We start from the raw sequence: 211,976 nt of genomic DNA on the forward strand, positions 1-211,976 counted from the left end.
CTCACACACATGCTCACACACTCACACACGCGCTCACAGATGCTCACACACGCTCACACACGCTCTCACACGCTCTCACACGCTCTCACACGCTCACAGACGCTCACAGACGCTCACACACGCTCTCACACGCTCTCATACACACGCTCACACATGCTCACACATGCTCACACGCTCACATGGGCCTCACATGGGCCTCACACGGGCCTCACACGGGCCTCACACGGGCCTCACACGCGCGCTCTCACACTCACACGGGCCTCACACGTTCACTCTTGCTCACTTGCACATTCTCACACGCGCTCACTCTCGTCCTCAGGGACGGCCCCCCTGGAGGGCTGGTGCTCAGTCGAGGAGTCGTATCCCCCCCCCCGGCCTGCCGCGCGGAGATGAATATTCAGAGCCGTGATTGTTGGGGAAGAAGAAAATATAAAAAATTGAACAGTAAATTTCTAATCTGGTAAGAACATTCTGATGAAGTGGCAAAACTGGCTGATCCCCAAAGGCACTTTTCACAAAAGCCCTGTTTCTGTCTGCCAAGGAAAGAGGAGGGGGTATTATATAAACCCCCCGATCCCCCCCCTCCTCTCCTCCTCTCCTCCCGAATCCCTTCCCTCTCCGAATCCCTCTGATCCCTCTGTCAGAGCTCGGGCACAGGGTGTCCTTCCTTCTTTCCTCCCTTCCTGTCTGTCCGGCTGCCCCTCCGGCCCCCCACTGCCCTCCTGCCTCTGTGTGATGTCAGGGGGCATGCACCCCGGCCTTCCGTCCCGGGGAGACAGGGGGACAGAGAGAGAGATGGGGGACAGATGGAGAGACAGGAGGACAGTGAGAGAGATAGGGGGACAGAGAGAGAGATGGGGACAGATGGAGAGACGGGAGGACAGTGAGGGAGATAGGGGGACAGAGAGAGAGACAGAGAGAAATGAAGAGAGACAAGGAGACAGTGGGAGAAACCGGGAGAGAGAGAGGAAGAGGGAGAGAGAGACGGGGGACAGAGAGACAGGGAGACAATGGATGAGGGACGGAGGGAGGTGGAGAAAGAGGGGAGGAAAGGGAGGGAGTGGGATGCTGAGGGATACAGGGAGAGGAAGAGAGGGGGGTGTCAGTGACAGAGAGACAAAGAGTCATTGAGTGCGCTTCAGAGAGCGAGCGAGGGAGAGGGGGAGAGAGAGAGCCTGGGAATGTTACAGATATTTGCATTCAGCGCCGGGAGATCTTCACACAGCGACACAACATCGCAGAGAGCGCAGAGGAGGAGAGGACCAGGCAGAGCCAGCTCAGACGGACAACTTTCTTCACAGAGCCATGCTGCTGCCCCTGTGGCACAGGAACACCCCGGAGTGAGACGCCGAGGCTCCTGGATAAAAACAGCAGACATTCACCTGTTTGGCTGCACGGCGCCTAGCTCTGGGGAGGGCATCCTCTGGCGGAGAAACTTTCCCTGTCCGACCCCTGGCTCCGGGAGTCTGGAGGGGATGCGGGGGGGGGTCTGGTGATGAAGGCGACCCCGGAGTGAGTCGGATCGATCTGCTCTCCCGGGAGATTCTCTCGCAGAGGGAAGACAGGTGTGTGCGTGCGTGCGAGAGAGGGGGAGAGGAGGGCGAAGCCCAGCACAGACACGGACGAGAGCAGTGAGGGGGGAGAGAAACAGAGGGGGGGCCGTGAGAGAGACAGGAGGTTCATACAGAGAGCGAGGAACCAGAGGAAACAAGAAAGAGTGCAGAAGATAGAGGTGAGAGAGAGAGAGAGCGAAGGAGAGAGAGAGACTGAGGCACAGGAAGAGTGTGAGAGAGACTAACGCAGAGTGAAAGAGAGGAAGAGTGTGAGAGAGACTAACGCAGAGTGAAAGAGAGGAAGAGTGTGAGAAAGGAAGAGTGTGAGAGAGACTAATGCAGAGGAAGAGTGTGAGAGAGACAGAGGAAGAGTGTGAGAAAGAGACTAACAGAAAGAGTGAGAGAGGAAGAGTGCGAGAAAGAGACTTTTTTGCGGGCCTTGGCGAATTCCTGTGTGGACGTGAGTCTTGAGGGGACCATCGCAGAGATAACGTCGCTGGCGCCTCTGGGATACGGGGCTGGAGGAGGGGGAGAAACTGAAGGAAAAGGTAGAGACGTCCTACATCAAAAACCACTTCGCGGAAAATAATGGGACACACAGGGCGCTCAGGCCCGGGCCGTAAACCTGCGGGCGATAAATCCCAAGATTAACCCTCGAGAGGTCGGAACGCAGGGCTGGAAGCAAAAACCTGACCTTCGGAGTGGCCCTTCGGAGAAAGGGAGAGCTGTGCCCGTTCGGTTTTCATTTCCACTGACACTCCTCGCGCGTCTCGGGAGACCTTTTCCATTTTTGTATCCTGTTGCGTCGTGCTACGGATGTTCTCCTCGGAAAGGCTGGCGGGGCTTGCCGACGCTGTCGGGGAACGGTTCCCATTCTTCCAGTGACGCACTTTTCCCAAGGAGTGAAGTACAGTCTGGAATTTGCGCGGGACAGGGCCGCCCTCGAGTTCGAAGCCGCTCATCCCCGTCTCCGATTCCTTTCCGAGCCGGGAAGAAAAAGCCCGCCAGCCCTCCCGCCACGCGCGATGGGAGCCCATCACCTCTCGCTCCCGCTGCTGCTAGGCGCGTTGCTAGGGGCGGCCTCTCTGGGCGGGGCCGCCAAGCAGAGGAAACTGGGCTTGCAGCAGGCCAATCAGACGCAGGCCTCGCCCCTGTCCCCGGAGGTCACCCTGGCGACCCCGGAGGAGGTGGAGATGACGGTCCCGCCCTCCGGCAGCCGTTGCCGGGGTTACTACGACGTGATGGGCCAGTGGGACCCGCCCTTCAACTGCAACGCCGGGATCTACCTGTTCTGTTGCGGGACCTGCTTCTACCGGTTCTGCTGTCAGTTTCGCCAGCACCACCTGGACCAGACCTCCTGCTCCAACTACGACACCCCCAACTGGGCCAACACCGGCAGGCCCCTGGTGCCGGTCACCGAGATCCACGAGGAACCCGACCGGGACAGAACCAACATGATCGTGTACATCATTTGCGGGGTGGTGGCTGTTATGGTACTGGTCGGGATTTTCACCAAGCTGGGACTGGAGAAGAGCCAGGGCCCACAGACTGACATGACCAACTCCAGGTAAGGGCTCATGGGAAAGCATCGCGGGCAGAAGGAGGGTACTATCTGTGGGGTGGGTCTCAGAAGGCGGGAAGGACTGGGATTGGTTGGTTTCTGGTTGTCACGGAGAGGACGTCGTGCACAGATCACAAAAGGGGGCGTGGCCTAAGAATTCTTGACCGTCCAATCAGAGAAGGCGGCTATCCAGTTTTCAGGTACTCAGACGGTACTGTGATTGGCTCGCCAATGTGCTTTGTAGCCAATCAGGACCCTCATTCACACTGGGCTGTTCTTATGCCCTGTTGGCGAACCACAGGCCAGCGTGGTGTGAAGCACAGAGAACGTGTCCCTCATGCCCACTCCGGGCATTTGGAATAGGGGCGATATTTTATGTTCTTACCGCGTCAGTGGGGACGGTGACAACTCACTGATATTTTCCTGTGGCTGCTGAGGAGGTTTGTCAGGTTTGAAACTGACCGCACAGAACAAACTCATCTACGAGTTCACGCAGGGTCATCGGGGAAAAAAACTGAAAACAGGACCTAGACCATTGTTCCCATACGGTAGTGGAAACGGAGGAAATTCTCTTACCGTTGTTTCTGCAGAACGCAGAGGCTATAGTCTCGTCGAGCGCGTATGAAACGCAGAGGTTGGGTGTTTAGCAGTAACTCATTGCTGTGTCTCATTTCCTTACAAAGGTGCCAAACTCCCTTCGTCTGGAAGTTGCTAGGAAGGTCAAGACTCATCAGACTTTGGTGGGAGTCCAACAGTACAGCAGGACGAGGGCTTTGCTGTAGAACAAGCGGGGTTCTCAGACTCTGTTCCCGGAGGACCTGTGTCTCCTGGTTTTTGCTCCAACCACATTCCCAGTTACATAACCGGTCTAGTTCTTAATTACCTGTGATAATTCCGAGCACGCTTTTGAAGTGCTCCAGAGATAGCTCTGTCTTCGGTGGTTTGAGTTTGAGGAACATCCTGTATTTGTCTCACTGAGAATAATTAGGCTGCTGTTTAATTGTACTTGGAGTGAAACCCAGGAGACACCAGGCTTCCCAGGAGAGGAGCTGGAGAACCTGCGGGGTCCAGTCCAGGGGTCTGTAACTCTCTTCCTGCGGGGTCTGGTGTCTTCAGTTTGTTTTCCTTAGCCCAGTCACTTAAACAATTCAGCTCTGGGTGGTCTTTTACAGTTGATTAGGCAAGACGTCTGCTTCATTAACCCCAGACCCTGGTGAGAAGGGCTACAGATCTGCAGTTGATCAAATAATTAGCCCAGCTGTGTAACGGAGGACGAGGCCGGACCAAAGAAGACACTGGCCCCTCCAGGGCCCCCGAAACCCTGGTCCTTTGCCTGTGGGCTTGTTAAAGCCTTGGATGACTGTCTGGGCGTCTCCAGTGTCCCTGTAGTCGAAGCCACTGTTGGCTCCAGGGTTAGTGAGAGGGGACGTGTGTGGGTTAAGTGCTGGGGAGGGGCCAGAAAATGGGACAGGACTGCTTTTGGAGGGGAGTCAGGGGGGTCTGGAATAGGAGGAGGAGCTGGAAGCCGGGATTCGGTGGCTTCAAGCTGGGAGCGAATGTGCTGGGTTTCTGGGAAGGACTCGGAGGCTGAGGGCTAGCGGGGGTGACGCAGGTCTGGTCAGATTTGTGGGGTATGACAGCGATGGGGCGCGGCCAGGGGTGGGGTTATGTCGCTCAGAGGGGAGGGGCTGTCTCGGAATCCGGGCTGCTCATTGGCTGGCGGGTCACAGGAAGTGACACGGTCTGGGGCTGGGTGCGCTGTACTTGGAGACGGAAGGGACGTCCTCACCCTCCTGCACCGCGTGACGTCACGGTGTGACGGGCTTGCACACGGGTCGTTACTATACTGGGATGCAACTTCTGTCTGCAGAGCCGACTGTCTCTAAAGCAGTGAGGAAGAAGCAATGGCCGATCGGATGTCTCTTGACTACGTTAGCGTTTTCACATGCAAGGATGGGGTGCCCCCCCCCCCCACTCACTTCGACTGCACTCAAGAGTGCTCCATCAGTGGGGGCTAAGATACCACACAGAGCAGTGAGAGTTTGGGGCGCAATGTTTCAGAGAGCCAAGTGTTTCCAGTTCAGCGTGGAGGGGTGAGAGTTTTGGGGCGCAGTGTGTCAGAGAGCTGGGTGTTTCCAGTTCAGCATGGAGGGGTGAGAGTTTTGGGGCGCAGTGTGTCAGAGAGCTGGGTGTTTCCAGATCAGCGTGGAGGGGTGAGAGTTTCGGGGCGCAGTGTTTCAGAGAGCTGGGTGTTTCCAGTTCAGCGTGGAGGGGTGAGAGTTTGGGGTGCCGTGTTTCAGAGAGTGTGTGTTTCCAGTTCAGCGTGGAGGGGTGAGAGTTTCGGGGTGCAGTGTGTCAGAGAGTGTGTGTTTCCAGTTCAGCATGGAGGGGTGAGAGTTTTGGGGCGCAGTGTTTCAGAGAGTGTGTGTTTCCAGTTCAGCGCGTGTCGGAATGGGCAGACAGGAGTGGCACAGCAGTGGACACAGGGAGACAGGGAATCACGCTAACTTGTGAGAATCCTGTCCAGGAACAAGTACAAAAACACATCTCCACCAACCCCAGCCCCCACCTCAGCCCAGCAATCTCATTTCACAAGCCAGTCTCGGCACAAAGCAAACTCTCTGTGGCCCCGCCACTCAAATCTAATCAGAGGGCTCCCAAACTCAGAGTGACAGTGTTTTTTCCTTTTATCTCCTTTTCTGATCCGAACTGCTCGCTAATCAGCGTTTCAGTCGTGTTTTAACGAGTCACCGCTGTTCGCATTCATGTGAAGCCAGCAGTCGAATACCTCCCAGTGGCACTGCAGTTTGTGAATCGCCCGAGGTGCTTTGTTATATAATTTATGATCTCCTCTCATTTTCATCATCTGGGTACGGAACTGCCTGATTACCGTGTGATCAAGTTTGCTCTCGACACGCCCTTCTCTCTCTCCGGTGGCCCCGCTGTCCCACTTCCAGTAACTTGGGGGTGAACCCTTGCACTGGGTGGGCGATGGGGGAGCCACAGCTCAAACAGAGGTCTTAAGGACGAAGCCCCCCCAGTGGTCCCTCTGAGGAGCTGACCTCTTGCGCTGGCTGTGGTGGAAGCCAGGCATGCTGGGAAGGGCTGTTATTTTCTTCGTGGAAGACGGATTTCTACTTACCCGGGCGTGACCCAGGGTTAGCTTTTCCCCGCTTGATCTTCAAGGTCGACACCCCGGGGAGCTCTGAGGGGTGACCGGGCCGAAAGGCCGGGGAGCTCCCACTGGGAATCCCAGTTCCGCCACTTGGACACACCCCGCGCCGGAAAGCCTGTGGTCCAGGTGGTGAGAAATATGGTAGAGGTGAGCAAATAACACTATTGGCTTCCTCTGATAACATCAGACTAGACTGTGGCTGTTTTCCTCCATTCTTGGCCCTCTGGCTAAGATTAAGTGTAGCTGTTCCTCCCTTGAGGGCATTGGGAGTATTGCAGTAAGTATAGATGCCTTCCAAACTGTTGATTTGGGCTTGGTTCTCAACCAAAGCTGTTCCTCGCTGGTGATGCTGTGGCCTGTCCTGTAGGGCGCTGGGCTGAGCTGGGTGGGTGTCTGGGTTTGACTCGATGTGTCTCCACAGACCGCGTGTGATGGAATAGGTTCATTAGCGCATCCTCTTCTAATTGAGCAGACCTGCCCTGATCGCAGGTGTGGAGGTGGGGCTGGTGGGGCCTCGCGCGATGGCTCATGGGTCGTTCGCGTGGAGAATTCCCAGCCGAGGCCGGATCGGTCGCTGTCTTGTTATCAGCTGTGCCAAGTAAGGAAGGAGAGAGTTTCTCGTCGCCCCGGAATCGGTCTGGGTCCTGACGTGGGGGTGACTGGGAGCTCCACGTCCGTCCCGGGGGCTGGAGATGGGAGGGCAAACGGAAACTAGAATTCCGCCTGGGATAAGTGAGGCCGGAGTCCGGAATCTAGCAGGTTTCTTGCGGCTCTCAAAGTCCTGACAGCTTTAGTCTCAAGAGAAGAGGATTAAACAGTTTCAGCAGCCTGAGGTAGAGAGAAGGAGTAATTCATATGATCACTCAGAATAAAGTATTGGCTACACCTGAAAAGCAGACCTGCTACGACCACAGGACCCTGGTGTCACTATCCACGAGGACACACACACACAAACTGGACCGCTGCAGGACCCTACAAACACACATACACTAGAGAAGTACCTGACCAGGGGAAGAGACAGCAAAGACAAACAGACTCTGATGAAATACAGGCTCGGTGACCACAGCCTGGCCATAGAAACTGGACACAGACAGACCTGGCTGTCAAGAGGGGACAGGCTTGGTGACCACAGACTGGCCATAGACACTGGACACAAGCAGACTATGCTGTCCAGAGAGGACAGGCTCAGTGACTACAGCATGGACACACACACTGGACACAGACAGACCTGGCTGTCCAGAGAGGACAGGCTTTAGTGACCACAGACAGACCTGGCTGTCCAGAAAGGACAGGCTTAGTGACCACAGACTGGACAGAGAAACTGGACACAGACAGACCTGGCTGTCCAGAGAGGACAGGCTTAGTGACCACAAACTGGACACAGACAGACCTGGCTGTCAAGAGGGGACAGGCTTGGTGACCACAGACTGGCCATAGACACTGGACACAAGCAGACTATGCTGTCCAGAGAGGACAGGCTCAGTGACTACAGCATGGACACACACACTGGACACAGACAGACCTGGCTGTCCAGAGAGGACAGGCTTTAGTGACCACAGACAGACCTGGCTGTCCAGAAAGGACAGGCTTAGTGACCACAGACTGGACAGAGAAACTGGACACAGACAGACCTGGCTGTCCAGAGAGGACAGGCTTAGTGACCACAAACTGGACACAGACAGACCTGGCTGTCAAGAGGGGACAGGCTTGGTGACCACAGACTGGCCATAGACACTGGACACAAGCAGACTATGCTGTCCAGAGAGGACAGGCTTAGTGACCACAGACTGGACAGAGAAACTGGACACAGACAGACCTGGCTGTCCAGAGAGGATGGGCTGTGCTCCTACTGCCAGGAGGAAGACTCAGAGACAGAGATGCACTTTCTGCTGTGCTGTGAGAAATATCCAGGGGTTACACACACTGTTACCCAAAATAAATCAAATCCCTGAATTCCTATTCCTGCTAGAATCAACGCAGCTTCCAATCCTGCTGGGAGAGGAAACCCTATTTTTATCCCTCCATCCATTTTCTATCCACCTTATCCAGTACAGGGAGCCTATCCCAGCAAGCAACGGGCACAAGTAACGGTAGACGGACACTGACGCTGCGCAGACATGGACACACCAGAAAAACCCATACGAACATGGGGAGAACATGCAGACTCCACACAGACAGCGCCCCAGGTCCAGAATTGAGCCCAGGGCCCCAGCGCTGCTGCATTGACACAGTGCCCCCCCAGAAAAGCCACTTGGGAGTGAAAAATGAGAATCATGAATCTGTTAGCGTCACCTCTCCTGCACCCCTTGAACACAACTCACCCCCCCCAAGGCATCACACCGGCCGACACAGCACCGGTATGAGGGGTAAAGACACAGGTCTATGGCATGGGAGGGGCACAGTGATCTGTTATTTCTCCAGTCACCACTTCCGTTTACTCCAGGAGTGCAGTGTGTGTGTGTGTGTGTGTGTGTGTGTGTGTGTGTGTGTGTGTGTGTGTGTGTGTGTGAGTGTGAGTGTGTGTGTGTGTGTGAGTTAGTGTGAGTTAGTGTGAGTGTGAGTGTGTGTGAGTTAGTGTGAGTGTGAGTGTGTACTCCAGGAGTGCAGTGTGTGTGTGTGGTCTGTGTACTCCAGCTGTGTATCGAGTGTGTGTACAGTCTGTATACCCCAGGAGTGCAGTGTGTTTGTGTGTGGTCTGTATACCCCAGGAGTGTATTGCGTGTGTGTACAGTCTGTATACTCCAGGAGTGTATTGAGTGTGTGTACAGTCTGTATACCCCAGGAGTGTATTGAGTGTGTGTACAGTCTGTATACCCCAGGAGTGTATTGAGTGTGTGTGTGGTCTGTATACCCCAGGAGTGTATTGCGTGTGTGTACAGTCTGTATACTCCAGGAGTGTATTGAGTGTGTGTGTGGTCTGTATACCCCAGGAGTGTATTGCGTGTGTGTACAGTCTGTAATCACACCCGTCTGCATGTGGTGGAGATACAGAAAAACAGGTTCGCTGAAGATGGAGAGAGAGAGAGAGAGAGAGAGAGCCCAGAGCTGCTGGAATGGCAGAGAGGGCCAGTCCTGTTCCCAGGTCCTGTTGCCCTGGTGGCTCCGGCTGCGAGGGGTGAGGGGAGGACTGTGACACAAGGAGCGCTCTTCTCCTCGTCATGGCGGTGAATCACGGCCGCCCTGTCAGGCCTGACGGCAGACCCCTGATCCGATGTGACAGGTGAAGCCGAGCGAGCCGCTTCCCAGCTGCCCCCCTCGCCGCTGCAGGCTGGCACGAGCGCAGCTCGCTCTCTCTCCCCTGCTCCGGGCTGGCCGCCGCGGCCCGGCCCCTGGACAGCTGGGGCGGCAGGTCAGCTCCAGCACCGCCGCACCCCTGCAGTCGGGAAGTTGCTTCACCAGGACGGAGAGAGCTGGGAGCAGCTCCTGACTTCACACCAGGAGTGAGAGAGCTGGGAGTGATTCCTGGCTTTCCACCAGGAGGGAGAGAGCTGGGAGTGATTCCTGACTTCACACCAGGAGGGAGAGAGCTGGGAGTGATTCCTGGCTTTTCACCAGGAGGGAGAGAGAGCTGGGAATGATTCCTGGCTTTTCACCAGGAGGGTGATTTCTGGGAGTGATTCCTGGCTTTCCACCAGGAGGGAGAGAGCTGGGAGTGATTCCTGGCTTTTCACCAGGAGGGTGAGAGCTGGGAGTGATTCCTGGCTTTTCACCAGGAGGGTGATTTCTGGGAGTGATTCCTGGCTTTCCACCAGGAGGGAGAGAGCTGGGAGTGATTCCTGGCTTTTCACCAGGAGGGTGAGAGCTGGGAGTGATTCCTGGCTTTTCACCAGGAGGGTGAGATCTGGGAGTGATTCCTGGCTTTTCACCAGGAGGGAGAGAGCTGGGAGTGATTCCTGGCTTTTCACCAGGAGGGAGAGAGCTGGGAGTGATTCCTGGCTTTTCACCAGGAGGGTGAGATCTGGGAGTGATTCCTGGCTTTTCACCAGGAGGGAGAGATCTGGAAGTGATCCCTGACTCTCCTGTAGGAGAAAGAGAGCTCAGAGATATTCCTGACTCTCCATCAGGAGTGAGAGAGCTGGGAGTGATTCCCAACTGGCTGCAACTCAAAAGACACTTTTTTTTTACTGAGCAGAAAAGCGACATATTTCCTGTCACCTTTGCTCATTAAGAATGAATTAATTTTATTTTCTGAATGAAATAAACCACATGAGGAAACAGGCTTCAGATCTCAAGCACCGGGTAATGGTTCAGGCACCAAGGCCTGCAGCTGCTAAAAGCCGGAATGGATCAAAATGCAGAGCAATGGGAGTCCGGTTCAGGTTGCGAGTCCCTCCCTAGGTCATAACGCGAGCACAGTGGAGCCCCTCAACACAGAGAGCGGTTTCCACACGGGTCCTCCTGCTTGTAAGGTCGACGGCATTTTGTTTGTTTTTGGGGGGGATTTTAAGCAAACGGAACCTGTGAGATGCTCGAGAGAAATCTGTCTGTTCTCACTACAGGGGACTTTTAAGTGAGCATCCTGAGAAAGAGGCGCTGCCGTCTCATCAAGACCACAGCCAGGCCAGCGAGCCTGGGCGCCGGGGCTCGGCGAGGTCGTTGGGCTCCAGAGCCGAAGGGGATAATTGGAGTGAATGATTGATTGTAGCAGGGCAATTAGCAAGGGGGGTGGAGAGCTCTGTGTATAATTCCTGTGCACCACAGTAACAGACACACCAGTACAATATCACCGAGGACAGGGCCTAGAGTCAGTCTCGTTAGTGCTGAAATCACCTGGACAGCTGGTGGACTCTGTCAGAAGAGGTGCTTTCTCCTCTGCCTCCTGGGGCATCTCTCTTCTCTCCCCTACTTATCCTAAGAAAGCTGACTTTGGACATGCATTTAAAACCGAGCACAGCAGGTACCTCTTTGCACAAAGAGTGGTGGGAGTGTGGAACTGGCTGCCCAGCCATGTTGTTAGAGATGATATGCTGGGTTGTTAAAGGAAATGGCTGGATGAGATCATGGGATCAATGAACTACTTACTACCACACGAGCTACATGGGAAAAAAATGGCCTCCTCCTGTTTGCAACATTTCTGATCCTACGGCTTCATGGTTTGACATTGTTTGGTTTTGTCCAAGTTCAAAGGGGGACGGCTGGCCGGCCACGTTCGCGGCTTCAGGGACATGATTTGCCGTGAACATGTAGATACGCACTTCTAAAGCACAACCCTCCATCCGTTTTTTTAACCTCTTCTTCCAGTACAGGGTGGCGGGGAGCTGGAGTCTGTCCCAGCAAGCAACAGACACAAGGACACCTGTCCATCACAGGACACACACACACACACACACACACACACACACACACACACACACACACACACACACACACACACACACACACACACAGGGCAGGTCTGTTGTTGCGGAGGGTTGTGACCTCTAGCCCCTGGTGACCCCTTCTCTCTGAGTCCACCAGTGCCTCTGATTGTGCTTCTGTCGCTGTGTGTGTGTGTCTGAAGGACGCTGACGGACCTCCTGAAGCAGCCAGGGGGAGTGCCAGGGGAGGGCGGCGGCGCGGATGGGTCGGGGGTCAGCCTGCGCATCCCTCTCGGATCAAACGGGATCTCCGCCCGTGTCTTGAGGAACAGCACAGGTGAGTCAGATTCCGCACCGCGGTAAATACACTCAGACTCACAGGTGACCCACTCGTGTACACACTCACATACACAGGCAGACTGACTCACTCATATATACTAACACAGGTGTGCGCACACTCACACAGACACAGGTGTGCGCACACTCACACAGACACAGGTGTGCACACTCGCACAGGTGTGCACACACACACGTAGACACAGGTGTGCACACTCACACAGGTGTGCACACACACACGCAGACACAGGTGTGCACACTCACACAGACACACACGCAGACACAGGTGTGCACACTCACACAGATACAGGTGTGCACACACACACAGACACAGGTGTACGCACACTCACACAGACACATGTGTGCACACTAGCACAGGTGTGCACACACACACGTAGACACAGGTGTGCACACACACACGTGCACACTCACACAGACACACACGTAGACACACTCACACAGACACAGGTGTGCACACAGACACAGGTGTGCACACTCACACAGATACAGACATGCTGTCGCTTAAAATGAAGTGAGACTTCCTTTTCCAAAGCCAGGCTCGTCCAGATTCATTCTCAAGCTCACAATTCACCTTCTTCCAAATCAGGTTTCACAAATATCCTGACTTTCTAAGGGTGTCATCTCTGGAGCTAATTAAGATGAACACGTCAGCTGCAGCTCCTGTCACAGAGCTCATCTGGAAGACAAACTACTTCACAGGGAGAATTAACCTTCCAGAACCTGATTTGGGACGGCTTGTTCATAAAGGTCTCAGCCATATTGCGCTGAGCTGCTCGTTTCACTGAACGTTTCCTCTTCCTCGTACAGAAACACGATTCTGCTGTGATCGGCTGCTACAATTCGAGCCCCTTCGTCTGACTCTCACGGTTCATTGTGATCGATCTGTAACTTGAAGTACAAGACGCAGATTTTTAGCTTTATGTGTGTGTGTGTGTGTGGGGACAGGAATGAATGATGTGCATAATGAGGAGCACCTGACAGTGAGCCAATTAGGTTTTATTGCTTTATGTGACCGATGAGTTATTAGGACACAGCTCAGCTCGAGCTGCCTCGAAGTCTGATCTGCGGGAGTGGAAAGTTCCCTCAACGACAGGTAGTGGAGTCTTTAGTAATCCAGACGTGGTAAAAGAGCTTCAGCTGTTTGGAAATCTGGACTGCGGGTAAGATATGGGAACAGAGGAGAGATGGGCTCATCTGACCTGGTAGAAGTATTCAGTTTCTTGAAAGAAATCAGGGTGCCGACTTCAAAAATATGGCCGGCAGCTTGTTCCCATTTCGCTGTTCATGGTCAAAAGGGGCGCTGGCTTGACTGCGTCAGGGCCCGTGAGGATTTGGGTATGCTTGTGTCAAGGGGGTTCAAGGCTGAAGAGATCCAGTTCCTTTGGCCTGTCCATTGAGCCCTGGAATGTAACGCAAGACATTTCGATAACGCGATGACCGAAATTAAACACCGCGTGCGAAACGCGGCCTCACTCGTGCACAATGCAATTTTAACACGACACAACCCTTGATTAAAATCCCACAGTTTTCACCTTTTATCCTCACACGCCAACACAAAGCCTCAGTCTTTCTCATGAGCAGACTCTTGCGTTTTGGATGCGAGGCTCGAGCTCAGCGAGCGCGTGCCATCTACCTGGAGTGGGCATCTCTGCGCCTACGTTCCTCTCCTGCTGTCCCCCAAGCGGATGTAATTGAAAGTTAATCCTCTTAATATTGTTTGTCAGCAGGGGCGATTTTTAATTTATGGTGTCCAACCAAGAGCCAGGGGACGGATCTCAGACACACGGACTCCGTCATCTGGCCCCGCACAGCAGCAGGCCCTGGGTAGTGGACAGTTTTAATAACATCTTAATTAAAGACCGACGAGCCAGCGCACACAACGCCAACATGGAGGGTAATCTGATAGAAAGAGGAAGGGGGGTAAAGGGAAAGAGAGAGATTAAGATTCATAGAGAGAGGGGTTCATACAGACACACTGACTGGACACTCTAGTACATTAACACTGCACTGAGAGAGAGAGGGGTTCATACAGACACACTGACTGGACACTCCAGTACATTAACACTGCACTGAGAGAGAGGGGTTAATACAGACACACTGACTGGACACTCCAGTACATGAACACTGCACTGACAGAGAGAGAGAGGGGTTCATACAGACACCATGCTACAATGTCCACCTGTGTGTTCCTCATCCCAGCCCCACAGCAGTGCCACCTTTCAACACGCTGCCCCCGGTGTCGCCTGGGCCTCGCAGGGCCTGACACAGATGCTCGTGCAGATGGCTGCTGTTTATCCCCCAGGAGGTGCTGTGGGAGCCGACCAGCGGCGAGATCCTGTCCTGCTGGTGGTTTTCTTGGGGGGGGTGGGTGCACTCGGAGGGTTTCTCCCAGGGAGAGGGGGTGCACCTGCGGGCGGGGGGGCGTGCTGCGTGGGGCGTTTGCTCGTGTCCACACGTGTCAGTGTGTGTGTGCAGCTGCTGTCACCAGTCAGTGCTGGAGGGGGGCCGCGTGACCCCAAAATCTCAAACCGAGTCAGCGCTGTCTGAGTACAGTGTGTGAGTGTGAGAGTGCTGTGCTGTTTGAGTGCAGTGTGTGAGTGTGTGTGTACTGTGCTGTTCTCTCTGCGTGTGAGTGTGTGTGTGTGTGTACTGTGCTGTTCTCTCTGCGTGTGTGAGGGTGTGTGCGTGTGTACTGTGCTGTTATCTCTGCGTGTGAGTGTGTGTGCGTGTGTACTGTGCTGTTCTCTCTGCGTGTGTGAGGGTGTGTGCGTGTGTACTGTGCTGTTCTCTCTGCGTGTGTGAGGGTGTGTGCGTGTGTACTGTGCTGTTCTCTCTGCGTGTGTGAGTGTGTGCGCGTGTGTACTGTGCTGTTCTCTCTGCGTGTGTGAGTGTGTGTGTACTGTGCTGTTCTCTCTGCGTGTGTGAGTGTGTGCGCGTGTGTACTGTGCTGTTCTCTCTGCGTGTGTGAGGGTGTGTGCGTGTGTACTGTGCTGTTCTCTCAGCGTGTGTGAGTGTGTGTGTACTGTGCTGTTCTCTCTGCGTGTGAGTGTGTGCGCGTGTGTACTGTGCTGTTCTCTCTGCGTGTGTGAGTGTGTGCGCGTGTGTACTGTGCTGTTCTCTCTGCGTGTGAGTGTGTGTGCGTGTGTACTGTGCTGTTCTCTCTGCGTGTGTGAGTGTGTGTGCGTGTGTACTGTGCTGTTCTCTCTGCGTGTGAGTGTGTGTGCGTGTGTACTGTGCTGTTCTCCCTGCGTGTGTGAGGGTGTGTGCGTGTGTACTGTGCTGTTCTCTCTGCGTGTGAGTGTGTGTGCGTGTGTACTGTGCTGTTCTCTCTGCGTGTGAGGGTGTGTGCGTGTGTACTGTGCTGTTCTCTCTGCGTGTGTGAGTGTGTGCGCGTGTGTACTGTGCTGTTCTCTCTGCGTGTGAGTGTGTGTGCGTGTGTACTGTGCTGTTCTCTCTGCGTGTGAGGGTGTGTGCGTGTGTACTGTGCTGTTCTCTCTGCGTGTGTGAGTGTGTGCGCGTGTGTACTGTGCTGTTATCTCTGCGTGTGAGTGTGTGTGCGTGTGTACTGTGCTGTTCTCTCTGCGTGTGTGAGTGTGTGCGCGTGTGTACTGTGCTGTTCTCTCTGCGTGTATGAGTGTGTGCGCGTGTGTACTGTGCTGTTCTCCCTGCGTGTGTGAGGGTGTGTGCGTGTGTACTGTGCTGTTCTCTCTGTGTGTGTGAGTCGAGTCGGCTGTTTTCAGATCTGCACCCCCCCGAGCTCCCCAGGCCTTCTTGTCGAGAGGAGAGAACACCCCCCCACCTCCATGTGCCCGGGGGTCTGTATCCATAACAGCACCAGATGTGTGACTCCCCTCCTCTCTCTTAACTATTAATAATAGAGACACCAGCTGCCAGCCTGGACTGCAGCAGCCCCCCTGCCCAGTGAGACCCCCAGTCCCTGAGCCCCCCTGCACTGGGAGTGTCCCCCTTGTCTCTCAGCAATCACCTGCAGTCATCAGGCTCCCTGACGTCTATCCTCACTGTCGGAGGACAAGCGTGCAGCTCCATCCCCTGAGCTTCGGAGCGCCAGGTGAAGCCCGGACTGGAGCGGGGGGGCAGCTGGGAACGGGAGAGCGGATTCTGTCACGCGCACCATGCCTGCAGTACCCCCCCCCCCCTTGTGTGTCAACGCACCGGGGTACGGCAGCGGATCTGGGACCGGGCGCAGAGCACAGGCCCCGGAGGGGGACCAGGCACAGCCCCCGGAGCGGGACCAGGCACAGCCCCCGGAGGGGGACCGGGCACAGAGCACAGCCCCCGGAGGGGGACCAGGCACAGAGCACAGCCCCCGGAGGGGGACCAGGCACAGCCCCCGGAGGGGGACCGGGCACAGAGCACAGCCCCCGGAGGGGGACCGGGCACAAGGCACAGCGGGAGAAGGGGTGGTGGCTGGCCGCCTCATGGCGGGCGGAGCAGGGAGCTCTGGGTGAGCCTGGACTGTGGTCCCATCGCGGCGGACGGGGACAGGGAGCGCAGGTCAGAGGGAGAAGCCCCCTCGCTCTTGGCCCGTCCGCTGCAGGTCTAAAGGTCAGGGGCACAGCGCTGGGCCCTACTGCAGGGCTGCAGCCGGGAAATGTCAAGTGTGCTAATGCACTCTGTGTGTCTGTGTGATGTGCGTGCGTGTGTGTGTCTGTGTGATGTGCGTGTGTGTCTGTGTGATGTGTGTGTGCGTGTGTGTCTGTGTGATGTGTGTGTGCGTGTGTCTGTGATAGGTATGTGTGTGTGTCTGTGATAGGTGTGTGTGTGTCTGTGATAGATGTGTGTGTGTGTCCGTGAGAGGTGTGTGTGTGTGTCTGTGTCTGTGATAGGTGTGTGTGTCTGTGTCCGTGAGAGGTGTGTGTGTGTGTGTCTGTGTCTGTGTCTATGAGAGGTGTGTGTGTGTGTCTGTGTCTGTGAGAGGTGTGTGTATCCTGCTGCAGATTCCTGGACGTGTCCCGTGAGAGGTCTGGAGAGAGCCGTGCTCCGTCTCGGTCTTCAGCCTCTCCTTCACTCCCTCCATCCTCCTCCTCCTCACCCTCTCCGAGGCCCGGGATAAAAACAGCTGACGTTGTTCTCCAGCTGTCATCGCCACCCCACACCTCCCGCACGGCCGCTAAATATCCGGCAGAACATCCGCCAACCAGCCCAGCCCGTTGTAATGACCGAAAGAAGGGCTCAGGCGCCCCTGCGCTCTGGCCCAGCTCTGTCTCTGCCCCCCCGGCTGGTCTGTCTGCTAGCCCTGCTCAATGAGGACCTGCCAAAACTCCCCCCCCCCTCCAGGCGCAGCGGCCCGGCCCGGCGCCGCAGAAACCAGGTCAGCGCCGGCGGCCCCGAGCGAGCAGGGCGTGTGTGAAGGTCAGCAGGCCCCGCCCGCCCCAGGAACGTGTGCGCATGTCGGGGGGGGGGGGGGGTGCCACCCCCCCCGGCGGCGCGATCCGCATGGCCGCTGTCCTGGTCGGGGCGCGGTTGTGAATCTCAGCAGTGACGCACTTCACAAGACCCCTGGGGGGGGGAGGGGGGCAGAGCTAACGAAGGCAGTAAATTAACGAGCCAGTCAAACAACGAGCTTTTCTCACCCGCTTCTCCCCACCCCACCTACACCCACGTTCACGTTCCAGCAGGGCCGAGGACAGTGGCGGAGGGGCTGGGCAGACTAGTGCGTCACCATGCTCTGACACAAGCCTACAGGAGGGGAGGTACACCCTGCCTCTCCCTCTCCCTCTCGCTGTGGTCCTTCAGGCCTCGCCATTCTCCCTGCATTAGATAAGGTCTTAGCTGTACTGCGCACAATATATTGTCACACTGCCTGGTGTGTGTACAGACCGTACACACATACGCCTATACACCTGGGGTATACAGACTGTACACACACACACCTATACACCTGGGCTATACAGACCGTACACACATACACCTATACACCTGGGGTATACGGACCGTACACACATACACCTATACACCTGGGCTATACAGACTGTACACACACACACACCTATACACCTGGGCTATACAGACGGTACACACACACACACCTATACACCTGGGCTATACAGACCGTACACACATACACCTGGGTTATACAGACTGTACACACATACACCTATACACCTGGGTTATACGGACCGTACACACATACACCTATACACCTGGGGTATACGGACCGTACACACATACACCTGGGTTATACAGACCGTACACACATACACCTATACACCTGGGGTATACGGACCGTACACACATACACCTATACACCTGGGCTATACAGACCGTACACACATACACCTATACACCTGGGGTATACGGACCGTACACACATACACCTGGGTTATACAGACCGTACACACATACACCTATACACCTGGGCTATACAGACTGTACACACATACGCCTATACACCTGGGCTATACGGACCGTACACACATACGCCTATACACCTGGGGTATACGGACCGTACACACACACACACCTATCCACCTGGGCTATACAGACCGTACACACACACACCATTACACCTGGGGTATACAGACCGTACACACACACACCCTTACACCTGGGGTATACGGACCGTACACACACACCCCCTTACACCTGGGGTATACGGACCGTACACACACACACACACCATTACACCTGGTGTATACAGACCGTACACACACAACCACTGCACTATTTTTTGTAGGAATTATTATTTGAATCGCAAATCAGTCACCTTACAAACTACTGAGACCGTCACGAGCGGCGGGGAGGAACATTTCCCTTCCTTTAAATCCGACGGATATACATTAAAAGGGCTGCGTGAAATCTGCACACAATCCAGAATAAATAAAATCCAAAGGGGTCATTCCATGCGGGTCGGGAACGCAGGCTCTTTTCCTCGACCTCCGAGGGCCCACAGATCGCGATCGACCGCGTCGTTAGTTCACCCAGCCCTGAGTAATTAGCAATGGAAAAAAAAAACCACTAATCATATTGATGGCTTTGGCTGCTGTGCTGCACAGTGAGGAGAGCGCTTGAGCTGCCCATCGATCGCTGCCCGAAGAGTTCGGAGCGATCCGAGGGGGAGGGGAGAGGGGGGAGGGGTGCTGCCGCCTGGGGTTCGAGACCACCCCGCCAGCTTCCGCTGTGAAACACAACACGACAAAATGAGCTCGGCCGCGACAGCTGAGGCTTGCCGTCTGAGTGGGAGGGACACCTCTGGGAGGCGCGGCGCTTTTCCAGGGCAGGCGGCCTCTCCTGCTGTCAAAGCAACCGGATTACCTCCAGTTATCTGCTGTCCCACAAGGCTCTCGGATTCGTCTGGAGAGGAAACTTGACAATCTGCAATATTTCTAAATGCCCTTGAAGAAAAATAGGCACAGACACTGCTCGAGACACTGCTGTCCCTCTCCTCTCACACTCCCCCTGAATTCACACACTGACACACTCCTGACTGGACTGGAGACACTGCTGTCCCTCTCCTCTCACACTGACACACTCCTGACTGGACTGGAGACACTGCTGTCCCTCTCCTCTCACACTCCTGACTGGACTGGAGACACTGCTGTCCCTCTCCTCTCACACTGCCCCTGAATTCACACACTGACACACTCCTGACTGGACTGGAGACACTGCTGTCCCTCTCCTCTCACACTGCCCCTGAATTCACACACTGACACACTCCTGACTGGACTGGAGACACTGCTGTCCCTCTCCTCTCACACCCCCCTGAATTCACACACTGACACACTCCTGACTGGACTGGAGACACTGCTGTCCCTCTCCTCTCACACTGCCCCTGAATTCACACACTGACACACTCCTGACTGGACTGGAGACACTGCTAGAGACACTGCTGTCCCTCTCCTCTCACACCCCCCCCTGAATTTCTTCTGCATCCTCTGTTTCACACAATAACTGTGACAGGAGAGGGACAGCAGTGACTCTTGCAGAGAGCAAGGCTGTCTCTCAGACTGGCATCTCACTCGGCGTCAGTACAAACCCAGATTCTGAGTTTACCTCTGCAGGCAGGACAGAAGATGGGTGACCCCTGTCATCTGCTCAAGTCCCCTTTTGTACCAGATAAGCATGAATCCACAGGACGGAAAAAAAAATTAAAATAGCAAATGACACATCAACAGCAACATTGAAATACTGACACTGAGAGACAGAGGCAGAGGCTGAACATCACGCTGAGAACTACAGGGCCATACTGCAGACAGAACCCGACGGCACCAGGCAGCCTGTGTGTTTGTGCTCACCACTGCGGCCCTCATCCCTTCCTCTCTCCTCTCCTGCAGATCCCAACCACCTAAACAATGCTGCAGTTCCCCCGCTGGGCCCCACAGTGTCGCTACCCCACCCTCACAACAATCTCAACATGCCAGGCCTGGCCTTCAACAAGTACACCTCGCTCAAGGCCGTGGGTAAGCACACATGCACACACACACACGCACCTGCATGCAAAGACGCACACACACACACTCACATACACACACACGCACCTGCATGCAAAGACGCACACACACGCACAAACCCACACACACACCTGCATGCAAAGACGCACGCGCACGCACGCACGCACGCACGCACACACACACACGCGCACACGCACACACGCACACACGCACACACGCACACACGCACACACACACACACACACACACACACACACACACACACACACACACACACACACACACACTCTGGCTGGCTGCTGTTCTATGCCCTGGGCCCCATCTCTCATCCCTCTGCTCCTTTCCCCTCCTGCCTGCTGAGAGGGGTCAGGGGTCACAGGGAGAATCCATAACGAAGCCCAGGGGGGAGGCAAACCAGACCGATCCACAACCAAACCAGCAACAACACAAACACAGCAGCGAGAACAGAGTCGAGGAGAGCACGGCGGCCCGGCATGTCTGGGGGGGTGCCAAGCGCCGTGGAAACGCTAATCCAGCCCGACATTTCGGCCTGCTTCTATTTTTGTTTCCTCAAAACTTCCGCCTGCCCGCTGCTCTCCGGCTGTAAGTCAGTTCCAGAGCGCAGCCCCGACCCCCAGCACCCCACTCAACAGCACAGGGGACACTGCCCCCGCCGGGCCCCCTGGAGCTGTGGACAGGTCTGCTTCTCCCTGCTGTAACTGCTCACGTCCACCTGTCCACAGCCGGTCAGCCGGTCACTCTCGCTGCCCGCAGCCACAGGCCCTGGTCACAGTGCTACAGCAACCCCACTCTCCTCCAATCCGGAGTCCTGTCGCAACTGCACTGAAAACGTGGACGCAGGCGGGAACCCCAGGGGTACCAGCTGCACCTGGTCAGCTCAGACCCACTGCGGTCTCAGTCCAGGTCAGGAGCAGCACAGCTTTATTGGAGCACAGCTAGGACATGCAGACCATACACACACACTGCACACCTGTGGTATACAGACCGTACACACACACTGCACACCTGCAGTATATAGACTGTACACACACACTGCACCCCTGGAGTATAAGATAAGATCACTTTATTGGCCCTATACAATTTCTTGCATTAGGAATGTGTCTTTTCACAGACCCCAGCTTGCTCTCCATGAGACACACAGACAGGGAGAGAAGCCGGGGGTCAGAGTGCAGGGTCACCCATTGTACAGCACCCCTGGGGCAGCTGGGGTTAAGGGCCTTGCTCAGGGGCCCAACGGAGTAGGATTCCTCTGCCAGCAGCTGGTGTAGAAGACCTTACTGATAGCGGCCAATGGCCAGTGTAAGCCACTGAAAAACTAAAGAGTTGTTTTTTGTCTTCCTCTCTCTGTAGCAGACACTGGCGCCACCGAATACTATAAGAGCTACCCAATGATGGACCTCCCCCCACAGGCCAAGCCCACCTTCCAGCCAATCGCCTTGCACCCCAAGGAGAAGCCCCTCCTCCCTCCTCCAGACCTCCACGGCCCATTGGCTGTGACACTGAGCTCCACCCCCCTGGCCAAGACCAAGATATCCAAGACCAACACCCACCCCCTGACCCCCAGCTCGGCCTTCCGAGCCTGGGACCCCAGTAAAAGCCACGCCCACACTCGGGCCCCCCACGCTGGGCAGTCAGCCAACCGGCGGCAGGGCTACTCGAGCAAGAGGCAGTTCAGCATCGAGACTCTCCCAGAGCTGTTCACACAGCCCCTGGGGTACGGACACGCGCCCCCACCGCCCCCCAAACACAAGGGCTTCTCTACAAACAGCAAGACGGAGGTGACAGTCTGAGGCAGGGCAGGGCAGAGCTGGGGCAGCGCTCGAAATGGGCAGTCTGCATTTCTTTAAAAACAACATTCTCTTTACAAAGTCCTGGACTCTTTCCTTTTGCTCCCTGTAAACCGACTGGGGCACAAGTGGGAATTTCTCACGCACGCTCACAAAAGACAACAACAACAACAACACAACACAACCAAAAACACAAACTTTTTCCAGGAGTACCCTGACACCGAGAGACTCTGGCATTCCTGCAGAGCAGGAGAAATCCCCCGGATTTGGATGGAGGAAAACTCCTAAACCTCACCGCGCGATTCCCAGATCTCGGCTCCCAGGAGTTTTTCCAAAAGCCTGCTGGACCACGGGTTTCCAGTTCCCCGAGAAGGAGGAGGACCAGCTTTGCTCCGAGCTGTCTCTCCGAGCCCCTGCTGCCTGCTCCCGCCACGCCTGCATCCCCAGAATCTTCCTGCAGCTCCTGGGGAAACCAGGGAGTGTTTCTGTCTCTGGAGCCAGGAGCTGGGAAGTCGTCCTTGCTCCCTCTCTCGAGCCCAGGGATCTGGCTCTGGGACTCATGGAATCTGCAGGGCAGGAAACGGGTCTGCTCAGGATCATACGCAGTCCGGAGCCCAGCGCTCCGATCGGGATTACACGGAGCCCGGCTCCGCAGACGCCAGGGAGCAGACACCTTCGCCACAGCAGGCTGCACGGTGCAGGGCCTGACGCAGACAACTGTGCAGGCACGCTCGGGGGGGGAGTGCTACTGGAAAAATGGGCGACGAGTTGGGTCTGGGGGAGAGGGGGTGTTGTTTCATTCCAGCAGCTCCGTACCAGACTGGGAGAACTCCCAGTGGGCTGCAGCTCCGGCGGAGAATCAGGCCGCGATGTTTCTAGCTCATGTGCCGAGACACTGGACCGGGAGCTGGTCTGGGCTGCAGGGTTAGAGCACGCACACGCACGCACACACGCGCCCTTTTCCTCTGCACCGCTTTGATCTGACTGCAATGCCGACGGACTCAGCAACGGTCTGTCCTCTGGCCTGAAGGCTCACTCCATCATTCCGGCTCGTTCTCACAGGGGGCTGGGGGCTCTCACCACTAGCCCACACTGCCTCCCCCTCTCTCAGCTCTCACCACTAGCCCACACTGCCTCCCTCTCTCTCAGCTCTCACCACTAGCCCACACTGCCTCCCTCTCTCTCTCCCAGTGCCTCAGCTCTAACCACTAGCCCACACTGCCTCCCCCTCTCTCTCCCAGTGCCTCAGCTCTAACCACTAGCCCACACTGCCTCCCTCTCTCTCTCTCCCAGTGCCTCAGCTCTAACCACTAGCCCATACTGCCTCCCTCTCTCTCTCCCAGTGCCTCAGCTCTCACCACTAGCCCACACTGCCTCCCTCTCTCTCTCCCTCTCTCTCAGCTCTCACCACTAGCCCACACTGCCTCCCTATCTCTCTCCCAGTCTCTCAGCTCTCACCACTAGCCCACACTGCCTCCCTCTCTCTCTCCCAGTGCCTCAGCTCTCACCACTAGCCCACACTGCCTCCCTCTCGCTCTCCCAGTCTCTCAGCTCACTAACCCACACTGCCTCCCTATCTCTCTCCCAGTGCCTCAGCTCTAACCACTAGCCCACACTGCCTCCCTCTCGCTCTCCCAGTCTCTCAGCTCACGAACCCACACTGCCTCTCTGTTGGATTGTGGCTCACTTGCCTGCCCCTTCAAGTCTCCCCCAGAGAGACCGGATGACCGATAGTGGGGGCTCCCGGGAACGAGCCCAGCACAGCACGCCCAGCTGTTCAGAGCCCAGAGCCTGAACTCTGCTGCAGATAAGGAAGCAGCGGTGGGGGGAGGAGAAACTCAGTTCAGATTAATGAGGGCAGAGCTGAGCTACGACAGTCTCTCACCCAAACTCCCTTTTCCTCAAAGTCTGGACGTTCTCAATCAGCAGGGCTTTCGTTCCTGTTGGAAAGGAAGAGCGAGAGCTGGTGGAGGGAGGACTGGAGGCTCCCAGCTGCAGGAAATGAAAGAGTATCCAAGTAACTGCTGGAGTTCCAGCACACCATGTCCAGATTAATTCTGGAACTGCAGCGTGAACTCTCCACGGGGCTCCCTGCTCCAACCCTCCCCCCCGCCACTGGGCGGGTCGGAGCCCGGTGCTGCTGCAGCCAGGACACCTCGGCGCCGCCCGCAGAGCCTCCCTCATCGGGTCGGCCACGCCGGGGCGGAATTCGGAATCCGAAGGAGCTGGAGCTCGGAGCAGATGATCCATCTGAACCTGCATCCAGGTGTGGAATGCACAAGCAGGGCAGAAGCCTCTCCTGCTGCTGAAGGAACAGTCTCCAGCCCGTGCTGCCCTCCCCCCCACTGCTGTCCGTGCCAAAAAAGGACACAGGTCTCCAACTGCATCCTCAGCACTGAGCCCTGAGCCCGTCCGTGAGGCTCCCCCAGCATGCATCACTCTGCACTATTAAATCACTGCCTCCTCGGATTTTGACTCAAGAGTTCACTTTGCCACGTGGGAAACACACTCCCTTATGTTAGTGCACTGATGGTTTTTTAAAAATGCACGTGGTGATCTTCGATCTTCGGCAGTTACACACGATGCTCGGCCACCACCCTGTGCCATCTGAATTTAGAGGTTCAAATGACGAGTGGTGCGTGTCCCGCCCGCACTCTCGGTAACCAACTGGAAGATAAAGTGGCCGTTATTGTTATATTATATAGATATATATGTTCTGCACATTGGGGAAAGCTGTTATTTTGTGATCAGTGTGGATTAAAGACAGAGGCCTGCAGCGCCTTCCCTTGCCCAGCAGCCTGAGCCCCTACGTCAGACAGTGGAGCCGCTGCCACATGAGGAAGCCTCAGTGCTTCCGGTGAATCCCGATCCAGAACGTGATGTGTTTCTTCCGCCCTCGCGCTGCGCTGCGACTGTGCTCCGTCCTGCCGTGGGCTGCGGGCCGCGCACCTGCGGCTGGGTTTCCACTTGCCGATCTCGGCACGGAGGGCTTGTCGTTCCTGCAGTGCTTCGAGGCGCCACGCCTTCCCCCGCCAGAGAAGGAAGGGGTGCGTTCATCCCCTGCGCCCAGAGCGCATCTTCAGTGCCGCCCAGGAATACTGCGGGGTGCGTGCTTTTATTTTTACTTAAGAAAAGACCAGGTGGACTACTGGTGGGCAAAGACAAGAGTGCTCCCATTGACCACGGTCAGTCTTCGCAAGAACTGCACTGCGAGCCTCAGTGAGCGCTCGGTGAACAAACTCGCGGCCGCACGCTCAGTCCAGTGACGTCACCAGCAGCGGAAATGTGGCAAATCCAAAGGGAAGCGTTACAGCAACAACAGAAACGAGGGCTAACCTTACCGGAAAAACAGCTGACTTGGCTTCCTCTCGTCTGTGGTTGGGCGCTCCCTCAGATCCATCGCCGAGAGCTGCCTCAATAATCCGCCTGATGCCACGGTCAGGCTGTTTGGCACTGCAGGGCTCACAGGAATGACTGAATGGTGGGGACGCCATCTTTGTTCCCATCCAAGCTGATGCCAAGAGGGAGGTGGTTGTAGCCGGGAGTAAGTGTCAGTTCCCTTCTTCCCCGGATCAGCACAGCAGACGGCCTTAACCGCCTCAGACTCGGACACACAGGGGGGGGGGGGGAGACCCCCATCCCTTTTATTTCCGAAGGCCAGAGTGGGAAACGAACTAGGAGGAGGTGGGGATCTGAGCGGGGAGAGGGATTCTCGATTTTTCTTTTTTCCTTGTGCATGGGCCGGGAAATTGGGGTGCGAGAAATCCTGCAAAACTTTCATGGCCCCATACCAACGCACTCCACCACCTCCTCCAGGGGAGGTCTCCGTTTTCCAGCGACGACACATTGCAAAAAAAAAAACAACAACCATAACCGATATCTCCGACCTGAGTCGGAGGAGCCCTCCATCATTTGTATTGTGATGAGAAAAAGGCTTCTTGTTTACGTGTGCTTTTCTATACTGTTCTTACTTAATAGTTCAGGGTAAATCTAGAGCAAAAAAGGCATTTGTATGCGTGTGTGACATATGTAGTTTTTCATATACATAGCCTCTCTGTAATATTATTGATCCTACTTGCGAGCACTAATGGAGACGCTGGAAGAGCTGGACCAACGTTCTTCTTCTTTCTGTCTGTCTTTAGAGATTCAGCTCTTGTAACGTCAGGTTGTTTTCAAGAGCAAATTCATCCAATTTACACCTGAAAATCTTGGCATCGAACCACTGAGCGCCTGTTCAGAGCAGGTTACATATTTACACATTTAATACATTTGCACGTGCACACGTTACGTTATGTACAATAAAGTTAAACAATGTATTTATGGATGTAAAGGGTCTTAAAATTTTAAGTGTTGCATATTGATGTACCTCTGTTCTTCCTCCTTGATGAAAGAGGTTTGCACGATCCTGTCTGGTGTTGTGATGCTGAGTCTTTCTGCACCCCTACGATTTTTCAGTGAGGCTTTAATGGGGGGGGGGGGGGGCGGCGAGGAGGTGGGGGTTAACCCATTCCCAAATCCCCCACCCCACGCAAAATCCGGAACGCACACACTGTCCCAGGTCAATCAGAAGTGTGAGGGATTCGCCAACTGCAAATTCACAGACCTCGCTTTCTATTGGACGGGGCCAAGAGGCCGCTGGCCAATGGCAGGGTGCCGAAAAAGTGGGCGTACCTGAATGCGGATTTCTGTATTTCATCAAGTCACTAGCCAATAGCAAACCACCAAAATGTGGGTGGGGCTGCAGATTTGTAGATTCATTGGACAGAAGCAATAAGCTATTAGCCCACTTTAAGCCTCCAAAAAAAGTGTGCGACTGCATGTGGCTCCGTTGGTAACCCCTGCGTGCTTCTTGAATTTGGTCGAGAGGTGGCTGAAAAAGCCGGCTCCCCTTTGCAAACGAGCAAGACACTGGGGAGAAAGATCATTCGATACACGCAAAGGATCGTGGGGGGGAAAAATGTTCCAAGTGGACAACGCTGGAACACGCCAGGAGGCAGTTAATATCCCCAGTGCCCCCCACAGCACACAGGGACACAAACAGCAGAGACGATGCAGCACCCCCTAGCGCTCGCTGCTTTTACCTACTTTAACCCTCCTTGTACGAGCGGCCAATTCCATTGCTGCAGAGAACAAAAACTGACCTTTATCCGGCCTTGCTAGACAGCGAAGAACCGCAGCAGGGGCTCCAGAGAGGACAAAAGTATTAGCAGGATGTCACACTTCTGATTGACGCGAGACAGGAGAACCTTTTTCTGAAGTTAGCCGAGCGCCTCCTTAACCCTTGTTCAGACCCCGTATTAAAGCCTCACCTCTGTTTAAAATCACGTGCAATACGTTTTCGCAATAAGTCAGCAGAGTCTGTTGCGTGCAACAGCTGTTCTATACAATACAGTAGCTGTAGTCTATCTATATACACCTATGAAGGAAAAAAACCAACCTTTGTAACTGCCGACCTGCTTTTTGTATACGGCAAAGATTATGACGACGAAGAGGATGATTATTTTTCAGGAAAATAAGTCTGTTTGAAACATGGAATTCCAAGCAACTTTTTTTTTGGTGAAACCGAACTGTTCTTTGTACGACTTGATAAAAAAAATAAAACACTCTTGACATGAGTTGTGAGTGTTTTTCCTGCGCGTCCCTCGGAGGGGAAGAGCAGCCGGACGCGAGTAATTGTTTTCATGCGAGTAGTTCCTGGGCTTGAAGAAGCCGCGGTCCTGCCGTGGTTTGGTGGGGGCTGTGCTGTGCCCTGACCTGTGCTGCCGAGCGGTTGAGTTTCAACTTCTCCCAACAGGAAGGACAGCGCAAGGGACCTTCAGAACCCTGTGCGCTGCTTTTATCGGCCCCCCCACAACTTTGGTTCCCTTTCGACAGGGAGTTTGGGGAAGGAGAGGATTTGAATACAGTGAAGGAGAGAGCGGGAAGGAAAAAAAAAGAGGAGGTGAGAAGAGGAGAGAGAGAGAGAGGGAAGGGGAGAAAGAAGGAAGGAGAGAGAATTAGGGGAGGAGGTGAGATTGAACGAGAGAGGAGAGAGAAAGAAGGAGAGGAGGAGGGAGGGAGAGAGAGGGAAGGGGAGAAGGTGAGAGAGGAGCAGGGCGATGGCTCCAGTGCCCATATTAATGCCCTCTGTGGACTGTGTGATTGATGCTGAGCCACGCAGGGCAGGGCACCCGGGCGGGGGAGAGCAGGTTGGGAAGCAGCCAGTCTGGATAAGCAGCGGGGGGAGGACTGAACAGCACCAGAGCTCATCCATCACCCCCTCCACCCCCCCCCGAGCTGGTGCCACAGCCGCCACCGCCCCATCCATCTCGCGCGCAGGAAGCGCCAGGGCCCGGGTAGAGCAAGCAGGTTACTTCGGTACGAGCCAGCAGATCAGTCAGACAGACACATCTACCCAGAGAGACGCACAGTTCAGGCTGCAGGACTGGGGCCTGAGCCGGATTTAAGGCAGATCGCCGCCCCGTTCACTTCCTGCAGAGCCATTCCATTGACCTATCACCCTGTCTTTGGGCTGTAGGACAAACTCCACACAGACAGCACCCCAGGAGCTGAGCTGGGTGACCCCAGCACCAACGCGCCTGCCCATATTTCATTATGACTGCAGAACAGAAACATCACCCAGGACACATTCCTGTGCACACTGATCGCGAATTGTCTCGGACACGAACCTCGAAGCTGGCAGGACACCCGACGGGTCTTTCCGCGCCTGACCACTGCGATCATTCAGAGAAGCGGTCAGCCCCAGGACGGTCAATGGGCTGGGTCTGTCTCTCGGGGCAGAGGGAGAGTTCCACGTCTCTGGAACAGCCTAGGCTTCTCTCCCCTGGGACCGCGATGAATAATTGACAGGGTCTGAATTATGCAAAACACAGAATCTAACGGCCTGCTCGTTAGCACACGTGTCTGGGAGCGTCAGGGCAGTTTTTAACGAAGGCCTCAGATCTGCAGTGAACATTTCATTGCAGGGCAATATTAATACAGCAAGACGCCGCCAGTTAGGCAGCACATCAATCAAGCCATCGGTCAGTGTGCCAGTGTGTCAGAGCTGGCATGTCCGTCAGAGCATTGGTCAGCATGTCGGTCAGTGTGCCAGTCAGTCAGAGCGCAGGTCAGCACATCAGACAGCACGTCCATCAGCGTGTTGGTCAGCGCATCAGTTGGAGTGTCAGTCTTTCAACCAGCACCTTGGTCACCCAGCCAGTGCGTCTGTCCGCATTTAATCCAGTGCATTTGTCAGGGTAAGAGAGAAGACATGAGCTTGTAAAATACTCCAGCAGACAGACGGCTTATATACAGCTGCTGTACTTCACCTCTCTTGATTTTCTGCAGTGATCCCTGCAGCTCTCGCAGTAAACAAACCAGGCCCTTGCATCACAGCACACAGTGCCCTCAAGTGGCAAAAGGCAGAACTGCACCCCTACTCAAGCCCTGCTGCAGCCACACTGACCCCTCCAGGACCGGGACTGGACAGCCCTGCTGCAGCCACACTGACCTCTCCAGGACCAGGACTGGACAGCCCTGCTGCAGCCACACTGACCCCTCCAGGACCAGGACTGGATAGCCCTGCTGCAGACACACTGACTGACCCCTCCAGGACCAGGACTGGACAGCCCTGCTGCAGTCACACTGACCGGCCCCCCAGGACCAGGACTGGACCGCCCTGCTGCAGACACACTGACCGGCCCTTCAGGACCAGAACTGGACCGCCCTGCTGCAGACACACTGACTGACCCTCCAGGACCAGGACTGGACAGCCCTGCTGCAGACACACTGACCCCTCCGGGACCAGGACTGGACAGCCCTGCTGCAGACACACTGACTGGCCCTCCAGGACCAGGACTGGACAGCCCTGCTGCAGACACACTGACCGGCCCTCCAGGACCAGGACTGGACAGCCCTGCTGCAGACACACTGACCAGCCCTCCAGGACTGGACAGCCCATCATGTCAGATAAGTGACATTACAATTATACTGCCAATTATCATACTGTAGTTCACACGTCAACTGTCAAGACTCAGAGCAGACCGGAGGGCTGATTCTACACTCCTCTGGGCTGGATAGAGTTTCTGGGGAACCCCAGGGGATACCCCAGATCCCAGGATGAAAAGCTCTGTGCTGGAAGGAGCTCTGGGCAGATTAGGCAGCATGTTTAAGGAGGACCCCAAAAACCCTGCTTCTGCCAGAGAGAGGCCCAGAGGAGCCAGAGAGGAGGCCGGCTCCTTCCAGAACTTAACGCCCCAAAAGTACAGCCAGGTCCCCACAGTGACCCCTGCTGGACTGACGAAGCACTGCAGAACTCTAGACAAACCACCTGCAACTCAAACATGGGCTTTTCTGTTTTCATCGTGTATTTTTTCTTTAAAAAATTATTTTTTTTTTTACAATATCCAAGTTTGTTTCTTCCTCCCCCCACTCCTCCCTCGCACCCCAGCCCCACCTCTCCCCTCCCCAACCAACACAACAGGGATGAAACGATCAGACGCTCTCGATCCTGCGGTACCGAGGGCGCGCCCGGCGGGCCCGGCCCGGCCCGGCCCTCCAGGAGGCGGGCCGATCCCCACCCTCCCGGACCGGGCCAGTACCGCCACCGGCCGCGCGTTCGGGAGCCACGCAAACAAACTAGATTAAGTGCAAAATCGGGGGAACGGCGCCGACGCCGACCCAAAGTCTCTGAGGGCCCTGAGGACGCCCAACAATCTCCCCCATCAGCAACGAACGGGGGGGCGCCCCACAGGTCCAGCGGGGCTCTTCCGCCCCTCCTCCGAATTCCCAGTGTTTCGTCCGACATCTCTGCCAGCCCCCTTCCCCGAAAGTCAACAGCTGCCCTGAGGCGACGGCGTCCTGGGATTCGAGGCCCGAGCCCCAGAGAAGTCCAGCTTACAATACTACGTGGAACAGCGCGTGTGTGTGTGTGTGTGTGTGTGTGTGTGTGTGTGTGTGTGTGTGTGTGTGTGTGGGGTGGTGGGGGGGATATCACTTGTGCTTCCAGGTGAGTAACACAGGAAGTAGGAGGATCAGAGTGAGGAAGTGTGTCTGTGTGTGCGTGTGTGTGTGACACAGGAAGTAGGAGGATCAGAGTGAGGAAGTGTGTGTGTGTTTGTGTGTGTGTGACACAGGAAGTAGGAGGATCAGAGTGAGGAAGTGTGTCTGTGTGTGCGTGTGTGTTTGTGTGTGTGTGTGTGACACAGGAAGTAGGAGGATCAGAGTGAGGAAGTGTGTCTGTGTGTGCGTGTGTGTTTGTGTGTGTGTGTGTGTGAGTGACACAGGAAGTAGGAGGATCAGAATGAGGAAGTGTGTCTGTCTGTGTGTGGGATGTCACTTGTGCTTCCAGGTGAGCGACACACAGGAAGTAGGAGGATCAGAGTGAGGAAGTGTGTGTCCGAGTGTGTGCTGGCAGCTCCGAGTGGCTCTACTATAAGCAGGAGTCCCAGTGCAGGTGCAGGTCAGGGCTGTCCAGGAAATCGGTGGAGAAGACGCTGGGGGGCGTGTGGGAGCTCAGGTGGCCCCCCAGCCCTGAGATGCCCCCGCCGCCCCCCATGGTGAGGTCCAGCCAGTCCATGCTGTCCAGAGCAGGGTCACTGAAGTCCAGGCTGGGGGGCTGGGGGGGCGTGGCAAAGCCCAGCTCGCAGGTGTCCATGGGGGACGGGGGGTGGTCCAGGATGCTGGAAGTGCTCAGCATTTGGCTGTGGAGGTCGTCAATCAAAGTCAGGGGCCCGTCCAGCTCCGCCCCCAGGAGGGGCTTGCCCGTGGTGCTCTCCAGGAAGTCCTCCAGGCGCCCGCTGCCGGCGCTGCTCTCCGCCCGGCGGACCCCTGTCTCCGGGGCCGCCCCCGTGCCTGGAGGAGGGTCTCCACCCAGGGCATGCTGGGAAGAGGAGGAGGAGGAGGAGCAGCCTGGGGAGGTGGGCGGGGACGGCGGGGAGAGGAGGAGCAGCCCAGGGGGGGTGGCGTCTGAGGAGGAGGGGCCAGCAGGGGTGTGGAGCTGCTCTGCAGAGGAAGAGGAGGAGGGGTGGGGCTGGGCGAGAGCTGTCGGAGGGGTGTTGGGGCGCAGGCGAGACGGGGAGGGGTCCGCATCTTCCTTGAAGTCGGCGGGGATCTCTGAAAGAGGGGCGACCGAGAGAGGCAATCACAGCGCGAACAGGGGACCAGAGAAAATCGATTTGAGTGTCAAAGTTACTATCAATACTAAACACACAACCATGATATACATACACCAGGTGTGTGTGTGTGTGTGTGTGTGTGTGTGTGTGTGTGTGTGTGTGCACGGTCCCTGTACAGCAGGCGTGCAGTGAGTGTGTACGCAGTGTGAACTTAAATTCAGTCTGGCCCTTGCAGGACGGGCAGGAGTGGCTGAGGATCTGTGTTTGAAAGGCTGGCGCAGGCTGAAGCAGCTGTGTTACTTGACTGCGTCTCTTACCTCCTGTCTGAATGAGGATGTCAAAGAGATCGTCCATGTGCTGGCTGGAGGCACCGTTCTCCTGCAGACACAAAAGACACCGGCCTGTAAAGCAGCACCCCCCAAAAACGGACAGGCTTTGGAGACACACACACACACACACACACACACACACAGACGCAGACAAGACAGGCGCTGGAGTCGGAGACGTACTGTCAAGACCAGACAGGCTTCGGTAGAGAGACATGCAGAGACACTGGCTGTGTCTCCAAAACCTGCTTGACTCTCGTCTGTGTCACTGTCTGTATGATGAGTGACAGACAGGTGTTGGGAGACAGGCAGGAACAAGTACTACCTTGCTGGGCTGTAGAGGAGACAGGGGTGGCTTGGCTGATTCACTGACTGGCACTGGGGAGACTGATCCAAAATGAGTGTGCTGTTCAGGAGCCTGACACACCTCCAACACCTGGGAGAAAGACAGGGGGAGAAGGATTTGAGCTCTGCCTTGCATTCTACAGATAGGCACACACAGTCACACTCCAGAAGAGTCTAAATTTGACCAGAAGGGATGTTGTATAAAGAAACAACGTACACACGGACCCACACTGAAGAAAAACCCACGCGCGCTCAAAACAGGAGATTGGCTGTGCGGACGATCCCTTACCGACTGTGCCGGCGGGGAGGGGGCGTGTCCAGCGGAAGGGGCGGGCTCACCCACAAAGAATGGCTGCAAGCTGGGCGGGGCAGAGAACGAGAGGACCGCCCCCTGGGCGTGGCCACCTGTCAGCACCTGAAGCCCCACCCTCTGTCCCTGCGAAAGGAACAGGGAACAAAACCTGTTTCAGGATCTGTAAAAACTGAATTAGCATCATTACCAGATCCCCCCCCCCACAAAACCGCTGCCTACCTTTCTGATTGGCTGATTGATGAGGCCTGGCTGCAGCTGCTGTTTTGATTGGGTGTCACTGGCGGTCAGCTGAGGCGGCGATTGGCTGGGCAGCTTCGTGGGAGAAGACTGCAGTCTCTGAAGGTCAAAGGAGAGATCAGATCGGTCAGCAATGGAGTGTGTATCCTACACAGGCACACACCAAGCAGAGACAATTATACACGCCAGTGTCTAGCAGAATAAAATGTATTCCCCATCCATGAAACTGAACATTACAGTTGTGCTAACTTTAATTTTACTGCAGGTCTGGAGACCCTGTATACTGTGTTGGTGTTACCTGGTGCCTGCACTTTTCGGGTTTGTACTTGAAATCGACATTGTAAAAAGCATCGTTCTTCCATCTCACAAATACCTTCAGACTATGTCCTGTGCTGACCGAGTGGATTTGTCTTTTCTAGAATTGATTCTTGCGATGCCCTACACGTTGGAGTATCCAAATCCACACTGAACAAACTAATAGGTTTAGAATTCGGCAGCCAGAATCCTGACCAGGTCTAGTGCAAGTGATCCCATTACTCCTGTCCTGGAGACCTTGCACTGGCTTCCAGTCAAGTTTTGCGTCGACCTCAAAACCCTCCTGCTCGCCTATAAGGCTTTACACGGCTTGGCACCTCAGAACCTGTCTGAGTTACTGTCACCCTGCTCCCCACCTCACAACCTTCGCCCTTCTAATTCTGGTCTCCTTTCTGTCCCCCAAGCCTCTCTACACTCCACCGGTGACAGGGCTTCTCCTGCTACATCCCACAGTTCTGGAACTTCATCCCTAAGGATACCAGAGATACTTACCTTAGATGCATTTAAATCTCATCCCAAAACCTCTCTCTGCAAAAAGGCTTTCGATTCGTTTTGATTCATTATTTCTAATGACCATGTGTCTTCCGTTTTCTTTCAACATCTAATGTAAAGCGCTTTGAGACTCTACTTTTAAAAGTACTGTATGAAATCAATATTCATCTAAGGGTTACAATTAACTTGACTCCTGCTGGAAGTAGCTCTAACAACAGGCGGAGGGATACCTGCAGTGTGATGCGGCTGGGTGTTCTACCCTGTGGGGAGTGGTTTGGCTGGCCTTCTGCGCAGTGATTGGTCAGCGCGATGAGGAAGTGGTTGCCTCTGCTGTCTGTCAGCAGAGTGGGAGGGGGGTGGGCCTTGAGGAAGTCCAATGGGAAGGAGGGGGCGGGCAATGGCTGCTGGGGAGGCGGGGCCTGCTGTCCCAGGAACACTGGCGACACCTGGTGGAACAGACGGGGAATGACACCCAGATCAAGTACAGTACTTGAGCAGAATGGCGACTTTGCAACAGCACTGGCAGGTACAGATTTTACACAGAAGTTTATGAGTCCATTTATAAAAATGAAACTCCAGCTCCTCAAGGGGAGAGGCCTTCTGTGGCAGGACAACCCACCGGGCCCATGTAAAACCCAGAATTAACCATGGTGGCTCAGAAGGGAATGCTCAGCCAGCCAACTGGAGAGCCCCAAATAGCGCAGGCGTGTGCAGCCAGCGAACCCCGAAGGGACACCTCGCCTCTCTTCCCAGGGTACCCCATTCCGACATCTCTGTGCAGGACAACGCCCCGCACCCCCACCCCCAACTCGGCCACCTCGACCTCCCAGGCAGCCACTGGCGCGATCGATCGCCTCTACTCATCGACGCCAATACCAAATCGATCAATATTGATCGCCCCACTTTCCTTTGCCAAGGGACACACCGGGCAGGGAAAGCAGACCCTCCCCTCGCTGTCCTCACCGAGAGCAAAGGCACGATTCCCGGCAACCCCACTAAATTCCTCGTACGGACAAACCATTTCTCTCTGGATTACAATCAGTCCAGTCTTCAGGTCAGACACGCGGCGGGGGCTTGCACGACTGCCCGACTGATCTCGTCGCTACACTACAGCGCCTTTTGCTAGTTTCCTTAAAAGCGGTCTCGCTGAACCCTTTCGCCCAGCGAAAACGAGGCCTGGCCTCCCCATGATGCAGCGGGAAGTGCAGAACCTCGCTCCAGGGTGCAGCAGCTGTGCCCCCTCGGCGATTCGAACCTGGAGCCCTTGGGTGGAGAGTCCAGGACTCTGACCGCTGCTCCCAACTCCTCCCGCGCCCGAAATCCGAACGGAACTTCACTACCCGACGGCCCGCAGCCCTCCCAGGATGGAGGCTCTGGGGCCCTGTTCCCCAGTGACACGTCTCCCGCGCCGAGGAGACGCTCTGTGGGGGGGGGCAGCCTGCCCGCCGGAGCCCGGGAGGAGCCAGCCGAGAAGCGCGAGGCCGCAGGGTCCGCGCGGCTGTGACTCACCTGCTGAGCTTGGGACTGCTGCAGCCGCATCTCCTGCAGCTGCTGCAGCTGCTGCTGCTCCGGCGTCTGCTGCTGCTGCTGCTCCGACTGCTCCATCTCCTGCGCCGGCGCCTGCTGCAGCTGCTCCGACTGCTCCATCTCCTGCTCCGGCGCATTCTGCAGCTGCTGCGTGTGCTGCAGCTCCTGCAGCTGCTGCTGCGAGTGCTGCAGCTGCTGCTGCGAGTGCTGCAGCTGCTGCTGCGTGTGCTGCAGCTGCTGCTGCGTGTGCTGCAGCTGCCGCGCCCGCGGTGTCCGCTGCAGCGGGCGCCCCTGCGTCTCCCGTGGCCAGAGAGTCTCGGCAGGCAGCAGCATTTCCTCTTCCTCCTCCGGCTCCTCCTTGATGGTCACCTGGATGGCGTCCTCCGGCAGGCCGGGCGACGGGGGGGCGCGGGGGGGGCCGAACGAGCCCCAGGGGGACCCCGAGCACGCCGACACCCCCAGCTCCAGGGGCTCCTCCTTCACCCGGACGCGGAGCGGCGTGTCCGCGACGTCGCCCGCCCGCTTGCCCTGCTCCAGCTGGGACCTCAGCGTCTCCACCAGCCTCTGCTTCTGCCTCAGCATCCGCGTCAGCTCCTCGATCTGCTTGTCCTTCTCCTGCAGCATCTGGTCCTTGTCCAGCGGGCCCGGGGCAGGCTGGGAGAAGCGGCAGGGGGCCGCCCCGGAGACGTTCTCCTCCTTGACCTGGAACAGCGCCTGCGGGGGGGAGGGGTGGAGGCTGAGCTGGGTGAGGGGGGAGCTGACCTGGAGGGGGATGGAGAGAGGGGGGGGGGAGGACATGAGAGAGCGAAATCGCAGAGGCCGCCTGGAGCAACATCAACGGCATCCCATTCGAGACAAACGCCAAGTCTGGAGACGAAACGGAAACGGACTATTTTTCCATGTCGTGCAAAAACGCAGGAGAACAGGCAGGTGGATGGCACGAGCGTCGTGAGGGACAAACGCTTCTATGGCGGAAGGCCAAAAATCTCTGGGGTAATATCCCCGGGGGTTCGGCACGGAGGTGCAGTGGCGTGCCCCGCTGCCCGACCACGCTGGGGCCCCAGTCCTGGGGTGCTGTCTGTGTGGAGTCTGTATGTTCTCCCCCGGTCTGTGTGGCTTTCCTCCCCGAGTCCAGAGACATGCTGGTGGGTTAGCGGTCTTCTGGGAAAATTTGTGTGTGTGTGTGTGTGTCCTGTGATGTACTGGCGTCCCGTCCAGGGTGTGCGAGTGTATATGCGTCTTGTCGAGAAGGAGGAGGGGAAAAAAAAAGGGCTAGACTGCGTACCGTTTCCCCGAACGCATCCCCGTTGCAACTCGTCTCATCGGGGCTCATGCCCGCCAGCGACCTGTCGGAGGGCGTGGGCGAGACGGGAGGGGTGGAGCTCGTGCTGCCGAAGTGCATCACGGCGGGCGCGGCCCCGCCCCCTCCCGGCCCGGGCGCCGCGGTGACCAGGGGGAAGGCCGCCACGACCACGCCCCCTTCCCCGGGCTTGTGCAGGACCGCAGCTCCGCCCAGGAGGGGGGCGGGGTTAGGGGCAGCCTGGGACAGCTGCTGCGGGAGATGGCAGTTCTTGAGAGCGCCCCCCGCCGGCGCCCCCCCGGGCACGGCGCCCCCGTGCTGGTCCTGGTAGCTGCGCAGCCGCTCGAGGAGGTCGTTCTTCGTGCCCGACACCGGCAGCCCCCTCAGCTTCAGCTCCTGCTTCAGCTCCGCCACCTGGAGGCCCAAGGCACAGAAGCACACGGGGCTGAGACCGCGCTGGGGCCGGGCCCCGGTCACGTCTCCATCGACTGCGGCGGAACTGCTGCTCTGGGTCCGACTACAGGAACGGGAGTCTCTCTGCATGAAGCATGTCTGCCACATGAGTCCCTCCCCCGCCGGCCTCCGTCCTGATTGGCCCAGAGCTGCTCTGCTGCTAGTTGTAAACACCTAGCACCCTGGGGGCACCACGCTGCATAGATCCAGGTCCCCTCTGCCCCCCCTCCCCCCCCCCGAAGATCCTCCTTCCACAGGAGGGAGAGGAGGAGTTGGCTCACCTTGAGGTCCTCCAGGTTAGGGGGCAGGGCTAAGTGCTTCGCCCCTCCCCCTGGAGGCTGGCCCTGGCGGCTCAGTCCACCCTGATTGGAGGACCCCGGGTTGGAGGCGGGCGTGTTACGGGAGGGGGAGGGGCCCACGGTGGAGGAGGTCTGCTGATCGGCTGGCGGCCTTAAGAGAGAGACAGAGAGGTGTGACGATAACAGAACAGGGGCAGGCAGAAGGAAGTGAAATAAAAAAAAACAAAAAAGGAGAAACAAACACAGACAGGCGACAGAGCCAGTGTTGTGCCTGAACAGGGAAGCTCTTTTGTAGAAAAGCTCAGTCGCCACAGGCTGAGAAACGACAGATTTTTAGACTACAGGCGGGTCAGCTGTCTTAACGAGCCACGATGACAAGCCGATGTAAATTCCTGAATGACAGGAGGGCAGAGACAGCTCAGGCGAGACGAATCACGTCCTTCCGCGCAGCCCGAGTTTGCTAAATCGAGCCCAGCAACGAACTTCACAACTTCATGTGGCAGTTTCTGCGCTAAGGTCAGATAACGTGCAGATACAGAAACAACAGAGACACTCCAGCCCACTGCAGCATCACTCGACAGCCCACACACTCACACTTGAGTCCTGCGGTCGGACTTTAACACAGACACAGACACGAAGACAGCAGCCTTTCTACAGACTCCATTTCACCCTGGGCCTCACTAGAGCAGCGTGGCGTGGTAGTTTATAAAGAGACACACTTGTGTGTGTGCACACACACAGTCACCTGGGCGGTGTGCACACAAACTTGGGTGGTGTGTACCCACTCTGCCTAATACTCACACACACTTGCTTGCACGCTTGCACTTGCTTGTGAACACGCACTCACTCCCTGGGGCGCTGTGCGCGCACACACACACTCACTCCCTGGGGCGCTGTGCGCGCACACACACACTCACTCCCTGGGGCGCTGTGCGCGCACACACACACTCACTCCCTGGGGCGCTGTGCGCGCACACACACACTCACACTCACTCCCTGGGGCGCTGTGCGCGCACACACACACTCACACTCACTCCCTGGGGCGCTGTGCGCGCACACACACTCACACACTCACTCCCTGGGGCGCTGTGCGCACACACACACACTCACTCACTCCCTGGGGCGCTGTGCGCACACACACACACTCACTCCCTCCCTGGGGCGCTGTGCGCACACGCGCTCACACACTCACTCACTCCCTGGGGCGCTGGGCGCACACACACACACTCACTCACTCCCTGGGGCGCTGTGCGCACACGCGCTCACACACACACACACTCACTCCCTGGGGCGCTGTGCGCACACACACACACGCACAAACACACACTCACTTGGGCGGGGCAGGCAGGATGGCCTGGTAGTTGTAGTGCTGCTGCTGCTGGCTGATGATCTGCAGCTGCAGGAAGAGCTGCTGCTGGTGCAGGATCTTGGCGTAGGAGGAGTCCAGCGGGGCCGGCGGCTCGCGCTCCGGCTTCTGGTCCGGCGGCACGTACTGGTGGTACTTGAGCTTCTTCACCTTGGGCTTGCTGTCCTTCGCCTTCTTACTGCGCTGGCTGGGGCGCTCGGGGCCCGGCTTGCCCTGGGGCTGCTGCAGGGGCGCGAGGGAGGAGCGGGAGTGAGGAGGAGGAGGGAGAGGGACAGAGAGAGGGACAGAGAGAGGGAGAGGATGCATGAGTGAGGAGGAGGAGGACGGAGAGGGGGAAAGGCCAGGGAGAGGAGATGGGAAGGCGGGGGGGAGAGAGAGGGAGAGGATGCGTGAGTGAGGAGGAGAAGGCCGGAGAGCGAGAGGGAGGGAGAGAAGGCCAGGGAGAGGAAGAAGATGGGGTAGTGAGGAAGAGCACCAGGCAGAGGGAGTGAGGAAGTGGGAACAAGAACAGGGGAAAAGACAGAGGTTTAGAGGGGGTGAGAGGGAGAGGGAGAATGAAGCAAGCAGACAGTGGGAGGGTGGAGTGGTAGAGATGGCAGGGTCAAGGGTCAAGATCAGAGCAGTTTAAAGAACAAGAAAGCACAGAAAGAAGAAGATGAAGTACCAGGCAGGGAGAGTCAGGAAAGGACACCACAGTGACAATGGAAGTAACCAAAGGATGAAGAGGAGCAAAAGAAACAGCCAGCAGGTGTTCTGCCTGCTCTGTACCGACTGGTGCAGAGAGCTGTCACTCACCTTGATGAGAGAGGGGGTGGGCCGGCTCTGAGCTGGCGCTGCCGCCCCATTGGTCAGCTTCTGCTGGGGGGCTGGTGGTTCCGGGGTGGGCGGGGCCAGAGAAAGAGACTGTGGAGATGTGATTGGTTAAAGCCGAGGTGAGCACATTTGCGCCCGCCCCCCAGATTCCCACCTGGACATCATGGACAAGACGGCGAGTGGGCGGTGTGTGGAGAGGCAGCAGGAGGACGGCGCGCGTCGAGGGCTGCTGTACCTGTGCGGGCGAAGGCGTGCTGCTCTGCGCCTGCGTGTCCATCAGGGGCGAGGGCTGGGGGACGGTGCTGGCAGGGGACCCCCGGCTGCCAGGCTGGTCGGGGGACAGGGCGTCGCTGCTGTCCTCGTCGAAGGACGAGCTCTCGCCCGCCACCTTCGGGAACTCCGTCTCTAGAAGAGCGAGGCAAGGAGAACGGGGAGATAAGCCATCGGCACCTTCCGCGTCTCGATAGGACAATGTATCCCGACCTTAGTAACCTCTCTCGGGGGAGGTTATCCTATCTGAGGCTGCAGATATCAGTGGTATCAGATTATCCTATCAAAGTCCCTGTTGTTAAGATTACAATTCTGACTGTGGGATACGACTGATTCTCACAGTGAGCGAGGCACCAGAGTCTCACTGATGAAGACCTGCAGGGATCAGTGAGGAAGGCTCTGTGTTACTGTGACAGGCCGACTGGGGTTCACTGCCCCCCTCACTGATGAAGACCTGCAGGGATCGTGAGGAAGGCTCTGTGTTACTGTGACAGTCAGACTGGGGATTACTGCCCCCCTCACTGATGAAGACCTGCAGGGATCGGTGAGGAAGGCTCTGTGTTACTGTGACAGGCCGACTGGGGTTCACTGCCCCCCTCACTGATGAAGACCTGCAGGGATCGGTGAGGAAGGCTCTGTGTTACTGTGAAAGCCAGTCAGACTGGGGTTCCCCAGTGTCCCCCTCACTGATGAAGACCCCCAGGGACCGGCGAGGAAGGCTCGGGGTCCTCACCGATGATGACCTGCTTGAGGCTGCCATGCACGGGCAGGATGTTCTTCTGGATCAGCTCCATGGGCCCGGGCCGCTGGGAGATCTTCTCGTTGAGGTCATCGGCCAGACGGGCCCTCTTCAGCCTCAGCTGCTTGGCCTGGAGGGAGGGCTCCGCCGACGTCTCTGCACGACACGCGCGCGCCCCGTTAACTGCGGCACCGTGCGCGCGCACACCCCGTTAACCCTCGCAGGCACACGAGGTGGCACTCGACCTGTGGACCCCTCACCCTCCATCGCCAACGCACCAGCGTCAATGGCTACACCGGGGGAAACACGCCTAAGGCTTTCCTGAAGATCAAACTACATTCAAGGTCTAAAACATACAAACAAACTGCGGACCAAATGAGGGGCTTCCCACGCCTCACCTCTGCACTGCACACTCTCTCGCTGCTAAATGCAGAGGAGTGTGGAGGCCCGTCCCACGCACTGTCAGGTCTGACCCGAGCTGCGTCACCGAGAGTATTTATGAACGGTCTGATTCACAGCTCTTCAGTGGCTCACAAGTACGGCGCCTCTCCCCGCCCCCCCCCAGTGCCAGGGCAGACCACAGGCCAGGAGACGCGGCCGCGCGCGCTCGACACGGCCCCTCAGACTGCGCAGCCTGTGCAAACAGCGAAACGAAACCGAAAGGGGAAACGGAGGAGAAGGCAAAAGCTGCCGTTTAATATCCTGCTATCAGACGGCCAGAAAGGCCCTGACCGCACACAGTGCACGGGGAACAGGCCGAGCTCTGCACCTCGGCGGACACCTGCTCGACGCTGGACATGCGCTCGACACCCGCTGACTGGAGGGGGAGTGTCGCCCACACGCCAGAACAAACTGTCGAGCTCGGCTCATGTCACTTTCTCACAAGTTACATGAGCTGCAGCTCCGTCACCCTGCAGCTCCATCACCCTGCAGCCCCACTGGAGCCCAGCAGGGTGAGCCTGGCCAGGACCTGGAGGGGAGGCTCCTGGGATCAACTGAGGCTGCTGCTGGGAGAGGTGTGAGTGGGGCCAGCAGGGGGCGCTCACCCTGCGGTCTGTGTGGGTCCTGATGCCCCAGTATAGTGACGGGGACACTACACTGTAAAAAGGCACCGTCCTTCGGATGAGACGTAAAGTCTTGACTCTCTGTGGTCATTAAAAATCCCAGGGTGTAGAGGTGTAACCTGTCCTGGCCAAATCTCCCCCTGGCCTTTACCCATCATGGCCTCCTAATAACCCCCCTCTCTGAACTGGCTCCATCACTCGCTGGGCGAGCACCACCACGCTCCTGCGCGATCCAGACAGGAAGACACGACCCGCTGTGGCTTCGCAGCGCCCCCGCTGGTCAAACGCCGTTAACGCACACCGCGTGGGTGGGTACGCACCCTCCAGGATGTGCATCCTGACCAGCTCCGAGCGCTCCGGGCGCGAGCGGATCTTCCTCTTCAGGTAGTCCTCGGTCTGGGGACAGACAGACAGGCAGGCAGAGACGTTAGCGCAGGGGCTCCGGGCACAAGGACAGAAACACAGAGCCGCGCCGAGAGAGAGCCTCACCCGCGCTCGCTCCAGACTTCTCCTCTGTTCGTGGAAAGCAGCTGGACTTTTCAGTGCTGGAAGAGAGAAAGGACAGAGAGAGGGGTTCATACAGACACACTGACTGGACACTCCAGTACATGAACACTGCACTGAGAGAGAGAGGGGTTCATACAGACACACTGACTGGACACTCCAGTACATGAACACTGCACTGAGAGAGAGAGAGGGGTTCATACAGACACACTGACTGGACACTCCAGTACATGAACACTGCACTGAGAGAGAGAGGGGTTCATACAGACACACTGACTGGACACTCCAGTACATGAACACTGCACTGAGAGAGAGAGGGGTTCATACAGACACACTGACTGGACACTCCAGTACATGAACACTGCACAGAGAGAGAGAGGGGTTCATACACACACACTGACTGATCTTGTGCACAACACACGGACCGCGTGGCGACCGAGAGACAGAGTGAAAGCAGGAACCGCTCAAAGCAAAACCTCCGATCATTCGCACTGCTAAGCCCCCACCAAGAGCGTCCCGTACAGCACCGGGGCCACATCACGCCCCCCGCAGTTCTGACCGCGAACGAGACAGCGACTCCAGGCCGGGTGCAGGCGCGCGCGGGCACTCAAGACCGCGGGAAGCCGAAGACACCCCTGGCACTGCATCTGGCCAGCAGGACGAAAAGCGACAGCTCTTGAGGTGACCCGTTTCAAATTCCCCCTACGCAGAAACGCCTGGCCTGCACTCCTGCCGACGCCGACGCCCTGCAGGAGGCGCCCTGGTGCACGCGGGGGGGGTGTCTGCCGGCTTTCCCTTTCTCTTCAAACATTTCCCTTTCTCTTCAAGCGCAGAATCACTCTGACCCTCATCTGAGACTCCCTTTCCTGATCCGCTTCCTCAATCAACTCAGTGGCCGGTCCACCCCACCCCCAACGCTGCCGAAGGGGCGGCCCTGCCCCCCCACAGCCAACACCGCCGGTCCCCCCTCTTCCCAGGTCACCCCCGCGGAGCCCGACGCCCCTTGAGGCCGCATCCCGAACGGAAACCCAGCGCCTTACCCGACATCGCGCCCGTCCTGCCCCGGCTCGCTCCCCGCAGCACCGCCAAGCCAGCACAAGCAGCCCGAGCCCCGTGAGCGGACGAGCCCACGAGAGCCCCCCCCGACCCCCCGAGTCCGCCGACGAGCCCCTGGCTCGGAGCGGCAGGGTGCGGAGCGACTGACCGCCCCCGTCTCGCCACTCTCCGGACTAGCGAGCGGACGCCGCGCTCGCCTCCCTTGCGTTTCTCTTTCTGCCGCTGTGGACTGACCCCTCCTGCGCACACCAGCGACACTTTTAAGAATATTTCCGTGAACATCCCCCTCCCCCCCAGCCCCCATCTCGGCTGGGCTAGTTCTCCAATTCCTCCTGCACAGTAAGAGAGAGAGCAGAAGCGTTCGCACCCGCGATACCCAGACTCCCCCCCCTCCTTCCCCCTGCTCTCTCTCTCTATCTCTCGTTTTCACACTCACTTTCTCCCTCTCTCACTCTGAAACAGGAAGTGAAATCGTGCGAGCCCGTTCCCCAGACCATGACGGAGAAAGAGCTCTGTTTTGAAAAGGCAGCCCAGCCCACAACACATTAATGATCTGCCAAGGCCGGCGCCCGAGCCCTAAAGCCGAAGGGTCTCCCGGCTGCCCTACAGCCCTGCGGAGAAACATGACTCGTGTGACTCGTGTGGCGGCTTCGAACGCTACTACGAGCCCCCGAAGTGGGAGGGAGGGGGTTGAGGGTTCGGGATCTGGGGGGGAATTCGAGGATTCTGAGAACCACAGAGTGGCGTGTGGTCTGCCGGGGGCCTGACCTCCGACCTCTGACCCCTGGGCTTCTTCCCACCCTCACCCAGCCCCCGGAAATTGCCGCGGCGATGTTTGAGGAGCTGCTCCCAATGGGGAGCCCCCACCCCTCCTCGACGGCGCACCCTCGACGGCGCAGGAGCCTACCCCAGCAAGCAACGGGCACGGGGCAGGCCACACCCTGGACGGGACGCCAGTCCATCGCAGGGCAGACACGCACTCCCACCAGTGACTCCAGAATGATCCCACCAGCCTGCCTCTGGACCGGGGGGGGTGGGGGGGGAACCGGAGCACCCAGAGGAAACCCACGTGGACACGGGAGAGAACATGCAGACTCCACACAGACAGCGCCCAGGAATCGAACCCGGGGCCCCAGCGCCGCGAGGCAGCAACGCTAACCTCTCCGCCACTCTTCATCGCCCTCTGCTGGCTAACTCCTTACAGGCGACGCCTCCCTCCGGCAGTGCAGACGAGAGGACCGGGCCACCGTGCACACGCACACACACCCCCCCGCATCCCCCCTCCCATCGCCTCAGCGGTTCCCCATTTCAGATCCTCAACTGGAGCTTCCCCAGCGATGACCCGTCTGCGAGCCCAGACCCCACGCGGGCCGGAACCAGGAGGAAACTCGGCCGGAATGCATTTCCCACCGGGGGCAGCGGGCAGCTCTTTACACAGAGGGTGGTGGGAGCCTGGAACAAGCCGTGAAGCCGAGGGCGATACCCCCCGGCTCCTCTCACAGCCCAGCTGGATGAGGCCCTTCAGCCACGGGCCGCAGGTGGCGCTTCTTTACACAGAGGGCGGTGGGAGTGTGGAACGAGCAGTCACAGCTGGTCCCGGCCCTTGCTTCTCTCTCGCGAAAAAGCGGGACGAGAAGCTCGGATCAATTCGTGTACTCGCCACCCAACGGTGCTCGACACGCTGAACGCTCAACGCTCGGCTCGACGACCCCTCACCCGCGTCCTGTCTCGGGCCCTCGAGGGCCCCCCGCCAGGCGGGCTCCGAGAGGGGAAACGCCGCATTGACTTTCGCAGAACGAAAACGGAAGTGGCCCCCCCCGGCCGCCGACTTCACACAACGCCACTTCAAAGGAGAGCCGTTCCCCCGCCGAGATCCCCAGTCGGTCGCCGGCCCGGGTCCGCCCCGCCCCGCCCCGCCCACCGCCACGAGCGATCGGATCGATGGCCGAGGTCGAGGGGAGCGGGGAGCACCGGAGACGGCTGTTCCGGACGGGGGAAAAGGCCGAAGGGGCGCCCGCCTCCTCCTCTCCCGCTGCCGGACTGCGCTGGCGCCGTGACGAGAGAGAGAGAGAGAGACGGGGCTCGGCTCTGACGCAGTCGGCCAGAACGGCATGATGGGCGGGTTCGCGGCTGCAGGGAGGGCATGCTCCGCGCGCGCCCCTCCTTTCACCGAGGGGCGCAGAAAGGCAGCCCCCCCCCCCCCGACCCGAGCCGGCGTCCCCAGCCGGTGCGCGGGCCCTGATCGGGCTCCAGGGTGTCAGGGACACCTCGCCACGCGGCCGGGGGCCCGGACTGAAACCAGACCGGCGCGGCTCTCCCACTATCCGGGCGTGTTCAAGAATACCCGGCTTCGGGAACACCACCCCAACACCCACCAACCCACTCCGCCCTCCGTGCAGCAGGGCGCATGCAAGAAGCTTGCCGATCGGAGACCCGTCCGGACTGGAGGATCTCGTCCAGCTGTTTCCTGGAAGCAGCCAGGGTAGCAGTCAAGCCAGGCTTGTTCCACGCTCCCGCCACCCTCTGGGTAAAGAGCTGCCCTCTGTTCACAGCTTTAAACACACTTCCAGTTCCTCTGCAGTTTGTCCTCCGTGTTTCACCTGCCCCCTCCGTCACACTTGATATCTGGCTGCTGACTTGAGCCCACAGCGGCGCCGAGCAGCAGAAACCGACAGTGAAAACGCGCCGTCAGCTCTGCTTCTGTGTGCAGGCCGCACCCTGAACGGAACCGCGGGGCTCCCCTCGGGCCGAGACCAGACACGACACACCGGGGCGCCAGAACCCAGATCCGCCTGGCCCGCGGGCAGGGAGCGGGCTCTCCGTAGACGAAGGAGAGGAACCTGAGCTGCTCGGAAACGGGAACTCGGCGGATTGAGGAACTGGGCTGCAAATGCCAACAGAACCGACCCCCGCCAGACACCGCCGGGCCTGCCTGGCAACCGGGCCGAGCCGGCGAAACGGTATCTCCCTGTTCTGTTGCAACGCAAGCTGGGCTCGCCGAAGCTGGACTCAAGCCCAGGCAGGAACCAGAACCAGTACCAAGCCGTTTCCAACTACTGTCCGTGCAGAGGTGCGCTGCAACTGGACCGGACCGGGGGACGACCCGGCACACAGGAAACGCCGCCTGATGCCGCTCCGCTGTGTGGGGCCGGGCCTCGACGCAACACCCGCCCGGCTGCCTCAGGAGGGGCGCTCGCACCCAGCAGGGAGCCGAACCGGGCCGCTCCAAGCCGAGCGGACTCGGGGTGAGCCGGGCCTGGCCGGACGCACGCACGCACGCACGCAGGGCATCGACCGCAGAGCACAGGAACTGAACCGCCCGAGCCAGTTAGGAAGCTGACGGCATCGCCCCCGCCCCCCTCCCCTCCTTCCCCCCCTCCCCCTTAAGCACCCCAGAACGGCTGGGGCCCCCAGACAGGCGCAGGCGGCACCCCGACTTACGTGGCATGATTCCCTGGCTGACCAGCTCCTCCCGGGTCCGGCGCTGCTGGAGCTTGAGCTGCAGGACTGCATGAGGAGGGGAGAGAGAGAGAGAGAGAGGAAGAGGGTGAGCCGGCGCGAACGGCACCCGCGGGGCGCCCCTCGATCCGCCCGCCTTCCTGCGCCCCGCTTTCTGGCCGTGCGGAGCAGGAGGGGCAGGGGGGGCTTCGGACTGAGAACGCAGCAGCGGGCGAGCAGTGGCCACCCGAAGTCGGCCTCCTGTCCGCTCCGCTCCCGAGACGACAAGGAGAGCAACAGCCGAGGGGCGGCGACAGTCGGTCGACTTCCTGTTTCTCGGATTTGCTCAACGCTGCTGCTGCTGCTCGTGGGTTTTTCTCTCTCTCCTCCTCCTCCTCTCATTTCTGCACAACCTCGCCACAGGAGGGGGGGGAGGAAAAAACAGAAAAAAAAGAAGAACCACTTCCACGTCGCTCAAAACAGGAAGTCGTGGCAGCCAGGAGTGGGGTTCGGCCCCTGTCTCCCCCACCCCCCCCAGTCCTTGATGGTGGGGGAGAGGGGGTGAGGGGTTTGGACAGGGAAAGGGGGTCCGAGCCGCGGCACCGGGAGAAAAAGGGGGTCACCTTCAGGATTCGGTTGCTCTTTTAAAGGGGTTGCGGCCTTGCAGGAAGCAGTAAATCCGAAACCGCCAACTGCTCTGCTGCACGGCCGCCGGCGAGGAGCACCTGACGCGACAGAGTCGGGAAGAGGCTCAGGGGAAGGAGGAGATGGCCCTGCGGCTCCGCAGGACCAGGGCTGAGAAGCACGGCCCCCAGGCGCTAAAAACAGGAAACCCAGGGACCCGCGGCTTCAATAACGCTGAAAGAACGAAAGAAACCTAATCCAGGCATCCACCCGGGGTAGTTCAGAACTCGAAGGGTGGAAACGAGGGGCAGCTGGCAGGACCGATCCCCCCCCGACCACCTGGCCTAGAACTTTCTGGCACTTCCTGGACACTAAATGCTGGGACACCGCTGCCAGAAGGAAGTGGCACGGGCTGGGGGAAGTCATTTAGCGCGACGCAACCTTCTGAAGCCCGGTGGGCAGAGCTGCAAGGGGAGCAGATAATCCCCCACCGCTGAGACAACGGGTCAGAACCGCTACCTGAGAGCTGGCCAAGCCACGGGGGGGCGGGGGGGGGATGGATCGGAACTGGCGGACGAGAGCAAGAGGAAAGCGCACAGAGGAGGAAACCCAGAGAGGCTTCTGCTGTGATAAACAGAGAGGCTCGAAGTGCACCCACTCCCTCTGCGCCTGCCCGAGGGGTCTTTTTTTTCATTTTATTTTGCTGCTGCTGCTGTTGTTGTTGTTGTTGGTTGTTTTTCTGCTGCTGGGCGTCAGAGATTGCAGGGCGATAACAGCCTGGAGCTCCGTGCCGAGTGAAGAGAGAGCCCACAGGTCTGACAGCATAAGCACAGCTCTGCGCACCCACCCAGCTCCCCCCCAATCGCCCCCAAACTGACACCCCACCCCACGCAGAACCCCTCTTGATCGCCCCCCAAATGCTGATCATGACCGGACAAGCGCTGGGTATGCCGGCGCAGTTCCAGGCACAGATAAAGTCTCTATTCCGGGAAAAAAAACATGGGGATCTCTCCCTGGCTCTGCCTCCACCCCCCACCTCCCTCACTGCCCGAAACCCGACTCCAGGTCTGCAGAAACCCAAGAACCACGAAGCCCTCGCTCCAGAGAGGCAGCAGGGGCCCGCTCAAACACACGTTTGAAGAAACCTCAGGTTACACCTTAACCAGCTGTTTGAATCATTTCCTCTTAGCTAAGCTTTAAAAAATAGACAAGAACCCCCCCCCCCGCAAAGAGAGATGCGGCGAGTTATCTTATCGAAAGATTAAGACGCAAAATGGCAACAAGGCCCAGAACCCATCTGTGCTTCCTCCCGAGCGGAGCACAGCTGCCAGCATCTCCACCGCCCTGCTAGGTTTGTCCCTCTTGAGATACCGTAGGCTGAACCCAAAAGACTAGAGGAAGTGGGGACAGTCGCGCTGAGGCCGGACCTTGATACCAGAAACGCCACTTGTTGACAAAGCGATGCTCGTGCGAGTCTCTGGAAAGGACCTAACTCGCGATCGTCTGTTCCCCCCAGTGGGTAGAAGGGAAAGGACGCACGACAAGCACACGGCACAAACCGACACCGCGTCTCAACACTGCCTCCACTGAGCACGTGCAGCGCGAGCCCCACCTTCCCGCAGGCTGGGGTAGGCGTGTCTGCCGCAGCCCAATCGCCTCTGCCGCTTCTCCGGGGCGCCCCCGATGGGTGGGGGAGCCCCCAGGGGGGCGGGCTCGATCCGCATCCTGGGACCCGTGTCCAGCATGCCCGGAGCAGGTCGGCCTCACGAGCGGGGTTCACCAGGCGGTCCGGCGACAGGTTCGACTGGAGACGGAAAAGTCTAAACGCAGGTCCGGACCGGCGCACAAGTCATGATCCAGCGTCGACTGCAGACGCACGGATTACAGAAATACAGACAGGGGATAGACTCAGAACAGTCTCCAACAACTGCTCCTGCTGTGTTCAGATGGCGTCCCGGGCGGCGTTCAGGTCCTAGACCACGCGGCCTCTTGGGGTCACGGGGTCACAGGGTCACGCGGGGTCCGTTTGGGTCCCACACACGAAGCCACCCTTCAGCGTCGATACAAGGCTCCGCCGCAGGATCGGGGGAAAACAGGCGACAGGGGTGAGAGCCACCCCCCTCGTAGGGCACGGGCGTCTCTCTCAATCCGGACCAGGGGCACGCCGGCTGGGGGGGGGTCCGTGCTGTGCCCTGGCGACACCCCTCCTCCCTCCGGCCAGCCTCGCCCCCCCACCGCCTTTGGGTGGGCAGGCCCTGCTCTCTCCGCTTCAGGGAACGGCCGACGGGACTTCCAGGGAAGACTCGGATATCTGCAAGCACTCCGGCACGGGAACCGTCACTCGAGGAGATCCTGGCTCCGCTCCGGCAGTGGGGGCAGGTCCCAGCCGGGCTGACGGACTTGACTGATTGATCGATCGATCGATCGATCGATGAAAGAATTCCTCACCGTGCCAAACGGGAAAACACGCTTTCGTGTGGACAGTGCATTCCACAAATCCCACCTCCTCGAGACGCCCGGAAGCAAGGGAAAAAAAAAAAAAGAAGAGAGGAATCCAGGCGCAGCGCAGGGGCGACAGCTGCCAGCACAGAAATAACAAGATCTCAGACGCCAGGCTGTTCAGCGACAGCACCTGCCGAGTCCAGGAGGAGGAACAGATGAGGTCCTGGTCCGCCGAGGTCCGGGGAGCCCCGCCACGGGCCGGTTCCGTTCCCGCCGGAGCAACGGAGCGGGGCAGCAGGGCAGGGCAGGGCAGGGCAGGCTGGCACCGAGGCAGGAGCGCGCACGCCGAGACCGAGCCGGGCGGGTGTGGGGGCCCACAGCTGCTGCGACACGCGATCCCCGCGCGGGAGAGGTCGGAGCAGGGCACGCCCCCCAACCCTGGGGGCGGCCCAGCAGGGCCTGGCGAGACTCCTGCTCCGCTCCTCTCCAGGTTTTCCCTCCGCGGCACGCGCCCCTGCTGGGGCAGCCTGGACACCGGCTCTTCGCCGCCACGAACCGGTGCGGACCGAGGCGCGAGCACGACTCGCTGGTCAGATCCACACGGAACGCGGCAGGAAGCCTCCTCCTCCTCCTCCTCCGGGGGGCGCCGTAACCCAGAGGCTGTCCGGGGGGGTTAACCAGTCTCAAGCTGAGCTCCCCCTGAATGCCGAAGCCCCCCCCCCACTCGACTGCAGATGGGCTCACAGTTTTAAATAGCAAAGCCAGCTGGCCCCGCCGTCTATATCGAGCTCGGTGTCAACTGTACAAGCACGGGCTCGGGTTACTCACAGATATTCCTGCCTGCAGGCAAACACGCCTCCCTCCCCCCTTCTCCCGCGGTCTGCTCTAACCTCGCACCCCCGCCCACAAACAAACCCACCCAGAACCCCTCTTCAAACTCCCCCACACACTGACAACCCACCTCAGCCAGAACCCCCTCTTGATCACCCCCCAAACTGACACCCCACCTCAGCCAGAACCCCCTCTTGATCACCCCCCAAACTGACACCCCACCTCAGCCAGAACCCCCTCTTGATCTCCTGAGGTCGGTGTTGACCTCGAACCCGTGCCCCATCTCCCCCTGGCGCATCAGACTGACGTGCTGAGGTCCAAACGGACCGTTCGAAAGGGTCAGAGACGGGTCAGGCTCCTCTCCGGGTCCCTCAGTACCACAGACCCCAGCCGCTCAGAACACGAGTGACATACCTGCACGATCGCCATCACTTAATCTAAGCCCTTCTACGTTTTTCTGGGGACAGACTCCCTGAACAGATCTTTAGGACCCCTAGGGTGCCCCTGATGCCCGATTCTGAACCCCTGCCCCACACCCCACCTATTAATGCAAACCTCAGGCCCGTGTGCAGCTGTAGCAGGATCCCTGGCGAGATTCCTGCTTTCTAAAGCCAGCAGCTCGACCTCTCTGACGCATTTACCCCTCCGCCAGGATTTGCCGAGCACGTCACCCACTGAGCACGAGACGGGTTTTCAGCCACTTTCTCTAGTTTCAGCTACAGCAGGGATCCCCAGTCCCGCCAGTCAGTGCATCTACAGCAGGGGCCTCAGTGAAAGGCTGAATTGTTAACTGTAAACATCCTCTAACCTATTCACCCTGGCTTTTCAGAAATCTGTTTGGGATTTTATTTACATACAGCACAACCAGTTAGGACATGAGGGTCACGACCCAACGACGCACCCTTCTCGTAAACTGCCAGCCTACCATGTTCTAAACCAGCAGCTCCTCCCGCTTTTGCAGTTCTTGTGCTGAGCACCAGAGAGCACCCCTGAGCATCAGACAGCAGACTCTTTGCTAAGCCCTCCAAGGGGAGAGTTAGAGAGGCCCCTCTGTCCTGCGCTGAAAGTCAGGGGGCTGGAGTTCCCAAACAAATACCCCAGTATGAGATGGAGACGCTGTGCAGCAGCTGGAGCTGTCCCTATGGTGACCTGTAGAACCATGGGCCTGACTTCTTGGCTGTTAAAGACACCAGGGCACTGTTTGTAAGAGCAGGGGTGTTCAGGTGGGGCTGCTGGTGCAGAATGGCCACTGTGCGTCTCCCAGCTTGCAATTCAATACACTCCATCGCACCCTGACAGCACTTCACATGCACAGAGGAGATGATTCACTTCATCCTCTCCTGATGTCCAGCTCTATCTCAAGCAAACCACCTCCTAACGCACAGTGTCCCCAGTCACCATACCGGGCTGTGGGCTTGGGGCTTCTGGCTCAGAGTGCCACCTACTGGTCCCTCAGTACCAACTGCAGCAGCAGTAGTAGTAGTATACAAAGCAACAAGTAATAGGTTTATTCCACGCTGAAAACAAAAGAAGAAAGAGAACAACGTTTCGGCCGTGGAGCCCTCTTCAGGTTCTTCACCTGAAGAGGGCTCCACGGCCAAAACGTTGTTCTCTTTCTTCTTTTTTTCCCAGCATGGAATAAACCTATTACTTGTTGCTTTGCAGCCTACGCATGCTGACGCAGCTCCCCACCTGCAGTAGTAGGATGGCTGTACACAGTTATAGCTGGCGTGACTAAAATCAGTCATTCAGATGGCCTGCCCTGGGGATGCCTCCATAGGTCACGACTCACACCAGCTGCGCTGTGCTTTTCCTGGGGTCTTGCTCCTGGCCGGGGGGCGTGGCTGAGGTTTTATCCACAGACTCCCCCCACAGGGCACCCTGACTGCCCCCGGCCTCCGGAGATCAATACAGAAGGCGCCAGCCTGCGCTGCTCTCGCTGAGGAATTCGCAGACAGCGCCTCGACCTGTCTCAACAGAGCAGGGCCGCCCCAGCCCACCGAGCTGTTTCGACACGATTGCGACAGATCCCTCGCACACCTCCCCAGCAGCCCCAGCCACACCTGACTGCTCCTGGAGTACCCACACTGCCCCCCGGGAAACATCCCCTCCCATCAGCCCTCCACCTCCTCGGCCGCGCCAGTCAGCTGCAGCGCGTCTCCTGCACACCCCTGTGCAGCCTGCTTGGTGCAACTATCACTGCCCCTGGTGCAACACCAGCAACTGACACTGCCCCTGGTGCAACAGCACCCCTGGTGCAACCCCAGCAACTGACACTCCTCCTGGTGCAACACCAGCAACTGACACTCCTCCTGGTGCAACAGCACCCCTGGTGCAACCCCAGCAACTGACACTCCTCCTGGTGCAACCCCAGCAACTGACACTCCTCCTGGTGCAACCCCAGCAACTGACACTCCTCCTGGTGCAACAGCACCCCTGGTGCAACCCCAGCAACTGACACTCCTCCTGGTGCAACACCAGCAAATGACACTCCTCCTGGTGCAACAGCACCCCTGGTGCAACCCCAGCAACTGACACTCCTCCTGGTGCAACACCAGCAACTGACACTCCTCCTGGTGCAACACCAGCAACTGACACTCCTCCTGGTGCAACACCAGCAACTGACACTCCTCCTGGTGCAACAGCACCCCTGGTGCAACCCCAGCAACTGACACTCCTCCTGGTGCAACAGCACCCCTGGTGCAACCCCAGCAACTGACACTCCTCCTGGTGCAACACCAGCAAATGACACCCCTCCTGGTGCAATAGTACCCCTGGTGCAACACCAGCAACTGACACTCCTCCTGGTGCAACCCCAGCAACTGACACTCCTCCTGGTGCAACCCCAGCAACTGACACTCCTCCTGGTGCAACAGCACCCCTGGTGCAACCCCAGCAACTGACACTCCTCCTGGTGCAACACCAGCAACTGACACTCCTCCTGGTGCAACAGCACCCCTAGTGCAACCCCAGCAACTGACACTCCTCCTGGTGCAACCCCAGCAACTGACACTCCTCCTGGTGCAACACCAGCAACTGACACTCCTCCTGGTGCAACACCAGCAACTGACACTCCTCCTGGTGCAACAGCACCCCTGGTGCAACCCCAGCAACTGACACTCCTCCTGGTGCAACACCAGCAAATGACACCCCTCCTGGTGCAATAGTACCCCTGGTGCAACACCAGCAACTGACACTCCTCTAATGCAACATTTCTGCAGCAGGTATTATTTTGGCAGCACGGACTGCTGCTGCTGTAATGATGAAAGCGTTGGGCTCAGCCCTCCAGCTCCGACTGCTTCCATTGCCCGTGTACCTGTGACTGCCGGTACAGGTACTCCTGCAACGCCAGCAGCCCTCCTCCGTCTCCCCGGGCGAGCAGCGACACACACGCACACGCACACGCACACGCGCGCACGCACCCACCCTGCCAGCGGGAGCTGATCCAGGGAGCGGAGTTCCCCCCGGCGCGGGACAGCGATCAGCCCATCGGCGTTATCAGGCAGAGAGGCTGAATGGCCCGTCTGTCTGCCCGGCCCGCGGTGAGTAACGTGTGTGTGTGTGTGTGTGTGTGTGTGTGTGTGTGTGTGTGTGTGTGTTGGGGGGGGGACAGCCTTTGGCAAACACTTCCAGGGAACAACGGCGGGGGCAGGGGCAAAGTGCGAGAGGAGCACTGGGTCCAATCCACACCCCGGGCTGTACTTCCCCGGTGTCGGAGGAGAGCCGGGCTGGGAGCCCGCCAGCCCTCCTCGGAAGCCGAGGCTCTCCGTCCGGCTCTCCCGGGCAGACAGGGCCCCCGAGCCGGCAGAGGAATCCTACTCCGTTGGGCCCCTGAGCAAGGCCCTTCACCCCAACTGCTCCAGGGGTGCTGTACAATGGCTGACCCTGCGCTCTGACCCCCAGCTTCTCTCTCCCTGTCTGTGTGTCTCATGGAGAGCAAGCTGGGGTCTGGGAAAAGATAATTCCTCATGCAAGAAATTGTAAAGGGTTAATAAAGTAATGTTGTTATTTTAAAAAATAAAAAAAAGACAGGGCCCCCGAGCCGGAGTTCCCGGCCTGGCTCATCGTTAACGGGCCTGCGGCTCGGGCAGGACTGGCGCCTTCTCTCCCACCGGCCCCGGCAGCTCCGGCCCCTGCGCCTGGGAAGAGACGAGCTCCTCGCCTCCCCCTGCTCGGGCCTTGCCTGGGTGACAGGACCTGAAGCTTCCTGCACAACCCCCCCCCCACACACACCCACACACCCCCAAGCTCTGCGTGCTGCCCCCAGATCAGCAGAAGAGTTCCCTCTGCAACTGTGGGCTACTGGTTAACCGGGACCGGAAGCGCTCCTTGGAGACGATTCACCAGGTTTGTCCGGAAAAACGAACAAGATTCTTGTTACAAAGAGTGGTGGGAGAGGGGAACAAGCTGCCCAGCCACACGCGCGAAGCCGATACCCTGGCTCCTCTCAAGAAAGAGCTGGATGGGATCCTGGGATTAATTAGCCACCGGCAGCCTAACGAGCTGCACGGGCTCTTGCCTGCAGCCTCTGAAGCCGCTGCCCGACCCAGGGAGAAGGGCGCTGCGAGGTTTCCTGCGCCGTCCCGGCAGCTCACCGAGTCGGGACTTCTCCCCTGACCAGGAAACACCAAATCCGCAGGCTCCCGCCCCCCTCCGCCGGATCGAACCGCTTCTGAATTCCGCGGCTGCCGCAGGTCAGGGCCCGGCCGCTGGCACCGATCTCCGGATCCCGCGCACGTGTGTGTGTGTGTGTGTGTGTGTGTGTGTTCTGGGGAGCAGCGAGCCGCAGCAGGCCAGCCAGCAGGGAACGCCTTTCACGCCTGTCCCGGGACGGGGTGCCAAGGAAGCTGCCCTTCCTGTTCCGAAAGGCGCCCCAAGATTCTCGAAGATGCAAATCAAGAGACAACTCCCAGCAAGCTACGCCGCCCTGTGTGTCAAGTGGCGTCTCCTGTCCTGGTTTTGGAAGAAGAGAGGTATCGGCTTCAACAAACGCTGCCGCCAGCCCTGACCACACCCACACCCACCCAGGTTGCTGTGACCCACAGCCCCGCATAAGAAGCCCAGACCGAACCCGGATGTCGGGCCGCTCGACGGGCCCCTGCTGCCCCGGAGCCACGCGCTCTGCTACTGCGAGGGCAATAAATACATCACCGCACCAAGGTCCCCTCCACCGGCTCTGAACCCCAGCAGCACGTGATTTCCAGAAGACCCCACCCCCCCGCGCGCCGCAGCCTGCCGCTGGAAACGCCCACCGAGCCCTGCGTGTCTGTGCTCCCCCCTCGCAGACCCGCCACTCCCCAGCGCCTGAAATCTCGACGTCTCCGCAGGGGCGCAGGAGCGCAGGAGACCGGGACTGGGGCGGGACGGAGCAGAGCTGCCGCCTCGCGTGGGACAGCCCAGCACTCGCCCTGACTCCGGCTTCAAATAATAACACATTCCTGACACTTCCACGGCACCCTCCCGGACCCTCCCCTCACAGCGCTGATCCCCTCCGCCCCACCTGGACGACACCCCAGTACCCTCCCCACACGCCAGTCCCGGCTGCACAGCCAGAGCCCCCCGGAGAGCCGGAGAGAGATCCCCTACCTGAGCAGATGGCCATGAGTCCCTTGCTCCCGATTATCCCCTTCGGGATATACACGTTCCGACGGGGAAAGGCAAGAAATAAAAAATAAAGCCAACCAAGTTAAAAAAAAAAAAAGGCAGCTCCTGAAGTGGACTTCGGGAGCCAGGACTCTCCCACCCCCCCCACCCCCCTCCCGGTCGTCCAGCAGGGCGCGGGGCGATCTCTGCGCCTGCGGAGTCAGGAGCCAGGAGACCGGAGCAGCACCTACTTCTCCCTCCCAGCGCAGGAAGAGTCCGGCCCCGCGCGCGCGTGTCCGTGTCTGTGTGCTCCTGGGCGGGGAGGCGGTGCTCCACTGTGTGTGTGTGAGTGTGTGTGAGTGTGTGTGTGTGTGTGAGAGCGTGTGAGCATGTTCCTCGCCGCTCCCTGCGCTATCCGAAGTCGACCCACTCTCTCTCCCGCATTCCCTCTCGCCGACAAGTAAAAACACGCAAACAGGAAGGGGAAAAAAAACAAAACAAAACAAAACGGCAGCTCGTCTGGGACCTGCATTCCAGGCCACCTTTGACCTCTCGCTACCGACGACCCCCGCCCTCCTCTCCCTCTGCTCTCCTGCGGCGCAGCACCGACACCCAGCCCTGCGGGCGGCAGAGTCCAGCCGCAGGCTCCCCGCGGACACGACGGGTCTGGATCGGACGCTGGGCTGGGGTTAGCCCGTCAATTTGCGGGTGGGGGCCGAGACGGGGCCAAAGGGTCCCCTGGGCACCATGATGACCGCCATCCGGACGGCACTCACCGTTCTTCCTCTCCCGGAGGGGCAGCAGGCTGGGGGCGGGCTGGAGCGACAGCTCCTGCATCTCGTTGGTCACCGCCTCGCTCTGCGGGCTGGGGGCGGAGCCCGGCGCCGCGGCGACCGCCATGGCGACGGGCCCCGGCTCCTCCCCCATGGGCAAGGGTGCGGTTGCCAGGGTGACAGAGGGTGGGCGACGGACAGACCTGGGGGGAAAAGAAAAGGAAGAGAGATGCTCGTGAGGCTGGCGGGGGGGTTGGGGAAATACAAAATACTCGGCTCAGTTTGGCTCATCTTTTCTACTATGGGATCATCCAATCATGGCGCCCATCCGACGAGACATCGAAATATCATGCGACATCTGCTCCATAAAGACGTTTTGTCCCCAGTCCTGGGTTTTAAACGTCTCTCCGGTAGTAACCAGCTTGTTCCACACTCCCGCAACTCTTTGTGCAAAGACGTACCCTCCCCCCCCCCACACAAACACACATTCTCGGTTTTAAAAGCATCATCCCAGGAGTTCCCACTTGAGCCCTCTTTCACACTTCCAGTCAGACCTCTCCTCCTCCCTCTCCAGGGCGGCGCTCCGTCCTGACTCGGCCTTGGGGGACTCCCGCCAGAGCCCCCTCGCTTTCCGCCAGACGCGGCGGGCGGCGGGAACAGGGAAGCAGGCCCGGTCGGGTCAGAACCTGCCCGCGGTGCCTCGCCCTCCTTCCTGCCGCGGGCAGGTTACGACACCGCCCTCCCAAGACGATCCCCGGTCACAGCAGGGAGGCCTCAAGAACACAGAAACGGAGGAACCGGTGGAGGCTGGGATCGCCCATCACTGCCGACCCGGAACGGGCCGTAGCGTGCCTTCAGGTAACACTCCCTGTCCAGATGTGCAGGAGAGCTGAAGGAAAGCACGCATGTCAAGCTCAGCCACAGCTGAAGTTCAACCCTCTCGCCTTCAGATCCCTGGAATAATCCGAAGAGCCCTGGGTGATGACAGATCTGGGCCTCTCCTCAACTCCGGAAAGGAGATCCCCATCAGAAACGACCTCCGTCCAGCCGGCTCACATTTCAGACACACACAGACACACACAGACACACACAGACACACACAGACACACACAGACACACACAGACACACGCCTCCATTGCCCCGGGGGCAGGTGGGGCTTGACGTGACCCTCCAGTGTGAGGTGACCAGGCCGCACGCAGCAGCGGTGCTGGAGAGGCTCAGAAAAATCTCCCTCAGACTCAAGACCAGACAAGCACCTGGCCAAATCTCCCCCTGGTCTTTACCAGTCATGGCCTCCTAATAACCCCCCTCTCTGAACTGGCTCCATCACTCTGCTCTCCTCCCAAATGGGAGCTGGTGTGTGGGGAGCGGACTGGAGCATCATCCAGGTGGGGGTACACACTGGTGGGGGTGGAGGGGATCCCCATGACCTGTCCAGCGCTGTGAGAGCCTTCCAGAAGGGCAGGAGAACAGCTCTCCGCTCGGCAGCGGCCGGCAAGACCCAGACAGGACAGGGAGGGACGGGATGAGGTCATTCCACTGGCAGGGGACGCCGGACGTAACCTCATTCTTTTGTTCGCACTCACACACACACACACACACACACACACACACACACACACACACACACACACACACACACACACACACACAGGCGGAGCACGGACGGCCGCTGACCCGCAGACGCTGGCCTCACCTCCCCCGGGCCCCGGCTGCGCTCTGATCCACCGCAGGCACTCCAGGCTCTGCCAGCTGGACTCTGGTCTCATGATTCACAAGGCTGACCGCAGCCCCTCGGACACCGCAGTCCAGTGTGGTTCAACACGATGCTGACCACAGGCCCCTCGGACACTGCAGTCCAGCGTGGTTCAACACGATGCTGACCACAGGCCCCTCGGACACTGCAGTCCAGCGTGGTTCAACACGATGCTGACCACAGGCCCCTCGGACGGACACTGCAGTCCAGCGTGGTTCAACGCGATGCTGACCACAGGCCCCTCGGACGGACACTGCAGTCCAGTGTGGTTCAACACGATGCTGACCACAGGCCCCTCGGACACCGCAGTCCAGTGTGGTTCAACACGATGCTGACCACAGGCCCCTCGGACATCGCAGTCCAGTGTGGTTCAACACGATGCTGACCACAGGCCCCTCGGACATCGCAGTCCAGTGTGGTTCAACACGATGCTGACCACAGGCCCCTTGGACATCGCAGTCCAGTGTGGTTCAACACGATGCTGACCACAGGCCCCTTGGACATCGCAGTCCAGTGTGGTTCAACACGATGCTGACCACAGGCCCCTCGGACACCGCGGTCCAGTCTGGTTCAACCCGATGGTGACCACAGCCCTGCTGGAAACTGTAGATCCCTCTAATTCAACACGATGGTGGTGTCTAACAGAGCCCTGTTGGACACAACGGTTCAATCTTCCTCAACGCCCCGGTGGCCTGAGCCCCTCTGGACACTATATTCCCATCCCGGCTCCATCAGAATGCAAACGTCTGACCCTCCCCCCTCCGGCCCGGTACACACCACTTTCACCCCCCCGGAGAATATCGGGCAGGCGAAGAGGAACAAGAGCGAGGGGGAAGAGAACAAACCAGGTGCAATAAGAGGAAGAGGAGAAGAGAAGCAGACAGAGGAGGAGGAGGAGGAGGGCGATACCTGCTTTACTTCCTGTGTGCGGGGAATCTGGGTATTTCCATTTCAGCAGGACCGCTGCTCACTGCAGGGGGGGGGGAAGAGAAACACAGGGATTAGGATTTACAGGATCAGCACCCCCCGACTGTGCGTGTTCGTGTGCATGTGAGACCACGAGTTGCACGAAGGTGTTAATGTCTCGTTAATTCCCTTATTCCCACACTGTGGGAAGTGTGAAACCAGGCCGACACGATGCTGTGGAAAGTGGAAACAACCCAAGTCAAGAGCTGTCATGTCACAGTTGTGCAAGATTCCGGTTAAACCCACGTCGAGAATCCCGTGCAGGTTTTATTTATCATGCCTGCTCCAGAACCAGTTTTATACAAGAGTTCCTGCAGCTGAAGGAATTCTTCCGGCAGGTCAGCTGGTCACAGAATCCCAACACGCAGATCTACGATCCTGGACCCTGAAAGAATCTTCTGAACCTCAAACAGGGAAAACTACAGGTATTCAAAGACCTCCGCCTCAACCCTTTGGCACAAAAAGGAGAATATTCAGGACTGGAAACAGGAGGTAGTTTTCTTTACACCAAGAGCAGTGGGGGTCCGGAGCAAACTACCCAGCCATGCAACAGAAAGATTCCCCGGGATCCCCTCAGGACAAGGGTGGATGACATCTTGGGATCAACCACAGATGAAAAGGGGGCCCTGCCCTCTTCTCCGAAACATCTCCTAGGATCTCTCGCCAGGGACGACAGCACACACCCAAAACTTATAAAAAGCAAAAACTATTAGCTGCAGGCTGATTAATTAGGGACTGCAGCCAAACCCTAGATACCAGGGTTGACCTAGTTTGCTGGAACGCCCACATCCTTATCTGAACAGCACCTCGCTCGCAGAAATATCTGCATTTTCCATCTCCCCTTTGCAGCAGCACCCGTCCGGGTCCGACGGAGGAAACCGCTGGTGGCTTTCAGCCGGAAAAAAAAAAATCCCCCTCAACAGCAGAGATCGCCCCTCTCCCAGCGATTCCGCACGCAGTTCCCGCATCCCATCGGCCAGTGCGCACGGCTCGGGCCTCTCCCGGCCGCACGCGCTGACCTGTCCCCCCGGCAGGAAGTGTGCAGGGGGGACACCATTCCCTGTGACACACCTCCCGCTAATAATTCCTCACAGGAGAGCAGAGTGATGAAGCCAGTTCAGAGAGGGGGGTTATTGGGAGGCCATGAGGGGTAAAGGTCAGGGGGAGATTTGGCCAGGACACTGGGGTGACACCCCTACTCTTTTCCAGAAACACCCTGGGATTTTTAATGACCACAGAGAGTCAGGACCTCGGTTTTACGTCTCATCCGAAGGACAGCACCATTTTTTTTTACAGTGTAGTGTCCCCGTCACTAAACTGGGACATCAGGACCCACACAGACCGCAGGGTGAGCGCCCCCTGCTGGCCCCACTCACACCTCTCCCAGCAGCAGCCTCAGTTGATCCCAGGAGTCTCCCCTCCAGGTCCTGGCCAGGCTCACAGGGGGGCTCCCAAATTCCTCCTGAACCACCCCGGAGCTCCAGTCGGCCTGCGGGACCAGTCCTCCCAGTGACTAGGATGTCAGAACCGGGTCCGGGACAAGACCTCCAGCCAGGAGATCAGAACCGGGTCCGGGACGAGCCCCCTGTGCAGGTGACCAGGTGACTATCGGATCAGGAGGCTCCGGGCCCGGGTGTGTCGGGCAGGGCGGCGCTCGCCTCACTGGCCCAGCTCGCACGGAGACGGCCTCCCAGCACACGGGACGGAACGGAACCGGCCCCCCGGGGTCTCCCTCCGGCAAGGTCCAGCACCACAGCGCTGCACTCCCGGGAGACGGGCGGACCAGCACATGGTCCCCGCGGCCCCGAGCCCTGCCCCGTCACCTGGTGCTCGGGGGGGGGAGAGACACGACAGCTGTCCGGGGACACCGCCGCCAGCAGCGCCCTGCGCCCTCCGGCACCGCACTGCGGACTCCACGCCCCGGAGCGGACCGGCTGGGCTCGCTGTCGCGGCCGTGGAGGTGGAGGTGGAGGTGAGAGTGGGGAGGGGGGGGCCGGATGGCCCCGCCGCGCCTGTCGCGACACTGACCAGCCGCCCCCCTCTCCTCCCCACGCGTCGCCCCACTCAGGATGACTGCAACACGGACAAGGCGCCCCCACGGCGGTGACACGGACTCACCTGGCGGGCAGCGCGCAGGCACCTCTCCCTGCGGCCCATTTCTCGACAGCGAGGTGGCGTTGGAAAAAAAAAAATAAAAAATGAAAAAGGCAGGTTTTTCTCACAGTCACCTCCGCCAGATAAGACTGGGGCAGTATGTTCCAGCTCCAGTTCAAAACACAGACATGTCACAGGCCACGGGCTTCCAGCCGGCGGGATAGTGTTACCGAAAGTTGCCTTATTCTGGGTGCTCAGCTGTTCAGAGAATTAATGTTTATAAAGCAGTATTTTCGTCCAGGGTTGTCTCACCCCCCACCCCTACCCACTATCAAAACTAGCTTCCGATTTACAATGTTGAACTTAGACCGGAAAGCCCTCCCCCTTCCCGTCCACCCCCCCCCCGCCTCCGCAGCCGAGGTCATCCAATCAGCGGGCAGAAACCGGGTCGACTGACGTCGCCGACGGGCCAATCCCGCTCCTTCGCCTGCGCCCCCGCGACCAACTTTTTTTTCTTTAGTTTTTCCTGTGACCGACGCCTGGCGCCGTCCAATCAGAGCGCAGGACCATTTCGGCAGCCTGGCCTTTGCACCAATCAGCTGGCGCTGCGGCAACGGGTTCGCTACGGTGCCGACCAATGGGAAGCGAGGAGGTTTTGATTCCAACTTTTGGCAGCGGGCGTGAGACAGCAGAGGTGTGGAGACGCCTCGCTTGGTCCACCCCCGAGTTATTGGAAGGAAGCAGACAGGCGTCATCGCCAATGTTGCAGTTCAGCTGTTGAGAAAGTACCCGAATGTACTGTATATTTTTATCGTCAGCTTCAAATATGTGAAAAACGTGCTTATAGCTGCACGTGTTGTATGCAGAATCTGCATAGTCACTCAGATGGTATGTTTACATATCGTGTGTATTTATTTTATATATGTTTCGATAACCCATCTGTATTTGGCTGTGCTTCCCTCGTCTTCAGAGAGAGGAGGAGCTGTAAAGGACAGAGAGCTAAGAGAGGAGACAGAGGAAAATCACAGCACAGGTATCGGTCATCTCACCGTTTATTCCAGACATCCCGTTCACTAGCCCGGTCAGCCGCACCTGCTGCAGATTGTAATACAACAGTAACCTTGTCGGACACGACGTGTGACCGCACTTCAGGGTGCAGTGGCATTATTTACCTTTAGGGGCAAACGGCGGGGAGAACGTGCAGGCTCCACCCAGACAGGGCTGGATTCGAACCCAAGATCCCTTTGTAATGGATCACAAAATAAAATGTACACATGCAAGGCAGGGGGTGAACGGCAGCAGCGGGGTGGAAATGTTTCTGACCCAGGCTACCGGGGTACGGGGCAGGCAGACATCTACCCCAAACAAGCCAATATAATCACCCACCTTCTGAGTGTCCACTTCAACCACAACACCCACATTCAAGTGCCATAAAACTAAGATATCCTTTATTCCCTGGACTATTAGCCAACTTAATCTGGACAACCGATATTTTCTTTTTTTCATCATGCAAACTTCGTCTAATAAATTAAAAGCTGCTGGTTTGTTTTCCATTGAATGCATGGTTTCTTTTTTTTTTATTCGTTAATTCATTCAGATTATTTTGTACTGTCTATTAAAAGCCAGGTTTCACCTTCCTGCAAAGCAAATTCCCCCATCTGGGACAATACAGGCAGGAGCTTCCGAGCTGGACACCGACTGCGGGCAGAGGGCTCCGCCTAGCGGCAGGAGGGCGGAACTGCACGGCCCGGAGAGACGCTTCGAGCGCCTTCACGCCCGGAAACGGCAGGGTGTCCTGGGAAAGCCCGGTCCTCGCTGAGCACCGCCGGTCTGACCCCGCCGCGGCTGAGCGACCCACCTGGCACCGGCAGAACGGCCAGAATCATCTCTGAAGCCGGACGCAGCGACCCGACGTCTCGGAACCGAGCCCCCCCCGGGGCCGCGCTGTCGAAGCCGATCCCAGTGGATCCCGATGGACCTGCAGGCGCGGGCTGAACCGCCGGCCTCCGCCTCCGCGCCCACCTGGAGCGCGGGGCTGTGCAGTTCCACCCCCGAGGTGGGCTGGCGGGGGGGTGGGGGGCAGGGACAGCGCCCCCTCCAGGTTGCCTGAGCGACCCTCCCTCCTCCCCAGCTCTCGGTCCAGGGCGAAGATGCGCCCCCCTCCGGCTCCCGCTGGGACAGGAGCGTGCTCCCCAGCCTCCCGCCGCCCGGCGGCACAGCAGCAAGGGGACAGGAAGAGCCAGCGAGTCGGGCGTCAGGTCCGAAGCGCCGGACCGGCACCCCTTTCATTGGGACGTTGGGGGGCGCCTTTCATTTTGGGGGAACAAGCGAGTGAGCAGTTCGAGCACCACCTCCCCCCCGAGTCAGCTCCCGTAGGGGGGGGTGTGGGAGGCAGAAAGACGTTAACCCCCACCCAGTCCAGACACCAGACATCGCCGTCCTCGCGCCATCCGCCACTGCCTGGGGCGGAGCTGCTCTCCACCAATCAGAGCCCGCCACCTGCCCCCCTGTCTTCCCAGGATCCCCCCCGGCGTCGCGTCTGGGCGTCAGCGGCCGGGCACGGTCCTCCGCAAGCCCATGGCCCTGAAGGTGGTGGCGGCGATCTTCTCGTAGAGCAGGAACATGAGGGCGGCGGTCAGGACCGTCTGCAGCAGCTTGGCCTCCAGCCCCTTGAACAGTCCCAGGATGCCCTGCTTCCTGCGCGGGAGAGAGAGCGAGAGAGAGGGGCAGCGCTCCAGTGAGGCCGTGCATGCAAGGAGTGTGCTGCTGCTGCCGGGGCAGGAAAGGGAAATGACTGTGGGGTGGTCGCTCACTCTTCCAGGCTGACGCCACCCCAGTGTGGTCACTCTCTCTGCCCCCCTGCAGTGCGGTCACTCCCCCTGCCCCGCCCCCAGCAGTGTGGTCACTCCCCCTGCCCCGCCCACTGCAATTCGGCCACTCCCCCGCCCCCGCCCCCTGCAGTGCGGCCACCCCCCCCCGGCCCCGCCCCCTGCAGTGCGGTCACTCCCCCTGCCCCGCCCCCTGCGGTGTGGTCACTCCCCCTGCCCCGCCCCCTGCAGTGTGGTCACTCCCCCGCCCCCCCCCCCCCCCCGCAGTGCGGCCACCCCCCCTGCCCCGCCCCCTGCAGTGCGGTCACTCCCCTTGCCCCGCCCCCCTGCAGTGCGGTCACTCCCCTTGCCCCGCCCCCTGCAGTGCGGTCACTCCCCTTGCCCCGCCCCCTGCAGTGCGGTCACTCCCCCTGCCCCGCCCCCCTGCAGTGCGGTCACTCCCCCGGCCGACTCACCTGACTCTCTGGCTCAGCAGGTGGACGATGCTGCGCAGACCTCCCAGTAGCCGGCGCCCCTGCGGCTGGGCGTGCTGCCCGAACTGAGACAGGAGCAGGGAGAGAGTGAGAGACTGGGGGGGGGGACAGGAGAGAGGACAGGCCGGCCGCGCGGTCACTCACCCGCAGGATGGACTGCACCGTCTGCAGCGGGTAGGTCACGGTGGTGGCCACAGCCTTGGCCACGGCGCCGATCACGAACACCTCCAGGGAGAGCAGCTGCAGGAGCAGGGACAGGGGCGGCCAGTGGTCAGTCACAACCGCCCGCGGGCAGTGCCCCCGTCCGTGCCCGAGCGCCAGGCTCTGTGCCAGTGAGTCAGTCCGCCAGTCAGGCAGTGCATCAGTCCCCCAGTCAGGCAGTGTGCCAGACAATGTGACAGGTAGCGTACCAGTCAGTCAGTGTGCCAGCGAGGCAGCGAGTCTCTGTCCCAGTCAGACAGTGTGCCAGTGTGACAGTCAAGCAGCGAGTCTCTGTGCCAGTCAGACAGTGTGACAGTGTGACAGTCAAGCAGCGAGTCTCTGTCCCAGTCAGGCAGTGTGCCAGTGTGACAGTCAAGCAGCGAGTCTCTGTGCCAGTCAGACAGTGTGCCAGTGTGACAGTCAAGCAGCGAGTCTCTGTGCCAGTCAGACAGTGTGGCAGTGTGACAGTCAGGCAGCGAGTCTCTGTCCCAGTCAGGCAGTGTGCCAGTGTGACAGTCAAGCAGCGAGTCTCTGTGCCAGTCAGACAGTGTGCCAGTGTGACAGTCAAGCAGCGAGTCTCTGTGCCAGTCAGGCAGTGTGCCAGTGTGACAGTCAGGCAGCAGGTCTCTGTCCCAGTCAGACAGTGTGCCAGTGTGACAGTCAAGCAGCGAGTCTCTGTGCCAGTCAGACAGTGTGCCAGTGTGACAGTCAAGCAGCGAGTCTCTGTGCCAGTCAGACAGTGTGCCAGTGTGACAGTCAGGCAGCAGGTCTCTGTCCCAGTCAGACAGTGTGCCAGTGTGACAGTCAAGCAGCGAGTCTCTGTGCCAGTCAGACAGTGTGCCAGTGTGACAGTCAGGCAGCAGGTCTCTGTCCCAGTCAGACAGTGTGCCAGTGTGACGGTCAAGCAGCGAGTCTCTGTGCCAGTCAGACAGTGTGCCAGTGTGACAGTCAGGCAGCAGGTCTCTGTCCCAGTCAGACAGTGTGCCAGTGTGACGGTCAAGCAGCAAGTCTCTGTCCCAGTCAGACAGTGTGCCAGTGTGACAGTCAAGCAGCGAGTCTCTGTGCCAGTCAGGCAGTGTGGCAGTGTGACAGTCAGGCAGCAGGTCTCTGTGCCAGTCAGACAGTGTGCCAGTGTGACAGTCAAGCAGCAAGTCTCTGTCCCAGTCAGACAGTGTGCCAGTGTGACAGTCAAGCAGCGAGTCTCTGTGCCAGTCAGGCAGTGTGGCAGTGTGACAGTCAGGCAGCAGGTCTCTGTGCCAGTCAGACAGTGTGCCAGTGTGACGGTCAAGCAGCAAGTCTCTGTGCCAGTCAGACAGTGTGACAGTGTGACAGTCAAGCAGCAAGTCTCTGTGCCAGTCAGGCAGTGTGCCACCACTGTGCCAGTCAAGCAGTCAGGCAGTGAATCTCTGTGCCAGTCAGGCAGTGCACCAGTCTCTTTGCCAGCTAGGCAGCAAGTCAGTGTGCCAGTCTCTGTACCAGCCAGGCAGTGAGTCAGTGTGCCAGTCTCTGTACCAGCCAGGCAGTGTGCCAGACAATGTGACAGGTAGCGTACCAGTCAGGCAGCGAGTCTCTGTGCCAGTCAGGCAGTGTGCCAGTCTCTGTGCTAGAGAGGCAGCGAGTCAGTGTACCCGTCAGGCAGCGTGCCAGCGCGCCAGTCTCTGCCAGTCTCCCGGTTTCGCCCTCACCTCTCTGTGCGCTCCCCTCATCAGCTGTCTCTTCAGCCCCTCGTAGATCATGAACTGCACGGCGGGGTTCAGCACCAGCAGCAGAGACGGCAGCGTCCCGTTCCACAGCGCCAGCACCCCCTCCGCCAGCACGATCTGCCTGAAGGCGTCTGCAGCGCCAGGGACACGGGCAGCAGAAAGACAGGAGAGGGACAGGCTCAGCTCTTCTGGGCTCAGTGGGGAGAGGTCTGCCGACCGTCTGAGATGACCATACAGGCCAGTGCGTTGAGGCCACGAAACACGGGGCCTGTTCCAAAACCCAGGGCTGTCCAGTCCTGGTCCTGGAGGGGTCAGCCAGTGTGTCTGCAGCAGGGCTGTCCAGTCCTGGTCCTGGAGGGGTCAGTCAGTGTGTCTGCAGCAGGGCTGTCCAGTCCTGGTCCTGGAGGGGTCAGTCAGTGTGTCTGCAGCAGGGCTGTCCAGTCCGGGTCCTGGAGGGGTCAGTGTGTCTGCAGCAGGACTGACCAATCCTGACCCTGCAGGTGCTGCTATTTAAACCAGACCAGCAGACTCACTGACCAGCCATCCAGGATGAGGACTGGTCAGTGGTCAGTCCAGATTTAAACCAAAGCACACCAGTCAGTCATTTGTGAGAAATGCAGCCAAAATTGTGCACGTATTCACTTCACTGCAGCCCCCCGTACTGCTGGAGGAGTTTGTGACTGGCAGTGTTGGGGTCTCATTGTGTTAGCGATTCAACTGCCCCTCCATCGCAGTGATAACTCTTACCCAGTATACCAGCGTAGTGTGTGGGCCTGATGTCAGTATTGTGGAACTTCGCCCCCTGCAGTTTGAGCCTGGTATTGACCACCCAGAGTGGCGTAGTCATCAGCACATTCACCACACCTGCAGAGTGGATAAAGGTCAGAGGTCAAGGGCTGAGAGCATGCACCTCTTTCTCCAGCTGGGGTTAATCAGGTCAAGCAGCAATCTAATCCCCCCTCTGAAACACACGCACCCCAGGAACCCTATAACTGTTCCCTATAGGTCTGCTATGTGCTGTGCATGTTGGAGGCAGGCAGGGGGCGCCACACCTGCCACAATGCCCATGAGCAGGTCTCTGCCCGGCGTGGAGCGCTGGCCTTTGACCCAGACGACCTTCAGGCTGTTGAAGCAGTAGAAATAGACGAAGTTGGAACAGCAGAGGCTGCAGATGACCGGGAACCAGCCTCTGTAGGGCGCCAGGCTGGGAAACACACAAAACAAACACGTCGTTTTCACCTCCCAGACACCCTGCAAAAACAGACACTTCCTCTTCCTGCCATGACCTGCCCGCGGTCCAGTCGGCCAATCAGCTGTCGCGTCACCTACAAGTCTCCGACGGTCTGCACAAAGACACTTCCTGTCCCGCCAGGTACCCAGTCCAGCCAGCCAATCAGCTGTCGCATCACCTACGAGTCTCTGACAGCCTGACAAAGACGCTTCCTCTCCCGCCAGGTACCCAGTCCAGCCAGCCAATCAGCTGTCGCGTCACAGAGAGACTGCCCACACCTGCAATCACTCCGCAAGTACAAACAGAACCTGCCTGCCCTGCTACAGGCTGAAGGCCAGTACAGGCCTCGGTTTCGGTCAATGACGGCTGTTTTAGCATCAGAAGTACCGAAGGCTTTAGGAGTCCTGCCCATCGACCTTAAAAACCGCTCGTTCCCAAAAATCCCCTTAACTGGTGCCAGAAAGGAAGATCTTGTGAGGGCCGGATCAAGCCAAGAGTGAATTATCCGTCATCCGTTTTTGGTGTTCAGGCATGCCTGCAGTCCCATCAGAAAAGTTCTCACATCAGTGAATCCTTAAAGGTCACAAGCAAAAGGCAACCCAGTGGACTTCTACAGGACCCACACTGACAGAGGTGCCTTTAAGTGCATCTGAGGCAGGATGTGCTTCTTTACACAAAGGGTGGTGGGGGACTGCAACGGGTGACCTATTCCATACTATTCAAGTCAATGCCCTGGCACTTTCCGGAAAGTAGCCAGTAGGATCGGGAGGCTGCTGAGCCAGGCTCTGTGGTGTCACCTTTCCTGTGTTCATCAGCGCCTTAAACTCCACACACCCCCTCCCCTTGCCCTGGAGAGCAGACACACACAGACTCACATTCCCTCCTCCCTGATGATTTCCGTCAGGACAGCGGGGGTGGACCTGGCCTTCCGCTTCTCATCCACTGCGGAGAGGGAGAGAGAGAGAGAGAGAGAGAGAGGAGAAAGCAGGAGGATCAGAGGAGGAGGAGGGAGGGAGCCTTGTGTAAAACGCTGCCCCTGTGTCTTCCTCTCCATTCCAAACAGCGGTGTCACGTGTCACATGGCTGGGCCTTCAGTCACTCTGGACCACAGGAGGACTGTAAGAGGTCCTGCTACCTCAACTGGCGAAAGCTCATCACAGGTCACAGTCTTATAGGTCACCTTAAATCAGGGGTCCCCAGCCCTGGTTCTGGGGAGCCCCAGTCCACTCGGTCTTTCATGATAGTCAGCAATACGGACAGCACTGCGGGGCTGGGGACCCCTGGGGTACCGCGTGACCTATCGAACCCACTGGCCTGGGGACCCCTGGGGTACTGCGTGACCTCTCGACCCCGCTGGCCTGGGGACCCCTGGGGTGCTGTGCGAGTGTTACCTTGCAGGCGCAGGCGGGCCGTGTCCAGGGGGAAGAAGACCGTCATGGCCGTCACACTGCCCTGCGCAGGGAGAGAGAGCGCACAGGGTCACAGGCCGGACTCTCCCCAGAGGAACTCGGTTTTAATCCTCGACCCCTCCGTGCTTCTGCGCCGTAACCTGCCAGCCCTTTTTTTATATTCATTTTAGCAGCTCAGAAGCCCATCACTGCTCGGAGTCGCCGACGTTCACAGAGGTTCGTGCTCGCCTGTAACAAGCAGAACCGGGATAAAAAAGAGGATCGCGTGACCGGGAGTTTGCACGTTCCTCGTTTTTTTTAACTACTTTCAACTATCTTTTTTTGTGTGTATTTGCGAGCCAGCTAAATCGCCACCCCGGACAGGTGGAGACCCGTCCGGCCATCCTTTCACGACCCTCAAAAAACCAACAACAAGAACATTTCCACGCAGACCGCGACACCTGGAAACACATCCCCCAGCTGTGTGGACATCAGGACACGGGACAGCGGCTCCAATCCAGCCCCTAAAATCACTCACCATGGCTCCGGCTACGGCGTGAACCAGGCTTTCGTAAGAGAAGACGTCAGCCAAATTAAAATCTATCTCGACCCCCATTTCAGCAGGCTCCCCGAAATTCAAATATTTAATTCTCAAGCACTTCCACTTTTGCTAACTTCACTACACCTTCCCGTCATGCTATCACACACAGGTCACCGCCCCTCCCCCTTCTCCGATAGATGCAGCTGAGAGCCTTTCCTGGAAGCCGATTGGCCGAGAGCGACGACGTCCTTTCAGTTTCATTGGCTGAGGAACGCGTCCGTCAAACAAAACGGCGTCCTACTTCCGTAATGTTTTTTTAAACAAAACTCGATTTAAATTCGTACGAGCAGCTGTACCGCCTGTGAAACAGAGCAGATACTTAAGCATAAATAAAAATAAATAAATAATCTTTTTTCCAAAAAAAAACAAAGCAGATATTTTTACAGTCTCATCCAAGACCGTTGCATGGAATATGCTTATTTATAACGTTGTAAATTGAATTCAGTCTCAATGCTTTGAGACACTTTGTTTTGACACGCTCATTGTGCTGATAATCCAATTTGCTCTGACATTTTTATCATTCGGTCCATGTTTTGTCAACAGCTGGAAGTCGGAAGTTTCTTATGGCATATTTAAAAAGCAAACTCCATCTTAAGAACACAAGAAAGGTTTCAAAGTCAGACAGCAGGAGCCAACCCAGTGGACTTCTTCAGTACCGAGAGCGAAACACGAACCAGAGGACACCCGTGTGAACGACCTGGAAGTGCTTTTACAACCGAGAACAAGAGGCGCTTCTTTAATAATAATAATAATAATAATTGGCGTCACTCTGCCTCCTCTCCGCCTGCCCTCCCCCCGAACCCCTTCCAGCGTCTGGGCGGAGCGGCCCTGGGGCGAGGGGGCGCTCGGACCTGCTCGTCCAGATTCCCGGAGCAGGGAGAAACAGCGCGCGGAATTCCGGCCGGGGGGACACGTGCGGCATCACCTTCCCCTCTCCCCGAATCCTTGAAGACGGGAGAGGAGCAGGGGTGTCCTTGGAGAGGGGTGCCCTTCACCCAGGGCATTCCGAATCGAGTCCCGGATTGCAACGCCATATGGGAAAATAAGGCCGACAGACGGAGTTTAAAAAGGCTTTATTTGAAACTTGGGAGTGGTGGAGCCACAGGTACAACACTCCCCCTTTTCCCAGTGACTGACTGACACACACGTGTGGCCCCCCCACTGTACCCCAAAATCAACACTGCGGTTAACCAGCTAACACTTCTTGATTTGATTGCTTCAGACTAATCAGTTACCTCAAAAAATCCTCCCCCCCCCCCGTACACCCATACCAAGAGTCTGATTAAACACCTTTTTAAGGAAAAATTCAACACAGAAAAGGCCTATGAACCACGATTCACAATGTTGTTACAATCTTTTCTCCGTGTCCACAATCCTCCAAGACAAAAAGACACAAAGTCATCCCAGCGGCCGTTTTCAGACCCAACAGTGAAACGGGAACCAGTGGAAACTACCTGGAAGTGCACTTAAAACCGAGAACAGGAGGCACTTCTTTACGCAAAGGGTTGTGGGGGAGTGGAACAATAACAAACAGTTACAGTTAACGTCTTTACATAAACAATGCACGGACATTTTCTCAAGGTCAGTATGATGTGATGAGTTGTAAAAATTGCAAAGAAAGGCAGCAGGTGGGGGTCATGCTAAAATCCTATCGAGGTTACCTGGCTCTGATCCCGGGGTTGAATTATTGCGAATTCCAGCGACAGGTCGGACGATACCTTGTTGTGCCGGGTCTGCTTTGGGCATTGGCCCTCACCCCCAGCCCAGGTCTTTCTGTGTGTCTGCAATCCAGAGGTCATATCGGAGTTCACTAGGAATAACAACACCCAGGTACCCAAGTGTACCGAAAGGATAATGGAGCCTTATAGTCAAAATCTGGCTTAACCGTCTTGGCTGAGGGCTAATCTCCTGGCCATAAGACCCCCCTGCCTAGTGAGGAGTGACCAAGGGGCAGCTGCAGAGGGGGAGACGGGGCAACAGAGGTACAGTACGTGAGGGGAAGAGGGGATCAGGTACGGTATTATAATGGTTTAGGTAAGGAGATGACGTCAGCAGGGATTGTGAATGACCAGCAGCTGTGTCTGTTTGGACTTGGCTTTTGTCACCCCTCCCAGACTCCTTCAGTCCGTTCAGAGACGCCGCTGATGGTTCAGAATGAGAGCCAGGAGACCCTGGGGCTCTAGACCAGTGGTTTTTCCCCATGATCCCCACAGCACCAGTAAGAATTCAATTTGAACATGGCGGACAGAACAGATACATTCCAGGCTTGAGAGAATGTCCCCCCCCCGACAGGGTGAAGGAACTGAATCTCTTTAACCTTCAGCAGAACAGAACACAAGTGCACCTGATGCAAGTTTTCAAGTCCCTGTGAAAGGCCCAGCCCAGCAAGCTCCTTCAGAAAGAGCACTGAACCATGGAGCACAGGGCACAACTGTAGATCAGGGAGAAGTTAGACCCTAAAACAGGAGGCACAGGGCACTAGTGGAACGGGCTGAGCAGCCTTGTTGTTGAAGCCAGAACCCTGGCTGTTTCTTTCGGGAAACAACTGGATGACATCCTCCAGTCAGGATAAGGGGTTCTTTACACAAAGGGTGGTGGGAGTCTGGAACAAGCTGGCCAGTCATGATGCTGAGGTTGATCCCCGGGCTTCTTTCAGGAAACAGCTGGGTGAGACCCTCCAATCAGGACAGGAGGCGCTTCTTTACACCGAGAGTGGTGGGAGTGTGGAACAAGCTGCCCAGCCCAGCCCCTCAGGCCACTAGGAGGTGGTGTGTTACTCTAAGGGGGCAAAGTGTGGGGGCGCCCGCAGGGACACGCCTCTGACTCGGGGTGACTGCAGTGGGTGTTGGCGCTGATCACCACGAACAGCCCCTCCACGACCTCCGCCAGCGACCGGCACCCCGCGCTGCCCGCCCTCAGCGCCACGGCGGCCATCGCCGCGCCCACCGACACGGCCACCAGGGCGGCGCCCGGGTCAAGGGGGACCCCCGCGCCCGCCGCGCCCGCCGCCGCCACCCCGACCCCCACCAGCGCCCCCGCGATCGCCGCCCCGATCCGGGTGGGGCTCGTCGCCTCCGGCGGGGACGCGCCCCCCCTCCCCAGGCCTGCCCACGCGCCCAGCCCCCCGGCTGCCAGCAGCCCCAGCACCCCGGCGCCCCCGGTGGACCCCAGAACCGCCCCCACGAAGGCCCCCATGGCCATGGACCCGGGCGCCAGGCTCAGCGCCAGCCGGGCCGCCCCCCCCGCCACGGACACGGTCATCAGGGGCGCCACCCTGGCCCCCCCCTTCACCACCCTGCGGACCGCGGCCTGCGCCCCCGCGCACATCAGCCCCCCGATGGCCAGCGCCCCCGTCGCGGCCACCTGCGCCCCGGCCGCGGCCCCCAGCACGCCCCCGCTGACCGCGCCCCGAAGCGCCGGCGCCGCCGCCCCGGGCCCCAGCCGCGCCAGCGCCCCCGCCAGCGCCCCCGCCGCGCCCGCCCCGGCGCCGCACAGCGCCCCGGTCAGGGGGAGCCCCCGCACGCAGGCTGCCAGGCCCCGGGAGCCGGACAGCAGCTCGGCGGCCCACACTGCCCCCACGGCCAGCGCCCCCAGGACCAGCCCCGCGCCGGCCCCCCAGGCCCCCCCGTCCAGCACCAGGCCGGCCGCCCCCCACAGCTCGTCCCGGCTCTCCTCCCCCCCCAGCGCCGACGCAGCCCCCAGGGTGAGCCCCCCCAGCAGGGCGGCGGCCCCCCCGCAGCTCCTCATGGTGCTGGGCCGGACGGGACCGGCATGGCTGCCCCCGAACAGGCGATCCAGAGAGGGTGGCAGTGCTTCCGAGTTCCCGACTCCTTTAGCTGGGACCTCTCTCCTCCTCCGCCTCTCTCCGGGCAGCCTCAGGACTCTCTCTCCTCCTCTGCCTCTCTCCGGGCAGCCTCAGGACTCTCTCTCCTCCTCTGCCTCTCTCCGGGCAGCCTCAGGACTCTCTCCTCCTCTGCCTCTCTCCGGGCAGCCTCAGGACTCTCTCCCCTCCTCTGCCTCTCTCCAGTCACAGCCTCAGGACTCTCTCTCCTCCTCTGCCTCTCTCCGGGCAGCCTCAGGACTCTCTCTCCTCCTCTGCCTCTCTCCGGGCAGCCTCAGGACTCTCTCCTCCTCTGCCTCTCTCCGGGCAGCCTCAGGACTCTCTCCCCTCCTCTGCCTCTCTCCAGTCACAGCCTCAGGACTCTCTCTCCTCCTCTGCCTCTCTCCGGGCAGCCTCAGGACTCTCTCTCCTCCTCTGCCTCTCTCCGGGCAGCCTCAGGACTCTCTCTCCTCCTCTGCCTCTCTCCGGGCAGCCTCAGGACTCTCTCTCCTCTGCCTCTCTCCGGACAGCGGCCGGAACGCCGGTCACAGCCTCAGGACTCTCTCTCTTCCAGCCCTGGGGGAGAGAATATTGGTTCCAGCCCGGAGTCTCCCTGCTCACTGAGGCGCTGAACTTTCCCACTCTCTCCCACTGACCACTCTCCCACTGACCCCCTCTCTCTCCCACTCTCTCCCACTGACCACTCTCTCCCACTCTCTCCCACTGACCCCCTCTCCCACTGACCACTCTCTCCCACTGACCACTCTCTCCCACTGACCCCCTCTCCCACTGACCACTCTCTCCCACTGACCACTCTCTCCCACTGACCCCCTCTCCCACTGACCACTCTCTCCCACTCTCTCCCACTGACCCCCTCTCCCACTGACCCCTCTCCCACTGACCACTCTCTCCCACTGACCCCCTCTCCCACTGACCACTCTCTCCCACTGACCCCCTCTCCCACTGACCACTCTCTCCCACTGACCACTCTCTCCCACACTCTCCCACTGACCCCCTCTCTCTCACACCCTCCCATTGACCCACTCTCTCCCACTGACCCTGGACTGTGGGAGGGAACAAGAGCACCCCGGGGGAAATGCAGGGAGAACATGCAGACTCCACACAGACAGCACCCCAGGTCCAGAACTGAGCCCAGGGCTCCAACACTGCAAGGCAGCAGTGCTGACCTCTGCGCCGCACAGACTTCATCTCCAGTTAGCAAACAACCGTTCGTGTGGAAGAGCACTGAAAACCGGGACCGGGAGGCACTTCTCTACACTGAGGGGGGTGGGAGCGTGGAACAAGCTGTCCAGACATGTTGTGCTCTCAACGCTCGACGGGGTGAAAAACTCTCCGGCCCTCCCGAGAAACGAGCCAGCGGTGTGTGTGTGTGTGTGTCTCTGGGGCGTGTTTCACCGGAGCTCGGTTTAAAATGACGCACTTCCACAAGCACGTGTAAACAGTTGCGTAGCGCTGAGAAACCTCTTCCTGGTGCGTACAGAAGCAAAAAAAAGAAGTGATAATAATCACGCTGATTCTTTCAAAACACCCCGTCTCTCGGGCACCCCCCCCCCGTCCTCGGGGCTCAGAAAACAGCGCTCTAGCGCGCGAGGAGAGACTGACGGGACCCCACTTCTGTGTGCCCCCACCACCACCCCACCCCGAACAGCTTAAAAGTTTCGCCTTCAACAACAACCCAAAAAACCACCCGAAAGCTCCTGTTGCAATCCGGGCAGCACCAGTCAGCCGAAGCCGAGTTTGAGGCTTTTTTTTACTCATCTGACGCCTCGGCTCAGACAGCGCGACGTGCTGTCCGCTCCTGAACGCAACGGAGAATAATAATGCGGTTCTCTTGCCGTCTGTTTTACCGGTAATGCCGTCCTCACCTCTCGTTCCCTCTCGGGGCCACCGGCATCACTGCGTGCCCGCTTGGGCGACCTGCCTGCAGGGTTAGATTCTGTCGGAGGTCCCGCTGACCCGACTCGCCGGCCGCCCGCCCCCTGGTGGCCGGCCGCCGGAACGCACAGGAGCCGGGTGAGATCTCCAGACAGCCTCCTGCTCCCCGGGACGCGTGTCAAGCAAGACCGGCCGGCTCTGTGTTTCAAGCTCTCGACGGGCCGGTCCCGACAGCTTCAGGGCGCGTTAAGCAGGGACTAACCCGGACTCCGCACCGCCGGGAGGGCTGACGAGCCCAGAAAAACAAAACCAAGGGATCAACAGCCCCACCCCTCACCTGCTCGGCGCCCCTCCGACACTGCCGGCTCCTCACGGCGCAGGGCGAGTCTCCTCTCGGACCGCGGGCCAGCGCTGGGCGGTAGGAGCGGACACCCTGCCTGCAGCGGACTGTGGCGACTCACCCCCGCCTACCCGAGCCTGCAGCTGGGTGGGGCGAAAGACAAACTCGCACCGTGATTAAGGAAGGAAGGGAGGGAGAGAGATCTGGGCCGGACTCGCTCTCCGGCGCCTGCCCCCGTGTCGTTCGGAGATGTCCCTGGGTTTAGCGCGTCCTCTCGGTTCTCTTCCGGAATGTGCCTGGGGGACACTTTCTTCTTTGTACAGATTCTGAAACAGCTGAACCGGTGGGGGGGAAAGTTCTTTTCCGCAAACGAGGCGGAGACGCGAGTTTTCTCTGATCAGCCGGTTGTAACAGGCGGACTGGTTCCACAGCCGGCCTGCTCTGGTGTTCTCACGCAAAGAGAACGGAGGCGATCTGAACTGGACAGGTAGACTACTCCCAGTGTGGTCCTCTGAACTGGACAGGTAGACTTCTCCCAGTGTGGTCGTCTGAACTGGACAGGTAGATTACTCCCAGTGTGGTCCTCTGAACTGATTTGATAGATTATTGCCCATGTGGTCAGTTGAACTGGTTTTGACAACAACATTATTCCCCCTGTGGTCATCTGAACTGGTCTGGACAGATAGATTATTCCCCCTGTGGTCATCTGAACTGGTCTGGACAGATAGATTATTCCCCGTGTGGTCATCTGAACCGGTCTGGACAGATGAATCCCCACATGGTCAGGTATGCCTGCTTCTCCTGCCGAGCAGGAATGCTGGGAAATGCAGTCCTCTGGAGTGCCTCCATCGCTCTTGTAGTCCAGGAACTGCGGGGGGGACTGCTGCCCCTGCGTCACCCCCGGGTGGTCCAGTCTCTCCCACCGGCAGCTGGACCAGCGTGTCCGCGATTCGACTGACCCCCCTGCTCGTCTGGACAAGACGCGCAGCCGCGGTCCGGCCCAGGGCGGCACTCGGACTCGGACACGGGGAAGCGTGAGCAACTGTGGATTTTAATTTCAGGCAAGCACGCCCCCGGAAGGTTAAAAAACACAGAACAAAAATCCTCTGTACAGTCCGCCCATCCCCCCCGCAGTCCCGAATCGGAGAGCACAGATTGGGTCCGTCACACTGGGGCGGGGTGTCCTGCCCGGAGCTCGCCACCAGGGGGCGACGCTAGCCGCTCCCCCCCTCCCCCTCCCTGTTGACCAGCTGTGAGAATAAAGCGGGGACACAGAGAGAGAGAGAGAGGGGTCACAGATCCCGCACCCCCCCCAGTCTGTCCAGGGGACGACGAGACAGACTCCCTCCTGCTCCGCACGGCCGATTTCCACCAGGAGAGAAAACGCGCGTCCGCCGCTCTGCGGGGGGGGTCCCCCCCCTGCGCCCCTCTACTGCCGGTCGGCCAGCCTCTGCAGCAGCGCGATGATGGTGTCCTGCTTGGAGGAGACCAGCTCCAGCGCGGCGGCCATGCGGCTCACGGCCTCCAGCGCCGTGGCCTCCCTCCTCTCGCGCCGGCGCTGCCGGGCCTCCTGGCGCCGCTGCCGCTCCTCCTCGGCCCGGCCGCGCTCCTCCTGGGCCGCCAGGAAGCCGCGCAGCAGGGAGGTGCGCGTCTCCGCCTGGCTCTGCTGCTGCGCCAGGAAGGAGGCGGCCGTGTCCGCCGCGGGGGGGCGCCGCAGCTTCCGGCGGATGCGCAGGCGCGAGGCCAGGCGGTGGGCGGGGCGGGGCGGGGCGGCGGGCGGGGGCGGGGGCTCGGCCGGGGGGTCCTGGGCGGCGGCAGCGGCGGCGGAGGAGGAGGAGGAGGAAGAGGAGGCGTGGGCCGGGGCCGCGGGGGTGGACTGGGGCGTCAGCGCGGGGGCCGCCGCCGTGGGGATGAGGTTGGGGATCTGGGCGTAGGCGGTGACGCCGGCGGGGAAGAGGCAGGGCTTGGGGGCGTCGGGGGTCAGCGTGGTCACCATGGTGGCGGCCGCCGTGGCGACGGGCTGGGCCCCTATCGTGTTGCTCAGCAGGGCGTCCATCATCTTCGGAGAGAAGGGGGGGGGAAGGCAGCGTCAAGGAAGTGGAAATCTGCACCATACTCTGGCAGGGGTACAAGGACCCCTGTTGCTCAGTGCGATGATCCGTTCCAGGTTTTCCTAGCTGGCCTGTTCAGAAGGCTAGGCGATGTTAGAAGCTGTATTGCGTCAGGCTGCAACTCCCAGTGTGCACTGACTCAGCCCCAGGTGAGGAGCCTGAAGCAGGGTGGAGCCCAGGGTTGCCTTGTGAGCAAAGCCCTGGAACGGATTCATCATCCACTGAGGATACCCATTTCTAACTGCTGTACAATTCTGTAGTGTCCAGCAGACCAGTTTCCTTTACAGTATTGTCCTGTTATACGTTGTACTTAATAGTCTTGTGATTGCAATCTTATAGTGTACTGAACTGGGCTGAGGAGAGGTGTGATAGATTCTACAGTGCACTGAACTAGGCTGAGGAGAGGTGTGATAGATTCTGCAGTGCTGAACTGGGCTGATGAGAGGTGTGATAGATTCTACAGTGCACTGTACTGGGCTGAGGGCAGGTGTGATAGATTCTGCAGTGCTGAACTGGGCTGATGAGAGGTGTGTTAGATTCTACAGTGCACTGAACAGGGCTGAGGAAAAGTGTGATAGATTCTGAACTGCAGTGAACTGGGCTGAGGAGAGGTGTGATAGATTCTGCAGTGCAGTGAACTGGGCTGAGGGCAGGTGTGATAGATTCTGCAGTGCTGAGCTGGGCTGAGGAGAGGTGTGATAGATTCTGCAGTGCACTGAACTAGGCTGAGGAGAGGTGTGATAGATTCTGCAGTGCACTGAACTGGGCTGAGGAGAGGTGTGATAGATTCTGCAGTGCACTGAACTGGGCTGAGGAGAGGTGTGATAGATACTGCAGTGCACTGAGCTGGGCTGAGGAGAGGTTTGATAGATTCTGCAGTGCACTGAACTGGGCTGAGGAGAGGTGTGATAGATTCTGCAGTGCACTGAACTGGGCTGAGGAGAGGTGTGATAGATACTGCAGTGCACTGAGCTGGGCTGAGGAGAGGTGTGATAGATTCTGCAGTGCACTGAACTGGGCTGAGGAGAGGTGTGATAGATTCTGCAGTGCTGAACTGGGCTGAGGAGAGGTGTGATAGATTCTGCAGTGCACTGAGCTGGGCTGAGGAGAGGTGTGATAGATTCTGCAGTGCACTGAACTGGGCTGAGCCGCACCTCGTAGTACTCCCAGGTGGTCTTGGCCTGGCCCGTCTCCCTGCTGCGGTCCTTCACCCTCTTGTAGGTGACCACCAGGTTGTTCCACTTGCGGCGGATGCGCTCCATGGTGAAGGTGTGTCCGAGCGCCTCCAGCTCCTGCTGCACGTTGTGGAAGAGGCGTGTGCGTTCCCGGGCGCTGTACATGTCCCAGCGCTTCCCCACGGCCTCGATCAGCTGCAGGATACACTGGTGCGTGAACTCCGAGGACGGCCCCGGAGAAGCCAGGGGCAGCGGGAGAGCACCGGCTGAGGCGGGGGGGGGGGGGAGAGAGAGGAGGAGGAGGGAGAGGCGGGAGGAGAGAGGAGGGAGATGGGAGAGAGGATGAGAGGAGGGAGAGGGGAGTTACTTTAAAAACACCAATTAACTCCTGCATGGCTAGCTCAGACCAGTACTCACTGCCCATCCATACAGAGAAGAGAGAGAAGAATAAAATAGTGATTATACCTATAAAGCTGTGAGCAGACCTGCGGAGCCCAGAGAAGAGCCCCTCAGCCAGCTGGTCCTGAAGCTCACTGACAGCAACCAGCCTCAGGACAGCACAGCACAACCCTAAATCTCACCCACTAGGACACACACTGCTACAGGACTCTAAAAGACAACACGCGCTAGCTGAGTATCTGAGAGACACAAAAGAGAACCTGATGAAGGACAGGCTCAGTGTCCACAGCCAGCCCATAGAAACACACTGGATTTTGTTTTGTTTTTTTCATTGAAACTGCACACAGACAGAATTCTCTTTCCAGAGAGGACAGGTCCGTGTCCCAAGTCTGGACAGAGACACTGGGCGACACTGGGAGAAACTAAATGAACGAGCAATAGAATTTAAACCTCTTCACAGGAAAGTCCTGTACCTGCTTCTGGCGCCAGCTGGGGCACCATTACCACTTTGGGGGCGCCGTCACTGGTCCCTGTCTCTTGATGAATGGTGTCAACCGCATCCACAGGGCCTGTGGTGACAACAGTGCACAGCCTCTGTTATAACACAGTCCTCTGATTAAGGGCTTCTGGTCACTTTAAAACAGGCCTGTCCAGTCCTGGTCCTGGAGGGGTCAGCCAGTGTGTCTGCAGCAGGGCTGTCCAGTCCTGGTCCTGGAGGGGTCAGTGTGTCTGCAGCAGGGCTGTCCAGTCCTGGTCCTAGAGGGGTCAGTCAGTGTGTCTGCAGCAGGGCTGTCCAGTCCTGGTCCTGGAGGGGTCAGTGTGTCTGCAGCAGGGCTGTCCAGTCCTGGTCCTGGAGGGGTCAGTGTGTCTGCAGCAGGGCTGTCCAGTCCTGGTCCTGGAGAGGTCAGTGTGTCTGCAGCAGGGCTGTCCAGTCCTGGTCCTGGAGGGGTCAGTGTGTCTGCAGCAGGGCTTTCCAGTCCTGGTCCTGGAGGGGTCAGTCAGTGTGTCTGCAGCAGGGCTGTCCAGTCCTGGTCCTGGAGGAACGGTCAGTGTGTTGTGCAGTGTGTCTTATTAGAACTGATGCTTCTATCCAAGAAACCTGACAAGGGTTCAAATCGACAGCAGTGAGTCATGGAAAGTGAGGTGTTAAGGTTCAGTCCAGCACACTGCGTCTCGGCTGTGGGCAGGAGAGCACGGACCTGCAGCGATCTGGAAGGTGGTTTTCCCAACGGCAGGAACAGGGAAAAGCTTATTGGCACTGACAGGATCTGCAGGAAAGAAACAGGGAACATAGACGTTATCTGTCCCCATAGACATTATCCACTCCACAGACACAGCATCCACCCCACAGACACAGCATCCACCCCACAGACACAGTACCCACCCCACAGACACAGCATCCACTCCACAGACACAACATCCACCCCACAGACACAGCCCCCACCCCACAGACACAGCATCCACCCCACAGACACAGTACCCACCCCACAGACACAGCATCCACTCCACAGACACAACATCCACCCCACAGACACAGCCCCCACCCCACAGACACAGCATCCACCCCACAGACACAGCATCCACCCCACAGACACAGCAACCACCCCACAGACACAGCATCCACCCCACAGACACAGCAACCACCCCACAGACACAGCATCCACCCCACAGACACAACAACAGCCCCCAGAGACAAAGACACAGCCCCCACCCCCCACGGACAGACACACGGATAAAGACAGTCGCGAGCTGGTGACAGAAAGTGGTACCTATCCCCTGCCCCGCGCCACCCCGGCGCCTCCACGCGTGGGTGGGGGCGGGCATGCGTGCGTGCGTGCGTGATCACTACACGACCAGCGCGGCGGAGAGGCAGCAGAACTCACAGACGACGATGCGGCAGGCGCTGCCCAGGGTGACGTCCTTCCTCCGAGCCGTCGCGGGCTCCGGCGGCGCCTCCGTGCCCTGGGCGTCCGAGCTCATGCCGGCGGTCTCCTCCTCCTCCTCCTCCTCTTCTTTTATTATTTTCGGCGTTTGGCTGCTGGTGCAGGTGGTTGGGGTAGCCAATTTTAGTTTTGATCAAGAAAAAACAAAAAGTGCAAAGTTACCGCGCCCGTCGGTAGCCGCCGCCGCCGCAGTCCGGTCGGTGTGCAGGGGGGGGCGGCTCAGGTGCAGTTTGAGAACTTTTTGTTTGTCATTTCTGTGCCCCCCTCTCTTCGTACTTTCTCCCCAGCGCACACGCCGCCTCCTCCTCCTTTTGGAAACACATACACCTTCGCTTTCGGCGTCTCCTTTCCGTTGCGCCCTTGCTGTATCGATTATGTTTTAAATATGAGTTGGGTTTTTTTTTTTCGGAGGGGGACGGAGGGATAATGGCTGCGTTGTTTGCACGGCAGATCTGCGCAACCCCGCTGCGCATTCTGGGCAGAATTCCGCTGCCGGCCTTGCGAGTGACGTCATACGCAGGGACTGCAGGAACGCAGGCAGCTGGGGGGGTAGCGCGCATGCGTGCGGTATGGCTCTCTCCCTCTGTCACAGGCACATGCAGAATGATACTGGTATCGGTCTTCTCCCCAAAGCACTCAATTTACTCAGGCTCTGGGGCGACTCTTGCGCCTCCGGCGGTGGGACAGCTCCACACGACAAGGACAGCAACAGAAAATGTGGATTTTTCTCGCTTTTTCTTTTGCTCGTCTCGCACGGAAACCTCGCCGTCCCCTGTACCGAGGGAGCAGAAACAATGGCCGGCGATGTCCCCCCCCCTTTTTCAAAGGGAGAAAAAAAGAGATCCCCCCCGCCGTCCGGTTCGCCGAACCCCGCTTTTGCGAAAGCGCGCCCCGCAGGGCTCGAACGCGAGAAGAGAAGGGTGCAGTGGCTCCAGGGGTCCACCAGGGGGGCGCCCTCGCCCAGCGCCGGCTGTGTTGAGCTGTACAAACCTGCCGGTGTGGTCCTGGAGTGGAGAGAGTGGACTTTATTTATCCCCCAGGACTGCAGTGAGCGAATGAGCCAGGGTTCCTCCAGGAGCAGGGGCTGGGAACTGCTCACACAGCATCTTCTGCTCTTTGTTCCAGTATGAGAATAATTAATAATAATAATAATAATAATAATAATAATAATACTCACACTTATATAGTGCTTTTCTGGACACCCCACTCACAAGGCTGTACAGGTCACGGGGATCCCCTCCACCCCCACCAGTGTGTACCCCCACCTGGATGATGCTCCAGTCCGCTCCCCACACACCAGCTCCCAGTGGGGAGGAGAGCAGAGTGATGAAGCCAGTTCAGAGAGGGGGGTTATTAGGAGGCCATGAGGGGTAAAGGCCAGGGGGAGATTTGGCCAGGACACTGGGGTTACACCCCTACTCTTGTCAAGAAACGCCCCGGGATTTTTAATGACCACAGAGAGTCAGGACCTCAGTTTTACATCTCAGGACGGCGCCTTTTTTACAGTGTAGTGTCCCCGTCACTATACTGGGGCATTAGGACCCACACAGACCGCAGGGTGAGCGCCCCCTGCTGGCCCCACTCACACCTCTTCCGAATGACACGCATTATCCGTATTAGACACATTACAAGGTGAATCATTAAAGTGAGTCGCCTGCCCATTCGGGTCGCGTGGTTCAGTTACCACTCAGCGCCACAGGACTAGCGCCCCCTAGCGTCAGAGCAGGGAAGGAAACGGCTTCCTAATGGTGCAATCAGAGGAGTCATCTGCGCCCCAGGCCACACAAGAACGGCAAGTAGCTGGGAGCAGAGTGTACAGACTGAGGCATCTCGGAGCCCCACAAACTGCTTCCTGAGAGACCACCCTCCTCCAGAACAGCAGTGCAGGCAGGAGCGGCTCACCAACCCCATCAGTGCCCCCCCCAGACCTCCTCCGCCCCGCCCCGAGTCAGGGACAGGGCGGCCGAGATCTCTCTGTCTGTCTGTGTCTTGGTTTGGGTACAGAAGAATGGAACGCAGGCGTTAGAGAAATAGGATACAGATTTATAAAACCGAGCGCGAGACTCGTCATTTACAGGGTAGGGCTGGTGGGCCCAAAATCCACATTCTTTCGGAAAAACATTCGAGGGCCTGACATCGTCGCCGAGACGCGCTCACTTCGTGCTGGGGGACGAGACGAGCCCCCCAGTCCCTCCACCCGCGGGGGTGCAGTCCGCGTGGCTGTGGTCCAGGGAAGTCTCATCGCGCCCCCAGACCTCTGCGTTTGACATTCACCAAAAGTAAAAAAAAAAAAAAAAAAAAAATCCCACGAGCGGAATTTCTATCCTCACAAAAGCCTCGGAAGAGCCGGCCTCCAGGGCTGCTCTCGGGGAAACACAAACAGTTTTAAAAACAAGAGACAAGAGAAAAACAAGAGAAGGCGATACTGGTATGACAGCGTTTGAATATTAACATCACTTAAAAACAAACACACATTACTCGTTTCTGATTGAGGCTACGATCTCAGTTGACCTCAGCGTGCCATGGCATGAACAGGATTTTTGTGCAGTATAACATCATAATTATATTGAAAAAATACTACTATTGTAGGCCATTGCATTATACTGTAAGAACATGAAAAAAGGTTACAAACAAGAGCCTGTGTGGTATTCTCTTATGACACAATCCTTCTGCAATTATCCCAGAAACACAAGGTGCGGTAGCCAGACTAAATATTCTGAGATGTTGGCAAGGATCACCACAAGATTTCACAAGAAACCATGAAGATTTTTACAAAGGCAGGAGACTGCTGGCCTCTGATTGGTCAGTCGGGGACCTGCCCTGTGATGTCATACCAGGAAGTATGGAAGGTCATCACCAGGTACAGCCAAGCAGCACCTACTGCACTGTATTGGTATGCCACACAGAGAGCCCGGCATGTGCAAAAGGAACTATTTTACATGGCATGAGGATAACTTCCAGTTTGAAACACTGAAAGCATTTTAAGGCACCTTACAACCGGTGAAGGATCGCTAGTCGACAGCGAAAACCTTCTTGAATTCCTCCTCGAACACATCCCTGAGCTTGGCGCCCATCTCCCCAAACTCATTATCCTGGAAGGAAACAGAAATAAGAAGAAGAGGGTGAGAAATCTGGAGGGGATCGGACTGGTCCTGCGAGAGTCTGCGATTGCCGAGTTTGTGTGGGACTCTCCTGACCGAACGGTGTATCCCAGCAGACCCCACTTCTGTTTCCTCCTGCAGCAGCCCTGGGCCGATCGAACAGGCCTCACGCCAGGCCTCGGGGTCTGAATCTGTCCCCCCACTGTCCCTCCTTCATTAACGGGGCGCAGGAGGTCTCACCTGGTTGAACCTGGCACAGTTCTCGAAGATCAGCTCGATGTCTGTGGCGAACTGGCCCACGTTGTGATAGCGCTCAGCCTGTAAGGTGTCCTTCACTTTGTCCAACCACATGGGACTCTCGATGACATCCGCATAGCCCTCGACCTGCAACACACACACTGTCTCTCTCACACTGGTGTCTCTGACTCAGTGTAGCCCTCACACACACACACTGTCTCTCTCACACTGGTGTCTCTGACTCAGTGTAGCCCTCTAACACACACACACTGTCTCTCTCACACTGGTGTCTCTGACTCAGTGTAGCCCTCTCACTCACACACACACAGACAGACACACACACAGACACACACACACACACTGCCTCAGTGCTGCACACAGAATACAGACAGTTCTCTCCAGGTCAGATGGTAATGCACTCCCTGCTCTCACTCACTGTGTGACAGGGGTTGGGTGCGAAGACTCTGTGGTTGTCAGCCTTGTACAGATACAGCAGCAGGTAGTGGCATTGCTGTGGAGAGGAGCAGAAACAGTCACATACTGGCCTCCAACCTCATAGTCCCCAAAGCCGAGAGGACCAGGCCACCAGAGCATCACACGGAACAGAGCAGCGACCCCCAGCAGGACCTACCGACAGGTACTGTGTGATATCGGAGCGCAACAGCTCCGGCAGAGAGAGGGGGTCCCCTCTGGAGGACTGCTGCACTTCTCTCAGGGAGCAGTAGCTACAGATCCACTTCTCCGTGTCCCTGTCAAGACACAACAGGCCAGAGACATCACAGTCATTCCTGGATGGCCTCACTATCTACCTCTACCGACCTCTACCGACCCAGGAGAGGGGTGGAGGTGAGATCAGGCAGTGTACTGACCCAGGAGAGGGGTGGAGGTGAGATCAGGCAGTGTACTGACCCAGGAGAGGGGTGGAGGTGAGATCAGGCAGTGTACTGACCCAGGAGAGGGGTGGAGGTGAGATCGGGCAGTGTACTGACCCAAGAGAGGGGTGGAGGTGAGATCGGGCAGTGTACTGACCCAGGAGAGGGGTGGAGGTGAGATCGGGCAGTGTACTGACCCAGAAGAGGGGTGGAGGTGAGATCGGGTAGTGTACTGACCCAGGAGAGGGGTGGGGGTGAGATCGGGCAGTGTACTGACCCAGGAGAGGGGTGGAGGTGAGATCAGGCAGTGTACTGACCCAGGAGAGGGGTGGAGGTGAGATCAGGCAGTGTACTGACCCAGGAGAGGGGTGGAGGTGAGATCGGGTAGTGTACTGACCCAGGAGAGGGGTGGAGGTGAGATCAGGCAGTGTACTGACCCAGGAGAGGGGTGGAGGTGAGATCAGGCAGTGTACTGACCCAGGAGAGGGGTGGAGGTGAGATCAGGCAGTGTACTGACCCAGGAGAGGGGTGGAGGTGAGATCGGGTAGTGTACTGACCCAGGAGAGGGGTGGAGGTGAGATCAGGCAGTGTACTGACCCAGGAGAGGGGTGGAGGTGAGATCAGGCAGTGTACTGACCCAGGGGGGCTCTCCTCCACCGAGGGCACGTGACAGTCGTGGTGGAAGGCACGGGGACACTCGTCGCAGCACACCAGGCTGCCCCGGCTGCAGCACACGTAGCAGTCGTCATCGTTGTCCTGCTGCAGGCCGAGGAAGAGGAGGGGGAGGAAGAAGAGGGATCGCAGGGTCAGTCTCTGAGGGGCTGCAGAGAGTCAGTGATACACGGCGCCCTGCAGAGGACTCTCTCTTCTAACGAAGCCACTGCTGTATAGTGAGTACTGTCCAGCACAGCTCGAGTGCTAAAACTGAACATTATTATGGGTGAAATAAGAGCAATAGTCCTGCAAGTCTGTCTCTATACATAATCCAGGGAAACTGCTGATATATAAGTGTGACAAAGCTCTGCCGGTTTAATACTTCAATGATTTAATATCTCCTGGATTCAGGACTAGAGACTGGCAGGCTGCAGGATTTACAGGTTCAAATCCCAGATCTCGAGGGAGAGATGCTGTTCTCAGATTTCTCCTGTCACCATGCCCAGCTGCACAAACGTCAGTGTCTGTGGATGAAGGCGTCAGTGAAGTTAGTGAACGGCACAGATGCCTTACCCAGCGGTCCGCGTCTGTGGTGCTGCACGCCTTGCATTTACACAGGATAGAGTGAGCCACCAGGACGCGCTTCTGCACCGGGCCGGGAAGAGGGAATGAAGACGACGTTAGTACACAGTCCCAGAGAAACAGAGCGACCCGAGCGCAGGGCTGGAAGACTCTCCTGCTCTGCTGCTGTCACTGGTTACACTCCTCCTGGGCCTCCGCCTGCAGGCTGGAGGGTACCGGCTCGGCCCGCCCTGTCGGCGCCGATCTCGTGCCGCCCGAGCATACATTTCTCCTGAGGGACAGCGTCGCAGCAGAGCTGCCAGGGTACCATGCTGGCCATCCTGGATTCCCTAACCTCCCCGACCCCCGACCCCTGACCCCCGACCCACCTCAATCAGGTATCTCAGAGGCTCCCCCAGGCACAGGATGCTCCTCTTCCAGGAGCCCTCCCTCATTGTGGGGTCCTCCTTCAGGAAGTCCACAGGGGTCACCCACTTCTCCTCTGTCCTGATGCACTTCCCACAGGTCCCTGGGGCGGCGAGGGGGGACACAGACAGGGACAGGGGGCGTGAGAACAGGGGTGTCAGCTCAGGACGCGAGAGGCAGGCGGACAGCAGAGCGCCGACACTGACCGCCGGCGAAGCGATCCCTCTGCAGGCTCCCGGCCGCCGAGCCGCAGGTGACCGGGAGGCGATCGCGGAGGAACACGGACACCTCATCGCCCGCACCAGCCTCCCCTTCGTCGCCCTCCTCTTCCTCCTCTTCGCTGGAGGTGTCCGAAGCTGCAGGAGAAACAGCATCAGCGTCTCACCTCAACGAGGACGTCAGTCCCTGAACTGCTCTCACCCCCAGAACTGAGAGGCTCTCTCAGGGTCTAGTTTCAACCGCGGCTGCTCTCGCCAGTGGTGGCAGCGGTGGGATGGCCGGTCCCATAGAGGGAGAATGGCACCAGCCTGTACACTAGCAACAGCAAGGCCAGAAGAAACACAGCCCAGATGATGGGCGACCACGGACTCTACAGTCCTGAAGGAGAAGACTATGAGGGTACCCCCTCTCTCTGAGGGGAGCCCCAGTGTCCCCCCCATCACGTCCTTGAGATGCTCCGGCTGCTGGAGCTGTTCGAGCAGCAGGCAGGGAGATCGGAGCGCCGAGGCGTCTGGATGGTGCACCCCGACATCAGACACCCCTGGGGAGAAGAGGCTCAGAGGCGAGAGAGTTGCTCACCTGAAGGGGAACTTTCTCGCCACTTGGAGCCAAATAAGTTTTTCCTCCCCTGAAACCAAGCAGAACAGCCGTTAGTCCCTGCCGGGTCTCTGTGCACTCGCTAACAGGGCGTCCCGCCTGTCCAAGACCAGCAGCTTCAAGATGACCTGCAGGTGTGTGCGGGCTGGTAAGGGTGTGAATGTGTGTGTCTCAGTGCCTGGCTGCGCGCGAGTGTGACTCCATAACAATAATTCCTTACACTTACTGTGTAAGGACACTCCACTCACAGCGCTGGACAGGTGATGGGGACTGTGCTTGTGTGTGTGTGTGTGTGTGTGTGTGTGTGTGTGTGTGTGTGTGTGTGAGAACAGGACAGTCTTACTCTTGCTGCTCTTGGAGAAGGTGTCTTCTTCTTGACACAGGAAGGCTTGGTCACACTGTCCTGTAATGGTAAAGCACACACACACAGCTCAGAGCGCGCTGCCCAGCCTCAGTAATCCCACAGGAAAACATTCCACAGAACCCACTCAGTTTTCCAAGTCTCTAACTTGCATCGGACACAGGGACGGCCCGCAGACTCACCTCGTCACTCCTCCTACTGCGTTTGAAACCGGGAGATGTCAGGTGGCCATCCTGTGTGGAGAAACACAGATTCAAAAGAATTTTCCCAAACTCCAAACTCGTATCCTGGGTATCCTCTCTTTCCTCCTTCCACGTCATCCAAACGGCTTTCAGGGCTGTCTGGCTCTCTGCCTTCTCTCTAGGTCTCTCACCTAGGTCAGCCCTCTGTCTCTGTTAGTCTCTCTCACAATCCCTCTCTGTGTGTCCCCCTGTCTGGCCACCTGCTCCCCCTCTCTCACCTGGGTCAGTTTGATCAGGGCTGTGCTCTGTTCTCTCTCTCACCTGGGTCAGTGTGATCAGGGCTGTGTTCTGTTCTCTCTCTCACCTGGGTCAGTGTGATCAGGGCTGTGCTCTGTTCTCTCTCTCACCTGGGTCAGTGTGATCAGGGCTGTGCTCTGTTCTCTCTCTCACCTGGGTCAGTGTGATCAGGGCTGTGCTCTGTTCTCTCTCTCACCTGGGTCAGTGTGATCAGGGCTGTGCTCTGTTCTCTCTCTCACCTGGGTCAGTGTGATCAGGGCTGTGCTCTGTTCTCTCTCTCACCTGGGTCAGTGTGATCAGGGCTGTGTTCTGTTCTCTCTCTCACCTGGGTCAGTGTGATCAGGGCTGTGCTCTGTTCTCTCTCTCACCTGGGTCAGTGTGATCAGGGCTGTGCTCTGTTCTCTCTCTCACCTGGGTCAGTGTGATCAGGGCTGTGTTCTGTTCTCTCTCTCACCTGGGTCAGTGTGATCAGGGCTGTGTTCTGTTCTCTCTCTCACCTGGGTCAGTGTGATCAGGGCTGTGTTCTGTTCTCTCTCTCACCTGGGTCAGTGTGATCAGGGCTGTGCTCTGTTCTCTCTGTCACCTGGATCAGTTTGATCAGGGCTGTGTTCTGTTCTCTCTCTCACCTGGGTCAGTGTGATCAGGGCTGTGTTCTGTTCTCTCTCTCACCTGGGTCAGTGTGATCAGGGCTGTGCTCTGTTCTCTCTCTCACCTGGGTCAGTGTGATCAGGGCTGTGTTCTGTTCTCTCTCTCACCTGGGTCAGTGTGATCAGGGCTGTGCTCTGTTCTCTCTCTCACCTGGGTCAGTGTGATCAGGGCTGTGCTCTGTTCTCTCTCTCACCTGGATCAGTTTGATCAGGGCTGTGTTTCGGCAGCGGATGCTCAGTTTCCAGTTCTTGAAGCTTTTTTTTCCTGCGAACTCCTCAAATGCACTGGGAGTGAACCACCGTCCCTCTGAGAGTATACAGCTCTCCCCTGGAGCACACGGACAACACAGACACGCATCATCACTGCGGCTTACACAAACAGTGGCGGGAGTGTGGAACAAGCTGCCCAGCCACGTTGTTGAAACCCATAGTTTCTTTCCAGAAATGGCGAAATAAGATCCTCCGATCAATTAGCTAATAACTGCCTGTGAGCTATGTGGGCCCTGGAGTTTTATGGGCGTGGGACCGGTTTCTCAGCTAAGTGTATGAAATTTGACATTCAGTTAGATACCAGACAACCAAAGAAGTAAGATGGGTCCTCAGGAATGGTGCATCACTCAGCAGGCGTGTCAGACTGCGGTGTGGGCGTGACCCTCACCTCTGGCCAGCTTGCCACGGTCCAGGGTGCCAGCTTTGGTCCCGCAGGAGATGGGCAGGCTGGCCTTGTACAGGGGCCAGGTCCAGATGGGCTCCGCAGGGTCGTCCTCGCTCTTCCTCAGTGGAGATCCTGCAACACACACAGCCCTGTCGGGACCCTGAGACACACACCCCCACCCCTGCCGGGACCCTGAGACAAACACACACGCACCCCCACCCCTGCCGGGACCCTGAGACAAACACACACGCACCCCCACCCCTGCCGGGACCCTGAGACACACACCCCCACCCCTGCCGGGACCCTGAGACAAACACACACGCACACCCACCCCTGCCGGGACCCTGAGACAAACACACACGCACACCCACCCCTGCCAGGACCCTGAGACACACACACCCACACCCACCCCTGCCGGGACCCTGAGACACACACCCCCACGCCTGCCGGGACCCTGAGACAAACACACACGCACACGCACACGCCCACCCCTGCTGGGACCCTGAGACACGCACGCACGCACGCACGCACGCACGCACGCACGCACGCACACACACAGTGGCGTACCGTAGACGGGCTTCTGCGGCCTCTTCCTCTTCTGCGGCTTCGCCGAGCTGGAGGGTCCCGGCTCTTCCTTGTCCTTATCCATATCCTTGTCCTTATCCATATCCTTGTCCTTATCCATATCCTTGCTGTCCTCCGGCTTCTCCTCCATCTGCAGCAGCCTCTCCAGCGATCCTGCGCGGTGCCGAAGCAGGAGAGAAAAACGCACGCGCGTCACCATCGGCCTCCCGGGGACCCCCGCGCCGCGCCGGGCCGACCAGCAGGGGGCGCGCAGGGGCGCCATCCTCACATCCGCGCGGCTCCGCGGGGCCAGGGGCCGGCCGCGGAGAGGAGCTGCCGGACTGGGGGCTCTGCGGACCCCGGGGTGCTCACCGTCAATGATGCTGCTCCTGATGAGTTTCAGCGAGGGGTACACGTGCACGATGTGGTCGGTGAACAGGCACTTCCAGAAGGCGATCACTCGCTGCGGCCTCTCCCTCCCCAGCCAGTCCAGCAGCTTGTACAGGGCCCTCTCCCGCCGCTCCCTGCTCTTCATGCGGCTCACCCTCTGCGGGCAGAGCGACCCGGTGAGCGACCTCGGCCCCGCACCACCCCACCACACCCCACCCAGCCCCTCTGTCTGAGGACATGGAGCCCCACCATGGCTGGGACCCAGGCTACAGCAGCTCATCCTGGACTGGGACCCTGGCTGTGATCTCCAGGCTGTAGTGTAGGGGCTCATCCTGGACTGGGACCCTGGCTGTGATCTCCAGGCTGTAGGGGCTCATCCTGGACTGGGACCCTGGCTGTGATCTCCAGGCTGTAGAGACTCATCCTGGACTGGGACCCTGGCTGTGATCTCCAGGCTGTAGGGGCTCATCCTGGACTGGGACCCTGGCTGTGATCTCCAGCCTGTAGGGGCTCATCCTGGACTGGGACCCTGGCTGTGATCTCCAGGCTGTAGGGGCTCATCCTGGACTGGGACCCTGGCTGTGATCTGGGCTGTAGGGGCTCATCCTGGACTGGGACCCTGGCTGTGATCTCCGGGCTGTAGGGGCTCATCCTGGACTGGGACCCTGGCTGTGATCTCTGGGCTGTAGGGGCTCATCCTGGACTGGGACCCTGGCTGTGATCTGGGCTGTAGGGGCTCATCCTGGACTGGGACCCTGGCTGTGATCTCCAGGCTGTAGAGACTCATCCTGGACTGGGACCCTGGCTGTGATCTCTGGGCTGTAGGGGCTCATGCTGGACTGGGACCCTGGCTGTGATCTCAATGCTGTAGGGGCTCATCCTGGACTGGGACCCTGGACTGTGATCTCCGGGTTTTTAAATAAAGAGGGCCTGAGAGTGTTGATGTCCCTGAAACTCCACAATAAAAAAACAGGACCCACGAGACAGCACCAAAGGTTCAATGCCAGTGTATTCGAGACAGATGGCAAGAGGTGATTCTGTACGCAAAGAATAGCGGGGGTGTGGAGCAGCACAACTTGCTCCTGCTCATCTCTCACCACGGGGCGGAGGGGGGCTTTAAACCCGTAAAAGAATACACACACGATATAGTAAAGCTCTTTCCTTGAACGGAACACGTGCCCTGCGGCAGGTGCTAATTCGCTCTTCGAGGTCGGCTCAGCGGGGTGGCAGAGAGAGCGCTCACCTCGTACTGCTCCTCGGGGATGATGTTGTGGTCCCTGAGCTGGTTCAGCAGCCTCTGGGGCTGCTCCAGGCAGGACAGCTCTGTCTTCTTGCTGTGGAAGAAGGCCAGCATCTGATCCTGGGTGAAGAAGTCCAGCGGGTCGGTGCCTGTCAGAAGGAGACAGAGGCTCACTCCGGACCTCGGTTGGGGCGGGCGTGTGGTCCGCCGGCCACCAGGGGGCGCCACACCTGCAGCGTCACCCCATCCCGCGGTGCAGCGCTCTCAGCAGGTAATGAGAGCCCAGCTCAGGGGATTGAGCAACGGCACTGCGCTGTTTGCCGAGTGATTCACACGCCTCACACCCTCCCGAGCCCGACACGTACTCTCTCCGTGGCCTTTTTGGCCAGATTTAAACCGACCGTCCCTATTACTTCGTGTAAAGACGTCGCCCCCAACGTCCCCTGCCCGGCTACTGCAAATGCACGATCTCCCTTCCGCAATACAGAGAAAATCAAGCGTCCTTTCTGCCTGCAGACCGAGGGGCGACTGAAACACCGTTTAGTGCGGGATTAAAGACCGACGGCTGCCGGGCCACCTCGAACAGGGAAACGGGACGCAAATGTAGAGGTTGTGCACGATTAGTGACACCAGGGGCACGTCACGTCACCCCCAAGCATCATCATTTATCCGCGCTCTCCTGTCGGCGGCAGACATGTTGCTCCTGCAGAGGCTGGGGCGCGGGGAGCGAGCGAGTCTCTGCGGGGTTACAACGAGCCGGTGCCCCCCCCCACGCCTCCCACCCGCCCCACGCAGCCCCCGGGGGCACCGGTCCACCATACCTGCAGTCGCCATGGCGCACAAACACCCTCCACCCTGCAAAGACGAATCTCCCGCCCGCCTTGAGATTTCAAATTACGGCAGAGCCGCTCACCACAGCGGAAGTCGAGCTGCCAGGAAGCGTGGGCGGGGGGGTGGAGAAACGAAAGTAACTTTTTTGCCGAGGGCTGCCCGTCCTGAAATCTAGGGCTCAGTTCAGTGGATCAGCGATCCGTGTCTGACCGGGGCGGCGAGAGAAAAGCACATTATGCACGTTCGTAGACACCGGAGAAATTCGGCTCCGTTCTCGGCAGAGTCTCCCTTCAGCGCACATCTGATCGCGGCGGGTTGCGATGATAACAGGCGCTGCAGTAACACGCCGGGGACTGAAAGGCGTTTTCTACACCGTAGTGGGTAAACACGGGTGACACACTGCGAGCGGACCGGCCTGGGACAGGGGCCTTACAGGGAAGCTGCAGAGGTTCTCCAAGTCACCGGTGCGGTGGACCACCTGTGCCCGAGTCCGCTTCTTACCCTGTGAGAATCGTCACCTATTCCTGTACTAAAACAGAACTCCACATTTTTACAGGCAAAGCTGCATCTTTTGCAAAGGTGTTTATGACTTTAAAAGGCCATGTCGAGCAGTCAGAGAAGTGATCTCCGGATCCAAGCCGGAGAGCTTTGGTCATGTGTCCGGGAGCAGACGAAGACGTCACATCAAGCACACCTTCTGCTTCCTGGCACATCGCTTGTTATCAAGCTGTTGGGATGAGAATTACAGCACTGCTGGTGTGGCTCACAGATCACCTCACTCGCATGTTCACGTCTGTCCTGCATCTGACACTTGCAGTGTCACTATCGGCGCTGTGTTGGAGTTTCAGAGCCCCAGGTTCGAGCCAGTGCTCCATGACAAGACCCCTTCTGCTTCGACTGCTGCTTTCAATCACACCTTGAACCTTCAGACCCAAAGTAAGAGATTCAAAAGTGAGAACAAAACGGTACGAACAGTAATCAGTGCAGCGGTCGAGCCGCACTCACATATCAAACCGTAAACAGCGTAACCACGCGATCGTGACAACTAGTGAGGAACGGGTTGACTCGGGTTCAAAACAAGATTTTAGATCGGGTTGGCGGGTGCGGGTTGATATATGACCACAAAGCACAATACCGTGTCACGCCGTTGTCAAACGCCTAACTGTGGGATACCATCGCGACAAGACCTCCGGAGCATGTCATGATAGGGACCCCAGGTATATCCCATGTATATCGCGGCAGTGTATATCACGTCTGGCGCCTTGCCTCCATGCCGCCCTGGCACCGCTGTCGCAACAAAGGTCTCATATCAGGACATGATATACCCAGATATGGACTTTGAATCGCGACATGGGGTCAGCATATCCTGTCAGGGTATGTCATATTGCGATATATGGGCTTCAGGTCGCGACATGGGCGTGACCGTTTTTGTCATATCGCGATATATGGACCCCCATGTCGCGACATGGGGCGGGGCACTTTTGTCGGGGATATGTCATATCGCGATATGCGGGCTTCATGTCGTGACATGGGGCTGGGCACTTTGCTGGGGGTATGTCATATCGCGATATGCGGGCTTCATGTCACGACATGGGTGTGGGGGGGTGGGTTGGGCGTTTGTCATATCGCGATATGCAGGCTTCATGTCGCGACATGGGCGGGGCACTTTTGCAGGGGCTATGTCATATCGCGATATGCGGGGTCCATATCGCGACATGGGGATGGGACCTTTTTTTCGGGATTTGTCATATCGCGATATATGGACTTAATGTCGCGGCAGTGGCCATGACAGTGATGCACTAACGAATGAGACCGGTTTGGTTTCCCTACGACAGCGTAGGGGGGCTGAGTGACGTCACGACCCCGAAAAAACAAGGCGCTATATCTCGGAAACGAAAGCAGCACAAACGCTACTTTCAACGGCACAAACGAATGAGGTGGGTTTCATTGTTTGTGCTGTCTGTAGGGTGGGGGGGGGGGGGCAACTTCACGGAGCTGGAATCAACACACAAGTCCCTCCTTCCAGTTTTTACAGCCTGCAGCTCTTCACAGTGCTCCTAGGGGGAGCGGACACGACACTATTCTTTCCTCTGACTTCAACAGCGGAGACTTGCTTTTTAAGAAGGAGGATTAGGTCAGCCCGCGGACCACCTGGCGCACGCCCCCGCACCACACTTTGAGAGCCACTGCTGCAGAGGACAGATCTGCCGGGAGTCCGTCCTGGACTCGCGATCTGGCAGAAACTGGAATTAGGATTTACAATACCCTGCCCTGGCGAAAAGCGCTGTTTTAACAGCTTCAGCTTCGGCATTTAACACGTTCTAAGAGCGTATTGCACCCATGAAATAGGCACTCTGAGCTTTCTCATCTTCACGCCAGCGTAGAACTAATCGGTTAAGTTACTTCACAGGGAAAAAACGCATCTTGTAACAAAGCAGTGGTGATAACTACAGAAAAAGGGGGTTCGGCAGTTAGCAGTTATCGCCACCCCTTTGTTACAAGATGCGTTTTTTCTTCCAGTAAAGTAACTTGTCCGATCGGCTCGTTAAGGTGGTTTAAGGGTGTAGCATTGGATTTAACACGTTTTAAGAGTGTATCGCATCCATGCAACAGGCGCGCTGAGCCGAGTCCTTTCCGTGCCGTGTTAGAATTGATCGTTTTTTTTATTTTATTTTCCACACAGATTCAGAATGCCTCTCGACCCACCCCCCCACAAAAAAAACAGGCACAGACGCAGATGCAGAAATACAGGTTAGGTTCGGTATTAAAGGAGATACTAAATCTAGATACTCTGTACTCCCCTTGTCTAAACACTGAGGTGTGTTGCACAGGACCGTCTGGAAGAAAGCCGGATTACAGCTGTCTCTCTGAACTTGGCAAAATGCTCGCCCGCCCGCCCGCTCGTCTCCGGCCCGTCCCGGATCACTGACCCCGCGGCGGGCTCTGAGCGCAGCCCGACTTTCAGGACCGTTTCGTTTTTTCATTCCTCACAGCCGTGACTCGAAGCTCAAGGCGGCCGGGTGGGAGGTTCGGCCGAGCGGAACTCGGGGCTCTGCTGCTCTGAAGATAGCGGGGTGTCTCCACGCGATGTCGGCCGAAGGTACAGGGGATCGGGGGGCGCCCCGGAGTTTCTGACCGCGTAGCGCCACATCTCAGCTGCGAGTTCGTTGTTTTGCAGGGTTTTTTTACCCTCTCCTCTGAGAGGAGACCCGGTGATACAGGAAGCTGCCGGGCTCCCTTCCCTGGAGAGAGAAGACAAACCCGCCGGCCTTCTCGGTCTGTAAAATCACTCGTTTTAACTTTCTCTCTCTTGCCGGAGGGAGGGAGGTCGTGCAGTTGCCCTAGCCCTAGCCGAGCGGGATGCGGCGCAGGGGGCAGAACCGTGCCCGCCATCCCATCTCGGTCAGATCCGAGTCAAATCATCACAATGAGAACAGCGGCTTCAGCCCGTGACGCCACAGACGGAAATAAAACCAGAGAGTGTACGTGTGAGGGTCTGGGGGGTGCTCGATGCGGGAATCGGTCTCGGGAGCGGGAGGGGGGACAGTTTATATAAAACAAATTACACTTATGAAAATAATAATAATCATAATAATAATAATAATAATAATAATTGCTTACACTTATATAGCGCTTTTCTGGACACTCCACTCAAAGCGCTTTACAGGTAATGGGGATCCCTTCCACCACCACCAGTGTGCAGCATCCACCAGTACTTAGATGCGGTATTTGCTTACACTGGACGGAGACCTTACGTTCTTTTAAAATTGTGTTGCTTCGGATTCTCCTTTATCCCCGCGGCCGGATGACGATGTGCGACCTGGGATTCGGGGGGGGGGGGGGGCGTTTTCACCCACACGAGCAGAATAACTCAAACTGGCATTTAATCACTGAGCTGTTGCGTTAAAACACACAATTAAAACGGGCAGAAAGCAGCAATTAGCTGTGGGCGGCAGGAATTCCCCCCCGGCAGACCCTTGCTGAGATACTGTGTGAACGCAAGATAACTTTCTCCATGACGGTTTATTAGCACAGAAGGTAAAATGCCCAGAGTGTGGCCAGCTCATTGCATAGTGGACTTTTCCGCTCTGGAAACAGTTCAGTGGCGATGAACAGGGCCAGATCCTGGCCTTAAAGGGCTGGTCCTCACAGGCCTCACAGGTCCTCTCTTTACTCGGGGACAGAGATGGCTACAGGCCACTCGATACAAGCGTTTGTGTTCACAACGTCAGCCCAGAAGGCCACCACAGGACCCTATAAGACTCAGACTTGGTGGGGATTGTGTTTTAGGACCGAAACCAGGAAGCCCAGCCTGGCTATGCTGTTGAAGAAAGTCCCTCAGGAAAGGACCGGATGAATCATCCTGCCAGCAAGCGAACGGGCCAGAGGTGATCGGCCCAGTCTTACCACTGCAGACAAGCAATCTGATGTGATCCCGTCTCTCGGGCTCTTCTGATGAACCCTGGGCAAGGTCTCCGAGGAGATCAACTCCAGGGCCTGGGCCGCTATGCGCGCTGATGTCATTTCCTGTCACCTCCGCCCTCAGCGACGGCTTCCTGGACGGTGGCGCCGGCGGCGATGTCATCGTAGACGACCTCGCCGGGGTGGGCGGCCTCGCAGGCTCGCAGGGCCCGCAGCACGGCGCCCAGGCGGCGGTCCACAGCGGCCAGGTGCGGCCGGGACAGGACGGGGCTCAGGGGGTCGCGGGACAGGGACTCCCGCAGGACGTCGCCCAGGCGGTACTCCGGGCGAGACAGGAGCTGGAGGCGCAGCATCGTGGAGCGTCTGATCCTGCAGGGAGGGACCCGGGGGCTGAGAGGGTTCTGGGAGCTCACAGGTAGACTCAGACTGTGTTGTCCACTGCTGTGGACGGCTGTCTTTGGCTTCACCCACAGAAGTACAGGACACACAAGCCAAACACAGGAGTCGCATAAAATCACATGAGATCACAACAACAGTGTGTGAGACATAGATGGCTCAATAAAGAGGTAGTGGGGGGGAGCGCATTGACACATGTCCACTGGGTAGTTTTACTGCAGAGGGGACAAAGGACGTCTCCATGTTTTTATCTGAATCTGGCACCCTGTGCCGTCTCCCCGATGGCAGTGTTATGGGTGTGCGCAGTCAGCGGAACCGTATGATGATACAAGTCGCAGAGCTGGGGGCTGCTGTGTCCCCATTTCTTCTTCCTGCCATTTTCCCAGTCCTGGACAGTTTGGTTTTGCTTTTCGACCCCAGGTTTCCGGACCAGACTGTCCTGTTACATGCCAGGCTGCTCTCAGCTCTCTAGACACAGTGCTGCTCACGTAGGGTGTGCTGGGGAGGGGGCGATTAGATCCCCAAACCCTAATGGTGGGACCCCCCCTTCCCCCTCGGGGACGAGAGAGGTACAGGTCTTGGGAGGAGGGTGCGAGAGGAGAGAGACAGACAGGCACAGACGTGTTACCTGCAGCACTGCCGGAGAGGCGCCAGGATGGAGGGCTCGTCGCGGGAGTGGCGTCCAAACCTGCGGCACAGGTGAGCACAGGTGAGCACAGGTGAGCTCGGGTGAGCTCGGGTGAGCACAGGTGAGCACAGGTGCGCTCGGGTGAGCACAGGTGAGTACAGGTGAGTACAGGTGCGCTCGGGTGAGCACACGTGAGCACAGTTGAGCACTCGGGTGAGCACAGGTGCGCACAGGTGAGCACTCAGGTGAGTACAGGTGCGCTCGGGTGAGCACAGGTGCGCACGGGTGAGCACAGGTGAGCACAGGTGCGCTCGGGTGAGCACAGGTGCGCTCGGGTAGGCACAGGTGAGTACAGGTGCGTTCGGGTGGGCACAGGTGAGCATAGGTGGGCTCAGGTGGGCACAGGTGAGCTCGGGTGGGCACAGGTGAGCACAGGTGCGCTCGGGTGGGCACAGGTGCGCACAGGTGAGTACAGGTGAGTACAGGTGCGCTCGGGTGGGCACAGGTGAGCATAGGTGAGCTCGGGTGGGCACAGGTGAGCTCGGGTGGGCACAGGTGAGCATAGGTGAGCTCGGGTGGGCACAGGTGAGCACAGGTGCGCTCGGGTGGGCACAGGTGAGCATAGGTGAGCTCGGGTGGGCACAGGTGAGCATAGGTGAGCTCGGGTGGGCACAGGTGAGCACAGGTGCGCTCGGGTGGGCACAGGTGAGCATAGGTGAGCTCGGGTGGGCACAGGTGAGCACAGGTGCGCTCGGGTGGGCACAGGTGAGCAGGGGGCGTGTGGGGGTGGGCTGTGGCTGCACTGCACACAAGCAGCACCAGCGCCCACAGGGACCCCCCGGGAGGAGAGGGGAGGGACTGTTGCAGGAAGAAGCATCACTTGTCAACCGCAACACAATCGCGAGCAAGCGGTGAAGGAGGTCTTGAAGACCGGCCCAGGTCTCGCCAGCAGAGACGGATTCAGGTACAGCAGGTTCAGATTGAGCCACACGAAAGGAACAGGGCTCTCGGTTTACTGGCAGGGCCGACCCGAGCTGACGGCCGCACTCTCTCACCTTCTCCTGTAAGGCAACGAGCCGCTGCTGACCAATCCTGAACCTCGACACTGCACGGAACACTTGCTCGCCTCAACCTGTTAACTTCTTAATCTCTCCTCCCTTCCTTATTGCAATAAAGAAATCACGACTTGCTTCATCAGACCTGTGTGAGGTTTTCTGTGTGGAGCCATAACAGACATTTCTGTAGCTCCTTGAACAGACGTCACCTCAAAGTGCCCGAAGCCTTACAATAATACAAATTAAAACCATACCTACGTAGCAAGGAAGGAACTCTGATTCCCAGTGTACAGCAGTTTGATCCGTTTCGGGTTTTGCCAGCTGCAGGATCTCTCTCACTTGCAAGCTGAATGTATTTAATGCATGACCTTTGCTGGCTCCACGAACCCAGCAGCTGGTTTTGACCTTGACTTGGCCAGGAGCCCTGCGGCTGCTAACTCTCAGAATGGCTTGGGAGGCCCACTCACGCTCGCCCGTTGTCCAGGTGCAGCAGGAAGGTGTCGTTCCCGAACTTCTCGAAGGTCTCGTAGTGGTGCCTATCCATGTTGCCTGGGAAGACGCAGGGCAGGAGGGGGGTTGGTGGGGCTGGAGGCTGTGCAGCGCGCATACTGTCTGCCTCAGTGCGACAGAAGACACTACAGCAGAATACAGGGTAGCAGAGCACAGCACAGCAGAATATAGTACAGTCCCAGAGAAGACAGGGCAGTGGAATATAGTACAGTCCCAGAGAAGACAAGACAATATAGCACAGTCCTACAGAAGACAAGACAATAAAGTACAGTCCCAGAGAAGACAGCACAGCAGAATATAGTAGTCCCAGAGAAGACAATACAATATAGCACAGTCCTACAGAAGACAAGACAATATAGTGCAGTCCCAGAGAAGACAAGACAATATAGTACAGTCCCAGAGAAGACAGCACAGCAGAATATAGTACAGTCCCAGAGAAGACAAGACAATATAGTACAGTCCTACAGAAGACAGCACAGCAGAATATAGTGCAGTCCCAGAGAAGACAAGACAATATAGTACAGTCCTACAGAAGACAAGACAATATAGTACAGTCCCAGAGAAGACAGCACAGCAGAATATACAATAGTACAGTCCCAGAGAAGACAAGACAATATAGTACAGTCCTACAGAAGACAGCACAGCAGAATATAGTGCAGTCCCAGAGAAGACAAGACAATATAGTACAGTCCTACAGAAGACAAGACAATATAGTACAGTCCCAGAGAAGACAAGACAATATAGTACAGTCCCAGAGAAGACAGCACAGCAGAATATAGTACAGTCCCTGAGAAGACAAGACAATATAGTACAGTCCTACAGAAGACAAGGCAATATAGTACAGTCCCAGAGAAGACAAGGCAATATAGCACAGTCCTACAGAAGACAAGACAATATAGTACAGTCCCAGAGAAGACAGCACAGCAGAATATACAGTAGTACAGTCCCAGAGAAGACAGAACAGCAGAATATAGTACAGTCCCAGAGAAGACAAGACAATATACTACAGTCCCAGAGAAGACAAGACAATATAGTACAGTCCCAGAGAAGACAAGGCAATATAGCACAGTCCTACAGAAGACAAGACAATATAGTACAGTCCCAGAGAAGACAAGACAATATAGTACAGTCACAGAGAAGACAGCACAGCAGAATATAGTACAGTCCCAGAGAAGACAAGACAATATAGTACAGTCCTACAGAAGACAGCACAGCAGAATATACAGTAGTACAGTCCCAGAGAAGACAAGACAATATACTACAGTCCCAGAGAAGACAAGACAATATAGTACAGTCCCAGAGAAGACAAGACAATATAGTACAGTCCCAGAGAAGACAAGGCAATATAGTACAGTCCTACAGAAGACAAGACAATATAGTACAGTCCCAGAGAAGACAAGACAATATAGTAAAGTCCCAGAGAAGACAAGACAATAAAGTACAGTCCCAGAGAAGACAAGACAATATAGTACAGTCCTACAGAAGACAAGACAATATAGTACAGTCCTACAGAAGACAAGACAATATAGTACAGTCCCAGAGAAGACAGCACAGCAGAATATAGCACAGAATAGCAGAGTACAGCAGGGTCGTAGAGCAGACGGGACAGTGGACAGTGGACAGTGGAATATAGCACAGAATACAGGATGACCGTAGAGCAGACAGGACAGTGGACAGTGGAATAAGGCCAGCGGGGGCTGACCCATGAGGAAGTCCAGTATGGCCATGTCTATGATGTCCACCAGCCTGGTGCTGGCGTTGTAGGGGGGGGTGTTTTTCACTGTAGCGCAGTAGTCTGGCTTCTTCTCCCACCTGCAGCAGAACAAGTGAAGGGAGAGGTGCGCTGGTGAAACAATTCCTCCCCTTCCTGCCCCACACCCTCTGGCCTCGCTCTGTCAGTCCTGCCCCGACCAGCCTCACCCTTCCCCCCTCGTTCTGATACTCTTCCCTCTCTCTCCCCTCCTTCTCCTCTGTCTCTCCTTCCTCCTCCCTCTCCTCCCTCTCCACTCTCTCCACTCTCTCCTGCCTCCTGCCTCCTCTTTCCTCTCCCCTCTCCCCTCTCCCCTCTCCCCTCTCTCCTCTCTCCTCTCTCCTCTCTCCTCTCTCCTCTCCCCTCTCCCCTCTCTCCTCTCCCCTCTCCCCTCTCCCCTCTCTCCTCTCCTCCCCCCTCCCCTCTCCCCTCTCCCCTCTCCCCTCTCCCCCCTCTCCTCTCCCCTCTCCCCTCTCCCCTCTCCCCTCTCCCCTCTCCCCTCTCCCCTCTCCCCTCTCCCCTCTCTCCTCTCTCCTCTCCCCTCTCCCCTCTCCCCTCCCTCTCCCTCTCACTCTGCTCTGCGGTGCCGGCTGTAGGACCGTCTCCAGGGGCTCCTCCAGCTGCGCCGGGGGGCCAGGCTGAGGTCGGGCAGGAAGGCGGCCAGGGAGCCCTCCAGAGTGTGGGGCCGGCCGCACACGGCGTGCTCCGTCGAGCAGTAGTACGAGCACTCGCCGTGGAAGCACAGGTTGCCCACTGGGGGGAGACAGAGAGTTAACAGTGCTAGTACTGCACTCCCAGAGACAGACAGGCAGAGGGGCTGCACAGACAGACAGGTGGACAGGCAGGGGGGCTGCACAGACAGACAGGTGGACAGGTGGACAGGCAGAGGGGCTGCACAGACAGACAGGTGGACAGGCAGAGGGGCTGCACAGACAGACAGGTGGACAGGCAGAGGGGCTGCACAGACAGACAGGTGGACAGGCAGGGGGGCTGCACAGACAGACAGGTGGACAGGTGGACAGGTGGACAGGCAGAGGGGCTGCACAGACAGACAGGTGGACAGGTGGACAGGAAGAGGGGCTGCACAGACAGACAGGTGGACAAGTGGACAGGTGGACAGGCAGAGGGGCTGCACAGACAGACAGGTGGCAAGGCAGAGGGTCTGGGCTGACGGACAGGTGGTCAGGCAGAGGGACTGGACAGACAGGCAGGTGGACACAGATGGACAAGTGGATGGACAAACAGGTGGTCAGATGGACAAGTGGACAGGCAGGCAGAAAGGTCAGATGGACAGGTGGTCAGAGGGTCAGGCGGGCAGGCGGGGGGTCCAGCAGGCAGACCAGGAGAGGTGTAGAAGGTGCGCGCCAGCCTGCGGTCAGTGGTGATCTGCCGGATTTCCGAGGACACGTTCACCAGCCGCCCCACCACCGGAGGAATGCGCCGGAAGTCCAGGATCCTGGGAAGCGAGAGGGAGACAGAGGGGCAGGGGGTTCGAGGCTGTTCGCCTGGCTCAGGGCTACTACAGGAAAACCAGGCCTAGGCCCGGTCCTGGTTCTGGTCCGTCACGCGCCTGGGGTACCTGTCCAGGTGAAAGGCAGCGATCTCGGCGTTGTGTCTCTCGAAGTCCGAAAAGTAGAAGAGGTTGGGGTCCGTCTCCTCGTCCCGGGCCTGCCTGGAGAGACACCGCGGGCCGTGAGTCCACGGGACCGACCGGCTCGTCCAGACCCCCCTCCACGCTAACAACACCAGGACTCACTTCATGGGCTTGAACAGGGCCTGGCCATAGTTGGAGAAGGACATCACGAGCTTGAGCTGCGTCCCTCCAGGTTTCTGAACTGTGGCAAACACAGGACAAACACACCAGCGCTCAGTCACTGAACACACCGGCGCTCAGTCACTGAGCACACACTGACACTGAACAGACCACCGCTCAGTCACTGGACACACACTGACACTGAACACACCAGCGCTCAGTCACTGGACACACATTGACACTGAACACACCAGTGCTCAGTCACTGAGCACACACTGACACCGAACACACCAGCACTCAGTCACTGAGCACACACTGACACTGAACACACCAACACTCAGTCACTGGACACACATTGACACTGGACACACCAGCACTTAGTCACTGGAAACACACTAACACTGAACACACAAGCACTCAGTCACTGAGCACACACTGACACTGAACACACCAGCGCTCAGTCACTGGACACACCAGCGCTCAGTCACTGAGCACACACTAACACTGAACACACCAACACTCAGTCACTGACACTGAACACACCAGCGCTCAGACACTGCACACACACTGACACTGAATAGCACACGCACGGATACTGAACATGCTTGAACACACACAGGCAAGTATCCTGCAAAGGTATGCTAATACACATTCCATCAGGGCAGTTCAGGCGGGGAGCTGCGTCAGCATGATGCACCCCAAGGAGGCTCCACAGCTGAAACGTTGTGTTTTCTCTCTTCTCTTTTCAGCAGGGAATAAACCTATCGCTTGTTCCTTCCATCAATGCAGTTTCCGAGCACCACACCATCAAGACTCCCTCAACGCGCAGTACCCCAACCAGCCACACGGGGGCGGCGCAGGCCCACAGCTGCTGCGAAGACGCAGTCGATCGAGTCTGGGCGACGACCACGGCGGGTGCGGGGCGGAAGGCGAACCCGAGCACACCGGGGGCAGTCAGCCCGCTGTGTGGCCCTGACTCTCCTCGGGATTGCCAGAACCACCGTCCTACTCCGACAGGCTGGGGGAACTGGACCCTTTCGGTCTTGAACAGAGACGACGACCGGCGGGGGCCCCGGCTTGACGCTACGTGGGGGCACATCTGACGGCGGGGAAACGCTTCTTTACGCGAAGGGTGGTGGGAGTGTGGAACAAGCTGCCCCCGCCGCACGAGCCTCGACTGCTCGCGCACTACAACAGCCCCAGAGTAACGAGAGCCACCTGACCCTGAACCTTAATACTCGGGCCGCCGAGCTGTCGCTAGAAACGCCGCTGGAGCCCGACATCTGAGCAGAGCAGGACGCACACACGGGCCTGGCCCTGCGGGGGTTAAAACACTGGCGATGATGCTGGAATATTCCGGGGATTACATAACTCATCCGCTGCGTTAAAAGGCGATTGTCGTGAGTGGTGGATTAGGGTTGACGGCCTCTGTCTGCTCTTTGTCTCACACTAAGGAGGTTGACCTCATGAAAAAAGCCTTTTTTTTACCCTCCCCACTGTGCTTTTAAAGCAAAGACATCCTTCTCCTCCTCCTCCTCCTGTTCTTATTGGGGGGGGGGGCTGAAGGCTGCCCCTCCCTGAGGAGCGGCCGCCAGTCGGAGCGTCGGAGAAAACAAGCAGAATCCGGCTCCGCAGCAGTGCAGTCCATCCCAGGTTTTATCGTGGGACCGCAGCGGCGCGTGTGCTCGGCGTGACCTGAGCCCCGCACGCCTGGCCGAAGACACGCTGGCGCCGAGAGGGCTCACGAGCCGCGGGCCCCCCGAGGGGTGCCGGGTCCCGGAGCGCCTCGCACCGCCCAGCAGCGGGAGCGCGGCGCTGCACCTGCGCTGATGATGCGCTGTCCGGCCAGCTGCTGGGTCAGCGGCGCCAGCACGGGGTCGTCACGGCGATACAGCGCCCAGCGCGTGATGCCCAGGTGGAAACGCAGCCAGGGAGGGTGAGTCTGGGCACTGCCGTTCCACTGGGCGGCGTCGTAGCCCACATCATCGCTGACCCTGGGACACAGACAGGACACCGGTCAGTCTGGACACTCCCCGGTCATCACACGGGATAGGGTCACAGCCCACACCCTGAGCTGGGCAGCGCGCTGTGCATCCTCACCACTCCTCGGTGATTCTGTTGCTGTCTTCGTTGCTGTCTCCGACCTTTGACCTCACTTGCAGTAGCCAATCGTCCTCTCCGACCTCTGGCTCCGGCAGGGTGTACAAAGGATGCTGGAACAAGGCCTGCAGCTTGGAGCGGACTGGGCTGGCGGCCATCTTGGGTGAGCCCTCTTGGCTCATCTTTGCAGCCATGTTGAGCGAGGCAGTGGGCTCCCCGTCCCGGGCTGGGTGGGGGGGTGCCTTGCTGGCGGCCATGCTGGGTGTGGCAGTGTCTGAGGGCTGGCCGCTGCCCAGCGGAGCGGAGCGGGCTGTCTTCCTCACGGAGCCCCCGGGATGAGCAAGAGGAGGCCGGGGACAGGTGTCATGCAGGAAGGAGAGGGAGTACAGGGCGAGGAGGAGGTGCAGGGCCAGGGAGAGGCAGACCAGGAGCTCGAAGATGGAGCCCGACCTTCGGCGCAGGACGAAGGGGACACAGCGCAGCCTCATGGCTCTGGACAGAAGGACAGAGGGGCAGAGGGAGAAAGACAAAGGAACAGAGGGACAGAAGAACACAGAGAAAGACAGAGAGACAGAGAGAGACGGAGGGATAGAAGGACAGAGAGACAGAGGGACAGAGAAGACAGACAGAGGGACAGAAGGACAGAGAGAGACAGAGGAACAGAGGGACAAAGAGAGATACAGAGAGAGATACAGAGACAAAGGGACAGAGAGAGAGACAGAGGGAAAGAGGGAAGCAGAGAGACAGAAAGTTGGATTATTTCTGATCAATTAGATCAATTAGTTACCTGCATATCACTGTTCTTTCTCTGGATCTCTCAGGAATGTGCGTCAGCAGTACCACCGCCTACTATACGCGCCACGTGTTTGGGTGGCACTGCAGTTACTGATAGAAGTTTACACCCAGTCTCTGGAGCTGTGATCAAGCCTTTCCCCCATCATCAGACTCGGCACCCGGGAAGAAACGCAAGCGATTCACTTACTGCTCTCCTTCTGAGGAACAAATCCGGGACGGTTTCGAAGAGCTCCTGTCCCCTTGCGATGTGAAAGCCCGTGGTCTGGGCTCTGTCCTCTTTATCTCCCAGGGCGTCGCTCGTTGCAGTTCTGCTTTTTTTTTCCCCCATGGACACTCCGATCGCTGATCAAACAGAGCCCAGCGGTCCCTGCCAGGTTAGGGTGATCTGGAACAGGTGCAAGGGGGAGGGAGGGGGGCAGGGAGAGACAGAAGTGGGAGGATTCACCCATGTTGAGTATCACCGGTGCTGTAGAAACTACTACACCTACTGATACTGGTAGATTTTACCATTAATACTGCTACTGGAACTCCTACTGCTACCAGTGCTACTACAACTGCTCCTCCGACTTATTCTAACAATACCAGGCCACTAACTTTAGCATCCTGGACTGGGACCCTGGCTGTGATCTCTGGGCTGTAGGGGCTCATCCTGGACTGGGACCCTGGCTGTGATCTCCAGGCTGTAGGGGCTCATCCTGGACTGGGACCCTGGCTGTGATCTCTGGGATGTTGGGGCTCATCCTGGACTGGGACCCTGGCTGTGATCTCCAGGCTGTAGGGGCTCATCCTGGACTGGGACCCTGGCTGTGATCTCCAGGCTGTAGGGGCTCATCCTGGACTGGGACCCTGTGTGCTCCAGAAGACACAAATAGAAACTACAGGAAAGTGTATTTAAAGCCCAATTTGCAATGGTCAGTACCTGGGCCAGGAGAGGGGTCGGGGGTCACGCTCGAGGGGATAGTGCACCATTAGAGTCAGGCTTTTAAGTTTTCTTCTTTTTGTTGTAAGGTCAGAGCTCAACACCCAGGAGAAAGAGTAAAGAGGTTTTCCAGGGTTATTCCAGTCTCAGGAGTTGGAATTCTTCCCGGATGTCTGGACATGGCATCCATAGATATCCCAAGAAGAGCAGGGATGGGCAGCTCTGTTTCTGCAGGGGCTTCTGCGTCAAGATCGGCAAGATCAGGCTTGGCTGCTACCGATTCGTGATCAGAAGAAGGCGTTCTGGAGCCGGGCGGAGCAGAGCCAGCAGGATAGAGGACCACAACAGCAGCGCCCACAGTGGAGACCTGGAGCCTCACCCTTCCAGCTGTTATCCCAGGGTTCTAACTTCCAAGCTGCACAGCCCCCTAATCACCAACCCGGAGAGAACACTCCCTGGTTTCAGAGCGCCATTGTTTCAGCTGAAGTAAATCAGAAATCAGTGAATCAACCCCCAACACAGGGCTCACAGGGCCTCAATAAAGTGGCCAGACCCGGTTCGTGCTGCTGGCCAGCTGTGCTGTTCTAACAGAGATACATGTTGAAAGACAGGAGGATGACGAAGACAGAACAACAGACCTCTGGGGTAAAGGCGGTGTTGAGCCCTGTCTGTGTTTAGGGTTCAGTGTTCAGTACTGGTGTCAGACAGCAGACAGATTTCTCTTTATATAAGAGAGGATGGAGCTCATCTGTGTTTAGGGTTCAGTGTTCAGTACTGGTGTCAGACAGCAGACAGATTTCTCTTTATATAAGAGAGGATGGAGCTCATCTGTCATAACTTCCTCACATCCACATGCACACACACTTGACAGTCACACGCTGACATACTGTACACACATGCACACACACTGATATACACGCATGCACTCATACTGACAGTCACAGACCGACAGTAACACACCGATATACATGCATGCACACACACTGACAGTCACACACTGATATACACGCATGCACACACACTTGACAGTCACAGACCGACAGTAACACACTGATATACATGCATGCACACACACTGACAGTCACAGACCGACAGTAACACACTGATATACACGCATGCACACACACTGACAGTCACACACTGATATACACGCATGTACACACACTTGACAGTCACACACTGACACAGGCACCAAGCTCCCTGCCTGCTCTGAGACACATGCACCGAGTCACACACAGGCCCTGGAATAAAATACGAGACTTTGTATTAATATTAAATTTCTCATCTCTCACTTGACTGGAAACAGTGCGCACTGGCACCACAGGGATGAAAAATTGATCTCTCCCCCTGCCTTTCTTTCCTCTCTCATATCCGCCTCTCTCTCCTTCTCACAGCAGGGCTCACCCCTGCTGTCTTTCACTCTCTCGTCTCCTGCCAAAGCCTGTGCTTGCTGTCTCTCCCTCTTCGCTCCTCCACGTGCACTGATCACCCCCACCTCACCTCTCTCTTCCTCTGTCTCTGTGGTGAAACAGAACAGGGGGCACCTTTGCTCACAGTCACACGAATGCAACTGTACGACCAGACACACATTCATGAAGCACGCACAACAGTGCACACACGTGAGCATGCACAAGAGCACACATACAAACATACATATATGCACAAGAGAGCACACACATGTGAGCATGCACAAGAGCACACACACAAACACACATATATGCACAAGAGTGCACACACACATGTACATAAGAACACACAAGAGTGCACACACAAACACACATCTATGCACAAGATAGCACACACACTACGTGAGCACCCAAAGGAGCACACATACTGTACAAACACACATATATGCACAAGAGCACACACACATACATAAGAACGCACAAGAGCACACAAACAGGTATATGAGCACACACACATATATCTATGCACGAGAGTGCATACACATGTACATGGGCACACACACAAATACACATCCATGCGCAAGAGTGCACACACCCAAACAGATATCTCCGCACAAGTACACACACAGTTACACACAGGAGCACACACAAATACACATCTCCGCACAAGAACGCACACAGGACACAGGTCCACACGAGAGCGCGCTCACACACACACATTCCCATCTCTCTCTCTCCATCTGTCTCACACTCGCACGCTGCGTATTCCTCAGCTCAACGGTCCCCACAGTGCTGCTGTTGCTTGGCAACCTCTCTCCTCACTGCTGCTCTGCCTGCTGGCTGCTACTTGTGTGTGCAAGTGAGTGCCTCTTCATCAATTTGAGAGAGCGCCTTCAATTTTTCACGTTCTGCGAATTCCAAGCATCCAGCAACATTTACATGCAGCGCGAGTTCCACTGACCTCCTTGCGAGTGCAGCTTTTATGCTCTTTGGTTGCTTCTGCTCAGAGCCCAGCTATGTTGAAGCAAAGCCCATCCTTTATGGAAGGAGAGAAGAGAAGACAGTGAACCAGCACTGGCGCTTTAGAGACCCTCTGAATGAGATAGTTGAGGGGCAGTTCTGGACTGGCAGGGGTTCTTCTTAACTTTAACGCAGCAACACCTGAAGAGGTGAAGAGCTGGTTGTTCAGTAAGTCCCATATAGCCAGCAGCTCCCAGCTGGCAGCCCCCACTGGAGCCCAGCAGGGTGAGCCTGGCCAGTACCTGGAGGGGAGACTCCTGGGATCAACTGAGGCTGCTGCTGGGAGAGGTGTGAGTGGGGCCAGCAGGAGGCGCTCACCCTGCAGTCTGTGTGGGTCCTAATGCCCCAGTATAGTGACGGGGTCACTACACTGCAAATAAGAAAAGGTTTCGAGATAATGGGTGTTTCTTGAAAAGAGTAGGGGTGTAACCGTGCTGTACTCCCCACTGTGAGCTGGTGGGGGGGGTTTACTGGTGCACTGGAAAGAACCAGCCACCATCGAGGGCTCAATCACCACGATCTGCTGCGGCAGCATCAGGCCCTGCGTACACATGGCCTAGTTGTGGGCCAGACTCGTCAAACCTGCGGGTTTTAACACAAAGCGTCCACTCGCACAACAATCATCCTCCCCTGCCTCATCGGTCCGCTGAAAGACCTCGGATTTCTTCCCGTCCCGGGCAAACACTGATCCGTAGGGATGTTTTTGGTCTAAAACACTGCAAAAAAAAACGCTCTGATCTTGCTCAGAGACAGAGCGCTGTCCGCGTCGTTTCATTTAAGACACAGTGACGGCTCAGAGGGCCCGTTGATGAGGGTTTCTCAAAGCAGGTCAGGAATTTAAAAACTGGTTACGGAGCTCAGATGCACCCTGTCCTCTTTCAAACCACAGCGGGTCTGTAAGTGCTGCTGGAAGAGTGGAAGAGAGAGAACATACAGGAAGGAAAAATAAGCACAGTCTCTTTGATGCGGCCATGAATTTTTCATCATCTGCTCTGACACAGAGGGAGACGGAGGGAGCAGGAGACAGAGAGGCACACACAGAAGAGAGAGAGAGAGAGGAGGGAGGAGGGAGGACGGGCGTGAGGGAGAGAGGGAGGAAGACAGAAAGAGAAGAGGGGACGACCGATTCCGGATCTTCAGAAACATCGCTGGCCGCCGTGCCAGTCCTTATCTTCATGTCCAGCTGGGAAGGAGCCAGCGTTTTGCCTTCGAGACTTGGGAAGAAGAGGAGAGGCCACACGTACAGGGATATACGTTTGCCCCACGCCTCTCCCCCTCCAGGGTAATTTCCGGTTTAATCAAGAGCCCCAGAGCCTGAGGAGCCTGAGAAGAGCTCAGTGACCTCCAGTCTACGATCCAACTGGGCTCTTAATCAATCCAGCTCATTAACCTCTACCTGCTCGTTAACACCTTCTTTTGGCTCTTCTGGGGGAATGTAATCAGCACGAACCCTGACGCTGATCAATTTCTTCCCCTCCCTCGCGTGGGATACGATCGATCGGAGCCCTGCCGACCACAGAGATGTTTCCTGTCACTGGGAGGGTCTGACACAGCGCCACCACCCCCTGCCTGTGTCCGAACATCATGGACTGGTCACCTGTGCGGCGCAGTGTGAGCAAGGGCCATCCAGACTGTGCCGCCTGTTCTGAGCTCCCCACACCGCGCCCAGTTCTCAGCCTCTGCAGCTGTGGACTGTAATAACAAAACATGAATCAATAAGAGCTGAGCCCGGCTCCACCCCCAGTCCAAAGACGTGCTGTTAGGTGATTTAGATTCCGGTAAAATTAGCCCTGGTGTGAGTGTGTGTCTGTGTGCCCTGTGATGGACTGCTGTCCTGTCCAGTGTGTCTGTGTGCCCTGTGATGGACTGCTGTCCCGTCCAGTGTGTCTGTGTGCCCTGTGATGGACTGGTGTCCCGTCCAGTGTGTGTCTGTGTGCCCTGTGATGGACTGGTGTCCCGTCCAGTGTGTGTCTGTGTGCCCTGTGATGGACTGGTGTCCCGTCCAGTGTGTGTCTGTGTGCCCTGTGATGGACTGGTGTCCCGTCCAGGGTGTGTCTGTGTGCCCTGTGATGGACTGGTGTCCGGTCCAGTGTGTGTGTGTGTGCCCTGTGATGGACTGGTGTCCCGTCCAGTGTGTGTGTGTGTGTGCCCTGTGATGGACTGGTGTCCCGTCCAGTGTGTGTCTGTGTGCCCTGTGGTGGACTGGTGTCCCGTCCAGGGTGTGAGTGTGTGTGTCTGTGTGCCCTGTGATGGACTGGTGTCCCGTCCAGGGTGTGTGTGTGTGTGCCCTGTGATGGACTGGTGTCCCGTCCAGGGTGTGTGTGTGCCCTGTGATGGACTGGTGTCCCGTCCAGGGTGTGTCTCTGTGCCCTGTGATGGACTGGTGTCCCGTCCAGTGTGTGTCTGTGTGCCCTGTGATGGACTGGTGTCCCGTCCAGGGTGTGTGTGTGTGCCCTGTGATGGACTGGTGTCCCGTCCAGTGTGTGTCTGTGTGGCCTGTGATAGACTGGTGTCCCGTCCAGGGTGTGTGTGTGTGCCCTGTGATGGACTGGTGTCCCGTCCAGTGTGTGTCTGTGTGCCCTGTGGTGGACTGGTGTCCCGTCCAGGGTGTGAGTGTGTGTGTCTGTGTGCCCTGTGATGGACTGGTGTCCCGTCCAGGGTGTGTGTGTGTGTGCCCTGTGATGGACTGGTGTCCCGTCCAGGGTGTGTGTGTGCCCTGTGATGGACTGGTGTCCCGTCCAGGGTGTGTCTCTGTGCCCTGTGATGGACTGGTGTCCCGTCCAGTGTGTGTCTGTGTGCCCTGTGATGGACTGGTGTCCCGTCCAGGGTGTGTGTGTGTGTGCCCTGTGATGGACTGGTGTCCCGTCCAGTGTGTGTCTGTGTGGCCTGTGATAGACTGGTGTCCCGTCCAGGGTGTGTGTGTGTGCCCTGTGATGGACTGGTGTCCCGTCCAGTGTGTGTCTGTGTGCCCTGTGATGGACTGGTGTCCCGTCCAGGGTGTACCCTGCCTTGCGCCCTTTGCATGCTGGGATAGGCTCCAGCTCCCCCGTGACCCAGTACTGGACAACACAGTCAGAAAATGGTCGGATGGAAATAAAGAAAACCTACAAGCGAGAGGAGGCTAGTTAGGCTCATCTAGCCTGTAGGGCAAGTGATGCTCACGGGAGTCCGGGGTGGGGGGGGGGGGGGAACGAGGAGTTCTTCAAAACCTGTTCCCTCTCGGACAGCTGTCTGCTGCCGTGAAGCATCGGGACAGCAGCCAAGACAGGCCTGTTTATTCTGTGCGTTTGTTTGCGATGGGGCAAACAAAACAAGATCAGGACGCCCTGACAGAGAGAGAGAGAGAGTGTGTGTGTGTGTGTGTGTGTGTGTGTGTGTGTGTGTGTGTGTGTGTCCACAGGCCTGTGGAGATCGCTGCGTCTCAGTGTGCAAACAGAAGGCTAGATGCCAAAGAACTTAATCTGGGAACTGCGCAATCATCTGGCACCGGGCTGCGCGGCGCGGGGGGCCTGTGGAAATCTCCCGGGGGCCGGCGGGAACTCCACTCTAATCCCTCTCCTCCGCCAGCAGGGCAGAGAGGCAGGAGCCCAGCGCTCCCGAGCGGAGCAGGGCAAGGCAGGGCACGTGCGCGGGGATTTGTTGCTGCAGTTGCGCATTAATCACGTCGCATTAAAAAAGCAAAACCCCAGAAAAAGACAAATACACACGTACTGGCGCAAATGTCAGGGCTGTACCACTCTTCCCCCCCCCCCTCCTCCTTGGACAATTGGCGAAGACTTGCAGCGAAATGATGCGGTAGTGCATTTTAAAATGAGTGTGGGGGAGAGTGTGGAACAAGCTGCATACCCCTCTTGTTGGCGCGATACCCTGGCTTCTCTCACGACACAGCTGGAGGAGGTCCTCAGATCCATTAGCTACTGACCGCGCAACAGACCACCGGAGCCAAGCGGCCTCCTCTCGTCTGTAATCTTACGTTCTTGTGCGACGGGAGCTAGTCCCACATCCCACTTAGTTCCGCCATTTTCCCGTAGGATGAGCCGGAGGTTGTTCTGTCCGACGAAGGCGATGGAAGTCTGTCCCCCTATTCTTTGATCTGCAGGCTCCGCGGATTGCGGCCCGCGGGCCTGCTGGAATTTACGTAGCGCCTCGCAGACGCGACAGGACTTATCCTCCCTACCCGAGTGCAGGTCTCTGCAGGCGGGCGCACCGGCGATGGCAACTGGCAAAAACTAAAGCAGAGACCCATGCCAGGACACCTTCATGTAGCTTTTGTGACCCCTAATCACCCCCACGGAGGTTCTGTGACCCCCAGTATAATCAGCCCTACATAACTTCTGTAACGCTTCAGCGGTCGCCAACCGCCATCACACGTGAACACGCCACCCATGCGTCAGCGCTGGTGGGCGGGGGACGTCAGGAGTACATGTCCCAGCACGCTCCTGGGCGGGACTCCTTCCCACGTGACAGGGATGGGCAGGCGAGGCACAGCACTGGATAAACCCCCGAACCAGCCCCACGCTTGCTTGCTCGCTTGCTCGCTCGCTCCCTTCCTCGATGCCGCGCTCAGGCCTCGCAGGAACACCGACGCACTGCTCTGCCGGGGCCGGGCTCCGTCACGACTTGGCCGGGCGCCGTGGGCATCTTCCCGCGAGCTGGAACAGCTTCAGAGGACAGCGTGAAGGAGAGAGAGAGAGGAGAGAGAGGGCGGGGGGAAGAACAGGGCCATCTGCGTCTGTGTCTGCCAGGCGGCCCCCCGACTGACTCGGAACAAACGGCAAGACACGTCTGCGATTTCCCAGAATCCAGAAACCAAATGCCGTCTCTCTGGGGTGAAGACATTCACTTTCATCGTGGTCTACTTTGTTGTGTAGAAAAAGCACTGTGTACTGTTTTTTTTAAAAAAATATTTCTATAAATCTACCCATTTTCTAGCCACTTTATTTATACAAGACAGGGTTGTGGGGAAGCTGAGCCTATCCTTCTTGATTTGATTTGAGCGCTGGCAAAACGTCTGAGCCACCACGGACAGACAGCAAGGCACAAACTCAATGATTTTAACACTTGTAGAACTAGATCAATTCATCTGTGCGGCTCCAGCATATCTCATTTTCTGAATCCCTCCTTCTAAATAAAGCTTGAGACACAGAGTTCTGCAGACAGAAGAACAGATCAGAGGGATCAGGGGGCTTTACCACTTTTCAATTAATGTCTGATATTTGGATGAAAGCTAGCAGCAATTACTAGCGTCTACAATCCCGTTAAAACCCCCCTGTGGCAGATAGTTAGCAGGACAGGCTTGCAACTCTGTCAAAAGACCCACAGAGATCGTGGACTTTGGTCATCTTAAGATCTTTACAAAATCCCAGCAGTGGGCAACTTCAGAGCACACAATAAAGCACAATCCAGAGAACAAAAAAGTAGAAACTACCTGGAAGGACACTTCAAACTGAGTGCAGGAGGCGCCTCTTTACACAAAGGGGGGTGGGAGCGTGGGTCGAGCTGCCCAGCCATGATGTTGAAGCCATATTGAAGCCCTGGCTTCTTTCAAGAAACAGTGGGATGAGATCTTTGGATCCTCAGCTCAATTAGCTACGAAGTACAAGAAGGTCTAGCTGAGACAAATGCTGGACTGCTGAAAGCCCGGTGGAACAATCTTCAGGACTGCTTCTTTCACAACGAGCTACGAGAACAGAAAGAGACCAGGGTGTGCCGGCGCGATCCCACTCCAAGGTACCAAAAAAAAAAATTGAATTCATGGAAGAACTGTGAAATAAAAACAAAACAAAACGGGAAACACGTCCAAAAAAGTTTCCGATCTGAGAAGATCCGAGGCGAGCAGATCAGAGAGCAGGAGAGGTCGGTTTATGACGGCGCTGTCCCTCGGGAGACCCCTGCTGGATTAGACAGATCACACTGTCCTTGTACTTGTCCCTCCGATAGTTACCAGTCGACAGCGGTGTGAGCTGGCGTTAACCTGCGCCAGGATCCGGAAAAATCCTATCCATATCAGCCGTGCAATGAGGTTCACAGGCATGTTAACTGCTGCTACACGCATGCATTAGCACACCAAGACACACGTGTTCCGATACTGGGCGACGCACCACCGTACTGTAGCTTTGTGCACACTCTTCCACATAAGAACACAAACCCAGGTTGACAATTATTCAGTTAAATACCACACAACAGTTCAAGATCCAAAGAAAGAAAACCTCTCTCTCTCTCTCTCCCACGCGCACACTGGACTTTGGTTTCATCTCACCCACTGATTTTTTTTAGAAACCTTTTTTTGCGTTTTATTAATTGGTTCGACATCACCAGAAAACAATCAGAAGATCCGTAACAACAATTCCCAGCTAAAAGTCCAAGTCCTACAAAAAAAAAAAGTCTACTGAAAATGCGCTTGCAATGCAATAGCAGTTGAAATGTCCTCATCTGTAATACAGTAGCTCCACTCACGGCACGAATGTGGTGCAGTTTCTTCAGGAATCCTTTTGAATCGCATCGATCGCGACTTGGTCAAAAACGACGTTTGAAAGGTGGATTGTGAAAGGTTTTTTTTCTACTCAACCCCGACACTTCCTGCTGGAGGAGATTACATTAACCCTGATGGAAAAAACCTTAATTCGAGCCTTTACATGTAGTTCCTCTAAAGGAGTCCTTTCTCAAAGTCTCACTCTGGGACTCCTGGTCTCCCACAAAGGCTCTCAGTCTTCCATAACGGCTCCCACTCTCTCCCAGTGATTCTGAGCCTCGAGCAACCCTAGCGACTCCAAGAAGCACCACAAGGACAAGCGAACCCGCCAGAATATCTCACACCACCCCTGCCCCTCCCTTCCACCCCAACAGCGCCCTCCTCTGGCCAGCTGCTGCAATGTCATGCCACCCCCCCCCCGCAACATGTAAGTCCCTTAAAATACCTTTCATGTTACCCATGTATCCCATAGAATAGCACAAGCAGGAGGGACACCAGCCACACGGACGGGCCACTGGTCAGAACCCAAGGTATAAAAACACTTGAGCTCAGGTCCATTTTAGACCAGAAGGCACCAGCACTTCTAAACACAGCAGGTGTCGCACTGCTCAACTTTGATGTTGAACGCCAAGTCCCAGAGATCTTTCAACAAACAAACAGTCTGGTACAGGACCGGGAGGACCAGAGAGTCTCTGCAGGACTTCACACGGCGGAAATCTCCTCGTGACCTAACTGGTGATTGGGAACTTCACCTGAACTGGACCACTCGACCACCTCCTCCCAGGTCTTCAGGTGCTGCTGCTTTATTCCCAGCAAGGCAGTCACGAGGCCCCAGGAGAGGGGTCAGCGGAATCGCTTCCGGGTCGGAGTGGGAGGAAGTGTGCCGATGAACCGTCTCGTAGCGGGGGACAGTGGGGGAGGCGGAAAGGCAAGCAGGGAGCAGGGTTCGACTGCAGTCACGGCGACGGGGGAATAAACTGACTCTGACGTTTTGGAGTTCAGGTTAACCAAGCCCTTTTAGTCAACGTGCAAAAAAAATCCTTTTACAAGGTGTTTAAGAAAAACGTTTTAGTCTTTTCTGACCTTTCTCATTTCATTTAAGTATATACACATACATTATATATATATAATTATAAAAAAATACAAAACACAGACAGGGATCGTATGACACACGGGGGAACCGGGGAAGGAGGTATGTTCAAAAAGAGGAAGACTGAGGGATGGGGCACGGACTGGGGACGATGGAGAGAGTGTGGCGCTCAGGAGAGAGATGGGGGGGACAAGCAGGCGACACAGAGACCCCCCCACTAGTCACACGGAGGGAGAGAGAGAGAGAGAGAGAGAGATGAGATAGGAGGTAGCTGTCTCTCCCTCAGTGTGCGCCTGGGGTCCCTGGGTGCTTAGGCGGCCACACTGTTAATTGACAGAGACAAGGTGTGTGCGTGTGTGTGTGTGATTGGCGGGGAGGTGCTGATCCAGCTGTGCGTTAGGAGCATTTCCACACGCACACCGCCAGGCTGCCCCCGAAGAACATGTAGAGCAGGTTCTTGACCTCGTGCGTGATCTCGAACCCGAAGCCCTCCCCGATCACCACGTGCCAGGAGGACCCAAACTTCTTATCCATCGTCTCCTTGATCATCTTTGCCGCGCTCTGCCGACAGAGAGAGGTGTGGGGGTGGCGGGGGAGAGAGGCAGTGCTAAGCCAGAGGGAGAGGTAAGTGAACACAGACACACGAGCTGTCCGAGAGAGAGGGAAATGGAGCAGTCAGATGGAGCCATCTTCACACACACTACTATACAGGGAGAGGATGAGACGCAATCCAGAAATGGCATTGCTAACAATAACTCCAATAACACATCACACCACAGATGATTATTTTCACTATACCGATGACTAAAACGCTGTGCTGGTCACCCAGGTGTTTTCTAACTCAAACAACGACTGGCTGGACCTTCAACTTGGCCATTTGTGCAGAAAATGGATGAGACATTTTCCCCCCATGCCCCCAAAATATTGGGGGAACCGAAGTTATAGTAAGATAAAAGCGGTACATAATTCAGAACGAGAGTAGAAGTTTTTAAAAAATTGCTGAACGAGCTTTTACATGGTCGTGCCACTCAATGGAGTGCACACACACATACAGGGAAGAACAGACGGACACACAGTCAAGAGACAGGCAACAGCGAGGAAGAGCTTCAGACAGACATGGTGCCACAGACAGTCAGGCCGACTCCAGGGAAACACACCCAGACAGACAGGGGAGCGCACACAGACGGGTCACAGCTCGGACCGGCCCTGACCTCGTTGTTGGTGGCGAATTTCTCACAGGCTGTGACGCACAACTCCATGGTCTCCACCCTCATCTCCTCCGGCATGTCTGTGTGCTGCAGGACAGAGGACACCGCACGCCCATCACTCACTTTGTCCACGCCAGGGAACAATCAGTGCATGACTCAGTGGCTCAGGAAGAGACAGGAAAGATTTCCAAAGCCTAGAAATCAGCGCTTTCGAATTTAAGAAAGGACCAGTTCACTTGAATATTGTCATTAACCCAATCACCAACAGGCCAGTGCATTATCACTAATACACTGCAGGTGATGCCATCAGTGGAGTACCGCAGGGATCTGTACTAGGAACACTGTTCTTCCTAATTCATATCCGTGATCTAGATGTCGGTATAGTTAGCCGATTAGACATTTGCATAATATACCAAATTGAGAGGACTAGCGAAACACTTTAGAAGCAACAAATTGAATTCACAAAGATCTAGCTTAAATTCAGGACTGGACAAGCACCTGGGGCAGATGATGTTTAACACAGACAGCAGGAGGGTTCTGGAAGCAGACAGTTAAAAAATAAACTCTAAATACACAATGGGAAATTATGAGCAAGAAGAGGCTACTCACGAAAAGAACTTAAGACTTAAGCTGACACACCATGTCCATTTCCTATACAATGAGGTTAAGCCATAAGAAGGCCAATATAACGACAGGATGTAAAGTTTAAAGTGAATTCTTTACACTGACATTTCCTGCCCTGCCCTCTCCCTCTCTTCCCAACCTCCTTCCTCTTGTTCCAGTTTTAAGGTGCCAGGTAAAAAAATATTATTTTCCATCCCCAAAGTAAAGGAACTGAGACCAACAGTGGCACATCCAGGGCACGTCAGGGACCAAGCTACCCAGCCATGTTGTTGAAGCCAATATCCCAGATTCTTTCAGAAAGGAGGAAGGGACCCTCCAGTCAGGGGGGCCTCCTCTCCGCCTCTTGCCCCTCTCCTCTCTCTCCACCTTACCCTGATGAGAGGGAAGCTGTGGACCCTCTTGTAATCGGCTTCCTCCTTCTTGCTCTCCACGGTCTCAGCCATCCGCCCAGCCTTGCAAAGAGAGAGAAGATAAAAACATCAACGTCTGGGTCACTGTTCGCGGCAACAGCAGCATGCCTGGGGCAGGTAGCCGAGCGTCAATGGGACAGTGAGGGATCGTGGGCCATCCCAGAGTTCTCCTCTGCAGGGGGAGGGAGAAGTCAAGAGAAACAGGCCCGGCAGGGGGTCCGAATGGAGGTGGTCAGGCTTGAGAAGGTCGAGGTTTGGGTTGAGGATTCGAGCACAGGCATGAAGGAAATGGCTCACAGACCATCAGGCGTCCAGGTTGAGGGGAAGGAAAGAAAGATCTAGAGAGACATGGGGTGGTGGTAAAACAAATCCACAGTCACGGTGGCTTGCGAGGTCAAATGAAGCATCTTCTGGGAGGGTGTAATTATCGTGTGTGATACTCCAATGTGGTTTCGTCAGCGGAAGCCCCTGTATCAGCTCCACTCGGAATCGTTTCGAGCCGGGTGTTTGCAGCGACTCGTCAGTTGTCACTTGTCACCCTGTCGCCACCTTTACGAAAATAGCCTCAGGGTCCCCGCAGAAAGACCCCAGTTCCCCAGAGAAGGCTTTTATGGAGACCCTGAATTTTGCTATAGGAAACGTAGGAACATAGTCATCGATAGGAAGATCGCATAACAGTTAAACAGTAGTGCAAAGGGGACCTGGCTCTTCGTTAGAGGACAAAATAATGTCAATTAATTCGAATGCCAGAGGACCTCTAATGTGTACAAACTGAGGAAAGAGAGTCGCGGTTACCGTCAACAATCCCGAGCACATCTTTAGACGCTTTTCAAATGAAAAAGCCACAGCCTCTTACCGAACTTAACTGAACACCTTTCAATATCATTGACTTAAACCTCGAGATAGGGCTTCGTTTTTTTAAAAAAAAAAAAGCAGTGTTTTTTCATGCATTTTTGTAACGTAAGTACACGTACCTGGTCCGGTGCTGTTATAGAAGTTTGATACGGACTTCCTCTGTGTCCTTCGGTTGTCAGGGGGACATTTCGGCCATAGCAACCGACCGGATCCCCGCCCCTCCTCCTAACGCCCGCCCATATCTACACGATTGGGCTTTAAGAGAAGTATTTGCGTGCTTATTAGAGACAAGGCCTGTCAATCACAAGGCAAAGGTCCTCTGGCAGAATATTTAGTCGACTAACGCGAATGCCTGCAGGATGCGGCGCAGTTTTAGACGGTGCTGTTTGGCTATATAAGTCGCTTTAAAAAATATTATCGGTTTGTCTGTGACTTTTGTGAATATTTGGTGTGTCGCTCTTAAAAGAGTAGCACTGTTTGAACTGGTTGGTTTAAAACTTTATTCAGAGTTGAGCCGGGAGCGTTCACGGTTGACGAATTTTTTTGCTCCGGTTCACTCCTCTCGCTCTCCTCTCTGTATACCTCCCCTTCTCCCTCAATCCAAATCTCTCCCTCTCCTCCCGCCTCCGTCTGCGTGTATACTGTACATCTCCTTGTCCCAATCCCTCTTTCTCTCCATCGCCCCTCTCAAAGATACAGTCATTTCAACAAGCTTTAGTGGCACGACTGATGAATAACACTGCTGCCAAAGCACATACAATCATCACAACGTCGGCCATTTACATTTACATACAAGACTCAACCACACAACACATGAAACAGCGCTGAGACAGGCTCGCTGTGACAGGAGGCCACTGATTCTCTGCCTCATCCCTCTCTCACTCACCCTCTCTCTCTCTCTCTCTCCCTGGCTGTCTCCTGACCTACATACTACAGCCACATCTGTCTGGACTTGATTCAGGTACACTAGGGTGCCCCCCAGTGCAAACACGTCTGTGTGTCACCCAGGTTGGGTTACTGAGCCAGAAACACGTCATGTGATCAGGGCAGGGATATCCCAGCTGTCCAGACTACAGGACCGACGCTCGCTCCTTCTTTGCACGGTAACGGGATAGGAGTGTCACATGCTGGGGTCAGAAAGCCAGGTTATTAGCAGCTGTTCTCCCTTCCCCCAAGTCAGGAAGGAGCAGGGAGCAGGAGGAGCTGCCAGCGACGGGCGCAATCTGCAGAGCGGTCCTGAGGGCGCCACCTACTGGTCGGCCAGCGCCACTCCCCGCCGCAACGCTTGACTGTCCAGGGGAGTCGGCTGTCCCTCCGCCGAGTGTCCTGAGCTCCGTGGCGAGGCGGGAAGACCCTCCAGCGCCCCGCCTCTCGGCTTTAATTCCGGGAGAAAGCGGTCTGGAGAGAGAGGATTCTCTCCCTGCCCGGATGGAGGTGATTTCCAGGGACTGAGCCCGGCAGACAGGGGACACCACATCCTTCCGGGCGACTGTCTTCTGCGAATCTCCCAGACGCGTTTCATGCTGAGTGCTCACTCTTCAGTGATCGTTCACCATTGCGGGCAGCAGGGAGGAAGATAGATAGATAATATAATATAATAAACTTTATTTTATATAAGTAATAGGTTTATTCCATGCTGAAAAAAAGAAGAAAGAGAACACAACGTTTCGGCCGTGGAGCCTTCTTCAGGTGTGAGCTATATAGCGCCTTTAAAGGTGGCTTCTCAAAGCACTTAAGTATAGAGCTGCTGTAGCAGGCTGCCACCCATCCTGCCACTAGGAAGGGCTGCTTTCAGCACGGCCGGGAGAATTAAAGAGATCTGCCAAGTCCTGCTTGTCATTAGTGCCGAGGGTCCTCATCCCAGTTTACTGCAATCGCGCTCAGGGTGGACTGGGAGAACGTGCTGTTCCCCGGGACAGGGTTGACGAGCACAGGCCGAAACGTATTCCTGGGAAATTATCCCAGTGGGGATGAGGCTGTAACCGGGCGGCTCTGGGCGGGTTTCACTCAGGGCAGTAACAGCAGGGAGCCCCTCTGGTGAGTCTCTGAAGAGGTCATTGGATTGATTAACCGCACTGAAGCCGGTCCAGGCCCCTCCCGGGTGATGAGGAGGGACAGTCTGACCGGGCCTCGGGGGGCTTGTGTGTGTGAGCAGCCGACCTCTGTCCAAGGACTCGGAAACTGTTGGCAAGAGCCCAGGAGTCGGAAACAAACTGTGCTGTCTGGGCGTCAGTGTGTCCATGTAAAGCTGTGTCAGGCGTGTGCTTGTGTGTGGTCTAGCTGTTAGCTGTGTTCGCATGTGTGTCACTGTTTTTCTGCATGTGTGTCTAGCTGTGTTTCTCTGTGTGTGTTACCGTGCATGTTTAGCTGTGCTTCTCTGTGTGTATCTGTAGGTAAGATCAGATCACTTTATTGGCCATATACATAATCCGATTTCTTGCATGAGGAATGTGTCTTTTCACAGAGCCCAGCTTGCCCTCCATGAGACACACGGACAGGGAGAGAAGCTGGGGGTCAGAGCACAGGGTCGGCCATTTATACAGCACCCCTGGAGCAGCTGGGTTTAAGGGTCTATGTGGTGTGGCCGTAAGCATCTGTGTGTGTGTAACTGTGTGTTTGTAGCCATGTGTGTAGCCATATATGTGGAGCAGTGTGTGTAGCTGTGTGTGTGCTCTGCAGCCGATCAGAAGGTGTCGGGAATCAGCCGATTATCCGGAGGGAGTGGAGTCTAACTCCATTAGTGTGAGAGGATTGTGTGAGCAAGCCCAGCCCAATCCCCTCATCCGCTCACTCCAACGGGGAGGGAGGAGAGAGAGGAGGAGGAGGGATGGAGGAAGGGTTGGGGGGCCGAGAGAGGCAGAGAGCCTGCTGAGACAGGCTCATTAGAGTGATCGGATTGCATCGGCAAATCCACAGCCGTCTTCCCGACAGCAGGAGAGCGGGCCGGAGGGCCGAGGAGGGAGGAGAGAGGGGGGGGGGGCTGGCGAGGACGCAGCGAGACCGGGGGGGAGAAAGTCATCACTGCGATGGGATTGTGTGCACAGGCACAGGCCTAATCCTCACTCATCCCCCCGGAGAGGGAGAGAGGGAGGTCAGAAAGCAGAATCACAGTTGCATGCCGGCTGGCCACATTATTAGGAACCCCCCCCCCCGCCTCCCAGGAGTCGTGGACGTTCTCCTCAATTGAGAGGGTTCAATCCGACCCCTTCCTAGCATTTCCATGCCTGGGGCCTCTTCCGCAGTCTCCTCCCATTCCCAGACTCAGCACGGCCACCCTCATCCCATGAGCACCCGAGAAGGTGGAGGTTCCTAATGTTTTGGCCCGTCTCGAGTCCGCTGCCGCAGACGGAAGGTTTCTCGGCCTGAGATCTTGGCTGATTTCCGAGCGGTTGGAAACTCCTGGAAAAGCTACAACAGCGGACCTTTGCTTCACCCAAACCGACCCAGAGCGCCACAGCAGCTCTCCAGCCACTCTCTGAGCCCACGGCCCGCCTCCGCAGTGCCCCCCCGCGCCCTGCGCCCAGCCCAGCGCAGACGGGACAGCTTTCTACCCCACCAGTGACCTCTGAGCTGCTTCACCTTCGAACCTGCTTCAGCACCGGTGGGCTGCCCGAAACACGTTCAGTCTGGTGGCTGAAAGAAAGGCGGACGGAGGATTTTATGTCTTGAGACTGCAGGGCATCACGCTTGCTGTGCTGTCCACCCTGTGCTGGCCGCCATGTGCTGGCAGATTTCCCTGTCTCTTGTACATCCGGACATCCGGTATCTTACCATGACTGGGCTGTGCCTTTCCACGGGTCGCCGAGTCCGACAGCAGATCGGACTGGATCTGGCCAGGCTGAGGCGCAGGGTTCTGCCGGGCTGGAGCACGAGGGCAGCTGAGATAAGGGCCTCAACGGAGGACACATTTCAGGGTGACACAGGAAGCCGTCTCTCAAACCCTTCCCCCCACCCCCCACCCCACAGCTCATCAGCTCTGCGCCCCGAACATCGGCCCCGTTTTTAATTCAACGTTTTATGTGTGTCTAATGATTGCAGTAAAAAGAAAAACAAGGAGCGCGAGAGAGAGAGAGAGAGCTAAATACTGCAGAGAGGGAAGAGGCAGGAAGTACAGGACAGAGAGCGATTGTGGGATCGCGGGGGGGCAGGGAGAGGAGACAGGAGAGCGAAAGAGAATGGTGGCCAGAGAGGGAGGGAGAGAAATTGAGAAATTAATTAAAAGTATTAATAATTCAGGGCCAGAAAGAGGGCGAGAGAGAAAGGACTATTTTCAGGATGTCATTAATATTGTATCTGCTCTCCCAGCTTTGCACCTCTGCTGAGCTGCAGAAGGACAGTCCAGGGTTTGGGAGGAAAATGCATGTGTGGGAGGAAAGGGGGATCGGAGGGATGAGGAAAAAGAGTCAGAGAAGGAGGCAGGAGGTGGGAGAGGGAGAGGGAGAGGGAGAGGGGGCTGTAACCAGAGCCCGTCTGTCTCAGAACACCATGTCCTCGCACAGGAAGAGATCCCACACACAGGAGGAGGAGGAGAGGGAGGAGAGGAGGAGCGCTGAAGAGGCAGGGCAGCTGTGCAGCTGGACGTCAGCCGAGCAGAAATGGCTGCAGAGAGACGGAGAGGGGAGCTCTGAGCCGGGGCTGGGGTTGTGCCCAGGGCGAAGCTGCCTGCCCTCATGTCTAGCAGCGTGCGGGAGAGGGCAGCACAGACAGACAGGGTGCGGGGACAGTGAAGTGCGCGCGTCATTTTTACTGGGCGCTCCTGAGATTTTGTATTGCGGATCAAGAGGCAAATATGAGGCAATTGCGCAATATTGGAAAGAGGAGGAAAGAAACACAACGTTTCGGCTGTGGAGTCTTCTTCACACACCCAAAGAAGACTCCACAGCCGAAACGCTGTGTTTCTGTCCTCCTCTTTTCAGCAGGGAATAAACCTGTGCTGGTTCCTTTGCAGCCTGCGCATGCTGACGCAGCTGCCTACTTGAAAGAACAATACCTCAGCTTGTGTTTCTGGATTAGAGTGCGCGTACGTGTCAAACCAGGTTAGGACAAAAATCTTCCAGTCGCAGGTCACCATAACTGCTGGGACAAATACCCCTCACACACCACGACCCATCGACGTCGCCAGACTCTTGATCTGCTCTTCGGAGATGCGTTGCCCAGCCTTGACTGCAGTCACTTTCGGCTGGTGCCTGTTCTGGGGCGTTTTTTCCAACCTCCCTGTCCTCCTCCACAAGTGAACTGCTGCTCCACAGGCTCCTGGCCGGGAGATTGGCTTGGCCGATTCCAGAAGTTCCACTACTTCTACCCGAGGAGCTCCTTGGGTAAACGGCAGCCTGTCCTGGGTCGCTGTCTTGCTGCCCAGTGAGTCTGGACGCAGTATTGTGGACACGGGCCGGCACACAGGCTTTCCGAACTCCCTCGGCTGCTGTCCTCGTCAGCGAGGTCATCCATGAAGACCAGCGGGCCGGCTCCAGAGGCACGCATCGGCACGCTTGGCAGATGAGCTGGTGCACTCAGGCTGGTTTGCAGGTCCTCTCTTTCTCTGCTCTTTTGCCTCCCTGTCATTTCGATGAAGATTCGTCTCCGTCTCGCCTTTATGCTGCTCTGCACGTTCGAGTCTGGCCTCGCGGTTTCCAGCGCCGATCAGAGGCGTGCGCCCTGCGGGGCTGCCCTGTCGAAGTCGTCTTCGTGCGGAGCGCTCCGGGGCCTGTCTGCCATCATTTCGGCTCTTCTTTCAGGTGTTTTCTGATGCTTTTTCTGTCCTGTCCCGTCTGGACAACCTGGTCTTCTCCGATGTCTTGCTCCTCCTGGGGTTTCTTTCTGTATCAAGATTATGCCGATTATTTGGCGACGCCCGATCCCTCTGCCCCAGCCCTGACTGGAATTTCAGGTTCACACACGTTTAACGATATCATTGACTTACTGTCACAGCTGAACTTCTGTTTTGGTTTATATACTGTACATTTAACTATTTGCTATTAACTGCCATCTGAAAACACAACGACTACAATCTCCGTCTCAGATCGACACAGGGCTGTATTTCCTTTGGAATTTCACTTCAGGCATTAAACAGATCCAAATGAGATAATCTGGCACTAACAGGCTTACAGGTTTTATATAATATGCAAATGAGCCAATTAATTTGCAGACGAATCTGCTTTTGGGCTTTGGCAGTGACATGCAAACAAGGGTGGATGAGTTTCTGAGACTGACTGAGACAGAAACATCAGACACCAGCCCTACTCTCGACAGTCTGTACTGGACTCTACATCTATAGTCCCTGTGGAGTCCAATACACTGACACAGCCCAGTCACAGGGCTCTAGACTCTTCTAGTCCCTGTGGAGTCCAGCACACTGACACAGCCCAGTCACAGGCTCTAGACTCTTCTAGTCCCTGTGGAGTCCAGGACACTGACACAGCCCAGTCACAGGGCTCTAGACTCTTCTAGTCCCTGTGGAGTCCAGCACACTGACACAGCCCAGTCACAGGCTCTAGACTCTTCTAGTCCCTGTGGAGTCCAGTACACTGACACAGCCCAGTCACAGGCTCTAGACTCTTCTAGTCCCTGTGGAGTCCAGCACACTGACACAGCCCAGTCACAGGGCTCTGGACTCTTCTAGTCCCTGTGGAGTCCAGCACACTGACTCAGCCCAGTCACAGGCTCTAGACTCTTCTAGTCCCTGTGGAGTCCAGCACACTGACTCAGCCCAGTCACAGGCTCTAGACTCTTCTAGTCCCTGTGGAGTCCAGCACACTGACACAGCCCAGTCACAGGCTCTAGACTCTTCTAGTCCCTGTGGAGTCCAGCACACTGACACAGCCCAGTCACAGGCTCTAGACTCTTCTAGTCCCTGTGGAGTCCAGCACACTGACACAGCCCAGTCACAGGGCTCTAGACTCTTCTAGTCCCTGTGGAGTCCAGCACACTGACACACAGCCCAGTCACAGAGCTTTAGACTCTTCTAGTCCCTGTGGAGTCCAGCACACTGACACAGCCCAGTCACAGGCTCTAGACTCTTCTAGTCCCTGTGGAGTCCAGTACACTGACACAGCCCAGTCACAGGGCTCTAGACTCTTCTAGTCCCTGTGGAGTCCAGCACACTGACACACAGCCCAGTCACAGGCTCTAGACTCTTCTAGTCCCTGTGGAGTCCAGCACACTGACACAGCCCAGTCACAGGGCTCTAGACTCTTCTAGTCCCTGTGGAGTCCAGCACACTGACACAGCCCAGTCACAGGCTCTAGACTCTTCTAGTCCCTGTGGAGTCCAGCACACTGACACAGCCCAGTCACAGGGCTCTAGACTCTTCTAGTCCCTGTGGAGTCCAGTACACTGACACAGCCCAGTCACAGGCTCTAGACTCTTCTAGTCCCTGTGGAGTCCAGCACACTGACACAGCCCAGTCACAGGCTCTAGACTCTTCTAGTCCCTGTGGAGTCCAGCACACTGATACACAGCCCAGTCACAGGCTCTAGACTCTTCTAGTCCCTGTGGAGTCCAGCACACTGACACAGCCCAGTCACAGGCTCTAGACTCTTCTAGTCCCTGTGGAGTCCAGCACACTGACACAGCCCAGTCACAGGCTCTAGACTCTTCTAGTCCCTGTGGAGTCCAGCACACTGACACAGCCCAGTCACAGGGCTCTAGACTCCTCTAGTCCCTGTGGAGTCCAGCACACTGACACACAGCCCAGTCACAGGCTCTGGACTCCTCTAGTCCCTGTGGAGTCCAGCACACTGACACAGCCCAGTCACAGGCTCTAGACTCCTCTAGTCCCTGTGGAGTCCAGCACACTGACACACAGCCCAGTCACAGGCTCTGGACTCCTCTAGTCCCTGTGGAGTCCAGCACACTGACACAGCCCAGTCACAGGGCTCTGGACTCTTCTAGTCCCTGTGGAGTCCAGCACACTGACACAGCCCAGTCACAGGCTCTAGACTCTTCTAGTCCCTGTGGAGTCCAGCACACTGACACAGCCCAGTCACAGGCTCTAGACTCTTCTAGTCCCTGTGGAGTCCAGCACACTGACACAGCCCAGTCACAGGCTCTAGACTCTTCTAGTCCCTGTGGAGTCCAGCACACTGACACACAGCCCAGTCACAGGCTCTAGACTCTTCTAGTCCCTGTGGAATCCAGCACACTGACACACAGCCCAGTCACAGGGCTCTAGACTCTTCTAGTCCCTGTGGAGTCCAGCACACTGACACAGCCCAGTCACAGGCTCTAGACTCTTCTAGTCCCTGTGGAGTCCAGCACACTGACACAGCCCAGTCACAGGATCTAGACTCTTCTAGTCCCTGTGGAGTCCAGTACACTGACACAGCCCAGTCACAGGCTCTAGACTCTTCTAGTCCCTGTGGAGTCCAGCACACTGACCAGAATTACCATTAAATATGGAGAACTAACCTGGAGGACCCCAGATCATGTAGACACCTATGAATAAATACACATGTGGTGGACAAATGGGCTGTGACACTCAGCTGAAGGACTTCCTTCAGTGTCAGACAACAACAGTGGACTGGAGGAGCAGGGACACAGTCCTCCATCACCTTCCCCGGAGAGAACAGCCTCAGTCCATCACACCGTCTCCTCCCAGCTGGAGGAAAGGAAATATTGCCAATCCTGGCGTGACACTGGCCACCTGGGGGGGGGTAATAATTTGGCCAGTGGGTGTGTTGTGTGGGTGCGTCAGGAAAGAAGACAGGGGCAGCGGGTGTTGGTGTGATGAGAGCTTTATTGTGGTCACAGTCACACACACAGGAAGGGGTGAGACGGAGGTCACAGTGCACCGGCAGCTCACCAGCTCTGCTCCTGCCTTCTCCTCTCTCTCCTTCAGGGCTGGACACCCCTATACGGCACATTCCCTCCCTAGTCCCCACTCTTCACTCATCATTCCCCACTCTCCACACCCCATTCCCTACTTTCCACTGCCATTCCCCACTTTTCACTCTCCATTCCCTACTCTCTCCGCACTCCCATTCCCTACTCTCCACTCCCAATCCCTACTCTCTCCACACTCCCAATCCCTACTCTCTCTACACTCCCCATTCCCTACTCTCCACTCCCAATCCCTACTCTCTCCACTCCCATTCCCTACTCTCCACTCCCAATCCCTACTCTCTCCACACTCCCAATCCCTACTCTCTCTACACTCCCCATTCCCTACTCTCCACTCCCAATCCCTACTCTCTCCACTCCCATTCCCTACTCTCCACTCCCAATCCCTACTCTCTCCACACTCCCATTCCCTACTCTCTCTACACTCCCCATTCCCTACTCTCCACTCCCAATCCCTACTCTCTCCACTCCCATTCCCTTCTCTCCACTCCCAATCCCTACTCTCTCCACACTCCCATTCCCTACTCTCTCCACTCCCAATCCCTACTCTCTCTACACTCCCATTCCCTACTCTCTCTACACTCCCATTCCCTACTCTCTCTACACTCCCCATTCCCTACTCTCTCCACACTCCCCATTCCCTACTCTCTCTACACTCCCCATTCCCTACTCTCTCTACACTCCCATTCCCTACTCTCTCTACACTCCCATTCCCTACTCTCTCTACACTCCCATTCCCTACTCTCTCCACACTCCCATTCCCTACTCTCTCTACACTCCCATTCCCTACTCTCTCCACTCCCATTCCCTACTCTCTCCACATTCCCTATTCCCTACTCTCTCCACACTCCCCATTCCCTACTCTCTCCACACTCCCCATTCCCTACTCTCTCTACACTCCCCATTCCCTACTCTCTCCACACTCCCATTCCCTACTCTCTCCACACTCCTCATTCCCTACTCTCTCCACACTCCCATTCCCTACTCTCTCCACACTCCCCATTCCCTACTCTCTCCACACTCCCATTCCCTACTCTCTCTACACTCCCATTCCCTACTCTCTCTACACTCCCATTCCCTACTCTCTCCACACTCCCCATTCCCTACTCTCTCTACACTCCCATTCCCTACTCTCTCTACACTCCCATTCCCTACTCTCTCCACACTCCCATTCCCTACTCTCTCCACACTCCCCATTCCCTACTCTCTCCACACTCCCATTCCCTACTCTCTCTACACTCCCATTCCCTACTCTCTCTACACTCCCATTCCCTACTCTCTCCACACTCCCCATTCCCTACTCTCTCTACACTCCCATTCCCTACTCTCTCTACACTCCCATTCCCTACTCTCTCTACACTCCCCATTCCCTACTCTCTCCACACTCCCCATTCCCTACTCTCTCTACACTCCCCATTCCCTACTCTCTCCACACTCCCATTCCCTACTCTCTCCACACTCCTCATTCCCTACTCTCTCCACACTCCCATTCCCTACTCTCTCCACACTCCCCATTCCCTACTCTCTCCACACTCCCATTCCCTACTCTCTCTACACTCCCATTCCCTACTCTCTCTACACTCCCATTCCCTACTCTCTCCACACTCCCCATTCCCTACTCTCTCTACACTCCCATTCCCTACTCTCTCCACACTCCCATTCCCTACTCTCTCCACACTCCCCATTCCCTACTCTCTCCACACTCCCATTCCCTACTCTCTCTACACTCCCATTCCCTACTCTCTCTACACTCCCATTCCCTACTCTCTCCACACTCCCATTCCCTACTCTCTCTACACTCCCATTCCCTACTCTCTCCACACTCCCCATTCCCTACTCTCTCTACACTCCCATTCCCTACTCTCTCCACACTCCCCATTCCCTACTCTCTCTACACTCCCCATTCCCTACTCTCTCCACACTCCCCATTCCCTACTCTCTCCACACTCCCATTCCCTACTCTCTCCACACTCCCCATTCCCTACTCTCTCCACACTCCTCATTCCCTACTCTCTCCACACTCCCATTCCCTACTCTCTCTACACTCCCATTCCCTACTCTCCCCACACTCCTCATTCCCTACTCTCTCCACACTCCTCATTCCCTACTCTCTCCACACTCCTCATTCCCTACTCTCTCCACTCCCATTCCCTACTCTCCCCACACTCCCATTCCCTACTCTCTCTACACTCCCATTCCCTACTCTCTCCACACTCCCCATTCCCTACTCTCTCTACACTCCCATTCCCTACTCTCTCTACACTCCCATTCCCTACTCTCTCTACACTCCCCATTCCCTACTCTCTCCACACTCCCATTCCCTACTCTCTCCACACTCCCATTCCCTACTCTCTCCACACTCCCATTCCCTACACCCTGTACCCCTGGTCTACAAACTGGAACACTGTTAAAACAAGAGATATAAACACAAATCCCACATTCTGTTCAGCCTGGAGCAGTCAGAGGACATTTGAAATCACGTTTTTTCTCTCTCGTGAGCTCCTATACACTGTGCATATATATTTATCATTTATTTTTTCACAATACCACACTGAGAGCGGCGTCAGTAAACAAGTCACAAGATCACCAGGGACCACATCAGAAGATCCCATGAGGTGAGTTCAGAGACAGAAGAAGAAGAGAGATCTGAATCTGGGCAGAATTACCCATTGCAGGCACTTCACAGCCAGGCCGGGGGCAGAGAGTGGACAGGACTGGGGGCCGGCAGGGGCCAATACTGTGTCCCCGCCCTCCGGCTCCTGAGACACCCCTACAGGCCGAGCAGACACTGGGGACCAAGCCCTTTCCCTGCTTCCCCCCGGCAGCGCCGCGACCACTGAGCCCCGACGGGCCCCGAAGCCCAGGAGCTGGCCTCCGACGCCTTCCGCCTGCCACGCGCATCGGGATCGGACATGTGTGTGTGTGCGTCCGGGGGGCCCCAGTCGGGGTTTACGGAACGGGGTTCGGGGGGAGACCTCCCCGGGCGGGGGTTTGCGTTTGCGTGACGCGCCGACGTCCTGTTTGGCACTGGGTAACCGCCTGACCCCTGGTGTGGACTCTGCCGCCCTCGCCTTCACCTCTGGGGCGTGACGCTGGCGCCACCCGAGCCCTCGCGGGACACACTTCCTGCTCATTCGTCGGCCTGCCGCCTGTCACGCCAGTGCACGGCAGCTCGTTACCCCCCGCGTCCCCCGGACCAGCAGCGCCCCGGGAAAGTGTTGCCCTGGTCCATTCACTCTGCTCCCCCGCGGCCCGCAGAAAGGAGCAGTGTGGGTTCTCGCGCTACATCGCCGCCCTGGAGGAGATGACCGGCGCCACACCGGTAACGCACGGCAACCAGCCCCACCCCCGCTGCAATCTGCCCCACCCACCTGGCGAACTGCCCCACCTCCACCGCCAACCTCCCCGCCCACAGAGTGGACTTCCCCCACCTCCATAGAGAGCTGCCCCACCCACACAGCGAACTGCCCCTCCCCCGCAGCAAGCTGCCCCGCCCACAAAGAGAACTGCCCCACCCACTCGGCGAACTGCCCCTACCCCAAAGCACACCACGTCGCCCACGCGGTGAACTACCCCTCCTCCACACAAAACTGCCCTACCAACACAGGGAACTGCCCCATCTCCACGGAGAACCTCCCCAATCCCTCGGCTAACTGCCCCACCCCCACGGCAAATTGCCCTTCTCACTCAGTGAGCTGCCCCACCCTCAAGGTAGACCCCACCACCCACACTGTGAACTGCCCAAACCACACAGCTAACTGCCCCACCCCCACGGCAGACAGCCCTATCACCGTACCCCACACACAAGGCAAATGGGGCCCCCTGCACATAGCATTCCACCCCACCCACACGGCTAACTGCCCCAACCCCACGGCAGACCACACTGTTCCACTGCGTCCCTTTCCCAGAATCCCTCCCCCGCGCCATCCGCCATTTTCAGCACAACAGCCGAAAACTGTGCCCCTGCGCCCGCTCTCTGCTGAGACGGAGGCCGGGAGGCTGCCCCGTCCACAGAGGAAGAGGAGGGGGAGGAAGGTTGTTTGAACCTCAGGCAGCTGAGGCAGGCAGGCCTGTGAGGGCGGGCTGCAGTAGCAGCAGAGCCGCCACTAGAGGCCGCCAAGGGGCCTCTGCAACTCTGTAAATAGGCTCAGCGGGAGGTAACACGTTACTGATCAATCGATGGCCAAGGCTTGGAGTCCACAGGCTCACACCGGGTGGAACAGTGCTGGTCCGGGGCGTAAACAGGTTTCCCAGTGCCAGCCAGTGGTTGGGCTGGGAGAGGCTGAGGGTAAAGACCCCCTGGGGCCGCCCCTGCTGAGGGCGGGGTCCCCCTCAGCCGGCGTACGGTGAGAGCCGCGGGGGAGCTGGGCGGGGGTTCACAGCAGGGTCCCGGAAGGGAGCAGGGGCGCCCCGCGCCTCCAGTCGAGAGACGGCTCTGATGGTAAACGTGGCTCACGGTGTCCCAGGGGTGTCGGGGGCTCGGGTTACGTCAAAGACCGGGCGGGCGGGGGGACTCCCAGACCTGGAGGGCAGGGCTGAGATTTGGGGTTCAGGGTGCGAGGGGACATCTAGAATTTCTTAGCTCGGGAACGGGGTGGGGGGGTCAGAACTGGGGCGCTAAGTTTTCAGTGGAGTCGAGAGCAGGGGGCCTTTGGGGGTTTCAGGGAGGAGTGTTACTTTCGGGGGGGCTGTCTGGGACCGGAGGGCGGGGGGGTTTTTCGGGGTGGACGCGCCCCTACTGCGCCCCCGGTCCCCGGCGCTCGCGGCAGGGCTCCAGGGGCTCCTTGGCGGCCCCCCCGAAGACGTCGACGTAGCGGTCACTCCAGGGCGCCACGTTGCCCACGCTGGTCTCGGAGCAGTCCGCCAGGCTGGCCACCTCCGAGGGCGTCAGCACGCGGTCCCACAGGTTGAACTGGGAAAGCTCCCCCACCAGGGCCTGGCTGGCGTCGAACCGCCCGCCCAGCGTGTCCTGGGGGGGCGGCGGGCATTCCCGGGAACAGCAGGGAGACGGGGAAGAGAGAGATCCGTGAGGACACACCGAGAGAGAGACCCTCCCACGGGGATCCTGGCACCCTCCCTCCCCTGATCCCACTCTGCCCGGGATGCTCCGGTCCGGAACTGGCCAGGGAGGGCTGGGCCGGATCGGTCTGAGCACCGAGCAGCGCAGTGGCTCTTGACACAGGTCCTGGGGCGCGGGGGGGGCTCCCAGACTCAGCCCCTCCTGTCCTCTCCTGTCGCCCCCCCCGGTGGGGAGGGTATCCCACTCCACCCAGGACCTCCCGGCCGAGACCCGTCGCCAAACCCTCCGGGTCTGTGGGGGGGGACAGCAGCGAGTGGGGGTCCCGGGAATCGGAACTGGGGGGTTCCTGTCCCTAGCTTGGGGTCCCCCTCAAGGAAAGCGCTCCTCTAAACTGGCGATTCCGGAATGGGGGCGGCGGCGGGGATCATAGAACACGACCCCCCGTGTGCGTTACCTGCTCCTGTCCCAGGATGAGGACGCCCCCGGGGCGAATGGGGTGCCAGGCGGCCAGATTCTCCCCCTGCCCGCGCAGACGCCCGTCTTGGTAGGCCTGCCACACTCCGTCCCGCAGCGTCCAGCTCACACACACATGGTGCCACTTGCCCTGGTCCAGCTGGAGGGGCAGCTGAGCCACCTGGGCACAGAGAGAGAGAGAGGGGTCAATACAGACACACTGACTGGACACTCCAGTACATGAACACTGCACTGAGAGAGAGAGGGGTCAATACAGACACACTGACTGGACACTCCAGTACATGAACACTGCACTGAGAGAGAGAGGGGTTCATACAGACACACTGACTGGACACTCCAGTACATGAACACTGCACTGAGAGAGAGAGGGGTTCATACAGACACACTGACTGGACACTCCAGTACATGAACACTGCACTGAGAGAGAGAGGGGTTCATACAGACACACTGACTGGACACTCCAGTACATGAACACTGCACTGAGAGAGAGAGGGGTTCATACAGACACACTGACTGGACACTCCAGTACATGAACACTGCACTGAGAGAGAGAGAGGTTCATACAGACACACTGACTGGACACTCCAGTACATGAACACTGCACTGAGAGAGAGAGGGGTTCATACAGACACACTGACTGGACACTCCAGTACATGAACACTGCACTGAGAGAGAGAGGGGTTCATACAGACACACTGACTGGACACTCCAGTACATGAACACTGCACTGAGAGAGAGAGAGGGGTTCAGACACACTGACTGGACACTCCAGTACATGAACACTGCACTGAGAGAGAGAGGGGTTCATACAGACACACTGACTGGACACTCCAGTACATGAACACTGCACTGAGAGAGAGAGGGGTTCATACAGACACACTGACTGGACACTCCAGTACATGAACACTGCACTGAGAGAGAGGGGTTCATACAGACACACTGACTGACAGGCATGGCTCACCTTGTCGTTGATGAGCAGCTCGACAGGATTGTGGACGCCCTGCAGCAGGACGATCTCGTTGGGCTGTTTCGGGACCGAGTACGAGAAGGGGGTCCCGATGCCAGGACTGCTGGGGCGCAACCAGAGGCAGGCTGTGAAGGAGTACATCTCCGGCACATCGCGCCTCACCACGCCGTACATGTAGTTGGTGCGCACTGGGAAGGACAGCTTGTAGCCCTCGGGGTAGTTATACTCTGACAGGCCTGAAGGCGGCGAGAGAGGGAGCGAGGAGGTGAACACACACCCTGGCCGGGCTGGGGAGCTCGGGACCAGACGCCGTGTCACTGTGAGGGCAGGCCCACGCCACCTGTTGGCCAGGAGTGACTCTGTCCCTGCGTGGACAGAAACTCTCACACACTCACACTCACACACTCACACACTCACACACTCACACTCACACTCACACACTCACACACTCACACACTCACACACTCACACACTCACACTCACACTCACACTCACACTCACACTCACACACTCACACTCACACTCACACTCACACTCACACTCACACTCACACTCACACACTCACACTCACACACTCACACTCACACTCACACTCACACTCACACTCACACTCACACTCACACACTCACACTCACACTCACACTCACACACTCACACTCACACTCACACTCACAGACTCACAGACTCACAGACTCACAGACTAACAGACTCACACACTCATATACACACACTCACACTCACACACTCATACACACACACTCACACACTCACACACTCACACACTCACACACTCACACACTCACAGACTCACACACTCACAGACTCACACATGGCTTCAGTCGTCTCATCACGTGGGAAAGTGCTCACATCCGTCCAGGTGGTGAAATTCCTGCCCACAGGTCTCTGCCTTCCAACTGATCTGTCTTTCAGATCCCCTGCACCTGGACCCATCCTTTCGGCCAGCGGGCTGGACACACGGCCCTCTGACCTCTGGAAACCCCGCAGGACACCCGTGGTCTCGATCTGTGATCCAGTAGGTTAGCTCCACTTGATTCGTGATCCCTGCTCCGGACAAGGAGGCAGAGAGGACTGCCCCCTCTGTGAAAACCAGCAGGTTCTCCAGACCAACCATCCCGTAGATCCCTCGGCTCTAAACCAGTGATCCAGTGGATAAACAGACTGATAATCCAGTGGTTTACCCCATGCTATAAACTAACAATTCAGAGGATTAGCCGCCCTTTGCCAGATTAATGATCTAGGGGATTATATGCGTTCTCCAGACTGATGGTACAGTGGATTACTCCCATTTAACAGAATCATGAGCCTGTGGATTAACCCAAACTCTCCGTGATCCAGGATGTTATCCCCACTCTCTCAACAGTTCATTCAGGGGAGCCACTTTGCCATTTTGCTAGCGGATTTCAACCGATCTCCAATTCAAACTCCAGTGGATTACAACTCCCTTCTGACCACATGATCCAGCATCTTGTCTGCTGAGGCAGTGAATTGCTCCTATTCTCTGAATGATCCAGTGGATTTCCCCCCACCTTAATCCCAGCGATCTGTCAGACTGCCCCACACATGTTGTGCAACACCTCTACACTGGTGATTCAGCTCACATATGGTGGTCATGTGACATATTCACAGCTTCTGATTCGCCGAGCCCATGGAACAGGCACACACTCCAGGCCCAATGAGCTGCTCCCGTTCCGTGACACCGCGGTCATGTGACTTTTTCGCAGCCTCTGATTCGCCGAACCCACGGGACATGCTCCACACTCCGGGCCGATGAGCTGCCCCCGATCTCAGACCCCCCGCGTCCGCGATGCCGCGATGCGGAGTTACCTTGCTCCAGCTCGGCGATGCGGTGGTGCAGGGAGTTGATGTCCTGGTCCAGCTCGTGCCGGTGCTGGCCCGTCTCCCGGAGCAGGGCGGTCCTCTCCTTCTCCAGCTGCGCCAGCTTGCGCTGCAGCTCCTCCTCCAGGTCGTCCACCCGCAGCTGCACCGGGTCTCCCTGACGCCAGGGGGCGCCAGAGGGCACTGAGGCGTTCGCCCGGGACCCCAGCTCCGCCTGGCGGGGAGAGGGCCGGAGCAGGGGGGCAGGGTAAGTGTGGGGGTGGCGTGGGAGAGGAGGAGGGAGGACGAGGAGGTGGGAGAGAGAGAACAGTGAGAGAGTGAAATACTGTATCACAGGCAAGGTGGTGCTGAATGGAGACAGAGAGAGAAATTCACTCACTCAGATTAATGGTGCGGACATCTGCAGGCACTGCTCTACATGTTGATGTTTCTCCAGCTCTCCCTTTCTCCTCCTCCTTCTCTCCCTCCATCATTTTCTCCCCCTCCCTCTCTCCCTGCCCCGCCCCTGCCTCCCTCCATCCCTCCTTCTCTCTCTCTATCCCTCTCTCCCTCAACCTTCTTCCTTCATCCCTCTCTCTCTCTCTCTGCTTCCTCTCCTTCACACAGAGAAATACACCCGACTCTCTACAGAAACTCCTCCTGCGTGCATGTTGTCAGGGGGGCGGATGATTGTGCCAAAAGTGTGGATTACATGGCTGAACATGTGGATTATGTGGGCAAAAGTGTGGGTTATCACAGTAAAAGCGCAGATTGTTATGACAAACGTGCGGATTATTTTGGTAAAGATGTGGATTATGTCGATGAAAGTGTGGATTATGTTGTCAATGTCTGGATTAGGAAACCAAAAATGGGGATTATGTTTCACAAAAATAAGGATTATGTAGCCAAAAGTGTGGATTATGTTGGCGAAAGTGTGGATTATGTTGGTGAAAGTGTGGATTATGTATACTACCCTCTTTTCAAATACCAATTAGGGTGAGAATGTTGTGGTGCCATGGAGTTGAAGTGCTAATGTTGCCTCTCTCTCTTCATTACACCCTGGGGTACAGATTATACCCCAACTGTACCCCTGGGGCACAGATTATACATTTTTCACTGTTTTTTTTTTATTTGGTTCTGTTTTGAAATTACTCACATCTCAGTTAATGGAAAGAGACAACTGATATTAAATGTGGGGGTCACAACAGCATCTTCTCATCCTGTAGACCAGGGGTACCCAGAACCTCCGGCATGTTTGTGACATGACATCAGTTTAAACAAAGCGTCTTACTAGCTCAGTTAGGGGTCTAATTCACTAACCGAAAGCTTACCTGAAATAAACCCCAGATTGAAACACATTGAAACACAAAGAGACAGACAGAGACACAGAGACACAGTCAAGCACAGAAACACAGAGACACAGAGACACAGAGACACAGAGACACAGACAAGCACAGAAACACAGAGACACAGACAAGCACAGAAACACAGAGACACAGAGAGACACAGAAACACAGAGACACAGACAAGCACAGAAACACAGAGACACAGACAGCGGGGCTCGTCCGTGGGGCTCAGAGACACGCAAGCCCCCTTTTTCACGCGTGAGGCGAAACGGCACGTCGAAACCCACATTACGTAACGACACGCGTGAAAAACAAGTATAAACACGAAGACAAAAAGGGGGCTCGTGTAGTACAGTGTTTTTCGGTGAGGTGAGACGGACGGCTTGTGCCGAGAGACGCCAAGACAGCGAGCTGGACACTCAGGAGTGTCACAGTGTCCACCGCGAAAGCGGGGGTGAGAAAGCTGTGTCCCTCATAATGCCCAGTGTTTCTCAATGAATGATTTATAGGAGCGTGTTTAGTAAGAGAGACACAGAGCCAGTCCTCTACAAGACTCGGCCAAAACCCCAGCTTCACGGCGTGGGGACGTGTTTATAACGCAAGCGCTGTATGTGTCCCTCCCGAGCGGAGCTCAGCTTCGTACGCCAAGCCGAGGCCGTGCGGCTGTGTGCGGTGTGTGTGGCGTGTGGATGAGCCCGGGGGGCCCACGGCGCCCTCACCTCCAGCTTCTCGATGCGCTCCTTCAGCTGGCGGATGGCGCGCTCCAGCTCCTCCACGGCGCGCGCGGTGTGGGCGCCCCCCACGCCCCCCCCCGGGGCGTCGTCGCCGGCCATCCGGCGCACCGCGTCCCGGCCGCCCCCCCACAGCCCCGGCGGCAGGCTGCGCTCCTCCAGCCCGCTCTCGCACTCCGACAGCTTGCCCGTCAGCTCCCGGATGGTCTCCAGGTCGGTCAGGATCTGGTCCTTCTGCAGAAGCACGGTCTGCCGCAGCTGCTCGGCCGCCGAGCGGAGCTGGCTGTGCTCCTCGCCCGGGAACACCGGCGGCTCGTCCGCCGCCTGCTTGTGGGCCGGCCGGCACTCGCCCGGGAGGACCGGGGTGCAGACGAGCCGGTTGAAGCTGAACGTCGCGCCGCCGCCGCCGCCGCCGCTCGGTCCGGGCAGCGCCGGCGCCTCCATGCCCAGCCCCGCGGCCAGCCCCATGCCGCCCCCCCGCCCGGCCGTGTCAGGACCGTGGAGAGCGCCCAGCACGCCCGCCTCCGCCACGGAGCCCGGCGGGAGCGGCTGCAGGGCCGCGGCGGCTGATAGCGACTCGTTGTCCGCCGGGGTGCGCGGCGCCGCCCGGCCGAGCCCCGGGTGGACGCTGGCGATGATGCAGATGACCGCGCCGAGGAACGCCAGCATCCCCGCGGCCAGGAGCACCGCCAGGAACTTCAGGGTGGCGGCGCGGCGGGGCGAGCACACCGGGGGAAACGGGGCTACCGGTCAACGACCGCCGGGTTTCACTGTGTAAACAAGAGCGGACCACCTGACTCCCGTCAGCCGGCCAGCTAGCGGTCAGGAAGCTGCAGAGCGCCTTCAGAAATTCTCCCCGTTCCGGGTAGCCGGTTGCGACTTGATGTTGTTTTCCCTCCCCCGTCTTACAGACCGACTCGCATCGCCCAGGTGATGGCGGGGAGCAAATCTGTTAGGAGTTGGGGTTTTTTTTTTTAAAAGAAATCTGTTTTGAAGTGCAGGCGATGTTCCGCGACGGTGCCTGTGCGAACCCAGCGCGTTCCCGGCTCCGTTAGACCGTGTACCTCCAGCTCCCCGGACCGCTCCGCGTTGCTAAGGTCCCGTCCGCCTCTGCGATACTGTTGTGAGGGAAGATGAAGGAGGGTGTGTGTGTGTGTGAGAGAGAGAGAGATACAGGCACCCGCCTCCTCCGCCCGGATGGGATGCGCTGCAGCACGTCAGAGCCCCTCCCTCTCCCGCCCCGTGTGGCACGGCGGTCACACCTCTCCCAGCCCGCTCCGTCTCCATCAGAGTGCTCCAGCCACGGAGAGGACCTGAGCACTGACCTGTCCGCCTGACGGCATGTCCATCTGTCTGTCTGAATACCTGTCCATCTGTCTGTCTGAATATCTGTCCGTCTGACTGCATGTCCATCTGTCTGTCTGAATATCTGTCCGTCTGACTGCATGCCTATCTGTCTGTCTGTCTGAATACCTGTCCGTCTGACTGCATGTCCATCTGTCTGTCTGTCTGAATACCTGTCCGTCTGACTGCATGCCCATCTGTCTGTCTGAATATCTGTCCATCTGTCTGTCTGTCTGAATACCTGTCCATCTGTCTGTCTGAATATCTGTCCGTCTGACTGCATGTCCATCTGTCTGTCTGTCTGAATATCTGTCCATCTGACTGCATGTCCATCTGTCTGTCTGAATATCTGTCCGTCTGACTGCATGCCTATCTGTCTGTCAGTCTGAATACCTGTCCGTCTGACTGCATGCCCATCTGTCTGTCTGTCTGAATATCTGTCTGTCTGTCTGTCTGTCTGTCTGAATATCTGCCCATCTGACTGTCTGTTTCACAACCTGTTTATCTGAACACCTGTCTGTCTGTCTCCTTACCTGTCTGTCTGACCTCCTGACAACCCCAGATGGTCCAGAGGTCTGTTGTTCGGGTACCCCGGGGACCTTACTTCTCCGACCTCCCAGATGGAGGCTCTGTGGGCTGGTGGCGTCTTCCAACAGGGGAACCCCAGCTCTGACCCGCCTGTCCTGGGCAGACAGACTAATCCAGGCTGGTTCTGCTGGGCCATCGGCCTCGCGCTCCCTCCCTCCTCTTCCTCCCTGCGTGAGCTGAGCGCCGACCCGCTGGACCCACACTGACGAACCAGAGGAGGCCTGTTTGACCACTGATTGATCCCAGTTTCTCAGCCAGGTGTTTTCTGAAAGAAACCAGGGCACCGGCAGCTTGTTCCACTCTCCCGCTACTCTTTGTGCAAAGACGTGTTCCTGTCCTGATTGGAGGATCTCATCCAGCTGTCTTGAAAGAAACCAGGGTATCGGCTTCAATGACATGGCTGGGCGGCTTGTTCCACACTCCCGCAACTCTTTGTGAAAAGAAAGTGCCTCTTCTTCTCCGTCTTAAATTCGCTTCCAGGCGGTTTCCACTGGTGTCCTTGCTTGACCTGCTCCTCCCCTACTCCCTGCTGTTGTGTGCAGACCCCACGCTAAGAACACGCACAGGAAAGGTTCCCTTAACTCAAACTGGGCTTGAAGACGCACGACAGCGTTGAACTCGTAAAAAAAAAAATCATGCCGCTCTGCTGCCACCTTGTGTGCAGAACAGGAACTACAGGCCCCAGTATACTGGACTGCATACCGCTACCTACTGGCTATGTATATTACACATTTAATTTGTGTTGCAGAATCTGAACATCACATCTTAATAATTATTCCTCACACTTATATAGCGCCTTTCTGGACACCCTACTCACAGCGCTGTACAGGTCACGGGGATCCCCTCCACCCCCACCAGTGTGTACCCCCACCTGGATGATGCTCCAGTCCGCTCCCCACACACCAGCTCTCAGTGGGGAGGAGAGCAGAGTGATGGAGCCAGTTCAGAGAGGGGGGTTATTAGGAGGCCATGAGGGGTAAAGGCCAGGGGGAGATTTGGTCAGGACACTGGGGTTACACCCCTACTCTTGTCAAGAAACGCCCCGGGATTTTTAATGACCACAGAGAGTCAGGACCTCGGTTTTACATCTCAGGACGGCGCCTTTTTTACAGTGTAGTGTCCCCGTCACTATACTGGTTACACCCCTACTCTTTTCAAGAAACACCCTGGAAGCACAGAGAGTCAGGACCTCGGTTTTACGTCTCATCAGAAGGACGGCGCCTGTTTACAGTATAGTGTCCCCCATCACTATACTGGGGCATTAGGACCCACACAGACCGCAGGGTGAGCGCCCCCTACTGGCCCCACTCACACCTCTCCCAGCAGCAGCCTCAGTTGATCCCAGGAGTCTCCCCTCCAGGTCCTGGCCAGGCTCACCCTGCTGGGCTCCAGTGGGGCTGCCAGCTGGGAGCTGCAGGGTGGTGGAGCTGCTGGCTCCTCTTTAATGGAGGGGAGTGTAACGTGGTTTCCCTGCACTCCTTCACTAAAAATGGCTAAATGAAGCATAAAATAAATGTGAGACTAAAACCGAACAAGCCCGCAGTGCAATAAGAAAACATCACAGTCTTTGAACATCATTTTATTTAAAAAAACAAACATAAAAGTGACACTTACATGGTCTGTACAATAGGGCTGGACATAACAAAGCATGCTTCTAGCACAGGATAATCGTCATCGTCATCATCATCATCGTCATCATCATCAACAGCATTTACAACATTATCCATTTAGATCCGCACAGACCCTCGGGGGAGCCCGCTGAGACCCTACCGGCCCCCCCCCCCTCGGCAGGCGGGCGCCGAGCAGGACAGGCGCCCCTGCGAGGGGAGGGAGTCCTCTCACTATGGCACAAAAACACGAGAGACACAAAGCGACCCATCTACGTCCAGCCTGTTTTACTGGGTTGACTGGGATGTGTGTGTGTGTGTGTGAGGGGGGGGGGGTCCGACGCCTTTTCTGGTTCCCAGAAGAGGAAGGTGGCCGGAGCCTGGGTGGGGTGGGGTGGGGGTTTGGGCTGGGCTCACAGACCCGCCGAGCTGGGGGGGGGATCAGGAACAGGCTGTCGAAAGGGGGCAGAACAGACGGGCCACGACGACACAGGACCACACGAGCCCTGCGCGACGCCGGACCGCGGGATTCACCACGCGGGGCCTCGAGAGGACGGGGCGCAGGGCTGAGCGACGTCACGATAATACAGGACCGCAAGACGCCATGACGCAGGACCGTGCCGGGCCGCGCCGGGCCTGCCTGACGCAGGACGGCGCGCCACAGTGATACCGGGCCCCTGTGACGCCGCGGCGCAGGACCGCAGCTGTGCGTCCTAGCAGGTGAGATTTCAGGGACGAGCAGCGGCGCACAAGATCTGAGACTTCCAGGTTTCGGAGCCGCAGACCCCGCGCGAGTCCGAGAAGGCGCCGCGACGTCACGAACACCTGCCAGCGAGAGCCTGGACAGGCCGGCCTGGAGCTGCCCAAACCCGGGCCCGCGGTCTGACCGCCGCCCCCGACCGAGTCCTGCTGTTTCTCCTGCTCCCACGACTGAAGAAACAGACCACGAGGGCGCACACGAGACCCCCACACTGTCACGTTAAAGCCATCGCGGTCGCCTCACGTTTTCATGACATCATCTCGTTCCCTAAGTAACAAGAGCAGTCAAAGGAGCTTGGTTCACAGGGTTCAGAGGTCAGGGGTCAGACAGCAAACTGTCAGGGTTCAGAGGTTCGATAGCGAACAATCAGGGTTCATAGGGTTCACAGGGTTCAGGGGTCAGACAGCAAAGCGTGAGTGAAAGACTAGGGCTGGCCCCTCCCCACGTACTCGCAGGGCACCGGGGCTGGGACGAGTCACACGAGGAGTTCGTCCAAAGTGCAGGGCTGGGGTGGGAGGGCTAATGAAATACCAGAGCTCAGGAGAGCGCTGAACCCGGGACCCGCGGCGAGGGGAGTGGCCAGGGCGGGCCATACGTCGCCCCAGGCCTGCGGGTTTCACAGGCCGGAGTGAGCGCGGTCGTCAGGCTGTCCCTGCAGCACCACAGCTGATCAAGAAAATAGCACCTGCGGGGGATCGAAGCACCGTTGGCCACGGGGGACGAGTGCAGTCGCACTTGTGCGCGCCCGTGTTTGAAAAGGCTGCTTAGTCATTTGGTAAGACGGCGGATTTCTCTTCTCGGCACCGAGATGCGTCAACGACCTGCTGCCGACTGGATCCGATCAGGAAGAACGTTACTCACAGAACTGAGTCTGACTGGAGACACTGCTGTCCCTCTCCTCTCACACTGCCCCTGAATTCACACACTGACACACTCCTGACTGGACTGGAGACACTGCTGTCCCTCTCCTCTCACACACCCCTGACTGGACTGGAGACACTGCTGTCCCTCTCCTCTCACACTCCCCTGAATTCACACACTGACACACTCCTGACTGGACTAGAGACACTGCTGTCCCTCTCCTCTCACACTGCCCCTGAATTCACACACTGACACACTCCTGACTGGACTGGAGACACTGCTAGAGACACTGCTGTCCCTCTCCTCTCACACTGCCCCTGAATTCACACACTGACACACCCCTGACTGGACTGGAGACACTGCTGTCCCTCTCCTCTCACACTCCCCTGAATTCACACACTGACACACACCTTCTCAGTGTACTGCGCTTCTGCTGCTTGGAGTCTAAGCCTGTGTTCATTTGCACACTCCCTGTTAAGTGCTTCACCTTTAAAGTGCTTCGCATTAGGGGTCTGAGGTGTACTGCGTACAGACAGGGTCTCCACCACGAACAGGCCTCTCCTGTGGAGACAGAACCATCTGTTGTGCTTTGCACACTGGAACTAACAAGGGTGTTTATAACACTGCCCAGTGGGCTCCAAAGTGCTTCAAGCAGTAAGGGCCTTCTCTCAGAGAGCAGGCTGGGCCCTGCGGTCCAGAGAGACACTGGTCAGGCTGGGCCCAGAGGTCCAGAGATCACAGAGTCACCAGTCAGACTGGGCCCTGCGATCCAGAGATCACAGGATCCAGAGATCCAGTCAGGCTGGTCCAGAGATCACAGAGTCACCAGTCAGGCTGGGCCCAGAGGTCCAGGGATCACAGAGTCACCTGTCAGGCTGGGCCCAGAGGTCCAGAGATCACAGAGTCACCAGTCAGGCTGGGCCCAGAGAACACAGAGTCACCTGTCAGGCTGGGCCCAGAGGTCCAGAGATCACAGAGTCACCTGTCAGGCTGGGCCCAGAGGTCCAGAGATCACAGAGTCACCAGTCAGGCTGGGCCCAGAGAACACAGAGTCACCCGTCAGGCTGGGCCCAGAGAACACAGAGTCACCTGTCAGGCTGGGCCCAGAGATCACAGAGTCACCTGTCAGGCTGGGCCCAGAGGTCCAGAGATCACAGAGTCACCTGTCAGGCTGGGCCCAGAGATCACAGAGTCACCTGTCAGGCTGGGCCCAGAGGTCCAGAGAACACAGAGTCACCTGTCAGGCTGGGCCCAGAGATCACAGAGTCACCTGTCAGGCTGGGCCCAGAGGTCCAGAGATCACAGAGTCACCTGTCAGGCTGGGCCCAGAGATCACAGAGTCACCAGTCAGGCTGGGCCCAGAGGTCCAGAGATCACAGAGTCACCTGTCAGGCTGGGCCCAGAGGTCCAGAGATCACAGAGTCACCTGTCAGGCTGGGCCCAGAGGTCCAGAGATCACAGATTCACCTGTCAGGCTCGGCCCAGAGATCACAGAGTCACCTGTCAGGCTCGGCCCAGAGATCACAGAGTCACCAGTCAGGCTGGGCCCAGAGAACACAGAGTCACCTGTCAGGCTGGGCCAGAGAACACAGAGTCACCTGTCAGGCTGGGCCAGAGAACACAGAGTCACCTGTCAGGCTGGGCCAGAGAACACAGAGTCACCAGTCAGGCTGGGCCCAGAGATCACAGAGTCACCCGTCAGGCTGGGCCAGAGAACACAGAGTCACCTGTCAGGCTGGGCCAGAGAACACAGAGTCACCTGTCAGGCTGGGCCCAGAGGTCCAGAGATCACAGAGTCACCAGTCAGGCTGGGCCCAGAGATCACAGAGTCACCCGTCAGGCTGGGCCCAGAGATCACAGAGTCACCCGTCAGGCTGGGCCCAGAGGTCCAGAGATCACAGAGTCACCTGTCAGGCTGGGCCTACAGTTTGCAAGTTTAAACAGCTGTCTAGAACGTGGGTCTCTACAAGCATAAATATTCCATTCCTTCTACATGAGCTCTGGGATATCACTGTGATTATCATCCACCCATCCATCCATTTTCTGACCACTTCTTCCCACTCGGGGCTGCGAGGGAGCTGGACTCTATCCCAGCAAGCAACAGGCACAAGGCAGGGTACGCCCTGGCCAGGACACCAGTCCATCACAGAACACACACAGACACACACTCACACAACCTGGACAGGACACCAGTCCATCACAGGGCACACAGACACACACTCACACACCCTGGCCAAGACACCAGTCCATCACAGGGCACACAGACACACACCCTGGCCAGGACACCAGTCCATCACAGAACACACACAGACACACTCACACACCCTGGACAGACACACATCAGGGCCAATTTTCCAAGAAGTCACTTAACCCACCAGTATGTCTTTGGACTGTGGGAGGAGTGGGAGGAAACCAGAGCACCCAGAGGGAAATGCACTCGAACACAGGGAGAACATATGAACTCCACAAAGACAGCATTGCAGGTCTGGAATTGAACCCAGGACCCCAGGGCTGTGAGGCAGCAATACGATTCTGGATTTTAAATGCCGTGATAAGCCTTATAAAAGATGGATCTCAGTGTCTGTCTTTCTCTTCCGACATCCCTAATACATCTCTGTTCCTGCTCCAGAGCTGACCTCTTGCTCCTGGTGATACATACATTAAAGATATTCTGCTTTGAATTAGGTTAATAAATAAATATTTGCTTTCATTTTAATTGGAATACACAAAACCGCAGTGATCCCCAGTTATAAAGAAACGGCAGAAGACTGAGACATGTATCATTTTAACATAAATTCATCAATAACTACTCAGTCATAAAATCTACATTTTACACAATTTCCGTTTATAGTTAATTTAAACTCTTACAATTTGCCATCAGGGAAAAGATTATATCTAGGTGCAGGACTGCGGTTTCCGCCTTTATTTAAAGTTATTTTATTTTAAAAAGTATAAAGTAGACGTCCATACGAAAATCATTTATATATATATATACTTTGAAGACTAATCTTTTTTTTTTTTTCAGTTGGCATCCCTAGTCCTCCAGACCCTGTCTCTGTCTGGAGATCTTCTCAGAGGACTATAGTTTACACAAATACATATAAATATATATAGGGGGAAACTGTGAAGGTACTTCAGGGCTTCAGTTGCACGGCCTCTCAATTGTAACATCTAAAGCAGCATGATCATGAATGCAGCCACGTACTCAAGTATTCATGTGGAGCAAGCACTCATCGTTATCAGGCTTGGCCACCAGGGGGCGCCATGCTGCAGATGGCGGCAGGGAAGTGGGCGTCGGCTGGCGCTTATTCCGCCCCGCCCGCCCTCGCCAACCTCATTGGTTGAAACCATTTGATTGACCCCATTCTCCGCCAACCACAAGCCGATCGCGGATTTCAACGTCCGATGAAGCCGCTGCCCCTTGAACGGGCAGGGGAAGATTAAATCGGCCGGAGTCGAGTAGTGGCCGTGTCCCCGCCGCTGGACGGGACACGGAGGGAGAACGCACCTCCGGCATCTCTCCCCCAGGCTTGGCCAGTCCTTGCTCGGGTAGCAAAACAGGGGTGCCAAGCGCGCGCGTCACGACGCTGGGGACACAAGAGGGCCCCCGCCGGAGATCCGCACAGCTCCGACAGCCCCGCCCGCTCCCTCGCGCGGAGAGGGCGGCGCGCAGCCGCGGGGTGGCTCTGGGGCCCAGCCCCCCATGAGGCCTCACCAACTGAACGGGCGAAGTAACTCCACAGTTGCCCTCCGAGGAGGGAGGGAAGGGAGACTCCCAGCATGCAGCGGCTCTCGGAGACGGAGCCCTCCTGTGCCCCCCGGCACCTCGCCGCTAATTAACGCAGGGCGACTCCCAGCCGCCGCCACGCCATGCCAGTCTCCATCCGGGTCCCCCCCCCCCCCCCACCTGCCCCCCGCCTCTGCACACGCGCGGCTGTACAGACAGAAAGAATCCATCGGGCGAGCACCAACCCACGCCGAGAGAGCAGCACGTCTGGCTCCTGTCCTTCCTTCGCTGGAGAGGTCAGGCCTTGGCGGTCCCTCGTCCCGCCGGGCGCGCGGGGCAGACAGACGGGACGTCCCGGGAGGGAGCCTGAAGAAAACCAGAGGAACGCCGCGATCGTCAGCGACAGCGGTACGGGAGTGTTTCTGGGAGATTAATTTGCTGCACTTTATCCACCACCTCCTTCCCTCTCAACAGAAACACACTTCTCTGCCAGGCAGACTAGGTGCTCTGGATTAATAACAGCCTAACGAACCCCAGTCCAGGACTCCCTGGGACAGTGCACCCCAACCCTCGGGCCCGGACCCCCACGGGTTCCACGTCTCCCCCTGCTCTGCGCCCCCACGGTCAGCTGCTGCTGGACAATACTGTCCGCTTGTACAGCGCCGGTCCTTCACTGGGCTCGGGGACACGACCTTCACTGGCGGGCTGAAGGGAGCCGAGCCCCTTGAGCGCCGATTAAGAGGGGACCCTCGTACTCTCGAAACAAATACAAAGTCAGTGCTTCAGAATGAACTCCGAGACACAAATGGAAACTACGTGGAGGTGGAATCGAGAACCTAGGACAGGAGACGTTTCGTGCCACAGAGGGCGGTGGGTGTGTGGGACAAGCTGCCCAGCCACGTTGCCTGGGGCGATACCCTGGCTTCTTCTGTGATACAGCTGGACTGAATCCTCTAATCAGGACGGGAGGCGCTTGTTTACACAAAGAGCGACAGGGGTGTGGAACAAGCTGCCCAGCCCCGCTGTTGAAACCATTAACCAAATGCCTGGAGGGGATCCTGAGATCGGTCAACGACTACGAAGCTGGGCCTCCCAGGTTACTGGGCGACGAGTAGTGGAGCCGGTCAGCAGACCCGGTCGGCCCAGAATGGGGGGGGGGCAGAGCTCAGGCCGGCCCCCCGTGCCGCACAGCCCACCGGCCCGTCCTGCGGAGAAAGCTGGGGTCCAGGAGCAGGAGACTCACTCACCGGACCGGGCCTGCACCAAGGCCCCCGCTCCCTCCTGGGTCTCCCGTCCGCCGGCCCCCCCGTCCCGGGGATGATCGGTCCAGCAGGGGGGGGTGGAGGTGGGGCGGGCAACAGCCCCGGGGCGCCCGGAGGGAAAGTGCGTCCGCAGGGCCCCTCCCAGGAGCCGCCGGCGGGAGACACGCTCAAGTCCTTATCGGGTCGGCGGCGCCGCCGGAGGTCCTGGTGTCATCGTGAATCCCACCCCCCCAAAATGAAACACAGCGAGCAGGACAGCGCGCACGCGCAAGCAAGGCCGGAGCAACAACATCTCTCCCTATATAATTTAAGATATACAGATATAAATTAAAAAAAAGCAAAACAAAAATGGGCTAAAAAAATAAACCGATTGGCTAAAAAGTGGCTATAAAATTGTGAAAGGAAACAGCCAGCCCCCGAGGTCTGGTCGTGCGCCCAGTCCCCTGCTTGTGCCATCCGTGGGCCCGCCGGGAAACGTGGTGGTGTTGGGGTGGGGTGGGGTCCTTCCCTGTGCCCACCCTGCCGATCGCGGTGTGTGTGTGTGTGCCCGCACCGGTCCGCTAACTGGCGTTGCTGGACCAGTAGGGGGCGCTCCTCCCTCTGGATCAGACCTTCCAGTCCAATTCCCCAGCGGAGATGGTGGACAGGGGGGTGCACTGTGCTGCAGGAGGCGCTGTCAAGACCAAGACATCTTGCAGTGCCCCCTATTGTCAGCAGGAAATCCGTCAGAATCGCATTTCCCTCTCTTTACTTATTTATATAGGCAGATAAATAGACAGTGCTCCGGTCATAAAAAATCTCCTCTCCCGACTATAGCAGAAGGGCTCCAATTTCTTTCTCCCCACTGTTCTTCTGCTCCATGGGTAACCAATTTCAAATGTGGGCGATGAGCGGCTACGTCAGGCCCCCTCCGTGTTGTAAAAAGAGGGAAAAGATCTGAGATCAGCCTGGTCTGCTTTCGATCTTATGGATCTGACTTATGTGCAAGGGTGCCATGTGCCCAGGGTGCCCAGGAGCTCCTCTTGTTCAAGTATTACTGAGGCGTCAGGCGGCAGGCACTGTGCGCCTTGCTCTCGGGCTGCCAAGGAGTTTTAAAGACAGGAAAGGGAGGAAATGAGGTCTTTCAGTCTGCAGCCAGGAGGCGTGTCTGACTATGTCTTGATCTCAAAATCAGAATGGCGCAAGAATTTAAACCATTTCGTTTATGGGAAGCTGAAAAAAAATTGCGCGTTTTTCTGGAATTCGTACGTCTGTCTGCCTTGTCAGCTCATCGGCTGGAGGAAGGTTTAACGGTGAATCCGCGTGCCAACTCTAAACTAGCTCTCAGTCCGGAGGAGCCCTGGGGGATGATGGGGTCCCCTGGTCCCCAACACCATGGCCGACAGTCAGGCGAGACTCCAATCAGAGTCCAATCCAAACAGCCGCTCAGCTGAGCCGATAATTCACTCGTCTGCGGTGACAGAGCTCCTGTTTTGCATGAAAAGCGCGACACCTTTAAAAAAGAGCTGGAAAATCTGCTGGACACAGACAAAGGCCGATTTTTCCAGCCCTTTGTGTGACGGGCATCTGTGCTTACTGTGCGTCTTCCTGCGAGAGTGTGCAAGTGTGAGTCTGTGAGTGTGTGTGAGAGCGTGACGCGTGTCTGCTGGGCACTCTGTGCTGTGTGTGTCTTTCTGTGCTGGGTGTCTGATGGGCACGACGTACCTGTGTGTCTTTCTGCAGGAGTGAGTGTGTGTGTGCGAGCGTGTGAGAGTGTGCGAGTGTGAGAGTGCACAACAGTGAGGGTGACAGTGCGTGTCTGAGAGTGCACGAGAGCGAGGGTGAGAGTGCGCGAGTGTGAGAGTGCACAAGAGCGAGGGTGACAGTGTGTGTGTGAGAGTGCATGAGAGAGAGCGAAAGTGTGTGACTGTGAGAGTGCACGAGAGCGAGGGTGAGTGCACGAGAGCGAGGGTGAGTGCACGAGAGTGCGTGTGGAGAGTGCACGAGAGCGAGGGTGAGTGCACGAGAGTGCGTGTGGAGAGTGCACGAGAGCGAGGGTGAGTGCACGAGAGTGCGTGTGGAGAGTGCACGAGAGCGAGGGTGAGTGCACGAGAGTGCGTGTGGAGAGTGCACGAGAGCGAGGGTGAGTGCACGAGAGTGCGTGTGGAGAGTGCACGAGAGCGAGGGTGAGTGCACGAGAGTGCGTGTGGAGAGTGCACGAGAGCGAGGGTGAGTGCACGAGAGTGTGAGCGAAAGTGTGCGTAAGAGTGTGAGTGTGAGAGTGCACGAGAGTGTGAGTGCGAGAGTGCACGAGAGCGAGGGTGAGTGCACGAGAGTGTGAGTGCGAGAGTGCACGAGAGTGTGAGTGCGAGAGTGCACGAGAGCGAGGGTGAGTGCACGAGAGTGTGAGCGAAAGTGTGCGAGTGCGAGAGTGCACGAGAGTGTGTGCGTAAGAGTGCCTGCGCGTCAGGGGACTGGGCTGATCTACTGCACGTCTGGCAAAGCACGGTGGGGCGGGCCGGGGGCGTAGCTGGCGCGTGCCGCTGTGTGCTCACGGTTTGGGCTGGGCGTTCGCGGCGCCGGTAGTGGAGGCGGCCGGCGGGGACGCCTCCGAGGGCGGCGGGGAGGGGGCGGGGCCCGTGGGGGGCTGGGCGGAGCCGGTCTTCTCGAACTCAGGGGGCCGGCAGAACTCCTTGATGGTGACGGTGAGCAGGTTGGTGGTGACGTCGGTGACCACCACGTTGGCGCAGCAGGGGGCCATCTCGGGGCGCCAGTCCGGGTCGCCCTCGGAGACCGTCTCCGGGGCGACCGGGGAGGGGAGGGCCGGGGGGCGGGCCTTGTCCTGGCGGGGCGGCAGGCTCCTCCGGGGGCGGGGCCCGGCCCTGCGGTGCCTGTGCACGGGGTGGGCGCGGCTTTTCCCAGAGTCCTGCGGGACGGAGAGATCCAGGATCCCCTCCTCCAGCTCCTCGTCCTCCTCCTCCTCCTCCTCGTCTTCGTCCTCCTCCTCCTCCTCCTCCTCCTCGTCCTCGGAGGAGAGGGACACGGAGGGGGAGGGGGACGGGGAGGAGGGGATGAAGGAAGAGGGGCCTCGCTGGCCGGGGTCCCTGTGCTGCTGCTGCTGCTGGTGTTTGAGGTCCGGCTCGCTGGGCCGCGTGGGGCCCTGGGGGCTCAGCTTGGGGGGAGAAGGGGACCCCCCCGTCGCCGAGGAGGGGAGGGGGGCCGGGGGCGTGGTCTGGGAGGGGTGGATCTGGGGGGGCGGCGGGGACGGGGGGCCGCAGTCCGAGCCGCTGGAGCTGGAGGGGGAGCTGGAGGGGGAGGGCGGGGGCTGGTAGCGCGGCAGGCCGGGGGACACCCCGACTCCCCCGGCTCCCCCTCCTGAGCCGGGCAGGGGGAGAGAGGGGTTGAGGGTCGGGGGAGGGGGGCTGCCGGCCCCGCTGTTGCAGTTGGCGGCGGCGGCGGCGGCGGCGCTGCCCCCAGGGGGCGGGGCCGCGGGCTGCAGGGCGGGCGGGGGGAAGGGCTTGCCGTACAGCGGGAAGCTGGCGAACTTCAGGGCCGGCGGCTGCAGGCCGCGGTAGGGCAGGCTGCTGTCGCTCAGCTTCTTGCTCTTGCCGATGACCCGGTTGCGGGACGGGACCTTGGGCCGGCCGGCGGCCGGGGGGCCCGGCGGGGGGGGGGGGTGGTGGTGGTGGTGGTGGTGGGGGGGGGCGGCACCGGCGCCGGCGCCTTTGTCGATGACCTTCAGGTTGAGGATGATGCGCCCCCTCTTGGGCTCCCGGGGCTTGACCTTGCGGTTCAGGATGCGGACGGTTTCGGAAAAGGGGGAGACGGGGGGGCGGGGCCCCAGGGGCAGCCCCGAGGACCCCGGCCCGGCGGGGGAGGGGGACAGGGGGTCGGGGCGGGGCAGGGGCCTCCGGGACATGCGATGGCACCGGCGGATGTCCTTCTTCAGCTTGTGGGAGGCCGCCCCCGAGTGGAGCTTCGGGGAGACGCCCGGCGGGGGAGCGTGGTGGGGGTGGGCGGGGGTGGAGGAGGAGGAGGAGGAGGAAGGGTGGGCGGAGTGGGAGGGGGGGGCCTTGGTGGAGGAGAAGTGTCGCAGGTCGGACATCCGCACTGTCTCTGCTGCCTGGGCGCGCGCCTGGGAGAGAGGGGAGAGGAGAGAGGAGAGAGGAGAGAGGGGAGAGGGGAGAGGGGAGAGGGGAGAGGGGAGAGGGGAGAGGGGAGAGGGGAGAGGGGAGAGGGAGGCGGAGAGAGGGGAGAGGGGATAAGAAGGCAGGGAGAGGAGAGAGGGGAGAGGGGAGAGGAGAGGAGGCAGGAGAGAGGAGAGAAGGAGGCAGAGAGAGGAGAGAAGGAGGCAGAGAGAGGAGAGAAGGAGGCAGGAGAGAGGAGAGAAGGAGGCAGGAGAGAGGAGAGAAGGAGGCAGGAGAGAGGAGAGGGAGGCAGGAGAGAGGAGAAAGAGGGGGATTACTCTATGACACAGGCAACAGACATTATAAAAACAAAAGCAAATCTCGTCCATTTCCAGCTAAACTTGAATAACCGAGAATAACTCCAGTGGGTTCAAGCAGAAGGGAGAATGAAGGAGACAGCGGCCCCTCAGCCCGTCCTCACCTTCATCAGGAACGTCTTGGGTTTCGGTCCTCTCTTCTTGGGGCCATACAGCTCCCTCTCCCTCTCCCTGAAACAGCAACACAGACCCACTCACTCGACAGGCTCGGCAGCTGGACACCGGCGCCCCCTGGGGGCTCGGCCGGTAACAGCACCTCCTCGTACCGGCCCTGCAGGCGCCCCCTGCGGGCCGCGCTCTGCCCAGCTCCACTCACGCCAGGCCGAAAACCAGCTGCCACTGGGACTGGGGTCCTCCCTGCCCACCGGGGTGCCATCTGCAGACTCTCCTAGAGATTCTGTGGGTGACCCCAGTGCCCCCCTCCCACCTCCGGGCTGTAGGGGCTCATCCTGGACTGGGACCCTGGCTGTGATCTCTGGGATGTTGGGGTTCATCCTGGACTGGGACCCTGGCTGTGATCTCTGGGCTGTAGGGGCTCATCCTGGACTGGGACCCTGGCTGTGATCTCCAGGCTTAAGACACATTTTCCAGCCATGTCAGAAGACACCTCAGAGCATTTTGGAGGACCCCCAATTTTAAAACCGAAAAGAACAGGGCGGATCAGGGAGACGACTACAGAAAAACACCCCCAGTTTGAATCCCGGCCTCCCAGCTCTGCGTCCAGCCCTGTCTCCAGAACGCCGCACGTGCGCCAGTTTTGGGGTGGACGTTCTGGGGGTGCCGAGTGGAGAGGTCTGCAGAGGTGGGACAGGAGCTCTGGCTGCTGGGACTGGGGGGGTCAGCCTCCCCGAGACGTGGAGAGGAGAGGAGGGCCGCGTGACCGCTGTCAGATACGTCAACAGAAGAAATGGCTCCTCTCGCTTAAGGCCTTCGCTCATCCAGCCCCTTCGGCAGTGAGTCACTAATTAACCTGAGAGTCGTGTCCGGCACACGCCAGGTTACTGGCTCCCACAGCACGGCTGTTCACCTCCCCCGCTACCTTCTGCGTAGAGAAGTGGCAGCTGTGGGACACCCAACATCTGGAGTCTCCACTCCTGGTCCGGGGGAGAGCCCCTACACTGGGGAGACTGGCCACCCCGATGCAGAAAGACCCGGCCGAGCCCGACTGCGACCCAGGCGACTCGGGGAGTCAACTGAACATCTACAAGGAAGCAGGCGCCGCGCAGGGCCTGACACGGACGCTCAGGTCCTGGAAAGGGGGTGTGTGTGGAAGAACCCCAGACGACTCTCCTGGGAGAATCGTCATTTTATCTGGAGGAGCAGGGCACGACCCGCACTGCAGCGCTATGCGCGTCGGCCCAGGACGGGGACGGGTTTTCCTGCGGGCTCGGCGGCGGCTGCCAGACCCGAGCAGGAGAGGCGCGGCACCGGGCTCAGTGTCGCACCGCCCCGCTGGGCTAGGAAAAAACACCGGAGCAAAGAGAGCTTGCTGGCGCCGGCTGAGGAGAGCTGGGGAGATTTCTATTAAATGTCGCCACGCAATTTCGAGACAGCTCCGAAACCCGACTGCCTCCCTGCCGCCTTTGTTGTGGCGGAGAGCCGGCGGGCTGAGAGGAGCGGCCGGGGCCTTAAAAAGTGTTGTCGCTTCAGGAAAACAGAACCACACGAAAAATACGTCCCCCCGCCACACACACACACACTCACGGCTGTCTGGCAAAACAGTGCCGGGAAAAACACAGGGGGTACGAACAGAGTTCAGGGCGTTACAAATAAAGCGTCACAGGTCCGAAACGTCAAAGCTGACAAGTGCAAAGACTTTAAAAAAAAGGGTGGGGGGGATTTTGTAACGGACTGTTCTCTCTCTAAAAAAAAAAAGACGTGCCTTCTCTTTTAACTCGGGAGACAGACACAACGGTCCGCTCTCTGACGCAAAGCGAAACGCGCCGGCTCCGCACGCAGGGGGACAGGAAAGCACCGCTCCACGGCGCCCGTGCGTGTCCACGCTGCGTGTGCGTGCGTGAGTGAGTGAGTGTCTCACGGAAGGCCAGGAGAGAGAAAAAAAAAAACACTCACTTTTGCTCAAACGCCGCTATGAGGCGGCCGTCTAAAATGTTCTCCTCCGGCTCCCAGGTGCTGTACCTGCGTTTGGACAAAACACACGCACACGTTACACGCCGGGACACCCCCCCACACACACACGCGTGTCTCGCCGTGTGTCCCCCCCCCCCCCAGAGAACGTGCTTCCTAGATGTTTAATTTGCGTTTTTCTTCCCCGGGAACCTTTCTGCTCGCCAGCAGCTGCATCATGATTATTTGAAAGTACCTCTTCCTGTTCAACTCGGGCACTGCAGCAACGTCAGTAGACGGAGCCCGTGTCGCCCCGGCGAGAGACCGGGGAGCGGTGTCAGTGTGTGCGGGGGGGGGGGCACGGGAGAAGCCGCTGTCCCGCTTTCTGCGGGCGTACTCACTTTATCGCCCATCCTTTCCACTTCACGAGGTATTCGATGCGACCCTGGCGGAGACAAGAACAGACACACACGGGCAGTGCTGCAGCTCCGCACGCCTGAAACGGGTTTATTTTTTCATGCACCCCCTGACAATTGAGAGACGCACAGGGAAAAAAAAAAGATCCCACGGCCGTCCGGTGAGATCAAATAAGGACATTTCTCACTCTCTGCTCGCACAGCTCTCTCTCACCTCCCTCCCCCCGTCCTTCTCTCTCCCTCTGCCCCCCCCGCGTCTCTCTTGCCCGTTTTCAGGTCAGCATGCATGCCCACACAATCCGGGGGGCCCCCAGTTCCCCCGCGAGCCCCAACTCCCCTCTCCTTGCACCGTGCGCGCACGGTTCGGGGCTGCTGTCCCCTCCCCTCCGTGCACCCACCCCCCTCTCTCTCTCTCAACACACACACACACACGCAGGCAGGCAGGCATGCCCACCCCCGCGCCACCCAGCCGGGCCCGGTTCGGTTCGGTTCGGCCCGGCCCGGCCCGGCGGGGGCAGCGGCTCACCTTCCGGACCCGGCGCTTGATGATGGATTCGGCGGCAAACACGCGCTCCCCGACTGCCGACAGCTCCATCTTCACCACACCGAACAGACCAGAATAAGCAGCCAGCCGCTCCGGCCACGTGACAGCCCCGTCGCCGGGCAACCAGGGGGAGAGGGAGGGAGGGGGGGAGAGAGAGAGAGAGAACGAGCGGAGCTGTGGCGCGGTGCCGGGTGGTTTGACAGCGCCGGGGCTGCGTGATGCATGCCGTCGTGTTTCTCCAGCGCCGCGCATTGTCCGGACCCCGGCTTGCGTGCGTCCCTGTGGTCAGACTGCGAGGCTGCCGGCTGGTTCTGCTTTGTTCAGCACCAGCCTGGCGGAATTCGTGAGTTCGGCCGGTTTTTTTTCCCGAGCCCCTTTCCTAACTTGCGAAAGGACTAGCCTAGAAACTCCAGCGGACACGTCCCACGCACACAGAGTGCAGGCAGGTGAATACTGCCCCTACCTGTCCTATAACAAGAGGGCTCAAGTTCGGAGGGCGGACTTTACGCACCTGTAAAGGAGTGATGTTTCTAGAAAGGCGCTATATAGGTGTACCAATTCTAAAATCATTCTAAATGACTTATATTATAAAATAATTATAATAGTTTATTATTATTGTTGTTGTCACTATTATTAGTAAAGGAACAAGTAATAGGTTTATTCCATGCTGAAAAAAAGAAGAAAGAGAACACAACGTTTCGGCCGTGGAGCCTTCTTCAGGTGTGTGAACCTGAAGAAGGCTCCACGGCCGAAACGTTGTGTTCTCTTTCTTCTTTTTTTCAGCATGGAATAAACCTATTACTTGTTCCTTTGCAGCCTACGCATGCTGACGCAGCTACCCACCTGAACTATTATTAGTATACAGTCGTAAACAGTGGACAGACAGAGCAGTTCCTCAGGCTCCAGGAAGGGGCTGTCAGGCACACCAGAACCTTGATCATCAGGCCTGCTCCCTGCTGGACTCCTGTCTGCCTCAGCACACCCACACTGACACAAGAAGAGCTCAGTGAGCCCTGCGTTGCTGGGTCCACTTCCTGGAGTGCTATCTGTGTGGAGTTTGCATGTTCCCTCTGGGTTTCCCCCCCACTGGCCGTACTTAATCAGACATACTGGCAGATTGAGTGGTCTCTGGGGAGACTGGCCGTGGTGTGAGTGTGTGTGTCTGTTTGGCCTGTGAAGGACTGGCGTCTTGTCCAGGGTGTACCCTGGCCTTGTGCCCGTTGCATGCTGGGATAGGGTCTGTGCCCTGTACTCCTGTATCTGTGTCTGTGACCCTGTACTGGATAAGGCGGTTAGAAAACGGAGCAGGTGGAATTACCCTACCTAGGTACAAACACAGAAAGCCATGCAAACTCCACACAGACGGGCATTAAAAACCAGAACCCACAGACTGCAGTGCCCACGATTGCATTTCTGCGCGTATTAATGAGAACTGAACGCAAGTGAATAGTTGTAGGTAACGCTTTCCCTCGCCGTATAACCTTCTGCACTTGAAGAGCTCCCGAAGGCATCTTTCGCCACTGACAGCCCAGGATCGTATATTAGCGAAAAGAAGAGCACGTTAAAAGTATGTTGAGGTAGCTGCGTCAGCCTGCGTAGGCTGCAAAGGAACAAGTCAAGGTTTATTCCGCGCTGAGAAGAGAAGAAAGGAAACACAACGTTTCGGCGTCTTCTCTTTTCAGCAGGGAATAAACCTTTAACTTGTCCCCATGTAACTATGTTCCCCCGCCTCTAAGGGTCATTAGTGCGTACGTGCCTCTGTTTTGAAAAAACACGTCTGTGGAGAACTACTGAAAATAATTCGACCTAGATCATCCTTAACGTCCAATCACATCACCATCCGTTCGCAGGCTCTGACACACAGTGCTGACATACGGGGTGTGCGCCTTTTCACCTTACAACACGGTAAAATAAAAAAAAAAGCTCAACCAAACACCCTATCCCCCTCTTAGCTCGGGCTTTTCTCCGTGATTGGTTTACGCCCGCGAGGCGGGCAGCGATCGCTCTCTGCGATTGGCTCCTTCCAATGTCTATCTCCTCTTGCGTGACGCAAGGTTGGTTGGCGGGCAGAGGCCGTGTTTGCTGTCAAAGGATCGAGGTGAGAAGTCAAGCCGGCAGGTAAGAGGATAGGAGCTCAGGCGTTAATGCTCTCAGGGCTGAATTACTGTCGGGCGCGATGGAGGAGAGGCTTCGGCGGAGGCCAGTGTGTGTCTGAGCGGACGGCGGTCGCAGGAGCAGGCGGCAGACGTACAAAATAAGGGCTTCGGCGTTTCGCTGGCCGGCTGGGTCACGAGTGTGGGGGGGGCAGAGTCCCGCATCACACAGACAAACACACGCAGGTCTCTTCGTGTTTCGGCCACGGCCGGGGCTGGGGCCCTGAAGAACTGGTGATTATTATTCTGAAGGTAATGTTTGATTCACCCCCACCACCTACCCTCACCCCTCAAGACTGACCCCCCCCCCCCAATTTCGGACAAGGGAGAGAGACGATACCGGTTTTTCCAGTCGGTCGCTCCCGGGACGGGACGGGACGAAACCAGCCCGGTGTTGCATTTCCGTGGCCTGGCCGGCTTGCCTCTCCGGTGTCCGGACAGGCCGGTCCGTCTGCAGGGGTGACGTCTGGAGAAAAAATAATTAAATAAATAAATAAATGCCGGTCCGAGCATCTTAAAAAAAACTTGTTGGGGCGACGGAGGACGCAGCACGGTGTGTGTGTGTGGGGTCCCCTCTCTCTCACTCTCAGCCCTGTCCTGTGTGGCCAGTGTGACGTGTCCACCCTGTGTCCCCTCTCTCTCACTCTCGGCCCTGTCCTGTGTGGCCGGTGTGACGTGTCCACCCTGTGTCCCCTCTCTCTCACTCTCAGCCCTGTCCTGTGTGGCCAGTGTGACGTGTCCACCCTGTGTCCCCTCTCTCTCACTCTCAGCCCTGTCCTGTGTGGCCGGTGTGACGTGTCCACCCTGTGTCCCCTCTCTCTCACTCTCAGCCCTGTCCTGTGTGGTCGGTGTGACGTGTCCACCCTGTGTCCCCTCTTTCACTCTCAGCCCTGTCCTGTGTGGCCGGTGTGACGTGTCCACCCTGTGTCCCCTCTCTCTCACTCTCAGCCCTGTCCTGTGTGGCCGGTGTGACGTGTCCACCCTGTGTCCCCTCTCTCTCACTCTCAGCCCTGTCCTGTGTGGCTGGTGTGACGTGTCCACCCTGTGTCCCCCCTCTCTCACTCTCAGCCCTGGCCTGTGTGGCCAGTGTGACGTGTCCACCCTGTGTCCCCTCTCTCTCACTCTCAGCCCTGTCCTGTGTGGCCGGTGTGACGTGTCCACCCTGTGTCCCCTCTCTCTCACTCTCAGCCCTGTCCTGTGTGGCCAGTGTGACGTGTCCACCCTGTGTCCCTCCTCTCTCACTCTCAGCCCTGTCCTGTGTGGCCAGTGTGACGTGTCCACCCTGTGTCCCCTCTCTCTCACTCTCGGCCCTGTCCTGTGTGGCCAGTGTGACGTGTCCACCCTGTGTCCCCCCTCTCTCACTCTCGGCCCTGGCCTGTGTGGCCAGTGTGACGTGTCCACCCTGTGTCCCCTCTCTCTCACTCTCAGCCCTGTCCTGTGTGGTCAGTGTGACGTGTCCACCCTGTGTCCCCTCACTCTCAGCCCTGTCCTGTGTGGCCAGTGTGACGTGTCCACCCTGTGTCCCTCCTCTCTCACTCTCAGCCCTGTCCTGTGTGGCCGGTGTGACGTGTCCACCCTGTGTCCCCTCTCTCTCACTCTCGGCCCTGTCCTGTGTGGCCAGTGTGACGTGTCCACCCTGTGTCCCCCCTCTCTCACTCTCAGCCCTGTCCTGTGTGGCCAGTGTGACGTGTCCACCCTGTGTCCCCTCTCTCTCACTCTCAGCCCTGTCCTGTGTGGCCAGTGTGACGTGTCCACCCTGTGTCCCCTCTCTCTCACTCTCAGCCCTGTCCTGTGTGGCCAGTGTGACGTGTCCACCCTGTGTCCCCCCTCTCTCACTCTCAGCCCTGTCCTGTGTGGCCGGTGTGACGTGTCCACCCTGTGTCCCCCCTCTCTCACTCTCAGCCCTGTCCTGTGTGGCCGGTGTGACGTGTCCACCCTGTGTCCCCCCTCTCTCACTCTCAGCCCTGTCCTGTGTGGCCGGTGTGACGTGTCCACCCTGTGTCCCCCCTCTCTCACTCTCAGCCCTGTCCTGTGTGGCCGGTGTGACGTGTCCACCCTGTGTCCCCTCTCTCTCACTCTCAGCCCTGGCCTGTGTGGCCGGTGTGACGTGTCCACCCTGTGTCCCTCCTCTCTCACTCTCAGCCCTGTCCTGTGTGGCCGGTGTGACGTGTCCACCCTGTGTCCCCTCTCTCTCACTCTCGGCCCTGTCCTGTGTGGCCGGTGTGACGTGTCCACCCTGTGTCCCCTCTCTCTCACTCTCGGCCCTGTCCTGTGTGGCCGGTGTGACGTGTCCACCCTGTGTCCCCTCTCTCACTCTCGGCCCTGTCCTGTGTGGCCGGTGTGACGTGTCCACCCTGTGTCCCCTCTCTCTCACTCTCGGCCCTGTCCTGTGTGGCCGGTGTGACGTGTCCACCCTGTGTCCCCTCTCTCTCACTCTCAGCCCTGTCCTGTGTGGCCGGTGTGACGTGTCCACCCTGTGTCCCCTCTCTCTCACTCTCAGCCCTGTCCTGTGTGGCCGGTGTGACGTGTCCACCCTGTGTCCCCTCTCTCTCACTCTCAGCCCTGTCCTGTGTGGCCGGTGTGACGTGTCCACCCTGTGTCCCCTCTCTCTCACTCTCAGCCCTGTCCTGTGTGGCCGGTGTGACGTGTCCACCCTGTGTCCCCTCTCTCTCACTCTCAGCCCTGTCCTGTGTGGCCGGTGTGACGTGTCCACCCTGTGTCCCCTCTCTCTCACTCTCAGCCCTGTCCTGTGTGGCCGGTGTGACGTGTCCACCCTGTGTCCCCTCTCTCTCACTCTCAGCCCTGTCCTGTGTGGCCGGTGTGACGTGTCCACCCTGTGTCCCCTCTCTCTCACTCTCAGCCCTGTCCTGTGTGGCCGGTGTGACGTGTCCACCCTGTGTCCCTCCTCTCTCACTCTCAGCCCTGTCCTGTGTGGCCGGTGTGACGTGTCCACCCTGTGTCCCCTCTCTCTCACTCTCGGCCCTGTCCTGTGTGGCCGGTGTGACGTGTCCACCCTGTGTCCCCTCTCTCTCACTCTCGGCCCTGTCCTGTGTGGCCGGTGTGACGTGTCCACCCTGTGTCCCCTCTCTCTCACTCTCGGCCCTGTCCTGTGTGGCCGGTGTGACGTGTCCACCCTGTGTCCCCCCTCTCTCACTCTCAGCCCTGTCCTGTGTGGCCAGTGTGACGTGTCCACCCTGTGTCACTCAGTGTGTAAGAGGTTGCTCTGTATTGTACAGCCAATACAGCTGTGTGTCTGTCCTCCTCTGTGTGCCACACATGCGGGGATTCTGGGACTGAGTTGCAGAAACCCTCTCGGGGTGTAAGGGCTGACCTGTGCTGTTGAGTTGAGTGTGTGTTCCCCCTCCTCAGAGCGGCCAGGCTGTGCGATGCAGTTCCTGGGGCGGCTGGTGGGGACGCTGTCCTCCGTGTCCGGTCTGTTCTCCAGCCCGCACCGCGTGCGGGAGGTCCAGCTGTCGGAGTACGGCGGCGGGGGCCGGACCCTGCTGCAGCAGGAGGGCCGGCTGGCGCTGTACAGGAACGGCCCGGCGCAGTCCTGGGACTGTCTGCTGCTGACCCCCGAGACCCCCGGCACCGCGCTCAGGTGAGGGAGCGGGTAATGGCACTGCGTGTCTGTGGGGCGGTGTGAGAGTGGGGGGGTGTGTCGTGGGTGTGTGTGAGCGCATAATGTCACCCCATGTCCCTGGGGGTGTGTGTGTGAGCGCATAATGTCACCCCATGTCCCTGGGGGTGTGTGTGTGAGCGTGTAATGTCACCCCATGTCCCTGGGGGGGTGTGTGTGAGTGTGTACTGTCACCCCATGTCCCTTGGGGTGTGTGTGTGTGTAATGTCACCCCATGTCCCTGGGGGGCTGTGTGTGTGTGTGTAATGTCACCCCATGTCCCTGGGGGTGTGTGTGTGAGCGTGTAATGTCACCCCATGTCCCTGGGGGGGTGTGTGTGAGCGAATAATGTCACCCCATGTCCCTGGGGGTGTGTGTGTGTGTGTAATGTCACCCCATGTCCCTGGGGGGCTGTGTGTGTGTGTGTAATGTCACCCCATGTCCCTGGGGGTGTGTGTGTGAGCGTGTAATGTCACCCCATGTCCCTGGGGGTGTGTGTGTGAGCGTGTAATGTCACCCCATGTCCCTGGGGGTGTGTGTGTGAGCGTGTAATGTCACCCCATGTCCCTGGGGGTGTGTGTGTGAGCGTGTAGTGTCACCCCATGTCCCTGGGGGTGTGTGAGTGTGTAGTGTCACCCCATGTCCCTGGGGGGGTGTGTCACCCCATGTCCCTGGGGGGGTGTGAGTGTGTAATGTCACCCCATGTCCCTGTGGGGGTGTGTGTGAGCGTGTAATGTCACCCCATGTCCCTGGGGGGGTGTGTGAGTGTGTAATGTCACCCCATGTCCCTGGGGGGGTGTGTGAGTGTGTAATGTCACCCCATGTCCCTGGGGGTGTGTGTGTGTGTGTAATGTCACCCCATGTCCCTGGGGGTGTGTGTGTGAGTGTGTAATGTCACCCCATGTCCCTGGGGGGGTGTGTGAGTGTGTAATGTCACCCCATGTCCCTGGGGGGGTGTGTGAGTGTGTAATGTCACCCCATGTCCCTTGGGGTGTGTGTGTGTGTAATGTCACCCCATGTCCCTGGGGGGGTGTATGTGTGAGTGTGTAATGTCACCCCATGTCCCTGGGGGGGGGTGTGTGAGTGTGTAATGTCACCCCATGTCCCTTGGGGTGTGTGAGTGTGTAATGTCACCCCATGTCCCTGTGGGGGTGTGTGTGTGTGTGAGTGTGTAGTGTCACCCCATGTCCCTGGGGGGGTGAGTCACCCCATGTCCCTGGGGGGGGGTGTGTGAGTGTGTACTGTCACCCCATGTCCCTTGGGGTGTGTGTGTGTGTAATGTCACCCCATGTCCCTGGGGGGGTGTATGTGTGAGTGTGTAATGTCACCCCATGTCCCTGGGGGGGTGTGTGAGTGTGTAATGTCACCCCATGTCCCTGGGGGTGTGTGTAAGGTCCTTGTGTCCGCCAGGCTCTTCCAGGTGTCCTCGCAGGAAGACGCCATGAACTGGTTCCCCCAGTACACCCTGAAGCTGCCCCCCTTCTACGAGAGCATCCGGCCCCCCCTGCGCCCCGAGACCCTGCAGCCTATCACAGACTGCCTCCGCAGCCACCCGGACTGGTCCCCCGCCCACATCGCCGTGGAGACCGGGCTGAGGGAGTGCCTCCGGCACAACTACGTCCTGAGGTGAGGGGGGGGCGCGGGGGCACGACCCGGGAGAGGGAGGGGTGCGGGGGATTCGGAATGACCCTGTTCTCGGAACAACCTTATCCGGCAGCTCCGTCACCCTGCAGCTCCCAGCTGGCAGCCCCACTGGAGCCCAGCAGGGTGAGCCTGGCCAGGACCTGGAGGGGAGACTCCTGGGATCAACTGAGGCTGCTGCTGGGAGAGGTGTGAGTGGGGCCAGCAGGGGGCGCTCACCCTGCGGTCTGTGTGGGTCCTGATGCCCCAGTATAGTGACGGGGGACACTACACTGTAAAAAGGCGCCGTCCTTCGGATGAGACGTAAAAACCGAGATCCTGACTCTCTGTGGTCGTTAAAAATCCCAGGGTGTTTCTAAAAAAGAATAGGGGTGTCACCCCAGTGTCCTGGCCAAATCTCCCCCTGGCCTTTACCAGTCATGGCCTCCCAATAACCCCCCTCTCTGAACTGGCTCCATCACTCTGCTCTCCTCCCCACTGAGAGCTGGTGTGTGGGGAGCGGACTGGAGCATCATCCAGGTGGGGGTACACACTGGGGGGGGTGGAGGGGATCCCCGTGACCTGTCCAGCGCTGTGAGTGGGGTGTCCAGAAAAGCGCTCTATGAGGGTATGGAATTATTATTCATTCTTCTTGTTCTCCTCTTTCCTCTTCTCCTCCGCTCGTCTCCCGTCTCCTCTCTCCCCCCCCTCCTGTGTCTCAGTCAGATAAACAGTCGGGACGGGGTCGAAGGGCGCACCCCGCTCCACCTGGCCTGCTCCCGCGACGACGCGGGGTGCGCGCTCGAGCTGCTGCTGGAGTGCCAGGCCAGGGCGGACATCGCCGACCGCAAGGGGGAGACGCCCCTGCACTGCGCGGCCCGGCTGGACAGTCCGGCCGTCATGGAGGTCAGTCCGTCTCTCTCTCCGTCTGCCCCTCCGACTGCGCGCGGGCCGGGCCGGCAGCTCGGAACCCGAGCGGGGCGCCCCGTCTGGCCCCCCGTCCGGCCAGGCACGAGTCCCTGGTCGCCACTAGGGGGCGCGCGCGCATGGCTGTGGCTCATCCTGCTGGAGAGCTCCCACCCCCGATCAGGAAGTCAACCAGTCCTTTGGGACGTCCTGGTGGCTTCAGAGGTGAAGCAAGCTAGAATAAATAAATGTGTTAATATGCATCTCGAGGCGTTTTTGTGGTTGTTTTTCTGTGCCGTGAAAGGTTATTGAAAAATCCCGTCATGCGCCGTGAGTCGGAAAGTTCCGTTGAGCGGTTTTATTTCCGTCGTCGCCTCTCGGTTTTTAAAAGCCGTGTGCGGATTCTGCCCGGGGGAGTGGAGAGATGGGCACCCTGGTGGCGCAGTGCTCAGCATTCAGTTCCCAGGGTGCCGTCTGTGTGGAGTTCGCATGTTCCCTCCCCCCCCCCGGTTCTTGTAGGTTTCCTCTCACAGTCCCAAATCATGCTGGCGGGTTAATTGGCTTCTGCGAAAACGGGTCCTGGTGTGAGTGTGTGTGAGTGTGTGTGAGTGTGTGTGAGTGTGTGTGAGTGTGACACCTGCGATGGACCCTGGGCGTACCCTGCCTTCCGCTGTTGCTTGCTGGGATAGGCTCCATCCCCCCTGTGACCCCGTTCTGGATAAAGCCATTGGAAAATGGATGGCTGGAAGGTTGCCGGTTCGTATCCCGCGGTCGACGGAGAAATCCTACTCCGTCGGGCCCCTGAGCGAGCCCCTTCACCCCAACTGCTCCAGGGGCGCCGTGTAAATGGTCGACCCTGCGCTCTGACCCCCAGCTTCTCTCCCTGTCTGTGTGTCTCACGGAGAGCAGGCTGGGCTCTGTGAAAAGACACATTCCTCGTGCAAGAAATTGTATCCGGCCGATAAAGTGCTCCGATCTGACACACGCGCTGTGATTTGTCCAGCAGCAGGATGTCAAGAGTGTCCCGGGGTGGCGGTGTGCTTGAGCTCTGCGCGAGAGAAGGCCGTGGGGGGCTCTGTCTCGGTGCCCCTGCCCCGGCGAGTGACCCCTGCCCCCCCTGCCCCCCCTGCCCAGGTGCTGTGCTCCCGCCCCGGCGCCGCGCTGGACGCCCTGAGCGCTTCTGGGGAGACGGCCCTGCACGTGGCCTGCCGGCTGGGGAGGGCGGAGACGCTGAAGGCGCTGCTGGAGGCGGGGGCGCGCCCCGACATCCTCGGGGGGCACGGCTACCCCATCCACATCGCCATGAAGTACAAAGAGAGGAGGTGAGGGGAGAGGGGGGTTCCCCCAGCCGCATGGTCATCCTGAGAGCATCCCCCCTACCTGCCATTCCTTCAAGATCCGTCTCCCCTTCTCTCTTAATCCACTGCCTCTCCCTCCTCCTCCTCCTCCCCTCTTACTGCCTCAGTCTCTCTCTCTCTCTCTCTCTCTCTCTCTCTCTCTCTCTCTCTCTCTCTCTCTCTCTCTCCTCGTCCACCCCTTCCTCTCTGTCCTCTCCCGTCGGTCAGCCAGCGCACCGCGAGCTGCCCCCCCCCCCGGCCCCTGTCACAGCCCGCCTAGTAACGGAAACTCTCCCCCCCCCCCCCGTGCATGTGTGCGTCTCTCCAGCTGCGCGGAGGCGGTCCTGGACGCCAGCCCGGCCCAGCTGTGCGCCGAAGACCCGGTGTACGGCGGGACACCCCTGCACTGGGCCAAGACCGCCGAGGTGAGGGGGGTGTGGGGGGGCTCTGGAAGAAGCCCGGCCGCCTCTTCAGTCTAGTTATTCCGGACAAGTGTGAGCTGCTGTCCCCGCAGAGGTTCATTTTTCAAAGGCAGCTCTGATGGTATTAAAATTGTTCCTGCAAAAGCTCAGGCCTGCGTCTGGGGAAGAGCTCGCCCGCCTGGGGTCCTGGGAGCTCCTCCCCGGACTGCCGGTGCTGCTCTCTCGTCCCCTCCTGCCCCCTGCCTGTCTCTAACGGCCTGTCTGTCTGTGTGTGTCTGTCTGTGTGTGTCTGTCTGTGTGTGTCTGTCTGTGTGTCTGTCTGTGTGTCTGTCTGTGTGTCTGTGTGTGTCTGTGTGTGTCTGTGTGTGTCTGTGTGTGTCTGTGTGTGTGTGTCTGTGTGTGTGTGTCTGTGTGTCTGTCTGTGTGTCTGTCTGTGTGTTGTGTGTGTGTCTGTGTGTCTGTGTGTCTGTGTGTCTGTGTGTCTGTGTGTCTGTGTGTCTGTGTGTGTGTGTGTGTCTCTGTGTGTCTCTGTGTGTGTGTGTCTGTGTGTGTCTGTGTGTGTCTGTGTGTGTCTGTGTGTGTGTGTGTCCGCGGTCGCCCTGCAGATGTGCCGGCTGCTCCTGGAGCGCGACTGCCCCATGAACTACCTCAGCAAGACGGGGGAGACCGCCCTGCACGTCCTGGTGCGCCGGCAGCGCGTCGAGGCCGCCATGGTGCTGCTGACGCACGGCGCCGACCCCAACGTGCGGGGGGAGTCCGGCAACACCCCCCTGCACCTCGCCATGAAGGTACGGGCCCCCCCCCCCGCGCACCTCGTGGTACGCCCCAGCGCTCCCCCCGCTGGGGTGTGATGGTCAGGCCTGCTCCCAGGTTCTGGTTGGACCCGTTCTGTGAGGAGTTTGCATGTTCCTCTCCATGGCCGAGCTTGTGCCAGTTTCCTGCCACCTTGGCAACACGATGGCGAGGTTAAGCAGCTTCTCTAAATTGTTCGTGTGCGTGTCCTACCAAGGACTGGCATCCCATCTAGGATGGAGTCCCGCCTGGTGCCCTCTGCTTCCGGGATAGACTCCGGCTCTCCGTTGCCCTCACCAGGGATATCCGGCTGTCCGATGATGGATGAATGGATTTGAGCTTTTATGTTGTCACGGCCTGCTGCGTCTGCAGAATATTGTTTACAGTTTTGTTCACCACGTTATAGTCAGCTCAAAAAGTTGCGGTTGCCGTGGTGTTCCTTGTGGTCCACAGAAGGGTGACCAGGTCCCTTCCTGACGTGACCTAGCCTCTTCGTGCTCTTCAGCCTCACCTGTGCGACAGGAGCCAGGGGACACTCCAGCAGTGTGAGCGTGGAAGTGCGTTGGAGACCTGGGGGCGCTTCATTTCACAGAGGGTTGTGGGGAAAATCGAACAAGCTGTCCCGTCTGCTCTGGCTTCTTTCAGGAAATCGGGGATCATTTCAGAGATCGCCTGATCAGTTAGCTATGGGCTCGACCAGCTGGACGGGCGGAATGTCCCCCTCCCTCCCCCCCGTTCGTAAGCTGCCCTGTGTTGTTGTGGCATTGTGCGTCCCTGACCCTCCGTTTTAGGATCATGGCCGTGTCATTTTCCTGTCTGCAGCTGGACCACATGGAGCTGATCAAGGCTCTGATCGTTTTCGGGGCGGACGTGGAGACCCCGAATGATTTCGGGGAGACCCCGGGCCTCATCGCCGCCCGCATCAGCAAAGGTGAGAGTTCGGTTCCCCCTTCCACCCCGCCCCGCCTGCCGCGCACACGGGTCCACAGCGTCGCGTCGGCGTCCCCAGTCCTTGCGCCTGGCCGACCTGCGCTGACCGTGCCGATGTGCCAGACGAGCTGGGAACCAGGGCTCGTCCAGGGCCTGCAGCCAGCGTGGCTTCTGCCAGCGCGGCCTTGTAAAATCGAGATTCGCAAGAGACTAGAATCTAAATAACAACTATTCCACAGCTCACCTTGAAGGCCCAGAGTCTGGGACATATCTACATCCATTGTGAACTCGCATGTACTGTATAACCAGCATGTCTGTGGATCTCCGTGTGCTGAATGTTTAGAGTACATGTACAACAGCGTGTCAGTTTAGACTGAATAGAGCTGCTCTGTACATAATGGCATTAATTTACAGAAATGGATACCTCGCCCTCTCTGCACTGCTCCAGCCATCATGTTTAAGACACTGACTTGTCACGTGTGTGTGCGTGTGTGCGTACACCTTCTGAACACAGCTCCTGAATACAGGATACTGAGAGTCAGATGGTTATTTAACTTTTTAGAACATGGCTTTTGGAATCAGTTGTTAATCTGCTCCAATACATGAAATGCATGTGTTCAAAATGATGCGATCTTAGACGCTGCCTTCCCAGACTCCTCCCTTCCCTGCAGCTGATTGGCTGGCTGCCCGTCCTGTGAGACACAAGCGGACCAATCAGCTGGTCCGATTGGGCCAGTGAGTGAACCCGCACTCCAGCCAATTAACTAAGGAGGGTAGGAGGGGGAGGGGCAGTTGATTGCCCTGCCAGTACGAGCATGTACAGTATCTGTGTGTGTGTGTGTGTGCTGTTTCCTGGTGTCTGTGTTGTAGGTGTGTTTAACCCTCGCCTGTTCTTGTGTGGCTGTGCGAAGGGGCCAACAGGAAGGTCCTGCTAAGCATGCTGTATAGTGTAGGAGCAGACCGCTGCCACCCACCTTCCCCAGACACATGCTTGCCGACCTTCAAGAGACCACGGCCACCACCGACTATAGGTAACGCCTCCCCTCTCTCCTCCTCTCCCTCCTGCCCCCCTTCCACCTCTACCTTCCACCCTGTCCTGTCCTGTCCTGTGACGAGGGGCCCTTACCCCCCACTCGCTTCCTCCTTTCTCTGCTCTGCCCTGGTGCAGTGAACGCCTCCAGCCACACAGTTCACATGAAGTCCACACGCTGGGCAAGGGGGAAGGGCTCCAAAATGAGCAGTTTTATCTCTCTCTGTCTCTCATCTCTCGGTGTTTCATGTGGCCTCATCCCCAGTGCCAGAATAGAGACGAAGGTCTGAACCTCCGGGACTGGGCCACATTCTTGTGTATTTGAGACCTGTAACGTGATAAGTTCTCCATGAACGTCTTAATGAAAGGTGAAGAGAGCTTTATTGAATGCGGAACACGAAGTCGTATGATATTATTCCAACAAAACAATCCCACAGTACGGAACCTTGGGTGAATAAGGGTGTGAGCCCTGAGTTTTTTAGTCCATCCGTCCTTACGGATCTGCTTCGTGTCAGTGATATGTGGGGCTTTCCTTGCCTGAAAAGCTCACTCCGGGTCTTTCCATAGCATTTCAGTGATCTCTTTAGAGAGAAGTAGCCTCTTCCTGGCCGCTCTCCCATGAAAATCATTCCCTTTCAGTGGGGTTTTCTTGGCACTGTAGCCGTCTGTCCCAGTACAAGGGCAGTTACAGTAGCTGTAAGGCTTGGGTCTGTACTAAAGCATGATACAACTAGAAGATGGCCATGTGGATTTACTGTGTGCAGATGTTTCTATGGAACGTGCATGCCACACTAACTCCTAACGCTAGATTTTGGGCCTCTGTTGGATATTGGGGCCACGCTGCTTCCGAGAAAACTTTGCAAAAAGAGCAGGAGTCCAGGACACAGGAAATGAATTGAAATGATGGATGATATGGATCTGTTCTTTCAGTCATTGCCAGTTAGGCAGGTCAACTGTGATTGGGTGTGTGGGATAGCATCGAGCTCTCCCATTGGCTCAGCTGAACACCCTATTTCTTGCTCTCACTGATTGGCTCACAGGGTTTGATGACATCATGCATGTAGCTGCCACTCTAGGGGCGCTGACCCATGGCCAGATGGAAGTGGACGGCTGCAAAACAGGAAACAGGAAGTGAGTCTTGAATTATTTTTTTTTGCCACTTAGAAAGGTGTATTTTCTGTTTGACAGGTGTGCATTACCAGGGTGACAGGGGTATGTGACGGGTAAATCACTGTGTGTGGGTTCCAGATGTGCCAGGCTGCTGTGTCTGGATGGAGGAGGCATCAAAGGCCTGGTTCTGATCCAGCTGCTGATCGCTTTGGAGCAGGCGGCGGGCCAGCCTATCGGGGAGCTGTTCGACTGGGTCGCCGGCACCAGCACCGGGGGTATCCTGGCTCTGGCGATCATACACGGTAAGCCTGTCCGACTGCGGTGGCCTCTCTGTCGAGCTCTCTGGGGTTCTGCGCGTGTTCAGTGCAGCGCGTGTGTGTGTGTGTCGTACGCAGGGAAGTCCATGCAGTACCTGCGCTGCCTGTACTTCCGGATGAAGGACCAGGTTTTCCGCGGCTCCCGGCCCTACGAGTCCGCCCCGCTGGAGGAGTTCCTCAAGAAGGAGTTCGGGGAGGACACCAAGATGACCGACGTCACGCACCCCAAGTCAGTCTGCCTGCTTGCCCCTATCTCTGTATACTGTATCTCTACAGCCCTGTCTGTTTGTGTCTGTCTGAGACTGTGGAGTTTAATGTCTGTCTCCCTGTCCTGGGCAGTGGGGTTAAGCACCTGTCTGTCTGCCTGTCCTGGGCAGTGGGGTTTAGCACCTGTCTGTCTGCCTGTCCTGGGCAGTGGGGTTTAGCACCTGTCTGTCTGCCTGTCCTGGGCAGTGGGGTTTAATGTCCAACTGTCTGCCTGCCTGTCCTGGGCAATGGGGTTTAGCACCTGTCTGTCTGCCTGTCCTGGGCAGTGGGGTTTAGCACCTGTCTGTCTGCCTGTCCTGGGCAGTGGGGTTTAGCACCTGTCTGTCTGCCTGTCCTGGGCAGTGGGGCTTAATGTGTCTCTCTCTGTGTGCCAGGGTGATGGTGACAAGCGTGCTGGCTGACAGACACCCTGCCGAGCTGCACCTCTTCCGGAACTATGACCCCCCCGATCCCGACCGCGACCCCCCCTATGCCCGCAGCGCTGACTTCAGACCCCTCCTCGCTCCCCAGGGTAAACCCTGTCCTTGGCTTCTCTCTCTGTCCCTCTGTCCTTGATCTTCAGCCCTCTTCCTCTTCCTCTCTTCCCCTCCCTCCCCTTGCCCCGGCTCGGAGTAAGCGGCGGTGTGTTGTTATTTCAGAGGAGGAGGAGGAGGAGGTGATGATAGTGGGGTACACACCCGGAGCCCCCAAGCGTAGGAAGGTGACTGAGGAAGGTGTGTGTTGCTGTGCGTAGGGAGAGAGAGACTCTGCTTCTCTTGCATGGGTGAACACGTCGCTGATACAGCAGCACAGGGAGGCCTGGGGATCGGTGGGTGTGCACGGGTCTTTTTCCTCAAGGGGGGGGTTAGTAACTGCACCTCCTCCTTGCTTCACCCCCTGTGGGGTTGGTGTTGTACCCCCAAAAGCACTGGGAATCGTTCGCAAATGCGCGATCGGCCCTCTTCTCCCATCTCTCTCTCTCTCATTCTCGTTTATTTTTCTTCCTTCTCCTCCCCTGCCCCCCAGAACAGTTAGTGTGGCGGGCGGCTCGGTCCAGTGGGGCAGCGCCCTCGTATTTCCGGCCAATGGGGCGCTTCCTGGATGGGGGCTTGCTGGCCAACAACCCGACGCTGGACGCCATGACGGAGATACACCGCTACAACAAGACGGCGAAGGCTCAGGTAGGGGGGAGAGGGAGCGGGCCTCGCTCTCTTCATCCCATTCCCTCCCAGTTTGATCCATTCCAGCCGTTACTGGTCTCCCTTACGATACGGTCCTAGCTTCATCATCCCGACGTCCTTGACGGGGATCAACCAAATCCTTAATCCTGGGAAAAAGAGAAGCTGCCTTCTCCTTCTCCTTCGCCTGTGTTGTTGCACGCGCAGTGTGTGTAAGACCCAAACCGGATCAGATTGCCGCGCAGCGGGATCTGATCCGTGTCTCCCGGTTCCCTGCGGCAGGGCCGGCGACAGGAAGTGCAGAGGCTGGGCGTGGTGGTCTCTCTGGGCACAGGGAAGCCCCCCCAGGTGGCGGTCAACTCCGTGGACGTATTCCGGCCCTCCAACCCCCTGGAGCTCGCCAAATCCTTCGTGGGTGCCAAGGAGCTGGGCAAAATGTTGGTGGACTGCGTGAGTGTCGGAGGGGTGAAGAGAAACGGGCATCACGCGGGGCCCCTGCTGTCCCTCCGCCATGTTGGCAGCTGTAGGAAACAGCATGGTGACTGGCCAGAGTGGAGCACCCTGGGAAGAGTCATGGCAACAGCTCTTAATCCAGGCTTGTCGGTGGCTAGCGCAGTAGACCGGTTTTAGCAACAACTAGGGGATTAGTCCAGTCATGTTACTGACTGCCTCGATGAGGGGAATAGTCCAGTTGTCAGGAATAACAAGGGTATTTGTCGATGCTTAACATTGATTGGTAGAATCATCCAGTATGTGCAATAAACAGGATCCTAGAACTGACTAGAGGAACAGTGTAGTGTTCGTATTAGCTAGTGAATTCATAGTTTTAGCACTGACTAGTAGAATAGTCCAGTTTTCCAAATAACAAGGGTATCAGTCAATTCGTAACATTGACTGGTGGAATAAATAGGGTATTAATCCAGTTTTAGGACTGACTAGTGGAAGAGTGTAGTGTTAGTTTTAGGGGATGATCTTTTTAGCATTGACTAGTGGAGGAGTCCAGATTTAAAAAATATCTGGGGTATTAGTCCAGCCATACAGTACCACTGGCTAGTGGACTAAATCCAATTTTAGAAATAACGAGGGGATTCAGAGAGATGAGATAGGTCCAGTTGTAGTTTAACCAGCACAAAGCTTCAGAGCGCGTCTGCCCAGATTAGCCCAAGACCGGCCTGTTTAATTCGACCCGAGGGGGTCAAAGGTGAGTGCCGAGCGCAGCTCCTGACGTGTGTTGATCCCCTCCCCCCTCTCTCGCTCTCAGTGCACGGACTCGGACGGCTGTGCAGTGGACAGGGCGCGGTCCTGGTGTGAGATGACCGAAACCACTTACTTCCGGTGAGCGAGGGGGAGCGGTCGGGTCTCTGCGCTGCGTGGGAACTCGTGCGCTCCCTGCTCTCTGCGTCTGTCTCTCCCTCCCTCTCTCGGTACAGCCCCCTAATAAACCTCCCTTCTTCTCTCTGTCTCTCCGCCTCCAGGCTCAGTCCCCAGTTCTCGATGGAGGTGATGCTGGATGAGGTGAATGACGCGGTGCTGGTGAACATGCTGTGGGAGACCCAGATGTACCTGTACCAGCAGAGGGAGAAGGTGCAGGCCCTGGCACAGCAGCTGCTGCAGGGATAGCGGCCACCAGACTGGAGTCATCAAGAAAAAAAAAACTCCCGGGGATGGGCACTAGGGGGCACTGTAGACCAGTGGTGCCTCTGGCGGTGCCAGTCCCGTCCTGTCCTTTTCCTCCTTGGTCTTCGTTCCAGCTAATCCTTAATTCCTCCTTGACTGATCCAGAGGCCGGTGTACTAACACCGGTATCGAGTGGTTAAAATGACCAGCTGTGCTCCACCCCCGCCTGACAGAAGACCCCAGATCACAAACCCAGCAGGGCCTGCAGCAGCTGGGGCTTGTGCGGACCACGCAGGGCCTGACGCAGACGCTTGCCTAACGCCCGTTTCCTCCTAGCAAAGACTGACGTCTCTCTCGGACGCCTCTGTGTTGCGTTTCTGTCCAGTTAATCCCTGTTGGGGAAAAGGGACGCCAGCAGGTGCCTCTGTACACAAGGAGCTGGGGGTGTTGGGAGCAACGCTGCCTGATCGTACAGTGGCAGACTCACTGGGGTCCTCCAAGTTGTCTGTGAACTAGTGACCAGACTGCACTGAAGGAACTTGTTACTGAAGGAAAAGAGCAGGGCTCCCCAGTCCAGGTCCTCTTGACCTCTGTGCCTCAGCTCAGCAGCTAGTCCGGGCTACTCTCTTGAGTCGCTCTGTCAAGCCCTTGACCGGACTGCTGCTGTGGTGGTGACTTAGGAATATTTAAAAAGGACAGTGTCTGTAAACCCATTACTGGCACTTGAGAGCAGTACGCAAAATGTGGAATTGTTAATGAGTGAATAAATCTGGTAAACGATCGAGAGCCCAAACAGAGCAGAAGCCAGCTGGGGCTGTGGTCAGGGGAGGCCACCGAGACCAGCGCCGGTGGAAGGGGTGTCCCCCTGCGTGCAGGAAGGCTCCCCGAGATCCTGGCAGGTTAATAATTAACAAAGGCTATTGTTTACAGAACGAAACAATGAAGGAAGTGGTTGTGCTATACTGACCTGGAAACTATACCTCTAATTTTTAAATGCTTGCAACTGATGGTATGAGTAAGCATTAAACATGAAGTCTCAGTTATAAAGATTCGGGTTTGCCTTATTTCTCAACCTTGTTTTGCTGTAAATACAGGTCTTCCTCCCAATTCCTCATTCTTCATTGTCCAGGATGGTTCCTTCAACGCTTGGAGAAGTCAAGGATTGGACATTTGTGTGTCCATCTATCCTTTTTCTAACTGCTTTATCCAGTAGAGGGTTGGGGGGGAGCTGGAGGTCTATCCCAGCAAGCAATGCGCACAAGGCAGGGTGCATGCTGGATGGGACACCAGTCCATCACAGGGCACACATACAAATACACACACACTCACACCTGGGCCAGTTCTCCCAGAAGCCGGTTAGCCTACTTGCACGCCTTTGGACTGTTGGAGGACACCGGGGCACCTAGAGGAAACCAATCTGAACAGGAGAGAACATGCAAACTCCACACAGACAACACTCCCAGGAATTGAACCCAGGGCACCATCACTGCAAGGCAGCAGTGCTAAACAGTGTGCCAATGTGCCATCTCACTTGTGTGCCTTGGTTTTTATTCCAAGTCGGATCTCCATGATTGAAATGATCTTCAGTTAATTGGACAAATGTAACGGTTTCTTTTTATACGCAGGTGGTTTAAATAGAAGTAGAAAAAAACTCTCACTATCTTCCCAAAGCCAGGACCAGGCATCCCGGAATGAAGGGAGCTCTGCTCTGGGTGGGGTGCACACAGTTTCTCAGAATTGCTTCATTTTCACTAAAACTGTGTGTGTTATTCGCGACCGGAAACATCCCGAATAATATCGCTTTACAACCACTCTGTCCTCGTACGGGGAAGTCTCAGCTGGCCTGGACAGGGGGTAAAAATACCCGTTATTTGTAAAAAAAAAACAAACAAAACAAAAACAGCTCTGTTAGATAAAGATAAAAGGGCCAAGGGCTGCGAGTCGAGGCCAAAGTGACAAGGCCGGGGATCCGCCGGTGAATTTTCACAATGGCCGCCGCCGCCGCCGCCATGTTTGAGTCGCGGGAGACGAAGGGCGGCCGTTGACGAACGACAAGAAATAAAGAACCAGCCGCGGATTTGCGTCTTCCCTGATCGGATGGGCTCGGTGCCAGCTTTAACCTGCGTGTGTATGTGTGTGCGGGGGAGGGGGGGGATACCAGGTAAGGCCGGTTTAAGGACGCGATCAATAATTTACGAGCCCTCGGTGTCTGTTATCTCCCGTCCCCGTGTTCCCGCCCTCGTCTCCCCGCGTCTCCCTCTCCCAGTGTCTCCGGTGTGGTAGACGGCAGGTTCACGGGGTTTTTAGTGCGGGACACTTTTTTTTTCCCCCCAGCGTTGTCTCGGCATTGGTGGGTCCTCTGGTTACGGTTTTAAAACCAGAACGGAAAGAAACGACGTCCCGCCGCCTTCGTCCGTCCAATTCAACGAACGTTTTTACCGGGCTGTGATCCGCATAACGGCCGTGTGTGTGTCAGTGTGTTTTTTATTATTTTGTTCACATCTCTTGGAAATAAAAACAGGCTTGTCGTGACCGAAGGGATCATTTTACTTATTGGTATTATCGTGATCATTTTTTTTCCCGAAAGAAACTCTCTATTTTTTTCGGTTTTAACCGCCGGCGGGCGAGGACCGACCGCGATTTCGCCATGTCTGCCGCCAACAGCGAACAGCTGCACCGCTCGACGCTGCGGATCTACGGGGTGAGTCGGGGCTCGGATCTGAGTCTACCGATCCTCTCCTAAATGAGGTTTATCAGTGTGTGGGGATGTATGTTGATAAAGGTATAGTTCTTTTTTTGCTGGGTGTTTTACATTGGTATCTTTCCCATGTGTCTTATAACGCATAAGATGTGGAGAGTCTGCAGCAGGGCTGTCTAGTCCTGGTCCTGGAGGGTCAGTCAGTGTGTCTGCAGCAGGGCTGTCCAGTCCTGGTCCTGGAGGGGTCAGGTAGTGTGTCTGCAGCAGGGCTGTCCAGTCCTGGTCCTGGAGGGGTCAGTCAGTGTGTCTGCAGCAGGGCTGTCCAGTCCTGGTCCTGGAGGGGTCAGTCAGTGTGTCTGCAGCAGGGCTGTCCAGTCCTGGTCCTGGAGGGGTCAGCCAGTGTGTCTGCAGCAGGGCTGTCTAGTCCTGGTCCTGGAGAGGTCAGTGTGTCTGCAGCAGGGCTGTCCAGTCCTGGAGGGGTCAGTCAGTGTGTCTGCAGCAGGGCTGTCCAGTCTTGGTCCTGGAGGGGTCAGTGTGTCTGCAGCAGGGCTGTCCAGTCCTGGTCCTGGAGGGGTCAGTCAGTGTGTCTGCAGCAGGGCTGTCCAGTCCTGGTCCTGGAGGGGTCAGTCAGTGTGTCTGTAGAAGGGCTGTCCAGTCCTGGTCCTGGAGGGGTCAGTCAGTGTGTCTGCTGAAAACACACAGACCCCTCCAAGGACCAAAGTGCTCATCTCTGCTGCTGTGATCTGAACTAAAATGGGCAGCTAGTCTTTATACTGGATGGGCGAAACAGTGGCACAGTTGATATGACTGCTGCCTCACTGTGCTGGGGCCCTGGGTTCAGCTCCTGGGGTGCTGTCTGTGTGGAGTTTGTATGTTCTCCTCCTGTTCGTGTGAGTTTCCTCCAGGTGCTTCTGTTACACCGTCCAAGACATCCTGATAGGTTAATTGGCTTCTAGGGAAAATTGGTCCTGGCGAGAGTGTTTGTGTCTGTGTCTGTGTGAGACCTGTGATGGACGGGCGTCTGTTGCTTTCTGGGATAGATATAGCTCTCCTGCGAATGGATGAGCACATGGTCTTAATATATTGTTCTCTGTTCACCACCTGAGTCCATGCGTGCTGGATGAAGCCACGAGCAAATTAAGACAGTTTTCCTTTGTTTTCCTCTGAACTCCGAGCGCCCTGTCGCAGATGGCTGGCTCGACCCACTGTTCTAGTTGGCCGTGTGTGCTGGGCTAACAGCGACTCTCTGTGACCCGTACAGAACCTGATGGAGCAGTTCAACCCCGGGCTGCAGAAGCTGGCGTCCCTGGGGCGCAGCTATGTCGAAGCCTTTCAGGGTGAGAGGGCGCGGGGTGGGTTTCGATTAAGGAGACATACCAGGAAACACGAGAGCACCGTGTGAGAATCAAGCCAGCGGGGGGGAAAAACAATTCACACGTCACAATCAGTCAGGCCCTGATCACGTCCAAGTTGTGTGTTCCTTAATGATAACAATACCGACCAAATTCTTAACAGTGAAACCTGAGCAAGGGGGCACACATGGAAACTACACAGCAGTGCATTTAAAACTGAGAACAGGGAATGCTTCTTTACACAAAGGGTGGCGGGAGTCTGGAACAAGTTGGAACCTACAAGAGAGACATTTAAACCCGAGAGCAGGAGGCACTTCTTTACACAAAGGGTGGCAGGCGCCTGGAACAAGCTACACATCATAACTTAGAATATGGTGTATAATGTATAAGCATGAAGACAAAGCCGCACAGTAGATGCTAAGGTATTAACTACACTACTAGCGGTGCTTGCTGTAGCTTTAACACTGCAGATCACCGTGTGGGTGTGACTCTGTCTGCGTGTGTGTTTTGCAGCCCTGACTGTGACCAGTGAGGCCTACTTCAGTGCCCTGGCGAAGATGGGAGAGCAGGCCCTGCACAGTATGTCCTCTCGCTCTCTGGGTAAGAGCTTCAGCTTGTTACACCTTCACCCTGGAGGAGCTGCAGAGGCTGTGCTGATCCATTTACACTCCTGGGAGCAAGGACATCCTGCTGCACTGTCCTAGTGCTGGGTTCCCGAGTGACCCTGCTGTTCCTCTGCTCTAGTGCTGGGTTCCCGAGTGACCTTGCTGTTCTTCTGCTCTAGTGCTGGGTTCCCGAGTGACCCTGCTGTTCCTCTGCTCTAGTGCTGGGTTCCCGAGTGACCCTGCTGTTCCTCTGCTCTAGTGCTGGGTTCCCGAGTGACCCTGCTGTTCCTCTGCTCTAGTGCTGGGTTCCCGAGTGACCCTGCTGTTCCTCTGCTCTAATCAAGAGTTCTCAGAGTGACCCTGCTGTTCCTCTGCTCTAGTGCTGGGTTCCCGAGTGACCCTGCTGTTCCTCTGCTCTAGTGCTTGGTTCCCGAGTGACCCTGCTGTTCCTCTGCTCTAATCAAGAGTTCTCAGAGTGACCCTGCTGTTCCTCTGCTCTAGTGCTGGGTTCCCGAGTGACCCTGCTGTTCCTCTGCTCTAGTGCTGGGTTCCCGAGTGACCCTGCTGTTCCTCTGCTCTAATCAAGAGTTCTCAGAGTGACCCTGCTGTTCCTCTGCTCTAGTGCTGGGTTCCCGAGTGACCCTGCTGTTCCTCTGCTCTAGTGCTTGGTTCCCGAGTGACCCTGCTGTTCCTCTGCTCTAGTGCTGGGTTCCCGAGTGACCCTGCTGTTCCTCTGCTCTAGTGCTGGGTTCCTGAGTGACCCTGCTGTTCCTCTGCTCTAGTGCTGGGTTCCCGAGTGACCCTGCTGTTCCTCTGCTCTAGTGCTTGGTTCCCGAGTGACCCTGCTGTTCCTCTGCTCTAGTGCTGGGTTCCCGAGTGACCCTGCTGTTCCTCTGCTCTAGTGCTGGGTTCCTGAGTGACCCTGCTGTTCCTCTGCTCTAGTGCTGGGTTCCCGAGTGACCCTGCTGTTCCTCTGCTCTAGTGCTTGGTTCCCGAGTGACCCTGCTGTTCCTCTGCTCTAGTGCTGGGTTCCCGAGTGACCCTGCTGTTCCTCTGCTCTAGTGCTGGGTTCCCGAGTGACCCTGCTGTTCCTCTGCTCTAATCAAGAATTCTCAGAGTGACCCTGCTGTTCCTCTGCTCTAGTGCTGGGTTCCCGAGTGACCCTGCTGTTCCTCTGCTCTAATCAAGAGTTCTCAGAGTGACCCTGCTGTTCTGCTTTCTGCTGGTGGGTTCCTGATGGAGCCTTCTGCTCCTGTGTTCTAGTGCTGGGTTCCAGAGTGATATAAAGAGAGACTTGTGAACCCGATATTTGATTCAGATTGACAGTTAATATTTGCAGCTGTTATTATCAGCTGTTTCTTCTACCGCCGCTATTAACATGACCCCCCCCCTCCCCCCCACAGCAGCTGATGAAAGTGCTGTACAGAATGAAGGGAGTTATTGTTCAGGGAAGCTGTCAAGGTCCTTGAATGCAGCAGCGAGCTTTGTCTTATCAGGTGCAATCAGCCCAGAGATCTGGCATCAATAAAGAGAGATTGCATAGATGGTACTCGATTTGTGCACTATGAACCCACAGGACAGGGAGGGCAGAAGGAGGTTCCTCCCCCTACAGGCCCTGCTGCAGAGGGACAGAGGTGAAGTCTGGTGCCTTGGTCTGCTCTCATCCCTGAACAGAGTGTCAGTGTCAGCCTTCTGTTTCTCATTCTGGGCTCGTGTCCAGAACCGAGTGTAACCCACACTGCTGTGTGTGTGTGTACTGTGCTGTGTGCGTATTTTGTGTGCATACTGTGCTGTGTGCCATACGTATACATTGTGTGTATACACACCATGCATTGTGTGTGTTGTGTGTGTATAATCTGTGTGTACTATGCTCTACATGTGAGTGCTTTCTGTGACTGCTGCTGGCCGTGTGTGTGTGTGTGCTGTGTATGTGTGTGTGCTGTACTCTGTGTGTGTGCTGTGTATGTGTGTGTGCTGTACTCTGTGTGTGTGCATACTGTGCTGTGTGTGTGCATACTGTGCTGTGTGTGTGCTGTACTCTGTATGCTGTACTCTGTGTGTGTGCTGTGCTCTGTGTGTGTGTGCTGTGTATGTGTGTGTGTGCTGTACTCTGTGTGTGCTCTGTGTGTATGCTGTACTCTGTGTGTGTGTGCATACTGTGCTGTGTGTGCTGTACTCTGTATGCTGTACTCTGTGTGTGTGCTGTGCTCTGTGTGTGTGCTGTGCTCTGTGTGTATGCTGTACTCTGTGTGTGCGCTGTACTCTGTGTGTGCGCTGTACTCTGTGTGTGCGCTGTGCTCTGTGTGTGTGTGTGCTTACTGTGCTGTGTGTGCTGTACTCTGTATGCTGTGCTCTGTGTGTGTGCTGTGCTCTGTGTGTATGCTGTACTCTGTGTGTGTGTGCTGTGCTCAGGCAGAGCGATCAGGTAGCCCAGCCCTCAGCGCCGCGGAGCCCCGACGCTTCAATTATTCAGAGGGCTGCCTTTCACCTTCCAGAGAGCTCCGCAGCTGGCCGCCCCGAACCCCACAGTCCTGCTCCAGCACCCTGTCGCCCAAACCCGAAACCTGCAGCAAATGAGGCGACGCTCGGTCTCCGCCGGGCCTGTCCGTCGCCGCCCGGCTCATCCTTAACATCGTGCGCGGTTTGGGCTCATGAGGCTCAGGGGCGGGGGGAAAGGCTCTGGCGCCGCCCTGCTGTCACGCTCTTCCTCTGTCTCCCCGTGTGTGCCCTGCTGATCCCTGTATCCCCCCCCGATCTGCAAACTGTTCCTCTCGTCGTCCCCTTGTCGCGGGGCGTCTTGGCCATCGTCTGCTCCCCCAGGCCCCCCCATGTCTTTTTTTTTGGGGGTGGGGTCTCGCGTTCCCGGCTGCTCCGGGATCGTAGGGCGCAGAAGCGGCGGTGGCTGGTGGCCCAACACCACGCACAAAACGGAGCAGGCACTAACACAGCAGGGCACAGGCTTGGCGCGCGGGGAGCGGGCCTTGCTCCCTGCGGGGGGGGGGGGGGGGGCTCCCCGCGCGGCCTGACGGGAGGGGTGGCGCTTGTCTCGTTCCAGGGGACGTCATCATTCAGATCTCGGAGTGCCAGAGGCGCCTGACCTCCGAACTGGAAGGAGTGGTGAGTGCCCGCGGGATTGTGGGATTGTGGGGTCCGACGGGCAGGTGTAGCCGCTGTGGTGTCAGCAGTACAGCGGAGCAGTGCTAGGGGGCGCCCTGGTCCCCCAGAGAGCTGTGGGGCAGGGGAGAGACCCCCGAGCAGGTTACGCAGTGTGCCCCAGTACCCCCAGCTGTGGACACACAGCGTGTACAAAACAGAGGAGCGCTGTATTTGACTGACACATCACAGTGACGAATCAGAGTCCCGTAGTTGTACGGACTTCGGGCTGCGCCGTGACCCTCTGTACCGGCCCGCGGTGCTGGCCTCTGCTCGGCCTCTGCTCGCGAGCGCTGACCGCGAGGTCCGGCCCCGTCCCGGCGCTGATCCGGAGTTTCTGTTCTCGCCTCTTGCAGTTCTGCTGGTTCCATGCGGAGGTGGTCCAGGAGATGGGCGCCAACGTCAAGCTGGACACTGATTATATATCTGTGGGTACCTCTCCTCACCTCGCATTTTCCCAGGAGGTCACCTGGCTCAAATCTGTCTTTGAAGACGCTTTGAGACGCATTTGCTGTGCTGTGGGAGGCAATTCTTGCGTAACAGAAGCGAGCTGTGTGCTTGCTGTGCTGGGCTCTTTGGGACCGGAGACAAAGACACACACACACACACACACACACACACACACACACACACACACACACACGAAACGACAACTCCGTGCTGTTTGTTCTCCAGGGCAGCAGGAGGCGCTATGAAATGGAGGTGCGCAGCCGCCAGAGGAGGGGACCTGGTGGATACAAAGACACCCTGGTGAGGAGGGGGCTGGGGGCAGTGCAGTGAGTGTGCAGTGTCTCCCTGCAGTGCAGTGAGTGGACAGTGTCTCCCAGCAGTGCAGTGAGTGTGCAGTGTCTCCCAGCAGTGCAGTGAGTGGACAATGTCTCCCAGCAGTGCAGTGAGTGTGCAGTGTCTCCCTGCAGTGCAGTGAGTGTGCAGTGTCTCCCTGCAGTGCAGTGAGTGTGCAGTGTCTCCCAGCAGTGCAGTGAGTGGACAGTGCGTATGCAGTGTCTCGCAGCAGTGTGCTGGGTGTACAATGTCTAACAGCAAGTGCAGTGAATGTACAGTGTCTCCCGGCAGTGCAGTGAGTGGACAGTGTCTCACAGTAGTGCAGTGAGTGTGCAGTGTCTCCCTGCAGTGCAGTGACTGTATCTCTCTTCGTGATGACAGGACAGCTTGGAGCACTTTCTCAGGCAGAGCCAGCGGGAGGCACTGAAGGAGGAGGAGAGGCGTTATCGCTTCCTGGCCGAGAAACACTGTGGCCTCACCCAGTCCCTGCTTCACCTGCTCAACAAGGTACTGTAAACTGTCTGTGATCCAGCTCATCCTCTGATACTCCTGCTGGGATCTCCAGGCTGTAGGGGCTCATCCTGGACTGGGACCCTGGCTGTGATCTCCAGGCTGTAGGGGCTCATCCTGGACTGGGACCCTGGCTGTGATCTCCAGGCTGTAGGGGCTCATCCTGGACTGGGACCCTGGACTGTGATCTCCGGGCTGTAGGGGCTCATCCTGGACTGGGACCCTGGACTGTGATCTCCGGGCTGTAGGGGCTCATCCTGGACTGGGACCCTGGCTGTGATCTCCAGCCTGTAGGGGCTCATCCTGGACTGGGACCCTGGCTGTGATCTCCAGCCTGTAGGGGCTCATCCTGGACTGGGACCCTGGCTGTGATCTCCAGGCTGTAGGGGCTCCTCCTGCACTGGGACCCTGGCTGTGATCTCTGGGCTGTAGGGGCTCATCCTGGACTGGGACCCTGGCTGTGATCTCCAGGCTGTAGGGGCTCATCCTGGACTGGGACCCTGGACTGTGATCTCCAGGCTGTAGGGGCTCATCCTGGACTGGGACCCTGACTGTGATCTCCGGGCTGTAGGGGCTCATCCTGGACTGGGACCCTGGCTGTGATCTCCGGCCTGTAGGAGCTCATCCTGGACTGGGACCCACACTGTAATCTCCGGGTTTTCCGACAGGAAAAATATTTTCCACTTGAGACTTGCAAGCTGATGACCAGATGAGTTGGTTTCCACCAGGAGAGAACTGCGGTTTCCTGCCCTCCCACGGCGCGGGGTTGACGCCCGGCGTGCCGGTGTCCTCTGTGTTGCAGATGGGGGGAGCGATGCAGCAGAGGGCGGAGGGGTGGAGGGAGAGAGTGAGCGAGACGCGGGGAGTGTCCAGAGCCCGCACTCCCGTCCTCCCCGAGCAGGACGCCCTGGTGAGAGAGCGAGGGGGGGAGGGGGGGGCGGAGACAATGTGTGCAGGTGTTGCGGAGAACAAAATTCTAACGTAAAACCTCCACGAGTTTGAAAAGGTCTTAAAAAGGTCATCGTCGTTTTCCAGCCTTTCTGTTGGGCGGAGCTTTGGCTCTGTGGCTCAGGATCTGCGCCTGTGGCTGGGAGGTTGCCGGTTCAAATCCCGCGGCCGGCAGAGGAATCCTACTCTGTTGGGCCCCTGAGCAAGGCCCTTCACCCCAACTGACCCTGCACTCTGACCCCCAGCTTCTCTCCCTGTCTGTGTGTCTCATGGAGAGCAAGCTGGGGTCTGCGAAAAGACAAATTCCTCATGCAAGAAGTTGTATAGGGCCCATAAAGTGATCTGATCTTATGTCAAAGCTGGATTTCTGGGACGAAGCCCCTCCAAGCCTCCCGGGTGTGACCGCCTGCTGGTCCCTTGCATGTCTCTAAAGGGCCGTCCTGGCCCTGAGCCTGCTGTGGTCCAGTCCTCTGCGGGCTGTACTGTGTCCACAGTGCCCACTGTCCTGTCCAGCGCTCCTTCGCCAGAGGAGACGGGAGGCCCGAGGAGGAATAGGAGCAGCTCCTATACTGTAGCTCATGCTCGGAGCTGGAAGGGCAGACGTACAAGGAGTTCGAGTGACAGTATCGGGGTTTTAACTGAGACAGGGAGACAGACAGCTGTAGAAGGAACTGGAGAGTGTGGACAGCTCAGGCACTTAGGTGAAGCCATCAGTAAGAGTCAGATTCCGGAACTTGATTCGAGTTTAGTAAATTGTCGTCTTTTTTTTTATCCCCGTCAGCCCCGACCCCCCCCTGCTGGGCCTTTCCTTCAGACGGGGAGGGAGGAGGAGAGGCACTGGGCTGGCAGGGAAGGGCAGCCTCCCGAGAGGGCGCCCTCTAGAGGTGAGAGGACTGAAGTGCATGGAAACTGAATTGACCTTTGTGGAGAATTTGGTCCTCACTGTCTGTTGCACAACTGTCCCTGCGTGCCTGTAATCCATATACGTCTTCTTTTGAATCGTAAAGCGTGTTGTCATGAGAAGAGCACTTGATACAGTGAGATAGAATAGACTGAGGGTCAGTGGACATTCCCAGTTTAAACGGGTGTGTCTGTGGGTGTGACTGTGGGTGTGTCTGGGTGTGACTGTGGGTGTGTCTGTTGTGGGTGTGTCTGTTGTGGTTGTGTCTGGGTGTATGTGTAGATGTGACTGGGGGTGTGTCTGTTGTGGGTGTGTCTGTTGTGGGTGTGTCTATGGGTGTGACTGGGGGTGTGTCTGTTGTGGGTGTGGGTGTGTCTGTTGTGGGTGTGGGTGTGTCTGTGGGTGTGACTGGGGGTGTGTCTGTTGTGGGTGTGGGTGTGTCTGTGGGTGTGACTGGGGGGTGTGTCTGTTGTGGGTGTGACTGGGGGTGTGTCTGTTGTGGGTGTGACTGGGGGTTTGACTATTGTGGGTGTGTCTGGGGGTGAGTCAGTTGTGGGTGTGTCTGGGGGTGACTGTGGGTGTGTCTGGGGGTGTGTCTATTGTGGGTGTGAATGGGGGTGACTGTGGGTGTGTCTGGGGGTGTGTCTATTGTGGGTGTGAATGGGGGTGTGTCTATTGTGGGTGTGTCTGGGGGTGACTGTGGGTGTGTCTGGGGGTGTGTCTATTGTGGGTGTGAATGGGGGTGTGTCTATTGTGGGTGTGTCTGGGGGTGTGTCTGTTGTGGGTGTGTGTGGGTGTGTCTCTGGGTGTGACTGTGTGTCTTCTCTTCCCCCCAGGCTCCACGCCCATCCTGGCCCGGCACTCGCGCTCCAGCTCGGTGGGGGAGGCTCTGAGCGCGGCGGGGTTCAAGCAGGTGCGAGCGCTGGTGCCCCACCCTGCCTCTGCCAACCCCACCCTGCTGCCCTTCTCCCGCGGGGACACCCTCACCGTGCTGGTGCCGCGGGCACACAACGGCTGGCTGTACGGGCGGGCGGAGGGCAGCGCCCGGTGAGTCTCTCTCCCGGTCACTCACTCACTCCTTCTCTCACTCCACCACTCCTTCCCTCACAAGGTGCTGTCGCTTCAGCTCTGCTGTAGCGCGCTGGACTCTTGTGTGCTGTTCTCTGTATTGTGCATTGTGCTCTTTGTCCAGTGTGCTGTTCTCTGTATTGTGCATTGTGCTCTTTGTCCAGTGTGCTGTTCTCTGTATTGTGCATTGTGCTCTTTGTCCAGTGTGCTGTTCTCTGTATTGTGCATTGTGCTCTTTGTCCAGTGTGCTGTTCTCTGTATTGTGCATTGTGCTCTTTGTCCAGTGTGCTGTTCTCTGTATTGTGCATTGTGCTCTTTGTCCAGTGTGCTGTTCTCTGTATTGTGCATTGTGCTCTTTGTCCAGTGTGCTGTTCTCTGTATTGTGCATTGTGCTCTTTGTCCAGTGTGCTGTTCTCTGTATTGTGCATTGTGCTCTTTGTCCAGTGTGCTGTTCTCTGTATTGTGCATTGTGCTCTTTGTCCAGTGTGCTGTTCTCTGTATTGTGCATTGTGCTCTTTGTCCAGTGTGCTGTTCTGCAGTATCTGTTGCAGACCGCACTGCGCTGTGCTGTAGGACACTGTGCTCTGTGTGTTGCCCTCTGTACTGGACTCTTTGCAGGGTGCTTTCTGGTTTGCACTGTACTCTGCTGTGTGCTGTGTTCCTTTTTGTTGAACACTGTGCTCTTTGCTTCGTACTGTGCTCTGTTGTACACTGCCATCTTTATTGTGCTATCTGTGTAGTACATTGCGCTCTGTGTGCTGTGTAGTATTGTGTGCTCCGTGCGTGGTGTTGGGTGCTCTGTGTGTTCTGTGTTGTTATGCAGTGTTATTGTGCAGTGTTGTGTGCGTGTTCTAATGACCTCCCAACACTGCTTTTCCCAGTCAGGGCTGGTTCCCGGCTGCTTATGTGGGACCCCTGGCAGACTCCACCGGAGAATCGGGGTGCAGGTGAGACCCCGGCGCTGAGCCTCACAAACCTGCAGCTCAGCTGAATGCGTGCTGGTAACTTCAGACACACTCCCATTACACCACTAGGGAGAACTCAGTAAATGTTAAAAAAACAATGACAATGCTTCATGTAAATGTCTGCTACACTGGGTATATTTGGGCGTAGGGGGTCATATTCTATCATATTCACATGTATGTTCGTTTTATTCTTCTATTCAGAACACAAATTTTAAATTTCCTGCTGTAGTTCACCGACACAGTATAAGACACAGTGCGTTAAATGCTCTCGTGCGCCTTTGCCCTGTGACCTCTGACCTCTGGCAGCACCACCCTCCGAAGCAGTCACAGCGTTGGCGATCTCCTCGACCAACCAGATGACACCCTGCGACCAGCCGGCCAACAGAACGGAGTCCCGCCTCCTGCCCCGCCTCTGCCCCGCCCCACCTCGACGGGATTGGCGGAACAACGCCCGACCACACCCACCCCTGCGAGGAGGGTAGAGGCCGATACTGACAATAAGGTGAGTGAAGCACATGGTGGATACAACTCTTTTACACGTGAGTTTGTGCCATATTCCGCTAACATCGGGATTAATAAGAGCTCTATAAGAGCAGGGAGAGTCGAAGATCTTGTGTCCTTCTCTCTTACCATCCCAACTGCACATCCAATTTCAAAGGTCTCATAGGTTCCTAAAAACTCTGCTACCTTCCTGTACATAAATTTCAGTTTCTCCATTTGTTTCTGTTAATTTGCCTCAATTACATATATTTGCTACAGCCAGGTTTTCAGTGGTTTGCACCAGTATCGATAGTATTTCGAATGTTATTGCTAAGATTTTTTTTCAATTGTTCCTGGATGGTTGACACCTTAAGCAACTTCGGTCCTCCATCCAGCAGGGGGCGTTTGCCACGGTGCTGTTCTCTATGACTCCCCAGCCCTCCTTCTGGTGGCTGCAGGGCGGGAGCTCCAGCTGCTGACTCTCGGGGTCGAGGGTCGTGGTGAGCGTGGGGTGAGAGGTCATGGGTGCCTGTGTGCTTGTCATGATGTGCTTTTTTGCTTTGGGAGAGCTTGCTGGGTGATGGTTCCCAATGAGCTCAGTTACCAGTGTAGCCAGTGGTTGTCGCCGAAATCTTAGCTGGTGCTGCCCTACACCCTTCACACCAAATTCAGAGGGAGCCCCTACAGCCCGGAGATCACAGTCCAGGGTCCCAGTCCAGGATGAGCCCCTACAGCCTGGAGATCACAGCCAGGGTCCCAGTCCAGGATGAGCCCCTACAGCCTGGAGATCACAGCCAGGGTCCCAGTCCAGGATGAGTCTCTACAGCCTGGAGATCACAGCCAGGGTCCCAGTCCAGGATGAGCCCCTACAGCCTGGAGATCACAGCCAGGGTCCCAGTCCAGGATGAGCTCCCACATTCTTTCCACGTAGCCCGTTTGCTAGTTCATAGCTACCTGACCTCACCAGGATCTCGTCCCGCGGGGGTCCCAGTCCAGGGCGACACTGCGCTCTCACTCCAGCCCCTCGCTCACGCAGCAGTGGAGGGGGTCAGCGCCGGGGCTCACTGGGAACCTGCACGCCCTGTGTGTGAGGGGCCGTCCTGACTGAGAGCTGGCCCGCGCTGGTGCACCACGCCCAGGGGCTCCCCGGTCCACTTCCGAAGCCCCGCGCTTCGGGTTCCACTTCCAGGCTGTTGCATAAACTGCCACTCGTTTGGGGAGAACTGTGCATCGGTGGTGGGGCAGGACGTCAGCTTCACTCTTCTTTGCCACTCTTGCATTGTCGGCACGAGGGCTGGGCGACCTCTGACCTCAGCGGATGCGGAGGGGCAGGGTCCGTGTGTTTTTGCGGTGAATTGCTGCCCTGCGGGATTGTTTCTCTCCTCTTATTTCACCTGCCTGTCCTCGAAAAGTGTGCTCAGTCGTTTTAAAGCCTCTCTGTCGCTTCTCTCAGCTGGTGGCGTCTCTGCGTGGGTTGGATGAGTTAGATAAGTCAGCGGTCACTATCGGCCGTTCTTCCTGCCTCGCATGCTCAGCGGTCAATAGCTAAGTGGTCTGAGGTTCTCAACGACATGGCTGCGCAGCTTGTTCCCCACTCCCACCACCCTGTGTGTAAAGACTTCCGCACCGTCTCCGCTTGTGTCCTCTGGCTCCTGTCCGGCTGGGCAGCTTTGGAAACGCCTGTGCTTGACTCAGGCCCCCATCGACCTGAGAATGAGTCTCGGTAAGAGGCGAAGGCGCCTTTCGCTCTGCCTCAGCTGTGCACCTGCGAGTCGGGGTCTCCATCGGCCCCAGTCCCGCGTCTTTCCAAACCCGGCGCGATCCGTGTCCGGTAGCAGTCCGTCTCCCGCGCACGAGGCCCGGCGAGGATCTTGATCTTGAGGTTCAGTGAAAAATGGACCCCTCGGTTTTCGGGGGGCATCCCGGGGGTCTGTCTGAGTGTGTGCTGGAGGGAGACCCCTCGTTTGTCGGGAGGGCGTCCCGGGGGTCTGTGTCGATGGAGGGAGACCCCTCGGTTGTCGGGGGGCGTCCCGGGGGTCTGTGTCTGTGTCGATGGAGGGAGATACTGTCATTCAGTCCCCATGTGTGTCTTTTGTTCCACAGAGATCGAAGGACCAGGGGCCTCGTCCAGAACTCTTTCCCAGGTAAGAGACAGGACTCCCCCTCTTATAACAGGGTCAGGGGTCCCCAGCTCTGATCGCGGACAGGACTACCCCCCTCTTATAAGAGGGTCAGGGGTCCCCCTCGAACAGCAGAGCTCTCTGTTCACCCTGTTTTCACGTATCTCCCTAGTGCCTGCACTGCGGCCCCTAGTTACAGAGCCTCACGCTCCGAGACAGGAGCACAGTAATACACAGTTCCAAACACAAACTACAGCGTGTGAGGACTCAATACAAACACCCACTGAACAAGCACAGACACAACTGCTGGGTCGTTTCCAATATCCTCCTGTTCCCAGTCCCAGTTCAAGTGGCTCGTAGATCCCGTGAGAACAGCGGGAGAGCTGGCGGTCCGGGCCTCGAGGCTGCGGATGGGGAATGGGGTCAGAGGTGGTGGGGGGGGGCGAGAGAGCGAGGATGTTCTTGGCCGCCCCGGTATCGGAATCTGGGACTTTGGCGGCGGCGGCCGGCGCGGAGGTGGAATCGCAGGGACCTGTGACCCACAAGGGCTCCTCTGCTCTCCCCCACAGGGGCACCAACCCCTTCGCCACCGTGAAGCTGCGCCCGACGGCCACCAACGACAGGTCGGCCCCCCGGATACCCTGACCGGCAGCGAGGAGCCGCCCGGACCGGACGAAACGAGGGCCGCCGCCGCCGTGGCGTCTGGAGTCATTCTGGAGGCTGTCTGTGGGGAGTCTGCGTGTTCCCCCTTGGTTCACGCAGGTTTGCTCCCCTCTCCCAAGGACGTTGGGTTTGACTGACCTGCTCTAAATTGTACCCCATGGGCTTCTTGTCTTCCTCTTGAGGAAGGTCGTCCGCTCCTGGTCCTGGAGAGTCCAGTCAGCTTGTCTGCAGCAGGGCGGTCCAGTCCTGGTCCTGGAGGGGTCAGTCAGTGTGTCTGCAGCAGGGCTGTCCAGTCCTGGTCCTGGAGGGGTCAGTCAGTGTGTCTGCAGCAGGGCTGTCCAGTCCTGGTCCTGGAGGGGTCAGTCAGTGTGTCTGCAGCAGGGCTGTCCAGTCCTGGTCCTGGAGGGGTCAGTCAGTGTGTCTGCAGCAGGGCTGTCCAGTCCTGGTCCTGGAGGGGTCAGTCAGTGTGTCTGCAGCAGGGCTGTCCAGTCCTGGTCCTGGAGGGGTCAGTCAGTGTGTCTGCAGCAGGGCTGTCCAGTCCTGGTCCTGGAGGGGTCAGTCAGTGTGTCTGCAGCAGGGCTGTCCAGTCCTGGTACTGGAGGGGTCAGTCAGTGTGTCTGCAGCAGGGCTGTCCAGTCCTGGTCCTGGAGGGGTCAGTCAGTGTGTCTGCAGCAGGGCTGTCCAGTCCTGGTACTGGAGGGGTCAGTCAGTGTGTCTGCAGCAGGGCTGTCCAGTCCTGGTCCTGGAGGGGTCAGTGTGTCTGCAGCAGGGCTGTCCAGTCCTGGTCCTGGAGGGGTCAGTCAGTGTGTCTGCAGCAGGGCTGTCCAGTCCTGGTCCTGGAGGGGTCAGTCAGTGTGTCTGCAGCAGGGCTGTCCAGTCCTGGTCCTGGAGGGGTCAGTCAGTGTGTCTGCAGCAGGGCTGTCCAGTCCTGGTCCTGGAGGGGTCAGCCAGTGTGTCTGCAGCAGGGCTGTCCAGTCCTGGTCCTGGAGGGGTCAGTCAGTGTGTCTGCAGCAGGGCTTTCCAGTCCTGGTCCTGGAGGGGTCAGCCAGTGTGTCTGCAGCAGGGCTGTCCAGTCCTGGGCCTGGAGGGGTCAGTGTGTCTGCAGGTTCTCTCTTTAAAGCAGCAGCACCTGAAGAGCCAGGGGAAGCTATTGTACTGGACAAGTCAAGTCCGTAAGGAGCAGCCTGAGCTTGTTAAGAGCTGGTTGCTCACCCCCGGACTAGACGGACCATCAGCAAATGAGGTGCCAGACACTGCTTTAGTGAGGCTGTGTTTCTAGGCCTGCACACTGACTGGTCACTGTTGATAGTGATGCTGCCCAGGGTCAATTTTTGAATACCTGGATTATGCATGAGTTTTGACCAATACAAATACTAATTTTGACAAATACTAATTGAGTGGACCGGGAAGGGGATCCTTAAACCAGAGGAAATTGGGGCGTTTTCCTCTCCGAGGGTCAGAGATGGTTAATTCCGGGACCTGTCCCGTACACCCGCTGGACCAGGGCTCTCCAGAGCTGGGAGCGCAGGCCCTGTGCCCCTGGCAACAGCAGCATCACAAGAGTTGCCTGGCAACCAGGGTGTGTCGCCTTGCATGCGATACCAGGCCCACGTTTTTGAGACATACGTAATCCATCTGGAATCCATAATCCCACTCTGGGATGCCTGCGTGGGATTATAATTGAGTGTGTGGACACACGCAGGCAGTTGAGACCGTGATAGCAGTGTGCAGATACACTGCATAAAGGATTGAATAAACTCTTTTAAATTAGAAGTTTGTATTATCAGGTTCCAGATGCCCCCCCTACAATAAATTGCAATGAAAAGTTCACAGAAACTATAAACATTAAGATACGTTACAATCAAGATCTACTTTCTACAGATTTAAAAAAATGCATAAATAAACCACATTTGAGTATTTAAATTATTTTGATCATAAACAGTGACCTCATTTTTAGAGATTTATACAGATATCTCTGAAGCAAAGACTATTTGAATATATAAATGTGTGTTAGGATACGAAGTGATCGTGTTTACTTTGCTTTCTTGTGCGAGGTGCAAGTTTCAATTTGTGGTATAAAGCAGTTCTGAAAGAGTTCAGATGCATTTGTTTTTTTTTCTCAGATCTTTAAATGTGTAATATGCAATACAGCCACTAGGTGGAGACAGCACAGCTGTACTCACCTTCTCGCTAGGGGGAAATTACCCATGCTGGCCCTAGTTTTCCAAGTCCTGCTCTTCCAGGAGGAAACCGGAAAATGAGATCACTTTATTGGCCATATGCAATTTCTTGCATTAGGAATGTGTCTTTTTGCAGACCCCAGCTTGCTCTCCATGAGACACACAGACAGGGAGAGAAGCTGGGGGTCAGAGTGCAGGATCAGCCATTTATACAGCACCCCTGGAGCAGCTGGGGGTAAGGGCCTTGCTCAGGGGCCCAACCCCATAGGAGCCAGGAAATCCATTGTAAGTTTAAACTACAATAGCAGAACAGAGTCACAGTCACCACTCCTTAAAGCCTGTGTACCAGAAAAGCAATTTTGACTTTTCATAAAAGTCAGATGAACTGCTTTACAATAGATCCCACCTTCTGATTGGGCCAGCCTTCTCAGATTGGCAGATGTCTGAAAGCTAGCTCTGAAATTCAGGCTTGGGTTCTTTTATTCATAAAAAGCACACAGCTATAATTCATTGAAAGCAGTTCCAGGATGAGCTACTTAAACCCCTACTGTTTCATGGCACTATATAAGCAAGTGCTGTCAAGTGCTTAAGGCCAGTGGAAATGACAGGACTCCAGAGCAGCCCTGTGCAGGAGCCAGCAGGGCCTGGGAGAGCATTGCTCCTCTGCCCAGTAGCCCACAGGCGCAGAGCCCCTCATCAAGCTGTACTCCCTTCTAAACCTCCCTGCTGCAGCTGCCCAGCCTGCTTCACCATGCAATTGACAGTAGAGTCAGGCCTGGTACCTCTGCAGTAAGGGGCAGTTTAAAAGCAGAGGTGCACATAAACTAATCCTTGAAGTCCATCCAGCTGCTCTGTCACAAACCACCCTTGCAAGAGGCTAAAATGACCACACAAGCAAGAGGAGAGTCCATTTAACTTTTATTTAACAGCATTGAAACTTGAGGCCCCCCAGACATGATCCCAGAGAGTGATGTCAAGCAGCAGCCTGCAGGGGAGGAAAAAAAATAAAATAAAAGCATTAGTGTTTCTTGGTCTGAAGGAAATGACATTTCCTTCCATTCAGGATTCCCTGCAAATGGAACAAGAGCTTCATTCCACACTTGAAGGCTCCACAGCCAAGATGTAACTGAAGCGCCTTGGAGCCTTTGGCCTCCTTCACGTGCACAGCCTGAAGCTCAAGCCCTGGCTCACTCACCCCTCACTGTGCTGGAAGCTCCGAGCTCTTCGAGTTCACTGGGCAGGGCTTCCTGGCACAGCGCTTGTCCAGGTTGGGATCAGGAATCACTGGAATTTCTGGAGTGGACAGAGCACGCTTGGGTTATTGGGGGGGTGGAAGAGGGAGGAAAGGGTTAAGTCCAGACACTGGCAGAACCAGCACCTCCCCTAGCTGGGGAGGAAGCCGGACCACTTACTGCGCCCATCAAAGCACCCCTCCACACACTTCCTCACTTTCGGGGAGCAGACCTCCGTGGAGCACATGAAGTAGATCTGGAACAAGATGGTAGACAGTCCTGGGATTCAGCTCCAAGATCCTTCATCCCCCAGCTTCCCAGCTGAGGTTAAATCACCACCCACATGAGGTGACAACAGCCAGAGTGCTCCAGTAACCCCCCCCACACCAGCTCCCAGTGGGGAGGAGAGCGGAGTGATGAAGCCAGTTCAGAGGGGGAGATTAGGAGGCCATGATGGGTAAAGGCCAGGGGGTAAATTAAGCCAGGACACCAGTGTAACACCAACTCTTGAGAAACGCCCTGGGAATTAACAGCCTGACTCCAAGTTTCTCTCATCTGGAAGAGGCTATACTGTACCATAAAAAGCTGCTGTCCATCACTATACTGGGGCATTAGGACCCACACAGACTGCAGGGTGAGCGCCCCCTACTGGTCCCACTAACCTCTTCCTGGAGGTCTCTCAGCAGGCAAGACCTCAACCCAGAGCTCATGTCGTAAGGAAGGTCTTGCATGGCACCAAGACCACCACGCCACAATTGATTTACCAGTTCAAGCCATGGTGGGTGGGAGGGACCCTTCAATTGCAAGCCCCCCCCCCCCCCGATAAGCCAGGAAAGCCCCAGCTGCAGACGGCCAGAGCCCTCCCCTCACCTCCTCGTCGAGGTAGCGGTGCGCCGTGCGGTCCATGAACTGGAAGGTGCGGATCTCGAAGCGCCGGTGGTGGTGCTTGGGCAGGGGCACCTTGTCGTTGATGTGCAGGGTGGACGTCTGGCCGTAGTCCAGGGGGTTGGGGCACCTGGGCAAGAGATCGGATCCAAAAAAGAGAGGGGGGGGGGGGGGGGGGGGGGGAAGGGTGACCAGGTGCCTGGAGCAGAATCCTGGCTGAACAAGATCTTGTCAAGGGGCTTGACTCAGGACTTCCCTACAAGGCTGGGTCTCCCGATCCCATAACCCACACCCTACTGCCAGAGGCGCCCTCTCGTTAGCGGACGGGACCTGGCCTGTCGGGCGAGCTAGCCACAGAGGGGGGGGGACACGAGGGCGACTTGCCCGAGCAGGTGACCAAGAACAGCCTCACCCCTCGTAGAGCAGCACCCAGGCGGCCTGCGCCGAGCGGGGGTAGGCGATGCAGTAGTGCACCAGCAGGACCAGGCTGGGGTCCGGGGCGTTCAGCAGGCGCACCTCCAGGTAGACGGGGCTCCCCAGCAGGAGCCGCAGGGGCCGGTGGTACTGGGGGTAGAACCGGGAGTAGTGCTCATCTGGGCAGGAGCAGAGAGGGGGGGGGAGAGAAACCGGTTCAGAGCCGGAGACAACACTGGGCTCTTCAAGTCATTTACAGGCATTGACGCAGCAGGTGGATCTTACCCCAAGACTCGTTGAGCCATTAATGTGGTCCTCCCCCCCCCCCCCCCCACAACTTACATTCACCAGATGGAGCCTTCAGGGTTAAGGCTTTTTAAAGCGCCTTAAACGAAATGGCTGGTGTTGAACAAGAACAGCCGCCTTGGGCCTGGAGCAACCGATGGCATTTCAAGAGGTGGGTGTGGTCCGAGGACCCCCCCCAGCCCAAAGGGACTTGTGGTAAGGAATGCGGCCCACATGTGCCAACCCTCTTACCGGTGGCAATCCTGAGCTGCACCCCGAACACCCCCTGGGACAGGATCGCACTGGGCAGGTAGGGGCTCTTCACCAGGTAGCCAGTGCTGGCCAGGTTCCCCTCCGCATAGCGGCACTCCACCAGCAGCCTGCAGACATGTTCGGATGTGCATAGATTCTCCAGAGGCACGAGACCAACAGGGGACTGTACAGTCCACCAACTAAACTAGTTACCTTGCATCTAGGCTAAGCATCCTTGGGATCAATTCCCCCCCCCTTCTCCCAGATCCCATCAATCCCTAAATAGGTGTTCACCCTGCCCTCTTTAGATCAGGGATGGGGAAACCTATTCCTTAGAGCCAGATTGCTGGAGGTTTTACAAGCATGCTTTAAAAAAAACAAACAAAAAATCGGCAACTTATTTCAGATGTCAAGTCAGCAGTCACAGATCACAGACTTGCATCACAGATGGATTGGCTGGAACAAAACTGTCCCAAACTGGAGTTGGGCAAAATAGTGCCACCTGCTGGGCCAGTGGGGAGAGGACACTGCAACAGGTATTCTCCAGCCAGAGGTGTGGAAGTAGTTCTGGCCCTTGAGGACACCTAGTGCTTTCCACCCGAGCTCTTAAGGCCTGGATGCCCTGCTGGACAAGAGACGGCCTTCCCCATCCACCAGGTATCCTGAGTGGCCAGTAGCCCCGTCTCGCACCTGAAGGGGCTGTCCCTGGTGATGACCCCGTAGTTCAGGCTGTTGCGCCTGGCCATGGCCATCACCTCCGCCAGGTAGATTGTGGTCTCCCCCACCACCTAGACAAAAACAGAGCCCGACTGAGAACCGGCAGCTCATCAATTCAGCTCCAGCGTAGGTGTGGGAAGACCAGAAGGGTCCTCTTCCCAGAGAGGAGGGCAAGATCTGCCAAATCACCCCCTCCTCCTACACAACCCATTGAGCCAGTCTGGCCTTTCACTGAGTAATGCATGTGAAGCCCAGAATCACTCTGGATTTGAGATCAGAGGGGCTAGAGCCAGGCCACATGCATAATAAAATTCTACAACCCAGGATTTCATGCTTGTTAGAAAAGTCCATCGCTTCTCTGGTCTTCCAGATAGACTGGCTTTTCTCACGGGCTCCCGGGAGCCCAGTGTTCACAGAAGGCCTTCCTGAAGATCGAGGCAGGAGCCCTGCAAGTTACCGAGAGCTGCAGCTCCCAAGGGCGAACGCCGCCCCTGTACTCACAAAGGCATGAGTGCCGCAGCCAGTGACCGGGAACTTGAAGACGGCGAAGTCCGGGGTGCAGATCACAGGGGCGCAGGATTTGTTGCCAGAGATCACCAGGCTGGCAGGGTCCACATGGGGCACAGTGACGGTGCGATGCACGGCGAAGACAAAGTGCCGGTCCGAGGTGCACTCTGGGAAGGGCGTGGAGGAATGGGCATGGTTATGAACGAGGAGGCTATTTGGGAGCTGGGATCTGACTGCCTAGAGAGATTCGTGTGAAGTGTCCGTAGGACCACTGGCGGCCCAGCAATTGTGCAACCGAGTCTATAGAAACACCGATCCAGCCAACCAACTCCCACCCTTGCAGTGTAGCGAGCCCCCACCCAAGGTCTTACCTTCTAGGGGGTAGTAGCAGTGAGCGGTGTCGGGGTCCACACAGCAGCCCTTGGCCAGACACTGGCTGGAGCCCATCCTCCTGGGACCACAGGACACCTGCTGACTCCTGGGAATGTGGCATCCTGGTGGGGGTACAAAGAGGTTAGCACGGAAGGGGCAGCAGGAGATGACCTGCTGGGCTGTAGGACTTCCCCCCCCCCGGACATTGCAGATCCAAGGACCAAGATTTCCAGGTCCTTGGATCTGCATCTACAGCGCACACACACTGAGGGGTTACTGAACCAGGTCCGGCAAGGACTCCACAACATCAGCTGCCCCTTCAGATCCTGCAAGGCAGGGGCATGGACTCGCCTTGTTTGGGCTTCAGCCGGCGGTAAGGGCAGGACACCTGGATCTCCGCCCTCTGGCCGCCACTCGTATAAGCCACCTGTATGGTGTACCTCCTCCCCTGCAAGAGAGAGGGTGAGGGTTTTACATACCCCTCCCTCCTGCACTGCTCTTGCAATTGCAGCTGTTGAACCCTTCCCCCAATAAGGGGAGGGTGTACTGTACAGTTCAGAGACTCTTACCACAATCTTGACATCGCAAGCAGTGTAGGGGATAGTCAGGATGTTCTTCCCCTCGCCTTTCACCAGCGAGTACCCACAGGCCCTGGGGGTCTGCAGCACGGGGACCAGGGTCTTGGAAGAGTCTGGAGAGAAAGAGAGAAGCAACTCGGGGACTCCAAGATGGGAAAATGACAAATCATTTCCAGCATCAAAGATCAGCAGTGGGTGAACGGACCAGCCTCCTGATGAGAGAGGACTCATCACGCAGCAGGCATTGGGGCTAACAGGTCATCTACATGGAGATCTCAGAGGTGTCCTGTAGCAAGCGCCATTCCTCAGCAGAGGAGCCGATAAAGATGCATCTGGACACCTGCAGTGGGCAGGAAGAGCCAGGAAACACCTGGGATCCAGCTCCCCATCTCAAAATGGCGGTTTCTAAGTGTCTGGGATCAAGTTCTTCACCCGGGTTATAAAGGTAGTCTAAAGTGGTTTCAGTGAAAGGTTTTTCCTATAACCTTAAGCTGTTTAAAGGCAATTCCTGCTCAATCTCCACCCCCGAGTGGTGGATGTGGGCACCCCAGGATTGTCTGCTCCACCAGCTGGAAGTCAAGCTCACCAGGATGCAAGACTTTCAGTGGGAAGTCTGTCAGCAGGACACTCAATACAGCCAGACAGACAGACCCACGTAGGTTGCTAGGAGGTTTCACACCACGCAATCCATTTCACACAGCCCAAGATGAACAGCAGAGATCCATGAACCCCCTCTCTGACAAGCACAGGCCCCACTCTCACCCAGGATGTGGACCTCAGCCAGGGGCCCTGGAGGGAGCTGTACGGTCATGCACACGTCACTGCAGGAGATGGACAGGCCACCGGGGGGCTGGGTGTCGAGGGGGGTGTCCACAGGGCAGGACACCGTGGCAACCACCTGCCTCCCCAGGAGCTTGTCGTAGTACCGGATGGTCAGAGCCATGAAGCGCTGGTTCTGCTTGGTCTGTGGCAGGATACAGGGCTTCAGTCATTAGGCCTACAAAGCAGATGCATCAGCCTGTAGAGCATTCAAGTGGCTCCTCTAGCTCAATCCCCAATCCTGAGTCAACCGTTACAGGAACACTTGACAACTAATACACTAAACTTGAATGGAGGGAACACAAAGCTATCCTGTTGCAAAGAGTACAGCATGTAATTGAAGGCCACCTCTGAAACCAGTTGCAGGTTAAGAACTTCTAAAAAGACACCTACAACTCCTGCTGGCCCAGGGCTGAAGATGTACTCAGGCTTAGTGTGGGAAAGAGACCTATCCCAGCGCAAGATGCAAAAGAATAGATCTGCCCCAGTCTCAACAGTTGCACCACCTCATGAGACCAAAAATCCACAAAGGAGCACCACTGCCACCCTCTTACCCAATCCCAAACATAGCAGCCATCATAGGAGGCCACCAGCAAAAGCCTGGACCGACTCTGGATGACCCTGTGCTTGCAGAACTTGGGCAACCGGGCGACTGGGAGCAGGGCCATTTTTGCTGCAAGAAGAAGACGACGTGTTAGAACTGGGGAGGTCAAGCTGGTAAACGCCAGTCAGGCCTCTGCTGCCCTCTTCAGGCCATGTTGAGTAGCTACAGCCTCACCACATTCTTAGCAGCAGGTGCCATCAGGCCCCAGACTTCAGTAGCACCACCCAGCTCCAGCTGTTGAACTGCCCAGAGGGCCAACTCCTAATACTGGGAAGCATCGTTGATATTAAAAGGAAGCCTTAAATGGGATTAAGGCCAACCTTCTGGAATGGAACCATTTTCCAATCCCAACATTGAGGCTGGAAGCAATGATCCGGCAGCTGCCCCTTCCTGGAGATCCTGCCCACCCATCCCCATCGCCCACCTCTCTGCAGGAAGATCCGGCTGTACAGCGCCAGGGAGAACTTGATCATCATGCTCTTCTTGCCGCAGGCGATCTCCGGCCGCCGGGCGGGCCGCGCCCTGGCCGCGGGCTGGGGCGGGTCGGACTCCTCGCTCGGGTCTTTCTGGTAGGAGTCCCGCACGAAGGCGTCGGTGGCAGCAGCCCCCTCCGCAGAGGAATTGCCTGAGAGGGCAGATGGGAGAACATGAGGCACGTGCATGAGGGGGGGTTCCACAAGCTCCACCCCCAGGAAGTGGAAAGCACTGGTGCATTATGGGCCAGTGGAGGCAGGAACTAGAGCAGGAACTAGAGTGCAGTTTTGATTCCAAGATGGCCTTTATGACACACAACCCTGGTCACCACAGAGGAACTGCAGCTCTGGAATCAGCCCAGAGGAGGAGCTGCCACTATTTTTCACAGCACCTCTGCAGCACTTTGAGCTAAGCAGACCAAGGCAGCCCCACCCAGCCAGCTTCCGCCAACCTTTTCACTACTGGTCTCAGACAGGAGCTGGATCACACGCCAGCCTTCACCTCCAAGCCCCATCAGCCAAAATCAGGCAGAGCAGTGGCTCAGGATCTGCGCCTGTGACTGGAAGGTTGCCGGGTCAAATCCGGCGGCCGGCAGAGGAATCCTACTCCGTTGGGCCCCTGAGCAAGGCCCTTAACCCCAACTGCTCCAGGGGCACCGTACAATGGCAGACCCTGCGCTCTGACCCCAAGCTTCTCTCCCTGTCTGTGTCTCCATGGAGAAAAGCTGGGGTATGTGAAAAGATGAATTCCTAATGCAAGAAATTGTATAGGGCTAATAAAGAAACATTATATAAAAAAAAACACTGCCTCATCCAGGGTGAGCTCAAGCAGTTTTTAGAAGACTGCAACTGCAGTGGGGGAGATGGCTTTGGAGAGCCCAAATCAAACTGAAGTTTAGCATTCAAAGGCTAGCCACAAGCAGGACTTAACTAATCTAAATAGAGAAGAATTACAGGGGCTGGGGAGGGGAGTCATCCCCACTGACTGCCTCAGGAGCTGGGGAGGCAGAGGACCAATCAAACATGCTCCACTTGGAGGGTAAGTGCACCATCAGGACCACGAGCAGGAGGCACTGCTCTATACCAAAGATAGCCAGAGACTGGAACAAGCTGCCTAGTCACCCAATACCTCCTTAAGATGCATAAACAAAGTGCTTAGAACTCAGTCACCAACAGACTCAGATCAGTCCTACCTCAGCATGGCCGTAGAAGTGCAGGTTACAAGGAGGCCACAGATCTGTTCCACACTGGGAACTGAAGGACTGTAGCACTGGGCTCATTTCAGAGGGACAGGACAGAGCAGATAGTCACTCACCACTTTGAGAGGCCACAGGTGACTCAGGGGCTGGGCTGGTGGTGGTGGCCACATCAGCCTCCCAGCCCGCCTCAGGAAGGTCTTCATGCTGGTCAGGGACAGGTGGTGTCCATCGCAGGCTTAGGTCCTCTTCCTCATAGCCACCCTCCTCTTTATCAAGGCCCTGGTCTTCCTCACTAAACACCAGGTCCCCCTGCCCCTCACTTCTCCAGTCTGCCCCAAGTGCCTCATCCCAAGCCTCCACTGCCTGGTCCTCCAGTGGAGAAGCATCATCATCCACAGTCAGGACAGCCGGCTCAGAACCACCAGTTTCCGGGTCAGCATAACCAAAATAAGGGCCCTCATCATCTCCAGCCCCCACACCAGGGCTGGGGTCACTGGGAGGGTCAAACAAGCTAGGATCATCCTCCTCTCGAAAGGAGTAACCATAAAGCAGCTGAGCTCGGGCCGAGCCACACAACACCCATGTCAGCACCAAGTAAAGAGCCACCATCTGCCACCTCCACATCATCATCACTCACACCAAACACAACCTGAAAGGAAGCCTCCAAGGCAGCCGGCAGGGAGGGCTTATATACTGACGGCGGAGCGCTTTCCAGCGCGCCAGCCAATCAGCCGCCTCGCTTCCGCCCCGCGCCGGCATTCCGCACGGAGGGGAGTGGGCGGGGCCAGGCAGAGGAGGGGCCGCGAGCCCTCCGAGGGCGGGAAGAGGCGGGCGGTTAGTCAACCGTCGGCTCTCGAGCGAGGCGGCGGCGGGGTGTTAAACCGGTTCGAAGGGAATTTCTACCCGACTCGGAAACAGGACCCGAGGAGACGGCGTTTCGGCCGGGTGGAAGTGCAAATGGAAACTGCGTCACACACACACACAGCCCTAAGGCGAACCGAGGACGAGGTAGGAATGATGTTATTTATTTTAGACGAGAACATCTCCTCGCAAACGATCTCCAGGGGAGAGGAAGCTCACGGTAGCTCCCTGAACACCGCGAAGAGTCTTCAGTTTTTGTTTTTTTAAAGGAGAGAAAAATAAACCGATCGTTGGCTTGGCTTTTGTTTTGCTTTTGTTTCATGGGAGTTCGGAACGAACCGAGGGGTACACTGCAGCCGTCGAGCGTGTTAGCAATTGAGTTTTTAATCTCCTTTCACCCCTCCCCGTCAATGTCCCTAATAGACATTGTGTGATGGCCGTGTCATTTGTCCTGACGTTGTGACGTTGTGACGTTCGCCAGGGCTGTGACGTGGGACTTCCGCTGCGGTGACGTCGCCCCCCCCCCCGCCTGTATGAGTCCGTCGTCAACATGTTTTCAAACGCCCTGCTTCCAACACGCGAAAAGGGTGGTCGTGACTGAGACATACTCGTGAAAAAACAGCCCGAAAAAGGGTTTAAGAATGAATAAATGAAGGGTTCAGCTAAGGGTTCAAAGACATAGTGGACCGAGCTGCTGAGGTAAATGACTGTACCAGACCAGGCAAACGGAACCTGCAGCCCCCTCAATAGTCATTTCCTGCACCGCAGAATGCACGTTTCGTCTTATTTTGTGAAGTAAATGGGAGGTTTCACAAGTTTCACTGTGTACATTTTACTTCCCTTATGGTGTGAAATGCACTCATCAGTGTGGAATCTTTCTGACCCCAAACTCCCCCCAAAACGCTCCCCTGAGAACAAGCACTTCTTTGCTCAAAGACTTGTTTTGGTTTGTGGAACCCTGCCCAAACTGTTGAAGCTGATACCCTGGCTTCTTTTAAGAAACGGCTGCCTGAGATTCTTCAGTGGGGACAGGAAGCACTACTGTACACAGAGGGGGGTGGGGGTGTGGAACAAGCTGCCCAGCCACGTTGTCGAAGCCGATACCCTGGCTTCTCTCCAGGCACCGCTGGGTGGTCAGTCAGCTTCTAACTACAAACGGCCTCCTCTCCTTTGTCCCTGTGTGTTTTTCAGAGGCGTGCAGGACTGTGTTGGCAAGGTTTGGCTTGATAACAAGGCTTAAAGAAAGACACGAGGACAGAGAGCTGGGGTACGAGACGGTCGCCTTTTTATTTGTGTTCACAGCTTTGACTTCTTCCAGCGTATTTCACACGTGGCCGTGTGAGGGGGTGAGAGCCGGGTGGGGGGGGACAGAGAGAGAAAGGGAGGGGAGGGGGTTGAAGAGGAAGGAAGGGTGGGCGGTCGTGTGCTGACAGTAGTGTTGATCTCTTTTCTTGGTTTGTTTTTTTTTTCCCTGCAGACAAACACTTTGATATAAAAAAAGAAATAAATAGAACGCGCGTGTCTGTTGGCACCACCCCCCGGTACCCGCACCCCTCCCCTCCCCACGCCCGGTTCCGGTCCGATCGGATCGGGGCCCGGCCCGGCTGGGGGAGGGTCAGGGCGGAAGAGGGGCGGCGATGACAGGTGGTGAGGTGGGAGATCGGTGGACGGGAGAGGGGAAGAGGAGGAGGCAGAGCGTTGGTCGGAGGAGGGGGGGTGTCAGCTTATGCCTCAGCCACTAGGGCGGCGAACTCTGAAAAGAGAGAGAGAGGCTGTGAGGCCCAAGAGTGAGGCAGAGGGAGAAAGACAGAGGCCCGTGGGGGCGAGATGGGTGATTAAGTTGCAGTTCTGCCGGGCTGCTTCCTTCTGTTCTCCGGGCAGCCGTGGCCTTCACCCGGTAACTGGTTTTCCGGTAAACGACAGCTGAACGGACTTTGTGCGGAGCCGGAGGCAGGCAGGCAGCGCGCGTTGGAAGTTCCGGCTGAGCCGGGCCCAGCCGGCGGGCTCCGTCAGGGGCGCCGGGCGAGCGAGGGGCGCAGCGGAAGGGGGAGACTCACCGTCAATTCCAATTTTGCCATCACCATCCTTGTCTCCGGCTACCAGGAATGCTTTGGTTTCTTTGTCGGAGAGATCCCTGCCATCTTTGGAGAAGCCCTTCAGCACAAATCTGAGGGAGAGAACGGGGAGGAAGATGTTACCATGGACAGCCCAGGGGAGGAAGATGTTAGCATAGACGCACTGCTGCAGTAACCCAGAGTCTTCAGAGCCTGACGAGTCACAGAGGGACACCCAGGGGAGCATTGTTGTGGTCGCTGGACCCACCAGAGGCCCCCCACTGTCCCCTGCTCTCTTCTAACTGGGTGCCTTTCAGAGTCTTCCTATTCCCTCACCCGATATACACCAGGCAGTTTTCCCCGTAGCTCGATATTACTGACTTTACTAGGTGGCGTGGCTAAATCTCTCCATGCTGCGGTTGAACTTGTACAGCTGTTTTGTTTATCTCCGCTTGGGGGGGGGAAAGTCCGAGCGCGTCTCGGCGAACCTCTGCTCTTCCACTTCCTGTTGTCCTACCCCTTGCAGGCCGTGCCCCAACCCCCCCCACCCCCCCCCCTTCCTTACTTGAGCTCATCCTCCTCAATGAAGCCACTCTGATCTACGTCCAGCACTTTGAAGGCCTTCTTCACATCCTCGGCCGACTTGGCCTTCAGACCCACCATCTTGAAGAACTTCTTGTGGTCGAAGGACTCGGCAGCTGCAGGGGGAGAGAGCGAGGAGTGAGGACAGAGACAGGGGAGGACCTGTGATCCTGTATTAGAGCATGGGTCTTCCAGTTCCCCTCTGTGGGTGCAGCTGAACTACGGGGAGACTCACAGGCGCCGCGTCACTCTGTTGCTGAGGTTGCAGCACAGTCTGCTGAAGCTCTCGACATTTTCATGGCTCATGTTTAAAAAAGGGGAGGCTCGCACCTGTGTGTGTGTGTGTGTGTGTGTGTGTGTGTGTGTGTGTGTGTGTGTGTGTGTTTGCGGCACACACGCAGCCCTGGGGAGTCACTGCTGTGTCACGGAGCAGCTCCGAGCGGTTTCTGAGAGCCACACGCACTCGATCATTTAATGCAAACTAAGACTAACGTTTGAGTTCTGCCGAGAGTCGCGTGCTCGGTTTTATCTGAAGGGTATCGTTTGTATCAAAAACTGCAGCGTGTCGCACGGTGACTCCTCTGAACACAGGGGTGGGAATTAACACCCTTGGCAAGGGCCAGCGTCGCCAGGTGCACCCTGCTGTGCTGTATAATCTCGCGCAAGCAAAAGTGGGTTTCTAGGCAGTTAGAGCACGGCACTCGTATCTGTGCTTCGTTGACTCAATTCATCCAGGAACTGGTGAACTCGGCGGGAATCTGATGGAGCTCGCGGGGATGAGGCCCCTCTCACCCTTGAAAGCGTCCATAGCCGCCTTGATGTCCTCCGCTTTCAGAATGTCAGTCATCGACATCTTGGCAGCTGGAGAGAGGGGCAGGCAGCAGCACGAGACGGAGGGAGGGAGAGAGAGAGAGGGAAAGAATTGGGTGAGGAAGGGTGATAGAGGGGGGGAGAATTGAGAGAGAGATGGAGGGAGGTGGAGGATAGGGAGAGGAAGAGAGAGAGTGATGGAAAGGAAGACAGAGAGGATTGGAAGAGGGAGGGAGATAGAGGGGGAGAATGATGGAAAGGAAGAGAGGGGGAGGTTGACAGACAAACAGGTAGAGAGAGAGAGAGAACATAGATGTGAGTAGGACCAAACCCCCTTTTACATCCATAATATAGAATAATGTGCCCGCTGATTTTGTGATAGGAACCAAATATCAGCGCAGCTCTGGAAAAGCGAATGCACAGTGTCTGACTGTCCACAGGCGGCGCCGAGTCTGCAGTGACCCCTGGCTGGTGACGTCACGTACTGTACTGAGGTAGAATCCTGCAGATCAGAGCAGCCTGCAGTCACAGTGGGAGTCGGTGTGTGTGCTGCAGTAAGAGTATGTGGGCAGTAGGTGGCAGCAGGTGGTGGAGAAGTGTGCTAACTGGGCAGCAGCTGTCCCCTTCTGTGTTGGTGTGGGCTGAGAGGTTTTACGGCTTGTTCAAACACCTGTCGGCTATGAGCAGACCTTAAAGGAGACAACCTGGTGAGCTGGGCAGCGTATTGTAAGCAGTGCCCGTCTCAGACTGCTGACCCCTGGGCTGTATCGGGCGGGGCGTAGCTCGGTTTCGGTTCGAATATCGCTCCGTTTTCAACTGGCGGAGCTCGAGGAATAGCACGGGGCTGCGGGGGCTCGGAAATAAGCAGCCAGGCCCGAGCCGGCCGGCGTCCGGCCGCGTCGCGGTCGTTGCCGTCGTCGCGTGCAGCACCCACAGGCGGTGCGAGTCCGATGAAAATACAGCAGACTGCGTCCCCTCCCCCCCATCTCTTCCCCGTCTCGCCGTGCGGAAACCCAACCTGTCTGAGCAGCCCAGAGGAAGGGCAAGTGACAGCTGGGGTGAGGGTTGGGGAAGCAGGGGGTGGGTGGGCACCAGGTTGTATTTACAGCTGAAATAACTCTGTGCAGCCCCGGGTAACCCAATGCCCTGATATACGTTCCCCAAGGCGCACGTACAGATGTATATATTGGGCATGTTGACACGTTAGGGTATCTGTGTGACATTTCGCACAAGATGTCTCATCGGGCCCCCCAGGAGTTCAAGGTTCTCGGCTTTAAATGAAAAGGAATCTCTGCTTATGTGTGTTTATATGTGTTTACTGTAGATACACCCCCCCCCCCCCCCGCCTGCCCTGGCTGCTTTAACAGCCCCTGCAGCTCCTTGTACTTCGGTGTTTTATACAGTAGCTCTGATAATGATCTGAAGCTCTGAGTGTTTCGCTCTGTGTCCTTCCAGGCACATCATGAGACACCTGTCTTACAGGTGCAGTGGCCATGTTCGTCTGAAGTCACAGAGCCGCGAGACTGCATTCCTTGCACATGCAGACCTTAGACCAAGGGTCCCCAGCAGCAGCCCAGTCAGCCTCTTAGATCCCTTGCTTTTAAAGACTAGCAGCACCCATCAGCTGCTGATGCTCTCTTGATAAAGAGAGCTCTGGTCATTGAAGGCTGAAGAGCACTTGGATTTCAGTGCTAAATGATCTCCACGTTACTTGATACAAATCACCTCTGTGATTGATCGCAGTGGAATTATTCCAGATCTTCAGAAACAGATCTCCTTACTGATTTGTAGGTCACCCCTGCCTTACACCATCAGCCTTCACTTAGAGCTGTCGACAAGCAGATCTGATAGCAGATGATGTAGCACAGAGAACCTTTACTACAGTTTGTACACTTCAGACATGCACACGGGGTCTTACATACTGTACTGTTATCTTTATTGCTGTTATATTTAGTATAGGAATACCAGTGTTATTCCCTGGAGAGCAAAGTGCCTTGTTCCATCTGAACAGTCAGTTAAACTATTAACCTCTTTTTTTTCTTAAACGGATGAAGGGATGTATCTTTAAGTGTTTTATACGCGAGTACCCCAGACGTGTACAGTTACCCTGCAGTCTCGTTAATGAAATGATTAGACAAGCGATGGACCTGCGAGCAGGACCCAGAAGATACCAGGCTCTCCAGGAGCTCATTCTGACACGCCTGTTTGAGTATCGGCTGCCCTGTCGTTATGTCATCGCTTCCAGTGCGGCAGTGGTGGGCGCAGGCTGTGTGCCAGGCCCCTCTCTCGCGGGCCCTCAGCGGGTGGTTCCAGCTTCAGACCCAGCGTCTCCCCACTCCTGTCGCCTAGCCTGGCCCGCCCAGCCGAGGGGAAACGGCAAAGGAGGGGAAGCCGACATTGCATCCCCGCCACAGCAGACCAAGAACGTGTGTCTGCAGAGGGGAGGAGGCCGTGCATCCCAGCTAGCAGCTCGCTGATCCAAGGATCTCGTCCAGCTGTCATGTGGGCCTGACAGGGGCAGCTTGTTCCATGCTCCCACCACCCTTTGTGTCAGGGGCACGCCTCCTGTCCCGATGGGAGGATCTCACCCAGCTGTTACTGGAAAGAAGCTGGGGTATCGCTGGAGCTGCACGGCCGGTTTAGCTTGTGTCTTGTTTTCCCGGAAGCAGATGGGGACAAGCCTTCTGAAACAGACGGGGCAGTTATCCCGCGTTCGAAACCGGGCCCAAGCGATATGTCGCGTGCGAGCTCTGCGGAAGACGGAGGGCTCTGCCTTAGGCGTTTCGAGGTGCTGCTGCAGATGTATTAAGGGACTGACCTTAGGTCTGTCCCTTAAAAAAAACTGCCGCTTGGTGGGGAAAGGCGAGTCTTGGGTTTCCTACTCGCACGAGCAAAGCAGCAGCAGCTGTGGCTCACGGCGAGAGAGGAACAGAGGCCAGGATGCGAATTAATGCAGTTGAGCCCAACTTGGTTTGGTCCTGACCAGCCCCGCTTTCCCCACCGGCCTGTTTTCAATCAGAGGGCAGTCAGGTCTCTCTTTTTCCTTAAACCCGTTTCTCGCTGTTGTCGGTTTATGCTCAGGTTAGCAGCTTCAAGAGCACAACGTGTTACAGGATGACGTACGCACATGTATAGCTGATATGCAAGTTTTATATACTGCATGTGGAGGAAAGCAGGTTAGAGGTACAATGTAGGAAGTGTGTGTGTGTGTGTGAGCGCACACGCTGGCGTCCCATCCAGAGTGTATCCTGCCTTGCACCCTGACGCGTCTAGGACAGGCTGTACCCCCTAACCAGGAATACAGCGCTCTCTGACAATGGATGGATGAAATTTCCTGAATGACTAGAAAAAGCTACTGTATATTCACAGCCAGCAATGTAGCAGACGACGTACGGTATGCCAAAAGCACAATTTTACCCCCTGACAAGAAGCAGCCAAAAAGGGCCCCTGACCTTAAATCAAATTCAACAACAGAAAGAGGTCTATGCATTAAAAAAGCGCTCTTCAGAAACACCTTCTGGATTTGGTATAACAGGCAGAGGCTCTACAGACTGTGTCCCACGACTGCAGTGAATTAGCATCACACTCTCACAGCAGAGAACACACTCGTCGTGCATTAAAAAAATCATTTTGGCATTCACAATATTCATTATACCCTGAACATAATTTTCTTTTACTCTCTTTTGAAGCTACCTGGCGCACTGGTGTTTAACTCTCAATTCTACCGTGCTCCTAGCTTCTGCGCTGAATTAAAACACCTGTGCTTACGACCAGTAAGGCTGCCTGATAGCTGCAGTTAAATTCAGGATTCTGTCTAACCTTGACGGGCTTGATCTCAAACACTGGCTGACTCGTTCTTCTTTCTCTTGAGTCTGAATGTGAAACTTTTCCATCTCTCTGAGGTGCCATAAATATGTAACACTCGATCTGTCTATATGAATTTGTAGCAAGGCTGCTGCTTTTTTAAAATCTCTTTTAAAAAACTTTCCTGAGTTTTTTTTAAACCCGGTGCTCCCAAGGTCTGGAAAATCCTTTTTCTTTCCCCCATCTCCGTCTCTCATTTCTCTCTTCCCGAGTTTCCCTCCCTCTCCTCCACTGTGCGCTCCCTCAGAAATCGACGACTTTCCCCCCCTTTTTCAAATTCCCTTCTTTTTCCTCTGTCTCCCTCTTTCTTTTCTGTCTCCCTCTCGCAGACGGCCGTCATCTTCTTTCTCGGCCTCGAGATTTAAAAAAAAAAAGTTTTTTCTCTTTCCTCTCTCCCTCCCTTTTGATTCAGTTCCACGCCGAAACAAATAAGCCTTCCGGGTGTTTCTTTATGCCCTGTAAAATAAGATTACTTTTTTGTTCCCCCTTTTCCGGCTTTCTTAAAAATTCCGTTAAAGCTTCCCGCTCGGTTTTCCTCTATCCGTTCCCAAAGGCGGACTCTCTCTCTCTGGTTTCAGACGGATGCTTCCTGTCTTTGGAAAAGCCAGTCTTACCTTTTAGTGTGAAGTCTACGCTGTAGGAAGGGGCTGTGACTGGTAAGTGGCTGGGAAGGCAGTGGTAGAGTCGAAGGGGCAATTTCACTTATATATACTCCTCCACCGGCCTCTATTTTAGGAAAAAACATGGGAGCCTATCGCTCAGTATCAAAATACTTTTGAGTCTAGATGTCGTATCACATTCTCGCTCCCTAACTAATCAAACGCTACTATTAATAATCCCCTCGCTCGATCTCTGTTCCTCTCCCTCGCTCCCTCGCTCGCTTCATGCCAGTCTTGGCACAAATCTCGGAGATCCTTGAAATTTTGAAAAAAGAAATCGTCTAATTACATCAGCAAGGATGGCTTTCCTGACACGCCGCCCCCCAGTCCCTTCCCCTCGCACCAGGGCAGCGTGGGTTTAACGGGCTGCAACCGGAGAAACGAGGAATGAGGGACACTCTGCGACTTGACTCCGGCTCTGGAATCCGAACTGTACGGGAGGGAGGGAGGGAGGGAGATGGACAGGGAGAGGGAGAGGAAGGGGTGAAGGGAGGAAAGAGAGAGAGAGCAACAAAGCCAATTGTCTTTTGGATCGTGGGTTTGACAGGGTTCAGGAGAGGGTGTGGGCTGAGGTGACAAAGGGGGAGAAGGCACAGCTGAGATAAGGAGACATTGGACAAGACGGTTATCTTGTAGGTAGGCTGTTGTATCCCCAGAGAACACTAGAGCTTTATCCTCTGAGCAGCATCTAGT

At 57.1% G+C, this 211,976-nt stretch overlaps 14 protein-coding genes and 2 long non-coding RNA genes across 38 annotated transcripts; 5 read left to right on the forward strand and 11 right to left on the reverse strand.

Moving 5' to 3' along the window:
- Positions 1-590: 590 nt before the first annotated feature.
- On the forward strand, positions 591-25,110 carry LOC148648654 (protein shisa-8-like). 3 transcript variants are annotated; one of them, XR_015926418.1, is made up of 5 exons: positions 592-3,120; positions 11,790-11,923; positions 20,238-20,363; positions 21,726-22,934; positions 23,086-25,110. XR_015926418.1 is itself a non-coding variant. In XM_088606410.1 (4 exons), the coding sequence occupies exons 1-4, from the start codon at positions 2,579-2,581 to the stop codon at positions 22,163-22,165; spliced, it is 1,242 nt and encodes a 413-aa protein (XP_088462536.1). In that variant the 5' UTR covers positions 592-2,578; the 3' UTR covers positions 22,166-25,110. The 3 variants fall into 3 exon arrangements, 2 of the variants coding, with proteins under 2 accessions (XP_088462537.1, XP_088462536.1); XM_088606410.1 differs by having other exon boundaries at positions 21,726-25,110; XM_088606411.1 differs by lacking the exon at positions 20,238-20,363 and having other exon boundaries at positions 591-3,120; positions 21,726-25,110.
- Positions 25,111-30,492: 5,382 nt separating this feature from the next.
- Positions 30,493-62,544, reverse strand: LOC148648655 (myocardin-related transcription factor A-like). 5 transcript variants are annotated; one of them, XM_088606388.1, is made up of 19 exons: positions 62,211-62,544; positions 60,036-60,096; positions 57,373-57,572; positions 47,120-47,185; positions 42,608-42,663; positions 42,439-42,514; positions 41,049-41,210; positions 40,281-40,450; positions 40,028-40,135; positions 39,198-39,454; positions 37,849-38,017; positions 37,100-37,528; positions 35,797-36,576; positions 34,518-34,733; positions 33,463-33,579; positions 33,220-33,366; positions 32,911-33,021; positions 32,577-32,637; positions 30,493-32,257 (listed from the first exon to the last, which is right to left on the reverse strand). In XM_088606388.1, exons 3-19 carry the CDS (start codon positions 57,521-57,523, stop codon positions 31,575-31,577), a joined length of 3,759 nt encoding a protein of 1,252 aa, XP_088462514.1. In that variant the 5' UTR covers positions 57,524-57,572; positions 60,036-60,096; positions 62,211-62,544; the 3' UTR covers positions 30,493-31,574. The 5 variants fall into 5 exon arrangements, with proteins under 5 accessions (XP_088462514.1, XP_088462517.1, XP_088462516.1 ...); XM_088606391.1 differs by lacking the exons at positions 57,373-57,572; positions 60,036-60,096; positions 62,211-62,544 and adding an exon at positions 56,600-56,875; XM_088606390.1 differs by lacking the exons at positions 57,373-57,572; positions 60,036-60,096; positions 62,211-62,544 and adding an exon at positions 49,353-50,755.
- Positions 62,545-63,220: 676 nt separating this feature from the next.
- Positions 63,221-70,756, reverse strand: slc25a17 (solute carrier family 25 member 17). The gene is made up of 9 exons (XM_088606418.1): positions 70,549-70,756; positions 70,014-70,074; positions 69,498-69,564; positions 68,444-68,595; positions 68,139-68,255; positions 67,374-67,522; positions 65,632-65,727; positions 65,470-65,552; positions 63,221-64,883 (listed from the first exon to the last, which is right to left on the reverse strand). The coding sequence occupies exons 1-9, from the start codon at positions 70,624-70,626 to the stop codon at positions 64,733-64,735; spliced, it is 954 nt and encodes a 317-aa protein (XP_088462544.1). The 5' UTR covers positions 70,627-70,756; the 3' UTR covers positions 63,221-64,732.
- A 911-nt stretch (positions 70,757-71,667) lies between these two features.
- LOC148648657 (uncharacterized) lies at positions 71,668-78,064 on the reverse strand. 3 transcript variants are annotated; one of them, XM_088606415.1, is made up of 2 exons: positions 76,665-78,064; positions 71,668-75,007 (listed from the first exon to the last, which is right to left on the reverse strand). In XM_088606415.1, the coding sequence occupies exon 2, from the start codon at positions 74,356-74,358 to the stop codon at positions 73,390-73,392; it is 969 nt and encodes a 322-aa protein (XP_088462541.1). In that variant the 5' UTR covers positions 74,359-75,007; positions 76,665-78,064; the 3' UTR covers positions 71,668-73,389. The 3 variants fall into 3 exon arrangements, with proteins under 3 accessions (XP_088462541.1, XP_088462543.1, XP_088462542.1); XM_088606417.1 differs by lacking the exon at positions 76,665-78,064 and adding an exon at positions 76,300-76,643; XM_088606416.1 differs by lacking the exon at positions 76,665-78,064 and adding an exon at positions 76,318-76,641.
- LOC148648658 (uncharacterized) lies at positions 77,702-84,243 on the reverse strand. Its single transcript, XM_088606426.1, has 6 exons — positions 82,562-84,243; positions 82,236-82,392; positions 81,552-81,620; positions 80,826-80,921; positions 79,933-80,219; positions 77,702-78,726 (listed from the first exon to the last, which is right to left on the reverse strand). Exons 1-6 carry the CDS (start codon positions 82,853-82,855, stop codon positions 78,097-78,099), a joined length of 1,533 nt encoding a protein of 510 aa, XP_088462552.1. The 5' UTR covers positions 82,856-84,243; the 3' UTR covers positions 77,702-78,096.
- A 74-nt stretch (positions 84,244-84,317) lies between these two features.
- Positions 84,318-94,269, reverse strand: LOC148648659 (uncharacterized). Its single transcript, XM_088606401.1, has 17 exons — positions 94,120-94,269; positions 93,302-93,447; positions 92,041-92,215; positions 91,672-91,842; positions 91,108-91,236; positions 90,644-90,777; positions 89,506-89,556; positions 89,306-89,365; positions 88,945-88,993; positions 88,353-88,502; positions 88,110-88,249; positions 87,733-87,804; positions 87,143-87,264; positions 86,265-86,382; positions 86,070-86,144; positions 85,637-85,780; positions 84,318-85,387 (listed from the first exon to the last, which is right to left on the reverse strand). The coding sequence occupies exons 1-17, from the start codon at positions 94,130-94,132 to the stop codon at positions 85,307-85,309; spliced, it is 1,830 nt and encodes a 609-aa protein (XP_088462527.1). The 5' UTR covers positions 94,133-94,269; the 3' UTR covers positions 84,318-85,306.
- Positions 94,270-94,817: 548 nt separating this feature from the next.
- Positions 94,818-100,772, forward strand: LOC148648660 (uncharacterized). Its single transcript, XR_015926419.1, has 2 exons — positions 94,818-95,065; positions 97,123-100,772. It is a non-coding gene; the product is annotated as an uncharacterized LOC148648660 (long non-coding RNA).
- Positions 98,134-112,691, reverse strand: LOC148648661 (extracellular serine/threonine protein kinase FAM20C-like). 4 transcript variants are annotated; one of them, XM_088606405.1, is made up of 14 exons: positions 112,481-112,691; positions 110,825-110,899; positions 108,133-108,391; positions 107,726-107,923; positions 106,744-107,235; positions 106,465-106,637; positions 104,647-104,725; positions 104,470-104,562; positions 104,231-104,346; positions 103,463-103,643; positions 102,843-102,952; positions 101,098-101,179; positions 99,576-99,635; positions 98,134-98,920 (listed from the first exon to the last, which is right to left on the reverse strand). In XM_088606405.1, exons 5-14 carry the CDS (start codon positions 107,229-107,231, stop codon positions 98,650-98,652), a joined length of 1,653 nt encoding a protein of 550 aa, XP_088462531.1. In that variant the 5' UTR covers positions 107,232-107,235; positions 107,726-107,923; positions 108,133-108,391; positions 110,825-110,899; positions 112,481-112,691; the 3' UTR covers positions 98,134-98,649. The 4 variants fall into 4 exon arrangements, with proteins under 4 accessions (XP_088462531.1, XP_088462532.1, XP_088462530.1 ...); XM_088606406.1 differs by lacking the exon at positions 108,133-108,391; XM_088606404.1 differs by having other exon boundaries at positions 110,825-112,691.
- Positions 112,692-118,408: 5,717 nt separating this feature from the next.
- dnal4b (dynein, axonemal, light chain 4b) lies at positions 118,409-121,789 on the reverse strand. Its single transcript, XM_088606424.1, has 4 exons — positions 121,662-121,789; positions 120,649-120,729; positions 119,657-119,740; positions 118,409-119,006 (listed from the first exon to the last, which is right to left on the reverse strand). The coding sequence occupies exons 2-4, from the start codon at positions 120,718-120,720 to the stop codon at positions 118,842-118,844; spliced, it is 321 nt and encodes a 106-aa protein (XP_088462550.1). The 5' UTR covers positions 120,721-120,729; positions 121,662-121,789; the 3' UTR covers positions 118,409-118,841.
- A 10,862-nt stretch (positions 121,790-132,651) lies between these two features.
- On the reverse strand, positions 132,652-141,925 carry LOC148648663 (neuronal pentraxin-2-like). The gene is made up of 5 exons (XM_088606407.1): positions 140,743-141,925; positions 138,687-138,912; positions 136,836-137,077; positions 135,855-136,034; positions 132,652-135,349 (listed from the first exon to the last, which is right to left on the reverse strand). The coding sequence occupies exons 1-5, from the start codon at positions 141,421-141,423 to the stop codon at positions 135,116-135,118; spliced, it is 1,563 nt and encodes a 520-aa protein (XP_088462533.1). The 5' UTR covers positions 141,424-141,925; the 3' UTR covers positions 132,652-135,115.
- A 2,324-nt stretch (positions 141,926-144,249) lies between these two features.
- Positions 144,250-158,813, reverse strand: cbx6a (chromobox homolog 6a). Of its 9 annotated transcripts, none has more exons than XM_088606397.1 (8): positions 158,396-158,813; positions 157,855-157,898; positions 157,460-157,525; positions 155,491-155,557; positions 150,889-155,017; positions 147,748-150,007; positions 147,545-147,641; positions 144,250-147,299 (listed from the first exon to the last, which is right to left on the reverse strand). In XM_088606397.1, exons 1-5 carry the CDS (start codon positions 158,663-158,665, stop codon positions 153,434-153,436), a joined length of 2,031 nt encoding a protein of 676 aa, XP_088462523.1. In that variant the 5' UTR covers positions 158,666-158,813; the 3' UTR covers positions 144,250-147,299; positions 147,545-147,641; positions 147,748-150,007; positions 150,889-153,433. The 9 variants fall into 9 exon arrangements, with proteins under 9 accessions (XP_088462523.1, XP_088462521.1, XP_088462522.1 ...); XM_088606395.1 differs by having other exon boundaries at positions 147,715-150,007; XM_088606396.1 differs by having other exon boundaries at positions 144,250-147,225; positions 147,545-147,673; positions 147,715-150,007.
- A 1,648-nt stretch (positions 158,814-160,461) lies between these two features.
- Positions 160,462-176,737, forward strand: pla2g6 (phospholipase A2, group VI (cytosolic, calcium-independent)). Of its 3 annotated transcripts, none has more exons than XM_088606427.1 (17): positions 160,462-160,531; positions 163,936-164,167; positions 165,596-165,811; positions 166,528-166,711; positions 167,846-168,033; positions 168,377-168,473; positions 169,076-169,258; positions 170,085-170,193; positions 171,104-171,223; positions 172,263-172,353; positions 172,471-172,634; positions 172,728-172,878; positions 173,291-173,427; positions 173,922-174,076; positions 174,356-174,523; positions 175,335-175,408; positions 175,549-176,737. In XM_088606427.1, the coding sequence occupies exons 2-17, from the start codon at positions 163,953-163,955 to the stop codon at positions 175,691-175,693; spliced, it is 2,397 nt and encodes a 798-aa protein (XP_088462553.1). In that variant the 5' UTR covers positions 160,462-160,531; positions 163,936-163,952; the 3' UTR covers positions 175,694-176,737. The 3 variants fall into 3 exon arrangements, with proteins under 3 accessions (XP_088462553.1, XP_088462555.1, XP_088462554.1); XM_088606428.1 differs by having other exon boundaries at positions 160,490-160,818; XM_088606429.1 differs by lacking the exon at positions 171,104-171,223.
- A 111-nt stretch (positions 176,738-176,848) lies between these two features.
- Positions 176,849-194,030, forward strand: LOC148648666 (BAR/IMD domain-containing adapter protein 2-like 2). Of its 2 annotated transcripts, none has more exons than XM_088606430.1 (14): positions 176,849-178,391; positions 179,650-179,725; positions 180,254-180,340; positions 183,401-183,462; positions 183,855-183,926; positions 184,174-184,248; positions 184,663-184,788; positions 185,594-185,701; positions 186,521-186,623; positions 187,477-187,687; positions 188,590-188,655; positions 188,980-189,175; positions 191,257-191,297; positions 191,843-194,030. In XM_088606430.1, the coding sequence occupies exons 1-14, from the start codon at positions 178,338-178,340 to the stop codon at positions 191,916-191,918; spliced, it is 1,353 nt and encodes a 450-aa protein (XP_088462556.1). In that variant the 5' UTR covers positions 176,849-178,337; the 3' UTR covers positions 191,919-194,030. The 2 variants fall into 2 exon arrangements, with proteins under 2 accessions (XP_088462556.1, XP_088462557.1); XM_088606431.1 differs by having other exon boundaries at positions 176,849-177,851.
- Positions 194,031-195,021: 991 nt separating this feature from the next.
- On the reverse strand, positions 195,022-203,092 carry LOC148648667 (zona pellucida sperm-binding protein 4-like). Its single transcript, XM_088606440.1, has 15 exons — positions 202,570-203,092; positions 201,206-201,406; positions 200,732-200,850; positions 200,121-200,322; positions 199,350-199,471; positions 199,132-199,228; positions 198,780-198,902; positions 198,403-198,575; positions 197,875-197,972; positions 197,185-197,312; positions 196,646-196,826; positions 196,219-196,363; positions 195,529-195,604; positions 195,312-195,409; positions 195,022-195,101 (listed from the first exon to the last, which is right to left on the reverse strand). The coding sequence occupies exons 1-14, from the start codon at positions 203,081-203,083 to the stop codon at positions 195,315-195,317; spliced, it is 2,274 nt and encodes a 757-aa protein (XP_088462566.1). The 5' UTR covers positions 203,084-203,092; the 3' UTR covers positions 195,022-195,101; positions 195,312-195,314.
- Positions 203,093-203,151: 59 nt separating this feature from the next.
- On the forward strand, positions 203,152-204,843 carry LOC148648668 (uncharacterized). Its single transcript, XR_015926420.1, has 2 exons — positions 203,152-203,461; positions 204,506-204,843. It is a non-coding gene; the product is annotated as an uncharacterized LOC148648668 (long non-coding RNA).
- Positions 204,578-211,393, reverse strand: LOC148648669 (parvalbumin, muscle-like). Its single transcript, XM_088606449.1, has 5 exons — positions 211,239-211,393; positions 206,743-206,811; positions 205,934-206,066; positions 205,372-205,481; positions 204,578-205,067 (listed from the first exon to the last, which is right to left on the reverse strand). Exons 2-5 carry the CDS (start codon positions 206,801-206,803, stop codon positions 205,039-205,041), a joined length of 333 nt encoding a protein of 110 aa, XP_088462575.1. The 5' UTR covers positions 206,804-206,811; positions 211,239-211,393; the 3' UTR covers positions 204,578-205,038.
- Positions 211,394-211,976: the final 583 nt, after the last annotated feature.

This window comes from Lepisosteus platostomus, chromosome 14 (assembly GCF_059453375.1).
Source record: "Lepisosteus platostomus isolate fLepPlt1 chromosome 14, fLepPlt1.hap1, whole genome shotgun sequence".
Classification (NCBI taxonomy): domain Eukaryota; kingdom Metazoa; phylum Chordata; class Actinopteri; order Semionotiformes; family Lepisosteidae; genus Lepisosteus; species Lepisosteus platostomus.

Bases quoted from the DNA above. Each gene is read 5' to 3' on its own strand.
- LOC148648669 (XM_088606449.1), bottom strand. From the start codon at position 206,803: ATGTCGATGACTGACATTCTGAAAGCGGAGGACATCAAGGCGGCTATG. The intron at 205,482-205,933 runs GTAAGGAAGGGG...TCTCTCCCTCAG, and splicing joins ATTGAGGAGGATGAGCTCAA to ATTTGTGCTGAAGGGCTTCT. The intron at 205,068-205,371 runs GTGAGTCTCCCC...CTCTCTTTTCAG, and splicing joins TGGCAAAATTGGAATTGACG to AGTTCGCCGCCCTAGTGGCT.
- LOC148648655 (XM_088606388.1), bottom strand. From the start codon at position 57,523: ATGGGGGAGGAGCCGGGGCCCGTCGCCATGGCGGTCGCCGCGGCGCCG. The intron at 41,211-42,438 runs GTGCGTACCCAC...CGTGTCGTGCAG, and splicing joins CAGGATGCACATCCTGGAGG to AGACGTCGGCGGAGCCCTCC. The intron at 33,580-34,517 runs GTATCCCTCCGC...TTTGACCTTCAG, and splicing joins CCAGCCGCATCACACTGCAG to AGACTGCAGTCTTCTCCCAC.
- cbx6a (XM_088606400.1), bottom strand. From the start codon at position 158,665: ATGCGCGGCGCTGGAGAAACACGACGGCATGCATCACGCAGCCCCGGC. The intron at 157,899-158,395 runs GTGAGCCGCTGC...TGTCTCCGCCAG, and splicing joins TCAAGCGCCGGGTCCGGAAG to GGTCGCATCGAATACCTCGT. The intron at 155,558-157,459 runs GTGAGTGTTTTT...TTGCTGTTTCAG, and splicing joins ATAGCGGCGTTTGAGCAAAA to GGAGAGGGAGAGGGAGCTGT.
- LOC148648654 (XM_088606410.1), top strand. From the start codon at position 2,579: ATGGGAGCCCATCACCTCTCGCTCCCGCTGCTGCTAGGCGCGTTGCTA. The intron at 3,121-11,789 runs GTAAGGGCTCAT...GTGTGTCTGAAG, and splicing joins ACTGACATGACCAACTCCAG to GACGCTGACGGACCTCCTGA. The intron at 11,924-20,237 runs GTGAGTCAGATT...CCTCTCCTGCAG, and splicing joins TGTCTTGAGGAACAGCACAG to ATCCCAACCACCTAAACAAT.
- LOC148648667 (XM_088606440.1), bottom strand. From the start codon at position 203,083: ATGATGATGTGGAGGTGGCAGATGGTGGCTCTTTACTTGGTGCTGACA. The intron at 199,229-199,349 runs GTAAGAGTCTCT...TCTCTCTTGCAG, and splicing joins CTTGCGATGTCAAGATTGTG to GGGAGGAGGTACACCATACA. The intron at 195,410-195,528 runs GTAAGTGGTCCG...TGTCCACTCCAG, and splicing joins GGGGTGCTTTGATGGGCGCA to AAATTCCAGTGATTCCTGAT.
- LOC148648663 (XM_088606407.1), bottom strand. From the start codon at position 141,423: ATGCTGGCGTTCCTCGGCGCGGTCATCTGCATCATCGCCAGCGTCCAC. The intron at 138,913-140,742 runs GTGAGGGCGCCG...TCTCCCCGCCAG, and splicing joins AGCGCATCGAGAAGCTGGAG to GCGGAGCTGGGGTCCCGGGC. The intron at 137,078-138,686 runs GTAACTCCGCAT...CGCCGCCTTCAG, and splicing joins CATCGCCGAGCTGGAGCAAG to GCCTGTCAGAGTATAACTAC.
- slc25a17 (XM_088606418.1), bottom strand. From the start codon at position 70,626: ATGGGGGTCGAGATAGATTTTAATTTGGCTGACGTCTTCTCTTACGAA. The intron at 68,256-68,443 runs GTGTGGCGCCCC...TCCACTCTGCAG, and splicing joins GCTCATGGGCATTGTGGCAG to GTGTGGTGAATGTGCTGATG. The intron at 64,884-65,469 runs GTGAGTCGGCCG...TCTCCCGCGCAG, and splicing joins CTGCTGAGCCAGAGAGTCAG to GAAGCAGGGCATCCTGGGAC.
- pla2g6 (XM_088606427.1), top strand. From the start codon at position 163,953: ATGCAGTTCCTGGGGCGGCTGGTGGGGACGCTGTCCTCCGTGTCCGGT. The intron at 168,034-168,376 runs GTGAGGGGAGAG...GCGTCTCTCCAG, and splicing joins ATGAAGTACAAAGAGAGGAG to CTGCGCGGAGGCGGTCCTGG. The intron at 174,524-175,334 runs GTGAGTGTCGGA...TCTCGCTCTCAG, and splicing joins GCAAAATGTTGGTGGACTGC to TGCACGGACTCGGACGGCTG.
- LOC148648657 (XM_088606415.1), bottom strand. From the start codon at position 74,358: ATGAGGAGCTGCGGGGGGGCCGCCGCCCTGCTGGGGGGGCTCACCCTG.
- LOC148648659 (XM_088606401.1), bottom strand. The intron at 91,843-92,040 runs GTGAGCACCCCG...GGCACCGCGCAG, and splicing joins CAGGAGCAGCATCATTGACG to GATCGCTGGAGAGGCTGCTG. The intron at 88,503-88,944 runs GTGAGCAACTCT...TTTCTCCTGCAG, and splicing joins GCGAGAAAGTTCCCCTTCAG to CTTCGGACACCTCCAGCGAA.
- dnal4b (XM_088606424.1), bottom strand. From the start codon at position 120,720: ATGGCTGAGACCGTGGAGAGCAAGAAGGAGGAAGCCGATTACAAGAGG. The intron at 119,741-120,648 runs GTAAGGTGGAGA...TCTGTCCTGCAG, and splicing joins ACAGCTTCCCTCTCATCAGG to CACACAGACATGCCGGAGGA. The intron at 119,007-119,656 runs GTCAGGGCCGGT...CTCTGTCGGCAG, and splicing joins AATTCGCCACCAACAACGAG to AGCGCGGCAAAGATGATCAA.
- LOC148648666 (XM_088606430.1), top strand. From the start codon at position 178,338: ATGTCTGCCGCCAACAGCGAACAGCTGCACCGCTCGACGCTGCGGATC. The intron at 183,927-184,173 runs GTGGGTACCTCT...TTTGTTCTCCAG, and splicing joins TGGACACTGATTATATATCT to GGCAGCAGGAGGCGCTATGA. The intron at 184,249-184,662 runs GTGAGGAGGGGG...TCGTGATGACAG, and splicing joins GTGGATACAAAGACACCCTG to GACAGCTTGGAGCACTTTCT.
- LOC148648658 (XM_088606426.1), bottom strand. From the start codon at position 82,855: ATGCGCGCTACCCCCCCAGCTGCCTGCGTTCCTGCAGTCCCTGCGTAT. The intron at 82,393-82,561 runs AGGGGGGCACAG...ACCACCTGCACC, and splicing joins TGGGGAGAAAGTACGAAGAG to AGCAGCCAAACGCCGAAAAT. The intron at 80,922-81,551 runs GTCCGTGCTCTC...TTGTCACCACAG, and splicing joins CACCTTCCAGATCGCTGCAG to GCCCTGTGGATGCGGTTGAC.
- LOC148648661 (XM_088606406.1), bottom strand. From the start codon at position 107,231: ATGAGGCTGCGCTGTGTCCCCTTCGTCCTGCGCCGAAGGTCGGGCTCC. The intron at 104,563-104,646 runs GTGAGTCCTGGT...GTGTCTCTCCAG, and splicing joins GCCCTGTTCAAGCCCATGAA to GCAGGCCCGGGACGAGGAGA. The intron at 98,921-99,575 runs GTAACACGTCTG...CCCTCCCTGCAG, and splicing joins CCTCTCCGGCAGTGCTGCAG to GATCAGACGCTCCACGATGC.